The 247,221-nt window shown below is 40.9% G+C and overlaps 1 protein-coding gene and 3 long non-coding RNA genes across 11 annotated transcripts; 2 read left to right on the top strand and 2 right to left on the bottom strand.

Moving 5' to 3' along the window:
- Positions 1-8,463: 8,463 nt before the first annotated feature.
- On the bottom strand, positions 8,464-177,079 carry POU2F1 (POU class 2 homeobox 1). 7 transcript variants are annotated; one of them, XM_023640482.2, is made up of 18 exons: positions 176,903-177,051; positions 105,205-105,305; positions 86,709-86,774; positions 84,756-84,884; positions 64,834-64,934; positions 58,031-58,084; positions 56,159-56,278; positions 54,020-54,208; positions 52,202-52,328; positions 51,009-51,103; positions 45,539-45,712; positions 41,259-41,400; positions 39,855-40,000; positions 38,629-38,808; positions 36,615-36,720; positions 17,481-17,823; positions 16,645-16,733; positions 13,608-14,338 (listed from the first exon to the last, which is right to left on the bottom strand). In XM_023640482.2, the coding sequence occupies exons 3-18, from the start codon at positions 86,764-86,766 to the stop codon at positions 14,028-14,030; spliced, it is 2,364 nt and encodes a 787-aa protein (XP_023496250.1). In that variant the 5' UTR covers positions 86,767-86,774; positions 105,205-105,305; positions 176,903-177,051; the 3' UTR covers positions 13,608-14,027. The 7 variants fall into 7 exon arrangements, with proteins under 7 accessions (XP_003364956.3, XP_023496250.1, XP_023496247.1 ...); XM_023640479.2 differs by lacking the exon at positions 105,205-105,305 and having other exon boundaries at positions 176,903-177,048; XM_070267615.1 differs by lacking the exon at positions 84,756-84,884 and having other exon boundaries at positions 176,903-176,996.
- LOC106783129 (uncharacterized) lies at positions 119,787-129,298 on the top strand. The gene is made up of 3 exons (XR_001380706.3): positions 119,787-119,918; positions 123,137-123,190; positions 128,510-129,298. It is a non-coding gene; the product is annotated as an uncharacterized lncRNA (long non-coding RNA).
- Positions 177,080-177,902: 823 nt separating the features above from the next.
- LOC111773438 (uncharacterized) lies at positions 177,903-207,635 on the top strand. 2 transcript variants are annotated; one of them, XR_002807819.2, is made up of 4 exons: positions 177,903-178,040; positions 204,384-204,543; positions 205,957-206,074; positions 207,479-207,635. It is a non-coding gene; the product is annotated as an uncharacterized lncRNA (long non-coding RNA). The 2 variants fall into 2 exon arrangements; XR_002807820.2 differs by lacking the exon at positions 177,903-178,040 and having other exon boundaries at positions 204,413-204,543; positions 205,976-206,074.
- LOC138924200 (uncharacterized) lies at positions 203,430-209,252 on the bottom strand. The gene is made up of 2 exons (XR_011438957.1): positions 209,042-209,252; positions 203,430-204,523 (listed from the first exon to the last, which is right to left on the bottom strand). It is a non-coding gene; the product is annotated as an uncharacterized lncRNA (long non-coding RNA).
- Between the last annotated feature and the right edge of the window lie 37,969 nt (positions 209,253-247,221).

The raw sequence follows: 247,221 nt of genomic DNA, 5'->3' as shown, positions 1-247,221 counted from the left end.
ATGTGCGTGTCTGCCAGGCGTGTACGTATATAACTCACAGGCGACTCAGAGAGAAGGCATTCGATTTGTAACCTGGCCTCAGAGGGGAATTCAGTTCCATTCAACAAATACTCACCCAGCACCTGCCTATTCTGTGCCCAGCATTTTGCAAGCTACCCGGGAGGAAAAGGAAGTTCTCATGACAGAGTTAGGGACTTAGAATTTTGTCAGTGAGGGCTGGCCCTGTGGCAGAGTGGTTATGCTCGCGTGCTCTGCTTTGGCGGCCCAGGGTTTCACTGGTTCGGATCCTGGGTGCAGATAAGGCACCGCTGGTCAGGCCATGCCGAGGCAGCGTCCCACATGGCACAACCAGAAGGACCTACAACTAGAATCTACAATTATGTACTGGGGAGCTTTGGGGAGAAAAAGAAGAAGAAGAAAAAAAGAAGATTGGCAACAGATGTTAGCTCAGGGCCAATCTTTTTTTTTAAAAAAAGAATTTTGTCATCGGATTGCACCCACATCATATAAAGGAACCTTGCATCACACTGCAGTGTCATGATACATGTGGGCAGGCGGGAGGAAGCAGAGTGAGGTGGAGATTGACAGCTGCCAAGGAAGGGGCAGAGACACAGCCTAGCCAGTAGGAGAGAAGCTGTGGGAGTGTTCACGGAAGGAAGGGGCCTCGGAGGACGGATGGATGCTGAGGGCTGTCAGCCCTAATTCTGGAACCTGGTCACGAGGCAAACGAGTGGGAAGATGACACCGTGTTGATTCAGCTGCCTTGATTCCATTAACTGAACTCATCCAGACAACTGACAGCCTCTTTTGAGCTGTGACTCCTTTATCTTCTCCTCACTGGGCTCTTTAAAAACTGAAGTTGGGTTCATCTGTTAGACCAAGTGAGTAAGCCTCACACGTAGCTGCAGGGTCAGAGCTGAGTTATATACCAGCTGTGTGATCTGAACGGCTAGCTTGAAAATAAGAGTTTGACCCAATTCCATAAAGACTTTGACTCAAGAGGCAAAGAGGAAAGCTGGCGGTGAGTTATGGGTGCTGGAGCTGACCTGGGGTGGGTGGGGCAAGAGGACTGAGGGACTATATGCACGATAACCATGTGGGGAAAGCAAGTGGGGAGAGGTCTGAGCGGGTGTGCTGACAGGACTAAGCCCCAGAAGCAAGGTGGGAGAGGCCGCGCAGGGTCCCTGCGCTTCCCGCGGCCTGCAGTTCCCTCTCCAGAGCGCAACCCGACGCCTCGATCCCAGGGAATTACTGACTGTATGACAAGATGTGCCATCAACTTAATTTCAAGTGAAAAACTCCACGCTTAACATAAACATTCACTGTTAAGATGCAGCCCTGTTTCCTAAGTGTTAAACTACAGAGATGTACGTCTCAGAACCAAGGAAATACGGCATTTTACTTGCATTGAGGAACCAAGACATTTTATACATGTGTGTATAAATTAAGATGGAAGATTTCAGTACTTTTTAAAATGACATCACTTTGATGTCACTGAACTCAGAGGTAGGATGTGGATATTTCTGATCAATTTTTTTTCTTCTTGGAGTATGAGTCAAGGCTCCTGGTTTACAAACAGAACATTCAAACACTGAACCTAGGTTAGGCAGGTACAAAAAGGGCAGAGGACCAATTCCAGCTAAGCGGACAGCTCCGGAGGGAACGCAAAGCGTGGCTGGTGGGCCAGCTGCAGCATTTGCTCAGCCGAACCAGGCTGTGGACCTTGTTCTGTCCATGGATAACTCATGATGGATCTTGGTAGCCTGTCACTGAACATTCCTGTGAACTTACGACTAAGTTTTAACTACAGATGTCCTCTAACTTCATCCCCTAGTCTCTGGAGAGAGAGAAAATGCAGCAACAAGAGCAGCTATTATTCACATCCTCCCAATGGGTAATTCAGCTTTGCAGATGTCACCGGAAGGGGCTTAGAACATAACCACCTTATGAAAATGGACTACAGGGTAACAGAATCTCATCAGCACTTATCCTCAGTCCTTAGGATGTGACACCTGGGTTTTGCTTTCTAAAGTCTTTGCCATGCTAGTGAGCATGCCACTGCCTCTATTAGACAGAGGATTTCTGTTAAAAACTTGAAACTGTCTTAAGGAAATAACTTCACAAACTTACATGCAAGCTATAAGTATAAGAAGGGGTGGAATGGAAAAGAATGAGAAGTCCTTTGACATAGGAGCGGGGGAGAAGAGGACCAATATTCGTCTTCCCATGTGGGCCCTTTACAGAAACTTGTAACAAAGGACAGCAGCCCCGAGGAGACAATAGCTCTCCCCATCTCCTAACTCAGGGAGAACACGCCTCAGATTCAGTTCACATGTACACTAGACAGGAACGGCTCCCGAAGCTCTTCAACATGCTGAACTTTTCTCTCTGTGGGAAATTCTTTTTAAGATTCACATTTTCCTTTTCATGCAATCAACTAGTTGCATTAAGACCCTAAATACTGAGTAGGACAATAAGCTGGAGGAAGCTAAGTTGTGCACCTCGGACAGGAGAGCCAGGTGCCAAGTTCAAGACTAGCTTCCTCCAGAGGAGTCCCAGAGAACGCACGTTCAGGATGGGCAGGACATGCCGGACAGGCGCGGCACTCTAAACAGGAACTTGGAAAAGCCGTGTTCAATAGCAGTTCTGCAGTCAAATACCCGGCGAGGCGGGAGCTGTGAGGGGTTCCCCGCAGGACCAGTCGAGGGCTTGTGTGTTTGATCGCACAGAGCCCTGGTCGGAAGGAGACTGCTGCTACTGGACTCAGGGTCCCACTGACCTACGAGGCCCTGGGGGCGGGAGGGGGGTGGGGGCAAGGACGCAGTGTGCTCACAGGGGTTCTGGGACTCCGGAGAGCACATGCTGGAAAAGTAAAGCGGGAGGCCATGTGAGCAGTCTGTGGGAACGCATGCGTGAAGCGTCCAGAACACCAACACAGCAACTTCAAAGAAACTCAAACCATGTGAAAACACTTGGAAAATGGTTTAATGATGTTTTACAACAGAAATGAACTGTACAGTTACAGTAAGTTTAATATATATAAAAAATTACAGCAGACAAATGCATCTACACAAAATCTATCATTTCATTCTGATTCACTGTCACCTACACAACCTCTCCCAAGCCTGCAGGCCCCTGCAGGCAGCCCCAGGAGGGGGAATCATGTAAAGGGCACTTTAAAGAGACAGCACCACTCATAGTCCCCATCACCTCCTCAGGCCTCGGGAGGGACCAGCTAATTCCCCTAAATGTAAAGTTGCGTGTGTTTCGGGTTTTCAAAACCAAGAAAATGTGTGTTTCCCAGGGCCCAGGTAACAAGGTCCTGAACTCCAAGTTATGAGCTGATTCTTATAAAATATTCCTATCAGAGGGGAAACGGCTAACTGGGTGCCCTGGGCAGTGAAGCCATACAACAGCCACCCAGACTGCAGAGTCACCTACGGAGAAATGTCAGAGGACTCCCAATAAACCACTCAGGAATTGTCACTGCCTCAGTAAAGCTGCTGGACAAGTTTGGAAAGAATCATTTACACCACATCTTAAGTTTCCACAAAAGAGAACTCAAACTCACATTTTAAAGTTAAGTACATAAAACAAAAAGTTTTGGGAGACCAAGGGGTCAATTTCCCCTTGTGACCCTCCCTTGACAACAGTGGAAAAACACCCCTGAATCAATATCTTTAAAAAACAAGAAGAAAAGAAAAAGGTGGGGGAGTTAAGATATTTAAAGATAGAAAGAAAACACCTTTAGAAAAAACACGATCACTGTCTCTTTAAAACAAAACAAAATCCCAGCTGGGAACAGTAATCAGTGAATATGCAACCCAAATTGAACCTAGTGGAAGTTTATTACTAAATCTTATGTACACTCAGAATGTTTTCATTTTCTTTTTTATTATGAACACCTAGGCAGTGAAAACTGTTATGTCAATACATACATAGACACACCCCAAACATACAAAAATACTATTATTTCAAACTACTAAGAATAGGACAGTTCAGTTATTTTCATGCTATGACTTTAAGGGCATTACACTGAAACAAACAAGAAGTTAAACGACATTTTTTTTAATATCCCAGAAATATACCAAAATATACATCTAAGCTTTGGAATTACTGAGGTTAGACTAATGCAAGTGCTGGGTAATCGTACTTAATACACAAGTCTAAGGTTCTGCAGGAAAGAAATCATCTTTGGTATCTGCATCAGGCTAATATTATTAACATTTGGATTTTGCTTTGGGATAGAGCTTGTATGACCCTAGAACCAGACCCCCTCCCCCAATCAACTGAGATTAAAAAGATCCATGTAAAAAGTCCCTTCATTTGCAAGCCCCCCACCCCCCAAGTTAAAAAGTCACAGGCATCTGCCTAGAGCGAAAGGTCGTGAACACAATGCATAGTTGCACAGTGGCGCTGAAAAAGAAACCGACCACAAGAAGGAGAAATGACAAGCTCGATCATCGTTCTGCATGTTTCCTCACAAACAGGACAGCCACTTCCAAGCAGTTCCAGTACAGGAAAAGAGAAGAAAGGCTCAGAAGGGCCCGTGGGTGTGTGTTCCCCTCACGGCCCAGAGGTCAGAGCACCCAGCAGAGCCGCCAATCGTGCGCCAGCGTCTCCAGCTCCCCCACTCTGTGGAGTCCACGGCCGCGCTAAGCTCCCGTGTGACGTGTTGGTGTCCGTGGACAATCGTGGCGACGGGGTTTTGTCTATGGTTTTGGAACATCTGAAATGCCAATGTGTTCCACAGCACGTGCACAGCTGAAAGAGCCAGAGCTCCTGGGAGGCACCTCTGTAGACCCCGGCGTGGGGCACAGACCCCCGGCCTCCCCTGTGGAGGGCCCCGCCTGCTGGCCTCCCTCCGCCAAACGCCAGGACGCCACAGACTGGACTGACGCTGAAGACTTCCCTTTTCTTTGGTTTTTTTGTTTGTTTTGAGTTTATACAATCATTAAGAAATCTTTGGTTTTGGCTGGAAATTTAAACAGAACAAAACAAAACAAAACAAAGAAACCACCCTCCCTGGCTTACAGCAGCAGTATCAAGACCTGGCAGAGCTTTCCCAGCGCTGGGGTGGGAGCTGAGGGTCGGGGAACTACATTCAAAGAAAAGGTGAAAGGGCTGGGGATGCAGCTTCTAGAGAGCCTGGTGGATATAAGATTGTCAAATAATAACAACATTAATAATAAAAACTTAAATATTTGGATTTTTTCTTTTTGGTCATGTCAAAGGAAAAAAGTGAAATGTGTACGCAGCAGTCAGCTTAAGGGAGCCTTTGGTGTCTTCCCTTCCACCCAAAGTCCTGAAAATAAGCAGAACCCTGAGGCCTCAGAGGGGAAGGGATGGCCTCCACCCACTGGGGGAAAGGCAAGTACAAGAGTTACTGTGCAGCCAGCAGTCAGACAGGTGGGAGGGGGCGGGGTGCGGAGAGCTGGCCAGCCGCTCCAGGCAGGGTGCTGGGGAAAGCAGATGTTAAGAGACCTGCGAAGACCCCTTGCAACAAAAAGAAAGAGAAGATTGCAATTTGCCCTCAGTTTGCAGTAGCTTGTAAGCAGCGACATTCAGAGGCTTTACGAGGTCCCACCCTAGGCTCCAGGTCCCGTGATGCTATAGGCCAGAGTTCAACATTACTCAGAGGGAGGGCAGACTTGGCAACTCTGTAGGGTTTAGAGAAAGTTAAAGCAAGGTCAGGAGTTAGAAATGAGGTATACGACAGCTCCCGGACGTGTGGTGGGCAGGAGCCCCACGCTTACTCACCTAGCCTGTGCTACTGCCACAGATGGAGGAAGTGGGGCCACGGTCTACCGTGGGAGGAGGGCGTGTCCTCGGAGAGGGAGGCTCTCTGGAGTGGGTAATGCACACGTGCCCACTCAAGCAGAGGCAAGAAGCTGGGAGATGCCTGTTTCTCCTCTTTATCTGAACTCAGGGGACACAGGAGACACACCATTTATGTTGTGGAAAGCCAATGTTATAATATGGTTGCAAAGTCATATGCTCCCTCCTTTTATCCCCTCCCAAGTGTCTGCCGTTTTAAACACAACCAGGCAGGCAGTGGTCCACTCTCCTCTTAGAAGTATGTGCCTTGTGCAGAGCAGGGTCGGAGCCAAAGACATGGCACCCCACCCCGCCTACGACAGCCTTTCCTATCCCAACTGTCCTTTTAGCTTCTGAAAGTGCATTTCATTTCCTGCTCTATGGTTCAGACCTTGAGACACTGTGAGGGCTGGGTGGGAGCGCAGAGTCTTTTCTCCTCTTGCCTCTGTCCTTTCTCGGTCGAAGGAGATCCCACCTTTGAGCAAGTGTTTGGATGTCCCCTCTTGTTAACAGCACTGCGGCCGGCTGTCTGCCTGCAGACTTGGGGTGCAGCGTTAGGGGACCCAACGCTGCAGCCCAGTTACGAAGGAAGCCTAAGGCTGCTTCTGTGCGGCTGTGGCCGGCCCGAAACAAGGACGGATGAATAAACTAGGGAAAGTCGGGGAACTTTGCAGCAGACCTCAATGTTTTTACAGTAAATTAGTTTTGGGGTGAACTTTCTGACAGTGTCCTGGGTTTGAAGCAGAAGGGGCGCTGGGTGGCGGAGCTCTGCGCAGAGTGGGCAGATCCAGGGACACAGAAAGAATCACAAACGGAACCTTCCCTCCTGAGCCCCAGGGAGTGTCACTTGCCTGCTCAAAGTGGGGTTCCACCATGCACACCTGTTTCCCCATAACTTTGTTTCAAGTGCTCTGATCTTCAATATCCCTGTTACCTACTTATAAACCTACGTAGCGCTTTGAAAGGTCACACAATGTTAATACCACTTTTACACAATGTCAGAACAGTAAGATGACTAGTAAAGCTTTCATGAAGTTCTGCAACCTGATTGTTTTTGATGGCATATTAAGAGAGCATTAAGTTTCGTTCCCCTCTCCCTTTCTGTGTTCCATCAAGAGTCACCAGAACAATGAACTACCCAGCTTCTGGAGCCACACACAAAACCCATGGAGCAGTGCAGCTCCAAGGGGGGAAAGGGAGGCCTGCTAGTTTTCCAGGCGATCCTGCTCTTGAAAATGCTTATCCTTTGCACGTGACGGAACAGAGACAGCACAGAAGCACATCTAAATACCGCCTGAACTCAAACAGGCTGTACTGGTTCTATTTATAAGTGTTAGATAAAGGGAAATAACGATAAGAATTCCACCCCCATCTTCTTCCCTCCCCTAAATTTCCCAGCAATTCCAAGAACATCACTGCTGCACTGAGCAACTATCCACCTTCACGGAGCCAGCAGAGTGAAACTCAGTAAGTCTCCTTTCCAAAGCCAGGATAACCAAGGAGACATCCTTCAAAAAGTGGAGAACGGGGCGGGGGGGAAGAAGAGAGGGGAGAGGAAAAGGAAAGAGACAAAAGGAAAGCTTTTCCAGATTCCAGCCTTTTCTCCTATTCCCTCTGCCTGTTTTGCAAACATAAGGATAGACAATGACATGGAAGTGTCTTTGGTATCCAAACCAAATCCCACTTAAGTTCTGTGAGATGGATTGTTTATTTAAAAATAGCCTTTCTGGAAATATAGGCTTTATCTGAACTCGGGAAGCCAAGAAATCTGTCCCAAAGGATGGGCAGAAAGGGCTCTTAATTTTTCCTAAACTGGCACCATTTCTCACTCACATTGCCACCAACAATACTCTCCTCAGTCTCACCAACCAGCCAATCCCTAAAGGTCACACCTGACTTCAGGTGTGAGGAAGCAGGCTGGCTTCCAACTTCTTGGTTTGGTTTTTCTTCTGCTTGTGTTTTTGGTCTAGACAGAATTAGCATTGGCAAGAGAAAAGGAAGTAGGGTTTTAGAACGTTGTGCTACTAGCACAACACTCAATAACATGACAGAGGCTGACAAAAAGAACCTGTTTTATTTTAATGTTCCTAGATTAGGATGCATCAAACTCGTCTCTCCTCTCCTCTTCAAATTAAATGAGGCATGTCTATTTCTGCCTCTATTTCTCCACAACACACCCAGACATTCACACATTCATCCTTTGCCTAAGCTCTTGCTACACACAGAGGTAATGAATCATCAGAGAGGCTGGCAGGGTCTGGGGACATGGGCAGCCATGGGAAGGGATGTAAATGCCCTAGGGGACCCTGAACCTACTGGATAACCCATGTGTAACCTGCATGCCACCACACTGCACTGCAGGTCAGACCACAGAGAGGCCAACGAATCCCAAACCCAATCACAGGGATAATCAAGTTTCCTTTGGCAAGACAGATATAAGGAAAACAAACAAACACATATGAGCAAGGTTTTCCTTCTAACATAATCAACTTCTCCTCTTCCCCCACCCCAACCCTCCCTAACCCTATAAACGGTAACCTATAAGCAGGATCCCAAATACATACAGCATCAATCATGTTCATCAATCATAATAAACATCGGTTCAACTAAATGCTACAGCTAGAATTATTTCCACTATTTATAAAGTTTTTTTCTTTTTACTTATTTATTTGGTTTTTAGTTTAAAACCAGTTGCAACAATGCTAAGCTATGCTGAGGTATTTTATGAAGGTGCCAGAAGCTAGCTGTTACCCACCAGCATCACCCTCACAGATTAAGGAAACACCATTCAAAGAGGAAGGAAGAGAAGAGAGGAAGGGAGATCCAGGTTAGAGTCAACCCAAGAGCCACTCAAGCTGACTGCTTTTCGCGAAGCCAAGAGGAGAAAGCCAAGCAAGGAAGCGCTCATGGATCAGGATGCTGAGAAGAAAGCAAGAGTTCACAAACCATACGGACACGCAGGTGTAAACTGGACAACTCTGAGAAAAAACATATTTCCTGCGCTCCTGATGGAATCCTTTCAGATATCTTACTGGAAACCTCAGGGGTGTCCCATTTCAGTCTCTTGGACTAAGAAAAGAATGAGGCAGAACAGGATTAGCATCAGCCTTTAATGAGGAGAGAATTTATTTATTCTATTCCTGTCCAAGCTCACACTGGTATTGTGTGCACCGTCTATGCAAACCTGGATAATAGCTCATCTTAGCTATTCTTCTTAAAGGAATGGCAAAGGATTTTTTCCTTCTCAAAAGTGAAGGCAAATGCTAAGAAAGACTTACTATTTTACAAGGTATCATCCTCAAAATGTTTTAAGATGAAAATGACTTTAAAATGGCCAGAGCTATGATTACATGAACAATGTCACACATCAAATGCTTTTCACACACACACATACAGAAATGAACTCAAGATGGTTATGATCAACATCAACCCTTGCGCATTTGAATAATTTTAAATTTCAGGTCTTAGTCTTTTTCTCCATTAGTATTGACAGTCTTTTAACAGTTTCAGCTCCAATAAACATGGTTTGAAGAATATATAAATTTTGAATTCATCAATTTTAGATCCTGACTTAATGAGAAAGTATTTGACCAAACTCTCATAACAAATTGTTGAGGCTCTTCTTAAATTGAGGGTTCTCAAACTGCAGACTGATCTCCGGGGAACCCCCTACGAGGTCAAAACAGATTGCCAGCAGCAGGTCCCAACCAGGTACCACGTACCACTGGCCTCCCCATCCCCAGCCCTGATGCTCAGAGCTCACTGACTTCTCCCTGTCCACGCTTCTCCCCTCTCTTCCTGTCTCAAACATTTTACTTTTTTCTTGGTAAAGAAAGTTTTGTGACGATGACATGGTTTGGGAACAACTTTAGACTATGAACTACAGAGAGTTTCTTCTGTAAGCCAAGTGTTTATTAGACATTAATTGCAGTGTTTTATCAGGACTTATAACTTTAGAAATCTACATTATTTTCCTATAATTGCAAAGGTGTCCAGCTTTCCCAGCAATTTAAATAGAAAATTTAATATTAAAGATTGGGCTGAATTTAAATATTGTGTCAAACAAATATCTGTGCTTCTGGATAATATAGACAAGGTTTCTCCCCACCTTCCCAAATAAATGAGGGACAACAGGACAAAATAACATAGAAAAGAGGTATTAATTGTGCTTTTTTCCCCAACAATGAATGAATTATATAGAACAAATTGGCAAGATATCTCACTAAGAACCTTTTAATCTTATTTTCCCCTTAAAAAAAAAAAAGGCTGTTTATTTCTAATAACACTACCATGAAGCACAGGCAGGTACCACCCTACACAAAATGGAAGGTGGATTCCTTTGGTTCCATTTCTCGAGTAATAAGCTGAGTAAATTGGGATGGTACTGATCTTTCTTGTCAAATAAATAAAAGTGTGTATTATATCAGGTAATGGATATGAACATTTTTTAAATTCTAAAAAACTGCCTATGTAACTTCAGAAACATCTAAACTAATATAGCACTCATCTTATTTCTTAAATCAGGAACAATAATATTGTTCCTATGAGAAGCCCTTTTCTAAAGGTCTTTCTGCTCCGTCCTTCAGATTTATACAGGGTATAAATAAAGTTCTTGACCAAACTGCACTGCCTGTGATAAGCAGGACTCAATTACATTCACCACTCCTAGGGAGGCCCATTACCATGGGCAGATACAGTCACTGCTAAATGCATTTAGAATCAGTCTTTGGCTTAACACATGTTAACCAAATTCAGGGATGAAATAAAAATTGCATAAACATTAAGGGGGAAAAAAGAAGAACGACACAATGAACTGTGATGACCTAACTGGCCCTTCCTCTTAGAAATACAGAAACTCAGATGGTCAAAAGGCCCCCTTAACTTCCAGACTCTCCCATATAAGGTGGCTAAAAGTTAAGTCTGAGTACCCTAGCTTAGGAGATCCATTCAATTCCAAAACCACTTCTTGAGATGATAAAAAAGATGATATAGAGTAAAAAAGGACTACCGTTTGAGTCATGAAGCAATGTGATCAGCAGAATATCTAGGGACGATGATGGGGAGTTGATTTTGAGCTAAACACCCATCAACAACTGTTTTAGTGTTTCGTGTACACATGTATAAAGGTACCTTTCATTTCATAACTTGTTTTTAAATAAGAGAAAAAAGAGAAAAAATTTTAAAGTTACCTCTGTCTAAGGATTTATTCTTTTAAACACAGATTTTTATGCTGGTTTAAGGTTTATCCTCATAAAGTGATCCACACCCACAAAATGGCAGAATCTCCTTATCCCAAATTGACTAGAGAATGCAGACAGGGCAGGGAGTAGAAGGCCACTGTACTGGCACTGGAAGCTTAGTATCTTTTTAAATATTAAAGTCTGTTGGTGAATCTTCTTTGGGAGAGAAAGCATCTTTTGAACCACAGAGGAAAACAAACAAAGAGAGTCTTTCCTTGCCCGTCCTCTTAATCCACTCGACTTGAGTCCCTTAGGACTCGACACTTCCTTTGGTAGCAGTTTTGGGAAATTAATGCTATAACCTCTACTCCAGGATGGTGGGTATCAGCATTTCCCTCCCTGAATCCTTCTTCCTCACTTACCACTCCCAAGAGAAGGGACTCATTATGATGGGCAGCTACAGTATTATTGACAGCCCTAAACTCATTTGCACAGACTAAAGGTAGAGATGTCAAGTCAGGATAAAAGATTAAATTTAACTACATCAGAGAAATAGCAGGATGGAGAGGAGAAAAATTAGTAACTGACACTGCCATTCTATTTACACATCAAACTAAATAAACTAGCTAAAAATCAAGTTAATGTCTGCCCAGAGAATATTACAATTTACCAACATAAAAGATTAAAACAAGCAGCAACTTTTATATAAAATTAATAAAGACAAATGAAAAAAGAAATTGTCAGTAGCATCTATCTCCTCAATGTGTCTGAACGGCACGTTATAAACTAGTCCATTAGTACAGCAGCTTGCTAAAAATTGACTTTGGTTCAAGCTTGGTTAAAAAAAAACCAACATAAAAAAACACACCACACATAAAAAAGGTGGATGGACATTTGTTAGTTTCCCTGCTTGCAGTTCACTGATTTTGGAGGGATTTTAGGAAAGGTGAAAGGTGAGAAGAGGAAATTTAGGGTGGTAATTAAATACTTTGTGAAATAAAATGGGAAGACAGAAGGAACTAAAGAAAAATTAACAAGGGACTAAAATGTTTCTGGCCTTTTAATATTCATGTGCCTGTCTCCCGCTTGGATGACCACAAACAAAATTACACATTGTGTCTGTATCATTGCCTTTCCCAAGACTGTGAAGAGACAGCCACACAGAACCCAAGCTCCCTTGTGGACACAAGCAGAGCAATTAGAACGAAAATCCCCTGAAAGCGCTCTCTCAGCCCCCAGCTCGAAAGGGGGGAAAGTGCCATCTCAGGACCACTGCAGAGGTAAGCGAGCACCCACAGACACCGAGGGGAGCCCCGAACTCCGAGCAGACGGGGAGCTCAGAAGGGCTGCACTGCAGTGAGCCAGTCCATCGGGAATGTTTTGGGTACAGATACTGTAACAATAACATACTGACGAGAAAGCGAATCTAATTTCCAAGTCACCCTCATTCCTCTTCATCTACCTTCATAAACTCTTCCTTTTCACGGGCTCATTTACATAGTCTAGAAACACCCTGAAAACAATGACAGAAGCTAATCCCTCTCTATGTGTATTGCCGTTTAGACCGACCTAGCAGGAGCGTCACTAACAAACTGGAGACACTTGAGGCGTGTGCAAAGTTCCTGCTCAAAGTCCTTCAAAGGTTCCACGGATCCCAGGCCCGGCCAAGTGCCTTCTCCAGTCGGAGAACCAAGTGGAGCCTCAGGGGGAGAGGGATTCAGAAGCCAGCGGTGAACAGGAAGTCTGCGGCCAGAGGAAAGGGGGCAACCTCAGACTCCCCTGATCACACCTCTTTTGGTGACATACAATTGACGGAAAATAGTCTAGCAGAGTTCCTTTAGACAACAAAAGAAGGGAAAAGCTTCCCAATTTCAGTAAGTCAATTTGTTCTTTGCGAAGTAAGTTAAAGGAAGTTTGGATGAAAAACTTCCACAAAATGGAAAAAACAAACAAACACACTAACAGTAGGAGCATTTTTCAGGAGATAAGAAATCAAGAGAACCACCAAGTCAGGTGTCTGCAGTAGTCTTTGCTCTTCGGAACCACACCCTGCCCGCAGCAGTGCGGCCGCGCCCTCAGAGGCAGCGGCACTGCTGCACCACGGGATCTGGGCCTGGGGTCGACAACGATCGGGGAGCGAGAGCCACAGTTCAGCAGGAATTCCTTCCTACGCAAAAGTGCTCCGAAGGCACCGCCTGATGCGGGAGGGGCGTGTGTGGAGCGGGAGTGTGTGCATACACTGCCTTCAGCTTCTGCACCAAGCCTCTTGCATAAGTGGCAAAAGAAAATAATTTTCTAGCACCTCTGTAAGAGTCATCAAGGATAAGGAAACCAGCAAGAACTTTCGCCGCAATTAAGAACGTAAGTCCCCCTTACCCCGAACCCGCCCTCCCCACAGTGTGGGAGCTCACTGAAGTAGGATCCAGGAGCGAGAGATAAACATGTCAAACTATATATATATAAAAACAACCACCACAACAATAATAATAGAGATACAGTAATACAGGCCTGCCTAAATTGTACCAGTTAAGAAAGGAACCCCCAACACAATTGATACGATTATAAACACCTTGTTATGACTTAATGGCCTGTACAACAGACCCATAAAAATGATTTTTTTTTAAGAAAAAAAGAAATTTAGACAAACAAGAAATTCCCTTCCTATATTGGAATTGGTAACCCACCTTAACTTGTCATCATGACTGCTGGAAATGATAAGTAGTCCTTTCACTTATTTTTTTGTTTGTTTGTTTTTGATTTTTTGTTTCTGCATTTTTTTTTTTTAAATTTTTGGTTAGAAAGTTCTCCAATCCATTGAGCAATCCTGAAAAGACAGTGTTTTATTATAAAATTAGGCAAATGTTGCCCCGTCTCCATCCTCTCTCTTCTGGTACGTGTTTTCTTCTCTCCCTTGCTCTCGCAACACGGCAAGAGGAAGCCGATCACCTCCTCCAGTCTCAGCCTGGCTGGCAGCCCGATGGCGCTGCAAGTGACGAGGGCTGGAGGCAGCCACTCCGCGCTCAGCCCCGATCACTGTGCCTTGGAGGCGGTGGTGGTGGTGGAGGCAGCCCCACTGGCAGAGGCCACCGTGAAGAGAGAGTTCTGGATGGACTCAGCTGAGGTCGAGGCGGCGTGAAGGCTGGCGACAGGCCCAGAGCTCCCTGCGGAGGCCGCGGCGGCGGAGACCAGGCTAACTGGGCTGCTGGTGAGCAGAGAGAGGTTCTGAGGGCTCAGGAACAGAGGGGCAGTCACGATGTTGGGAGCTCCGCCTGCGTTGGCAAATACCAGGTTCCCAGTTGCATCCAGTGACGTTATTGGAAGAGAGCCACCCGAAGCAAGAGCTACAGACGAAACCCCCAAACAGCAGGAAGGAGAACGTTAACATCACCCGGAGAAGCCGAATAACTCACCAAAGGAACTGAGCTTCCCTAAACCCAGTTGGAAAAAGTGCGACCCTTCATTGATTTTTTCCCTTAATTACAGTGCAATCGTGTCACCAACTGTTTATAATTTTGAAAGAGACTAAAGGATGAAATATCCAACCAACTTAATGAGCATGAGCAGGACAGGTGAGGGGAGAGTCAAGAACTATCTAATGAACCAGAGTCATGTTTCTATCTTAAAATCTCAACTTTATTCCATCTGCCTACAAGTATTTGTTAAATCCAATAATTTTTTTTTTTTAATGAAGACTGCTATTTTAAACTACCTCCCTTCAAAAGACAAACTAGCTACAATGATGGAGGCATTAAAATACAGTTTGCTTCCATCAAACCAACTGGCATTCCTGATAAATTTGAGCACTTTATAGTATGATATACAAGATGAAAACTGTCTTTCAAAAGCCTTCAGTTCTAAAATAAATTATGTATTACCAACTAAAGTATCAGGCGTGACTGATTTTTCACTTCCTGAGGCAAACATTTGCTTTCTCTGACTGGCACAGGGAGAACAGTGAGGCTGCCGTCTGGGGACAGCGGAGAAGCGGAGATGCAGCGACGTGCACAGGCGGCCCTGGCGGGCTGTCTGAGGTCAGACTTGCTTTGACGTGTGAGAACTGTTCTGTGATGCTGTGGCCTCTCTACAGAGGGCATTGTCAAAGTTTTCTTTAAAATAATGGGGCATTCTCATTTAATAGCTTTTCCTGTTATGTGACAACCCCCTAGTTTCCCCCCACCCATAGAATCACACCCCCACATGTAGATTTGAGGGTTTTTCGAATGGCATTAAAAAGCTGATTTGTTACATAATATATCAAGAAAGGGACTGAAGGGCATGTCCCTGACTTGGCCACGATCATACGAAGAATACAGAACAGTGAGACTGGTGCAGCTTGAAGCTTTCTAGGATTCCAGGCTCAGGGTCATGGGCCAGTTCTAGATCGCCCAGAGAGGCCTGCTCTGTATCAACAGCACCCTGGGGAAGGCACTTTGCCTTTGTAGCATCACTACAGCCCAGAGACACACCCTAATGCAAGAGAAAAAGTGATTTATCATAAATCTCATTCCAAAAGGAAATCTTTGTATAACAAAAGCTAATCATCATTTTCACATATGATTTAGTCAAGGATAAAGTCAATACAGTGTAAGGTAATCTAGGTTACATCTTGGATTTGTCTCTAACTAATATTCTCTATAGTATACTGTAGAGATCTCATCTATGAAACTGTAATCCTTTTTTTTTTTTGGTGAGGAAGATTGACCCTGAGCTAACTCTTGAGAAAGACTGTTGCTGAGTTAACATCTGTGCCACTCTTCCTCTATTTTATGTGGGATGCCACCACAGCATGGCTTGACGAGCAATGCTAGGTCTGTGCCTGGGATCGGCTGCCAAAGTGGAGCATATGAACTTAACCAACCACTACACCACCTGGCCGGCCCCAGAAACAGTAACCTTAATTAGAGTTGGCTAACAGCTTATTTTTGGCCCCAAGAACTCTCATTTAAGTACCAACTATTTTAATTTTAAGAAAATAAATTCTCTGATTAACAGAGAGATGACTCTCAAACTGTTCTGCTGAATCACATAACGGCGAGCATCTGCAGACAAAAGCTCAGCAGGTGAAGAAGGCAAACCCTTCACTACACAGAATGAGGGGATGCAGACCCGCTTCAGACTGGAGAGCATGCTAAGGCCAAAAGGGACCACCGGGGCTTGGAAATAGATGCTCTACAGCGATGGGGATACACCAAGGGCAAAACCTAACGAGAATTCAAAGCACTCTTGAGGCCGGCACGACGGGCTCCAGTGTCAACCCATTACAGGACCCCTCACACGTGGCTCTCCTCGGGGCGGGGGCGAGACGGGGACTCTTCCTTGGTCAAGTCTGCCTGGGGGTGGGTCTTGGATGACTACTCGGATAAACTTATCACGGGGGGCATTCTGCCTCCAAGTCTATTCACACAAGAAGATAAATACCAGCATAAAAGTCCTGGTTTCTTAAAATACTCCAAACTAAGTATATTTCCTGTTCTTACCAACCAACACCTATCCTTCTCTTACAAAGCCTTTTTACAACAACATTTTCTTGGTCCTCAAGTTGGTCAGTACTATCAATTCAACTCTCTCCCCCCATCACCTTCACCTCTAGCAAAGCAGCCTTCACCTGTTAAAAAAAAGAGGCACGTGAGGAACAAATTCTACTGACCTTGAATAGTCGCCAGGGTACTGTTGCTCATCAGAGCTGGGCTGAGAGCGCTGCCCAGGGTCCCTGGGTTGAGACTGAGTAAGGCACCTCTGCAAGTCCAAAAGAGCAGTCACTTTATTACAATGCAGACACAGCTGCCAGCTGGACAACACTCCCAAAGGGATAAGAAAAATGAAAATACAGCTGGGGAAATATGTAGAAATATTCGTTATTCTTCTCATATTCTTAGATGGTCTGGTTTATGCATCTGAGTTACTGCTTTCCTTGATGCTTACTTGCACAAAGCAAAACAAGGTTATGATCCACACAAAATATAAAACTCGCAGAGTCATTGCGACTCTTTGAATTACTTCATTCTCTTCTTTCCAGAACAAAAGAAAAAACGCCAGAGAAAGGAATATATTTACAAGGTAACTCTTGTATGTTTGATAATGTAAAAGTAGCAATCTTATCACTATATTTCTTACATATATTTGAGAGTTAGAAAGCAGACAGTTGAGAGAGTTTAATGGAGAAAGCATAAGAATCAGAATCAGGAATTCTGGGCTTTCTTCCTGGTCCCATCGCTCAGGTATAATGGGTGGCCTGGTGTTCTGTATCTTCACCTGGAAATGAAGCTATGACTACTGCCTTTCCAGGGTGTGAAGAAACGTAAGTTCAACTGTAATCAAGGTCCTTGCACTACTATAGAGCAACTCATTTCAAAGAGACTACAACTTTAAAGAGATTTTCAGTTTTTGCATTCAAGATGGCCATGAAAACTTTCCCCTACAAACAACTCTAGGGCCAACCTCCCAGTGGTTCTCAGGTGTGAACAAGATAGGAACGCTCCTTACCCAGCAGCAAACTGTGAGGGTGCCATCAGGCCTGGGTTTAGTCCTGCAGCGGCAGCCATGGCAGCAAGACTGGCGTTTGCTGGCAACTGTGCCGCTCCCTGGAGGGCGGCAGCCGCTGCTGTTTGCAACCCTGACGCCGTCACCATCACCTGGCTGGTCCCAAGAGAGGATAAAGGAGTGGAGGTGGTCTGTGTTGTGTTGGTCTCACTGGCACTAGATGCCTCGGAGGTGGAGGCTGAGGCAGAAGGAGAGGGACTCAGAGAGGGGGAGGTGACTGCTGAGGAAGCTGGCGGTGCTGTGGAAATCACGGTTGCAGTGCTGTTGGAGGCGGTGTCTGTAGTGCCTGAAAAGAGAAGTGGAATAGAAAGTGGCGTTCTGTACACGTCTCTGGAAGAATGGTGGCCTTATTCAGCACACACTAGAATCAACTGAATCATCAGTCCACCATCCGGTACCCTCTGTGTGTCCTTTTCTATGAAAAACATTTTAGAACCAAAGCCATGAACTCTATTTCGAGAGGAATAAAGTAGCATGACAAATACAGCATGGTTTTCCATTTCCAATTCCCCATTCAAAAAACCAAAGGAAGAGTCCCAGAAGCTCCGGCTACGGACAATTGCTGTGGGGAAGAAACGCGCTTCTGAAAAGCAGTGCCATTTGGAAATGTCCTCAGTAGTCTCTACAGAAAAGTCAAACAACACAACGAAGGCAAGAAAAGCCAAAAGTTACATATTTTTCTAAAATAAGTGTCAATAACAACATAAGCAGAAATAGCATGAAAATAACTAAAGGCGTATGTCTGGATGTCTTCTTTGCATTAAAAAATTTAAGTAGCTATTCTGTAATGATGATCAGCTCTCAGAAAGCCTGTTGTGGTAAACACTGTCTTATTCATGGAAACAACAACAAACAGTGATATTACGACTCTCATAAAAGTTGGCATGAAAAATGAAGATCTAGGAAATTGTTATTTGAGAGGCCTTAAAAAAAAAAATCAAGATGACAAAATTTCTTTTTGTTGTAAAGAGAACAACAAACATTTGGATACAGATGACCTACTGACATTAAAAACATCATTACTGGGGCCGGCTCCGTGGCCCAGTGGTTAAGTTCACGTGCTCCGCTGCAGCGGCCCAGGGTTCGGATCCTGGGCGCGGACATGGCACCGCTCATCAGGCTACGTTGAGGTGGCGTCCCACATCCCACAACTAGAAGGACCTGCAACTAAGATATACAACTGTGTATCGGGGGGTTTGGGGAGATAAAGCAGAAAAAAAAAAGATTGGCATCAGTTGTTAGCCCAGGTGCCAATCCTTAAAAAAAAAAAAAAGATTGGCAACAGTTGTCAGCCCAGGTGCCAATCTAAAAAAACAAAAATACCCAAAAAAAACCACATCATTATTAAAAACCAAAACACACTCATTGAAATTGTTTAATGTTCGAGATCAAGGTCATCCAATAAAAATATAATGCGTAAGTGATTGTAAATTTTCTAGTAATACTACTGAAAATAGTAAACAGAGGTGAAATTAATTTCAATATTATACTCAATTTAACCCAACATAGCCAAAATAATATCATTTCAACATGAAATCAATAACGAATTGTTTTTTTCATATTAAGTCTTTGAAAACAGTGTGTATTTTACACTTATAGCATATCTTGATGTGAACTAGCCACATTTACGTGCTTAAAAGCCACATGTGGCCAGTGCCTACCACACTGGATCACACAGGTCTAAAATATGTCTAGAAGTTAGGCCGGTGGGGTCCCAGAGGCAAGTGTGGCTTAAACAATGTTAAGTCTCTTTGCCTAAAGTAGAAATGATTCATAAGGCAGTCATAGGACAGACAACCTTCCCTAACGCAGAAGATGCCACCTGTCCCCAGTGAGCTGTAGTTTTGATGCTATCTATAAAAGACAGTACAGAACAGGCCCTCTTCTTTCAGTTACCAGTCAATGCTACATATTACAGGCTGCCGACATTATTAGCAGGCTGCCTAAACCAGCTGGAACTTAGTTTGGTGAAACTCACTGTGTTCTAGGATATAATTAATCATATAAATGTATAAAGCAGAACCTAAGTGGTGTTTTCTCAGGATAGAGAACTCAAGAAGACAAAAAGCATCTATAAATTTTCAATATAATACTTCCATGAGGTAGAAAAGACTTGGTATATTACAGAAGAACTAGACAGTCAAAACAAATATTTCAAACCTGTAAACACATTGGAAAAAAGATCTTACCTAAAACTTAACTCTTTTTGGTAATAAAATAGAACACTAAGCTGCCGAAGACTCTTCTCTTATATGATGGCCTTATTAAAAATTCAGACAGGGGACCAGCCCCGTGGTAGAGGGGTTGAGTTCGTGCACTCCGCTTCAGCGGCCAGGGGTTTTGCCGGTTTGGATCCTGGGCGCGGACATGGCAGCGCTCACCAGGCCACGCTGAGGCGGCGTCCCACATAGCACAACTAGAAGGACCTGCAACTAGAATCTACAACTACATACTGGGGGGCTTTGGGGAGAAGAAGAGGAAGAAGAAAAAATAAGATTGGCAATAGATGTTAGCTCAGGTGCCAATCTTTAAAAAAAAAAACTCAGTTAATTTTGAAGCCTTCTGGTCTATACTAAGAACACACAGAACTCAACTCTCTTCTCATTCAACTCAAAGGAAATGCTGCTTTCATATAGTGCAGAGCTGGGAGAAAATCAGACATTATCTATTTCAGTACTGACTCTACTCTTCCCACCTTGTATAATGCTGCACAAAGGTGTTATGTGGTATGAATCGGGTAAACATATCTTTCTTACTGTTAGTCGAAAATGGAAGGTTTACTTCTCTTTTTGCCCTTCTCAAAAATATAAGTTGATTCCCTCTTTATTGCTGCTGTCCCTAAATACGATTACATCTTTGTGGCTATCACTAATTGTAGTTTCATTCTTTCTTCAATTCTAACCCTATCAGGCCAATCTGTCTCCGGGAGCTTCCGACGCCGGGCCCCGTGCTTCCGATGCCGGGCTGTGTCCATGCTTTCGATCCCGGGCTGGGCCCTGTGCTTCCGACGCCAGGCTGTGTCCATGCTTCCGATCCCGGGCTGGGCCCAGTGCTTCCGACGCCAGGCTGTGTCCATGCCTCCGATCCCGGGCTGGGCCCTGTGCTTCCGACGCCAGGCTGTGTCCATGCTTCCGATCCCGGGCTGGGCCCTGTGCTTCCGAGGCCAGGCTGTGTCCATGCTTCCGATCCCGGGCTGGGCCCTGTGCTTCCGAGGCCAGGCTGTGTCCATGCTTCCGATCCCGGGCTGGGCCCTGTGCTTCCGAGGCCAGGCTGTGTCCATGCTTCCGATCCCGGGCTGGGCCCTGTGCTTCCGAGGCCAGGCTGTGTCCATGCTTCCCATGCCAGGCCGGGCCCTGTGCTTCCGACGTCAGGCCGGGCCCTGTACTTCCGACGCCAGGCTGGGTCCATGCTTCCCATGCCAGGCCGGGCCCTGTACTTCAGACGCCAGGCTGGGTCCATGCTTCCCATGCCAGGCTGGGCCCTGTGCTTTCGACGCCAGGCCGGGCCCTGTGCTTTGCAGAGTGAGTCACAGATTTTTGCTCCAACACTCTTCTCCTAAGACCTGCCCCTCGTTCCACGTTCCATAGAAAGTTAAACATCTTTTCCCATTTCTCTTCTATTGCTAAGAAATTTCAATGTACTTTCAATCTTTTCTTGGCCAATTTCTTACCTTATCTAACCTGATTTTACCTGTGGGCACTACTTCCCTTTCAAAGTTCTGGAACCGAAATCACCCATTTTCATAAGATCCTTTCTTGAGGTCAAAGGTTTTTTTTCCTCCCCAAAGCCCCAGTACATAGTTGTATATCCTAGTTGTACGTCCTTCTGGTTCTTCTATGTGGGACACAGCCTCAGCATGGCTTGATGGGTGGTGTGTAGATCTGCACCCAGGATCCACACCCGTGAACCCTGGGCCACCGAAGCAGAGCAGGCGAACTCAACCGCTATGCCCCCGGGCCAGCCCCACGTCAAAGCTTTAAAATAGCCTTGTCTTCACACTCCACTGCCACTTTCAGACCATTTGGTATCATTTTCTTAAAACGCCCTATGTATACAAAGAAAATCCCAGTCAAATCTTATCAGTGAATTTAACCTGGGCTAGGAGATGATGACTCCAGAAACAATTCAAAGTTGTTTCTTCTGGTTGTCATCCTCCAACCACGCTCCAGGTCTCCCACGTGAATGTCACAGGAGCACCAGACTAGAGTATAATAACTTCATACGACCTTCAAATACTTCTCCCAGCCTATGAGTCACATGGAATCAATAAAGATCTTTTTTTTTTTTTAAAGATTTTATTTTTTCCCTTTTCTCCCCAAAGCCCCCCGGTACATAGTTCTATATTCTTCATTGTGGGTCCTTCTAGTTGTGGCATGTGGGACGCTGCCTCAGCGTGGTTTGATGAGCAGTGCCATGTCCGCGCCCAGGATTCGAACCAACGAAACACTGGGCCGCCTGCAGCGGAGCGCGCGAACTTAACCACTCGGCCACGGGGCCAGCCCCCAATAAAGATCTTTTATGACCTTAAATTCTTGTCAACTTAATTACCTGAGCAACTCTGATCAGGGGACTGAGGCTTACCGAGCTTCAATGTCCTCAACAACAAAATAAGGTGCCATCATCCACCTCTCAGGGTTGGTACAAAGTTATATGCAAGAATATAGAGTGTGTGTGGCATATCCTCTTGCTTCCCACCTCATCTTTTAAAAACAGATTTATTGAGGTATAATTTATATGCCATAAAATCCACTCAATTTAAGTATAAAATTCAATGATTTTTAATATATTTACAGAGTTGTAGAACCATCACCCCAATGCAGGTTATGACATTTCCACCACTAAAGAACCCTTGTGTCTATCTGCAGTCGCTTCCTGTTCCCACCCACAGCCCTCAGTCATCCGCTTTTTGTCTCTATAGATTACCTTTTCGAGACATTTCACATAAATGGAATCATATGATTTGTAGTCTTTTGCATCTAGCTTCTTTCAGTTAGGATACTGTTTTCAAGGTTTATCCATGTTGTAGCACAAATCAATACTTCCTTTTTCTGGCTTAAAAGTATGCCACTGCATGAATAGACCACACTATTCATTCACCAGTGATGGGCACTGGCTTGTTTCCAGTTTTTGCTTATTATGAATAATGCTGCTACGATTATTCGTGTAAAAGCTTTTGTGTGGACATGGTTTCATTTCTCTTGGGGAATTGCTGGGTAGGATGGTAAATTTATGTTTAACTTTTAAAGACATTGCCACTTGTTTTCTAAAGTGTCTGTATCATTTTACGTTCCTACCAGCACGCATGCGGGTTCTAGTTTCTCCACATCCTCACCAACACTTGTTATTTTTGGTCTTTTTGATTATAGCCATTCTACTGAGTATGAAGTAGTATCTCATTATGATTTTAATTTGCATTCCTCTAACAAGTAATAATGTTGAGCATCTTTTCATGTGCTTATTAGTCATTCTAAACCAACCTTACATTCTGGGGACAAATCCCCCTTGTCATTATGTATAATTTTTTTATATGTTGCTGGATTTGATTTGCTAAGATTTTGTTGAGGATGTTTGTGTACATTTTCATGAAGGATACAGGTCTATAATTTTTTCCGTGATGTCTTTGTCTGGTTTTGTCTCAAGGTAATATTGGCTTCATACAATGAAGTGTCCCTCCTCCTCTATTTTCTGGAAGAGACTGTTAAAGATTAACTTTACTTCTTCTTTAAATATCTGACAGAATTCATTGCTAAAGCCATCTGGGCCTGGCTTTTCTTTTTGGGAAGGCTTTACATTAATGATTCATTTACTTTACTTGTTTAAATGTTTTCTATTTCTTTTTAAGTCAGTTTTGGTAATTTGTGTCTTTCTCAGAATCTGTCTATTTCATCTAAGTTGCCTAATATTTTTTGGCATAAAGTTGTTCATAATATTCCAGTATGCCACATAATGCAGCAATTCTATTCCTAAATATATACCCAAGAGAATTGAAAACATACGTCCACATAAAAACTTGTACATGAATGCTCATAACAGCAGTATGTAATGTGGCCAAAAACTGGAAGGAATTCAAATGTCCATCAACTCATGAATGATAAACAAAATGTGGTATTCACATACAATGAAATATCATTTGACCATAGAAAGGAATGATGTACCGATACATTCTGCAACATGGATGACCTTGAAAACATTACGCTAAATGGAGGGAGCCAGATACAGAAGGCCACATATATGATTCCATTTATATTGAAATGTCTGAAACAGGCAAATCCATAGAGACAGAGTAGACTAGTCACGGCCAGGAACGGTGGGGGGAGTGCATGTGAAAGGATGGATGATGAATATGGGGTTGCATATGGTTCATTATGAAACGCTATTTTGGAAAACGAATGGGGGGCAGAGCTTGTTTAGTTGAGATTATTAAGGGCTGTGGAAATTTTAGAAAGTTTTTGAGACACATCAGAACACCTGTCTTTCTGGAGCAGTATATAGTTATGATCATTCTTGTATCTAGCCTAGGAAAATTTACCAAGGACCTATTACGTGTCAAGCACTATGCTAGATACTGGGAAAATAAAAATGACCGTGTCAATCAGACAAGATTTCTCTTAGAAGATGGCAGACTAAGGATATGGTGTTTTACCTTATTTCTAAAATCCTATTCCATATGATGATAAAGAATGAAAAAGGGAATAAGAGCTCTGGGAACAGATATTAGAGGACTTGAGATTCTGAGAGAAAATCAGAATGAGAAAGAAGTTGAAATTGTGTGGTAGAGAAACCAACCACAGGCCAAAAGGGCACAGAAGACTAAGGTAGAGGTGAGAATTATTCATCTTGATGGAACCCTGAGGAGATTCCAGGCTCAGAGCTGCTGGGAGCTGAGGCAGAGTAGGACAGAGGGCAGAGAGCGGGGTGACGGAGAGACTGCTCACACAGCAGCTGTGGCAGCAGGCCTTCCCTGCCCCCCGCCCGCCCCCTGCCGCCTGGACTTCTTTGTGAGCAGAGCTACTGTCACCTACTACTCCGCAAAGATGATACACTAAGGATACCGATGTAGGCACTGGCATGCATGAGTAAAGGTCCCTCTCATCTTAGGAAGGTGTGAGGGTGAAGCCTAGTCGGCCTGCCTGCTTTCCACGCATATGCCTGAAATAAAGTCTGGCAGTTCTCCGCCCACATTCACAGCTCACGGCTCTCCCTTCCCACCAGGGGAGAGGACTGCTGAGTAACAGAAGCTGCAGAAAAACCCTTACAAGCTACTGCTATTAAGTAATACGGCCTTGCATTCATCAATATAACTAAATAACCAAAAATCACCAGGCAATGAAAAAATAACAGCACAAAAGAAATGGGACAAAATAAATAAAGCAAAACTAATGCCAGAGGAAACAACTTATATACAATTCTAATTTGTACTGCATCTACAAATAAAAATTGATTTCTATAAAAAGGTGGAATAAGAACAAAGAAAAATTCTTAGAAATTAAAAACACTATTTTGAAAAAACATACAAATGACAGCAATAAAAAACGAGAACAGGGCCAGCCCGGTGGTATAGTGGTTAAGTGCACATGCTCTGCTTCAGTGGCCCAGGGTTCACAGGTTTGGATCCCAGGCATGGACCTACACACTGCTCATTAAGCCATGCTGTGGCAGCATCCCACATACAAAATAGAGGAAGATTGGCATAGATGTTAGCTCAGGGCCGATCTTCCTCACTAAAAAAAACCCAGGAAATTACTCAAGATCTGCTCCAGGCAAAACAAAAAGGAATCAAAAATAGAGGAAGACATGGAATCTAAAAAACACTGGATCTAACTCAGGAACACAATGAAAATAAGTTAAAATAAGCAATCAAGGGCTCCCAGGAAGAAAGTAGATTGCATTAGATAAGGTGTATGATTAAGACATTGGGTGTCTTTAATAAATACTACGAATGAAGGAATATGCTCCTTTTGTCAACAGAAAAAAGACGACAGTAAAGAAATATCAGAGTAAAAGAGGCTATAATAAGAAAGTTATGGTCGAAAAAGGAAAAAAATTTAAATGGGGCATGATTTTGAGCAACTGCTGACAAGAGTAAAGAAAATCCATTTGACACTGACTCTTATCATCTTCTCTTTCAAGTGAGGTTTAAGTGTAAGACTACATTTTTTCCCCTACACATTCAATCATATGAGCTGGTCCACAACAATATTGACACAAACATAAGATTACTGTATTCATTTTCTATTGCTATGTAACAAAGTACCACAAACTGAGTGGCATAAAACAACACACACATTTCTTATCTCATAGTTTCTGTGGGTCAGGTGTCCAGGCACAGCCTAGCTGGTCCTCTGCAAGGCTATAGGTGAGGTGTCAGCCGGACTCTGTTCCACTCTGGAGGCATGACTGGGGAAGAATGTTGCCAAGCTCACTTGGGTTGTTAGCAGAAATCATTCGGTAGAACTTGCTTGGAGCTGTAGGACTAAGAGCCGAGCTTCTTTCTCGCTGTTGGCTGAAGGCCACCCTCCTAGAGGTCACCCTTGGTTCCCTGATTTGTGGGCTTCCCAACATGGTTGCTTATCTCTTACTCCATCAGATTGGCAAGGAAGGTCTTTACAGCAAGTCAGCTAACAAGACAGACTTTTACATAATGTAATGTGATCACAGGACTGACATCCCATCACCTTTGCCACATTCTACTGATGAGAAGCAAGCCAAAGGACCTGCCCACACGCAAGGGGAGAAGACTACACAAAGGCAGGAACACTGGGAGGTGGGCACCGTGGTGGAGGGTCACCTTAGACTTTGTCTGTCACAATTATAAATGCTAATTATTAATTTAACATTTTTAGAGACTTCAGCCTCTGGCCACGATAAGAGTAAATGACAGCAAATTTATCCTTTTACCATAACAACAGAAATACGTAAGAGTGTGTGTGTGTGTGTGTGTATGTATGAAAATGTTTGAGGCACGAGAAAACAGGCAGCACAGGACTGCGATCCCCAAGAAAAAGGAAACAAATGAGGTGAGTCCCACAACTGCCTGGACTTTCTGCTTGGAAGCCATTTCCAGACTGCTGCCCCACAAAAGGAAACAAGAGCAATTGCAGGGGTTCGAGGAGACAAAGGTCAGCCACTGGATGCTGAAGCGGCTGGAACTTGCAGGAGAGAGCACTAGGAAAGGAAAAAGCTAAACAGAGAAAGAACACTAGAAACGTGCATAGACGTTCCCCTGAATCTCTGGTTGAATACTAAACCACACATGCAGAGGGGAAACACCATGAATAATCCCAGAGCTCATGCCGGACACAGAGATACCCAGTTCTTGCCACACACAGAGGACAGACTTTGTTGAATACTGGACATTCAGGAGAAACCCCAGAAGGGCCACATCTTAGCAGCAGAGTTAAACTAGTAAAGGCTAATCTAGGTCCAGCCTAACAAAGCTTAAAAAATAAGCCTTGAAAGCCATCAGAAAATGGACTATCTTATCTAAGAGATTTTCAATACAATCCTCACGGTAACCATTAAACAAAAAAAGCAGAACAGGGACACAAATAATAAATAAGGAGAAAACAAACTAAATTTGTTACAACATAAAAACCTATATAACTCAATTGGTAGACCAAAATACACAGGAGGAGAAACAAAGGAAATGCAGGAGAACCAGAAAATGAGCGACAAAATGGCAGCATTAAGTCCTCATACATCAATAATCACCCTAAATGTAAACGGATTGAATTCTTCAATAAAAAGACACAGAGTGGTGAGATGGATTAAAGAACAAGACCCAATAATATGTTGCCCTCCAGGAAACAACCTCAGCTCCAATGACAAAGACAGGCTCAGAGTGCAGGGAGGGAGATGATACTCCAAGCTAATGGCAAACAAAAGAAAGCAGGTGTCACAGTACTTATATCAGACAAAGTAGACTTCAAGATAAGACAGGTAAAGAGGGGCAGTATATAATGATAAAAGGGACACACCACCAAGAAGACATAACGTAAACATCTATGCACCCAACACAGGAGCACCAAAGTACATAAAGCAACTATTAACAAACCTAAAAGAAGATATTAATAATAATACAATAATAGTAAGGGATGTCAACACTCCACTCACATCAATGGATCGATCATACAGACAGAAAATCAACAAGTGTAATTAAATGAAAATCTAGACCAGCTGGACTTAATAGACATACATGGAACACTCCATCCAAAAACAGCAGAATACACATTCTTCTCAAGTGTGCATGGTACATTCTCAAGGATAGACCATATGTTGGGAAACAAGACAAGCCTCAATAAATTCAAGAAGATTGAAGTACTAACAAGCATCTTTTCCAATCACAATGCTATGAAGCTAGAAATTAATTACAAGACAAAAGCTGAGAAAGGGACAAAGATGTGGACACTAAACAACATGCTATTGAACAACAAATGGATCACTGAAGAAATTAAAGGAGAAATAAAAAAATATCTGGAGACAAATGAAAATGAAAACATACCATACCAACTCACATGGGATGCAGCAAAAGCCGTATTAAAAGGGAAATTCATTGCAATACACGCTCACCTTAACAAACAAGAAAAATCCCACATAAGCAATCTCAAATTACACCTAACTGAATTAGAGAAAGAAGAACAAACAAAGCCCAAAGTCAGCAGAAGGAGGGAAATAATAAAAATCAGAGCATAAATAAATGCTGTTGAAACAAAAAAGGCAGCAGAAAGGATCAATGAAACAAAGAGCTGGTTCTTTGAGAAGATAAACAAAATTGACAAACTCCTAAGCCAGACTTACAAAGAAAAAAAGAGAGAAAGCTCAGATAGATAAAATTAGAAATGAAAGAGCAGAAATAACAATGGATACCACAGAAATACAATGGATTAAAAGAGAATACTACGAATTATGCCAACAAAATGGACAATCTAGAGGAAATGGATAAATTCTTACACTCTTACAACCTCCCAAAGCTGAACAAGAAGAAATAGATAATCTGAATAGACCAATCACAAGGAAAGAGATTGAAATAGTAATCAAAAGCATCCCAAAGAATAAAACCCCAGGACCAGACAGCTTTCCTGGGGAATTCTACCAAACTTTTAGAGAGGATTTAATACCTATCCTTCTCAAGCTATTCCAGAAAATTAAGGAAGATGGAACACTTCCTAACACATTCTATGAGGTCAACATCACTCTGATACCAACGCCTGACAAGAACAACACAAAAAAGGAAAACTACAGGCCAATATTGCTGATGAACATAGATGCAAAAATCCTCAACAAAATAGTGGCAAACTAAATATAGCAATACATCAAAAAGATCATACACCATGATCAAGTGGGATTTATACCAGGGACACAGGGATGGTTCAACATCCACAAATCAATCAATGTGATACACCATACCAACAAACTGAGGAATAAAAACCACATAATCATCTCAATAGATGCAGAGAAAGCATTTGACAAGATCCAACAGCTATTTATGATAAAAACTATTAACAAAATAGGGATAGAAGGAAATCACCTCAACATAATAAGGGTCATATATGACAAACCCACAGCCAACATCATACTCATTGGGGAAAAACTCAATGCCATCCCTCTGAGAAGAGGCACAAGACAAGGATGCCCACTATCACCACTCTTACTCAACACAGTACTGGAGGTTTTGGCCAGAGCAATTGGGCAAGAGAAAGGGATAAAAGGAATCCAAATAGGGAGTGAATAAGTGAAACTCTTGCTGTTTGCAGATGACATGATCTTACATATAGAAAACTCTAAAGAATCCATCAGAAAACTATTAGAAATACTTAACAACTACAGTAAAGCTGCAGGATACAAAATCAACTTAAAAAAAATCAGTTGCATTTCTCTACTCTAATAACGAACTTACAGGAAGAGAATTCAAGAATACAGTTCCATTTACAATTACAACAAAAAGAATAAAGTATCCAGGAATAAATTTAACCAAGGAGGTGAAGGACTTATACAATGAAAACTATAAGACCTTACTGAAAGAAATCAACAATGACATAAAGAAATGGAAAGCTATTCCATGGACATGGATTGGAAGAATAAACATAGCTAAAATGCCCATACTACCCAAAGGAATCTACAGATTCAATGCAATCCCAATCAGAATCCCAATGACGTTCTTCATGGAAACAGAACAAAGAAACCTAAAATTCATATGGGGCAACCAAAGACCCCAAAATGCTAAAGCAATCCTGAGAAAAAAGAACAAAACTGGAGGCATCACAATCCCGGACTTCAAAACATACTACAAAGCCGTAGGAATCAAAAAAGCTTGGTGCTGGCACAAAAACAGGTGCACAGATAATGGAACAGAACTGAAAGCCCAGAAATAAAACCGCACATCTACAAACAGCTCATCTTCGACAAAGGAGTCAAGAACATCCAATGGAGAAAGGAAAGTCTCTTCAACAAATAGTGTTGGGAAAACTGGACAGCCACATGCAAAAGAATGAAAGCAGACCATTATCTCACGCCATACACAAAAACAAACTCAAAGTGGATCAAAGACTTCAAGATCAGTCCTGAAACCATAACACTCCTGGAAGATAATATAAGTAGTACCCTCTCTGACATTGAACTTAAAAGGACCTTTTCAAACACCATGTCTTCTCAGACAAGGGAAACAAAAGAAAAAATAAGCAAGTGGGAGTTCATCAGGCTAAAGAGCTTCTGCAAGGCAAAATAAACTAGCACCAAAACAAAGAGACAACCCACCAACTGGGAGAAAATATTTGCAAATCATATATCTGACAAGGGGTTAATCTCCATAGTATATAAGGAACTCACACAATTGAACAACAAAAAAAACAAATAGCCTGATCAAAAAACAGGCAGAAGATATAAACAGACATTTTTCCAAAGAAGATATACAGATGACCAATAAACATATGAAAAGATGTTCAACATCACTCATCATCAGGGACATGCAAATCAAAACTACACTAAGATACCACCTTACACCTATTAAAATGGCTATAATCACTAAGACTAAAAATAACAAATATTGGAGAGGGTGTGGAGAGAAGGGAACCTTCATACACCGTTGGTGGGAATGCAAACTGGTACAGCCACTATGGAAAACAGTGTGGAGATTCCCCAGAAAACTAAAAATAGAAATACCATATGACTCAGCTATGCCACTACCGGGTATCTACCCAAACAACTTGAAATCAACAATCCAAAGTAACATATGTTCATTGCAGCACTATTCACAAGAGCCAAGACATGGAAACAATCCAAGGGCCCATCGACCGATGACTGGATAAAGAAGATGTGGTATATATACGATGGAATACTACTCAGTCATAACAAAAAGACAAAATCATCCCATTTGCAACAACACGGATGGACTTGGAGAGAATTATGCTAAGCAAAATAAGCCAGACTGAGAAAGACAAACACTATGTGATTTCACTCATATGTGAAAGATAAACGAACACATGGACAAAGAAAACAGTTCAGTTGTTGCCAGAGGAAGGGGGTAGGGGGTGGGCACAGGGGGTGAAAGGAGGCACTTATGTGGTGAAAGTCAAGAAATAATGTACAACTGAAATTTCCTAATGCTGTAAACTATTATGAACCTGATAAAAACAACAACAGCAACAAAATAAGCCTTGAAAGGATACAGCTGATCTGTGGTAACTCATCTTCCTACCAAAGCAGACTCCAAAACTCTTTAAAGGAAGACATCAACATCTCGTCATGCCCTGTAAATCCCTTTCTCTTGAGTAAGGGTAGATCTAGGAATATGATAAGCCACTCCTGTGTTTGGGTTATATTACATGAGGAAGGTATGTGAGAGGGCGTTATACGGTATGAGACCCTCCATAGTAGCTGACTGGAGGGAGATTCTCATGTTGGCTTTGAAGAAGCTGCCATGTGGTAAGAAGGTCACAAGGTTAGGAGTTGAGGGGGTAGCCTGTAGGAGTTAATAGGGACCCAGTCGACAGCCAGCAAAAAAGTGGGGACTGCAGTCCTATAATGACGAGGAACTGAATTCTGCCAACTCATGAACTTGGAGGAGGATCTTGAGCCTCTTATGAGGTTGCAGCCCTGGCCAACATTTTGATTTCAGCCTGGCAAGCCCCTGAGCAGAAGACCAGTTAGGCAGGGGTTACACGCCTAAAGTTCCAACCTGCAGAAGTGTGAGATAGCAAATGAGTATTGGTTTAAGCCACTAAGTTTATGGTAATTTGTTAAGCAACAGAAAACTAATACAGTTGGAAAGAAACAGCAATGTCTGCTCTTACCACCTCCTTTGTACTGGAATTTCCAGCCTGTGCAATATTGATCTATCAACCTGAAACAAAACCCATATCACTGTTACAAAAGATGAGAAATGGCTCTTAAGTATATGAAAAGATGTACAATTTCACTCATGATTAGAAAGTTGAAATTAAAAGTACACTGAGATACAATTTCTCACATATCAGATTAGCAAAACTTAAAAGTGTAACACCATATTCTGCTGGAGAAGGGGGAAAGTGACACTCCCATATATTGTTTGGGGAATGAAAATAAGTGCAATCCTTTTGGAAAGCAATTTGGTAATATCCAACAAAACTACATAGGTGTGTACCTTTTGACTGAGCAATTCTACTTTACCCTAAAGAAACACTTCCAATACTACAAAAATACATATATAGAAGGTTATTCCTGCAGCATAGCTTGTAATTACAAAGTATTGGAAACAAACTCAATGCCCTCACATCAGGAAGGGGGTTAAAGAAACTGTAGAACATCCACACAGTGCAGTACTCTGCAACAATAAAAAAGAATGAGGAAGATTTCTATGAACTAAGGTAGAGTGATTTCCAGGATATTTTGTTAAGTGAAAACAATGAAGTGCAAACGAGTACCTATCGTATGCTACCTTACAGTAACAAACAAGGGTACACAAAAAATACACATTTCTACGCTCATTTGTTAAAGAAAACCCCGGAAATACAGGAAGGAGGAAGGGCACAGGTGGGAATGGGATGGAAAGGGTCCAGAGAATTGCGACGGAAGGAAACGAAATCTTTCTGGAGAGAACTTTGCGCATAGTCCTGACTTTTGAAACCATGTTACTATCTCATACACTTAAAATCACAAGGATAGGAGGAAAAACACTACTATTAAATACAAACAGAATAAACTAAACTGAATCTCAAATAAGTAATGTAACTACAGGAAGAGGGTATAAAAAGAACTAACTCAAGTAACTTTTGAACACAGTATACGGACCATATGCCTTCAGATTAAAGAGAAGAACTCTAAACAAACACTGAACTCGAATCAGGAGGCCTCTTCTGTCAGATGCACGGCCCAGTGATTTGGAAGCTACTTTCTTTTCACCACAGGGCTGAGCAATTAAGTAACTATATTGCTGATAATGGGAGCCGGGTTTCTCATTGTCACTCAGGAGGGAGTGAAAATATGGCAAGAAGTAAGGACAGAAAAGCATGAACTATAGGGTGACTGAAACTGGAGATATCAGTACGAACTCATGGATTTTAATATAAATAGGTAACTAGATAAAGAAAAATATAGATGTGTGCAGGTGTATATATGTAAATACATATAAAATATATGTGTGTGTAGATACACACATATGGATATGTGTATGCACATCTATTTCTGTTGAGATGCTCTAGAAGAAATGACAACACAGTATCAATGAGCACGTCTAGTGCCTAGATCTTGGTTTCTAAGTACCTTTCCTCACCAAAAGGAACTAAGGATCCTTGGAGAAATGTCTGATTCCAGGCTGGGGGAGAGAAACTTTAAGATGAGACGGAATATCTTGTGTCAAAAAATAAGGAAGCACTCAAAGAATGCTAGCAACATGTCAACAGGGCACAGGAACCACCCTGAGTGGGGGGGGGCCTCCCGATGACTAAATCTGGGAGAATTTGCACATTAAAATAAAAAATGATAGTAGGATTATAACCTACTGAATAAAGAAAGAATGTCTGAGTCCATACTGATACAGATAAATAGAGGAAAAGGAAAAGTTCATCCTTACAGTTGAAAGCCAACTAATAAATGTAGAAGAAATGATGGAATTATTTGAGAATCATAAAATAACAGATCAAGGCAAAAATCATCAACGGACACTAGTCAGTAAAGGTCTGAGGAACAACAGGATATTTGTAAAGTCTCAAACTCTCCATAAGACACTTACTAACTATGAAGAGTAAAATAGTAACTACACAATAAAAAACCTGGCAGAGACCACCTCAACAAAATGATCAAAGTTCCTATCTGCAATAGTGGGACTCAGCAACAGCGTGGTCTCCATATCACGCACACAGGAGGACTCAGCACCACTTCCGGGGGCTTCCTGCCCAAAGTGCCTAATCTGAATCCAGTCATGAGGAAACACGACATAAACCCGAGTTAAGGGACAGTCTACAAGATAGCTATGCTCTTCAAAAATATCCATGGCATAAAATACAAAGAAAGACTCAAACTGTCTCAAATTAAACACCACCAAAGAGACACAGCAACTGAATGCAATGCAGGATCCCAGATCTTCTTTTGTTATAAGGGATATTATTGGTACAAGCGGCAAAAGCTGAATGTGAATTGTTCACTGGATATTATTATTGAGTCAATGTTAATTTCCTGATTTTTGATAAATGTACTCTGGTTATATATGGAATTTCTTGCTTTTTAGAAAATACACAGTGAAGTATTTAGGGGTAAAGGGGCATGTCTGTCACTTGCTCTAAATCACATATACACACAGAAAGAGAAAAAGAAGAAAGCAAATACAGTAAGATTTTAACATGTGGAAAATCTGAGGGAAGAGATTTAGGATTTCTTTGTACGATTCTTCAACTTTTCTGTAAGTCTAAAATTATGTCAAGATAAAAAATTTAAGAAAAAGCTATATGTACAAAGGTGCTCATCACAGCATTATTTATAATAGTGAAAACTTCATTTATCCAATAATTAATTGCTGGGTATCTCACACTCTATGTGGTGTGCTAGACACCAAGGATACAACAGGGAACAGGCGAGACCAGTTACACGGCTTTGAGACCCAGCAGCTTCCTGGGATGCAAGATTGGCAGGGCTCAAACTGCAAGAGTTGGTCATCCTGGGTAGAACTTAACCATGACGGTACTGTATGGAAATGTTTACGAAACTTTAGTACAACTATTCAATATAATAAGGGCAAGTCAAAAGTAGAAATGTAAAAACTATAATAACACGGGAAGATACTTATTGTAAGATGTTAAGTAAAAAAAAAGGCAGGACACACTGTAAATACTGTAAGATTGTACATATAAAAAGACAAAGGCAAAATAGAAATAGTACTCACTGTTTGCATTTTTCCTATTTAAATTTCCTATAATGTTAAATTTTTTAATTAAATAAAAAATTCCTTATAAAAAAGTTACCAACATTTCAGAAAATAGTCATAATGAAATCTATCTACAAAAATGGGCTGAGCAATTGAGTCTAAGAAATGTGATTGGTTAGTTAGGATCATCAAAAACTGATAAAAAACTTTTGGTTAGTTTTGAGTATGTTTATCTTCTTAAAATTATTTTCTGTTTCAGATTTTTGCCACACTTCAGGGTAGATGCAAAGTTTCTGGTTATTAATGTCTGGACTATTAGAAAATTTTCTGCAGAAGATGGGTATGTCTTTAGACCTAACATAATATGCTTAAAATTTGTTGGGAAGGTAAGTTCAGTCCATAATTTACCAGAGGATGGCAGTCAGGGTGGACAGGAAGTTCCTCCAAGGCAGGAATTTCCCGTTCCTGGTGCCTGACACATGGCAACCCATCACCAACAGTCTGCTCATCAAGCTGAAGTGCTGAACACCACGCTGCTCAGAGGTTCCTAATTTGGAAGCTGCAAGCTCCTAAGGCATCACAAATGACCTTGGTGAGGTGCGGACTGATAGGGGTTGTTGCTCATGAACCTCCTTATATTTTACCAAAAATTGTGGGTATGTCTATTTCGTGAGGGGAAAAGTTTATAGCTTTCATCCAATTTTCAAAGAGGTCCAAGACCCAAGAGGTCAAGAAGTACTGTTCTATATAAACAGTCAAAATAATCAGATTTCCTAATAACTTAGAAATGTAATAAGTATATAAAGCCATTTATTTAATTTTTACACCATGGTTAGGTTACAGAGCCAAAGGGGTGATGGAAGAAGAAAATCAAATTCCCTAATTCTAGATTAAATTCAAGCTTGACTGTGAAGTCTCACAAATCCATCAAATGATTTACTAGCACATAACCAACCTGGTGAATAATTACAGAAAGTCTTATGCATTATATATCATTAAAAAACTCCTGATGACAATGCTAAATTATTTTAAATGTATTTGGGAAACGTGCTATTTAAAGAAGACCAAAGGAAAAAAAATTATTTATTCATTTTCTAGCAAGCATGTTAGGCACTAAGCTAGGCAGTGAAATTTCAAAAAGAATACTTAGATCTTTTAAGAAGTGCAAAGTCTATTTTTATTATATCATTTATAATACAGGCAAGTGGAAATGAATAGTTTCCTGGGGAAGCTAAGGAATATTTCCAAGAAGAATTGGTATGTAAGTGGAAGTAGTTTCCTCGCTATCAGAAAGAAGTGTGGGCCATGGGGAAGTTTGCAAAAGCTGATGGAGCTCTCCTGCACACTGAGGATGGGTCAGAGAAAGGACCGGTGGAAGACAAAGTCCAGGCTGGAAATAATCTCCTATGAATTGATGATAAACCTGGATGTTCTCCTGAATGTAAAAACCTGCAGCTAGTGAAAGTTTTTAAGGAGAGGAGTTCAAAAAAAGCTGGTGTTTTTGAAAGATAACTCTGGGAGCAATGTAGAAGACAGACTAATGTGGGAAAGAACAAAAAAGACAGGAAAATCTTTATGCAAAAGTATTCTTTCTGAAAAATTAATTACGCCTGATTTTTTTGGAGTTCAGGTTTTCATACATAACTTTATCGTTAGTTAGAACCCTGATTCACAATGCAACAGCAGATTCTCACAGAAACCTGCCTGCCATTGCCCACCAGCTGCTGGGCCTGGCTGCTGCTTACCTGTAACAGAGAGATTGGTTACCGCGGCGCTGGTTAGAGGGAGGACTGGATTGACAGTGAGGGTAGTTGCTGCACTGCTCGTCACAAGGCTTGGCGTGGTTGCCACCTAGAGGTCAGAAATGAAAATATGCAAAAACATTTAACAATCAAAACTTAAAAATTTTTAAGTCCATATTGTAGACTTATTTTGCCTATAAAAATTTTTAAATTCCAGGTATGACAGAATTAAAATAAAAGGGCTTGGGGCTGGCCCTGTGGCCAAGTGGTTAAAGTTTCCCGCATTCTGTGCCTGTGGCCCGGGTTCGCAGGTTTGGATCCCGGGTGTGAACCTACTCCACTTGTCAGCCATGCTGTGGTGGCATCCCACATACAAAAAATGGAGGAAGATTGGCACAGATGTTAGTTCAGGGCTAATCTTCCTCAAGCAAAAGAAGAGGAGGATTGGCAACAGATATTAACCTCAGGGTGAATCTTCCTCACCAAAAAAACCAAAATAAAATAAAATAAAAAGGGCCTAAGAGGAAATGATTTTATAATCATTCTTTGACCTTGGAATTGAGAAAATTGGCATATGTTGAAAAGTTGCTATTAGCAGATGGTTTTTCACTGATATAATGGCTTTGTTCAGGTTTAAAAAAGAAATAATAAAAAAAACTTACATTTCAATAACGTTGGGTCAGATATCCTCTAAGTCAGTAAGAAACATTATACTAATTATCAACTTAATCTAAACAAGAAAACTATTTAACAGGATGCAGGAATCAGGGGTTCTTGTACTCCTTTTATTTTTGACTATGTGACAGCAAGACTGTCTTGTTTTTGTTTTTAATGAGATGAAAACATGGAAAGAATGTGAAGACAATTTTTCAAAAACTGACAGTTTCTTTTTGAAATAAGATAAAATATGTCTACAGTTTTGTAAGAAGTACTGTCTTCCTTCTAGTACAAATAAACCCCAAACACAAAAGTCACCATAAAACAAAACTGTATCTAATGACTATCTTTTTCATAACTAGCTCATGAACTTTGTGACTAAAGTCCCACCATTTAACAATCACAGCCTTCATTTAACAAACTAATATGTACTCTTAATGATGACTTTGGTTTGAAAGCCTCCCAGTAGAACGATATTCAAATAAAATAAAAACAAATTAACAAGAAAGGATGAGAAATGCAAAGTCAGCAATCCTCCCATCTTTGGAATCCTGGCCAGAAATGTGGAGTCACATTTACAATCATCCTAAGGATCAAGGGAGTCAGAGGACCACTGTGTGTCCCTTCGTCTAGGAATGCTCTTCTAACGCAAACAGCAGAAGTGACTCAATGAGAGGCCCACAAGTTTGAGAGTGAAGATCCGAGATGACTGTTCTCATACAAGTTCAGAGCTAAAGGTTATCTAAGAATTTACTGTCACTTAGTCACGTAGTTTAAGAAACTGCGCTTTAGGACCCAACGTGAACATAAGAAGCGACTAAAGATTCTTTTAGGCAACTGAAATCAGCAAATTTACTCCCACAGTTACAGAGTAGCCTAATAAACTACATAAGAGAATACTGGAACTGCAAAGAAACAGAAAAAAATTGGAATTATTCACTTAAAAAAAAACAACAATAAGTTCTTGGGCTAACGGCATGAGATTTAGTTACTTCGGTAACATTTAAAATGTGAATTTACAGTCATGTGCTGCATAACGTTTTGGTCAACAATAGACTGCACATGCGACGGTGCTCCCATAAGATGAGTACCCTGCAGCCTAGGTGCGCAGCAGGCTGTACCGCCCAGGTCTGTGTAAGTGCACTCTGTGATGTTCGCACAACGACGAAATTGCCAAACGATGCCCTTCTCAGAATGTGCTCCAGTCGTTAAGCAGCGCACGACTGTATACACATTTATTCAGCAGGAATATATACACAATAAATTCCTAAGTATTATGAAATAAGCTGATTTAACATGTCATTTGTAAAACTGTAAAAATTAGCCCTTGCACTTGCACCCCCCTCTCCTTCACCCTTACCAGTGAGGTTGGGCTGGGGAAAATTGCTTTGATAGGTGAGCTGCTGGTCCCACCACTGCTTGGTGGGTTGATTCTTTTTTCTTTCTGGCGACGGTTACAAAACCAAACACGAATCACCTCCTTTTCCATATTGAGCTGATCAGCAATCATGGTGATCTCTTCCGAGGTAGGCTTTTGATTCTGAGGGGGGAAAAAAAATCATCTTTTGGAATAACTTTTTGAATGATTGGCATAACCATGCATTATATAAATCAACAAATGGAGAGGGACAAGTCACACAATGAAGCTGGAACATACATGACCATTCTGGCCCACTCTTAACAAGAAACTTCCATAGCTTGACATTCTAATGAACATATAGTTATTACATTTACTCATATTAACTTAGAATAAGTTATTCTTAATTTTTTTTTCATTTTTAGGGCAATTAATCTTGAATAAAATTAACAATCAATACAACTTTATATATGTATAGGAATTTACGAGTTTTCTCAGTGTTTCATGCACATGATCTCACTTGGACCATGTGAGGTGGGTAAGAAGTCTGTGGGGCAAGAAAGGCAGGTACTTCTCAGATAAAGTGACTTCAGCTTAAGAAATCAAGCGACTCGACCAATCGCACAGTTAATAGTCGTAGAGCTCATAATGACTCCTGATTTAGTGCTCTTTCCACTGTGCTCAAACCTTTTCTGAACAGAGAAGTCAAAATTTTGTTGGAAGCTTTGATTGTGATATTCTCTGGTAAAAAAAAAAAAATCGCCAAATGTCTGTTGAATTAACTTGAACTCCATAGCCTGACATTCAAGGCCTGTATCTTCTGGTCCCACACTACTATTCTAGGCATACAGACACTAGAACTTAGCCAAACCAAACGATTGTGTTCCCCTGAAACACCTCTCGGTTTCTCTCCCTGGATGCCTTTGCTCATGCATCTCCTCGGCTGGAAGTGCTTTCCTCCCACCTCTCCCTGGCTGTGGAATGCTCCTGTATCCTATGCTGCCTCTGTCACACTGAGTACTCGCATTATGTGAGCCTGGTCTCTCCTGAACCTTGAAGCACTGGCTCTGTTTCCTGTGTTCAGTAACTTACTTTGTCTTATTATCTCCACTACCTTATAAGCATCCATAAGGGCCAAACTGCCAAGTCCACCTTTTACCATCCACAGCACCTAACGTTAGTACTACACAGACAATCTCACGTACACGAGAAGCAAAAACCTCACTAACCTCCAGGAAACTCTTCTCTAAGGCCACACGGATGTTGGTCTCTATGCTGGTGCGTTTCTTCCTCCTGCGGTTCAAGCCCTCAATCCCCAGCCCCGGAGAGCTCAGGGCACTTGGACTGGAGAGCGCCGAATCAGACGAGAGGTTCTCTGGAAGAGAGAAGGAGACACAGAAATCAGATTAGCTGAGCATGAGTCACATATCTAATACACATATTACAACCACCACCAAAACTGACCAAAATATTGTAAGCTACAAGCCAGTAGGAAAGGTTTCATAACCTACGTTGAAATATCGTTCACTACCAGGGATCTCTCTACTGCTCTTACCGGTGTTCTTTGTCTCAGGATGGTCGACTATACTATCATCATTACTTTCTGATTTCCGTTTCTGAGAAAGCAGAAGTTTACTATTCCTACCCTTAGACTCAGCTCTACTTCTCCTGAGTTCTGTTCTTATGCTTTGCTTTTGTTTATTTATTTATTTACTCGCTCTAGGGATCAAAGGAAGAAAGCTTCTTGAAAATTATTGAATGTTTAATATCTATCTTGTAAATGACCTCTCATTTTATTGGCATAATTTAAGGTAGAAAACCCCCCAAAACCAAACAAACAATGAAATGCTTCTAAATTCTATAAAGTTTAAATAAGGTTTTGTTATCTAATATAGTTTAATGACCCTGGGCCTGGCATAGACATCTCTGAGTTTCTTCCCACTCTGTGTAAAATGAGGTGGAGGGAGGCCAGTGGTTCTCACCTGCAGACTCAGCAAGACGCAGAGGCTGAGGCCTCACCCAGAGCTACGGAATCAGACTGCCCAAAGGTGGCTGTTACAGGTTTGTCTTTTCCAAAGACCTGATTTTTTTCACGGCTACAATGAAAGCCATAGTCTAGGGGGTCTCTAGGGTTCCTTATAGCTCTCCCAGTCTTTGATTCCGTGACCCCAAATCCAAATTTTCCCAAATGAAACGTCAGCACAAAACACATAAAACTAGCAGGTCAACTTTTTACATATGAAATATGTGGTCATTCTTAATAACAAATACAGAAACATTATCAGGAACAAGTTTATGATAATTCACTGAGGAAGAACCAAGAAACGTGTTTATCAAGTTTATCTAAATACACAGGCCTTCTTCTCGTCCTTCAATTGTCCCTAACCTTGGCTCAAATACGAGAAATGTTCCAAGGCTAAAAATTACTGCTGATTTTGTACATTGTAACTACTATTTAAATGAATTAGATCTCCAATTTATGTAGCCATAATTTATATTGACCCTCCCAACATTAGTGAGCATCAAGGCTCTATAGCACCAACAAGGCAATACGAAAGATAAACCCCAATTCATCCAATGATCCCCCATGTAAAATTCCAATGCATAACGAGATTTCCTATATATTCACCCACCTGCATCATTTAGCCACTTCTCCAAAAGTGGCTTTAACTTGCACATGTTCTTAAAGCTGAGGTTCAAGGCTTCAAAGCGAGAGATGGTAGTCTGGCTGAAGTCATTTCCATAGAGTTTACCCATCGCGAGCCCGACATCGCCCTGCACAGCAACACAGAGCAGAACGGGGACAGGAAGAGAGCAGACATTCAGCTCACTAAACGTTTACAGTCTGCACTCCAGGGTGCTGCTCCAGACAAAGAATCAACAATCACTCCATTTAGTGGATCCCACAAAAACGTCCATCCTTAGGGTGAGCAGAGTACTCCAGTGAGGACTCTTGTTAGTTAGGCCTTGATTGTGACCACATTCAAAACTGTCCCATATTCTCGCTGTTTGGAATCTCTTCTTGCTATCTTATATAATAATCAAGACATCAAATATTTCTACTAAGTCTCAAAAGAAGCGCTGACATTCCAACAAGCCCCTTAATTGATACAACCAAAGTGTTTTAAGTAATCTTTAAGTTTACCTGGATCACCCATAGGATTAATAGACGTAACTGTCTAGATAACCTCAGGTTTCTCTGAACTAACCAAACTTCCCATAAATCACTTTAAAATTTAGAAATGTCTCATTCTTTTATTTTCCTGTAAAGTATTTCTGGAAGCAGTGAAAAAATCTATTTTCCACCCTTAGTTTGGATTTCAAAGTTGGTTACAAAAACCAGGTATTCTAAAAGTCTACTTTTGTAACCATTACAGAGATAGAAATTCACAGTAGAGAGGCCTGACCCATTTAGTCAAACCTTCATGGGCACTGGGAACTTGGTAACCTTAGAGAAACAGAACAATGATCCCTGAATATATTACAAAAGATGTCCTTCTCTATAAGCCTAGAACCTTTGAAATGTACACAGCGCTTTTCTTCTAGCCGAACCTCTCTTGTTAAAGCTGGAAAAAGCCATATCTTCATAGTTATTTTATGTACGGGTAATAGAAGCTCATGGAGTTCTAATGATTCATCCTCTCATTTCAATTAGCTTAGTGACAGGGTAGAAAGGCAACTTTCTTGTCCAAAGTACTATAGAGCTAATTCTATTATGAGATAGTCAACTCCCAAGTATGCTGGCAACACTTACTTTGAATCGGGATTATCCCAGTCCTTTGATTTTCCCCGCTACACTACATCTTTTGGATATGACATTGTTTATTAGCACCTACATCAGATGGCAGGTAGTCAAAGGAAGGAAAGCATATTTTTTTAAACTCCATTTTCTTACTGGTGAGCAACTTCTAATAAAAAGTTTAACAGAGGAGAAATGTTGAAACTATAAGATAAAATGGTGCCTAGAGAATACCTGAACTTCAACGGATCCATGGCCTAGGCCTTCCCCTAGGACAGCCACCCGCCACATGTCACTAAGTTCCAAGTCGTTGAAATTTAATAAATCAAACAGTTCCTGAGCACCACTAGGCACCTTTCAAGCGCTCAGTCGCCACGTGGGCAGTGGTCTTGTATTGGGCAGCACAATCCAGAACATTCCCATCATCACACAAAGTTTTACTGACAGCTCTGAATATACTATCTTCAACCAGAACAGAGTGGACTGCTTACTGATTTCCTTCCAACTGAAGTAAAACTCAAAGAACCAGGACAGTGTGAGCAATGCATAAGTGCTACCCATTCTATATATAAAAATATTTCTCTAGACACAGGCTTATCTATATCAGTATCTCTATACATTTACTAAATCTTCATTCAGTCAACTAATATTCACTAAGTGCCACTATATGTCATGCACTAAACATGCTATTTGTCACATGTATTCAGGTCTTGCTCACTTTATTTGTTTAGATTACAGCTTTCTAGAAAACTGGGGCCAACTGAACTTTGCAATTCTCTGAGTCCAAGACCTGTTGTAGCAGTTGGTACGGCAATAAACGTTTTCTGACATTGTCTCTGCAACATTCACTAAGAATTTTTCACAAACTTCTGTAATATCCTTCTGTGAAAAGTAACAATATTGAGAAGTAAACAAAAAATAAAATATCTATTCACAAATCGCATCATAAGAAACAATGTCTTAAGTTGGTGGCTGGAAATAAAGCTAAAACTATGGCAATAAACAACAAATATACTTAATGGAGACTTCCAACATAATTTTACTTTTCATATTTAAATTATTTAAATGAATAAAAAGCAACAGTTCCCTCAGTTAATATACTAATTTTCATTAATTTGATATGTGCTTGGTTTAGCACTTCTCTACCTTACTAGATCCTTGGGTTCTGCCTCACAACAGTGAATGTTTTAAGCAGTTGCCTCAGACATAATCTGAAGGACATTATATCCCTTTGATATTTTCTAAAAGAGCAAAAGGAAAAAAGGAACGAAAATTGGGATTAGGAAATAATGAGCGCACCGCACGTGAGGAAAGTGTTATACTATGGTGTGCCTTTTAATTACGTAATGACATCTGTAGGAAGCCTTCGATAACCAATCTGGTAATTAGAAAATAACTACTGTTTAAAACATCTAATAACATGTACATTTATTCAGAGAACAGCGATCTTTTTGCTTGTTTCAACTAATAACTTGAATGCCTAACTTCCCTTTGTGTACGTGCGGGCACAGAAGTAAACTGGAAACAGAGCAACCTTCCAATAACTACAATCCAGGTCGACGGCTGCAAAACAAAGGGCCATTTTCTCATCCTGCATCGGTTACATGTGCTTTAATCTACGCAGTGGAATTTTCTGCAATGTTGCTACTGCTATGTCAAAGTCATTTCGAAAAATAAGGAAAAGTCGTGCCAAATAATAGGACAAAACCAAGAAGCGGAACACCAGACCAGAGGGAAGCTGGTTTACACATCAAAGAGAGAAGGAGAAACAAACACCAGCAATATGTTGGGTCGAATGCCACAGGAAGGCAAACCACTATTTGGGGAAAAGTTGAAGATTTTTAAAAGCCTTAACATCCTTGGGATATCACTGAGGCAACAATCTCCTAGGGAACCTAAGAGTATGCTGTGCTAATCACCTAAAAGCTGAAGCACTGCTCAATATGCTGACCTGGTACTTGCTTAAGCTTAACTCACCCCTATCAATTTAGTTGTATCTTTAGCTTTCTTTTTAAACACAAGCCAAATCATTTAGATGCTTCAAAAGCACTAAAATCATTCTGAATTGCAATTTGCTTCTTCACAACCGAAACTTTTCATAAATATAACTGCATTTTCTCTAAAATTACATCTACTTAAAAATCATTTTATGTTGCTAATATATAACTACTTTCTTAGAGCAAGAATAAATTATCAAAGAAACGTAAGGAATGAAAGTCTGTTCTTAAAAAAACACAGAACACACACGGGGCTGTCCTGCCTGTTTCTGATCTACCAGAGCAGGTAGTGCATTACTGTCCTCAAAACAGAATAATCTGGAGAGTATTTAAGCAGTGGCTTACATCTGGAAAGAAAACATCAGGTTTCTCCTGATTCCATAAAAACACCCAATGTAATCTACACTTCAGTCATTTTTTTTTCAACTAATGGTCTTATTTCATTTTACATAAATTTCATTCAGTTTAATTCTTTTCCTGCTTTAAAAGTATTATTTGTGACATGTTAATCAAAGAGTAAGTCAGTGGCAGGACATGGAACAAAAACGCTATACTCAGGTGCCATTTAAACCATCAAACTTATTCCACTTTAAAAGCCCTCTGCTGGATGATATTTAAAAAAAATTAATTTGGATTTAGATTAATTTGGATTTTCATCTTCAACAGATTCTTATTCGTGTGTATGTGTGTGTGTCCACTGACACCCTCCCCTCAAGAAAAACTTAACTTAAACAAGTCTTTCAAACTTTTCCCCTTTCAGCTGCTATAAAAGACCCTACAATCTTCTTTTCTCTCTCAATCTTAAATATATAGCACTAAGGCCTAGAATCAGATGCTCTTCAAATAACAAACCCTCGGGATAGTTACATCACCCTCCAATCTCATCTTTTAAATTCTCACCATTTATTGGTATAATTATAATTTCAGAAGCCTGTCTTCTGAAAAAAACCTTAAAGGTTTTAACCTAACAATAAATCATAAATTTGTAACTGAATATATACAATAATAGTCTATACTTATAAATGCAGGATATGACCAAGAAAAAGTTACAATCTAAAACTAAAAAACAACAAAGCCGAGGAACATGCAGTCCCTCAGAAACCCCTGTGGACACATCCGGCCAGTATCTGAGCCCAGCCAAGGAGGGAAGACTAAGTCAAGGGGAGGTTCATCCTACCTGAGTAAATCCAAGTTTGATTCGTCTTTGTTTGAAGGTCTTGGCAAACTGCTCAAGCTCCTCAAGGTCACTGGGCTCCTCCAAGCTAGGGGTATCGATTCGCTTTGGTGTCGACTGGCTCTGTGGAAGTGTCTGAATTGGGGTTGCTGCTATTGTGCGTGTTGGGGTTGCTGGCTGTTAGAGAAGGACAGAAGGATAAGAACAAACATACAAAGAAATATGTTTACAACTGGAATGTGCTGCAAGTAAACAACTTAAGGAAATAGTTATATTCAGGGAGAACCATGAAGACCATGTAACATTGCAGAAGGCGCGACATGATGTTCAGTGAGACAAGCAGAGTGTGAAATTATGTATACTCTATAGCTAAGGCTAAACATGTAAGTCTATGGAAAACATGAGTACACAAAAACGAAACTCGTTATATTTGGGTTTTCAAGTGGTCTGAATATATACATCTTATGCCTTTTAATAAATTAGACTTGATTTTAAAAAATCTATTTCATAAATATACCACTTAAACTATAAATTTCAAAACAGCCAGACTATATATGTCTTGTTTATCACTATCATATCTCCAACTTGTGACACAATATTATGAAAATAATATTATAAGACTATTAAAACTATTTTAAATTATAAGTTTAAAGAACTTAATGTAATAGCTTCATTTTTCTGTATTTGTTCAAGTTTTCTTCCACAGATCTACATTTTTTTCTTTTTTACCCTGTTTTTAATTTGTTGCACTAAATTTATTTAATCTGTACATGTTTCTCTCACAAACTATAAGGAGTTTTCAAACCTCCAACAAAAGGCGTGCATCCCACAGATCAGAGTAATTTTTATAATGTGATTAAGACACTGGAAGGGAACATAAGGCACAAACTGAAGCAGTAACCTTTTTTTTAATTGAGGTATGATTGACATACAAGATAGCTAGACGTATTTAATATATACATCTTGATGAGTGTGAAGGATACATCCAGGAATACATAGCGTCACCATATACATATACACCATATACAACGCCCTAAACTCTTCCATCAGCTCTAGAAGTTTCCTCCCTCCCTCAGATTTACACTTTTAATCTTAACTCTAACCAAGGTATACATAATTTTACCTTCTGCTTTTCTCATTTAACATTATGTTTCAACTTTTTTTCTGTGGTGTTTCAGTCTTCACAATTATCATTTTCAAAGGCTAACTGAGGCAATGTTAGCACAATTTATTTAACAATTTCTTCATTGCTAGGTACTTTTTCATTTATGTTTTCACTAACCTGGGTAACACCACAATGAAAGCCTTTGGCCACGCAGTTCTTTTCTCCCCCTTTGGAATCAGTTCTTTGAGATAAACTCACAAAGCTTTTCTGCAACTGGATAAATGCCATCGCCAACGCCACGGCTTCCGATACATATCATAATGTTGGTTCTCACTATGCCGTGCTCTCCACACGATTTGTGTTCGTTTTTTTAAAACGTTTTGCTAATTCAGGGAGTAAATGGCACTTCACTGTTGCGTTAATTCATATTTCTCTTATTATTCAAAGTAAAAATTTTCTCATGTGTCAATTATTTGTATTTTCTATGACGTGAACCGACTTACATCCATAATCCATTTCTATATTGATATTCTTATTCTCATCCTCATCCTTAACGAGCTCATCAAAAGTTATAAATTAAGCCTCTGTCTATTGTATTAATGCAAATAATTTTCTCAATCTGCTTTTTTCCTTTTAGTTTTCAGTGTACATAAGTTTTAAACTATCATTTGGGTAAACTTTTTTCCCTCCTTTCTAATGTCTCCTGTTTCCTCAAATCTGAGAAAGCTTTCACTTATTTCTAACTTGGTGAAATTCCTTTTAATATTCTGCTAGCTGCTTCTATGTATTTTAAAATATTTAATTATTTAAATCCATCTAAAGTTTACTTGGGGACACGAAGGTATAATCTTTCTCTTTTTAAAAAGAAAATATTAAATTTCCTTATGACACAACACAAGGCTACTTAGCTTTACTCACAAGCCCTGAAGAGAGTTCACCAGTAGGAGGTGCTGCCCTGACTGTGCATGACTGCTCAGCCGACCCCTCCTGCGACAGGCAGCCCAGGTGAGAGATTACACACTAGGATTACACGTGATCTATGGCTGTCAGCTTTTTTCTCATAAATTAAATGGGTCATATACCCCTAATGTTGACCTCATTAGTAATATGCTCTCTCCAACTGAACTAACTGGCCCAGAAAACTACACGACAGACATCACACAGGCCTACAATTGGGGTAAGCTCTTCTCTATCATTCTGCTTCAATGAAGACAGCAAGGTTCATCTCTATGACACGTTGACACTGAGTGATTTTTAACCTGACCATTCTGGAAGAGACAAAAACAGTGCCAACCATTAGGATCCTATGAGGTGGCACACTTCCCAGGGAAACTGGCCGACAGGTAGAGGAGAGTCTCAGCTATCAGACTGTTACTTCATCTCAGGCTTGAAGTAGCTCCGTTCTCAAATAACGGAGGACTAAAAGCAGCCCGGGGACCTTTAGGTGGGGTGGCTACAGGTAAACTATCCCAACTCCCGAAACCTCAGGTTGGACTGGGCCAGATCTAGAAACAGTAGAGCTGAATTCAGCGTGCAGGAGTCAAGAGGAAGCTGCAATAGCCCTGCCACTGTGTGTAGAGCATGAATGCCAGGAAGGAATGGCTGGTATAGGCTTTTTTCACAACTCTAACCTTATTTTTATATTCTGCATATTCACAATCAAACGCACCATTTAAAAGTGTACGGTCTGATGTGTTCCGACAACTGTATGTAGTCATACAACTGCTACCACGATTAAGATACAGAACATTTCCATCACCTGCAAAAGTTTGTTTGTGCCCTTTGCAGCCAATCCCCAACCCTAGCCCTGAGTCGACGGCAACCACCGATACAATTTCTGTCACTGTAGTTTTGTCTATTCTAAAATGCCATACAAATTGAATCATATAGTCTACAGTCTTTTATGTGTGGCTTCTTTCACTTAGCATAACGCTTTTAAAATTCATATGTTTGTTAACTGTATCAGAAGTACACCTCTTTCTATTGCTGAGTAGCAGTCCATCATATGGATATGCCAAAGTTTACGTTATCTATTCACTAGCTGATGGACATTTAGGTTGTTTCCAGTTTGGGGTGATTATGAATAAAACTGCTATGAACAATGATGCAGAGGTCTTTGTGTGGACATACGCTTTCATTTCTAGGAGTGGAATTTCTGGGTCCTAAGGTTCATGTACATTTAATTTTATAAGAAACTGCCAAACTGTCTTTCAAAGTGTCTGTACTACTTCGCAACTCCACTAGCAATGTGTGAGAGCTCCAATTGCTATATGTTCTCACTAATACCTGGTATTGTCATAGTCTTTCAGTGATATTTCATTTGCATTTCCCTGATGACTAATGATTTTGAGCATCTTTTTCATATGCTTACTGGGCATTCACATATCTTGTTTGGTGAAGCATCTTGAAATATTCTGTACATCCCCCGCTTTTAAAAAAATCAGCTTGCCTTATTATTGAGTTGTATGGGTTCCTTATACATTCTGGATCTAAGTCTTTTATCATATACAAGTTTTAAGAATATTTTGTTCCAGTCTGTGGCTTTTCTTTTCATTCTCTTAACAGAAGTTTTTAACTTCTATGAAATTAAATTTATCAATTTTTTATTTTATGATTAGTGCTTTTGTGTCCCATTTAAGAAATCTTTACCTTACCCAAGGACACAAAAATTTTTCCCTAAGTTTTCTTCTACAAGTGTACGTCTACAACCCATTTCAAATTAATCTTTGTATATGGTATGAAAGAGGGATCCACGTTCATTTTTTTGCCTTTGGCTAGCCCATTGTTTCAGCACCACTTCTTGAAAAGGCTTTCCCTTCCACGGCAACCCTCTGGCACCTCTGTGTAGCACCAGTCGGCCACGTGTCTGTGGTCTGTCGGACCCTCTATCACGTTCCGCTTCTGTCCGCATGCCAGTGTCCCAGTGTCTTCATTACTGTAGCTTTATAACGATTCTTGGCATCAGGTGGGCCTTCGACTTCCTTACTTTTCAAAACTGTTCGGCTATTCCATGCCCTGTACAATTCCAGATAAATGTAAGAACCAGCATGCAAGTTTCTACAGACAAATGCTGGGTATTCCTGGGGATTATGTTGAATCTACAGATTAAGTCAGAGAGAATTCCCATTTTAACAACCTAATCTTCTGATTCATGAACATACTATATCTTCTCCATTTATTTAGGTCTTCTTTAATACCTATATTTCATAGTTTTCAATGTATAGGTCTTACAAATGTTTTGTTGAATTTATCCTTAAGTACTGTAAATATTTTTCTTAATTTTGATTTCCAAATGATCATTGTTAGTAGATAGATTTTTGTATGTTGACTTTGTATCTTATATACTTGCTAAACTCACTTAATTTGAGCAGCTTTTTTGTAGATTCCTTAGGATTTTCTACATATACGATCATGTCATCTACCAACTAAAACAGTTTGACTTCTTCCTTTCTAATCTTTATGTTCTTTCTTTCTTCTTCACTCCCAGGAACTTCAGTATAATGCTGAATAAAAGTGGTAACAGTGGACATCCCTGCCTTGCTCCTGAGCTCAGGGGGAAGTATTCAGTCTTTAAGATGTTGGAGTTTTTTGGTATATGCCTTTTTACCAGTTTTGCAAAAGTTTTTTGGTTTTTTTAATGATAAACAGATGTTAAATTTTGTCAAATCCAGCAATGTGTTAGTATTCAGTGATAACTTCCATGTCTACTGACAAAGAGAGTCAGAGATTCAGGACGGGGATTCAGGATCAGCCAGTTCAATCACCTAACTTACAGATGAGAAAACAGAGGTCCAAAGAGGTGAAGCGATGCGCTCCGAGCCACAGCTGAGCGAGAAGCAGAAGTAGGTCTAAAGCTTAAACCTCTATGCGCCTAGACCTGTGCTTTTCATACAGTTAAACTCTGGCAGAAAGCAGCTAAAGCAACATCTGAGAGTTGAGCGGAAAAAAGACACAGAGAGCAGAGCTTCTTTGCAGCTTCTGAGAAAGGGCAAGCGGCAGCGCTGGGCTTACCGGAGGTACTGAGTTCATAGCTCAAGTGGCAATGTCTACTGCCAACTACGGGGGAGGCGCCAAAGAGCCAGAACTCATTGCTTATTTGCCAGGAACACAGTTATTCTTTACAAACATACAAGAAAATAGGGACACCTTGAAAATTTTCAAAGACTACATCAATTTGGTACCATTGCTTTACCAAGCTGTTAAGCCCAGCTTTGAATTTTTGGTCAAATTTTGTTTTTTGGTCAATTTTTGAAAACTATTTGGATTATTTTTATTAGGGCATTCTGGGGGTTTTGTTTTTAATTAAACAAAGTCCCCAAGTCCCTCAAAACAACAGCCTAAGAGGAAGCAACCCCACAGAAGCCTGACCTGGGAGGTGAGGGCGATGCTCGGCTGCGACTGCAGGAGGTTGGCTTGGCTTTGCTGAGGTAGTTGCGTTAGAAGATTCTGCGCTTGCAGGAGGCCTATAAAATACAAACGCGGTACGTCAGAAACATTAAAGGTTACTTTGGACATATGGCAAAAGAAAGAGTAAGAAAGTGAAGTGAAAATTTAAAACTGATCTCCTGATAATCTCAGTGGTCTTAAAACTCGTAATGTCTTATTTGCCTAAAATTCAATCTTGTAAAATACAACTTGGGCAAGGAGATATGGAACATTAAACTAAAACTGATATGTCTTTCGTGTAACCTGAATGGCCTTTCTGATTGGCCAATGCTTTATTTTAGTAAGGAGTGGATGAAAATGAATCAGTACTCTAAACGAAAGCTGCATGAAACTCCAAAAAGGCTCAACTTCTTAACCCAGAATCCATTAGAAACTGCCGATGTGGGCTGGACCAGAGAACTGCCTAGTGCATCAAGGGCACAGGCCATCCTTTAAGTGGAACAGGTATTTGCACAACAAAAGATTTCGGAATGAATGATCAACAAGGAAAAAGACTAACAAACAAATAATGAGGAATCGGCAGAGAGGCACTGATGTTCCTTGAGTTGAAGCCTTGACTCCCCGATAGTCTCTTACTCTGACTCCATAATCAACCTCACAAACATGATCGCAACTTACTGTTTGATACAGAAATCACACAGCAATATTTACCAATTTAAAAGGCTCTGAAGATGCTTTTTATAACTCAGAAAATGTGCACAATTTCTAACATAACATCTTCTCCTTCTCACACTTTACAAGAAAACAAATGATTGTTAGAAGCACATACTTTCAGTGCTTAGCCCACATTCTTTGAATAAGTTCTCATAAAAAACTATCGAAACACTAGAATCAATTTATCTGATTTACGTTCAGCACGTTGAAGGATTTCGTTTAGAGTTTTGGCCAAACTCTTCGTTCCTCCTTAGTGATGACACAGATGAAGGACAGTGAAGGACGACACATGACAAAAAAATATTTTTCTTAACATGAATGTTGAGTTTAAAGTTACATACAATTTAATAAAATCATTGTTCCAAGGGACAGTTTCAGGGCAAAATGATAGTAGTCAACGTGTATGTCACATAAACAGCCAGCCTTGGTGTACCGCTAACGAATTCTAAGGAGGCGCTCACCCTGCTGGCCCTGGGGCGTCTGTGAGATGATAAACTGCGCTGGTTGCAAGTTGGTGGTCGGATGCACCAACACAAACTGTTGCAGGTTGAGATTCTGCTGCTGAAGTTGTTGCAGCTGTTGCAGATCCTGAAAATTAGAATTCAAACATGGATTGGAGGTTCTGAAATAATAGCTTGCTTAATCCTAAGGTTCCCAGATGATGAATTCTGTCACATCGAAAGGAGAGTCACCATTTCACATTCTTCCATCCTCCCACACAGGTGAGCTCCCGGTGTTCCACAGAGGTGTGAAGACGCCTGGAGCCACTGCAGGGACTTCCTATTTTTGTGGGCATATAATGTGTTATGATTTATGCTAAGCCTAATTTTCAATCATTATTTAAAATTCTCTCAGAAAAAATGGTTATAGCTGTGCTTTTTAACATAGAGACCAACATGGGTTTTAAAAATTAAGTGAGAAAAGAATATGCTGAGGTTTTAAATATTCGATCAATTTTTCTCTTAAGAAAAGTTAAGAGTGCTATGTCTGAATCTGCATCAGTAAATTAAAAGATGTATAACAATTCATGAAATGTGGTACCAGTCAATTCAACTGAGAAATCAGTGTAAAAATTTTTAAAAATAGCTATCCATATAAAGATCTGATCCATAACATACCAACAGCACCTTCACTGGCCTAGTGTTTTAGAATTTTCTGTGTGCTTTCATGTATATTATCTTATTAGAATAATGTCAACATAGAGTCTCACAGCTTAGGCACTAAAAATATTTATTTGGTGATAAAATGGCTAAAACAAAAACATTATCTGGATAAAGACTGTATATAAGAGTCATAAAGATTAGTCTGACATCTATTCTTTTGTACTTTTTTTTTTAAGAAGAAGATCAGCCCTGAGCTACCATCTGCCACCAATCCTTCTCTTTTTGCCGAGGAAGACTGGCCCTGAGCTAACATCCATGCCCATCTTCCTCTATTTTATGTGGGATGCCTGCCACAGCATGGCTTGACAAGCAGTGCATAGGTCCGCACCCGGGATCCAAACTGGTAAACCCCAGGCCACCGAAGCAGAACGTGCAAACTTAACCGCTGCGCCACTGGGCCCGCCCCAATTCTTTTATAGTTAATTAGTACTTTTTAAATGTTTAGACAAAATCTAGCTGCAATTAAGTCCATTTCTGAGTCTTCTCTGGGGGGATAAAGACAATTGTCTAGCACTAGACTCAGAATAACTCTCCATATATTTTACTGATATGACTTCTTATACCTTTTTCCTTTTTTTTTTGAGATAAAGTATTTCATTTACCTTTCCTCCTTGCTAGTATTACCTATGCCTCTTAAATAAATTTTTATTATCTCTGGATACTTTGCCCTAAAACGTGAGAACTGAAACCAAACAACAGTCTCCTGCAGTGCTGCACAGAGGTGGTCCCTCTGTGGTACAGAGACGACTTGCCATCACTTTCACACGCGGGTGGCAGCATGCACTGCAGAGCACATGAAAGAACCCATGCCTGCCGTAATCAGCTAATTAAAATGAATACAGTAATCCCCTGCTTCAGAAACATGCAGCTAATTATTCAAGAATTGTCACTTAATATAAACAGTTATTCAAATAATCAGTTATGTGTTTATTATATCAACTCAAATAAGCAAATGTATTATTTCCAGTTCAGTGGTAAGGAAGGCGACACTTACCTCACTGATCTAAGCTCCTCAGGCCTCTGGGGGCCACACTAACAATCAGAAAGTGCATTTAATAAGAAAGAAAACCTGCCAACGCAGTCCTCACTCCCGCCCCAGCTGAGTCACTCACTCACCTGTGCGATCTGTATGGGCTGGGACAGGGGGATCTGCGTCATGGGCGTGGCAGCGGAGGCTGAGATGGTGGCCCCAGCAGCGCTGTGCTGTTGGCTGGCGGAGTGCTGCTGCACTGCAGCAGCGAGCAGCTGAGCCTGCGCCTGTGCCTGCTGCAGGAGTAACTGCTGCTGGGCTGGCGTCAAAGTCAGCTAAACGAAATTAGGACAAACCATTGGAAAGGGGTGAAGAAGAAGGGCCCCTAACACAAGCCAACTGCTTTGAAATAGGTAACTCAAGTGGTATTAGACCTTAGCTACCCAACTGCACGTGGTTAGCATGGGGCTAAAATGCTCATCAGTAATCAAACACCATCACTAGCAGAACATTTAAATTAAAATGGCGGTCCTCACTCTGGACTTAAACAATCATTCAAGCTTGTCCAGGGCCCTAGGGTTCAGGCAAAAAAGTAATTAACTAGTAAGCAAGAAAAAAAAGAATCAATGCTGACAGGATATGAAAAGAAATTTACACCCAACAGAACAGCAAGTGATTAGTCAGATGAATGAGGAACAAGGATGCTGGATCTGACCACAGAAAGAACTGATAAGGCCCAGCTGCTTCCCATTAGCATGAATCCCTGCCATATTCCATCATTTCCATTACGTCCTAAGATCTGACTAAAGAATATGAGCTCCATTTGTTTCTTTTCCAAATCTCCCTAGAACCCCTCCTCAAGACATTCTTTCCCGTTATTGAAAGCATTGGGTCTCTGCAACTTTTCATCCCCTTTCCTACGTATTATCTCTGTGAAACAGGTGGTGACAGAACTCTCTTTATATGCAAATGAACCCTAATGCCCAGGTTTAGTAGAAGCTCCAGCCGCGGGAACCTGGAATCCCAAGTGTCTCTGACTATTGTAGACACATCACTCAAAACAGCTCAAACAGTCAAACAGTAAATGTATTTAGAGAGGACAGAAAGTTGCTTTCATAATGCAACGTATTTCAAACACACTTAAAGTAATAAGTGTGCTCTACCTTCTTTTTGGTGATATATTCTGATCAAACAAGAGGACTCCTGTAAGATTCTGAAGTATACATACAGCGACTTTGTGGTACAACCCCCTTCTAAAAGGATCCAATACAATTTGTGCATTAGAGGCATAAGCATCAAAACCAAACCATTCAAAAACTCAATATTCTAAGATATATGTTTATAAATATTTTACACTATATAAACATATATTAATCTCTACTGATAGAATTTTGTAAACAATTCTGCAACAATTATTAAAAGAGGCTTTCACCAAGCATGCTTAACTGAAATGAAGGAAATAAAAAATTTTGTGGGTTGATATGTGAATTGAATAATAACAAATAACTCTTCTTTACCATTCCCCTAGCCTCCCTCCTAAAGACATTAATAAATAAATTTTCAACACTGGAAAAATATTTTGAATATGTTAAAGCAAAGACAGCTGAAAAGTTAAAAGCTTAATATATTCACATAGGCCAATTTACTACCAGTAAAAATAAATGATATTTATTGAATGTTATGTGCCAAGCACTGTTCTATGAGTTTTACATATGTTACTCCTCTTTATAACAATACTGTGACATAGGTATTATTAACATCTCCATTTAACTGAAGGTACACTGAGGCACAAGGAGATGAAGTAATTAGCCCATACTAATTACTAATTGCAGAGCCAGGATATGAGACCAGAGGTTTCATTCTAGAACATTATACAGTAACTTAAAGAAAATCTTTTCTTTTGTAGGCACTAATCCATTCTTCCTAATCTGCAGTGATGTCATAACTCCAAAGTGACAATTACATGTTCATCAATGTAATGGTCTCAACCATAGGACAATGACTCCCTTGGATGATGAAGCAACAGTTGAAACGTGGGTTTAAAAAAGTCCTTAGTTCATCCAAAGCCTCTGCAACTGTAAGAAAAGATACCTTTATAAGAAAGAAAACTTATGACAAAGATAATTCCTATTTCAGAGCTGTTTACAGTGTGGAAAGTTCCCTGAAGACAACAGTGCCAGGCACAGCCATGTTACTGTCTGCTCCAGCAAGCAGTTCTAATCAGATGGTGGCAATGGCAGTTCTGACACAGAGAGTGTATCACGGTCCTCTCAGTGGAAACTTACCCCGGTTATCTGTCCTCCAGCCAGCATAAGCTGGGTCTGGGGGATGGCTGCCTGCACTGAAGGCTGCTGGGAAGGCTGGCTTGGCTGCTGTGAATCCCCGGATTCTTCATTAGATTTAGACTGAAGTGGGGTGAGGGTGGAAAAAAGAGATTCCAAATAGTTGATTAAAAGAAATGTACTTAGAACTGCATCTTTGAAGAATGATTTAAAACATGGACTTATTCAGGCACGAGTTTTCTTGTTTCACTCTTTTCATTTCTTATAAATCTTATATATTTCTCTAATTTTACATATTAAGTTTTTAGACTTTTTGTTCCAATGCCAACAAAGCTGCAATTATAATTTTTAAGAAGAAAAAATAATTTGGTCCTCCACAAACCAACAGAATTTTTCACAGACTCAAATCCTCAACTCTGGAAATAAGCAGCAGGGAAGAGCACATTTCCACTCCATCTCTACATTAGACCCTCCATCCCAACATTCTGACTGGATTCGGTGGTCAGTCTGAAACTTCTTTATATAGCGTTTCAGAGATGGATTACCTGACCCACAGAACTTTCCATCTAATATGTTAAAGAGCTGTAAATTTAGCATCTGCCATCACGTAACACCCAAGCTTAGAGGGAAAACGCTGCAGTCAAGAGGAAAAGAGAACACACTCCTAAAACGGGCACTGAGAGAAAATTTTATGGTAATTCAAACTGGTTATGCAGAGCATTAAAATTCTGCATACATTTGCATATTTCCCACCACCTGTTTTGGGGACTGCAGCAAGGCTAATTAACATAAAGGCTCTGATTAATTCTGCCAGTCAATGAGAGATAATTACGGTGCAGGACTGTAAACATTCTGCACTGGAGATACAGCCTGTTTGCCAACATCTCTCTGAGGGATGAAAGTTTACCATGGCAACCAAGGCAATTTGCTGCCTCCTCTCCCTCAGAAAGGAAGGTCACATTATCTCCTTTTCTTTTCTCTTCTTGTTTCCATGTGTTACTAGGTCCATATTCCACTGGGTTTCATGGAATGCTCAACCCAAAGTCTTTAGTCATCAGCAACACTAAAATCAATCTTCCAGAATACTGTTTCTCCCTCTTGACTGTCAGTTACCTAAACACTATAATAAAAGGAAGCGGCAGGTCGATGGAAATACTGTGAAGGAATGCATAATACTCGAAATTTTGCACGTTTTGTCATATGGTTCATAGGAGCAAAGTAGCCAGATTTAAGTTTGTTTTAAAATTTTGACTGAAGCCCATCAATGTCTATAAACAGTTTAACTAAAATTCTTAGAATCATAACATTTTAGAGCAAAGATGAACGCTGGCAATCTTCTAAACTTTCCCACTTAAATACAGATGAGAAAAAACGAGCCCAAGGAAGTTAAACAACTTGCCAAAGGTCACACAGCTAGTTAGTCACAGAACGAGAATTCAAACCTAAGACCTCCATCTCTCAGTTTAGTACTCTTTCCTCTGCACTATATTGTTTCTATAAGACATGAAAAATGACAAATAAAAAGACATTTGAAAACAAAAGGACATTTAAGAGATTATTCAGCTTTGTGTGCAGGTATGTGACACAGCTATGTAACTCAGAGAAGCATTTTATTGAACTTACACATAAAACTGCGAAAGCAGACTTGACGTGTTTCCCTGCAGTCATTCACAGCAGCTTAATGTAAAACTGATTTTCAGTAATGGCGATGATTATCATTCTTTAGATCTTTATGAGACTCAGTAATTAAAAAAGTAATACATCTAAGTATTTCCTATTATAAAATTATTGCATGCTTGTATATATATACAAGATTAGAAAAACATGGAAAAAACAGATAGAAAAATTGATCCATGATCCCATGTCCCAGCTTACCTGTACATTTAAAGACTGAGCGGCAGCCTGCAAACTTGTTCCAGCGAGCTGGACCTACAAGCAAAGTAAGGAGGGCAAGTTCTAGTCTGATACTGTTGACATCCTTCATCAGAGGTTGTCATCAACAAGTACTTCACAAGCCTCTGCTACGTGTATGTCACTGAGCTAGAGCTGAGACTACAAAGAGGTCTATCTTATGGGTTTAAAACTTTGTGGACAAGCCCACAGTCCCTCCACCTCCCACCGGAAAATGCTGTTAAAATTTCCCTTCTGAAGATGTCTTCCCATACTAAATTAGCATCAGCAGGAATGTCACACTTGTATTAGGCACTCCTCATATGACATTCTTTTTGCATTCACAGGATTCTTAGATTCTAAAAACTTAATTCATCTTCCACATTATGTTAAAGAACACATAAAAACAAGCTGCTTACATACATTATTTTTATCATTATAAATTAGCAGAATTACCTACTCATTCCAATTTCAAAATTTCCACGTATACACCAGAGTAAAAATCTTACAGATATACACACCTACATAGTCAAGTCCTTAAAACATTCATAGTCATAACTCCTGGGTGAAATAAAGAATCTGTCATAATATTTATTTATTTTACAATCCTTCCCAATCAAGGCCCTCACTTTGTGTAAGAGACTTGCTGAGCTGGAAATTTTGTACACTTTTGGAGCTCTGCTAGTCTTATTTATTTATTTTTAAATAAATCAATTTATTTAAACTAAAACAAGCAGAAAAAAACCAGTTCATCCATTCCCCCCCACCCCACTCCCCCTACCCCCCACCGCTGGCAACCAACAATCTGTTTTCTGTATCTAGGAGCTGGGGTTTTACTTACTTCTTTGTTTATTTATTAGATTCCACACATAAGAGAGACCATACAGTGTTTGTCTTTCTGTCTGACTTCTTTCACTTAGCATAATGCACTCAAGGTCCATCTATGTTGTTACAAATGGCAAGATTCTAGCCTTTTTTATGGCTGAATAATATTCCATTATATACACACACACACACACACACACACACACACTATAATTTCTTTATCCTTTCATCCATCAATGGACACTTAGGTTGTTTCTATATCAGATAAATACCCAGAAGTAGAATTGATGGATCATATGTAGTTCTCTTTTAAATTTTTTGAGGAACCTCCATAACGTTTTTCACAGTGGCTGTGCCAATTTACAGTCTCACCAACAATGTACAAAGCTTCCCTTCTCCACATCCTTGTCAACACTTGTTATTTCTAGTCTTTTGGATAACAGCCATTCTAACAAGTGTGAGGTGATATGTCTTGTGGTTTTGATCTGCATTTCCCTGATTAGTGATGTTGAGCATCTTTTCATGTACCTGTTGGCCATCTGTATGTTTTCTCTGGAAAATTTCTATTCAGATATTCTGCTCATTTTTAACTGTACTGTTTGGCTTTTTGCTATTGAGTTGTATGAGTTCTTTATATATTTTGGATATTAGCCCCTTAACAGATACACAATGTGAAAATACTTTCTCCCATTTGGTAGGTTGCCTTTTCATTTTATTGATGGTTTTCTTTGCTGTGCAGAAACTTCTTAGTTTGATGTAGTCCCATTTGTTTATTTTTGCTTTTGCTGCTTTGCATTTGGTGTCAGATTCAAAGAATTATCACTAAGACCAATGTCAAGGAGGTTACGGTCTATGTTTTCTTCTAGGAGTTTTATGATTTCAGGTCTTACATTCAAGTCTTTAATCCATTTTGAGTTAATTTTTGTGCATGGTACAAGACACTGCTTCAGTATCATTCTTTTGCATTTGACTGTCCAGTTTTCCCAGCACCATTTATTAAAGAGATTGTACTTTCCCCATTGTATATTCTTGGTTCCTCTGTTGTACATTAAGTACCCATATACACGTGGGTTTATTTTTGGGCTCTCTATTATGCTCCATTGATCTCTGTATCTGTTTTTACACCAATATCATACTGTTTTAATTACTATAGGTTTGTAATATAGTTTGAAATCAGAGAGTGTGATGCCTCCAGCTTTGTTCTTTCTCAAGACTGCTTTGCTTCTTTGGGGTCTTGTGATTCCATACAAATTTTAGGATTATTTGTTCTATTTCTGTGAAAAATGCCATTGGACTTTTGATAGGGATTACACTGAATTTGTATATTGTTTGGGTACTATGGACTTTTTAACAATATTAATTCTTCTAATCCATGAGCACAGAGCATCTTTCCATTTATCTGTGTCTGCTTCAATTTCTTTCATTAATGTCTTCTAGTTGTCAGTACACAGGTTTTTTACTTCCTTGGTTCAAATTATTCCTAGGTGTTTTATTCTTTTTGATGTAATGGTAAATGGGATTGTTGTCTTATTTTTTCTTTCTGATATTTTGTTATTAGTGACTAGAAACACAACAGATTTTTGTGTACTGATTTTGTTTCCTGCAACATTTCTGAATTCATTTATTTAATTCTAACAGTTTTTTGATGGAGTCTTTAGGGTTTTCTATATATAATATCATGTCATCTGCAAATAGTGACAGTTTTACTTCTTCCTTTCCAATTTGGATGCCTTTTATTTCTTTTGCTTGCCTAACTACTCTGGCTAGGACTTCCAATACAGTGTTGAGTAAAAGTGGCAAGAGTGACCATCTTTGTCTTGTTCCTGATCTTAGAGGAAAAGCTTTCAGCTTTTCACCATTGAGTATCACATTAGCTGTGGGTTTGTCATATATGGCCTTCATTATGATGAGATATGTTCCCTCTATACCTGTTTTGAGAGTTTTTATCATAAATGGACATTCAATTTTGTCAAATGCTTTTTCTACATCTACTGAGATGATCATATGACTTTTATCCTTCATTTTGTTAATGTGGTGCATCATGTTGACTGACGTGCAGATGTTGAACCATCCTTGCATCCATGGGATAAATCCCACTTGATCATGGTATATGATCCTTTTAATGTATTGTTGAATTCAGTCTGCTAATATTTTGTTGAGGATTTTTGCATCTATGTTCAAGAATATTGGCCTGTAATTTTCTTTTCTTGTGGCATTCTTATCTGGTTTTGCTATCAGGGTAATGCTGGCCTCGTAAAGCAGGTTTGTCATAATATTTAACACTCACATCTCATACATTCAGAAAGTTCAAACCATGGTTATATTAAAATAAGGATCATTACTTGGTAATCATGATAATAATAACTAATTCAGGCAAGCATCATCAATGGATGCTCTACTAATGGGTGAAATTTGAGGAATAACATAATATTCACATTTTCTCAGCTATCTCTCCATAGGTACTTACTAATTACAAAGGGTAAAATAGTAACTTCACAATGGGGAAACCTGGAAGACAAGTGATCACAGTTAAAGTCACCAGTAATGACATGCTCCTTCTGGTATGAAGCACTAAGAAGACTACACCATTACTTATGCTGTATTCCTATCAAAAATGTGTAACTTGAATCTAATTGTAGTAAAATATCAAAGGCTAAGAAGTCAGCCAAAGAGCCAGAGGAAAGAGTTTCAGGTACAAAAATTTAATGGAGATAAAGTTTCTATGTGATTTTATTCAAATCATGATGTTCCTGGGTAAAAATTTGTTGAGGAATAGGATATTTACAAGTCTCAAAGTATCTCCTCATGGATTATTTCTTAATTACAAGGAAAAAGAAAGCTACCTTTATATTGGACAAATCTGAAACACTACCTTAAATCAAATAATCACATTTAATATCGCAATAATGGGACAAAGTGGTATCATATGCCTTCTTTGTATTCCTGTCAAAAGCATGTAACCTGAATCCAATCATGACGGAGCAATCAAACTCGAACTGACAGGCCTTGTATAAAATGGCTCATCTCCACTCTTCATGAAATGTCAGTGTCAAGAATAACAAAGACAGGCTGAGGAACTGTTCTGGATTAAAGAAGACCAAATAGACATGACAACTAAATTCAAAGTGAGGGACGAAATATGGATCAGAAAAAATTTAAATATGGACCATATATTAGATAATAATATTGTATCAATGCTGAATTTCTGGAATTTGAAATTTGTATTATAGTTTTATAAGAGAATGCTGTTTTTAGGAAAACATGAAGTATTTAGAGGTAAAAGGTCAAAATGCCTGCAACTTACTCTGAAATGATTTTTAAAAAAAGATATATTTTGTATTTGTGTACACACACCTGAAGAAATAAAGACAATATGATAAAATTATAACTGGTGATTTCAGGTGAAAGGCTTTCAGTGAAAACTATTCTATTGTTGTAACTTTTCTATAAATTTGAAAGTTTTCAAAATAGAAAGCTAAAAATAAAAAGTGAGAACATCCCTTTATCACTCCATTTAGCTAGCCCCCAAAATCCTTCAAAACTTAGCTCAAAAATTACCCTCTCTCTGATAAATGTCTTAGCTAGTACAGGTTGAGCTAATCATTTCTTCCTCTGTATTCCCATACATTTTACCATTCATTCATTATCTATTCATTTATTCAACAAATAATTATCAAACATCTATTATACTTTGGGCTCTTTGGCAAATGCTAAGATATAGGTAAAGAAGAAGAGGTTGCCATCCTAATGAAACTTATAGTTTAAGGTGAAAGAGACCTAAATTAATCTATTTTGTATATGTGTATACATATTTACCATATTATGGTAAGAAAGGTTCAGCGTGCGAACCTGGTCAATAAGGGAGCTGGAAACAGAAGGTAAGTATCATATTGTACGTTAATTATGTGTCTAATCGGATGGTGAACAATTCTGCAGGGACTTGCATCTTGATGGGAAATTCAATGATGCCAAGGTTTCAAATAAAGTTCTCTGGTGTAGTCCTTTGGTTTGGGGAGTATTGGAGGTTCAGTGAGTTTGGTAATCAGTGGTTAGATCTGGAGGCCTTGGAGCTAGTGCAAGAAGAGTCGCACTCATCTTGGAATTTGGACCTGAGCAAGGAAGACTACGTGGCATCTATGTACTTTCAGGAATTTTTTTATATGTTTGGACCATCACAAATTTAAGCCAGATAAAGAGGCTTAACATGTGCCACATAATTAACTACACTCTACTAAAAATGCTATTCCTCTTAAGAAACCAGAAAACTTTTTGGAGGTTAGAATAAGTTCTTAGAAGAAAGTCAACGTGAAAATAACATTTTTATATATTCCTAAATTATTCTATTTTATTTACTTTTCCCTCCCCAAAGCCCCAGTACACAGTTGTATATCCTAGCTGTAAGTCCTCCTAGCTCCTCTGTGAGGCATGCTGCCACAGCATGGTTTGATGAGCAGTGCTAGGTCCATGTCCAGGATCCGAACCAGCAAACCTCGGGCTGCTGAAGTGGAGCACGAGAACTTAATCACTTGGCCATAGGGCTGGCCTCCTTAAATTATTTTACAAGTTAAATCATCTTAATATTTTATCTAGAAGTTTCACATAGAAGTTGGTCTACTTTCAAAGATCTAAACAAAGCTATGCCCTCCTGAGCAAAAGTATGACAACTAGGCTTCAATCTAATAGAAGATGCCAACCTTTGCCTACATAGTATCCCTTTGAATTTGTGGACAAATAAATGGGCTTTAGAATAGCTTTCTAAAATTTTACCTGTTTTCAAGTAGGGAGTTTCTTTTATAGTTCAGGTAGTCTGAAGACGTATTTGATGAAAAGACTATAGAGTAGTAGTATACGTATTCAGTTCACAATAACTTAACATGTCAACATGTAATCTGGGCAGTTTTATGTTCATACATGCTTTTCATTGAGTCATCACACTAACACCATCAGATACCACCATCACTAGAGTCACTACCACCAACACTGCCGGCCAACACATTTTGAGCATTAAACTCGTTGTAGGTTTTAACTTGAGGTAGAGACCACCAAGATGTGCAAAGTACTGCTGTAACACATAGCTGTGAACATAAACTGAGAAGTGGAGACACTCAATCTGTTTTCCTTTCCATCTTCAACCAGCTCCCATATCCCAAAACTATCGTGGAGTAATGTTTGTTTCTATATTCCCTTTCCCTTGATATTATAGCTAGAACATCGATGAATGGTATCCATAGCCTGTTTTAGACTCAGGAAAAATTCACGAAATATAAGGGTAATAAAGTTGAGACAGATCTTTTTGAATTCCAAACCAGGGGCTTCACAACCAAGCAAAAGGCTCTCAGTAGTTGCCCAAATCAAAATGGTTTGAAACTGTTTTAAAGGAGGGATATGAGTTCTGAGACGTACACAGCAGTCTCAGGCAGCAGTGGCTACATCATTTTGGATGACCTTGTAATCTACTACCTCCTCTGAGCCACCACAGACTCATGCTCACAAAAAACAGTAACTCAGTTGTTATACACATCCATTTGTAACAAGGCTGGGGTCAACAGGTACACAGTCAACTGAACTAGAGGATCCCCACACTAACCATTCAGAATGACACAGGTAGATGCAATTCGCATTAGGCTTTTTATTTTAAGATTTTATTTTTCCTTTTTCTCCCCAAAGACCCCCCAGTACATAGTTGTACATTTTTAGTTGTGGGTCCTTCTAATTGTGGCATGTGGGATGCCGCCTCAGCATGGCTTAATGAGTAGTGCCATGTCCGTGCCCAGGATCCAAACAGGCGAAACCCTGGGCCACCAAAGCGGAGTGCACGAACTTAACCACTCGGCCACGGGGCTGGCCCCGCATTAGGCTTTAATCAACTTAAAAAGTCCCACATTCTGAAATAAGTCCCCCAGACCCTAGCATTTCATGCCTCTACTTTTTACTCTCACTTATGGTCGAGCAGAACATTCTACCTGATGGAGATGTCCAAGGAAAGCCTGGGCCTGGGCTGTTGAGATTGCTCCTCCGACAGGCACAGGCTGCTTCTGAAAGTCCAAACCATTGGTTTGTGTGCCTAGGAAGCAAGCAAAATAATATAACTATTAAAAACATAAATTCAACTGAAATAAAGCACTAGACTTCAACATTTACCAGGCACCTATTTTTGTATAAGCACTTTTCCAAGTATCTCCAAGGAGGAGAAGGGATGCAAAAGGAGGAAATACAGTAAAATGATTTCTCTTCTAAAAGCAGCACTGCAGTACATAAATACAGATAAAGCTTAAGAAACAGAAACAAAAATATAAATAACAAATTACAATCATAAGACAGTGCTAGAGAATTCAGAAGCGAATGCAGTGACTAGAGCAACTAGGGTCAGAAGAAGCATAAACTTAAGGTGGCCTTAAGGAAGAGATTATCATCGTCATCACTGCTGTAAAGAATGGTCGAGACAGCTCCAAGGAGGGATGGAGGCTCTCTTCTCATCTCACTCTTACGATAAAGAAATTCACTGGTGATTTTGCCAAGAGCAAGGCACATTTACTCTTAACTTAAATGCTTTAATAAATGACAATCTGACGGCAAAAGCAACCACTACATGATAAACAAAATAGTTTTACCAATTTCTTCAATCCCAAAGTATTGATTGCTGCATATACCAGTTAGCAAGGGCTCTGTTATGACTACAATTTTCTAAACGTTATACTAGAGCTCTTTACCCACTTATGCTGAGATCTGATTTTAGAATAGTAATAATTTATAGAAAGACCTATCACCCTAATACCCAGAAACATTTTCTAAGGGTTGTAATACATTGTTTTCAAATTACTATATCCAGCTATTATTTAGAAATAATCAGAATACTTCGTACTGAATAGAATATAACAGACTACAGGAACCTGCAAGAATCAGAGACACATGAATGTGGTTCTGAACTTCCATTTCCCACACTCAAACACCCCATCTTCTCGTCAGCACCCCTGTGTGCACACAGAGCAGACCAGTCAGGAGAGGACAAGCTAGAATCCTGAAACAGTATTTTTAAAAGGGTGCTAACTTCTGCCATTCTATATCCTGACCAATTTCTAGCAAAAGTATCACTTCACTAAGAAAAATTAGGTAGATCACATGATCAAAAGAGCTAGTTAAGGTTTCCTTGAGATAATTATAAAAGCAGTGTATATATATTTCACCTCCTTAAAAATCTCAGTGATTGGTTGTTTCCTAAAGTTTCCCATAAATAGGAAACTACAGAACTACCCAGACATATAGAGTTAATGAAATTAAAAGAGTGCATGGTTGTGTCAAATAGTGAGAAACTACCATGAAATAAATTTTAAAGCAATTAGGGTCACTTCCATAAGCCAATACAGAAGTTTCACTCTTTTAAAATTGCACATTTTGTCATTAGCTGCTATCTCTATCTCTATTTAGGAAATCATTACTTATGCTAAGATTTTAAGATTGTGCACCATTCGAGAAATATGCTCAAGATATATTAAATAAATCAACAAAGCTCAAAGATGAAATTTTGAAAAACAGAGACAAGCACTCAGAGATTAACACAGTACTAATTAGAAAGTCTTCTAAAACCCAATATTTCACTCTCATGGAGACCATGAAAATTCTAAATACTGGTTCCACTTTCAAGTTCCCATAAAAACGATAACAAGCCCCTTGCAAATCACAAAGCACCACACAACAGACGGACTGACACCCGGGGTCCCTGGGGCAGAGGTGACCACCACGGCCTTCAGGGAACACTGCTTAAGTGCCCTGGCACTGCTGCTTGGGTGCAATGACATAAAGGTATGGTACCAAAGCCAGTAAGGTAAAAAGAACACTCTTTGACATCAACTGAGATAAACAGATTTAAGAGGCAAAGGCTAGTACTTTTTAAGAAAGTGCTGAGGCTCCACTGGATGGATGAGGGTGGGAAAAAGTAGGTATTACACAGATATCATTCTTGTAAAACATAAAGACCGAAAGTGGACTAAAGGGAAAGGAGAGGGGAACAGATACACACGGATACCCTACTTGAGTACGAAGACAGTATGGGGAGACAGGGATGTTGGGAGCCAAAACCAAATGTGTGCCTGGGAAAACAGAAACATCCAAATGAGGAACCAGGGGAATTGACAGGTTGGAGAGAAAGTAAATTATGTAAGAAAATTAATATAAGATACATAGAGCTTGAGAAACCTTAAAAAAAAATTAAGTGATCCAGAAGGCATTTAGAATGACAGAGGCCAGAGCTAAACATTCTATAAGATTGTCACTAGAACAATATTACTGAGGTGAACCTCACAGATCTTGTATCCAACCTCCTTAACTTAGTGGTGAAGAAACAGAGATTAAGGAATCTTAAGTGATTTGCTCAAGATGTCACAGCTAGTTAGTGGAAGAGCCAAGACAAGGACTGGGTCTCCTTTGATTCTGTCTAATCACTCACGGAGAAGTGACAGATGAAATTAGGAGAGTAAAAATGCCTATCAATTAAGAATGGATATAGAGAAAAGAAGGTTGCAGATAAGAGGGCACTTACATTAGCAGATGCAAAACCAAGAAAGCCAGAGAGGAAGCAGTTAGAAAAGCAGAAAAAAAAAATCCCTCAAGACTAGTGTGCCGCCTCAGGAGCCAGGGAAGAGAAAGTTACAAGGAGGGGTAGTTTAGTACTATCACAGGGTGCAGAAAAGATACGGATCAGGTATTCAGAAAGAAATTAATTCAAAGAGAAGACAGGAAAGGCAATAATACAGGTAAGGCCAAAAATTTCATAAAATAGGGAAAAAACACATAATAGAAACATCAACTTGGTTAACTTACAAATTTCTGGTAAGATGGAACAAGAAAAAGAGAAGGAGCAAATAACTTCAGGATAATAGAAAGGGCATAATCACAAAATGCTGTAGATACTAAAAAGAGCTTATCAAGAACCAATGAAATTCATGCCAATAAAGTTAAAACTTAGAAATGGGTAACTCTCTAGAAAATATAACTTACCAAGACCGACTCAAGAAGAAATAGAAAATCCAAAGGGTCCCACAGCATTTGAAGAAATTGAATTAGTAGGTAAAAATCTTCCCACAAAGAAAATGAAAGCCTAGACAATTTTACTATGCTTGCTTCCCAAAATCCAAGAAACAAATAATTGTAATCTTAAACAACTTTTCCAGGGTGGTGGGAGGGGCGAAGGAAACACTTCATAACTCATTTTATGAGGCCAGCATAACCTTGATACCAAAACCTGACAAAGACAAGTATGAAAAGCAAACAAAAATACAGGCCAGTTTTACTCACAAAACATACTTGAAAATATCCTAAATAATAATAGCACAAATAATCTAATAAGATAAAATATTATGACTAAGATGGAGTTATTCCAGGAATGCAAGGTTGGTTTGGAGATAAAAGCATCAATTAATATGATTCATCACATTCACTAAAGGGGGAAAAATCATACAATCATCTCAAAGGATACAGAAAACCTTTAGATAAAATTCAATATACCCTTATGATAAAAATTCTAGGAATAGAAAGAAACTTCCGTAACTTGATGATGAGGAACATTACAAGCACTCCCTTTGAGATTAAGAACAAGATAAAGGTGCCAGCTCCTGGAAGGCTTAGCCAGCAAAACAGGCACGAAAAGAAAACACATGGGTTGGAAAAAAGAAATAAAACTTTCTTCTCAGATGATTGACTATGCATATAGAATATTCTAGGGAATCTAACAATCTATTAGTAGAATAAGAGAGTTTAATAAGGTTGCAGCAAACAAATATACTTAAAAATTGCCTTTGTTATATGCTAAATGAAAAAAGTTTTGAACAATTTTATTCATAACACTACAAAAACATAAAGTCCTAGGAATAAATCTATCAAACTATAGCAAGTCCTATTTAAGCAGAAAATTATAAAACTTTATTTAAAAATTAATAAAGAAGAGAAATAAATGCTCGCTTATTGGAAGACTCAGCATTGTAAAAATTATCAGTTCTTTCAAACTGATCTATGGATTCAAGGCAATTTCCCATCAAAATCTCAACAGGTTATTTTCTTTACCTTTTTTTTAAATTCTTTCTCAGGGTAGGGGGTATATAAACGATGGCTGACTCTAAAATTTAAACAGAAAGGCAAAGGGCCAAGATGCTCTTTAAAAAGAACAAAGTAGCGGGACTTGCACTATCAAGATATCAAGATTTATTGTAGAGCAATAATAATCAGAACAGTGTGATATTAGCACAGGGATAAACAAACAGACCAGAGTGGAGAGTCTGGAAACAGGGCCACAAATATCTTTGGACACTTGAAATGTGACAGAGATGTTACTGCAAATCAGTGAAGAAAGGATGGAGTTTCCAACAAATGGATAATTGGGTATCCATTTGGGGGAAAAAATGAAATCAGATCAATTCATATCATACAAAAAAAATAAAGAAGAAAGAAAATTTCAGGATTAAAGGCCTGAATGTGAAGTGCAAAACTATTACGTTTTTAGAAGACAACGTAAGAAAATATCATTATAACCTTGGGAAAAAGAAGGATTTCTTTATCAAGACTCCCCTAAAATGAAAAGACATAAATTTAACTACTTTAAAATTAAAAGCTTTGTTCATCAAAGGACTTCATAAAGTGAACGAAACAAAGAAAATGTTTCCAATACATACAAACAACAAAGGACTAGTATTAAGAACACACAAAGAACTATGAATCGACAAAAGTCAACCCAATAGAAAAAAGAAATGAATAAAAATTTCACAAAAGAAGAAATGTAAATGGACCACAAACACAAGAAAATATGGTCCACCTCCTTGAAAACTAGGGAAATGCAAATTAAAACCCCAACGAGATCCAATTTGACACCCACTAAATTGATTAAAATTACAAAGTTGGTTAATATCAAGTTTTGGCAAGGCTGTGTCTTGTCTGCTGTTGGTAGCAGCATAAACCAGTACAAGTGCTTTGGAAAACCGGCTGGCAGTACTGAGTAACAGTGGAAACAGTTCAGGGATTACACTATTAAGGAGACATGCTGGAGACTTTTTCACACACATGCATCAAGAGATAAGTACAAAATTATTTACAGCAGTAATGTTTTAAATAGCAAAAGCCTAAAAATAGCCCAAATGTCTATTGATAACAGAATGGATAGAAAAATTGTGATATATTCACATAATGGGATATTATATCCAGTGAAAATGAATTATGAATGTGTGCACTAACTTGGATGAATCTCAAAAACATACTGTTGAGCAAAAGAAATCCACCACAGAATATATATATGATTACGTTGACATAATGGAAACAGGTGAATCTAAGTAATGTATTACTTGAGGATAATAATAAATACACAGACGAAAAAAATTTGGAAAGAAAAGCAATGTGACCATCAACACTAAATCCAGGATGATGGTTATCTCTGTGGTAGAAAACTGGAACAGGACCAGGGGAGACCTACAGTGGCCTTCTGGGACATGGTAACATTCTATTTCACGGCCAGAGTTGTAGGCACATGAGTATTTAAACCATATATATATGTTTACACACAGGTTTTTACAATGATTACATTTACATTAAAATGGTAAAAGAAAAACACTGACAATGACAAAATAGGTGCAGTAAAACTTTAGGGCCACATCCCGACTGCCAAGACCAAAGGAAAATGCAGGTGGTAATGCAGCCAAGGTTGTGAGTGGGGCTCATTCCTTTAGTAGGTCTGGTAGTGGGGGCAGCATGAGAGGATGGTGGCTCAAAGGGGCAGATGGGGTGGAGGGAAAGGTTTATAGGCCGATAAACCTGAGCACGCTAAAAGACTGAAAGGAAAGAGTCTATGCGGACAGAGCTCTGAAGACATAAGAACAAGAGGAGAGTAAAAGATGAGGCAGGAACCTGAAGAAAACGGGAAGAGACAGAATTAAGAGTGAGAAGTAGAGGATTATAAATGGCAAAGAAGGTACTTCTTTCTTAGTTGAAAAAGAAAAGGAGATGGTGGTGAAAACAGAAAAAAATGTAAAGCATTGAGGAGGGAGATGGTGGGGCTCAAATCAGGTAGGCAGAACTTCCTCAGTAATCAAAAACAAAAACAGCAAAACAGAAATAAGACAGAAAAGTTCTGGACAAGAGAAAAGGTTTGGGAACATGTAATGAGGAATGTGACAAAGTCAATTAGAGGAGAATCCAAGACAGCACCAGCACGCTAAGTGAAGGCCCAGCTTGGAGAGTCGAATTTACATGGAATTCAAGAACAGGGGAGTCCTCATCTCCCAGGAAGTTCTGTTTCTCTCCTTATAGCCAGCAGTCAAGGATCAAATACACAAAGGTCTCCTCTCTTAAGAATAGTTTATACTACCCAGCATTGCACAGGTTTCAAACTTTTAAACTCCTTTCAGTCACAGCTTAAATGCTACCTTCCTTTATGTTTCCTACCTCTGGAACCCAAAAGCAGTAATCTGTACCTTGTATTTACTACTGCAATAAATTTGGTACTTCTCCCTCCAATAGTTTGTGGGAGGGAGGAAAAGAGATAAAATTGAGCTACAATACAGACAACAGGGACAAACTGCAAACACACTATGCTGAGTGAAAGAAGCTAGCATCTGAATGGTCCCATTTTTATAACACTTTGGAAAAGGCAAAACTGACAGTGACCATCAAAAAGAACTAATCAACATCCTTGATTTGCAAATGAGAAAAACAAAAAACATACAGCAATACTTCCACTGAAATGACATAACTGAGCTGGACAGTAACGGAGCCCAGACTGAAATTCAAAATCCCTTGACACTCTTCCCATTACTCTTTCTTCTAGACCATCCTATGACCAAAGAGCCCAATTCAACACTTATTAGCAAAGAATATTAACTAAGTGACTAACCAACAATCACAGCCAAGGTCAGGCTCAGAAAGAGATAGCAGGTGATGAGGTACAAGAAATCTAAGCCTCTGGTTTCTACTTCACAGTTTGTTACTCGTTATATTTATTTTACAATAAAATTAAAATTTTTAAATGGATCAAATTTTATAGCTCATGAGAAATATTGCCACATTAAATAAAGACAACTTTTTTTTTTTTTAAAGATTTTATTTTTTTCTTTTTCTCCCCAAAGCCCCCCAGTACATAGTTGTATATTCTTCGTTGTGGGTCCTTCTAGTTGTGGCATGTGGGACGCTGCCTCAGCGTGGTTTGATGAGCAGTGCCATGTCCACGCCCAGAATTCGAACCAACGAAACACTGGGCCACCTGCAGCGGAGCGCGCAAACTTAACCACTCGGCCACGGGGCCAGCCCCAATAAAGACAACTTTTGACCAAAAAAAGTCTCGAAATAGGGAACACATCAAAATGTTAATAGTAGATACATCAATAGTACTTTTCAAATTCTCTACCATGAGTGTTACAATTAGTGATAACAGCTTCAGTTTTTGTTCAGTTTCACTTTTCCTAAAATGAGCTTCCTTTCAGTTTATCCTTCAGTGTTGTCTCTAAAGTGGTCAGTGTCCAAAGCCGTGTGTCTCTAAAGGACACTGACCTCTGCTGTTTCAGCGCTGTCCCGAAGTACGTCTGCTGGGGGAGGAGAGTCTTCTCATCTACCCTACTCCTGCTATCGTTTCTCCATAAATGAGAATGGAAATCTACGCCCTGTGAACATTAATTTTAAAATGTGTAAACGGGAGAGGAAACATACATACTAAGGAAGGACAGGAAGGGGGGAGGAAGGAGGAGTCAGAGAGAAAGCTGAAGATGACATCCTCACAACGGGATCAGCATGCAGACCCCTCCGCCATCTTCTCTATTCTGAAAGTCCTAGAGTCAACATTCAGCTGAGACTCTACTTCCTTTAGGAAAACTTTAAGGGCCAACCTAACTATAAACAATCCTTCTCAAATCTGAACTCCTGTACCACCTAGTTTTTCTTAAGTAAGGACATTTAATCCTTAAGAGATAACATTAATATTTTCCAAACAGATCAAGCCTTTGAGGCCAGAAATTAAAACTCATAATAGCATTACAGTTTGGTAATCTCGTCAGGATCTAGTTGTATCTAAAGATAACTGTGATACTTTAAACACGAAAAAAACCTTTTTTCTCTAATGTCAGTGGCCTCAGATTCTTTTCCTCAATGCAAGGAAATGGATTTGCTGCTGTGGGTCTCAGACCCAGTATCAGAATCACTCATCAAAAACCAGAACTAAATCAGAGTAAGGAAAACTGCTTGCAGAGAACTGAGTTTGCTGGAATCCTAGAAAATATTTGTAAATATTCCCTGTTTTCAACAGAGACTCAAAGATGACGTATTCTGAATGGAGACCTAAACCCTGAATACATAACAAGGCAAGAAGCCCTTTTTACTGTCAGATCTCATAAGACCCTACTAGTATGGACAGTGTCATAGCAGCTGCCTGCCCTCATTTCCACCAATTAAGAATGTGGAGAGCAAGGGAAGCCACATTAGACATACTCCACCTGTTCTGAGGCTACTTTGCTTCCAATAACATTTAGCATCATTGGCTAATTAAACTGGGAATGAATCTAACTTGCAGTGTATGTGATTTCCTCTTACGAATCCAGCCCATCTGAAGCTCTATACTCCCTTTATTATCTATTCTAATAATGAACGACTACTTTGAAATAGGGACAGAGGGATTACTCAGCTGTTTCCTGTCATTAACTTCTTGACCTAACAAGACTGTCCATCTCTACAATTCAAAAAAAATGCCTCCTTTTGAATGAATGGGTTTACTTTTACAGGAAATAGCTTTTGACAAACCTTTAGTTATGCCTGTACACACAAAACTTAAGACCGAATCATCTCCTATTTGCAGTGAGACAATCCTTTTTGCTTATGTGCATTTTCTATTTTTATATAATTATTTAGGTATAAACAACAACAAAAGAGAACCAAGAAATATCATATAGAAAAAAGATCCTGCTATAAGAATAAATGCTTCATTCAACATTTATTGAGCATCGATGTGCCAGGTGTTGAGGTTATAAAGATGAAAGCAACATAGTCCTTGCTCTTCAGTGTTCTCAAACCTGTTCATTCACTCATTAAAGAAACACTTACCGAGCATCTATGTGGCAGGCATTGTTCTAGATGTAAGAGATACAATAGTGACGAAGAGAGACAGAAATCATGTCTTCACAGAGCTCACACTCTAGTGTGGGGAAATACACAATAAAAATGAAAAATACTGAATATTAGATACAAATATATGCTATGGAAAAATAAAGAGAAAAGGGGGATAGGGAGTCTGGTGGGGTGCACAGGTAAGGGCTGTGGTTTGTTTCAACAAAGGACACGCATAGGTTATGACTAGAACAGACAGAAGATTCAGGGGGAAGGGAGCAGGGAACGTCAGGGAAAACTTCCTGGAGGTGACATTTCAGTTGAATCTTAAGAGAGTGAGATGGAATTAACTGGAAACGGCTGGGTGGGGGAGGAAAATGTCAAGAACTTCTATACCAGAAGTGGAAGACACCATGTGCAAGATAAAAAATAAAATCCACAAATCCAAACTAACAATTTTAGATACTCTGTTAGGCACTTGGTTTACAAAGATAAACAAGTCATGTTCCTAGACCATAAGTTGTTCACAGTTAGGTATGGGTGACAGACAAGAAAATAATTATAATGTTAAAGACGAGTACTATAAAAAAGTTATCCACAAAAAGACAGTGGAAGGTAGAACACAAACAAGAGTAAGTTACTGTCACTGCCCGCAAGCAAAGCAAGGCACAACATGGTATTTGCTCTAAGAAAGGTACAAAGTGCTGTGAGAGCTCAAATGTGGCTAAGAAGAGGGGGAGACGAAGTTATGAAGGTGGTCTGGGGTTAGACTGAGGCCTGAACCACCAAGGTAAGCAAGTGAAAATCTAATGGTTCAGATGTAAACACATTTCATTACTATCCACTGCTCATCTTATTATTACAAGACATTCTGATCATAATACAGAGCGAGATGCACAAAGACACTGTTGTAAAAAACAGAAAAGATTCAGTTTCTAATATTATTTTCTGAGGAAAAATGAGTGCAGAGTTGCTACTTCAAAAGTATATTATTCAACCCATTAGGATGGCTATAACATCCTAACAGCCGGATGGTTAAAAACAACAACAAGTGTTGGCAAGGATGAGGAGAAATTGGAAGAATTGATTGTGGAAATGTAAAACGGCTCTGCTGCTGCGGAAAAGAGTTTGGTGGTTCTTCCAAAAGTTAAACCTAGAATTACTGTATGATCCATCTATTCCACTGCTAGGGATACACCCAAAAGAACTGCAAACAGATACTCAAATCCTTGGTCATGAACGTTCACAGCAGCTCTAGTCACAACAGCCAAAAGGGGAAACCACCCAAATGCCCATCAACAGACGGCTGGAGAAACCAGCTGCGGTCTACACAGTCAGCCCTCTGCGTTAGCGCGCTCCACGTCCATGGAGTCAGTCAACCCTGGATCAAAAGGCCTACCACGGTTGTGTGTGTGCTGAGCACGCACAGACTGTCTTCTCGTCTGTATTCTGTAAACCACACAGTACAACAACCGTTTACTTAGCATTTACACTGTATTAGATATTACAAGTAAACTAGAGATGATTTAAAGCATAACACAGGAGGATGTGTGTAGGTTATATGCAAGGGTATGCCTTTTCACACAAGGGACGTTAGCATCCATGGATATTTTTTTCCTGATAAAAAGTGTTTTTGAATAAACAATTGTTTAGAACAGTGCACTTTTTCAAAAAAATCACAATATGGGTGATACACAAGGCAAAATATCACAAAGGAGGTAAATAAATGACTTCAGAAACACTGATATAGATAATTCTTTTTTTTTTGTATTTTTTTTCTCTTTATTGAGTCCATAATAGTTTACATTGATGTGAGATTTCACTTGTGCATTATTTCTTGACTGTCACCACACAAGTGCTCCCCTTCACCCCCTGTGCCCACCCCCACCCCCTTCCCCTGGTAACCACTGGACTGTTTTCTTTGTCCATGTGTTTGTTATATTCCACATGAGTGAAATTATCTGGTGTTTGTCGTTCTCAGTCCATTCATGGATTTTAGCATCTGCAGGGGTCCTGGAACCAATCCCCCACAGATATCTATAAATACAATAGAATATTATTCAGCCATAAAAAGGAATAAAGTACTGATAAAAGCTACACCACGGATGAGCCTCAAAAACATTGTGCTAAGTGAAGGGAGCCAGACACAAAAGGTCACGTACTGTATGATTCCACTACATGAAGTACCCAGAATAGGTAATTCCATAGAGACAGAACACAGATTGACAGCTGTCAGGGGTTAGGAGGAGGGGAAAATGGAGAACAGCTGCTTAATGGGTACAAGCGTTCCTTCTGGGTTGATGAAAACATTTTAGAACTAGATAAAAGCGGTGGTTGCACAATACTATGAACGTACCAAACGCCACTGCACTGTTCACTTTAAATGGCTAATTTTACATTACATGCATTTTACCTCAATTAAACAAAAACAAATCTGCAGCTCTAGGGCAAATCTGACAGTACAAATCTTACTATCCCATCAGTTCACCTGCCTATAGCAGCCAACCTCACCTACCTAAATGGCTACTTATACTCTGCTGTAGGGCAAGTAATGTGAGATCCACCCCTGGTGGGATTGCGTATGAAAACAAGAGTAAGAACTTCTTGAATGAGGGCCCAAGAGAGTTGTGGACCATGGAGTTTGTTGGAGCATGGAGTTTGAGAAAGCTATTTTTCATCACTCACCAGCTATATTTTGGATAATACTGTACTACATTTTAATCTGTAAAAATCATATTATATACCACTATTTCAATTAAACCTATAGAATAAAGAAAAAAAGTATATTTTTCACAGATTTCTATTTGTCAGTAAATTTAAGGCAGTCAAAGTGAAATTTACCAACAATAGCCTAAATTTCAGATGCCATACAGGAAATAATGACAACATCTGTGCCTGTCACTACATTACCTTGACAAGCAAGCACAAATTCCACATGAAATTCATGGCAAGTCAGGCAACCTTTCTTATGAGGCATAATTAACATAAATAACAGCTAAAAGATCTTCAAGGAAAACTCAGCTTCTGCTCATTATTTAATGTATGTGTGTGTGTGTAGGTGGTTTCTTCCCAGTGAGTCACCACAAAATGGGAGGAATCTGGGATAATGGAAATCTAGAAAGAGAATCACTTAAGTTATAGAAAAGGTCTATGTTACTACACAACCAAGAAGCATAATGAGAATAGATGCTATAGATCATTTACAGGATCAGTGATTATTGCATATCTGCAAACAATTTCCATTGCTTTTGCACTATATATTCTTCATTTCCTAAGTAATAGTCTATGTTCTTAATTGCTTTTATATATTACCTTGTAGATGACTACACATCGGTCATGCCTAACAAGATTTCTATAAAGGTTAATGTTTGTTGAATTGTTAAGTCTATCTGGATGAAAGGTACTATTAAAACAGATTTTTATTAACTTTATTCTTAATTGTAGAAAAATGAATGACTTGTGACCTACCAGCTATTGAGACCAAGTCTTCTTCAAATAATTTAAATATGTCACATAAAGAGAATACTTTGAGGACCAAGAAAACCAGAAAGAAAGTCCTTATTCTAAAAGTCTAATGTCATATTAACATTTTTGTTGGCAAAGAAAAATTTACCAAACATGTACTGTGCTCCACCTTTCTTCTGCCTCCTAACCTCCTTTCTCCTTCGGAACTTTGATTCCTGAATCATCCATCCTTTCATTACCACTTCCCTCCAACTCCTTAGCATATAAACATACTTCACCTTCTTTTTCATTCTTTCCTTCCCTTTATTTAATATATCATCACCACAATACTCATAATAAACACTAACAATTATTGAGCACTCACCCAATAACGTGAGTCACACAACTACTTGCTTTAATGTAAATGTCAATTCTATGCAATGGATTATTATTATCTCCACCTTACAGCTAAGAAACTGTGGCACAGAAAGCAAGCGTTTGCCCAAGGTAACATAACTAGTAAGTGAAAGAACCAGGATCTTAATCCAGGTGTTTGGTCCCAGGGCCTGAGCTCTTGACCACTATGACATACAGCCTCCATTAAAAGGAGTCACCTACATTTATCACTCCCTTTCCTCAACCATTCCCATCTCTATCCACAGCAATTTCTTTCCCTACCCTCACCTAAAACCTTTTAAAAGGTCCCTAGTTACTACTAACTGTCAAATCCAAAGGTCACCTTTTAAGCTTCCTACGTCTTTTCCTCTCTGTAGGACTTGACCACACTGAATACTAACTCCATGAACTTCACTGTCTGGTTCACTTCCGATCTCCATGGTTGCTCTTTCTTAATCTACTTTAGCACTGTCCTTGCAAATTCCTACAATGACGGAAAGTTTATATATATGTGCTATCGAATATGGTAGCCACTAACCATGTGCAGCTACTGTGAGCTAGAAGTGTGGCATACTGAATTTTTAATTTAATTTTAATAGCCCCTGTGGCCTGTGGCCACCCTGCTGGACAGTGCTGGGCTACTTCATGGGCTCTTCTTCCTATCAGCACTTTCAATGTTACAGAAGAACTTTGTCCATACTCCTATTCTCGGCTTATTCTACTCCTTTCCCAGCAGTATCCCCCTGCCAAGTACTTCCAGACCTATGTAAGCAGCCAGATTTCTTTCCTTAGGAACTTATCTCTCTCTTCGATTGCTCACTTCTGCACCTGCAAGTACCACAAGGCAACCCAAATGCAACATTTTCAGAACTGGCTGCATCACCTCATTGTCAAGCCTCCTACCCCTCAGCAGCCCTGCTCAGAGAACGGCACAGCAGCTACCTTGGTCCCAAGCCAAATGCAGGTATTCATTTTGGATTACTCCCTTTCCTTGCTTTTTGTACTCCCCCCTCAATCTCTTCTCCTCCTCCCCCAAATGCTCATTAAATCTGACCCCTAGTTTCCACTGTCAGAGCTCTAAGCCAGGATGCCAAATAACGGCTCTAATTGAAAGAGTAATGGAGTCTGGGTTTTTTTCCTTCAAGCAAGATGTAAATTATAATATGGCTGGAAAATTCTTTTATACTTGTTAGGAGAAAAAAAGTCACAAAAAAGTGACATGAGAGGAAACTGAACTGCCCTCTAAGGGAGAAGGAAGAAAATTATAGACAGTCTCATAATCTGTGCCTAAAGCAGCCCTTTAGAAACAAATCCTCTTATTAATGTTCCAAATTTCTACTGGTAATGAATAAAAATGAAATGGATACTACCTTTAAAATTCCAAATTTACTACCGGGTTTTCTCTCGGCAAAAGGATCAACTGCTCCCTCACTCATTTAACAACAGTGTAATCTTAATTCACGTTCCACTTAGAATTCTCACATGTTCACTAATTACAGCGTCCTGCCCCATACACCGCCTCCCCCAATCCCTACAGGCACCAGTGGGCAGGGTGAGGGCACGTTTGTTAATACACAGTGGTCAGAATCTCTTCGAAGTCATATCCTGTAACCGACATCCATCAAATAAACCCTAGAGGAGGATCCACCTTTCACAGAGGTGTTTGCCTTTTGCTTCTCGACTACCAAGAACAGAGTAACACATCCTCCACTGTGCTCCTGACACTCTCTAGAAGTGCTCCAGCCAGGTTCCATGACCTGTGGCTTTAACACTTCACCACAAAGGAGCTCCAGGAAAAATCAGTAACAGCATTTCCACCCTCGGGATTATAAGAGCACTCTGGCCAGTGCAGAATGTAGTCTACACAGTAAATTATGTAATAAATTTAAAATAATAATAATAAAAGCAATAAGAACAGTAGAAATAGCCCTTGGACAAACATAAGTTCAAAGAGAAAACAGGCCTTCGGAGTGTGAACTCTGCAATTGCTCCCCTCTGTTTTGATGAGAACTTTACGTGAGGTCTGTTCCTCAGTGAATTTCTGATGTTTCTCCTGAAGACACTGGTATTTTAACTGGAAATGTTTTCCAAAACTAGCGCTGGTTCAAGACATCAAGATTCTCCAGCTACCATGGGGAAGAGCAGGCGTCTTCCCTGGTCTTTCATGATCCTTTCTCTTCGCCTTGGAGAAAATGATGTGTGATCATGCCCTCTTACAAATATGCATAATTTCCTACTATCAGCCATGGCACTAACAAATCCCACAGAACTACTACATCACTGGTGGCAGGAATTTCTGATAGCAATACTCTTGGAATGCTACTTCATAAATGTGTATTAGGTTGCATTAATAAATTCGTTTGGCCCATTCAGTTGCCAGAAAGATCTTGAAATTATCCTGGGAAAAAAATCATCTGAATGAAAAATCAAGTGAACAAGGACAGGAGAGGGGAGCCTTACCTCTATCATAATTCCGGTGAAAAGACTCACAGACAACTGACCAAAAAACAAGGAACTAACAGGTGAGTCAGCTGCTTTAAAATAAGTTTTAATATTTAAAACAATTAAATATTATCAGAAAAAATAACACTTTACATTTAAAAATTTTAAATCTAATGTCATTTCTACCTTCATTAATTATAAAAAATAATTATAACAAGCCAATGGTAATGTAACGCCTGCACTGAAGTCTGCAGAACAAGAACACTGAGTAATTCCGAGGACGACTAAATGATGAAGGATCTAGAAGTCACACGACGTGACAGAAAGAATCTGAAGGAATTAGAGACCGTTAGTACAGACTTCTTCCTCCTACCTTAGCTTTTACTGTTTCTTCATGTTGAACGTACACTGCCTACCCAACTGCAAGGTCCAGCTTAAGCACCATCTTCTTCAAAGTCTTCCCTGATCCTCCCAGCTAGAAACAATGTCTCCCTACACTGAATTCTCATGGACTCGTGTATTCTTCTTATGAATCTTCTATTACATTTTCATACATATTTTCTCTATCAGATAAATTTCTTGAGAACAAAATCAATATTTTTTCAACTTTAGTGATCCTACTGAGTGCAGTACAGTACCTTGCACACTGGAGACAAAACATAAGGCGCACAACCCAAAGATAAGAGATGGCTCTGCTCACTTTTATAGATATGCGTGACTTTTGTCAAGTGACTAAACATCTCTGAGCCTCAATTCTCTGATCTACAAAAGGAAAATAGTGGGGCTGGTCCCGTGGTCTAGTGGTTAAGTTTGGCATGCTCTGCTTTGACGGCCCGGGTTGGGTTCCCAGGTGCAGATCTCACCACTCATCTGTGACCATGCTGTGGTGGTGACCCACATACAAAATAAGAGGAAGACTGGCACAGATGTTAGCTCAGGGCAAATCTTCCTCAGCAAAAAAAATAAAAAAACAGAAACAGAAAACAAAACAAAAAGGAAAATAGTGCCTCATATAGTTGTTATAAGGATCAAATGAGATAATCTATACAAAGTGTTTAATATGTCTAGTAAATACCTAATTAACGATAACCACTACTATAATAGTATAAACTATTACTTTATAATAAACGTCAAATAGGTGGAGAAGACTTAGAATAGGGCAATGACTTCCATAAGAGTTTTCATATTTTAAAAGATGAGGAAAATTATTCTGATCTGTGTTACTCCTAAGGGCAGACTTCAAAAGAATATAGATAACAGAGTTGTACAACAGAATATGATGGATCAAAAACTACTCTTCCCTGTCAGTGGACGAGCCTAGGCACAGGGCAGACGACCATTTGTCAGGCGTACTGACGAAAGAAATCTGCCCTTTGAGTAAAAGGAGCAAGACTTTAATATTTGTCCAATATTTCTTTATATAAAAAAAAATGCTTTGGTTTTTCCTGTCAACGTTTATAAAACCTTATACAACTTCTTTACCTTTCCAACTGTCACCTATAATACAGCTAATCAGATTTAATTTAGGATAAACTACTGTGGTGGGCAGACCAACAGCCACTCACAGATGTCCACACCCTAATCCCCAGACGCTGCTTACACAGCAAAGTGGATTCTGCAGATCTGATGAAGTCAAGGGTCTCGAGATGGGAAGGTTCCCCTCGATCATCTGCAGATCCAATGAAGTCAAGGGTCTTGAGATGGGAAGGTCACCCTCGATCATCCGCAGATCCGATGAGGTCAAGGGTCTCGAGATGGGAAGGTTACCCTCGACCATCTGCAGATCTGATGAAGTCAAGGGTCTCGAGATGGGAAGGTTACCCTCGACCATCTGCAGATCTGATGAAGTCAAGGGTCTCGAGATGGGAAGGTTATCCTCGATTATCTGAGTGGACCAAGAATCACAATGGCTCTTCTAAGAGAAATAGGGAAGCAGGAGAGTCAGAGAAGATGCGATGATGGAAGCAGCGGTCAGAGAGAAAGAGAGACAAATAGACAAACTTGAAGCTATGATACTTCTGGCTTTGAAGATGGAGGAAGAAGCCATAAACCAAGAAATGCAGGTGGCCTATAGAAGCTAGAAAAGGAAAGGAAATGGATTCTCCACAGAGCCTCCAGAAGGGAAACAGCCCTTCCAACACCCTAATTTTAGGACTTCTGACCTCCAGAGCTATAAGATAATAAATTTGTGCTGTTTTATCCAGCAATTCACCATTAGTTACATACCCTAAAGAACTGAAAACAGGGACTCCAAGATCTTGTGCACCAATGTTCATTGTACTTTTATTCACAATAGCTAAAAGGTGGAAACAACCCAAGTGTCCATCAACAGATGAATGTATAAACAAAATGGCATATCCATACAATCGAATATTCTTCAGCTATACATACTATAACACAGACGAACCCTGAAAATATGCTAAGTGAAATAAGTCAGACACAAAAGGAAAAATATTGTAGGATTCTACTTACAAAGAGTATCTAGAATAGGCAAATTCATAGAGAAAGAAAATAGATTAGAGGTTACCAAGGGCTAGGAGGAGGAAGAAATGGAGAATTATTGCTTCCCCTGGGGAAAGCATCCTTGTGCAAAAACTATGTTACAAGAACTATCATTACCACTCCCTCACTACATGGTTATTTTGTTGAGAAGATATTTTGGCAAAATTGTCTCATCTTCCATTTTTCTCACTCGTGATGCTGGACTTCTTGAGCTAGGCTACGGAAAGGTCATATAACCCCTCTGGCTAGACAAGCCACACATTTGTTTTCTTTAATCTGAGCCTGACCCTCAAAAAGCTCGTTAATCCTTATTTATTTATTTTAATCAATTCCTTAAAGGTAACTATGTCAAAACTCATTCACTCTACTCAAACTAGCAAATCCATTTCATTCATCTTTGAGGCAGTGTGAGATAATGAAAGGCTCATGGTCTTTGCCATCACAAATTACTAAACAGTTATGAATTTAGTCCTCTTATCTGTAAAATAGGCATAACACTATTTACCTTACAGGAGTACTTTCATAATTACGACATAAAGCATATAATAAAGTGGCTAGCTGTGCACATACTGTAAGAGTTCAACAACCGGTAAGTGCTGCCCTTATTATTACTGTTACCCCTGCCTTCCTCTCAGATGACCACCTCAACTACTTAAATAAGAAATGGGAAAAATGAAGCAATCTAATGTGAATTATTCCTTATTTTCCTTCTCCTTTCTACCTCAATTTTCTGTCATTGTTTAATCTGACCTTCTTTTCCCCAATTTTAGAAAAAGGGATATACCTTTTCCCATTTTCAAAGTTAATCCTCCATTCTGTACTTCTGATCCTGGCCCCTCTCCCTTACCTTGGTTCCGTCAATTCTTTTTCCTTTCTTCAGTCTCTTTCTCTCCAGTGGTTCCTTCCACCTGGCCTACAAGCATACTCAAATTTCCTCAAGAACTATCACTAAGGCACTTTTCTATACCTCCTCTTGAATGACCATGAGCTATCCGGAACCTGTTATCTGTGTATTGCTCTTATCTCTTAATGGACTGCTAACTCCCCCAAGACTGAGGGTATCTCATCTGTTTGCACAAGCATCTTTTAATGACATCAAGTACTATATTTTACATATAGGACAGGCACTTACTGAATAAATGAACAAACATAAACTATAGATTTCCTGTGAAGGGTTGACGAAAGTGCATTGTCAAATTTAGCTGCTCAACTTAAGTAAGTCACTCTGGCAGGAGAAAGGCAAAGAAGTAACATATCAACACAATCTTATCATTTCATTCTTCTTAAAATGTCACAAATCAAGTTATTTTTTCCTGAAATGTTTAAAATTTCAGTAATCTACACCAAAGTATTCCAAATCCAGAAAATGTGAGACTTCAATTTTATTTATTATAACATTAAGGGCTCTTTCCACTGAAAATTTTACTTGTAATTCATAAACTAGTAAAAACTAAGAACGCATATATTTTTTACATTTAAACAATCTGCAGATTTGTTATATTTTTAAATAAAAATCACTTTGTAAGCATGTAATTATCTCAATAAACTGTAATTTTATATCTAATATATAAAACACGATAATTTAATATGCAAAGTAGAACTCAATATATTTTTATATTTCTAAGCTAACAAACTGACATCAGTGGGAGGTGCTAAGAGCATAGTGACAGACCTTTAACACTTAAGAAATTGACATTCAAGGCTTCAGAAATCCTCAAGTGAATGTAAAGGTCCATGACATGAGTCACTGGTAACACGACAGAGGCAAGAGACACTGCAGTCGACACCCAGGAAGTGAGCGCCTTGCTCCAGAGTCGGGACAGCTGATCATCGCATATCTGACAGGCTTCTATGCGTTACTGTATTAGCAGTCTTCTTGCGAAAAAGAAATAAAAATTTTTCTCTATTTTTAGGGAAAAGAGAAAATCAACTTGTATTGCTGGTGATGGAAGAAATCTAAGAAAGTACCAGTTCTTAGCCACAAAATTGGAGTTTTAAAGACATTACACAGTAAAATATCTAAAATGATACTGCTCACCATGATAGTATGGTGGGAACGAGTTCGCCATGCATTCCATACGAAAACAGGGCAAGAAACTCATCAGACTGTTTCGGGAGGTGATGCAGCTGGAATTGCTCTTACATAGCTCTGTAAACGGTTTTAGACCTGAACATACACAAAGCATTGCTTAAATTTTCAGTTTTATTTTACCGCACTTTATGGGAGAAACCGCATGTAGGGTGTAAATTCTGATCCTGCCTTTATTTCCTGGCTGGTTTTGTGTCTCAATTTCCTATTCCTTGAGATAATAGTATCTAATTTGCAGGGTTGTCATAAGAACTCAAATTAAAATCAGGTGATACATACAGTGCTTAAGATTTTTAAAAACACGTCCTCGGGATTTTATTAAATGTAGGCGCTCAATAAAGGGTAGCTACTAAAACTTCTAACTTAGTGGTGGATTCCCAAGGAGTCTGATTTCCAATCCCTCTGTGAGTCTGTGTCTATTCCCTTAGAGAGACACGCCTCTTCTCTGAAGCTGTCCTGCAGGCACGGTGTCCTGCACTCTTGCCTGGCATCTTCACGGGATCGACTGCCCAGTCTCTCTCTGCAAACAAGTCCCATACCCATGGTAGGTGGCCAAAGCACTGGGAGAGGGACCTGAACAAAACAATGCGAGTCAGGGCCCAAACAGGGAACAGAGAAACAACAGAAAGGAGATTGTGGCCGACCAGACAGAAGGGAATGCTGCCCTTCCCCCTCTCTGGGGGTACCACAGCAGTCTGCCTGGCCGGCCTCAGTTGGAGTAATTTGAGAGACATTTTAAATACAACAGGAAGCCCACAGCTCGGTTTCACATAAAGAGGCAGGTATACTTTAGAGATTAAAAGATTAACAAGTTATCTCCAGGTATAGAAGAGTTTAGAGTGAAAGATACCTAGGCAGGAAGCTGCCCTACTGGTTCAACCCATCCACTTCAAATCAAAAAGTGGTGTGGTCAGGAGGGGTGGAAAACAAAGGCAGTTTCCAAGGCTGACTCTCATTCTTACCATGGCCCATAGTCGGCATTTTTAAAATGGGGTCAAAGAGGCAACCCTCCCTACCACTGAAAACCGAGTCTACCTTAGAAACTACTGCTTTCTCTTTATCCTTGCCCTTAATTCCCTTTTTACATGGTTAAGTATTTTAATTTATGCCTTTACCAGAAACTGGGGAAGTCCCTGTACCATCTCTGGCAGATGATAAAGACATAGTCACATGTCTTCTGAGCAAGGTACTGAATTAAGTGTATGAGCTGTAGAGATAATCTATCCTTACGGACTTACCTTTCTCTCTCAAGGCCTCAGTTTTCTCATTTACATGATATTAATTTTCTCCTGATAATCAAGGTTTAATCGTGTAAATTTTTAAAAATATCACCAAATAAAAAGATGTATTAGAAATAAGTGTGTGTTTTTAACTATCTACTGACACTATCATGACTCCAATATAATTTATATTGAATGTGATGGGGTGGATAAGATTCACTGTTTTGAGTAACACTTGTAACAAGAACTACTTTTTACTGAATGGTTACTGTGTAGCTGGCACTGTGTTTAACACGTTTCCTTTAACAGTCATAGTGATCTATGAAACATATCACCCCCATTTTACAGGTGAATAAATTAAGTCTTAAAGAGATTGGGGAAACTGCCTAAAGTCACACAGCTAGTAAGTGGCCAAATCCCTAATTCATACCCAGAACTATCTCATGCAAAGGACTATTCTCTCAACTGCTTTGTAGTTTCTCTGATAGACAGCAGCAAAAAGATGAAACAATCAGCAGAAGTTAATCTTAAGCAAATATGATGCCAGTTCCTGCAAATACTAAATTCTATTTGACGACTCAATACTCAAATTGGTCTTTATGTCCCAAATATGAGTCACAGTTAAATGGGAAGTTTCTTCTTTTGGTTCCATTAGATCTAATTCAAAAGCTGGATCTCCTACCTCTGCTGCCATCTTCACTGTCCATAGATGGTTTACTGGTTTCTGACGGACTGTTCATTCTTGAGTCTGCAATAAATCAAAGGTGAATAAGGTTTTTTAAAAATTGGGGATGCGGTTAGGGAGGCAAAATCGTGGCAAAGGAAAGGGTTAAAAATATTGACTCATGTTACAGTCCTTCAGCACCAGGAGAGACAGTGTCAATGGCAAGACATTGGAAACTGTAACGAGAGTTTATCTGGAAGAAATTCAGGGTTCCCTTAACTGTGCCGTGATCCGCAAATAGACTGTCTTTCTAAGGGACTTTAAGATTCCTCTAGAAAGATAACAGAACTCTAACCTGAAAATAACTATAATAGAGAGTCTGATACGTAAAAAAAAAAGTAAATGCTTTGTACCATGAAGCATAAAATATGTTAAAGAAACAAAGCTAAGGCGGAACCACCTCACAAAGTAGAACACCTTATTCCCAAATAAAGTTTTGTTTCCATAAGCAAAGGTATTCATTCGCTAATTATAACCTAACAATCCATCAGTAACCTTGACAATAGACTGGACAGTAACCCAACCTAACAGAATAAACAGAAAACATGTCTGAGAAAAATATCTCCATTATTGACTCCTCACCCTTGCAAACACACTAAATATGTGTGAAAGTGAGAATATGTCAAATTCACACTTCAATCATAAACCAGTAGAAGAAACTGTACCACGAGGCATAATGGATAGATCTAATAATTCCAAAACTGAATCACAATCACACTCACTTAAAAATTATACTACCTTGCTATCCCAAATGAACCTGATGTGGGTTCACTTCTTTTAGGGCTATCTGTTTAATGAAGTTTTCATAGTACAAAGTTTTCATCAATTAATATTAGGTATCCCAGAAGATTATGTAAGAGAGAAGAACAACTCTGCTTTCCTTCTGCCTCTTCAAAAGGATAAAAGCTAAACGTACATTTAATATATATCTTATTCTACTTGTATTGTAAACGCAAACTTAGCATATTTATAATCAAACAAGTTTACTATCAAGCAAGTTCTGCCTTTTCCCTCACCAGCGTGAAAACCATTTAACTATAATTATTAGTAGAGAATAAATATTTAAATTATATTTGATCTTTTGACTGAAGAGCATATTTTATCATCTGCTTAAACATTTAACTAGGAAATTGAAACAATCATCAGAAGTCTCAATCATGTTGCCCATGGTGGCATTATCTGTGCTCATAAGCGATAGGCAAGAATCAGGAGCCCTTCTTCCATAAACTTCCTTTCCAGCCTGGAAGCTGTGCGTACGTTCCTAACACAGTTTTGGGACAGACGCTTGCCGCATGGGCTTAGTGGCTCTATCACATCTCTGGTCTGTTCTTCAGATGGTCAAGGGTTCAGATCCGTACGTCTGTGGTCATAAATGAGGGCAGTTCTACAACCTCCTCCCCCACTGTCCAGAAGAACTTAAACCAGTAAGCACACCATGGTTTGAAAGGAACAGGTGTGCAACTTAGTGAGAACGAGCTTTCTGAATGACTTAAGCAAAATCTCATGGAAGTCAACAAAGATCACAGCAAAGGTAATCGAATACACCATTAAGCATACACATGTTCAATGCTTCTTTCAGAATGAATTTAAAAGTGGGAAAAATGATGAACCAGTTAACATTCATAAAAAGGGTAACAGTTTTTCCGCATAACATAAAAACAAAGAAGCAGGCATAATTCTTAACAAGTCATGAGCCTGACCTTGTACAATTCATATCCTAATTTCCATAACTATAAAGATTATGTCACAAGTATTCTATGTGAATCTTCTAAGGATTTTCTACTGAATTGTCAAGAGCTTCCAAGACATTTAACAAAATTACTCCACAAAAAAATATATAAAAAATAAAACAATAAAATCCTGATTAACTGTACAACTATGGGAACTAAATAATATTTACTGTTAACTGAAAATAATGGAGACATAACTTCTAACTCTAAAATATAATGTTAAAAATATTTCAAAAAGCTGTTTTCCTTTTCTTTTTTGCATTCCAAATATAATAAATGCAAAGACAAAATACAAGTAATTCTTTTTTGATATTTGAAGTGTCTTCTCTCTGGGCACATCGAGCTGACTGGATAACAAGTCTAATACACAGTCGAGCTGCTCTTGCACTGAATCTTGACATTAGTTTGCTGTTTTAGCCATTCCTCCTTTTAATCGTGGTTTTACCATGCTGTACAGATACTACTACTACCTTGGGTTTAGGCCAGGACTTCTGCCTAAGAATTCAAACATTTGCAGAAACTACCATTGGCCACTGTGAAGATGATGGGGCAGCCTCAATTTTTCAAGTGGGAAAAATGATATCCAGGAAAAAAAATAATTTGCAAAGATTTTAGACACAAGGTATCAAAGTCCTGGAGATCATATCATCTGACTTTCCAGAGCACCAGAGAAACCCAGGGGTTTCAACAATTTTGCACACAGACAAAACTCAACACAAAACATGGCCACCATGAGCCATCATACCTCTAAAATTGAAGTGCCTCAATCTATTTTAAATCTTAGTCATCAAAGACAGTTTATATATTCAAGCCAGACATTCCCCTCCCAGGCTTGTTGTTCTATAGGGAAAAACCTAAAAGTAGGCTTTCCAGCACTTAAAATTGTTTTCTGAAGAAAAGAAGTTGATTTTTAAAAATAAAAAAGGCTAAGATAAGCCAAAATTTGAAAACAGTTAAGAGTTTCTAAGATCTGGAAATTGTTCAACAGTCCTATTGCAGTAACCACTGAATTACCATCTGCTTTAGTATTAATGGAAACAATTCTGCACTCTGGCTCCACCTTATTTTTCACTAAGCACTTTTGGTTTTTATATAAGTAAGACATTCACATTAGGTATGCAAAACATTTTTATTAATATGTACATATTATTCAGGTACACTTTAGACCCTGTTGCAGATTGAGTGTCTTTAGAACTACATGAAATGATCTCAGTAGAAATATCCAAAAAGCAAAAACGTCCTCCATTCAAGTTGAATTCTAAATCCACACTATTTACTGAAAATACCCTCTGAACCAGAAGAGCTAGTGGAAGGGAGGGCCCTACTGCAAATTTAAGTATGCTTGTGCTTTGCAAATGCTTGCCTCCTTCCCTGCTCAATCCACCTCTCCCCCTCCCCTGAGCTGGTTGCATGTGCGATTAAGCATTTATGCATAGTCAACCCCACACACGCTATTTCCATATTAAAGCTTATAAGAAACAACTGTGCTGGTACCCACCTAGAACATAGTCACTGCAGTCCAGCATTGCTGTGAAATCTTCTAGAGGTTCAGACAGTCCAAAGCAAGGAAGAAACAGGTAGCGGTTTGGGGTGGGGGAAAGAAGGTACTATTTCTAACAAATCTACACTACGTTCTTAAGAGAACAAGGGTGGGAGGTGGAAAGTGGATTAGGGGGAGAGGGAAAATACAACTTCAGTTACACCATAGCAATCTTCAACTGAATAAGGAAACTTCAGTTGCTCAGAGGAGTTTTAGTCTCTCCTACCAGCTAGGACTGACATTGTCAAGGCAACTGAAGCATGAAAAGTTCCCCTTTTTGTAATAAAATAGAAACAAAGATTGCAGCTGGCAGTTTCCATAATGAAGCTTAATCAGTATGCGCGTGATTAGGGCCTTATGCAAATCTCTCCTCGTTAGCACAGCAGCCAGCACTTTGAAGTCCACGAACAATTCATTTACAGAATACACTGAAAGCACTCCCTGCATAATTTAAATCATTGCATAAATATTTATCAGTCTATTTGCATATTAATTGGCAGTGCATGAAGGGAAAAATTATCTCCTGAGTGCCAGCATAATAATTAGGAGGATAAAATGAGATTTCTTCCAATGGCCTGGCTTCTTGGACCTAACTTGAGATAGTACCGGGGGAGAAGGGAGGGACAGGAGAAGAGTTCTGTTAAAATGCCACTGAAATGACACGTACAAATTAGAAACAACTCTACAGACTTAAGCACCTTTAATCTTATTCCTGCTGGCAACAATGACTTCAGTAATAAGAGGATTTGCAAAAAGCTTTCTACACAATCCAAATAATCCCGAGGAAACAATTAGCAAGGTAGAAGCAGAAAACAGGGCTGTCAAGATGGTGCTAGCCTACTGATAGGGAATTTTCCAAATATTAAATACTTTGTCAGAGGAAAGTCCTACTGTACAACAAGGCTACAGGATAAACCCAGAAGCAGTACAGGGTCTATAAAATTATCTGCGAGAGTATGCAAATTCATTATTTACAAATCTCTTTATCCTACCAAATTAACAGAGTAGATTAGTTGAATGCCACATATTATGCAGTATCCTTCACCCATAAAAATCAACCCAAAGGAGGAGAAAGTTTGTTACTCACAATATCAACTGTCAAAAAATAGGCCACGCAAACTGTGGACTGACTTAGTATTTTCAACTAAATTTCACCTAACAGATAGGACTATATATATAAAATCCTTACTGAACAATATGTTCATCCAATTTAAAGTGAATCTACAAGGTAAAACATCAACCCACAACTTTTTAGGCATTATAATAAGACATTCTAATCATCACTGACAATTCAGGAGAAGATTTATAAAAACTCCATGAAGTAAGCATCATTTCTCCCTTTTTAAAAATAAGGAAACTGGGGCTGGCCCCGTGGCCGAGTGGTTAAGTTCGCGCACTCCACTTCAGCAGCCCAGGATTTCGCCAGTTCGAATCCTGGGCGCGGACATGGCACTGCTCACCAAGCCATGCTGAGGCGGCATCCCATAGAGCACAAGAAGGACCCACAACTAAAAACACACAACTACGTACTGGGGGGCTTTGGGGAGAAAAAGGAAAAATAAAATCTTTTAAAAAATAAAAATAAGGAAACTGAGGCACAGAGAGCTAAAGCACTTCACCCAATGTTGCACTAATAATTTGGAGTCAGGACTTAAAACCACATTTTGCTGACATAAAAATCTAAGCCCTTGGCTATTATACATTATTTAGGGAATTGAACAAAGCAGCAGACTAAAATGGCTTGTTTTCAGTGTAGTGAGGAGACCAATAACTGGTGACAAAGATTTTGTGCTTAAAAGTCACATGTGGGGGCCGGCCTGGTGGCACAGCGGTTAAGTTTGCACGTTCTGCTTCTCGGTGACCCGGGGTTCGCAGGTTCGGATCTCGGGTGCGGACATGGCACTGCTTGGCATGCCATGCTGTGGCAGGCGTCCCACATACAAAGTAGAGGAAGATGGGCACGATGTTAGCTCAGGGCCAGGCTTCCTCAGCAAAAAGAGGAGGACTGGCAGTAGTTAGCTCAGCGCTAATCTTCCTCAAAAAAAAAAAAAAGTTATGTGTGTACTGATACATAGAAGGTGTGCAACATGGGAGGAGGGTTCTCACGGGTGTGACCCATAACAACTGCTTTTATTTAGAACTAGTCTTCAGGCATACCAAAGGGTCCAATTTTTAAAAATATGTACCTTTCCCCAACATTAAGGTTGAAATTAAACTCAACATGCCTATGAGGAAATGAAAGACATTTTTATAAGGGACCTTTAAAAAGATTTCCTTGCAAGTCAATAACTTAGCTAGGAACAGAACAAAAAACCTTTCTGAACTTTTAGATCAGCACTCGATTTAAATTGCTAGTTCTTCTCTGTTTTAAAGAATCACAAAATGCATTTGAGGAGAGGGTTTGGAGAAGAAATATAACACTGCCAGTTAGTACTTGTGAGATTTGTTTAACTTCCTTCCCTCTATGCACCTTAATTTTCTCATCTGTGAAATGATAATATCTTTTTCAACAGGTTGCTGTGAGGATAAATGTGCATGTGCTTCTCACACTAAATCATGGCCTGGAGCATGAGGCAGTTGTGCCAGGGCACACACCAAGACACAGGATAAACAGGGTACATCTTGCAAGAGCATCAATTTTATTCAATAATAATCACAACACTTTGTATGAAAACAAGTAAGAATATTATCATAGAAGACAATACAAAACTAAAACGAGGTGTTTTTTTTTTTTTGAGGAAGATTAGTCCTGAGGTAACATCCGCCGCCAATCTTCCTCTTTTTGCCGAGGAAGACTGGCCCTGAGCTAACATCCGTGCCCATCTTCTTCTACTTTATATGTGGGATGCCCGCCACAGCGTAGCTTGATAAGTGGTGCATAGGTCTGCGCCCCGGATCCGAACCTGTGAACCCCAGGTCTCCGAAGCTGAGTGCACCAACCTAATGGCTACACCACCGGGCCGGCCCCTCAACGAGTCTTTAAGGTAGAACGTGTCGACTATATGAGTTATACTTGGTGGGAAAAGATGAGAAGCAATGATGAATGTGACAGAATACAGTAGGTATCAATAGTGTTCCTTTCCCTCCTCTTAAGCCTTCACAAAATTTTACATTTATTGCCTGCACTTACTATGGAGTATCTCTGCAACTCACCATGCACCTTTTCGTACCATATGCAGCAGCACCTCTAAACTACCTTTCTTACGCCAATCCGGTCTTTCATACATCAGCTCAGGATGTCCTGGAGCTACAGCCATACAATCACTGCCAACTAAGGAGTGTTTGCTGGAAGGTACCTTGCAGGGGCAGGACCTTGGCAGTGTAATAACTACCCCCCCAACCCTAGGCCCAGAGAGTCCTACAGGACCCCGCACAGCAGGGGGCCTATGGCTCACCAACTCACATAGGCTACTATCCCCCGCCAACTACAAAATTCACCATCTTCCCTCCAGGAAGAGGGAGAGAGACAGAAGAAGAGGGCTGTCCTGAGAGGAGCGGCAGCTGTCCAGGGCTCACAGGAAGCACCCAGGCAGCTGACTCTGCCACAATGCAAGGGCAAGAAAACTCCCTTTCTGCAACTCTTGATCCAGGCACTTGGCACATTCTAGAGTGCAGGTTTAAATACTAGGTGGCTGTCTAGGCCTGTACCGATGGCCTGGGGGATGGATGGCCACTGTGACCCCCTCAACCATGGCACAGTGAGATCTACAAGAAGGGAACAGATAGACAGCTTTTCCCACAAAGTCTCAAACGCTCACTTTGTTTGGTCCTCTGTCTGAAATATCAGATTAAAACGTAACCCAAAAGAACACCCTTTTTAAAAAAGAAAACCATTTCTTGGGGGTTTGTGGGGTAGTCAGTCATTCACACTTCAGCATGAATTAATACAATTTAATTGCTGTCCTTTAACATCTGGGTTTGTGAGGTAATGGTCATTTCTACTGGGAACGTGGACAGTAAATGCTCATAAATGTTGTTTAGAAGAGTTGGATTGGGGGATAGGAGTCGGGCACAGGGCCCACACAAGGTAGAAAGAAACAGGAAATAGTAAGGTATGGAAGTACAAGAAGAAGCTGAAAGGGCAAAGTTACAATTCACATACTTCAAAATTATGCCTAAAACTGAGCCATTTCTCTAAAACAGGGGAAGAAATGCTCTTCCAGGACCCAGAATTCATGGCTAACACTATCCGTATTAGAATAATTTTTCACTCATGATCCTATGGGCTAGTGTAGGTCTCATTAGAAATGCAAGGAAGGAAAAGGACAACTGAATTACAAACTAGCTTTTTAAAACATCCCTTTTGAATGTGAGCACGCTGAGGTGGCCTGTCCTCTACCCACCTAGATCCTCGACTTCCAACCTGGCCCCACTCCATCTGGACAGCTTTTTGTACATACCCTCCTGGACTGACTGCACACAGTGCAGTGGGCGGCCATGGCTGACGACCAGCTGCTCCCCGGCACGTCCTTTCTGTCTCAGGGCGGGATTCTCATCTAACAGCTCCACCGGCTTCACCCCTAGGCAACCTCAGTCGCACACCAACAGCCTTTTCATCGTCTCCTCTTCTCAAAACCTACTCCTACTTTAGTGTCCCACTAGCTTGTTTACAGAAAACACTTAATAGCATTGCTTTAGCAAATGCTCAGTAATAAAAATACTCAGCATCTCGAGAATTGTAAAGTGTACAAAAAACTCATCCAAAAACCTATCGCCCACAGACAGCCTAAAATAATTCCGTAACGTCCCACTGCAAAGCAACATTCCAGGATGCGGACACTTCTCAGACTCGGGATGAAGTGATGGGCACTGGCAGTGCCGCTGTTCTTGAGCACTATATGTCACGTGCACACGTGTAGATATGCAAAGCGGGGATTTTAGGGCTCTAAAATTTTATTTTTTAAAATGGAATGTCTATCATTTACTAAAAGTCTAGATGCGCAAATAACCACGAAAGAACTTACTTAGTCATTTTGGCTACTAAGCACTGCCAAATAACAAGAGATCTGAAGAATACTCTTATTTCGTAAAAAGTAAACCGGGGCCTGAAGAATGACTCTTAGGTCACATAGCTATTAAGTAGCAGAGAAAGGGGGGTGAGGAGGACAAAACAAGGAAGCATGAGAGGAAAACAAGTAAAATAAAATATGCCGAAACTCTTATCCCATGACACTGAGATCTGTAGTTGGCTGGTCCATCAAAAAGGTCAACTTAATATCATAAAACCATTATATACATACCTTAAACAGCTCATTTTAACGTAAACATACATTCATTCACCAATCTTTTGTTGTTGGACCAAAGCCTTTCCTTTCAGTTGGACCCACTAATTTCAGTTTCCTCTTCTTTCTTGGATAAATCATAGCCCTAATACATACTCTAGTATTTCCAGTTTCAATTCTTCAGCTTTGTTTTTCAAGCTTTTCACATTTTACATTGGATATACATGTATGGAATGAACATAAAAAAGAAAGGGAAGTGTCATGAACAACGCTCCTTCCTAGGTGTAATGCACTCTATGTTCTAACATATTTCTTTCTTTTTAATTCCTGATTTCAACCTACTAAATTGACTTCATGACCCACAGATTGAAAAACTGCTTTAAAAGTAAGGCAAGAACTTTTCAAAGATACATGAAGCAATGTGAGTGCAGAATACTTCTTTTTTCTTTTAGAACAATTTATCCCTAATATTTTATAGCTCTCTTGTTTAAGTCTAATTCAACAGCATTTTTCAGTAATTACTCTTTATCAAATCTTTTCAAAGCATTCAACTTAAATGATCACAGAAATATCACTCTTTCTTTTCTTTTCCTTGGTTTATATAATAATTATCTAAATGGTGTAATTAAAATAAGTCGTACAACCAGCATGAACAGCTTGAGAGCACAAACAAATAAATGACTCTTGATAACCACACAACTCCACTGGTAGAAGCAGACACACACAGACGCACTAAGGAGCGAGCATTCAGCACGCTGTAAGTCATCAGACAGCGTGTTTCAAGCAGGAATCCTCGAGAAGTCAATTAATCTAATCAGTTAAGTGTTGGTGCATACAGAAAGCTACAGGACCAGAAAGCAGCTGGTGTTAAATGGCACATGCTTCTGGTGTCTTCCTTAAACTGCGCTATCTTACATTTCTACAGGCCTGTACATAGCTCAGCCACTGCTCAATCTGACACTTCAGCATCTTTTAGTAAACATACCATCATCACAAAATCCAATTCTGAATTTCTGTTGTAAAAGCTTAAATCTTGTATAACTCCATGAAAGTTTTACTATTACACTAAACCCGTCTGTCTAGCTATCTTATCATCAATCTTTACTTCCATAGCTGTCTTTTATTCATTCTAGTTTAAAGAGTTTTGCTAAGTCACTATTTCATGCATTATCACATTCAATAAGTATTTACCAAGTGCAGACAGGCACTGGGGTAGGAATTGGGGATATGATGCTGAGCCACAGAATGCTTACATTTGAATGGTTGAGAGAAATATTAAGCAATCACCCAAATATGTAACTACAAAGTGTGAAAATTCCATGGAGTAAAAGAATAGGGGTTACAGGGCTTTACCACAGGCCTGTAATCTGTCTTGGCACGCTTGGCTAATCTTGGAGTTCTCTTACTTCAACAACTGGAATGTGATCTTTTTCTCTGATTCCATTTCTTAAAAGCATGAAAAACGGTCTTTGTTTTACTTAAAACCACATGCTGCTTTGATCATTCCCATCCATCCTCTGAACTATTCTGTTTCATTTCTGATATTGGTAATTTGTGCCTTCTCTCTTACTCTCAGGCTTCATGAATTTGTGTGACAATTCAAGGGAAACAAGCATCCCAAAGTTCTATGTGAGATACAAAACTTAAAGACACATTCTTCCACTCAACTAATTAAAATGTTCTTCTGACTAATCGGATATTATTAATATTTCTTAATAATGTTAAATAGTACAGTGGCATTCACTCCACAAACATTTACTAACTCTCAATCTATCTAAAATACCCTTCCTCTCTCTATCAACTTGTGAAAAGTCTGCTGTTTCATAGATAGGTTCAAAAGTTACGACCTCAGATCCTCCTTCATTCCCCTCGCTGTTTTCCTCTGAAATCCCATAGCAATGATAATATCCTGCTCTCTCTTTTGTTTTTAACTTTCTATTTTGACAGAAACTCATAGGCATTTGTAAAGACAGGTCCCTTTTCCCCATCACCAGTTTCCCTCACTGGTAACATCTTACATAACTACAATACTCTTCCAAATCCAGGAAACTGACCTTGGTATAAAGTGCATGTATAGTTCTATGCCGTTTTTACTGTCACATGTGTAGATTCATGTAACCACCACTACAATCAAAATACAGAACTATTTCATCACAAATAATTCCCTCCTGCTATCCCATTATAGGCATATGTGCTTATCTCCCTCCAGCTATTCTTAACCTTTGACAACCACTAATCTGTCATCTTCTTTTTCTTTTTTTTTCTGCTTGAGGAAGATTTGCCCTGAGCTAACATCTGTGCCAATCTTCCTCTATTTTGTATGTGGGTCACCGCCATAGCATGGCTGCTGATGAGTGGTGTAGGTCCTGTGCCCAGGAACCGAACCCGAGCTGCCAAAGCAGAGGTGCACAGAACTTAACTACGAGGCCATGGGGCGGGCCCCCCATCATCCATTTTGACAATTTTGCCATTTTGAGAATGCTCTACAAATGGACTCATAGTATATGACCATTTGAGGTTGGCATTTTTTACTCAGCATAATGCCCCTAAGATCCATCCAAGTTGTTGTGTGTACCAATAGTTTGTTCCTTTTTATTGATGAACAGTATTCCATGGTATGGACGTACCATAGTCTATTAGCCATTCACTATTGAGGGACCTTTTGGTTGTTTCCAGTTCAGGGTTATTACAAATAAAGCTGCTATAAACATTCATGTGTGGGATGCACATAGGATAACATGCTCCACACTGGGACAAAATATTTGCAAAGCACCTATCTGACAAAGGACCCTCATCTATAAAATAGAAAGCAAATTTATGTACATATTCTTATGTGGACATAATTTTGTTTCTCTGGGATAAAAGCACAGTAGTGAGACTGCTAGGTCATGTGGTAAGTTTATGTTTAGATTTTAAATAAATTTCTGAGTATTTTCCAGAATGGCTATACCGTTTTACATTCCCACAAACACACATGAGAGATTTGGTTTCTCCAAACTGACAGCAGCATTTGGTACTGTCGTTACTTTCTATTCTAGCTGTTCTAACACGTGTGTAGTGAGGTCTCATGTTGGACTTAGTTTGCATTTCCCCAATAGCGAGTAATATTGAGTATTATTTTACTATTTGCCATCTATATATTCTCTTCAGTGCCAAATCTACTCCTTTCTTTTATATTTTTCTAAAAATTCAAAAATCTCTATTTTCTAAAGGATTGTTTGTTTTTCAAGGGCTGAGTTTTGAGAGTTCTTTACAGACTGTAAATAAGAGTCCTTCATCAGATACGTGCTTTGCAAATGTTTTCTCTCAGTGTGGAGAGTGTCTTTTCATCTTCTTAACAGAGTTTTGTAAACAGCAAAACTTTTTAATTTTGCTAAAGTCCAATTTATCAATTTTTTTTATGGACTGTACTTTTAGTGTCATACTTAACAGCTGTTCACAAAGCCCTACATCCTGAAGATTTTCTTCTATGTATTTTTCCTAGCGTAAGGTTTGGGTTAAGGGGTTTTTTAAAAAAAAAATCATGTGTCAAAAAGACTCCTTGCTCCCTGAATTGCTTTCGTGCCTCAGCCACAAACCAGTGGGCTGGACTCGTTTGGATCTCTTTCTCGGCTTCCATTCTGTTCCCCTGAGGAGCGTGTCAGTCCCCCTCCAACACCCTCGGGCTTGACTCCTGCACTACGTAAGTCTGATATCAGACAGAATGAGGCTTCCCACTTTGTCTTTTTCAAAATTTTGCTAGCTATTCTAAGTTCCTGTGTATTCTCATATTAACTTTAGAAAAATCTTGTCTATTAAAAATCGTGTGGGGATTCGGAGAGGAAATGCATCAAACCTGTCTATCGATTTGTGGAGAACTGACCTTTCTGACATTGAGCGTTCTAATCCATGAACACAGCATGTCTCCATTTCTCTCTATCTTCTTTGGCTTCTCCCATCAGCATGTGGAAGTTTTCAGCATACAAGTCCAGAACGTGTTCTGTTGGATTTAAAACTAAGTATTTCATTTTTTTAGCCATTCTTTTAGGGCAGGTCTGCTGGAGATGTATTCCCTTTGTTTTTCTTCATCTAAGAATTTCCTGATTTCCCTTCATTCCCAAAGGATATTTTTACTGGATACAGAATTTGGGATTTTTTGAGCTCTTTCTGTACTTGAAAAATGTTATGCCACTGCCTCCTGGCCGCCACAGTTTCTGATGAGAAATCCACTATCATTGGAAGTGTTTTTCCCCATAGGTAAAGGTGTCAATTCTCTTTCACTATTTTCAAGATTTTTCTTTTGTCTTTAGTTTACAGAAATTTTATTATGATCCGTCTTTCAGATTTCTTTGAATTTATCTTGTTTGGCATTTGCTCAGCTTCTTGAATCTGTAAGTTTCCATCTTCTGCCATGTTTGGGAAGTTCTTGCCCATTATTTCTTCGAGTCCTTTTGAGCCCCACCCTCTTTCTCCTCTTGCTGTAGTCCCAGAGGTCCCTGAGGCTCTGTTCATTTACTTGTCCCATCTTCTCCTTCTTGTTCAGACTGGCTAATTTCTAGTGTTCTGTCTTCCAGTTTACTAGAACACCTCCATTCTGCTGGGAGCCCATCCAGTGAGTTTTTTATTTCAGTTACCTTAGTTTTCAGTTCTAAAATATCCATTTAGTTCTTTATATTTTCTATTTCTTTACTGAGGCTTGCTGTTTCTTTGCTGAAACTTTATTTTTTATTTCCTTCCTTTTACTATTTTGGTGAAGAAATTACTAGTAGAGTACTTTTAAAAATTGTAGGAATATGTGAAAAAAAGCCAGCTTAAAGGGTCTCCCATTGGCCACATTTTGGACAATTTGGACAAAATAAATAAAAATAATAATGAATTATAACCATTACTCATAGGAATTCATGAGTCGATGCTGATATAAACAAACAGGGAGAAGAGAAAATTTTTTCTGTAGAACGCTAAATAATAAATATAGAAAGAATAACATAATTAGAAAATCAACATTTGGAAACTATCACCGTAATAAATAGTTCAGTCAACAAACAACAGATGCTAAAACCAGTGGGTGAAAATGTGATAACAAAAATTTACATTTCCCCCACAAAATATTTATTAATTACAAAGGGAAGAAGTGTAACTCTACAATTGGAGAAGCCAGGTAAACATCACCTTAATCAAGTGAGCAAAGTTAACATCACTAGTCAAGGGACAAATCAAAATTGTGCACCACCCGAAAGGATGAAATGAGACCACAGCATTCCTCCTGTGATGCTTCTGCCAGAGATGCAAAACCCAAATCCATTCTTGAGGGACTCTCAGATAAACCCACATTCAAAGACATTCTATAAAATGCATTGTTCCAAAGTGTCACAACCCTGAAAATCAAGGAAAGACTAAAGAACTATTCCAGATTGAAAAATACTAAAGAGCTATGACAACTAAATGCAATGTATGATCCTGGATTGGATTCTTTTGCTATGAAGGACTTTTTTTTTTTTTTTAAGATTTTATTTTTTCCTTTTTCTCCCCAAAGCCCCCTGGTACATAGTAGTGTATTTTTTTTTTTAGTTGTGGGTCCTTCCAGTTGTGGCATGTGGGAGCCACCCCAGCGTGGCTGGACAAGCGGCGCCATGTCCTCGCCCAGGATCCAAACCAGGGAAACCCTGGGCCGCCAAAGCAGAGCACGAACTTAACCACTCAGCCACGGGGCCGGCCCCTATGAAGGACATTTTTGACAAAACTAGCAAAGTTTGAATAGGGTCTTTGGATTAGCTGATAGTAACGTATCACTGTTAACTTCCTGAGTTTTATGTTTGTATTGTGGCTATGGAGAAGAAAGTCCTTATTTCTAGGAATTATACGCTCCAGTATTTGGGAGTGATGGAGCATCAAATTAGCGACTTACTCTCAAAAGATTCAGGGAAAAAGCTATTTGTATTATTCTTGCAACTTTTCTGTAAGTATGAAATTAAGAAAAAAACAGCAAAGAAAGAAAAGAAAAAAAACCCCAGATCAGCAAGCCACCATACAGTGTTTTTTGGTTATCCTAGGGGAAACTTGCTCTCCTCATACCTCAGAAGTCTTTGATTACAGGACACATATGATCGCTGGCAACACTACAAGTCTTACAGAATTATGAAACGCACGGATAATCTGCCATCAGAGCTCACTTGAAATAATTTAAACAGTATTTTGATAAACATCTCAAGCTATGGAGGAAGAGTCCACATTTTAAAGACCTGCATTGCATTACTGGAATTCAGATCTCAGCACTAAGTGCTGAACAGCTTTCCATAATTGGTGTCATATCACTTATTTATTATCCAAAGAAAGAAAAAGAGCTTGAAACCCATTTACAACCAAAAATTCTAGTAAACATTTTAGAGACTCAGTTAATATTAAATAAAATCTACCCAGACATAAGACAATATTAGAAAATGAATTTTTAATGTGGTATTATAGATATACCGTCTGTTCTTTTAAAACTATTTTAGTGGCAGTAGAATGTGATGTGTCTAACTTTCCTACTTAAGAGAACTTGAGCAAAGGACTTAATATCTGCCATGACCTGTGTCCCCCAAAAAGACGTGGAAGGTTTAACCCCAGTACCTATGAATGTGACCTTACTGGAAAGAGGGTGTTTGCAGATGATCAAGTTAAGATGAGGTCATGAGGATGGACCCCAGTCCAATACCACTGCTGTCCTTATAAAATGGGGAAATTTGGACACAGAGACAAACACATATAGAGGGAAGAGGAGAAGAGTAGCATGGGACAGATTCTCCCTCAGAGCTTTCAGAAGAGATCAACACCCCTAACACCTCAATCTCAAATTTCTAACTTCCAGAACTATGACAATACATTTCTGTTGCTTAAGCCAGCCAGGTTGTGGTACTTTGTTTGGCAGCCCTAGGAAACTAACACAACATCTGAACCTTAAGTTTCTCATTGAAAAATGGGGAAAATATGCTGTTCCCCAAGGTTGTTTTTTTTTCTTTAAAGATTTTATTTTTCCTTTTTCTCCCCAAAGCCTCCCAGTACATAGTTGTATATTTTTAGTTCTAGGTCCTTCTAGTCGTGGCATGTGGGACGCTGCCTCAGCATGGCCTGATGAGCGGTGCCATGTCCATGCCCAGGATTCAAACCAGCGAAACCCTGGGCCACTGAAGCGGAGTGCGAACTTAATCACTCGGCCACGGGGCCAGCCTCCCAAGGTTGTTTTTAAATTAAAATGAGAATATAAGTTATTTCAGAAATAATCAGGAATTATAAAAATGATAATGGTATTATTATAATCTCTTGATATTTAATAAATAGTACTGTCAAGATTTTTCTATTATGATAAAAAATTTTAAGTGACATTCTTGAATATCTCCATGTTTTTTAACTGACTTTTAATTCATAGGCCAGGAAATCATCGTTACTATACATGGTAAGAACAGAGTATTAATAATGTTAGGACTATCTGAAGATGGCTGAAGTACAAGTTGGTTTCCTTTTTCTCATTTTCTTCTCATGTTTTAATCCTTAAATTAGATTTCTTAAGAAGTATAAATTATCTCTTTTGAACATTTTTTAAAAAATCACTTTATGGGGGTATGATTGACATATGAAAAGCTGTACATATTTAATATATACAACTTGATAAATTTGGAGATAAGTACACACCCATGAGACCACAATCAAGGCCATAAACTATACCCATCACCTCTGAGACTTTCCTTTTGCCACCCACCCTCTTTTTTTGACTAAAAAAAAGCACTTAGCAGATGATGAAAGAATATGGAAGGCTAACAGGTTGACCATCCAAACAAAAGACAAGGCATAATTTTGTACACAATGCTTTCCTCTCTGCTCTACTTCCTGTCCTTCTACAGTTCCCCGTATATTAAAAATGAAAGCATCTATATGGCCGCGCCTAGCATACGCCCAGTAGAGGAGGGAAACAATAAATGTGAGCTGCCCCGGCCCTGCCCCAACTCTTCCCCTTCTACTCAGAGGAGGATGAGTAGCTGCAAGCGATACTTAGAGTAGTCAAGCAACTTTGTAGTCTTACGATCATGTCAGATAGTATCAATACATTTCATATCATCTTTGCAAGCTCCAGTTAGAAATAATTTAACTAAAAAAATACAATCTGTCAATGTATCTTACCTTTTATAGAATCCTAACATATGAATCCTCAAAACAGAAAGGTATCAGGCAATCTAATATACATTATTCCTCATTTTGAACAGTATAGATTGAAATGCAGATGAATTACAATTCTGTGCTATAAGATCTCCACACAACTAGGAATAAAACAGCCACGTGACCTGAGCTACTACAAAATGTACTTTTACTATCTCATTGCCTACATACTCTTTTGGCCAGCCAGGCAGTGGTGGTAATTTAATGGGAGATTCCTGGGGAAAGATAAATCTCAGGGGATGAGTCAGGTTTCAAGGCAAAGATTCTCCTGGTCTAGGCAAATTCAGATATTCTGGGTATTTTACTAAAGATGAAATTTTCTTTATACTTTCAACATTAAAATTTCCTGTAAGATAATAAGCTTTTATTTATGCCCAAGCCAGATGCTTGAAATGTTGTACTAATTTTTCAGTGCTCTTTGCTGTAACATCAATTTTTTTCATTAAAAGTGTCAACTAATTTTGAAAGGTCTGTTTTTAAAATACTTTAGGAAATAATCATTGTTTGATGATCAACTATAAAAAATAAAAACATGGAGACAAACGTTCAGTAATACTAAATATACCTTTGGACTTGCTCAAATTAGTTTACTCTAGTTTAAACATGTCTATAATGTACAAATATTTTATAAACACTTTTTTAAAGGGAATTTAAGACCTATATCTTTAAATTACATTATAAAAATAGCTAACATGCTTCCTATAGCTAAAATCATTACGGAGGAAGATATGGTCTCTCCACACCACCTCAATATGTCTCTAAAATGCTCAGATTTTTGGATGAGTGATTAAGAGAGGAAATTATTCCATAATCAGTATCAGTTAACATGGGATGGGTTGGTTTATGATTAAATTTTAATTCCAAAAATAAACAAGCTTCACACAGTTTAGCAATGGGCTTTGAAATGAGACAGAACTGGTTTTAAACTCCAGTTCTTACATTCTAAAAGCTATATGACTCTCTTTCTAAGCCTCAGTTTCATCATCCATAAAACAGGCACAATAATACTCCCAAGGGTTCTCCTAAGACTTAAATAAAATGTATCTAAAAGCTTCAATGGCACCTAGTAGCAAATTAACGGTAAAGATAGATAAAATATTTTATACAGAACAAATAAAACCATTTTGCCTTCTCTGTTCCCACATTAATATTTTAAGTTATACAAAAGGAAATCCACACGAAGTGTCACTATGGTTTGTTAATTTATATTTAAGGCATGTTAATTTATATTTAAGGTATTTAAAAAATAAAAATTTTAAAAAGGCACTAGGAGCCAAAATACATAGATTCTGATCTCATCTCTACACTGGCTAGCTGAACTTCCTTAGGCAACTTACTTGCTAGCTCTATTCTTCACTTAGGTCATTTGTAAAATGCTAAAGTAGGTTATAATATTCTGATTACTAGATTAATCCTATATAACTATTATTTACAAAGTACTTTATTAAACTATCATACAATGATTATTGGTAATGTTATATTATCACAGAATAAAGATGATACTGTGTATCCTATTTGCATTGATTTCACAACTTTTTCAAAAAAAGAAACCAGAACCTAATCTAAGTATGGGCCAATCCTAAACTATTTTCCATTGCTGGCTAGGGCCCAGGCATTCCAAGCATCACTCCATCATATCAATCGATACCAAACACATTTCAGAGTTAAAAATGAAATATATATATTTGATGTCATTTTTACAGTCATTCCACAAAATTAAAGGCAATCATCATAACACCTGGATTTATCAGAGGCTACCAAATTAACAGCTTTTATTAGCAGAAAATATTTACCAGGTATAGAAAGACTGCATTCTTTCTTTGAATTGATTCATTGAAAACTGAGGGAAGTTTGGTAATTAAAAAGGCAGGAAAGCTCTTCTTACTTTTCCAGTCTATGAATACAAAAAGAGAGAAAGGCAAGACTGAGTAAGCTGTGTAAAATAACCTAACACTCTAAGGGGGACAACTGTGCTCAGTGGGGAACTCTGGACTACCCATCAAGGTCTGTTAGGCTGCCACAGGCAGGCAGCTCTCTGGTGCCTATTTTCTCATCTACAAAACAGACGCTAGCACCCGCCCTCACTGCAGGGACGCAGAGGTAAATCAGAAAGTTCTGAGAACACGTGCTACCAGGAGCTATTCTTTCATGAAGCTGAATCAAACACCCACTTGGTACTTTTTCAAAAGGGAATATTTCACTAACATAAAAAAAAAAAACCCAACTCCCAAATCCAACATTAACCTTCCTCCAAATTTACAAGTACCTACTTCAATTAGTTTTATATATATATACACAAAGATGACAGATATAGATTGAGTGATATAGGTTGCTACCACTGTAAAGTATTCTGAAAACAAGGCACAAGATTACATTTTGTCTTTAGAAAACTAGAAAGGTCAACACTTGGCACACAGGGGTGGAAGTTCACCGTCACCGGCTGACCACCACACTCTGCCCCAGGGCCTCAGAACCCCAAACGCAGAGTCCGAGCAGCCGCACCCATGGAGAGGAGTTGGCGCCGGCACTCTCATTTGCTGTTATCACCTGTCCTAGAGAGCTGGGTTTGAATCAGCATCACTAATTAGTATAACGGGTATAAATTAGTATAACTGATGGAGTAGCATAACTCATTAATGAAACCATCTAAGTTCTATTTTACTTTACTCAGTGCTCACGGAACTAGCCCATGTAATTTTTTTCTACACGTTCAGTGATGTTCCTATTTCATGAAACACTGAACCAAGAGTTTAAGTGCAATAGTGCAAACAAAAATCAAATATGTAAATAGTTTAAACTGCCTTCTTAAAATGGAGTTATTTTTGTGAGAGAAGGGGATCAGAGCAGCTTATAATACTTGAAAGTAGAGATCAACATAAAATTCTGCCATAATTCTCCAACATGGTCAAAAGTTTACTAAGACATTTTATTACAACTGAAAAGAAAGAAACTGAATTCTTTCTCTCTTGGGAAAAAAATGTCCAATCTGTATGCACTTTATATACTTTCTCTATTAAACTACTATACAATTATCATTGCTAATGTATGCTAATGCATATTACTATGTTAAGAAAATTTTAAAAATCATTAAATTGTAAGAGGATATACCTAAAACAAAAAGCAAAAAAAAAAAAAAAAAAAAAACCCCAGAAAATGCACTGAGACAAATAAATACACAAAACAAATAACTTTAGCACACCCACCAAATGCCTCCAGAGCAGAAACTGTAGTGAACAAGGAAAACCCACCCACCCTTCCTCCTTTAGACCAATACGATGGCTACAAACTGACAAGCTCTTTCTAGCTGTCAGCTGGCACATCTACAGACCTTTTACTCTTCTGACATTTCCCCAACTTAAACTGGATGCAAATAAGCCAGGTGTGGGCCTTACAACAGTAATCCTGTTAGACCCTACTGAGTTTCCGCAGAAACATGCACAGCTGGCAATGGCAACGAGGTTGTACTGGCCTCAGACTGCTTGAAAAAGTTTCAATGCTTATTGAGTGACATAACAATTGTGGTATCTTAGTAAAGAACAAATACAAAAAAATTCCATCTTTGCTTGAAACATCCAGCAAAATAACACAAAGTAATTTCTTCTAGTCCAAAAGCGGCTTTCCGCCTAGCAGCACTAATTAATGTGTCTGTGAAAAGTTACAAGATGCCAAAAACCAAATGGTAACCATTCTTTTACTAAAGAAATGTAATATTTTAAGAGAGTATTCCCTGTGGGTCACTTAATGTAATAACCAACATCCAGAGGGAGAGAAACAATATAAAATCTAATCTAAATAGTAGTAAATACCGTGCATCTTTTCCTTAAATAAATTCAATGACAGTTCACTGGTTTGATTAAAAGAGAATGTTTTTATATCAGTGATTCTAAAAGAGCAGTAGGTGGATCAGCATCATCAGCATCACCTGGGAATTTACCAGAAATGTCAATCCTCGGGCCCACCCCAGACCTACTGAGTCAGACACCGCGGGTGGGAAGCCCGGCAATCTGTGCTTTCAACAAACCCTCCCAAAGATTCTGATGCACATAAAAGTTTGAGAAGCACTGATTTACGGTGTCAGACTTCAGAGGAGACTGAAATCTGAAACAGCAAACGCAATGCTTTCTCTCACTCCTTGGAACTAAGGGAGGCACACAAACCAAAATGTACAGAACTCACTGGCCTCCTGGATTGAGTCTGTTAGCTAGTATCTCACTGTCTGAAAGGCACGCAGAGATTAGCAGTGGTTCATCATGACGAGCTCTAAAGAGAAAATCAAGTGTCTGTTCGTGATTCCTCACAGAGAGGAGGATCCTTGCACATAGGAACTCAATCCGCTACCATTCATAGCCCCTTACCAATCACAATCCATTTCTAGTCACCAAGGTCTTCAGACACAGGGCAGCAAACCTAACCATTTATTCCTTTATAACAAGGAAATAATTCTTTCAGGATCAGATGTCGCCTTCATATATTACAAAATACACTTTTCACTTTTCCCTTAATTTCAGTAGTACATCAATTTACAATTCCTTCTCTATTTCCTTTAAGAAAAAGGGCAGCACTCTAAAGAAAGAGCTACGCCAGTGACATTAAAGTGACCAGAGATGAACAGAGAGAGATAATGGAGAAAAACCACTGGCTAATCCAAGCATGCCATATGTGGTTAGAACTGATGAATTCAAGGGAACTGAACAGTTTTCTGAAGCTCATAGTTAAAAATAAATTGCTAAGTACATTCAGTATTATACCTGCAAAACGTACTTTTAAAATTACATTTTAAGTGAATTGAAGACCAGTCTAATAAAAAAAAATCCATGAAATTCAAAAGAAGTGTTTATTTACTTATTCCCAGGATTATTTTGCAATCTGTTTTATGATAAGAAATATGATGAAACTTACTCAAAGGTCAGATTTTTGACTTTATATACAAGGCAGGAAACAGAAAAGAACATATATTTGACTTTTCTTCTGCTTGTCATTTTCTTAAATTAGAAAATGCTTTAATTATAGGAACATTTTCACTTAAATGTTCAAGGAACATTTTTGCTTAAGGAGTAAATTCAAATCTCAATTTCTAAGCTTAATGTATTTCCAGCAATTACTCTATTCTTTTGGAAAAAGAAATGTAAAAGAAATAAACCCTAGGGTCATCTCTATTGTCTTATTGCAGGTCAAAGCAGCAAGATAGAATAAATTTAAGTAGGAAACCGAGTCACAGGCTCCTCTTTCTCTGTCTGTTAAATGTTGGTTGTCCTCAGGGACCATCCTTAGTCCACTTTTCACTACACCAGCGATTGCCAAAGTATTATCTTTGTGCCACTAGTGGGCCAGAACTGATCCAAAAACGCTAATTCTGTTGATTTTGATGTTTGACTGTGGGCTACAAACTAGTAGCGCACGCTGGTTGCCATTCCAACTCTCCCCCCTTGGGTAAGGGTAATGACATTTAGCAGATGACCTCAGCTCAAGGGAAGGACCTGAATAATTAATCCCATCCCAGTAGCTAGTGAGTTGTTCAGAAATGGACTGGAACCCAGCATTTTACTCAATTCTGGCCAACGAAATCAAGGAAAAAGCTCCTCGACCTTTCCGGGACAGTTATTCTTACTTTTAACAGAGAACAGTAAGTGGCTACTCTCCTTTCTCTGGACATGAACAAGGAAGTGTATTTCCCTGCCTGCTGCTGGCAGTTATTTTGTGACCACGAGGGAAAGAACCCGAGGGCAAGGCAACACGTAGAGCCCAGTCCTGTTGTCCCTGAAGCTTCTGGTCTCTCAATCATGTGAGCCAAGTCACTTCCCTTGTTTTTAAGCTAGTTTCAGTTTCTATTACCTGAAGTTGAAAGCAACCTACCAATAACATATATGCAAATTATTAAGAGTTACCAATTTGGTGTTCATAAATTAAAATGAGAGGTATCAGTGTTTACTAAGGATTATTTCTGTTTTCTGGTAAAAAATATGGCTACCACATAACGTTCAGCAACTTTGTAAAACTTCTATTGTACGTGCACATTAAGAAACAAGTTGGAATTTCCGAAGTGTGGTCTTGTTATTTGCACACAATCGATATTAAGTTATGGTTTTTCAGTCTCAACTATTCTTTCCTGCATACCAATTTAGTTATATACTTGCATACGTGCACCAACATTTCTAGCTTGTAATTTTCCAAAAATCAGCCTTCATAATAAGTCAAAGTTTGAAGAGGCCCCATATTTCACAGTACAGTTTTTGCACATAATAGGAATATGTTGGATGAGTTATAGGTATGATTCCACTTTTTTCTATACCTACAGACATATGCATGTACACAGAAAAAGGGGGCTAGTAGGTTTATACCAAACTGATTAATATTTAGCATATTCATTTCTCCTGTTTCATTTTTTTCCAATGGATACATAACAGTTTCTATAAAGTTTCTCTTTTGATTAAACATTTTTTTAGCTGAATTCTTTACTTTCTTAATGTATTTGGTTCCCAAGACTATGACCAAATACTTTCTTACTCAAATCAGTGTAACTGAAGGAGATCAATGCCATGCGATCAGTTTTCATTACCTTGTTGCCAGGAACCTGTCTACAGAAGTTTTCCTGCTTCAGAAAATGAAGGGCTGAGATGAACCACAGTGTCTTAAAACTAAGTTCAGCAGAAACATACAGGAAGGTTCAAAACAAGCAAGAATTATTTAGGCAGGCATGACAATACTGGGTTTAAAGATAAGGGTTTGTTACAATATGAGAAAGTTCTGTAATTAAGACAGAACAGGCAAACAGAAAAAAAGATTTTTCAAATGCAAGGCTTAGGTTGCCTAGAAATACTATAAAACTGGATTCTTTCTGACTATCTTTCCATTTGGCCTGACTTTCAGCCTCATTTTACCTGAATGCAAAAAGACTAATTGGATGAACTTCCAAAATGCCATCCGTGCTCTGAGTCTCACCCAATAATCGATTTCCTTCAGTAGGGTGAATCTTTGTCAACTGATGACGTAATTATACACGAACTAAAGAAAACTTTATACTTGTACAGTTTGTTTTGAGACAAAATAAAAATGTTAAAGATTTTTTTAAATTATGGTGGCCACTAGAGACCCCTTTTGAACTATCTTTAGTAGAAAACAGTAGCTCCAGAACATACTCTATTACAGGATCTAACTTATTTAATATTCAAACTCACTCATCAGACAATTACAACAAAAAATTCACAATGACCCGTACAGGGTTCCCTGGTCAACCTGGTAGAGAAAAAGGACTACTGGTTAACACATCAAACAACTGACTCAGCAGACGGCCATTAAAAGAAATATTTTGGGCCGGCCCCGTGGCCAAGTGGTTAAGTTAATGTGCTCTGCTTCGGCGGCCCAGGGTTTTGCCGGTTCGGATCCCGGGCACAGACATGGCACCGCTCACCAAGCCACGCTGAGGCGGCGTCCCACATAGCACGGTCAGAGGCACTCACGAGTAGAATCTACAACTCTGTACTGAGGGGGCTTTGGGGAGAATAAAAAAAAAAAGAAGATTGGCAACAGCTGTTACCTCAGGTGCCAATCTTTCAAAAGAAAAAAAAAATCTTTATTACAATTTTGGCCTCTGAAGTAATGTTCATACTCCACGAGAACGATGACAAGTATTTCTAAAGCCCTAGATGAAAATCCTAAAGCTACTAACCCTGTTTACTCAGTGCTCCAGACAGTAAACCCAATGTTCATTACAACTGCCAATAACTTTCAAAATGGAAAGTCAAGATAAAAACTCCAAGCAACGAGGAATGGTTGTCAATTATTAGAAAGAGCATCAATAAATAGGGCACATTTTAGCTAAATCAGATCAAGAGCCTGTCTTGAATTAGCATACAGTCTATATACTCTCATTCCTCCTTTTTATATAACAGACATTATAAAAGAGACTAAAAAGATGATAGGAAAAACAAGCATAATCTACTTTACCTATAAGGAGCCTCAAGAGCTCTTTCTCCCCAGTCTAGGAGCACTAAGAGAGAATTAAGGTAAGATAAATATTTGTGGGTGTACGTGCATGTGTGTGTATATACACACACACAATTTTCTAACGTGAATTTGAAAGAAAACAAGACAGTATATTAACAGGAATGCCAGCTCTCAGGAGCGCCAAGCCAGCAGCTCTTCTGCAGGGCAGCCAGACTTCACTTTGCCCACGATGAAGGAAGAACTGAAAGCACCTACTGTAATGTCACTCAAATAATCTTCCACTACCTCAGACCATTTGGTAGACAAAACGAGGCTATTAAAATTCGCTATTCGAAGGTTGAATATGCTATTTAACAAGTTTTATTTTCACTTTAGAAAACTTCCTCAACAATAGGTTAACATGCTATAAAAAGAGAATGTTATGCTTAAAGCGAAAGAGAGACGCACCTAGCACCTCCTCCCACCCTGAAAAAAAAAAACCTTTAAAAAAATGTACTGTATTGTAGACCGCCCCATATAATCTCCTCATACTTAGAGACCATCAACATCCAGACATCTTGTTTGTACACTTGTTTGTAATAAAATAATCTCGATACTAAGAGAAAACAGATAGATAGATGAAGAGTACAGGCCATTAAAGAAAATAAAAGTGGTGCAACTAATCCTAACAGAACCAGCTTGTGCATACTACCACTGAACCCTTTCCAGGGTTCTCTCTTATCATTTTACAAGAACAGCTTAAGCACCGCTGTCCTATATCGTTAGATTTAGAATCAGATCTAACATAAAAGGCAACTTTATCTCCCCTGGTTCCTGCAAATAACAAAGGATAAAAATCATAGAGTTTTAGAGAAGAGAGAGACGCTAGCAAGCGTCAACCCTATCCCTTCATCATACAAACAAGGAAGTTATGTGCAAGGTGGCATGATTTATTTCAGGACACTCAGAGTGATGGGACAGCTGACATTCAGATCCATTTTCTGATTCTCAGTGCATATGAGCACTTTTCACACTGACCACCTTCCCTTCGGAAATCCATAAATATTTTCCAACAACAACTTTACACAGTCACTTTAAGAAGTGATCAATGTTACATCAATCTTTTTAAATATACTACTTATTGGTAATTATTCTCCAAAGATAACTTCACAGTAAACGTTCACCTATTCCTTCATGCATTCACTCAACAAATGATTTTAAGGGATTATTACGTATAGGGAACTGCACTGTGCTCCATGGGGCCAGAAAGATGAATCAGACGTGATTCTGAGCTTGAAAAGCTTCAGTCTAGTAGACTGAAAAGCTAGAACAGGCATTAGAAACCTATAATTTGAGTAAAAGCTAAGAAATGTTTTTACTTTTTGATAAAAGGGTACAAACATATGCAAATTTCAACACAAAAAGAGAAAATGTAGTTTTCATGCGGTTTTAAGGATTTCTTATTTATGCAGAAAACCTGTAAATGACTAGATATTTATGGAATAAAGTTTATTCTAAAAAAACAGATAATGCTAAATGTTTGTTCTAAAATTTATGCTAAATGCCAAATGTTTGTTCTAAAAAAACAGACTGAAAATATATTATAACAATTTGGGGTTTTGCATACCGCCTTTAAAGTTTCTTCCATATCTGAGACAGAACGATCCTTTGTCATTTTCTCTCATCTCCTTATGTAAAAACCTAGATTCATAATTCAGCTAAGTTTAGCAAATAGTTTAATGTTTTTACATTACAATGGGGTCACTAAAAACTGTTTAAATGAGAACAAACCAGAAGCCAGCAAATAAGTCAAACATCTCCAACCAAATGTTTTAAACTGGGTTTGAGTTCCACTGGTTGAATACAGAATAGCGAAAAATTAGGGTCACTTACAACACCTGAGTCAGTGAAAGATAGGAATTTAACTTACCAGAATCTGGTGTGATTTTTACACCATCATAAAATCAAAATTAATTTCCACCAAATGTTAGGCCATGTTAAAGCACCAAATTAATATACTCTCTCAGCAATTACACGACCACAGGAATGTACACCAAGCTCACAGAGGCCTCACAGCCTTTGCAATTCTTGTCCCTTCAGCCTAGGATGCTTCTGCCCAAGTGACTTCTTGCCATTCCAGTCTTGAATGTCATCTCCTCAGGGAGGCCTTCCCCTCATGCAATCTAAAAAACACCCCTCCCCAGTCACTATCACATCATGCTATTTTACTCTCTCTCTGTTCTTCTCATAACTTTAAAACATGTTTATCTGCCCCAGTGGAAGGCAAGCATCCTGAGCACAGGCATCTTAGGAGTCGTGCTCACTACTGCAACCTTAGCGCATGGCAGAACCTGATAGGCACTCAGAAATATTTGTTAATTGAATGAACGGTGCCTAGGAAGTCAATAAGTACTAGATCAGGGACATCAACTTAAGTCCACAATAAAACTCCTTGAAAGAAACTTTCCAAAAAAGATACGAATATATGCTCAGAGAACTTGTCTGTTGATTTTGAATAAAGGCAGCCCTTCTAAGAAAATCCTACTGTAAGTATACTCCTAACAGCATATCTGAAATTCAACAGGTAAAAAAAAATTGCCTAGCAAATACTTCCTTTTTAAAGTCAGGGCCATATGAGCGAATGAGCAGCTTCCGGGCTGTGATGTTCTTGGCCATTTAAAGAGCATAGAGCTCAGGCCGGCCCCGTGGCTGAGCGGTTAAGTTAACGCACTCCGCTTCAGCGGCCCAGGGTTTTGCTGGTTCGGATCCTAGGCGCTGACATGGTACCGCTTGTCAGGCCATGCTGAGGTGGCATTCCACAGGCCACAACTAGAGGGACCCACAACTAAAATATGTAACTAAGTACTGGGGGGATTTGGGGAGAAAAAGCAGAAAAAAAAAAGATTGGCAACAGTTGTTAGCTCAGGTGCCAATCTGAAAAAGATAAAATAAAAATAAAGAGTATCAAGTTATATTTTATTTATTATGTTTATAATGTTTCCCTTAGGTTAGCATGGGTTCTTAGAAAGAACAAATTTAGAACTGTCTTCTAATTAAGGGATGTGAAATTTGAGAACATTTTGAGTAGAAATTCCAAACTATAAATCAAGACTTGACATTTAGGATCTTGGTAAATAGGGGTAAGGTTAGTTAATACCTAAATTAAAATGTTCTCAGCAGCCTATAGATATAAATCTTTGAAGAAATTTAGCTATTCCAAATCACAGCCTAAGACTGTGCACCTTGACTCTGCAGAATAACACTAATTGTGTTGGCAGTCCTGCTGAGCTTCCAGCTTCTCTCTGAAAAATTCTGGATAAGAAGTCAATCCCTCTGTTTTCCCATGGTTGAACAAGGAAGCACAATATCTCAGGAAAACTGATGAACCGTTTATCCGTTAGTCAAGCATTTACTATGTACCGAGTTCTTAAAATAGGTGTGTAGAGTTTAATTAAATTTACCTGCGTTACCAATCTCAGTCTTTTCTTCTGAGTCCAATTTCCTTCTTTCTTAAGTAGATCCTTTAAAAGTTCCTTTAGTGAAAGTATGGTGGTAGCCAATTCAGTTATTTGTCCAAAAATGTTATTTCACCTGTATTCTTGAATAAAATTTTAGCTGGGTAAAAGTTTTAAGGTTGGTAGTTACTTTCTCTGAACGTTTTATAATTTCAACGTCTTCAGGCCTCCATTGCTGTTACTGAGTACTGTGAACTGTGGCTCTTTTACAAGCAATTACCTATTCTTCCCGTCCCCTATCAAGATACTCTCTTCATATTTCATTTTCTGCACTTTGACTATGATATATCCAGGTAAAGAAGTTTTATCTATTCTGCTTGGAGTTTTATTGTGCTTCGTAAAGCTGAGAAAGCAGGCCTTTTGTCAATTCTAAAAAATTCTCAGTCAGTATGTATTTGAACTGATAACAGCTGAGAACTCTCTACTGTCCCTGGAGCTCCAACTAGATTCATTTTACACCTTCTCATTCTATACCCCACACTTCCCAACTTCTCTTTCATCTGTAACTACTGCTACTGCGTCCGGTTAATTTCCGAGCTCTATCATTAATTTACTCTTCAAGAAGTGCCTAATCTACTACTTAACGTGTCCATTGAGTTTCTAAATTTCAGTGACTACTTTTTTCCTTTCTAGAGATTGTTTCTTTGCCAATTCTGCCTGGTCGTTTTTACAGTTTCTTTCTTGCTCACTTTTTCAATCCACTCTTTTATTATTAAAACATTCTAAAATGAATTTAAAGAGTAAATCTGGGGCCGCCCTGTGGCCGAGTGGTTAAGTTTGCGCGCTCCACTTCAGTGGCCCACGGTTTTGCTGGTTCAGATTCTGGGTGCGGACATGGCACCACTCATCAGGCCATGCTGAGGTGGCGTCCCACATGCCACAACTACAAGGACCCATAACTAAAATATACAACTATGTACTGGGGGGATTTGGGGAGAAAAAGCAATAGAAAAAAAAGATGGGCAACAGTTGGTAGCTCAGGTGCCAATCTTTAAAAAAAAAAAAAAAGAGTAAATCTGATGGATTCCAATAATCTGAAGTCCTTGTCGGGAGGGGGCTCTATACCTGTTGCTGGTTGTTTTGCTGTAACTCTGATGTGGCTTGTTCCTTCCTGGGTTCTGTAATTTTGGGTGATAGACTCATATTTGGAAAACTAACCTGGAGAAGTCTGAGAAGGCAGGTTCAAAGTGCCTTCCTCCAGAAAGGCCACACCCGCGCCTCTGCCCCCTCTACCGGGCACTTCCAGTCCAGGATCACTTTATCTCTTGACTTTGAATTTCCCGGACCATACAGGTGGTATAAATTCAAACTTCAAATCTGTATTTAAAAAGAGCTCTGGTCACTAATTCTCAGGCAGGACATCTACCTGGACCCGAGGGGAAGAAAGACGAAGCTTCATGGCAGCACTTCGCTGGTGGGTGGATTTCTCCTGGGGGCCCCTTGGTAAGATTACGTAAGGTTCAGTTACTTTAAGAGTCCTGGCTTTACACAGGGATCTCAGCTCCATTTCCCCACCCTGGAAAGTCTAGTCTTCTGTCTAGAACAGATAATCAAACACAGGCTCTGGGGTGTGGTTTGGACAAAGGCCCTTAGGGCAGCCTCAGTGCTGGCTTGATGACCACAGACCTTCCTCTTCACTGACCCTGGGGAAATTCTTCATATCCTCGAGCTTGCGGGGGAAACATGTAATGGGGGTATGATAGGCATTTGTAAGAGTTTTACAGAATTTTTCTGAATAGTCCATTATAGTGCCAGAAGTTCACGGTGGCATAGAGGAAGATTTTACAGCATACCGCTAAAGATTAAACATCAAGTTGTTCTCCACTTTCACTAAAAAGTCCCTTTTAAGAGCTATATATAACCTGATATTGACATAAAATCTTCTTCACAAACAGTGTTCTTAGGAGCAGGGTTTCCCACTTCTGCCTCCAGATCAGAATATGAAGAGGTAAGGACTGCCCAGATTAAAATATATCAGATCTTAGTTACAACAGAGTATTTTTTTAAAAAGTTTCTTGGGGCCAGCCCCATAGTGTAGTGGTTGTTTGGCATATTCTACTTTGGCAGCCTGGGTTCATGGGTTCAGATCCCGGGTGTGGACCTACACCACTAGTCAGCCATGCTGCAGCAGTGACCCACATGTAAAGTGGAGGAAGATGAGCACAGATGTTAGCTCAGGGCTAATCTTCCTCAGCGGAAAAAAAAAAAGTTTCTTGGACTATTCACAGCGGGAAAGGCAAAGTGAGCATTGTAAGATATTTTCAAATAACTGAAAAAAAAAAACTAGAAATGGATTTTAAATTCTGATCATTATTATTCCGTCAAGTAACAATGGAAAGAGTCAAAACACAGCCCAAGTTTAGCATAACAGTGTAAATGAGGAGGGCAGGCTCTCACTACATAAAGCCAGGCCAGCAGGAGACGTAGTGTGGTCTAGCCCAGAGTAGAAACAGTGGAAGTAGGGCCCTGGCTTCTACCTCACCCTCTACTACTAAGAGCCTTTGTAATTTTAAACAACTGACTAAGCTGTGAAACACTCTCTGGTGCTTTCAGATTAGAAATATGCACATGGTTGTCAGTTAATACAAAATTATCAACATTTATTACAATTTGGACGTTAACTTTAAGACATACACTATTTAGAGCAAACAGAAAGTTGAATCATTAAGGAAATAAAAAGGAAGAGAAATTGCTTTAATGCCATAAATACAAAATAAGACAGAGGGTAAATTGCTTTAGCCAAAGTCCCTAAGAACGGTGAAAAATAAATACCGAAGAACCTGGTTTCAACTTGCTGTTACTCAGCCTTCTCTATTTGCACAAATCTACACGAGCAAAATATATGAAGCTAGTTAAACTCAAAGGTCAGGATTTACTATTTGTTTACTGGCATAGATGCTGAGGAATGCCTCATGGAAAACACAGCAGGCTATCTGAAACTTTTCATCTTTACAAACTTCAGAAGCTAGCAAATTCTTGTCTTCTATCACATGTTGACAACGTGGGCATTTGAACAGCTTTCTTGTGTCCAATTTTCAAACACAATAGAAAGATGCAAGACCTTAAAATGTCCCTACACTCGAAGAGCAGAGTCTAGTCCCATGCTGCCAAATAAGATAGCAACTATTTTGGACTCTCCACTGACTTTCATATTTTCACAATATTGTTGGCATTTCTTCTTACAAATAATCACCAATACCCACAATTCTGAATATCCTGCCCTACTCATTTATCTATCTATCCAACCATCATTCATTCTAACCACCATTTATTGAATACCAACCATCATGTACAACACCAATATCTCTGGCATCTAGCTCAAGGATCAGCAAAAGTTTTCTGTGACATAAATATATCAGAAGCAGTAAATATTTTAGGCTTTGTGGGCCCATGATCTGTGTCACACACTCTTCTACCTGTTTTGTTTTTTTTTTTAACAACTCTTTTAAAATATAGAAACTGTTCTTTATAGCTTAGGGGCCTTACAAAAACAGGCCAAGGTTTGGACTTGGCCAACTATCCATGACTTAGTGGATGCCTGATAAGTACTGTTGAATAAGATTTAGTCCTTTCTCTCAAAAAAGCTCACAATGCAGTGGAAGAGGGAACATGTAAACTAGTGATTTAATAGCAGACACTATGTGCTATGAATGAGGGATGCATAAGATAATAATGGGGTAACGCTCAATAAGTGCTAACAAGTGCCAGGCACTATTCTAAGTGTTCAACACATATTAACTAATTTACTCTCAAAAGAATACGCCTATAAGGTAAGTTCTATTGTTACTCCCATTTTACATATGAGAAAACTGAGTAATACAGAGATATTTAGTAAACTGCCTAAGGAGACCTATCAGCAGAGTGAGGCTGAATTTTTACCCTGCAGAGTCTGCCTCTGGAGCAAGCCCTGCATTTGACCTGTCTGCTAGGATGCTAACGGGGCATGGAAGAGGTGCAACATCCAAATCAGACAACAAAGTCAGAGCAGGCTTCCCTGAGAACGAGAAACAAGTGAAACAAAGAATATGGAGGTGGAAAAGTAGAGAAAAAGGTAGAACATGGGAGGGAAAGAGGTGTGCTATTCATGCCAAGTCTGGGAAACAGCCGATGGTTAGAGTGAAGAGGGGAGGAAGCTTTGGGAGGTATGGTTAGAAAAGGGGGCAAGGACAACGTCATCAACTTCCTGGGATTGAAGTGTCAACTGCAACTTAAAATAACTTGAAGTTTTGTCCTTAAAGCTGTGTGGTTTTACACAAGAGTAATATAATAAAACAACGTTTTAGTAGTTTACTTAGCTGTACGAAAACAGGTTACAGGAAGTAAGTCTGAAAACTGAACCATCACATGACCCCAAGGCAAGAGCGGAGGCTAGAGCTAAGGCAGTGGCCATGAGAACGGAGGAGGAAAGGCTGTGAACAATGTGGAGAAGGAAGTAATTTAAATGCTCACTTGAGTGAAGGAGATGAGCAGAAAGACCGCCAGCTTCAGGCTTGAGCCACTGAGCAGGTGGTGGTGCCCCAGAGGAGAACGTGAGGACAAGGGGGCAGGATGTGGGAGTGAAGGAAAAAGAATGAGTCTGCATATGTTTAAGTGGATGTTCCTTTGGGAGAGGCTCAGCAAACAGTGAATTCACAGGTATGGAATAAAGAGGAAAAGACTCCATCTTCTTCCTGGATCAAAGGATTCGTCAATATACTCCTCACTCCAGAATGACCCCACACACGAGGCAATCCTCCATCTCACTTACAAACTGTCGCTTCTATCCCTCACCCTAACCATACCACAATTTTCTTAGGCCTCCACAGTGACGAAAAACTGTCCTCAGATGAATGCCAAGGATCCCTATGTCTTCAAGCTTGGACTTTCTTTATTCAACCGCATTCACTGTTTGCTAATCGATCACCTTGCCTGGTGTATGAAAGAATGCCTGCAAAGGACAGGAGCACAACGAAAAAAGATACCTAAAAAAGATCTGTGTTAACAGTTTTGTTGCAGACTCTAATCTAAGCAAATGCTCATTACATTTTTCGTCCCCTAGGATGTGGGGCGGAAGACATACAGAGTGGAAGGTAAGTAGAAGTTATAGCAAGGATAGTGTCATTTTAGGTTCTAGACTGCATGGTGAAAGATAATGTTGCCCAAGCAGAGTGGTCAGCTTAAGGAGATATTTCCATGCATCATGCTGAGCTAGATTAGCCTGAGCTAAATTTGTATTCATATACGTTTTTGGGGGTGGAGTGGAGGTAATATCATAAACGTAGTCTTCTGTTGCTCAGTGGCCTTTATTACACCTTGTGCTAGATCACTGTTTCTTAACCTTGGCACGATTGATATTTCAGGTCGGGTAATTATTTGTTGTGGGGACTGTGCTGTGCATTGCAGGATGTTTAGCAGCATCCCTGGCCTCTAACCACTAGATGCCACTAGCGCCCTTCTCCCCGCTACCGGGGCAATATGTGTCCAGACATAGTCAAGTGTCTCCAGAGGGGCAAAATTTCCCTCATTTGAGAACACCGTTTAGACCCATACAAATTGACTTAACATCCTCCTTTCCGTGCTTCTCTTTCCAGCTTTGAACTCTCCTCTTCAACTAATCCTGAATCCTGGAATGCTCTTCCACTTTCAGCAGGCCAATCTTTTGTTACTCAAACAACTCCTAAAACTCCTTTTTTATAAATCTCAAGCACCACAATTATGTCCCAAGATTCCAAAAGTGTGAATATTTACATGCTTCTGGAAGGCATTCTCCATGGATCTGATTTTCGGTTTGCCAGTAAATTTGCCTAATGACATGCTGGTTAATTGTGGAGGTGCTCTGACATTTTTCATTTGTCCAGCATCTAGTTTTCTAAGTCTTTAAGAAGTTCTAGTGTTCTTCAACTTAATAGCTACCATTTATTGAGCCCTTTCTGTGGTTCAATCACTGTTCTAACCACTTTGCAGACATTATCTCAAAAAAGTCCACTTTATAGATGAGGCGACTGAGACACACAGAAGTAGGAAGCCCAGGACTCCAACACAGGCAGTCTGGCTCTAGAACCCATTCGCAACCCTACGCTACCATGCCCGCCTCATGCTGATGAGTAACGCTGCATTTACGCCACTTATTCAACGTTTATAACCTGAGAGATCATGTACAATCTCAAGGTTTTATTTCTGTTGTATTTCTTGTTCTTTTGTTTTTCCTATAAGAGCATAAGAAAAACAAACTAGTGAGACAGACAGTCTGCACAGACCAGTAGTACCCTGTCTGACAGAGGCATCGAAGAACATTTTGTGAGCCCGGCACAGGGCCTAAAACGCAATTGTTCCTCAATAAATAACTGATTGAATGAATGCCTAAAACATCCTAAATTTGTAAAATAATCTAGATTGAAATGCTTGGATTACTTTGTCTTCCTGGCCTTTAATCATCGCTCTTCCGGACCTTCCTTCTTTACTAAAGCACTGTGTCCAAATCTATATATAATATAGAGAGATCATTTTGATACAAGAGTAGAAAAGTGTTTTCTATGTTTCCAGTAACCTTTCTTTTAAAATCATGAACTAGTCTTTTGGCCACAGTACATGAATCTGCTCTCTTCAAATAGTAAACAAAGACTTTTAAATTCTCTTCCCTGGTAATAGCTTGAAAACCATAACCCTACAAGTATAAACTGGAATATTTTCCCCCAAACACATTTATTTTAAACTTGCACACTATAGCTCTTTTGTCATTTTTCCTTATTCAGAGACTCACAGTCTTAGGCATTTGGCTACTGAGACAGTACTCCCCAATACTTTATGTATATTTTAACTAAGACCAGGCTATAAATGGACCTCTGGAGAACTGTACAACTTACATTTCTTCATCTAAACTAGGCCCAAATGAAAAGTAAACACTCCACCCTCCTCCTATGGGGATACAATCTTAAAGCATTCAGGCACTTAGCTTGGTGGGATGGGGGTGGGGGACACTATTCATATGAATGCCTTTGATAACGTGATTTGCTTTAGTGTTACCTGGCACTTTAAACGCACTTAAAAGACGTGAGTCCCAAGTGTTCCTACTTTATTGCTGCAACACTTAGCATAGTAGCAAGCACATATGGACACTTAATAAATGCCTTCAGCATGAGGACTGCTTGAAATCCAAGAAGCTGATAATTTAGCACAATTAATTTCAGAGAAGGAGTTAGAAAGAAGGAAGAGCATCCTTTTTATGCTTAGTTAGGACTTAAAAGAAAGGTTGAAACTGTGGGAAGAACATGCAAAGGAAACCACCTCAATGAAATGGTAAAGAAGGTCAAATATTCACAAAAGACTAAAATAAAATAATCTCAAAGAAAAGGAAAGGAAAATTGGTTGTAATACACCTTGACCCTCACCTTTAAAAAAAGTAAGGGTCATGTAAAACCTAATGTCAACTATCTTTTTAAAGGTAACCGTCACAGTGCTGTTCACACCATTAGGGAACTTTGGCTGATACTGGCACAGAACAGCTGACCGCAGAAACTGCTGCTGAGAGCTAACATGCGCACTAATGGGAAGTGGTCAGAGGTATTTTCCCACATTCTCTGAATGAACAGACTAGCTGTAAAAACTTTTTTAAAAACCCAGAAAGCCCTAAGTAACAGTAACAGCTATAAAATCTCTTTAAAAGTAAAAAAAAAAACCAGCTCAAATGCCAAACATCTTTTCTACCTATCTCATCCACTTTTATTTTCACAGAACCAACAGAGGACAGTTTTATTATTTCTCATATCACAAATATGCTATGTTTTAAAATATAAATCATTCTATCAATTCAGAATTCTTAGCCTATCCTTCCAAACAGTTTCCACCAATCACCACCTTCTTCCTCACTCTAGACAAGAAACCTGCTTGCTGAGCATCCCGCTTTGTCCCATTCGTCATCCCTAACTCCCAGCAATGCCTGGGTGTTCCCTTTGGAACATTTACGCTGTAGTTTCCTCTTGCAAGAATCGCCTTTCTCCCCCACTCTACATCATCTCTCTTCTCACCATGTTAGTACTCTCTTCTCACCTTTTTAGAATTACCAAGTAATTCTCTATTTATCTGGGTTACAAGGGTAGGTCACAGGTTATTCCCTTAACTCTGGTATATATTCTACCATGGCGGGGGACATCTATAGGAAAAAGAGATGGTTCAGCATAAACCTACGTGTGAAAACCTCTAACAGCTCTTGGTCTGCATCCTAAGGCAGAAGCTAGCTGTGTTATATTTGTAAAACAAAGGACTGATTTTCTTCATCAACGTTAGATCTTTTTTTTATCATGCTTTCTAGGTCTCATCCATTAATGACATTTGTTACTCACCGATACCTCCTACCAGATACCTGGTAAGTATCTACACACAATGTACGCTCATGAAGTATTCTCAGGTTTACGTCATAAGCATCATGCAGCATTGTGTTCAGTGGGAAACAGAACTTGGGGACACAAATCTTGTTCCAATAGCATTTGAACACCTTTAATATGCATAATTATGTATAAATTGAAGAAAATGTATCTAACTAATCACAGCCAAGTGAAAAAAGTGAACATTTTATTTATAAAGTGCTTTGTTTAAACTAAGAATCACACCCAAAGACACAAATATGTACCCATGTGAAACAGAGGTCTTGAAAACCAAATCTAGGTTTGAAATGAAATTCCATTTCCACAGAAAGACAGATGAAGGGGGGGGGGGCAGCCAATTAAAGTCTGCAAAGTGTCTGGCATATCACAGACCCTCATATGTTTGCTAAATTAGAGCAAAATCCCTAAGTCAGCATGTCTTCTTTTGGGAAACGTGTCAGGACAGGTGAAAATGGAGTTCCCAGTCTGTACACACCCAATGCCAGCTCAGAAACTGGCTGATTTTACCTGATCTCTAGTTTTTAAACTGTGTTGAATGATAAACTTAACATTATTCCTTATCTTTGAGGACTAAAGAGATTATGTTGTGCTCTGAGACTTCTCGAAAGTAAAATTTATGGCTCAGTGATAGATACCTTGAGTCTGCAGAAAAGATTCTAGTCATTTAACCACTATTTATTAATTGCCTACCATGTGCCAGGTGCTGGGGGTACTGGGGGTTTAGTGGTGAGTAAAACAGACAAGGTTCCACCCCTCTTACGAGTTTTCAGCCTCATCACAGAGATATATAATGACAAATTACAATAAATGCTATAAAGGAAAAGAACAGACTACTATGAGACCATATATCATGAAGCAGTTTTGGGGTTTTTTTTTAAAAAGATTTTATTTTTCTTTTTTCTCCCCAAAGTCCCCCAGTACCTAGTTGTGTGTTTTTAGTTGTGGGTCCTTCTAGTTGTGGCATGTGGGATGCCGCCTCAGTGTGGCTTGATGAGCGGTGCCATGTCCGCCCCCAGGATTTGAACCAGCAAAACCCTGGGCCACTGAAGCAGAGCACGAGAACTTAACCACTCGGCCACGGGGCTGGCCCCAAGAAGCAGTTTTTCTATGGATATTGTCTTTATGTTAAGTAAGATCTGAGGAATAAAATGGGAATTGACTAGGCAAAGTGAGCCTTGAAAAGTCAGAGCAAGGTAGCTGTGACAATCTGAAAAAAGGCCTGGGTGGCTCAAGTGTTGAGAGGGAGGGTAAGAGGGGAGGTTGGAGAAGCAGACAGGCAAGACGTTAGTCTATATTCTAAGAGTAGTGCGAAATGATTTTAAGCAGTCGAATGACATGACTAGATTTGTATTTTCAAAAGATTATTCTAGCTTCAGTGTAGAGAATAAATTAAATGAAGGTCATGGGAGACTACTATTATGCCGCAAGACAGAGATGATGACTACCTAGACCAAGGTAGCAGAGAAAACGGGCTGAGAAATGGGCAGATCGGGAGTTATTAAGGATGTAAAATGGACGGGCCTTGGTAGAGCAAGGATTTGGGACGTGAGGCAGAGTGTGTGTCAGGAATGACTCCAAAGTCTCAGTTTGGACATCTGGAATGAACAAGGTGATGCCGTTCTCTGAAATGGAGGACACTCGAGTACGGCATGCAGCATCAGCAAGCAGAAATGAAAGCCATGGAGACAGATACACTTGCCAGGCTGCAGAATGAAAATAACACAGGAGTTTAGGACTGAGCCTTCATGAATGCCACTATCTAATGACAACAAAGACGACAAAGCACAAGCTTCTAGAGAAATGAGTGGAAAAGCAAGAGAGCATGATTTCAAAGCTTCCAGGGTGGTGAGGTTTCAACAAAGAGAGAGTGGTCAAGAATGTCAAATGCTGTTGGAGCATCAATTAAGAGAAGGTCTGAGAAAATGTCCCTTGGATTTCATGACCTGGAGATCACTGACGATCAAGCAAGAATATTTCAAAGAATGGTGAGTTACTCCACGACTCACACCAGCAGAATGTGACCAAAGGCCTTGTATTCACCTATTAAATAAACCCTCTCGTTTTCCCTTCCTTCCTGCTGATCACCCTTTCTTGCTGTGGGCTCCCTCCCTGCCCTCAGTATAGCTTTCCTTCTCATCTCTCGTTCCATCCACTCGTTTTCTTCTTCTCCACACAGCACTGTTTTTCTTCCTTTACCTTTCCCTCCCTTACTTGATTACAATATGGGACTGAAAATATTTCATTTTTAAATTGAATACTTTCTATTCTTCCTGTTTTCAATTTTAACATTTTACACTTCAGAATCAAGGGGGGTGGGAGCTGATGAAAAAATTTATGTGCTTTTATAGAAACTTTAGAACAATTTCTCTCATAGGGTATGTCAACAGTTCCAACAGGAGAAGATTTCCAAAAACACTGAACTCCTCATATAAAGATAGTCTTTTAGCATGTTAAATATTTTGCTCCTATATCACTAACTTCTGGGTATTATGTGGTCAAACTGCCATCTCAGTAATAAATTTTAAGACAAGTAAATTATTAAATAGAATTCATCTAAAGTAGTTTCTCCTGAACACTTCCAGGGCACAAAGGCATTCTTATACAGAAACTCAGAACACAAAATAGTTAAGCATAAGTGGTATTTCACAGAACCATCAAATCAGTCCTTATTAGGGTTTCAGAATTCTCATTATTATTTAACCAATCATCATTCCTTACCCCATCCTTCGTTTTCTTTGGCGGGGGCGGGGAATGACAGACTTTAAAATTTACCATTACTAGGTCAGAGTGCTAATAAGCATAGTATTTTAAGATGTCTTTACTTCTTGCCCTAAACCTCCAGAACTCTTCCAGGTAGTCTTCAAATGTAAAGATTCTATACCTCTTCCTGCATGATCAGGCTCAAGCAAACACTAACACTTCAAAAAGTGAGAGTGGAAAATCTGAGTAGTTGAAGCAGAAACAGTATTTAGCTCCATCTTCCAACTTTAGAAAGAACGAGCCGAGAGATTTCATGGCCACTGTGGCCTACTGTATTATAGATGTTCATTTATGGCTATAACAGAGTTTTAAAATAAGCTGCAAAATAAATGTTTGGTGTAAGAAAACACTACTGGTGGGAGCAAGGTCTCTCCTCACCAAGCCGCTCCCTTCTTGCCAGGGAGGGACAAACCTCAGCTGAGGTTGTTGGGGGCTGCCTGTAATAGCAATAATAATGACTCCCCTTCCCCAATATCTCCTTCAGTCCTCACAGGAGCAAAATGAGAGTTTGAGACACCAAGACCCCATAGCTACAAGTGCTAGAGCCAAGATTCCCCCACAGGCCTGACTCCAAGGCCACTGTCTGTCCCTCTGTGATGCTAGCTTCATCATGAACCTCCCTTGCTGCCTGAACACCGTGGGGTCGCATCCTAGCCCTCCACGAATGCGACGAACCCTCTGTGCCAGTTCCCTGCACCCTGATTTGCAGATTCAGATTTTACTGGCTAATATTTAATAATGTTTTCTATCACAATCCCTCACCCCATCCACTATCTGATATCCTATCCTATCCCTTTGCCTCATACACGATTTCCACCTGTGTTAGGGGTGTATCATGGAGCACCCCCATTCTTTAGTAGAGTTATGAGTATATGTGGGTCTATTCTACTTATTTTTGGATGAAGATTTTGTGATTATCTGAAACGGGCTCTCAGGCAAAGGCACAACTAACCCCAGTGGCCACTGATGTGTGTCCACAGCCTCATTTAGTTAACAAGTATTCTGAGTACCTACCACGTGCTCTGTTCTCGGGACAGAGCAGAGAATAAGCCAACACCTGTGCCCTCAGGGAGCCTAGATTCCAGTGGGGGAAACCATTAATTTTTTTTAAATATACATAAAAATAAATGTTAAGAAGAAAAATTAATTAGACTAAAGGAAATGAAGCTATTAAATAATGAGACTGGACTTCTTGTGTGGTTTAACAGTCCTATTACGTTACTATAAACATATGAAGGGAAGTTACCTAACAGTAAAATGAAACCCCTAATTCGCAGGAAAAAACAAGACAGTAATTCCAAGAATGACAAAATAAAATTAAACTAAAATCAAATCACTCCTCTGTGCTTCTTACAAAAGTACCTTCACCTCTCTGTTAGGTAATTGATAATGCTCCTTACCTCCACCTGCTTTACTTTCCTGTTGCAATATATACAAGGACTTTCAAAAGAAAAGAAACAGAAAACACTATTGGTCTCATCATACTTCTTCCACCATTGATAATTATTATATTCATTTGACTAAGGTTAGCCCTGGAACTCATGAGCTGCAAATCTCAGGACTAAAAACAGCCTGTTCCAGAAGAAGAGTATCTTCAAAAGACAAGGAAAAAAATGGAAAACAAGAAAGAACTGCAAAGGAAAGTGAGAGGATTGCCAGTATTCTTAGATGGAGATAGTGGAATTAAAGAAAAGCGACAAGAATTCTTGGAAGAACTGGATTTATAAGAAAGCATAACATCACCACAATTCATGGTTTGTACAGACAACTTAACTTTTGAATAAATAAGAACCAAACTACTTTAACTCCCCAACCCTTTTGGTAACATAGTTCCGTCTACCAAGAAGTAAGCCCATTAATTAGCAAACATATTAACTATGTTAAAATTCAGAGTAGTGGGTACACTTGTGGTTTCTAAGGCACCAAAAACACAGCAAACTCAACTAAAAGCAAGGCCAATAAAATAACAAGAATAGGTAGCTTATTTAAAATCAAACATGTCTCTTGAATATTCCCACATCTCCTACAGAAATTCACCAGAAAAGGTAACTTTCAGGCAATACTCAAAGATCTAGAAGGAAAGGCAAGAAGCTAGGAGAGGAATTATCTAAAATAATCAAACTGAGAACTATTATTAATTCTACAGCCACATGGATTTTTGGTGGCTTCATTCTCTACCCAGGTACATTATAATATAACTCCTTAAACTTTACCTAAAGGCAGGGGGGGACTAAGAGACACAAGCAATGGCTTAACTGCAAAATATTACATCTAGAGATTACAGCTCTATTAAATGAGGAGAAAGATGTGCACATAACTGCTTGAAAGTATTTTTTTAAATCCTGCACAGAGTAATACAATTTGAACCACAATGAAGTAAAGGAAAATATCAACTTTATCATTGCTTGGATATGATTAGGAACAAGAAAACCTACTTGGGAGAAAAATTATTATTAGTTTGCATCAGTATTAGTTTGGTGGTCATGCAGAATAAATCAGGAGTTTGATCTACGATTACGAACTTTCTTTTTTTTTTACAGAGATTAGTCATGAACAATGTGCTTGCTCCTGGTTCAGGCTCAATTATTTAAGAGAAGACAGAAGAAAGTTTAACAACTTATTTTAAACTATGACTTTTACACCGTGGTCAAACCCAGTAATTTATTTGACTGTGACATTTCTAAATCCCTAATGTTATTGTCCTGAGCATGTAAAACTGACAGGAGGGAGGAAAGCAGGAAGAATCAGAGAAAATGCACTGCAACTTCAGGTTCTTGTCCATCGCTATTCCTTCCGCCCAGGCACATCAGTAAAGCCTAACAGAGGTCATGCCAGCTCTTCCCATAGAAGCCCATGAGAGCCCCCAGTCACCTTCCAACAACGCCACACTTCTGTCGGGCATAAGGGAAGGACAGAAGCTGCTAGCCCTGAGGCCAAACAAATAAAAATCAATGTTTTCAACAACAAATCTAGGATGTAATCCTCTTAACGCATCTTAAAATGCCTGATTTACAAATATTGGAAGGCCAAATGTTTTCAAGAAAGACCGACTGCCAATTTCAGTGTGCTTGGCTCAAATGGGACAAAATTTGCCTATGTAAACGTAAGTTCTCAAACTTTCCCAAACAGCAGTAAACAGTGGTCCTAATGTTCAAGCAGTGGAATCTCCCATGCTCTCAAAAAGAGAGAGCAACAAAGCTCTCAGCAGACTTGGAAGTGAGACTGAGTTCTAAATGTGGTTTGATTTATTTTGAAATCTTAATGAACAGGGAACATATTTAAGCATCCCCCCTCAACTTCTCCAAAAAAAAGGGGAGCATTATCAAGCTAAAAAAAGAGAGAAAGAAAGCAATATTTACTACTTTGGCATTTTGCTGAATTAGTGAAACAACCCACCAGAAAAAGCATCGATTCCTGACGAACATATACAAGAACACAGGAAACAAACAATAACGGCAAGCACTCCTAGTTTCTTCAGAAAAACCCTATGCGGTTCACTCTAACATACTGCAGGCAATCCTGTCTTACAGCAAGCTTGCTCTGCAAAGGGCCAGAAAGTAACGTTTCAGTCTTTATGAGCCATTCACAGTCTCGTCACACTCCTCAGCTCTGCCACTGCAGCACCAGGGCAGCCACAGGTATTACCTAAAACCATGTGTGGTTGTGTCCCAATAAGACTGTATTTGTGGATACAGAAATTTCAATTTCATATAACTTACATGCCTTATGATATACTATATATTTTTTTCCATTTAAAAATGTAAAAATCATTCTTAACTCACGGGCCAGATTTGGCCGGACTACTGTATGCCTTTCACTGCATTATTTTCATCAATGTTTACAGAAATAAAAATTTACAAATGTCCATAGAAATATTTTCTTTCTTGATATTTCATTAATTTCTTTTCTTCAATCCCAGTTCAAGCCTTCCATAGGCACTTTCTGAAGTCCTCATTTTATCAGATTCCTTCCCTCTCTGCACACTCCTCTCCCCAAGGTACAGCTTGCCAGTCCCTTGGATGTTTTTAAATCAAAATGCACCGACGTTAGGAAAAAAAGCCACTCATCGTAATTTTTATAAACCCCACTTCCTTGAACTACTGTAAGGCTCCAAATCCTCTCACGCTCAATCTTTCAGCAAATACAGGTTTGGTCAGTCTTCTTATGTCCTTTCTTTCCCAGCCAACATCTATGTCTAATTCTACATAAGGGGACTCCCGTGAGGTCGTAGCAGTTAGGCTGCCTCATAGAGAAGGCAAGTTCTAATCACAAATACATTTAATCTTTAAAATCTTACCAGTAGCTGTTCAAATGGCTTCTCAGAAACTCAGGAAAAGAGCTATTACTTTAAATTGCTTTTCTCTCCACTTTGCTAGTTAGGTATTCTTTTTTATTTTTAAAATTTATTATTTACTTTATTGTTTTTCTAATTACTATTATTTTGCTATAATAATATTCTTAGGATAATGTTTCAAAATGTTTTAAAAACTTACAATCTCTTTAAATTTAAGGCCACAAAGTTCTAAAACGTCAAATTATTTAAATAATTAAAACAATATAAGCATGCATGCAATTCACCAGTATTAATATTTGAAATATGTTAAAATCAATCATACAATCCTAAACCTGGAAAGTGTCAAGAAATCATTTATTTCATGAAAGTGTCCCTATATGTGGGACAGTGTAAACGTGTGTCTCTGCTGCAGGGGCATCTTTCAGATTAGCACAGAGAACCATTCGGGAGTTTGTGAAAAGCCATGTGGCAGGAGCCTAACGGTTGCTCCTGAAAAGTGACGGGCAGGAGGGGAACAGGAGATAAAGAACGAGATTCACTGTCCACCTCCCCATCCATACAGAACCAGTGTTTAAATGCACCTCTGTTAACACTGCTCCCGGTGAATCAGCATAACAGTAACAGCGAAAACGCCATGGTTCGCAATCTGTGTTTGACTGTGAAGTGATTTCGCCTGAAGACAGATGCCACCCCAAGGAACAAAAGCAGAAAAACAATGCAATATATGACCAGAGGCAAAAACAAGAAAAGATGAGAACTGCAAGGCTCTCTCTCTCCCCCAAGTCTCCCCGGCTCCATCTTTAAAACATCCTGCACAGACGACAGAAATGGTAATTTCCTACACAATACAAAGCAAGAAGCTCTTTGCCTTTTATTCTGCTGCCAAGAATATAAACCAAAGGACTTCTTGCAAACTACCGTACCCCCAAAAACCAGAAACTAAGGCATACAATTCCTGCAAAGGAGCATCCAGGGTACATTAAAGGTCAAAACAATTCCTCAGGTAGTTAACACATTCAATTTTTTTTTACTTCAAGTGCACTAGCCAGGTTTCAATATTAAAAGATATCCTTAAGACCAAAAAAGGGGGTTGAATGTACTGTGTATTTTTATTTGAATACTATGTAGGGAAAGAAATAGAAATACTAAAAATCTCCTCATGAAATTTTCAAAATAAAATGTTACTACTGCTCCTATAAAAGAATTATTTCTTTAACCCTTTAATGTTCTTTTTAACCCCACTCATTCAGTTCTGTAATCCTAAAAAGGCAGACCCACTCACTACACGTTGTCACAAATTGCCCACCATTATTAGTTCAATATCAGATAAACAGAAACCACATTGTCAAAGTTCAAATCTTGCTCTTCACTATATTAAAAGTTTTAATTTCAAAATAATACTAAAAAAGAAAATAATATTCCTTCTCCCCTCTTCATCACTCTCCCTCTTCCATCTCTTTCGTCACCCCCAAACCCTACCACAAACCACTGACAAACTATCCAATTTCTTTGAAAGAATAAAAATAAATCAAACTATAGCACACACCTCCAGTCATCAGCTATTCCACTCTGCAGTGAACTAGCAAGGCCTCTGTTATTCCAACAGACTTGCCAACCTGGTGATGTTTTCTCAACCACTAACTGGGGGCAAATAGCTAGACTCATACACTCCTTTGCAAAAGCAACGGACGTTTGTCAGCACCGTTTAAACAACTTTACCATAAGCAGGCTCATTTCAAGTGTGCAGAACGTCAAATTTCTATAGTTTCTCTCTCAAATTTTAAGTTTGGTTCTACATAGTTTATCCCTTTTCTTATTTGCCATTGAAAGTTTTTTTTCTGTTATTTCTCAGTTCCATCCCAATAAAAAGTAATGTAAGACACTAAGCCTATAGTTGCCATCTACATGACCCCAAAGAGCAAACACCCAATGAGAAGTAGGAGCAGATTAGCAAGAGTTTCTCATTATTACAAGAACTGGTCTCAGCAATTAAACGTATTCCCATTGGCCTGTCTTGTTATATAGACAAAGAGAGAAACTAACTCACCAATCTATAGTGAATGTAAATCAAAGTTATCATTTTTAAAATACAGGCTAGTAAAAGGCAGAGAGAAGAACAGCAGTAAAGTCTTTGGCTCCTGCCATCTGCCCTGGATTCCTGGTTGCAGCTTCTCTAACAGCTACTTCTCTCTCCTTGTGGGGTTTTACTTGGTGTTCATCGCTCTCCACTTCCACTGCTACTCCTGTAGTTTTTCCAAAGGAGATAAAGCAACTGTATAAGAATGCCAAAAGACATCAAAGCTCTAAGGCTTGCCTGGTTGTGTGTGGCATAGGAGGAAGAGAAGGAAAACGTGAGGTAATGAGGATCGACTGTATTTACCTTATGTGCAGGCCATGCGGATAACAATAGAAACCATGTAGGGCGCACATTTGGTGAAAAAAGAACATGGCAGGCTAATGGGAGGCCTTTGTTCTTCAAAAGGGTCTCCTTTCCCCCTTTTGTGCTTCACTTAATTCACGGCATCTGAGCTCCTCTTGAACTTGACAGACTGAGAGAAAGAAAGGGAGAGGAGGGGGGGGAGCCGACACACAAAGAGAAGGGGAAAGGGAGACTTCAAAAAGAATTCATCTATAAAAATTAGTTCTACTGCCAGTTTTGATGAAGTTTTGGAACTTTAAAGGAGAGGGTATCATTCAGTGTTTAAATAAATTAAATTTTCCAAGAGATTGTAATGAGTGGTGAAGTAGATAAATAAGGAACAAAATGAATTATATCCTAAGAACTTGCTACAAATTCTTTCTGCTACCTTGCAGTTCTTGAAATAATAGTAAGAAAACATCTGATTTTCAACAATTACACGAAAGAGAGCATTCTACATGCAGGAACCATAATTAAACTTTTTCCTACGTTAGGGGAATTGGGTGATAAACAGCGGCCAAGAACTTCACAAAACCGCCAGCGCCACCTGCAGGAAAAATACAGATGAGCACTCCACAACACAATTACAAAGCCTAAAATGTTTAAAAACGAAACATTCACAACTAATCTTTGACACTTTCACTTTAAAGTCAAGAATTTAAACGTTTTTAAAAAGCAGTGAATAACTTCAGATGAAGAAAAAAATCCCTAGGAACCTTTGGTATTTTAGGTATGCACGAATATAAATACAGAACTGTTGAAAGATCCTTAGCTATGTTATGTATTAATACAAAAGGCTGCTTCAAAACAATAAAAGATCTGGCTATAAAGTAAGATGGCTGTCCCATGGCTTTAAAATGGATTTATTATTTTTTTCCGATTGTAAAACATACATTCATTATAAAACAATCAAACATGTCTGAAATATAGGAAGCCATCCTACTCCCACCGGCAGATTTAGCTTCCAGGTCTTTCTCCCATGCATTTCTTACATATGTCATTTTGCATTGTATGCCACACACACCAGTTTTTCTGGGTTTTACTTTACAACTCCCCCTACTGAATGTATTGTGTGCCTCCTTCCTGTCAGTCCGCATCTCCCGTTTTCCTGGCGGTGGACGGGGCTCCACCATGAGGAAGCGCTAATGATTAGTGATGAGCAGCTGTGGATGAGGTATTGCGATTGTTTCTATTTTTTCTACTTTACAAACAAAGCTTTAAGAAATAGCACTATGTACGTGTATCTTTGCTTACTGGTAAAAATGGTTCTGGAAATTAACAGCTAGAGGTAGAATTCTTAAGTGAAAGGGTATAAACATTTTAAAATTTAATAATATTACCAAATTGCTTTCCAAAAGTTATGCCGTTACCTTCCCAATATTATAGAGAATGCCTGTTTCTCCTGATCCTAGACAACAACAATCTTTCTAATATTTGACACTCTGATAAACACTGCTTTTGTTTTAAACCATTTTAGAACTTTCACACACACTCTCCTTCAAATGGAGAACAGAACACATTTACCCTCAGCGTTTACCGACGAAAATATTTTGTAGAAGCATCAGTTTTAAACTACCTTTAGAGCCAGTTATGACTGTATAGTCATATCTTAATTTCATCTTACAAGAGAATTATTACCCAACCTCATTACTCACCACATCGCATTCAGAAAGCACTGGATACTTCCAAACCCACCTTCAGAAGAAAAGGTGGTACCAATAAGAAGATTTAAAGGATTTGCCACAGGTCTCAAAGGCAACTGTAAAAAACACAGGCTCACATAAACAAACGAATAACCTTTGCAAGGAGAACTATTTTGGAGATATAGCTTTCAACTGGATTTATGTACACAAGCAGATATGTATGTCAGGTATAGTATATTTGCTTAAAAGTAAGTGTAACTATTCTAATTGCATCTTGTATAGACAAGAAGTTGTACAAGTCTGTGTCTGTAACAGCATAACTAGGTTTAGCACTGACATGAGCTGAAGTCTGAGTTTAATCCCTGAGGCAGGGTTTCTCAACGGCGGCACTACTGACATTTTGGACCAGAGAATTCTTACAGGGGAGGAAGGCTGACCTGTGCACTGTAAAGTGTTTAGCAGCACAGCTGGCCTCTAATGATTAGTGCCATGAGCACCACCCTACAAATTGTGACAACCAAAACTGTCTCCAGACATTGCCAAATGTTCCCGGGGGGCAAAATCCCCCCCAGCTGAGAACTACAACCCTACGCCATCACGTGCTTCCACTACTGCATGCACCATCTCACAAGTTCGACTTAAAAGGTACAAAAATATTTATCAAATTCTCATTAACCTTTACCACACTCTGCAGCCATCAATAAATACGGAGGCACCAGGAGACACAAACTAAAAAAAAAACAATGACTCTCATGTAATTGTTAACATATTACTAGTTAACAATGATGTTTCATGGTGGTTTAACAGAAAGAACACTAAATTTGTGAGGTAAAAACTTGAGTTATTTTAATCACTGTGAACTATCCTTTTGATTCTATCTCCAGTATTTATCTTGAATTCATCATATCTCTCAATCTTCCACAACCTTCATCTCAGCCAACATTATCTCTCATCTAGACAAAGCCTTTAACGGTTCTCTCAGCCTCTACTCCAGGCTCCTCCAAGCCACTCTCCATCGACCCATGCATTCATTCAACTGATGTCTACTGAATGTCTGCTGTATGCCAGGCACTCGACACACTGAGAATACATCGGTGCACAAAACTCTCTTAGAAAATCCTTTACCCAGGGAAACTTAAACTCTAGTATAGAATATGTCAGAGGGAAGTACATGCTTTGAAGAAAAAGGAGGTAGGGAAGGATGGGGAGGGCTTGGGTCTGGCGTTAAACACAGTGGCCAAGGATGGATTCATCAGTTGTAGAAAGACCAGAAAACGAACCATGTGGATATGTGGGGAAAGCATCCAAGCAAAAAGAACAACAAAGATGAAGGCCCTGAGGTGGGAACACGTCTCTGCCTTTTACTCTCTGGGGAACGGAAACCACGAGATCTGGAAGAGATCATCCCATTGCACTTTATACAAAATGAAAAATCCTTAACATGGCCTAAAAGGCTCTATATGATTTGGTATCTGTCTAACTCCCAGCCTCATCTTACCCCTTAGTAATCAAAATATGTCCTGGCCACACTGACTTTCTGGGTCCTCTACTACCCTCTATTCTCTCAAAGCATCCCAGAGTACTTCTCCTTGGTAGGACCCACCTCGGTTAGGAACCATAACATTGGTTTAATTGCACCTAGTGGTTAACGTTTGTCTCTTGAGACTGTAGGCTATAAGGAGCAGAGGCCACTTCTGCTTCACTTACCATTGCGTCCTCAGGGTATGCACAGTCACTGGTACCAACAAGTACAAAAAAGACTCTTCAAACAAATGGTAGAGCTGACATCCCAGCTCTGCCAGATTCGATCTTGTCACTGAAGTTCTCAGGACCTCAACATACTCCCTGTCTCCCCTTTTAATCATATGACTCTAAGAAGGTCATAGAAATGAGAGTAAATGAGACAAAGAAATAGGAAATCACAAGGAGTCCTGGGAAAGGTTTCTGTGAAGCAGTGAGGGCATGGCGGGAGTGAGAGAGCGATGAGGGAAGGCATTGACTGCTGGGTTATGACGTTCGGGCTTTACTCAGCAGCCAAACGGAGGGTGTTGACAGCTTTCTGAGCAGTACCATGCCACAATCAGAACCGTGAATCTGCAAGATTAACCTGCCTGTGGTGTGCAACTAACTGAAGGAGACTCTGAAGGCAAACACTGAATTAGAATCCAACAGGTGAACAAGCCTTCAACTAGTTTCAAAAGCTAGTTGGATTTGACAACACACACATACATATGTTTTCTTACATATTAGTTAATGAAGATTCTTAGCATTATTCTTTAATAATTCAATTAAGCTCATGTTTGTTTTAGTTATGTTTATACAGAAAACAAAAAAAGTCATCCAACAGAAAACACTTTCATTTTCCCATTCATTCACTACTCACAACGCAACCAGATTAATCTTCCAACAGCACAGCTCAGATCACATTACTCAAAAGACTTCAGTGGCTCCCCACTGTCTACTGAATTAAGTCCAAACACCTTAGCCTGATATTTAAGACCCTACACAAACTGGCCTCAGCTTATTTACTTTTACTCCCCTATATTATAGCCAAATTGAACTACTTTTGCTCCCAAGATAGTTTTTCCTGTCTCTATCAGACCCTGGTTCACATTGTTCCATCTTTCTGAAACACAGTCCCACCCTCCACACCTAGTCCACCTGTCAAAATCCTACCTTCCTTATTCAGAACCCAGCTCACATGTTGCCACCACTCAGTCTCCTTCTCCAGCCCACCTCAAGAACAAAGTTATTTCTCCCTCCTGCACAGCCATCCACGCCCCAGTGCTTTGTAACTTAGTACATTCGACCTTGAATGACTTCTTCCTCATATGTCTCATCTCCCCAATTAAGTTATAAACAACTTCTAAACCCCCTCCTTTTGTGAAACTAAGTTGGGTACATATGTACATCAAAACAAACAACTGTATTTATAATTTGTAAACTGTTTTAAGAGCCTACTCCTTTTGAGGCCGGGAACTTTTTCTGATTCATCTTTTGTTTGCTGAAATTATTTGAACAAGTACGTACTTAAACAACTGTGCTGAATAAAAGACAAAAATTTTAAGTTGAACATAAAATTTGCCCTTATGGCTAAGGCCTTATTCATTAAGCCACATTAAAAGAAAGAAGCATTTATTAAGCACCTGCACTGTAGTTAGCTACTGTGCTAAGAGATAGTGGGGATGATTAAACATAAACATAAAATACCATCCTTGTCCTAAGAGGCTTACACTATTGTTAGGAACATAAGACATATTTCCAAACCAATCACAAAAATAATAAAAGTGCTATCAAACACAAACAAATTCTAAACCATGAATTTCAAAAGAGACAGTAGAGATAACAAGTGCCATGGGAAGTCCAGAATGGAGAGACCAAAGTTGACTAGCCTTCATGAAGAATGCTTCTGAGAAGGTTGGCTAGGGGGCAAGAAGAGGCAAGATTAACCAAAACAATGTGTTCCCCCAGGTTGCTCCAACAGCCATAGTCAAGCGTCCATCTTGGTTTTAAAAAGAAAAATCACCCACGTGGAGCACGTATCTCTGACTTATAAACGTTGGTTCTCACTGGCCCCGTTCTCTGCATGTGGAAGACCTCTAGTAGGACCCACATGAGAAGTCCAGAAATCTGAAAACAACAATCATTTTCCAAAACACAGTCATTTTCTACATTTTCTTCCTATGCAAGTGGTGGGGGGCTAGATTTTAAAGATGCCTGTTCTAGGAAGCCAAGGTAAATTCTAAGAACAAACTGCAATAAATCTCTATGGCCTCTGCCTGACTCATTCTAACAATTACCTCCTTAAACATCAGCAACTGGACAAATTTTGGATAGGTCATAGTTGAGTGGAAAAGTCACTTACAAACTCATTCAAATGAGAAACAGTATAGCGTAGTGGCTTAAAGCTGAGACCCTGAAGCCAGCTGACCTGGATTCATAATCCCAGCTAAGGAGGCTTCCTCTGTGCCTCAGTTTACTCATCTCTAAAATGAGAACAAAAATAGCTAACACACAGCACTGTCATGAGGACCAAATGAATGAATGCATGAACACTCTAAGTATACTAATCTAGCATCTAATAAGCAACCAGGAAACTGCTACCATTTGTCATTATCCCCCAAAGGAATCAGGGCACTAATTCAGTTAAGATACTAAGGCAATGATACAGTAGTAAACAAAAAGTGTCAGCTACAAAAGCGAAAACTGGACATTTCTATACATGAAATTAGCATTAAAAATGCAGAACCTATGCACACATGGAAACTCAACATATGGCAGAGCCGGCACTGCGTGAAAGGAGAGAAAAGAAAAAACATTCAACAAATCGTGTTGGGAAAATTGAAAATCCATATACTAAAAAAAAAAAAAGGTCCTGACCTCACAATGTAAACAAAAATCACTTGCAGGTAGATTAATAACCAAAATGTGAAAAAACAAACTTAAAAAATTTGAGAAAATATAGGAGAATTTGAACATGGAGAAGAGAAAGATTTCTTTAATAAGACACAAAAAGTACAAACCATAAAAGAAAAGGCTGATAAATCCAACCATACTAAAATTAAAAACTTGTTCATCAAGAGTCCATTTAAAAAACCCAAAGACAAACCAGATTGGGAAAAGATAAGAACACATATAACCAACAAAAGATTAGAATCCAAAAACTTCCTACATATCAATGAAAGACAAAACAATCCAACTAAAAAAATAGGCACGATATATTAACTGGCAATTCATAGAAGAAGCATAATGGCTAATAAGAATATGAAATAATGCTCATCTCATTAACAATAAAGAAAACACAAATTAAAACCTCTATGACACCATTTCACAGCCACTGGCAACAATTCAAATACCCTGGGAATATGTGGAGCAGCGAGTACTACGAGCAAGAAGTAAAAACTCACACAGTCACTCTGGCAATATCTAGGGAAGCTCAACATCTGCATACTCTACAAGGCACTTCAATACAATTCCACTTCTAGCTTTGTGTACATACATACACACTGTGCACATGCACCTTAATGAAACTCTCTTGCAGCACATGTACATAAGGAGATAGATACAAGATTATCAATAGCAGCATTGCCTGTAAGTGCCAAGGATTGGAAAAAGTAGAAATGTCCATTAATAGAAGAATGAGTACATCAACCGTGGCATATTCGTTCAATAAAACATGATACAGTAGTGAAAGTGAACTGTGGCAGACTGTCTGCTAAACCGACCACGATTCCTCCCTTCCCCGCGTCCACGATGCCCTGCCAAGTGCCTCTGCTGCTCCTCCCATCAAGAGCTGCATCCCTCACATCGGGGGTGGCCTTGTGATAGAATGCAGTGAAAGTAATGCTGTGCTGGTTCCCAGCCTAAGCCTCAAGGCCCTGCACACTTCCTCTTGCTCTCTTACAACCCTGCTCAGCTGCCACGCGAACAAGATTGGGCCAGCCTCCTGCAGGATGAAATACGCGAAGCAGAAACTAGCTCTCTCTGCTGAGGCATCTTAACCTACCCAAACTTCAGCCAACCCAGCAGCTGGTCACAGACACGTGAGCAAGCCTGGCCAAGATCAGCAGAAGCACCCAGCTGACCCATAGTCTCATGAGCGATAATAAATGGTTGTTATTTTAAGTCAGTAAGTTCTGAGATTTGTTACAAAGCAGTAGATAACTGATACATGACATGAACAAATTTGACAAATAATTTTGCATGTAAAAAAGTAAGCTGCACAAAAATATATAAATGTTATCATACTGTATATTTAATGTTTAAAAGACACTGTTTAGAGATACACTACATATGAGGACTGGTGGCTACCTCAGGATTTGGAGGGAAGACAACGCCATGGGGAGAGGTACACAGGGCTTCAAGCTTCTCAGTGTGACTTCCTTAGCTGCCCTCCCCAACACTGCCATCTCCCAACACGCCCTGTCCTATATTCCCTTCCTTGATTTATGTTTCTAGCTTGCACTTCACATCAACTAATGCCATAAAAGCAGGCATCTGTACCATGTTTGCCATTGCTTCCTCAGCCCCGAGAACAACGACTGGCAGAAATCCTAATGTAAAGCTTCCCAGGTAACTGTAACGCACCCTGGAGTGACAATCACTGCTGTCGTGCACGTAAGTGGCACAGGAGCACTGAAGAACAGGAGGTGGCAAACTACAGACTGTGGGCAGAGCCTGGCCTGCTGCCCGTTTCCGTATGGCCCACGAGCTAAGAAGAGTTTCTACAGAGGAACATTTGCAACTGATCTGATGATAGGGACCACTAACTTTGAACGCCAATTAAGTGAAATGTTATCCTACTCCCATAATTCTCTTCTTCTCATTAGTAGACCTGTATTACAAAAATTTTTACTTGATTATTATTATACTTTGAATTTATCCAGTAAAAACGTACGTAAATTTATTTTCTCTCTAGTTATATAAGCATCTACATCATATCCTTGATTTTGCCTCTTGGCCTACAAAGCCTAAAATATTTACCAGCTGGCCCTTTACAGAAAAGGTTTGCCAGCATCTAATTAAGAGCAACTGCTCTACATGTTAAATCTTGCATAAGTTTAGGCAAGTTGTTAAACTCTCTACGCCTTAGTTTCCCCATCTGTATCTACCTGAAAGAGCTGTGGTAATAACAAAAGTAACATTTATAGAACACACCTGGCCATTAGGGAGAGCTCAACAAATACTGGATATTATTATTAGTGAGCCAGCCTTGGGGGTCTAGTGGTTAAGATCTCGTGCTCTCACCACCGCAGCCCAGGTTTGCTTCTGGGTGAGGGAACCACACCACCCGTCTGTCAGTTGTCAGACTGTGGTGGCTGAGTGTCGCTGTGATGCTGAAGCTCTGCCACTGTCTGCTAAACCGACCACGATTCCTCCCTTCCCCGCGTCCACGATGCCCTGCCTTCAATATTCTTCTCCAATATTCTTCTGCCTTCAAATACCAGCAGGGTCCCCCATGGTGGGCAGGTTTCAGTGGAGCTCCCAGACTAAGACAGACTAGGAAGAAGGCCCTGGCCACCCACTGCCGACAAAGTTGGCCATGAAAACCCTGTGAACAGCAGCAGAGTATTATCCGAGGGAGCGCCAGAAGGTGAGAGGATAGCACAAAACCACCAGGCAGGGTTCCACTCTGCTGCACACAGGCTCACTAGGAGGCACTAGGGATCCACTCAATGGCACAAGCAATACATTATAAGTGAGGAAGAAAACGAACAAAGAAATTAATACAATTATATGGTATTTTGCAATTTATATTAAGTGCTATGAAGGAAATAAAAGAATGAGATAGGTAACAACCAGGATGTCAAAAACTGCCCAAGAATCACACACAGTGTGGTGCATTCAGAAAAGGAAGAAATACAAAGGAAAATACAAAGAGGGGAGGTTGCTGATTCTTGTTCCCGTAAGTCACCTCCCAAAAAAGATGGAGAGGAACCCAAGCTATGAGAAATAGTAGAAAATGACGCAAAATTTTATCTGTGGTGACTTGTGGAGTCACAACACAACTAGAGGTAGTAGAGTACACTGGTTAAAAATATTTTGGGCATGAGGGGCTGGCCCAGTGGCGCCATGGTTAAGTTCGCACGTTCCGCTTGGGCGGCCCGAGGTTTGCCGATTTGGATCCCAGGTGCGGACACGGCATGGCTTGGCAAGCCATGCTGTGGTAGGCATCCCACATATAAAGAAGAGGAAGATGGGCACGGATGTAGCTCAGGGCCAGTCTTCCTCAGCAAAAAGAGGAGGATTAGCAGCACATGTTAGCTCAGGGCTAATCTTCCTCAAAAAAAAAAAAAAAGAAAGTAGGGCATGAGAATCAGCCTGCCTATGTTCAAATCTCCGTCCTGACACTCAGCTTAGCTTTGAAACTCCAGGCAAGTTATTTACCTAGATCGCGAGGTTTCTATTCTGTAAAATGGGGTTTAAAAACACTATCGGCCTCATAAGACTCTTAAATATTAAAGACGACACAGTTAAGCACAGTGCTCGGCACATCATCGGTGCTCAATAAATGTTGGCCAATGTTATCACCACTAGTTACCAAAGTCTGGTCTAAATATATGCCCTAATATCTCCTACAAAGCCAATGATTTATAGGCCATGTCTTCCACTTTCTCCAATATTCTTCTGCCTCAAATAGTGTTTAATAAATCTTTTATTTCACTTCTCAACAAATTTCTTTGGATTTGAAGCTACTATATATTTTCAGTCCTGTATATTTCTAACATTTTCAACTGAAAATCAACATTGGGGCTCAAAAGAAAGATATTTTTCTAGGGGAAAGAATTATAGCAACTGACATTAGGCCAAAATGCCATCCATTTCTTATCATTTGGACATAGGTATGTATAGTGCTACTGTAGTGCTCTCTCATTTTTATTTTCCATAGAACAAATAAAACAGAGCCAATGCCTTAAAAGAAGTTGTTTTTAAGTTATCTTTTTCATGCTTATATGAGCATTTGTCGGTTTTTCCGCTTAAATCAAAGAAAAAGAAGTGCCAATGTCAAATTTTAAAGTGAGAGACCATTTGATGCCCGAAGTGAGACAGGATTCCTCAGCACTACCTACTCTGTACAAAACAATAAACGGCTCCCTGCAGCACACGGTCTACAGCTCGCCTACCCAGCTGAACAACAATCTCATCACCAAAAGAACCGTGAGCAACAGACAGCATCAACAAGTGGCTCTGTTATAAATTTAGGAACAAAATTAAAGGTCCTAGGGAGACATTTTCCACAAGCGCACCCAGACAGTGAAAAGGGACTGCCACATTCCAACAGGACTTTACCGCTTTATAAGTCTCTCTCTCCCTGAAGCAACTCAGAATTATGACCGCCTCAAAATAAAGATGTGTGCAGCTGTAACCAGCACACCCAGACTCCAATATAGCAACAGATACTCATGGAGGCTTTTCAGAGCAGGAAAGTCATGCACTTGCCTAGAGTTCTTCAAATGCAACCCCTCCAGAAATCACCTTTCTCTTTATCTACAGACAGTTCACCCAAAGACCATCATTTCTTACCTTTTCTGTTAGCAGAAGTGGGATAATATGGGATAAACATCACTGAGCTAGAAGTCCAAGATCTGAATTCTAGTCTCAGCTATCACTTATCAGACCCCTGACTTCAGCAAGTCACTTAACCTCAGTTGTTTTCAACTTTACTTAGGAACTCAAGGTTATTTGGTGTGACTATCCTTACCAGTTCTCCATGTAAAAATTCATGTTATCTCTACCATGTATTGTCCTGCCTCAACAACAAAAAATCACTATCATTTCTCTATCAGTTAAGACCCTATCAATTTCAAAGGACTGGAGACCTAATATAAACTGAGAAAAGTAAAAAAAAAAGTGTGGCGGGAGGGGTGGGGGATGCAGGTTGGCTTCAGTAACTAGAATAGCCAGAAGCAGAGTAGAGCTCATTACACACACAAGCAACAGCTTCAAGACCTGATTCCTCCCCGGCCCGCCCTCTCTCTCTCTTTCAGCTTCCTACTTTGACTTTATTTTCCGGCTTCACATGGTGGCCAGATAACTGCAGCCACTGGACTTTCATCAGCCTAGGTTTAAATTCAGCCAGGGTGCTTCCTCCCATAGCTCAAGCAAAAGCAAAAGCTGTGACTGGCTTCACTTAAGAAATTGCCCATCCTGAACCAACCACTTGGCTGCGGGAACACAATCCTCAGTGCCAGAGCAGAGTTAGCGCCACCCATTAGGCACAGACCGAAAGAGGGGAAGGTGCGAGTCCCTCTAAGCAAAAACACAGATGTTCTTTACACCTTTTCCTGTCCAAGGTAAATCACTCCAGTGAGGCCCCTCTTCTCATCTCCCTCCCCCACTCATTATATCCCCCTCTTCTTTATCTTCTTCTAAAACCTAATCACCCCCTTGAAACCTTCACCTTAATTTCTGGCACATCATCCATACCCTTCATGCAAGTGAGAAATCACTTTCTCCTCCTCATCTCCTAATCCAATGGGTAACCAATTCTCAAAGACTCCACATTCCACCTCCTCAGCTTCCTTTGCCAGTCTTCTTCCTCCCCAGCATGTGTGGCTCCCTTAGTTCAGGCCTCGGCATCGCTCCCGCCTGATTACCGTGACTATATCCACCGTCCTCCCGGCCTCCAGTCTCGTACCACTCCAACCCATGCTCCATACTGTCACCACAATCTTCCTAAAGTTCAAGGCTAATCTCAGTCTCCTTTCTTTATCTATTTTAATGTCTCCTTGTTTCCTGCAGCATAAGAACCATCTTATTTCTGACCATGTTTATTACCCTATAGTTTAATCATGCCAACTACCTGCAATTTCCTAAATTTAGTAAGCTGTGTCTTACCTGTCCTTTGGTCACACTGCTCTCCAGACCGGACCTTACCTGTGCTACTCTGTGGCTTCAAGGGGCCCCCTTGCTCTACAACAGCTGGGAGAACAAGATTCAGCTAAGGGGTTTCTACTGTCTGAAACCTTCCTGAGGTACCCACAGGACTTCTTTCTTTGTGCCCTCTCTATACCCAACACACTTCTCTCTCACAGCACCTATAACACTTGACTGTACTTACCTGTTTACAGACTTGTCTCGTTCCTATGGTTCTCAAAAGCAAACATGGGTTAGCATCATTTGAAAAGCTCTGCAAAAATACAGATGCCTGAACCTCTACCACACTAAACATAACAAACCAGAAATAGGACCCAGGTACATATATGTGAAAAAGCTTCAAGGTGATTAACATCACCTGCCCCATCTCTCTAGGTAAAAAGCACTGATAGATGACAATCTGCTTAAAGAAAACAACTCCTATTACATATACGCAATTCTTCAAACTGTTCCTGGCAGCAGGGAAGCAATAAAGGTTAAGGAATGTAAGTAAGACTTACACACTGCTGTGAGCTACAGTCACCAAAATCACCCAACGGGAGAAAATGAACCATAACATACCATTTTAGGGCACTCCAACTAAACAAAATTTTTTTATACACTAAGTGGGGAAATGGGGAAAGGGACAGACAAAGAAATTACCTGAACCAGCATTTTCTCTGATAATCAAGAACGGATCATTATCCTATACGTTCAGTCACTGAAGCCAAGGATAAATGTTTCTAATTTTAGCTTCAAGGTCCTCTATGGTTATGAGTCAGACTCTAAACAGTACTTGCTACTTTTTAATAATGAATAAAATTAATACTGCCTTCTGCATAAGCTTTCTCTGTGGCAAAAATCAAGATACACGTGAAACACAACTCTGGTATGAATTAAATTTAGGCAATACACAAAGAAACATAATTACCCCTACATCAAATCCTACTTAATACTTTCTGCCTACCTTCAGGGCCAGACCGTAGCTTAGACGTAGTAGCAAGGTGAACAGGAGGCCCCGTGGCTGCCCTCAGGGAGCTGAGACACCAACACACTGCAGCTAAAATACATTAGTAATGTTGCTCAAATTTACACTCAATAGAATTGAGACTACCAAATATTTACTTGTATACCATCAGAACCTTTAAGTCAGATTAATATTCTTATCTTATAAAAATTTTTTAACAGCATACTAAGGAATTTTCTCGGTTTGAAACAGCATTATCAAAAATTTTCCTCTTCAAAAACTGAATAATGTGTGATCAGGCTTTAAAAAAACTAAAAGTGCCAGTGAACCAATTTAATTCACTATATTATACAGGAGTCTGAAATATTTTGCCGAAGGACCCAACCAAGCCAGAAGAGATGCCAATCTACATCGTAGTCAAAAATCGAGCTGATAAAACTTCCTAGATGTACGTAGAGTCTAAGTGTTCCTGCAGTTGCCTTTTTTTCCTAGTTGCATCATAAAAGCAAGGATCAAACAGAAAAACTGAAATAATACAGCAAAGACTTAAAAACTTTCCCTCAGTCAACATTTTCTATTCTTTTCCTCATTGAGACAGGCAAACTTAACACCAAGTTAAAAAGGAAAAAAAAAAAACCTAAGAGGAACTTTATTTCTCTAAAATAAAAAATCTTTAACCAAATATACTTACACCTTCTGGGGAAAAAGCTAGAAAAATAAAGGATAAAATGTGAGAGTGGAAAAAAATGACCCTTTGTTGTATAAGAGAGTTAGTAAATCACTAGAATTCACAGAGGTTAAAGTTTTGTTTCTGACCCTCAAGTACAAACTCTCAGGCTCATGAAAGATAAAAACACAATAATTCAGATCACTAAAAGTAAATATCAGGGGCTTTTATTTGAACAGAAACTCTTGCGGCTTCCTAAGTGACCCGTCCCTCGATAATCAAGCCTGCCCAAGTTCCAGCAGCATTTCATTAGCAAATTCATCACAACGTGCTCTCTGGGCCATCCCATTTTAAAATATGCACGTAATGAACACTGTACTGCAATAAAACAAGGCCATTTTTTAAAAACCCAAAGGCCCAACCACATTATGTAAATTTGAATTGAATGTATACATAAATCTGTCAATACCCAAAGCTCCTGCAAAATGCCAGCCAGCATAAGAAAGATCAGAAATGCCCTTCTAGAGGGACACACGCTTTCCTCCTGGGGCCATCACATCAGAGTGAAAGCTACCGTCATCCATGCTGACTCCGCTGTGAGCAAGAAACTACCAAATTCAGCCACATTTTAAAAGAATCTTTTTAAGCTTTTCTATGGCTGGAAATATTTTCATTCATTTTGCCACTTACGGCTCAGTTATGAACATTCTTTTTTTTTGGAGTTTGCAAAAAAGTGAAAAACCATGGCCAGCCCCGTGGCCAAGTGGTTAAGTTCGCGCGCTCGACTTCGGAGGCCGAGGGTTTCGCTGGTTCGGATTCTGGGCTTGGACATGGCACCGCTCATCATGCCATGCTAAGGCAGCGTCCCACATGCCACAACTAGAAGGACCCACAACTAGAATATACAACTATGTACTAGGGGGCTTTGGGGAGAAGAAGGAAAAAGAAAATCTTAAAAAAAAAAAAAAAAAAAGTAAAAAACCAGACCTAATAAAAGCTGTAACTTAACTACATAATTATACAGAATATAGATAATAATCTGGTTTGTGCTCTCAAATTACTGACAATGGAGTTTATTATGGTGCTGGTTCCCTTTCATAGTGAGAAAAAATTAACACTGATCACAGATTTGGGGATCTCAGGTTCCCCTACAAAACTTCGTCTTAGTGATTCCTGCATGGGCTTCCTCAGCATGGAAAGCCATGTGGGAAGGAGTCTGGAGGGCACTTGGAAAAGCACACCAAATTCCTCAAAGAAGCCTCTCAGGGAGGAATTAGTGGGGATGAATGTTTTGTAGGTATTTTCTACAAAGAAACTGCAAACATCTGTGTTTCTCGTCAACTGCAAAGATATAACACATGAAACCTGGACTCCTCGTTCTAAATATACTCTCTACAGAGGTCTGTTCAGATAATCCTAATGGCAAATAGCATGACCTTCATTTGTAGAAGCATTGAAAGGACCCTGTTATGAGATAAAAGATAAGAAAACACATTTAAAAACATGGAGAAAACTGCCAACCCTTAGTAAAGAAAATACATGTGATTGAAATAACCAATACACAAAAAAGAAGAGGAAAAGTTTTAATATCTTATACCACATCTATTTTCTCATAATCCTTAACAGTAAAATACAGATAACTGAATTATTTAACATTTTGCACCGTGAAGCCTGTAACACATATACTGAGGGATGAAGAAAATCCCACTCTGCAAAACCACCATGTCAAGCAGGAGGCACAGCCTACAGTCAGACCAACAAGCTCCAGCTGTCAAACCAGGAGAATTGCCAAGAAGTATGACCTTTTCATGGAAAATGCCATTTTCCTAGTACCCAATATAGAGAGAACATGAAAGAAAACCAAAACAAAAATTTCCCATTAATATATTGAAACAATCTCTTCAAACTCTATTTACCGCCATTTCGAGTAAAACACTGATAAATATTGGCTCTAATTTACTAAGGTACAAATGAATTCTAGTTTTAAATGTAAAAACCTCATAGTCAGCTCATGAGATTTTCTTATAATACCTCACATACAGACAAAAAACCTCACTATTATTATCTGAAACTTGTTAGTTAAATCTTTACTGATCTCTTGAGGAACACGATTCCGAAACTACTAAAATAACATATTAATTTGCTTTTAGAACCCTAGCAAAATAAAGTCTCTATATGTATATTGACTTTAATTTAGCCCAAATTGAACATAATTAGGAAAGGTAACAAAATTTGAAGAAATAACTTAGAATAAAGAAGACAGTGTTATTAAGATATATTTTTAAAATAATGCCCTAGGGTAAACTGAAGTATGTAATATATTCTGGGCCCTTAGGTTTTCTCTATTTATAAGATGACTAGAAATTTCTAGTTTGATCCACTCTGTTAATTTAACAAAGAAAGGCTTCCAGAGTCCACTGAAGCCCAGCACGCCCAAGGTCACAGAACGCCACAGACTGCATTTCTACTTTTCTTCCTCGTTCACGTCAACGTTCAGTCCAAAAGCAGTACCCTCTTAGGAGAATGAATGCTGACAATAAGCTAATTCTCTCAAACATAAGATCATGTTTTCCCTGATATTTTTGTGGTGACATCCTCAAGAACAAAAATACTACTAAGCATCATTTCCCACTCTTACCTAAAATTTAAACAACATAATTTAACTTCTGAGAAGCACCTACAACATTCTAGCTATACACAATTAAAACAAATAAGAATAAAAAGAAAACAATATTTCCCAAACCATGATTCCCGCTTTCTTTCTCCCTGACCCATGGCAGAAATTCACCAAAACTACGAGCATAATTCAAACACCCTGAACTAAAGATGAGTGTCCATCCATTTGTTCTTCATCTCATATCCTTTTCTCTTCTTTGTTTTCTGGAAAGAAAATGACAGAAAAGATTGCCCAGAATGACAAATAAGGTCAAAATACTGCTTCAAAAGCAGACATGCTAGGAAATATACCAAAAAGGTGGACACATACAAGAATTTGATCATATAAATGACGCTTTTTCACTGAAGCCTTTGCATTATTCTATGCAAACAAGAATAACATGTCAATTACAAAGGTAAACACAACCCCTGTAAATAAAATGAGTATCTACCATCTGACAGGAAGGAAGGGACAAAGGTAACAAAGGGCACCTTGCAAATTATGACTTTCATTCTTTCCTGGCTCCTCGCAGCGCTCCACTACACACAGGCCCACCCTCACCCAGCGGCAGCACCCGCTCTCAAGACTGCTCCTTCCGTCACTCACACCAATGGCCAGACCCTGAAGACCATCAGCACTCAGAACTGTTCCTCCTCTAACACTTTAAACCCTCTCAGCACAACCCCACTCCTCCTGGACCTCTCATTACCAGCACTGAAGACCTACTCTCCAACTCATCCAGACCTCCTGTCCCTCCATTTTCCCCCAGACCATCAATTTGCTCCTGTCTTCACTTCCTTCTCAATTCCAGAGACCATGGGGTCCATTAATGACTTTCCTGTCAACACTTTCTACTCCCTTGCTTCCTTGTCCTTCTGCTGTACAGCCCAACAAAACCCCCAATCCTGAAGGATTCCATCTGACTGCCGCCTCCACTCATAAACCTTGGGCTGCCAAGCACCATTAGAAAAACAAAACAACAGAAGGCACACCCCTACAGGCTGGTCTCCCATGGCCCAGCAAGTTTCCTCATAAATCTCTCTTTAGAACCCAGATTTCAATGGGTGGAGGTGGGAATTACAGGTGTACAGCAGAGGAAGGGAGTTGGGGAGTTTATATTACGTTCAAAGAAGCTCGGAGGTAAGAGGAAGGAAAAGGCTGGTATGTAGAGGGAACAGAAACAAAGGAGAAGTCAGCAAGCTGAGGTTTAAGAGGTCTGGTAACTGGGGCAAGTTTGGAGGCAAGGGGAAGATGAAGGATGTCAAACATTCCTACAGAGGCAGAAAGAAATGGATAGGATCCATTGCTTCAAATTTGACAAAAATAATATATTTGCTTCAATAATGCAAGTTAAATGAAAAGGGTTTATCTCCAATGCAACCCATAGTTTAAACTCTTGCATAGTAAAAGCCCAAACTCTGAAATCAGAGCACCTGGGTTTGAATCCCAGTTCTAGCTATTTCATCTTTCTGTGCCTCTGTCTCCTCATCTGTGAAATGAGGATAATCACAATGCCTACATAATAGGGTTGTGAGAATTAAGAGTTACACACAGAACATACAAAGCACTGGAAAAATGACTTAGCACATGATAAGCACCATATTAAATGTTAATCCTTATTCTATTTAGATACTCTTGTGTTCATTTAGTACTACAAAGAATGTACTGGACTTCCTCCACCCCTCTATCCCCAACCTAGGTCCTAGTGTCCTTCAGCTCTGGGTCTTCTTTGAAAAGTCTTTCCTGAATCTCCCTTTCCCTCCTCCCCACAAACAGCTGGGTTAAGTGAATCTCTTCTAGCCTTCCACAGCATTTACGCCAGGCTATTATAATTTTCAGTTGATTCACCTGTGTCCCCCATCCCCCAAACAAACTGTGAGTCCTTCCAGGATGGGAGCTATCTTTTCTGATTAAAGTTCAGGGGATTAAGAAGAAGTGATGTATGCAAATCAGTATAACATGGTACCTGACAGGTATTAGACAACAAATGTTAAATAAACGAATAAATCAGTCATTCTAGCCTTAGATGATTGTTGTGTGCAAGAGAGCAAAACAAGTCCGTGTACTAACTTAATGCCGGTCTATCATTTACAAATGTGTTGCAGTTAAACACTTAGGTTACAAAACCTAACTGCCCCCTGAGTTCTTAAAGAGCCCACACTCAGAGGAATTCCCAGACACCACAGGAACCGACACAAACTTCTTGCACTGTTTTCTAAGTTCAGTACAGAGGCACATTACTCACACAACTAAGTCTTTCCCAAAAAACCTTGATAACGGGTTAAAAGAAGTAAAACTATTACATCCTCTGTAAAGGAAAATATACACCTTGCAACTACACTCGTCTTTTCACAAACCACAGGTCATTATATTACCAGAGAATGAAACTTCCCCTCACTGGTGATCAGACCTGACTAGCATCCGTGGTTGCTTCCCTCTCTGCATACAACCCTAGGAAAATGAACCAGAGCAACATCTGAAGAACACTCCAAATCCGGCCGGCTGTGCGGTAGAAGTGCTCTATCTGTACTTTCTGTTTAAGTTCCCTTCTTCAAGCACAGCTTTTCAAACATATGTAAGTAAAACGGGTATCAAAGCCAAGCTATTCTTCCTTTTATTTTCCAATAAATCATAAAGATACATTTTACTTACATTATTGACCAACAGAACTCCTACCCAATTTTTAACAGTATGGTACAGCATGTATACTGGATCGTCATATTACGGACAGAAAAAAAAAGAACCTAAAAACAATTCATTGTTCCAACTACTAAGATAGAAGCCTAATAAGTACTAGGTCAAAACTGAAATTCAATTGGAAATGTAGTAGTTTCAGAAATTTTGAAACAATAACAAAAGGAGAAGGAGGAAGAGGAGATCTGGAAGAGAGAAAAGTTGGGGGGAGAAAAGGAAATCTGAGTAAAGATCAAAGTATATCCACTGTTTCATGAGGGTCCTTTAGAAACTCCAACTCTTCCATCTCTCAGGCAGTCAGGGACCCTAAGCATCGGATGTCAGTGCATTCTCTCCTCCTGGTAATGACAGGGAATTTCAATGACTATGACAAAATCTGCTTTGTGTTTTCATGACAGCTATCATATGCTTCAGAGACTTCTTCCTGTCATGTTTGTGTTACTTCCTAAAAGATATTGCTATAAAACAGCTATGTAATAAATATGTAATATTAAGATCCCTCTTTCAGAAAACGAGGTCCATAAAAAGGAGAGGCTTTCCTTGTCTCATTTTCACTCCCCAGGTCCAAGATCTTACTCAAGAGAATAACTTTTTAAGGAAGGTACTATTTCCCACACATATTTCATCAATTTAATATATTGTCCACCTTAGCAGTTAAACTTGAACTTTGATCTCAGGGCCGCTTCAACACTCTTAAAGATGGCCCTGTGTAGGCAGATGTCTAAGAGGGCCCTCAGTGATCCCCAACTTTTGGTATTCATGTCCTTGTGCAGTCTCCTCCCCTTGAACATGGGCTGGACCAAGTGATTTGCTTCTAACAAACAGAATATTGCAAAAGGGATGAAATACCATGTCTGTGATTAGGTTACAAAGGCTGTGACTTCCGTCTATACTCCTTTCTTGCCAGTACGCTCTCTAGCTCTTCTTGTGTGCTTGCTCTAGTGAAGCAAGCTGGAGAAGCCCACCTGGTAAGGAGCTGAGGGCAGCCTCCAGCCAACTGCCCGAAAGGAACCACTGCCAGTGAGCAACTGAATCCAGCCCACAGCCATATGAGTGAGCCTGGAAGCAGACCCCCCCCCCCAGGGAACCTTTAGATGAGACCACAGTTCTGGCCAACATCTTGGCTGAAGCCTTTTGACAGACTGAAGCAGAGGACCCAGCTAAGCCATGCCCAGAGTCCTGACCCACAAAACTCTTCCTCTTCCTTCACATGCTATCCTCTAACCTAAGATGCATTCCCTATTCCAAAACTCCAGAGCCCATCCATCTCACACTGCTCCAGACCTTCCAGTCAGCAAGCCTTACACTGGGAGGACCTTGTGACAGCGCAAGCATCCAGGGCTCAGGATTCTCAGGGCCAGGATGGGTAGGAGACTTGCAATATGATATAGAACACAAGCAGACACAGGGAAACTCTACTCTGGTTCAGTTATGGAGGGCAATACGGACAAGAGGGTAAAAGAAGAAATCGTTCTGTGAAGTGGCTGCTAAGAGCTGTGTCTTTACTATGCCTGCTAGCACATCTGTGGTAGTGGACATGATGCCAGTCACATGGGACGTGTCCAAATGAAGACTGTCAATCCTGAAACCAACTCAAGAAAACAGTTTAATGAATATTTATTCAGTATTTATTATGAGCTACCTACTGTGCTAAAATGAGGTACTAAAATTAACAAAACTTGGATATTACCCCTAAGGAGCTCAAAGTCTAATGACTGCCTTAGATTAGAGAACTTTAGAAGAAAACTAAAGAAAATCTACTGTGTAAAGAATAAAAATTCCATGTAACATTAAACAGGGTGTTGACTTTGTTGTTTTATCTGGTATCAATAAATTAGTGTTCCACAGTTTATTGCTTATCTGTTGACATTTTAAAATCAAATGAGCTTTCTTTTTTTTTTTTGGTGAGCAAGATTGGCCCTGAGCTAACATCTGTGCCAATCCTTCAACGTGCCTATTTTTGGTACCTGGGATGCCTCCACAGCATGGCTTGATGAGTGGTGTGTAGGTCCATGTCCAGGATCTGAACCCCCAAATCCTGGGCTGCTGAAGTGCAGCAAGCAAACTTAACCCCTACACCACCAGGCCAGCCCCAAAGGAGGCTTTTCTAATATGGATAATCATTTGCTTTGTATGTTTGTAAATTTGCATGACACATTAAAAATTATAGCACTTGTTCATACTTGCTTTTTTTTTTGGAGGATGATTAGTCCTGAGTTAACATCTGGGGCCAATCCTCCTCTTTTTGCTGAGGAAGACCGGCCCTGAGCTAACATCTGTGCCCATCTTCCTCTCCTTTATATGTGGGACGCCTGCCACAGCATGGCTTTTTGCCAAGCAGTGCCATCTCTGCACCTGGGATCCAAACCAGTGAACCCCGGGCCACTGAAGCGGAACATGCACACTTAACTGCTGTGCCACTGGGCCGGCCCCATACTTGCTTTTTTACTATGAAGGTTCCAAGTCATCAAAAGATTTGAAAATATTAAGAAGAAATAGCTTATATAAAATTACAGATGTCAGGGTGGGGAAAAAAGAATTTACGGATTCTAATTTCCATGGAATGTGCTTAGCAATTTATGTACATTATCTCATTTAATTCTAAACACAGCTATGTGAAGAAGGATTTTTACAGATAACTTCTCAGAGCCTAGGTTTCCATAAGTGCCTAAAATAATGCCTAACACACAGTAAGCACTGACATATTTGTTGAACAAAGAAAGTCACTGTTCAGGTATTCGAACATCAATCTGTCAGATTCCTGGGCCCGTATTCTTAATTACCATGCACCAACACCCCAGGTTAAAATAGGAACTAGAGATGAAAGTAGAGCAGGTGAACATGAGCTCTACAGTGGTACTAAAGAACAACAGAAACTATCTCAACTAACAGACACTTCCTCAAAATCCAGCCAAGTCAAATCAAGACAGAATTCATTATGGGAGACTAAGGAAAAAGAGACAGAGAGGGAGACTACACCTGCATGTCTGCATGTCAATGTGTATGATTCATACATCCTTTTCTGAATTTTGTCTATACATGTACAGAAATAATATTTATCCTATGTAAAAGCAGACATCATAAACATATCACTATATCTGAAGTATTTCACGGCAAAACAATTAGCACAAACTCTTGAAAGTTTTTCATTTTTGTTACTTTGCTAGTAAAATACAAGTAACGATTCCAAACGTGAAAAGTTGGATTCATATAAATCGGTTAAGCTGTAGCTCCTGATTTGGGTTAATTTTACATAAAGGGTAAAGAAATAATAGTTAAGCTATGGAAGAAAGCATACATTTGTTTTCTCATCTATCTCAGGACAAAATCTAGTCACTTCTCTAACTGGACCATCCTGTGAGACGTGCTGAGACATGGACCACTTCCACATGCCACCATCCTGAGAAAGCAGGTCTCAAATCTCTCTGTGGCTGGTTCGGATCCCGGGTGCGGACACGGCACCGCCTGGCAAAAGCCATGCTGTGGCAGGCGTCCCACGTATAAAGTAGAGGAGGATGGGCATGGATGTTAGCTCAGGGCCGGTCTTCCTCAGCAAAAAGAGGAAGATTGGCAGCAGATGTTAGCTCGGGGCTAATCTTCCTCAAAAAAAAAAAAAACCTCTGTAATTTGGGTTCTTACACCATCCGCTTTTCATCTGTTTTCAAACACCAGCTCTAACAGTCTTTTAGAATCATCAAGGGCAAGCAGCTCTTCCAGGAGGGCCAGAACAGAAAACTGGTATCCACACTTTCCAGAGGAATCCACATCCTATTGTTTCTCTTCCATCACGGCCCAAAGCCCTGGAAGTTTCCCTCTTGGCATTTCCTTCGTCACCAGACAGGCGGAACAACTCAGAAGTGATACCTCAACTCCAAAAACAAAAAGCGTTACAACTGGTATTTCTTATTTCATCCACAATGTCCACAATACTTTATAAAAGTGGAAAAGAGCAAGCAGCACTTAAAAGTACACTTCTCTCTAAAAATATTTTACCACCCAACAGATAACTTTGTTTCCAAAGTCTTGAAAAATCAATTGACAATAACAAAGAATTTCTGCTATAAATATGTTCCTTAACCAACCAAATGTGGATGTCAACTAAAGTTAGCTGAAAACTGGAATGAACACCCTTGAATTATTTTAAACTCAGCCTACTACTTTCTAGTTATGTTAACTTTGAGAAATTCCACACCTTCCCTGTGCCTCAGTGTGAACATCTACAAAGAGACACGACGACAATATTGGTGTCTTCGTGTGGATGTGAGGATTAAAGGAGCTAATTCACGGACACCACTCAGAACAGTGCTTGGCACGTGGGCTAACACAAACTTGATAACTTGGTATTTTCTATCACCCAGAACTATTCCATGTTAAGCTAATATTGCCAACTGAGCAATTAAATTTTTAGCTCAAGCAACAAACCTTGCTGTCCACTTATTTATCCATAGCAAATTTTGCTTTCAAATTCTTGTAACAGCATCACTTCATCTGTTCAAGTAACTTTTTGTTGACATCGCTACCTTTACAGCCCAGCAGTAACTAGAAGCAAGGAGATTTCTGATTCCTTCTTTTTAAACAAAATATTTAGTTATTTCACCGGGCACAAGAAGAAAGCTTCTGTAGACCATCTGGAGAAATGACAAATGGTATACAACAGGAAAGATGAAACTGCTAAGGTTTTTGGTTTACACTGGGCAATGAGTAGCAGATGAGTAAAACAGAAGAGAAGGAGAGCTGGTTAACTGCTATCTCCTGGGTGACAATTTCATTACAAAACAGGGAGTCCCTAACGCAAAAGGTCCAGACGTTGAGTTCTGAATCAGAATGGTTATGCCCATAAACATAATGTTGAAAAACTCTAGGGAAGGACTTCAAACCACTGCAAAAAAAAAAACCTTCATCAGGACAGCAGATGCATATTAAAGACGTCTGTGCAGGAGCACAGGAAAAAGTGAGTTAAAGCAACAGCTGAGATGCTTATCTTGGAACAAATTAACAATCACTACGCAAGCTTAGGCAACGCATAAACCCAAATCATTTACCTGTTGTCCTGCACATTAAATCAGAAATGGCAGGAATCCCTTCTCTACTTAACTATTTCATGACTTTAAATATTTTTTCCTCCTTTAAAGCAATAAAATTACCAAGTATATTTTAAAAACCACTCCTAAATTACCTCTAAAGCATGGCCAGTATTCATTTCAACTCTGTTCTTTTCCCTAACAAGTTAATACTCCACCACCCCACCAAAAGCACACATTTTCCAACTTCTTCAACCTTTTGTTGTTTTTTTCCTAACTTGAGGAAAGCTATCTTTACAGCTGAGGCTCTTAACCAGGGCTCAAATGTTTATATTCTCATTCTACGTGAACTGCCCATTCATACACTTTGACTATTTTTCTACTGGGCTGTTTGTCATTTATTAGTAATGTCTAAGAGTACTTAACATATTAAGAAAAATTAACTATCTTTCATATAGGCTATTTTCTCCCACGTATTACTACATAACAATTATATTTGTAGAGTTTTTTGGCAGGCAGAACCTTAAATATTTTACATAGTTAAATCTATCAATATTTGCCTTTACGGCATCGGAGTTGTGTCATGTCAAAAAGCTTTTCCAACCCTAAAACCAAGTAAAAATTATTCTTACTTTTGACTTAGTACTTTTCTGAGTTTTTCTTTAAACATTCAAATCTTTAATCTCTCCAGAACCCACTTTTGTCTATGGTATAAGGTGTGACCCTGACACACAATTTTTTTTTCAAACGGATGGCCAACTGTCCTAATACCACCTGGACCCTCTACCTAATGTCCATTTCAGTCATTCCAGGCTCCTAACTCTGGTTTATGCTGACAGGAAACTTTCACATCTGCATTAAAGGGATCACTTTTCAAAGCACACTGTTGTTCAAGGGGCTATGTATTCTGCTTCTAGCGTTCCCAGCACCTGCTAGGATGAAAATAAAAGGGAAGGGTGGAATGGGAGTATCAAATTCAACTACGATGCCAAAACATAGCCATTAAGCCACCAGAGCAGTTACTAGGTGTGTGCACACCTGTAGTATGCACTAAAATTACCACCTGAATCGCTGCCTACGGCCACCACTTTCAGGTATGTTCCTTTACTCTGACGAAGCAGTGCAAACGATTTAAGAGAGGCATTGTACAGACTATAACTGGGAATTAAGTAGGCCTTACCAGCACGGCAAACAAGAACACAGTCAACTTGAGACTCATGAATAATCCAGATTTCAACATTTTCCCCTTATTTAAAAATGCCTTTTAAGTAGACGAACCTAGTATTCTCTTTCCGTCAGTGGCAAACAATGTTTTTAGAGGACAGTGTGCCTGGATTAAGAATAGGAAAGGGAAGCTTAGAGAACAAAAATTTTCAGGATGTGCCCTGCAATGTTCAGGGCAAAACTCACCCCAGCCAGCAGAGAAAGTATGTCCTGACTATTAGCATAATTAATTCCTTGGCCTTGACCGAGGAAGAGTCATTAAGCAACTTTCCTGATTATAATTTGGCTTCTTCTAAAATGAGACAACATACTGCTGAGCGGCCAAGAATTCTAGTCCACTTCACAATTACAGTTCTCATAATCGGTTTACAGGTTAACACAAACAGGCATTGTTTCTATTTCTGTCTAGCCTGTATTTGGTTAGCAAGAGTCAGTTGCCTTGAACTTGATTACCTGCAAATATGTAACGCAACCGAGTCTCTGAGAACCAGGCCTGCCATGGAGCCTGCCAATGTAGTACTACCTTTGAGGGCTGCCTGAGCAGCAGACGCAGTGCAGCCCAACATCAACTCCGAGACTTCTGGACAGCCCACGCAACGCCAGCAACTTTCTGCACGAACGTGACCAAAGCAGACACACTTCCTATCCTACTGGAGGCTATAATCAATAAAAAACTGAGAGGGGCTGGCCCAGTGGCGTAGTGGTTAAGTTCACATGCTCCACTTTGGTGGCCCGGGGTTCATGGGTTCAGATCCTGGGTGTGGACCTACACACCACTCATCAAGCCATGCTGTGGCAACGTCCCACATACAAAATAGAGGAAGAATGGCAGAGATGTTGGCTCAGCAACAATCTTCCTCAAGCAAAAAAAGAGGGAGACTGGCAAAAGACGTTAGCTCAGAGCCAATCTTCCTCAGAAGGGGGGGAAAAAAGCTGAGAGAAAGAACAGTTATGGAGGATTGCGTAAAGGATATGCAATATCTCCATCCTTCTAATTATTCCAAAATCTCTTCCCCTTTTAAGCCAGACCGTGTTTTGAATCATCCCCACCTCCCACCATGTTAAGTGCCTTTACTGAAGGTACACCAGTACGATGCATTTGGCATGAGATAGGCACTATGAAGTTTGTCGCTGCATCCACAGCAGGACTACTGTGAGGTCGCTGTTCATTCCATTACATGGGGTCCTGTTCATAGGGCCTCCAAGGAGAAATTTCCTTCTGATCTTAGTGGCAGGAATTGTGTTTTTCTTAAAACAAAAGTTTGTTTGCTTTCAAATGTTATGAACATAAATTGACGAGGTTTCTTTCTCACACCATCTAATATGAAGCTTAGAAAAATATCTGTGCCCCACTGAAAGCAAATATTAAATTTTTAGATTAGGCCTTTTATTTTATTTTACACTTTTTTTTGTATTTCTTGCTATAGTTTACAAATCTCTATAAAACATCTTAAATTTTGGAGGGGACAAAATGAACCAAACGGATACATAAACTTTGCATTAATGCATCACAGGGAAAATTTTCTTTTTAAATTTAAGGAGTCAGGAAAAAAGTTACATGAGAGGGAAGATGAAGGAAGTCACATGAGAGAGGAAGGATTTCAAGAATATTATATATGGATTTAAAAAATAAAAACCAGTCACCCTCAGTTAACTGGGCAAATACAGAAGGGAAATTAAGAATAGAAGGGGAACAGAGGAAGATTAGAGAAGATCCCAATCTTTTAATTTATAGAAATTAGAGGGGCCAGCTCCATGGCTAAGTGGTTAAGTTCACGCGCTCCGCTTCAGCAGCCCAGAGTTTCACTGGTTTGGATCCTGGGTGCAGACCTAGCACCACTCATCAAGCCATGCTGTGGCAGCATCCCACACAGCAGAGCCAGAAGGACCTACAACTAGAATATACAACTATGTACTGGTGGGCTTTGGGGAGAAGAAAGGAAAAGAAAAAAGATTGGCAACAGATGTTAGCTCAGGCCCAATCTTTTTTAAAAAAAAGAAAGAAAGAAATTAGACCAATGGTTGCAAAAAATAACTTTGTGTACACTTAATCAAATGTATTTTATGGTTAAAATTACATACAATATTTAGAAATATTTATCATTCCATAGGCGTCACTCAAAATGGTAAAAACATGGTCATAGTTAATAAAGAAAACATAAAAACTGCTTGATAAAAATGGCCACAAGGGTACTCACCTGGAAAACAGACTGTCAGTGTGACCTGTTTCTTACCTGAGCTCTTCCCCCCCAGACATGAGGAAAATCCCTATGCGCTGCAACAACCTGAGCCCACTGACGTCTCAGCTTTCTAAATAACCCAGCATAGCCTAGGCAAGTGTTTCAACTCCACAACATGCATGAGCATGTTTTTGCTAGACAGCCTCTCTCTGTCATCTTTCCTACTCACCAAGGGACTTCACAACGCTGTCACTGCTGTATGTCAACCCTGGTTCACACATAACACCAGTGAGCCATCTCCACTCAGAAGTTAAATTACCTTCCTCCTTATTGTCAGCCTCCTGAAATGTCTTGCTCCCCATGCCCCAGAGAATCCTAAGCTTGCTGGGGAGTTAGACCCCAGTTCAATCTAGCACTGAAAAGATTTTAGGTTGAGTCCTGTCAGTTCCAAGTCCTTCGATAGTAAATAAACTAGACTAAATAAGCTAGAATGCCCAAACTGCATTTTGTCTTTCCCTTCCGACTTTACTCCTCCCCTCCCGCCTTTACTTCTCCCCTCCCCGACGGGTGATTTAAAAAAATCACTAAAATGTCTTAAGAGCAGGCAGAGTCAAAAATTATGCTCACTCTACATCCCCTCTGCTAAAAGAAGCATTTTTGTGCAAGGGTAAGGTACAGCTCTGCTCTCCAGGACCACAGCACCACGGCTGACCTGTCCCTGCCCAGACTCTGCGCCCATCACCTCTCCATGAATGAGCAGTAACAGTTGGCTGCAAGGAAAGCATCCAGCTACCAAGAGGGTAAACCTCTAGCATTTACTGGTTACCAAGCAGGGTCAATGAGAGATCACTTAGAATATGCAGACACTTTTGCTGATCATTTTTTATTCTTTCAAAAATGCACTATTTCTTTTAAACTATGGTTAGTCTGCACACAAGTTGGCTCCAGATAAGCAAGATTTGGTTGTCACTGAAGCTCTGCTAAGTGGACAGGAAATTAGCTACAGACAAGGGAAAGAGGGCAAATGCATAGCCGTCGCAGGCAAGAGAACCCTGGCAGGAAGGACACCCCATAAAGGCAAGCCCTGTGACTGCTATGACCACAAACTTAACACAGCACAGGGCCCCACAAACTGCAGGCATTCAATAAATATTTGCTATGAATATAGTGTTAAGTGAAAGAGATTATTCTTTCATAAAGTACTATAAAGAAGCTAAATTAACTAGCCCATTGGCCCACAGCCAGTAAGTGGTAAAGCCAGGATTCAAGCCTACGTCTGTCTAGTTACCAAGTTGGCGCTCTTTTCACTTCGAATGTGCTTCCTGTATCGGGCAAGCGACAGGCCAAGGACCTTTGGTGGGTACTCAGAACCACAGGACAAGTATGCTGTATCTTCCCGGAAAGCAAATTTTACTCCAAGTTGATAACTTTAAATATTTCACATATAAAACAAACACCAATATATTATGAAAGAGAATAAAGAATTCATAATTAATAATTTTAGATGATATGGGCCATCACGTTTTCATTTTGTGATAGCTCCAGGCGCTCTTGAGGATACAAGTTCATTCTCCTCTGCTACTAGACATACACTGATAGAAGAAAATCCGAGAATCAAAAAACCACTCAATAAATACTTATTGGGCACCAAATACCTACTAAGCATGTGTTAAATATCAGGAAAGAAATGTAGTCCCTGACCTCACAGAGCTTAAACTATTCTAAAAAAAGAAACAAGTCAACCAATTAATAAAAGTGCTAAGATAGATGCCTAGATCCACAGAAACAGAGGAAAGGTATCTAACTCAGACTCTGTACTCATTTGGGGGGAATTGGGGGCAGCTGTAGGGAATGTTGAAGCGTTCCCAGATGGTCACCCAAGCTCTGCTCTCATCCCTAAGCTGCTTCCTGAAAGAGGTACAGCAATTAACTAGATGGGGGGAGGGACTCATGGAAAGAGAATATTTAAGAAGTTATCAATTTTCAGGAAAACCGCAAGTATTCCTCTGAAAGGGCTCGAACCAGTGCAACATAATCAGAAAAAGAAATCACTGTTTTACATTATATTTGAAAAATATACAGAAAACGAAATTAAAATTTAATAAGATGCCCAGCTTATAGTAAAAATATGAAAATTAAAATATCTTTCATCTATCAACATGGCAAAAATTTAAAAGAGATTGTGAAGAAACTGACCCTTTTAAATACTATAGATAAAATATATACTGTAGACAAAAATATAGAATGGTACCTCTCTCAAGGGCAATTATGACAACATGTACAGAATTTTTAAATGTGTAAATCTTTTATCCTACAATTCTATTCCTAAGAATTCATCTCTAAAAAATAAAACACTTTAGACGGATGCTTATAACATAACTATGGAAAAATATCTAACATACGTCAAAGGGATCAAGTGAACACGTTAGCGCATCAATACAATAAAATACTGTACAACCGTTAAAACGGATGAGGTAAACTGTGGAAGGATTTTCATGAAAAATTGTTAGGTAAAAATGGCAAGCTAGGCTAGCTTCTGAAGAACTGAAACCTGCAGACACGTCAATATTTTCCACTTTTATAAGATAAGAAAGGTGAAAACTGCCTGTCTGCTGACCTCACTGGGCCACTCTTGTGAACCAAATGACCCTTGACCAGCCACGGCCACCCTGACAAATAATTCGACAATCAGTTTATCATTTGTTATTTATGCAACTAGAAGACATTCAACTAAATAAAGTTCAGAGATCCTAAAAAAAAAGAAAAAAAAAAAAAGGTCAGCCTTGAAATTACCCAGAGGTTATACCTAGGCAAACAAAAAAGATAGTTTACTTTAGTTACCTGGGTAAATCCTAAAGAACACAGAGCCATGCCAAAAAAAAAAAGGGGGCTGGTTATATCACAAGATATACACTATGATTCCCTTTTAAATTACGTGCACCAGTGGGAATGTGCATCTGCACACACACACAAAAGCACATTCCAGGAAAGAGCTCAATAACTGACCCGGCCTCACACTGGTCCTTAGAGCAGTGGGTAACGATTAAGATGGGATTCCAGTATCACGAGCTGGCAATGGCTCTGACACTATAGTCTAATCCCCTGAAATCACACCATGATTTCTTCCAGCAATACTCATAAAATTGTTAATTCAGCTTCTGAGGCTATAGTGATGTTTACGATGTCTCTCATAATATCAGAGGATTTTCACCAATTCCTTTCTAACAGTGACTGGTATGCTGAGTGCATATATATTACAGTCTGCCAACAGAGCACCTCGGCACGAGGAAGCACTCAGAGCAGCAGACACGGGGCGCCTGAGCAAGGGTGTGCAAAGAAAAATATTTCAGACACAAACAGTGTAACAACTAAACAGGGTCATACAGGGCATGATAAACAAGTAATGACTGGGAACACCATTAAATGACTGACTTCTCACCAGAAACAATAATCAACTGTCATGTTTCCTCAATTGAAAGCTACACAGCTGGTTTAACAGCAGCTTGGTGGGGAGAAGGGGGGTGGGAAACAAATCCATTGTGTTTTCCTGTATATCAATTTTAAGTCACAACTCACTTGAGAAACATTAAAATATTTTAAACACATGTTAATGAAAATAACACATAAACAGAGTAAGTCCTAATTTCCTATCTAGCCAACTGGGTGACGAAAAAATACAAATGATGCCCCAAATGAAAATTATCTAGATGTTAACATCTGCAAATAGCTTCAGTTTAAAATATAATTCTTAACAGAAATACAAAATGTTCAGGATTTATGTTCAGGAACAGCAATCTGTATACAAATAGCTTCAAAATATTTTTATGGTCAACATCTGGAGAGGCCTGAAAGCTAGGTTAACATTAGATCTGGTAATCAATTGTCCATCTTCCAAACTGCAAGCTAGAGATGAGCGCAGGACTGATTCTAAAGCACACAGTCCGGGCCTCGGAACTGTCTAAGAGCATTAAGGATAAACTCAGAAACAACAGTTGCTAAATACTTCACCATTCAGCAGACTTGAAGCAGAAGTTAACGGTCACAAGCATGACAATGCTCTTAATTGCCTACTGCCATAACTGAAATAGGTCAGAGACCTAGGTGTGCCACTCAGCCTCTTTAAACGGCAGTTTTCTCACCTAAAAGATGAGGATGATAACTGTACACACCTCATGGGGTCACTGTGAAAATTAATATGAAAATGCATGTAAAGCATTTAGTATAGTAACTGGCACAAAGACCCAATAAATGTTATTCATTCCGTTGTCACTAGAAATTAATACATTTGTTGGAAGGTATGGAATCTCTTCCACAAATTTTGCCTGTGTATTTGGACACAAAAAAGGACACAGATCATGAAAATAGCCTCATAATTTGAAAATCATCTTCAGCTCTTCAGCTAAATCTTACTCTTCCTGGACCAGCCAGGCCAAACTTCAGTTCCTTGACAGGGCTGTGTCTTCACTGGTTCAGGAATTATGTATAGTGTTCCCTTTGCTTAGAAGATTTTCAACTCCACTGCCCACTCCCAGGCCTGGCCTGACGAAGGGCAGCCATCCTTCAAGTCTCCACGCAAACACCACTTCCTCAGGGAGTCCTGCCCAAATCCTCTTGTCCAGATGAAGTGTCCCTATTTTATGCTTATGTCCCCGTCTTATTCAGAGTACTCTGAAGCTCCCATATTTTACTCAATTAACAGTGTTATTTAATGTTATGACTTGCCCAACAGATCATAAGCTTTGAGAAGGCAGAGACAGTATCTGTCTTATTCACCGCTCTATCTCCAGTGTGAGCTGCATGGCAAGCAATAGAAGCAGCTCTACAAATATTTACTGAATTAAATGAATGAAGAAGAATTAAAACCACAATGAGACATTACCTCAAGCCTGTTGGAATGGCCATTATCAAAAAGAACAGAGATAACAAATCTGGCATGGATGTGGAGAAAAGGGAAGCCTTCTGCACCGTTGGTGGGATTAAAAATTGGCACAGCCACTCTGGAAAAGAGTATAGAGGATCCTCAAAAAATTAAAAGTAGAACTACTTTATGATCCAGCAATTCCACTTCTGGGAACATATCCAGTGGTAACAAAAACATTAACTCCAAAAGCTATCTGCACCTCCATATTCACAGCAGCATTATTTACAATAGCCAAAACATGGAAATAACCTAAGTGCCCATCAGTGGAGGAATGGATAAAGAAGTCGTGGTATATATACACAATAGACTATTATTCAGTCATAAAACCAGGAAATCCTACCATTTGCCACGACACAGAAAGACCTTGACAGCATTATGCTAAGTGAAATAAGTCAGACAGAGAAATACAAATACTGTATGGTCTCACTTATTTGAGGAATCTAAAATTTAAAAAAATTTTAAAATAAACCAAACTCACAGAAAAAGAGATCAGACTTGCGGTTATCAGAGGCAGGGGGTAGGAAGAGGGGGAAGAGAAGAAGGTGGTGAAAAGGTACAAACTTCCAGTTATAAGATAAATAAACACTAAGGATGTAACGTACAACATGAGGACTATAGCTAACACTGCTGTATAACATACAGGAAAGTCGTGAAGAAAGTAAATCCTAAGAGTTCTCATCACCTGGAGAAAAACTTCTTTTTTTTCCCTTTATTCTTTTCCTCTTTCTTTTCTTTTCTGGTGTCTATATGAGAAGGTGTCTATTTGAGAAGCTGAACCTATTGTGGTAGTCATTTCACAATATATGTAAATAAAATCATTATGCTGTATTACAGCGATGCATGTCACTTCTCAAGAAAACTGCAAAAATAACTAAATAAATGCAGAAGGACCTGTTAGGTTGGTTAATGATAATTCAGTTCATGCTCACATTTGAGAACTACTGCAGCTCCTGATAAGCCCACTGTCGTTGTTCAATCACATTCTAGTAAGACACTTCAAGTTTAAAATCTAAGTACCACCTTTCTGGGCTACCCATTTCATACGATTTAGCTCTGCTGTTAAGACAGGATCAAGCCTACCATGCTCTATACGCAGTGTTAACATTTCTATTAAAATGGCATGCAGGGGATCGGCACGGTGGCCGAGTGGTTAAGTTCACACGTGCCGCTTTGGCGACCCAGGGTTCACCAATTTGGATACTGGGTGCAGACCTACACACCGCTCATCAAGCCACGCTAAGGCAGCGTCCCACATAGAGGAACTTGAATGACTTACAACTAGGATATACAACTATGTACTCAGGCTTTGGGGAGGGGAAAGAAAGAGGAAGATTGGCACCAGATATTAGTTCAGGGACAAAAAAAAAAAATGGTATGCAGACGAAAGCCAAGCTACTCAAAGCATCGGTGGCATTTACTGATCTCCACCCTAAAGATGTTTCTGAAGAATTCCACAGCTTAAAAAGAAAAAAGAGTATGAAAAGAATCGACAATTTATCAATGAAAATCTTACGGGCCAGAAAAGTGAAGCGATTTGTTCAGCATCAGAAGCTAGATCTAGAGCTTAAAAGAAACTCAGGACCCAAGGTTCCTGGTTCTCAGTTTGTCTTTCCACTCTAGAGCCTTTCTGGTGCACTGACAACTGTTGTTCAAGACATTCTAAGGAATAATCTTGAAATGCAACAAATAATCATTCAATGCTACCAAGTCGTTTGTAAAGCTTTTTATAACTATGGATGGCCAGACATCTACCACATTAGAAACTCAAGGGGGAAGGCCTGGGCCACGCATGCTGAAAAAGTTCCATGGGTGATTCTTACCCCAACGAAGATCAAGAACCCCTAATTTAATTAACTAGCATTATTTGCTCAATGTCTACTCTGTCCCTAGCAGTGTTCCTGCTCTCAAGGTTCTTAGGAGGAGACAAGATTTACTTATATAACTCACTTAGAGAAGAAAGTTAAGACTGTGTATAATGAAGTGCTGAATTACCTAAATGAACACAAATTAAGCTCAATTCAGAGAAAGTAGGACAGGAGCACAGGCTTGAGAGATCAGCTATTTGTGGAGATGGAATAACGGATAGAGAGGTCCCTTATGATAAACAAAGGCAGTTTTCTAACAGTGCGCACAGCAGGAGTCCCCAGGCCCTGTCCTGCCCTGGCCTGGGCCCTGGACAGCAGAGGGAGGGCGCTTCTCCACCCTATCCCCATTTTAACCAGAAGAGCCCCACTGTTACAACTTTCAGACATTAAGCTTCTGCCTACAATCCATTTTTATTTATTTAATTTTATTTTTTTTAAAGATTTTATTTTTCCTTTTTCTCCCCAAAGCCCCCCGGTACACAGCTGTGCACTTTCAGTTATGGGTTCTTCCAGCTGTGGCATGTGGGATGCTGCCTCAGCGTGGCTTGATGAGCAGTGCCATGTCCGCACCCAGGACTCAAACCAGCGAAAGCTGGGCAGCCAAAGCAGAGCGCATGAACTTAACCACTCGGCCACAGGGCCGGCCCCTACAATTCATTTTTAAACGAACTCCAATGGCTCTTAAAAGTTTGAAAACTCTTATTTACAAACACACACAAAAAATCAGTGAAGTAACTTGTCCCAAAATCACAAAGGTAATTAGTGATCTGGAACCAGGTCTCTCAACTCCCAGTGGCCTCTTCACTCTCCCACACCACGACATTCTGAGGGAGGGACCGTGTGAGCAGGTGGCAAAGATTCTCACGGAGCAGCCCAAACAGCAGGCTTACTTTCAGGTCAAGTGTCTTTAACTGGGATGGGACTGGGGAAGGGAGGAGAGAAAAGCCTAAGCAAGTATCAGAGTAAAATAGAGCCACCCTCCCAGAAAAGCTCTTCAACACAAAGTTTTAGGGAGATATTTTTAAAAACGAAAAGCTGAAAGAAGAAACACTGTGCTTGTGGGGGCCTATTAGGGGACTTCCTGGGTGGAATTGTTGAGTCATGCTCTTTAAGGAAGTGGTAAAAGGTAAGGATGCACAGGCAGGGATGGGGGCTGGATTACAGAAGGCCTTGAAATCAAGAATCAGGTCAAGTCCACCACAGGGCAGGCCTCCGCTGAGTCCAGTTCTGGGAGAGTATTAGGGGAGTACGCTCCCTCTCCAAGGTGCTGGCTGCACAGAGACGCACAGCCTGCAGGCAGGCGCCCCCAAACCAATCCAAAGCTGAAGTTCGTCCCCCTTACAGCAGCACAAGTAAGAAAACGGCTCATTTTACTTTTTTGCTCATGTAAGAAAAACTCTTACAGTACTTTAAAAACGCTTCTGATACCAATTTGTCACTGGCCACAGCATCCCTCTAACACTGGTATCATCATCATCTTATTGTTGAAAGAAACACAGAGAAGTCAGTGCCAAGTCCAAAATGAGATGTCTAGAATTTACAATGTTCAGACTCAATGCTCAGTCCACACACACAGTGGCAGGCGCATAAATCTCAATCTTAATATTGTATGTTTATCACACATTTAATTCAGCAAAACTTTTGTGATTTTCACAATGTATTTACAACCTGATAATATCCACTCATTCACGTCTCAAATGACATCTCTAAAACTGCATTCACCACCTATACCTCAAATGGCTCCCTCACCCAGCTTTCCCTACTTCTGTTCATGGCACTGCCCTTGATAATCTAAGCTCAAAACCTTGGTATCCCCCTTTGACTCTAATTACCTGCTAAATACGTTAAATTAAGGGCTTTGATCATGGCTCAGTCCAAAACAAAAAGGTTCAATGACTCCCTAACCGCCTAGCAAATGAAATCCAAACTCCTACACCACCAGCGCCGGGCATCCTAGGCTCTCCATCACCTGTCTTCCGCCACTCCCTAACACACAACCTAAGTAACAGCCAGCCTGCGAGTCAGGCTATTCCCCAAACACACTTGGTGCTTATTAACCACCTGACCTTGGGAAAGTCACTTAATCTGGGCTTTATTTTACTCAACTATAAAATGGGTATAATAATACTTGCCTGAAAGGACCAAGTGCGGCAATGAAATGAGAGTGCTGCTATAAAGTTTAAGGTACTATAAAAATATAGACATTATCATTATGGCACAGTTATGGTAATTTTATGTTATTTATACCTGACTTGCTCCAGAAAGGATATAAGGTAGGGCACATAAAACACAAAATAACAAGAGCTTACAGATGGAAGCAATAAAGGAAATACAAGAGAAAAGGTAAGGACATAAAATGGAACTGGGAACAAGGCTAAGAAAATGCATACCATAACTGCCTATCTAACCGTTCAGGTCAGTCATTTGGTCTAAACACCATAGTTAGATTTGAAAAGGAAACTACGTCAATTAGACAATTCAGTGTCCAGGAGACTGAAAGCAAAACCATTGGTCAGAATTAAAATAGTTCGCACTGCAAAGACCAGGCAACAAGTTCTCCCGAAGGTCCTTATTCTGTTTGATGTAACGGACAACATCCTCAACATCTTTACCACGGATTATCCATTTCACTACATCATTCTTAGATTGAAAGCCTCTCGAGGTCAGGTAACTGTCTTATTACGTTTGTAAGTCTAACAGCACTTAAAGCAATTAGTCAACAAACCACACGCTTCAATTCTTATATACTGGTTTCCATGGATTCACTCCCTCCCTATTTCTAAACATCTCACACCCCACCATGTTAATCCGAAAACATCACTTTTCTCACTGGGTTGCTTACTTCCCAAACCTCCACCAGCCTCCTGCACCCAGGACAAATGCCTCATTCTTTGCCTACACAGCACAGTCTTGAACACAGCTTCCCCTGCAGCGCCCTTCCCTGTCTTCTCATTCCTCCAATTCTTTGTGCCCTTTTAAGCTCAGCTTAAAAATTTCACCTTCTACTTAAAGTCTTCTCTGACTAGCGGCAGTGTGGAGAGGGAGAGACTGGGGGTATGGGGAGGAGGAGACAGGAAAGTCGGAAGTCCGTGTGTTCTCACCCCTTACTCAACACACTGTGGGCAAGTCACTACCCACTGTGAGAATATTTCCTCATCTCTGAAGTACAGGCTTTAGGACAGATTGTATCTAAATTACCTTCAGGCTACAACGGTTCTAGCATGCTCTGGTTCCTACAAACTTGGACACACCCTGATCTCTACTCTGATCACTTACATCTGTACATATTTTAATATGTAATTATAGACATTGCTTTTAAATGTTCCCTGCTAAGCAAACACATACCAACTCCTCCACAACAGAGTCTTATAGTCCCTTGTTAGCCCCAAAAACAACTGGCATAGGACCAAGTACAGGGCAGATGTTTTTTGTAAGTTAAGAAATGTTTAAATAACTATTTTTAAAAGATTGATTATAATCTACTTGCACTGCAGTATGAATCAGCAAAAAAAGCATTTTTTTTTTCATTAAGCAGACCATTAAAATAAGTGTACTAAAACAAGAAAGTAGCCAGGTCACTTTTCTCTAAAAAAGTATACTCACTCTGTAGGTTACAAAGCCAGCCAGTACACCTCTACTACCTTAGGTGATGACACGTTAAACACAAATGAGTTAATACACGCAACGTAATGTTTACTTCCAGCCATTCCTGTATATATCTTCTATTGCAGAGAAAGTTCACTAGTCAAAAGAAAGAAGACCTACATAATTTTTATTATTTTACTGAATTAACTTTACACACTATTGCTATGATTCCAATATAAAAACTACTAAAGTTACACGGAGAATTATGAAATAAATCATGTGACAAACTAAATCGTACAATGACTTTTAATATTGCAGGCTAACTAAAGCTACTACTAACACTCACACAGAGCTTAGTTTTGTGCTTGTCACATTGTGTGTTTTTTCAAATTAATATTATGTATCCTTTTTTGGATGAATATCCAGTTTCCTGGACAGCACTTTAAAAAAAGAATGTGATAAATCTAGAAGTTTGCCAATTCTTCTTTTGCTCATTAGCAGCCCTGTCAGCAAAATCCAAGCAACACTGAAAACCTGAGTATTTGCTTAACTAAAAAAAAGAACTAAGAAGAAAAAACAAAGGAGCTGTATTAGTCACTGAGTACAAACATGATAGCCTATCAATGCTCAATTAACATCCTACAGGGAAAACACACAGAACTCTATAAACTACGTGCACTATGCACATGTAAAAGCTTCCTCACATCAGAGGTTCTGAAACTCAAGACAATTCTCATACTCCAAATTCTAAATACACTGCAAATGGATCAGTAAGTCGGGCGATGGCTCCACGTAAGATGTTTTTATTTCCAATGCTATTACTGCCGAAAGAGTTTATAAGGACTCAAGGCCAGTTATTTCAGTACAAAAGAAAACCAACTTATTCCTAAGAAGAAATACAAATCTACAAAGCTATTCAATTATCTTTATTCATAAGATGTCAATAATGTGCAAAAATGTTCAGCAAAAGAAGACGGATAAGGAAACTGCTATTCTCTGTGAACTGTAATTATTACCTCTTTCAATCTTGATTCCACTCAAAAAGATATTTATCTTATTTAAGCAAAACAATAAAGACAAAAATTAGCAAAATTCTGGTCCAAAGAGTTTCCTAAAACGAAAAGGAGGAAAGAATTCATTCTGGAGGGATGCAGAAACTCAAGTAAAACAGCCGTGTCACAACCAAATGTACACTCTAACCCTAATGGTAGATTTCGCTGAAGAATCAACAAGCGCGTTCGCTCAGGCTCTTAGCATTAAAGGAGGCAACAGAAACAGGAACATGGCTGACCAAAAAGGGGCCTGTTCTGTCCGCGACTCGCTCTGTTCTGTAAACAATAATTAGCTGAACAGTTCTAAACACATCACTTCCATTAGGAAAACACATCCCTGCTTAAAATTAGGCTTCACAGTAAGCCTTTACTAATCACAAAAACTGCAACTGAACCAATGCTGCTGTATAAAAGCAAATTAATGACAGTCACGCGCCAGTATTTTTAAGGAAAATTAATTTTTATAGTGCTTGAAAGACCAATATGCAAAGACTCGAGCTGTGAGTTTTCAACACTAAAAACAAAACAAAAGGGGCCGGCCCTGTGGCCGAGTGGTTAAGTTTGCGTGCTCCACTTTGGCGGCCTGGGGTTTCAACAGTTTGGACCCTGGGCACGGACATGGCACCACTGCTCGTCAGGCCACGGTGAGGCGGCATCCCACATGCCACAACTGGAGGGACCCACAACTAAGATACACAACTATGTACTGGGGGGGTTGGGGAGAAAATCAAAAACAAAAAAAAAAAAAAAGGAAGAAGAAGATTGACAACAGTTGTTAGCTCAGGTGCCAATCTTTGAAAACAAAAATAACCGATAACAATAAGACAATGACCGCTACATGTTATAGTCTTCCTAGTATAAAGGAGACAGATATTCACGGAAGTGAGTGACCAATTTTAAAAACACAACTTACACACACACACACACACACACACACACACCCACTAAATTCAACAGGAAGCAATACAGATTCAAGAACTTCAAATATTTCATTTTTAGTGGAAAACACTTATGAAAGATAACATTCAAATTTCCAGTTCTGTCATTTTAAAACCACCTGCCTAAAATACTCAAGGCTCCTTTAAACATCTTTGGTGGCTGGATAAGAGCAATTTAACATTCTGAGCCCTAAACTTATTCCAAAACCCACTGACCAGATGAATAACAGATTTAACAATTACATTGACCTAGGCAGCAATGAAACATTTTATTTCTCCTGCTTTATATGGCCATCGATGCAGAGAATAGTAAATTAAAAACATGGCAGACTACTACACCATTTAAACCTGAATAATAGTCGCTGTTTGTTTTTTCCTTGACTACTGGGATTTTTGACAATGATAAAATGAAAGGAATTAGAAACTAGTTTGGGGAAGAGGTTAAAAATTACTTGTACAGTAATGGCTTGGAAGCAGAGCAATGTTTAGAAATTAAAAACATTTGGTCAGCTGTCAGACGAATTTAAGACCTAAATTCAAAAGTACCATTATAATCAAATAGGTGGGGCAAGCTAAGAAGGAAGTGACAATGAGTTTTCTGAAAACTTTCGGAAAGCCACCTGACAGATGCAAAAGGAGACAGGCAGGTTACAACTTACCAAGGCTCAACAGTAACCTAAACGCTCCGTCAAAGCTGGGCTCAGAGGTCAGTTAGGAAGAAGGCAGAGCCACGCTACCACATTCCCGAGGGCATTTTAATCATCACTTTAAGATAAACTAGTTAAAAATATGGTGAAAAATCTACTAATCCCCTAACAGGAAAATCTACTAATATGCCAAAATGTACTAATATGTCAAAGACTAATATCTCTCCTAATACGTCAAAAATCATATGTGGAATCACACTACCTCACAATGCAACAATTTTAAAAATCACTAAACAATCAAAATGCTCAAACTTGGTCCAGACTAATTTATGACAAATCCAAAAAGGATTCTAAACTATTTGTTAAAAAACTGCTTGCAAATCACAGGCTTTCCTGTAAGTATTCTACCTTATTTTAAGTACTACAATTTCAACCTAAAAGAATAGATAGCCCTCATTCTCTTCAACTTCACTTTATTCATTGAAATATGTTCTAGGACGAATGACCTCTCCTTCTTCAGCGTGGACTATGATTAAGTCAAGAAAAGCAGCTTCTTATTGGAGTTGGGGATCACAAAGAACCTATCTAAAATAAGCACGCACATGGCTCACGTCTATGGTATACTTACTTAAAATCCATAGTCTCCACTTGAGAATCTGAGGAAATGAATTTTTACAATAGCATGGAAAGCCAGCCAAAGTATAAGGCCAGTTAACAAAACTCATCCTTTTCCATATTACAAAAATTCTAACAGTGAAATTTTGTTTGTAAAATACAATGTACATTTTATCATCTAGGATAATAAAATATCCGCAGCCTCAGTAGTGGTTAAATTGCAGCTATAAAGGAAATTGTCCCGAGATAAATGGTTTCCCTATGAGAAGGTTCCACTGCTACACTTCACCTCAGGACAATAAATCAAATTAACTGCACCTTGTCCTCTCCAATGACATCATCAGTTTGATCACATCTTGGGAATCCGGTGCAAAAACATATGCTATTTAAGGCATGAAATCATATCACTGCTTTTTGTCCATCCGACCTCACGCTTCAGATCTCTGAAGCAGTCATTCACCTGAACATTCTCATGAAAGCTCTTTATTTTTTTTCCTGCTGCATTCAGGGCCTGCCTACTGGAGGCCTCGAAAGAATAAAAACGGTGAGCACCAGTTATTTGAAATTGGCTTGCTTTTAGCCCATCAAATCTAGAATTTTGTTACAAACTAAACTGAAGACTAATATCTCACAAAATAAGTACCTAGCAACTGACCATGAAGTCTCTTAACATAATTTCAAAGGCTTAACACAGCAGTGTTAAACAACACTTCTGGAATACTTTCCTCTACTAGCGGGGGTAAAAAAAACACCAATGAGAAGAAACACTGTTTTTAAAGAACACACTACAGCTATACAAAATAAAAAAGAAAGAAACTTTACCAAGGGAAACACTAAAAATCAAAATTACGGTTTCTTCCAAGTAGCAGAAGTTAAGCTGCCTTTCACAGACCACTGTCCTAAGTATACATAAAACATAAAATCAATTCTGACAACTTCAGAAGAAGGGCGGTGTGCCGGGAGGGGAGTAAGCTCCAAGATCAGGGCAGGCACAACGTCTGTGTTTATTCTTCTATTTTCACTCACTGAACCATGACACAAACATACAGAGAAAACATAACCCCATTTCTGTTTTCAGGAGTGTTACAATTAAAATAAGCAAGTCTATGACAGTAATAGCACAAAATTAATATCAGTCCCATTTTAAATCAGAAGGAAGGGTTGAAAAGGGAACGCACCACTGAGAAATTGTGAAAGCGCTGTTAACTAGAATTTCTAGAATACTTGGCTATTCTACAATTCCTAGAGAAAAACTATTGGTTTTACAAATACTGCAGACCTTTACAAAGCCTTAAAGGGTTTAACTTGGGGGCAAGAGCCCAGGCCTTGGGGGGAACTATCCCTAAAAAAAAATGATTTATTTCTATTACACCAAGATAGGTTTCAATCGCCTCTGAAAATGAGAAGACAGAATTTTTTTCCTCAGGCCCAATATTACTGCAAACTCTAAGAAAGCCTTTTTAAGAAAAAACAAAACACGACAGAGTTGATGCTGAGCTAGGAGCTGTTTTAATGCTCCTAAGGCCCCAGGAGGGTTTGTTTCGCCCGCGGAGGAGGGGTATGCGTGTGGAAGTTGGTGGGGGGAGTCATTTTGGTTATTAGTAAATAAATCAAGCGGCAGAGAGCATGAGGCCTAGGCAACTGCTGGAGAAGCCAAGGCCTAGCTCTGCCCCTTCTCTCCAGCACAGCCTGGGTTTGATCTCAGAGCCCTGTGGATTGCCAAGGGAAAAAAAAAAAAAAGAATCATATCGAACCACAAAAGCACATGGGGCGAATGTAAAATATAAACACGGCGTTGGGCTGTGAGTGGCTGTTATTAAAGGTCTGAATTACTAAACATGAGAGGCGGGGAAAGCCAGGCGGCCATTTCAATAATATAAACCTCCCCGAATTAGACATTATTCAAATGAGAGAGGTTCGGCTAAGCTGAGTGTAGAGAGGACCCTGCACCCAGCAAGGAAACGCCACCACGGACCCAGGGAGGGGGACCCCCGCCCCTGCCCAACTCCCCAGGAGAGGGGCAATCCAGACTGTTATCAACTTGTCAGGCCAGTCGGTTCTGGGGCAGGGCAGGAGGGCAGCCTGCACAGCCGAGTTCCCGGGAGGCCTCCGGGCGCTCGGGCCTGCGCGCGCGAGGCCCCCAGGGCCCGGGCCGTCCGAGAGGGCGGGCGCGGGGGCGGGGGCGCCCGAGGCGCAGGGCACGGAGGGCAGACCCCGCCGCGCACCTCCCACCGACGCCCCGGGGAGCTACGGCCGGCGGGGCCGGGGGCCCGTCCGGGACCCACGGGGGCTGTGACCGGCGGCCCAGAGCACACGGGGCGGCCCCGGAGAACACCCCTCCGGGGGAACTTTCCCCGGGGCCCGCCTCTCAACCCCGCCGCCCCCAGGGGCGAAGCGGACCCTCGCGCGGGCTGCCCCTCGCAGCGCCCACGCCGCTCACCCCTGCCCCCCCGGAGCGCAGGCCCGGCCCGCTCAAGCGCCGCACCGGGACCGGCGGGCGCGGCCGAGGTGCCCGGGGCCGTGACCCCGGCTCGGCCCCGCTCGGCCCCGGGGCGGCGGCGGGGCGCGGGGCGGGCAGGGCGCTCTCCCCCGGCGCCCCCGCGGCGGGCAGCGCCCCCGGCCGGACCCGCCCCCGGGGGGACGCGTGCGGCTGTCCGGCCGCCGGGGTCCGCTCCGGCCCCGCCGCCTCCCCGGCATTGTGCTCGCCGCCACTCCAGCCTCCTCCACGCCCCCCCACCCCGCGCCCGCCGGCCCGGGGCGCCCGCCCGCTCCCCGCCGCGCCCGCCGGCCGGCAGCTATGAATATGTAAAATGTCTTTATTGTCCTCTCCCGGTGCCCCGGCCCCGGCCCCGCCGCGGACCCGCTCGGGTTCGGGCACGGCGAGCAGGCGGCCGCGGCGGCGGGCCGGTGCCGGCGGGCGGGCGGCGGCGGCGGCGGGGTGGGCCGGGGGCAGGCGGCGGCGGCTCGCAGCCCCCTTTGCCCCTTGTCTTCCCCCGCCGCCTGGCCGCTCCGAGCCTCTTTCCCCCTCCGCTTGGCGCCCGGCGGGGGCTCCGTGCTCCCCGGCCCCCCATCTCCCCGCCGTTAATTATAATAATCCTGAGTACTAATAAATTATGCTAAGTCGCGGGGGGGGCAGCGGGAGCCGGGGTTGAGTATGAATATGAATATGTAAAATGCTGTAATGATTACCTGCTGCTGCTGCCGCCGCGGCTGAACTCTCATCTTGACTCGCTGCTCCTCCGTCCGCCATTTTGAATATTTTAACCAAAATCGCCCGGTCGATAAACCCTCCCTCGCTCCGGCTCCCCTCCCCCCTCCCGCCCTCCATCCCTCCTCCCTCCTCTCCGCCCCCTCCCGCTTCTTCCTCTCCCCGGGCGCGCGCCAGGGGGCGCGCGAGGCCGTCCCCTCGGAGCAGCCCCACCCCTTCGGGCGCTCTGCGCACGCGCCTCCTGGCGGCTGGGACCCTTCCGTAGCTAAAGCGCCCTCCACCTGCCGGTCAGCCCCTCGCTTCATTTTCTCGTCTCGGCTCTGCACATGCGCGACTTTCTCCACGCGCCTGCAATTCGGTTGGCGCATGCGCTCGCTCCCCCTCGCGCCCTCCTGAAGCGTAACCTGCCTATGAAGTGCCTGTGCTGGGGTTTACGATCCTCCTTTTTCCTCCTGTCTCGCTCCCCTCCCGTCTTTGCTCCTGCTTGCCCCAGTGGCCAGTGGCATTCTAAAAGAAGGGCAGGGGACACAGGGGCTTAAAAGCGTGGGGACGCGGCCCCTCCACTGCGCACTTTCCGAGGCTTTCGGCGCCCTTGAAACGCCAACAAAGCAGGGGCCGCTCCCCTGTAGGTAATTTCCGGCCCTGCGGGCAGGTGGGGGCGGAAACGCTGGCCGCGGGGAGCCGGGGCGGAGGCACCTGCTGCGCGCCGCGCGTCCCGCTCTAAATTTGAATCCGAAGTAGTCCCCGCCCCTGACTCTGCGAGCGCCCGAGCCCCGTCCCGGCCACCGCGAGGGGGAGTGTCCTGCGGTGGCTTTAATTAGCCCCAATCTCTTCTGCTCTACTCGTTTCTGACCCGGGCCGGCCGCCTTCCTCCGGGGCTGGGCGTCTTACTAAGCCGCTGATTTCCGCCCCTACCCTTCCTTCGGCGCTCCCGGATCGAAGCGAATAGCCGACCCCCTCGTCTGTGGATAGGCGTTCTCCGCTGCCCTTCGCCTAGGGACACCTCTCAAAGTCTAGCGGTAAACTGAAAACTGATGACCTAATAAATAAAAAGGTCGAAATCAGCGGTAGCTTCATCGTGAATTTTACTTTTCTGTGTTTCTCAGAGAAAATAGGACGGTAGGCGTCTTCCGTTGTAAATATCTTTCTTGGTGACTAGTCATAATGTTCTGAGATTTCTTTATCTTTAATGGTAAATTTCCCTGGACAAGACCCAAGTCTCATTACTTTTTGAACTCTTAATAAAGCCCTAAGACTTTTCTCGTTTTTTGAGTAAAAAGTATGTTTCATGGTAAGTTAAAAGAAGATCAGTCCTATTCAGTCTTGTCTTGGAGAAATGACTATAAAGTTTAAAATGTTTAGAATTGCAGGTTCTACATTGAAAGAAACTGATCTCCGTGAGGTAGTCAGCAGTTATTTTAACGGCTAGAGTTTTAATCATGAGTCTTAGCCTGCTCATTGAATTCCTTACACTGTGCAAGTACAGTTAAAGCTATTGTCAGTGACAGCCAATGAATTTGGGGTGGGATTGGTTTATTCATGGTAATTAAGCCTTAGGGTGTGTGCATGACTGTTAAAGTCAAATAATTGGGCTACCTTATAATCTGATTATTTCAGGCCACACCAACCAACACAGTTAAGGAAATGCAAAATTTATTCATGCTACAATCTGGAAATAAAGCCTAAAATAATTCCCCAGTGTTCTTATAGGGAAAGTCTCAGAACCGTCCACCTATTGGAAATTAAGTACATGCCCCTGCTCTGAGGACGATGAATTTGAAATCGTCTCCACTAAAAAAAAGAACTCAAATAGCCTTATTTAAATTCCTATCTTCTGTTTAATCTTTGTTTTGATCTTTGACTCAAAAAGTAAATTAATATGACTTTCAGAAAGTAATTGAAGCCAGTGTATGTGTTATTCATTCTTTATTTCATTTCCATAAAAGGAAATTTTCATGGAATGAATTTTTAAGGAAGAATAGCTCTGTGAGAAAAAAGCAGTAGTTTAGAATAGTCTATCAATGATTCATTTTCTTCTTAATGAAAACAGTTATGTTTCCAAATGTACAATGCCTGGGCATAGTAGGTACTCGTAAATATTTGTTGAATAAAAAATAATGAAAATACAGTTATATATGTTAGGATTATTTTAAAAATTGATAAAGTCATTTATTCAGTAAATATTTATGAACATCTGCATTCTGCTATAAACTTTACTAGGTGCCAAGGATATGAAAATGTGTAAGACACTGGTTTGACCTCAGCAAACTCACCTGTATCAACTCTTTTTCTTTAATCCTCACAACTCTTAGAAGTAGAAATTCTGTTTATCTCAATTTTCCAGGATGGGGAAATTGAGACAGAGATGTTGCATAACTGGCTTGTATGCATCAGAGTTCTCCAGAGAAACAAAACCAATAGGAGATACAGATATATATATGACTTCCATTATATATATAACAGAGATTTGTAATAAGGCTCACACAGTTACAGGGGCTGAGAGTTCCCAAGACCTGCAGTCTGAAGGCCTGAGAGCCAGGAGAGGCAATGGTATAGGTTCCAGTCCGAGTCCAAAGGCCCAATCCAACTTTATGTTCCTCCCCCATTATCCCATACCCTTAACATCCATTCCCACACGTGTTCCCCGTATTTCTGCCTATATAAATTAGAAAACTCAGGTAGCTCTTTTGCAGCTACCTCCTCATGAGTCAGATAGTACCCTGTTCGTGATGGGCAGCTCAGGTCCTATGGTAACTTGGTGGCCCAGGCTAAGCCTTCATCCTCTACTAAAGTCCAGTAGCAGGCCAAGAGCGGTTTCTCAAAAGGAGAGTAGTTATCCAGAGAGGATGTCAGGGCTTGTTCTAAAATCCTGAGAGTCTGAGCTGTGATCCCCCTGTGGGGACCTGCCAAAGGCTCCTACCAGCATCCCTGTCTGCCACGGGCGCTTCAGGCCCCATTGGACCTGCTAGATCAGATGGCCCAAGTGCAGAGCGGCTTGCACAGCACTCTGGACCTGTTGCAGAGCCTTCTCTTGTTCCGGGCCTCATTCGAAACTAACAGCTTTTTGGGTCAGTTGGTAAATGGGTTGAGTAACACATCCGAAAGTGGAATATGTTGACTTCAAATTCCAGAGGCACGCTAGGCATTGTGCCTCTTTTTCGGCTGTAGGAGAGGCCAGATGCAACAACTTATCCTTCACCTTGTAAGGGATATCTTGACATGCCCCTCACCACTGGACACCTAGAAATTTCACTGAGGTACAGAGTCCCTGAATTCTTGTCAGATTTATTTCTCAACCTCTGACATGCAAATGTCTTCCAGTAAGTCTAAAGTAATTGCTGCTTCTTGCTCACTAGGTCCAGCCAGGATGATGTCATCAATGTAATGGACTAGTGTGATAGCTTGTGGAAGGGAAAGGAGATCAAGATCCCTACAGACTAAATTATGACACAGGGCTGCAGTTGATAGACCCCTGAGGTAGGACAGTGAAAGTGTACTGCTGGCCTTGCCAGCTGAAAGCAAACTGCTTCTGATGGGTCTTACTGACAGGGGTGGAAAAAAAGGCATTTGCCATATCCGTAGCTGCATACCAGTTTCTGGGGATATGTTAAATTGCTCAAGCAGTGAAACCACATCTGGTATAGCAGCTGCAAGTGGAGTCACCACCTGGTTAAGTTTACGATAATCCACTGTCATTCTCCAAGATCCATCTGTCTTCTCTACAGAGTTAAACCGGGGTGTGGTGGGAATGACCTCCCCAGCATCCTTCCAGTCCTTGATGATGGCACTAATCTCTGCAGTCCCTCCAGGAATGCAGTGTTGCTTTTGGTTTACTATTTTCCTAGATAGAGGCAGGTTTAGTAGCTTCCACTTGGCCTTTCCCACCATAATAGCCGTCACTGCACAGATCAGGGAATCAATGTGGGGATTCTGCCAGCTGCTTCAATTTTCCAGGATGGGGGAAATTGAGGCATAGAGGTGTTAAGTAACTTGCCCAATGTCATACTACTATTAAATGTAGAGCTGAAATTCAAACACAAGTTAGAGGCTGTTCTCCTAACCATTACATTTTGCTGCTTGCTTTGGCTCAGGCAAAATCCTGGAGGTGCATATAGTTGAGTGTGGGAAGAGAACATATTAGCAAATAATGTGTTTGTATGTAATCTCATCATAATAAAAAATATATTCATGGTTGAAAACTTACATTCACACAAAAACACATACTCAGATAGCAGCTCTATTATAATTGGCAAAAACTGGAAACAATCCAGATGTCCTTCAACAGGTGAATGGATAAACAAACTGAGGTACAGTCACACCATGGAATACCATTCAGCAATAAAAAGGAATGAGCTATTGACATAAGCAAAAACTTCAATGAATCTCAAAAGCATTATGCCAGTGAAAGAATGCAGTCTCAAAGAGAATCATACTATATGATTCCATTTATATGACATTCTTGAAATAACAAAACTGCAGTGATGGAAAACAGATCAGTGGTTGCCAGGAGGTAATGGTAGGAGAAGGTTCAGCCATAAGTGATAGCCACATGGGAGGTTTTGGGGGGTAATGGAGTTGTTCTGTACCTGATTGTGCTGTTGGTAACAAAAATCTACACATAGGATTTTATATATATATATATATATATATATATATATATATATATATGTATGTATGTATGTATAACACACCTACCACATACATACACAGACACACACACACACAAGGTATAGAAGTAGTACAGGGGCATGATGAGTAATTCTGTCTAGATGTTACTGTTAGTGGATGTTCTTTAGTTAGCAATGGTAATGTGTTGATGTGAATGTATCCATCTGTCTTGCTAAAGTGCAGCACAGAAGGCTTTGCAGCCAGGTGTGGCCATGGGACTAAATTTTGGCTCCTGAGTTGTAAGGTTTGTTGGGTGGAATTTCTGGGAGCGCTCTTAAAAGAAGCAAGTTCCTTTGTCCTTCCCGTTTTCCCTTCCTGCTGTCTGGAATGCAAATGTGAAGACAAACTCCTGCAGCTTTCTCAAACCGTGGAGTGCCATTGGTCTCAAGAGACCAGACCGTGTTAGGGGCAACAAGCGAATCAGATCTTCTCCATGGGCTGAAGGGAAACCTGGGCCTGGGCCTGGGCCTGGCACACCTTCCTTGAACTGAGGTTAGCTACATGGTTTTGTTAAAGACTGAGGCATCCAGACTCTGGGAAATGTATTTTAATATAGTAATTACCTTGGGTGACTAAATTAAAAATTATCATTTTTTGCAAATACCTCCAATATTACACTTGCTCATAAAGATTATCATTCTAACCTAACAAATCAATTTGTTTAGTGACCTAGGGGTGCATTCATAACTAAATTAATCTTATAGCAGAGGCTTTCAAGTCACGTTTCATGAAGCCCTTAGGGCTGACTTGAGGTGGGATGGAAACCAGCCCTTCTACCTCCTCGTCAGCTGAAATGACTCTCTTTTACCTATATTGGAGTTCAAGATATGATTTCATTCAAAAACATAGTATTACTACTTAAAAAATTATATATATATATATATATATATATATGAAATTTGCTGTCTTGGAAGATTCAACCAAAGTGTTTCACTGCTTAAAGGTACATATACTATAGATATTTCATTGAAGTAAAGCAAGCTTGTTAATGGTAACTTAAAAAGTTTTCAAGATAAAATGATCATGACCATTGTATAGGAAGCATTGGGACCTTGATCTACTTTTCTTCCATGTCTGATAATATACCCAGAAGTTTTCCAAGGAAGATTTTGATCCTGCCTTAGATATTTCCATGGTCCTCCTCCTTGAGCAGGTGGAGAGGCCTTACATTAAATTAATGAATATATCGTGATCACATATCTTAACATTCATAAAAGGGTGTCAAATCTACTGACTGTAGCTGACTGCTGCCATTTACGTTTCTACCCTTAATGTACAATGCAGAGTATTTCTACTTCTCAGAGAATGTACACTGAAATATTTACAAGTCAATACTTAACAAAAAGCTCAATATTGTTGATGGAGAACTATCTAATGGATACATAGTCCATTCTCCCCTCTGGTTCAGGGTCAGCAAATTTATGACACTACTCTACTACCATCCCTTCCAAGCCCTGGCCAACTTCTTTAATCCATAGCCCTTTCTTATGCTGCACCTAAATTCTTGCTCAAACGTGATTCTTCCCAACCATTTGTTCAGGCACTCAGTGGCATCTCATCAGTGTTGGCAGGCAGGATGAAATCCACTTGTAATTCCAACTCTAGATACTCTTAAAAGCCAAACTGTCAGAAAGCTGTGCATTTGAAATACATCATTTTGTCCCCTTGGAAGATTCTCTCTTAGAATTATGTTTTGGGCTTACGTCATCAGCTTACATTAGAATCGTAAGAACCAAAGAACTCTGAGAATTGTATCGTATTTATTGTACAGGGATTTTTGGAGTATCTGTCTTCTTTCTGAGGATTCTGTCTTAATATCTAAAGGACAGAGGTTAAGTAACTTGCCCAAGTTCATACAGTAAGGGACAGAGCTAGGAGCTGAATCAAAGGTTGCTGATCCCATATCCTCTCTAGGCCCTCAGATTTGCTCCCTGCCTTGGCTGCCATCTGCCTCCTCAACCTGCCTTCCTCCTGCATCTAGACATTCAGCCCTTTGCTTTGTTTCCATAAGTTTTGCTACCTTTTTTTTTTTTTTTTGCTGTATTCATTGATTCCATTTCTACCCTTCCTGTATTTTCCTGCCTCTTCCTATCCTTCCTCATAAGCTTTTTCTAGATAAACTCTTCCTGCATTTACTCATCAACCCGTTATAATCTGACATCTGCTCCAATCATTTTCCTGAAATTACTTTATTGGAAGTCACTGATGACCTCCTAACTGCCAAATCTGATAACGTCTTCACTCCTCATCTCGCCCCATCTCCTGGCAATTTGACAGTGGTGATTGTTTCTTCCTTCTTAAAGTCATCTCTCTAACTCTGACTTTAGTGACAAATTGTTTCCAATATCTCCTCTTATCTCTGACCGTGTCTTGGTTTTCCTCACTGGATCCTCCTCTTTGTCCCATCTAATGTTGGTATTCTCCAAGGATCTGCCGTTGTCCGTCTCCTCATTGCTTCAAGCCTGTTGATGTCATTCTCCATGCCCACAGTTTCAACTGTTATCTCTCTAAAGATAACCCCCACATCTACACTTTCAGCCCTGATCTCCCTCCCAAAGTCAGGCTATGCTTGTTACGTTTGTCTCTTTCACTAGAATGTAAACTATTCAAGGGCTGGGCTATATTGTCCTCATTTTTTGTTATCCTTTTATGCTTAATGTTATATCACAGGACCTGGACATAGTCTATGCTTAGCAATTTTTTAAAAAACAAATATTTTGCATACTTCCCCCTATATTTTAGTGGCCATCCAATGTCATATAAGAAGGCTTTATTCTTTCACAAGCATCCATCAAGTACTTACCATACACATGGCGTTGCTCTAGGAAAAGCATTTCCCTTTGGTTTTTGGACCATCTTGGGATCAGTACACATTTAATTCAACCTTTTTATCTTCCAAGTCTATATCTATAATTGTATTTTATCTACTCTGAGATGCACATTTCTTCACATTTTAATATCTTGGAAATCAAGATACATCTTACAAGGGATGTGATAAGAGAGCGTTGTGTCATAGTTTAATTAGCAGCATTTTTTAATGCTACATAACATAATTATACATCTTACAATCAATGGCATTTTAAATTCTATGAAATATAGTAATTAAGGTTTAGAAACTTCATTGTAATATATTTTATCATCTAAGAAATATTTCATTATTCTCAGTGTACTAGACTTTCTAAGGCAGGAAAAGAAATATTTTAAGAGGTTTTCAATAATAAAGATTAAAGCAAAAGGAAAGGGACTTCCGTGGGTACAGTAGGTTCACACTTCCAAGCATTTCCTCTGCCCTAAATATACTTCCATGATAGATAAAATACAAAAAGAAAGAGAAAACCAAAAAGAAATGGCTCAAACGCAGTTATGTCCATGACTCAGGAAAAGCGCAAAACTACAAACCATGAGTGGGTCTGCTGCTGGGACCTGTTGGGCTGCAGGCCTGGAATCAGGCAGTGGTGCCTGGAATTTTAGTGCCACAAAGAGGAGAACCAGAAGCAGACGCATGACTGGGAGCGTCCCTGCCCTGTCGCAACACATGCTCACACACACACACACACACACACACACACACACACCCCTTTTGTAATTGGTGGGGTTTTGTTATAATTTTATCTTACATAGATCAAAAATCAAAACTACTGCATTTTATGATCTAGAGAATTCTCATGCTTAGGCTATTCCCCACTTCCCCTCCTCTCTAGGAAATCGTTTTTATTAATTTGTTGCTTATCCTTCCCCCATCTCTTCTTGAAAATATGTAAATTCTTATTTCTCTCCCTTTCTTACACAAAAGATAGCATACCGTATATACCGTTCTGTTCCTTGCTTTTTTCACTTAACTGTATATTCAGAAGATGGTGCCATATCAGGACATGGAGATTTTACTCATCGTTTTCATGACTGTGTGGACTTCAGTGTGCGCGAACCATGGTTTACTCAACCAGTTCTCTCTGGCTGGACACAGGCTATTTACAGACGTTCCCTGTCACTCACAATGTCACAAGGAGCAACCTTCTCCCTGTGTCATTTCGCACTCCCACACACCTTAGTAAATGGAGGCGAGTAAGAGCACTGCCAACCTGCTGCCTGAGGCTGCAGCTTCCCAGGACGTGGAGGAGTTAGCCGAGTGCAAGGACCAAGACACAGCCTTTCAACCAGGGACCGAGCTGCTCCCTGGAGCATTCTAGCATTGTGGGAGCTCCTAACGACCGTCAGAAGACCTGGTTATGGAGTAGAAGCTTGGGACGTGGGGTGGAGGTAATTACAAAACCATTAAACAGCGAGAGAGAGAGAAGAGAGAGAGGGACTTCAAAACAAATGTGTATATATATATGTAGCATATAAATATACATCTATTTCAGAAACAAAACGTGCATATGTAATATGTATTACATATACTTTTAAAACTTAAATTTATGTTAATCTATTTTAAAGTTAGATGTAATAATTTTTTAATTGGGTCTGTACCGTAAGCCTAGACCAAGATCAATTCCCAACGGCTCAAAGATTTAAATGTAGAAAATACAAGTTCTAGAAGAAAACATGAATGGATTCCCTTATATATAAGAAAGCTATTTAGAAATATTATTATCAGAAACACTGGAATTTAAGGCAACAGGAATAAAAATACATGATAACCAAAGGCTAATCCTTCAAGAAGCTATAACAGTTATGAATTAGTATGCAACTAGCAACCTACCTGGAAATGTGTAAAATAAAAACTGACTAAATTACAGAGATTGGCGAGATCACAAGCATAGATTTTAATACAAAAGGAGTTTCTACCTACTATTACTTAACCAGAAATGTAAACTAACCGCGATGCCCATTCTTCTCTTGTTACAATCAACTGAGTCAGACCTCTCAGACTGAGCCCAAAATGTATGTCCCCTTAATGTCCAGCGGTGTCAGGACATATCTAGCAGAGTGCGCTAGATCAGCAGATGTCTGTTTGCTTAAAGGGCTAGGGAAACTTTGGGAGAAAAACTAGCCTAAATGATCCTGGTACTGACAGCTTCACCACACGTCCACATCCATCTTGGTCTTTGAGGGGGATAGGCAGCTAGGGTTTGAGCATGGTGTCCATGACTCAGGTTAAACTCCCGGCTCAGATCCCTGTGAGCACTCACTAATGGCTTCCTGTGGAGAGGCAGCTCTGGAAGCTCTTTGAATATCAGAGGTGATATTAAAAATATTTAACACCTGGGATGGTACAAGCATTGCCCAAACAGAACAGACAATCAACCCATCAGGGTAGATGCCAGCTGTGCCCTATGCTCTACCAGGGCACACCTGATGAATTTCAGCCCTGTCTGTAAGGACCACTTCACAAAACTTTCTATAGGACATCAAGGCACAGGGAGCTTTGATACTCCTCTGATAGAGTTTAATGCACAAAGCAGAGAGAGAGAACTCTGCCCAACTCTGGCAGATCAAGGACTGCAGTGCTTAGGGAGAGGGACCAGCAGCACCAACCAAATGCAACAGCAGCGCGTGGAAAGGGAAGCTTACGTAGATGAAAGGGGATAAAATGGGGGATGCCATGGGTAACTGATTAAATGTATTTGAGGAGGGAATAGAGTATGACAGTTAGGTGTGAGTTCTGGCATTAGCTAGATTTGAGATCTATCCCATTCTGCCTCTCACTGTTTAACACCAGGCAAGGGACTTGAAAGCTTCGTGCTTTGGACTCTCCTCTGTGAAATGGGGATGGCAGTGCTTTCTCAGTGCTCTCTGTTATTGCAGGTGGTGACAGGATCATGGGATATACCCACAAGTTCCCACCAGAAATACCCACAGGGCTAGTCCTGCGTGAGTTGGCAGGGCAAGAGCCAGTGACACAACAGCCACACGAGTCAGCCTCTTGAGCACAAGCAGAAACAGGGAGAAAGCAAAGTGGGACTTATTGAGCTATTGCTCATTTATTTCACTTCAGTTCCATACATATCATTTCCATAGGTAAAAACTACTATAATTCCTGCCGCAGGAAAATTTTAGGATATTGAGCATTCACCATTGTGGGCTAAGTACATACTATGAAGTGCCGTAGATCAGGGATCTCGAAGTAGATACATCTGACTCCTAACTCAGACACAAATTCAGAGCCAGCGGGAGGAAGAAGAAGGAGTCATGGATAACCATTAGCTTTCTGGTTGTGTGGCTAGGAGTCCCTTAAAGATAAGACATTCAAGAGGGGTGACAGGGTTGGAGGTGATGCCCAGCACACTGAGTATAGGACGACAGTTTCCAAATAGAGGGGAGGGAGGGTGGAGGAAGGTGCTAAATGTACATTATCTCATTTAAATACTATGCCATCCTTGGGAAGGAAGGATCGTTCTCACTATATGATGGTCAGAGGGACTGAGGTTCAGAGAAATTTAGTAACTTGCCCAAAGTCACACAGGCACTGAGATTTGAACCCAGGACCATCCTTCACCAGCTTTTCTCACTAAGCCAGGATGCCTCAATTCAGGAGAGAGAAAACTTAGTATTCCTCATTGCCGGATAGTTCTGATTGCTATTTCTTTCTCATCTATTTCATATTATGATAATGTTTTCCTGGAATTGGATGATATAATACTAGAAATTGAAGATGTTTATTCGCTACAAAGATTACATATGCAGGCTTCCTGTCATAATCAAGGGACGTTGCTCACATCATTTATGATTTCCAGTCTTCTCTGTATATGATAATGCTTATTTTAGGAAATCTGTTTTTACTAAGCCTGCTGATCTTCAAGAGGAAAACAGGCAGAGGCAGGACGGTGATAGACCCTCTTGATATTTATCTTAAGGAGTCTATCTTAAATTAGTTTGCTGGGAAGCACTGCATGTGATGAATGCTATAGAGTTTAAATGATACTGTGGATGCTCTCATAATAAAGCAAATGACTCTAATAAAACTATTTTGTTTCATTTCTTCATACAAAATTCATGTCTGAATTTCATCTAGGTCCTAAAATTTTAAATTTCCATAAGTTTTATGCACTATTAAATTTTATCACCACTGCATTATGCTTTTGAAACTGATTGTACAATCTAATTAATTCAGAATATTAACTACAATTTCCATAAAATGAATAGGATGATGTTGATCGGGGTGAGATGGAGGGCTGTGATCATCTCTTCCCCTTGCCCCAGGACCTCAATTATATGTACACTAAAAACCGCTTCTTTCGACGTCCCTCATCCAGTAACTTCAATTTGGAGGAACACAGCCAAAACCGAAAGTTAATTTAAAATGTCTCCAGATAGACAAAATAGCTATTTTAAAGACTTGTACTTCATTCCTAGGCAAAACTTTCTGACCCTCTATCAAAAGTTAGAGCTCCCTTTTTTTTTTTTCGCTTTTTTTTAGGCGGAATATTCATGAGTCATGTGACTTCTAAATCCAAAACAGACTACATATCAAATTAAAAGGATAATGGGGGTAAAGTAGATTCCTAGAATCTGTCTCCCTGAGAGAAGCAAGAAGCGTCTATTGACAGCCTAGTACGGTGAAAGAGAGGAAATCTACCAAAAGTGGATACAAAAATTCAGAAACCATGGCAGTCTAGCCAGAATATTTCCGGAGAGTTCAGCCGTACCTATGTCAGGAGATCCTGAGGGCCTCATCATACTATGGTACAAAAGGTGGTCAGTGCTCATGATGACTTGGGGACACCAAAGAATGGTTACATTCATGTTCTTTCTCTGTTTAAGAAAGAAGCAAAGTGCACAGTGTATTTTGGCAGGCTTTCCATCAGAGAGATTAAAATGTTATCAATTTAAAGGACTGTTTCAATCATTTGGAGAATCGACTTACTTGGAATATCACATTTCCTAACAATGTGAAATAAGTAAGGATCTTCTTATTTATTATAATTGAATCCTCTTTTTTCTGTTAAAAAAAAAAAATAAGCCATGTAAACCATGATGGCATCATACACTCCAGATATCTCAAGAACCTACTGGCCTATGGGTACAAAGGAGGTCAAATTCTCATCCGTAATTCCAGACTTCCTATTCACAGCACCAAGCCCCATCACTGCAGGGCAGCAACACACCCCATTCGAAGTTGTCCTGTCATGTTCTTCTCTGTACGGAACCACCCTGCCAGCCAGAAGAACGTGGCCTCCTAGGGCTGTCACAGTCACAAGCCCCTGAGCGCACCAGCTTCTGGACCCCTGTGATCTCGCCATGCTGGGTGTTCAGCTGACATAGAGAGAGGGCATCTCACTCCACACTCTGTTGAAATCTGTCACCTGGCCCAGAAGCATCTCTGCTTGTGTCCCAAGTGCCACCTAGTACCTTAAGGTCTGGCTGGGGAATAGCCACCGTTCTTAACTCCCTTTCCTTTCTCTTTTGAGGTATCTACCCCAGACCTTCTCAAATGCCTCTCCCTAACATGCGTAGTCACGAATACAAACAGATTCCTGGAGCTGCCAGCTCGTGGGTTCAACAGACACACTTGCCTGGAAGCTGGACCTGGAATTTGGCTAGAGTATCATACCCCATAGTGTGTGTTTGAAATTCTTAAAAAAAAAAAATTATAAAGTAATGTTTTTGTTTTTGTTTTTTAATCATGGAAGCTTTCCCTGAAGCCAAATCTTTCTCAGAAACTCAGCTCCCTTCTTCCCTTTCGCCCTTTCCTGGGAACTGCCACGTTTCTTTAACCCACACAGCAGCATGCCAGGCTGAGGGCAGTCATTTGGTAAAATCTGACCATGACCCCTCTCCCATTATTATCTCTTTCACCAATTGGATTCTCAATTCATTCTTCACTATTTCACTATTCATCACTTCACTAAATACGTTTTAATCACTATTAAAAAATAGCATTTCGCCCTTCTCTAAAAGAGCATGCTCTTGGGCTCCCGCCTTGCCCACTGTCTCTGGCAGTCCCCATTCTGTCTCCACCAGACCGGACTCCGTGCTAGGTCAGGAGTGTGTGCCACGCAGGAACAGAGCTTGCTTGGACGTCATTCTGCGAGGGGAACTGCACGCTCAGTGTGGTCACTGCAGGCACAAGAATCCTGACCCCGTAGAGTTGGAGAACCCATCGTGTGCAGGGATCTCTCTCTAAAAACCCCTACGTTGAGTTTTGTTTCAGGACTTGAGGAAGACAGCCAAATGGATTAAGTGAGAATAATCAAACTCTCATTGTGGCAGAAACTCTGTATAATTTTCTAAACAATTATGCATACTTGTATAAACTGATCAAAAATAATGTTCTATGATTACTATAAAATGATTCTATTGTTAACTCTTTGGGAACTCCTCCTTAATGTGAGTAAAGGAGAATCTTGATCCTATCTATTCTGGTCCATCTGGATCCTCCTTATAGTCTGACAGATCAGTGTTTGGGCTCCTAGAGAGCATATAATAGCTTCTCATTGTAGTTTTAATTTGCATCTCCCTCCTGACAAGGTTGAGTAACTTTTAATATGTTTGTTGGTTATTTTTTGAAATGCCTTTTCAGGACTGTCACTCATTTTACTATTGCATTGTCTTATTGATTCGTAGGAGTGCATTATCTGTGAAACTTTTGTTGGCTAGATGTATTGTAAATATCTCCTCCCATCCTGTGGTTTGCCTTTTCACTCTCTCAATAACGTCTTTTGATGGACAGAAGTTCTTAGTTTTAGTGTAGTCCACTTTGTAATCTTTTCCTTTATGGGTAAGTTAGGGTGACCAATAATCCCAGTTTCCTAAAGGATTTCCTAGGACATGGGCTGTCAATGCTAAAACAAGGAGAGTCCCAGGGACTCCAGACAGGTTGGTCACCTTAGGCTGGTTGGCTCTTGTTATTTTGGGGGAGGGGTCCTGTCATGTCACAAATATATTTTCCAGTGTTATCTTCCAGAAGCTTTATTTTTTTATCTTTCACGTTTACGTCAAACATCTATCTGGAATTGACTTTTTGTGTGTGACATGAGGTAGGGGTCAACATTCCCTTTTTTCCCCGGATGGATGGGTACCAACTGACCCAGCACTATTTATGGAAAACTCCAACCTTTCTCCATCGCTTTGCAGTGACACCTTTGTCATAAGTTACGTGTCATAAATCAGTTGTGCAGCCTTGTGTCTGGACTCTTTATTGCGTTCCATTCATCTATTTGTCGCTGTCTGTGCCATATTACAGTATTCTATTTATTTAGCTTTATAATAGGTCATGATATCCAATAGCATAAAAGTCCTCTGACTTTCTTCTTTTTCCTTTAACTGCCTTGGCTGTTCTTGACCCTTTGCATTTCCATATAAATTTTAGAACCAGATTGCTAATTTCCTGAAAAAAAAAAAAGTGTGTTGCTGGGGCCGGCCGCGTGGCCGAGTGGCTAAGTTCGAGTGCTCTGCTTGGGCAGCCCAGGCTTTCACTGGTTCGGATCCTAGGCACTGACATGGCACCGCTCGTCATGCCACGCTAACGCAGCGTCCCACATGCCACAACTAGAAGGACCCACAACTAAAAATATACAACTATGTACCAGGGGGCTTTGGGGAGAAAATGGAAAAATAAAATCTTAAAAAAAAAAAAAAGTATTGGAATTTTGATTGAGGTTGCATTGAATCTCAAGGTTACTTTTGGGAAATTTGACATCTTTACAAAACTCAATATTCTGGTTCATGAATGGATTATACACCTATATATATTTAGGTCTTTTATTTCTCTCATCTACGTTTAATAACTTCCCCGAATAAGTTTTTTTGTCATTTTTTGCAGGGAAAGTTTTGCCCTGACTAACGCCTGTTGCCAATCTACCTCTTTTTTTCCCCTGCCCCAAAGCCCCAGTGCATGTTTGTACGTCCTAGGTGTAAGTCGTTCTGGTTCTTCTATGTGAGCCCCTGCCACACTATGGCTACTGACACATGAGTGGTGTGGTTCTGCGACAACGAAATGAACCTGTGCTGCCAAAGTGGTGAGCATCAACTTTAACCACTAGGCCATCAGGGCTGGCTCCTGAGTGAGTTTTTAAATAAACCTAAATTCCAAACCTAATGAATTAGAATCTCTAGGAGGGAGTGGTGGTTATGACTGGGAATAGTTTGGTGCATATTCTCCAGACTCGATTCAATGCTTAAACAAATATAAATGGGTGCATCTGTCAGCAGAGGGGATCTGGTCCTTTGAGATTTCAGTATAATTGCCTTAAGACTCCTAACTCATATTTTGTGCTAACTCCAATGCCTGTCCTTCTACTTCCCTCAATATAATATTGCAAATTCCTGGAAGCTTATGGTCACCTGGTGACTTCTGGCACTGAACCCTGCTCTCCCTGACCTCTGGATCTCACTTTTACCCCACTGCCAGGATCTCTTCTCTTCTTCACAACAACCTAAACAATCCGTGGGCCCCGCGGTAGAAGTTAACCCTTTTTCCTGTTTCCTCTCTTTATCCTGTGTTTCAAGTAACTTCACTCTACACCCCTAGACTCCACTCTGGCCCACCTTTACGTATCCAAAGACACACGTAGGTGCTCTGATAAAACAAAAACCATCCATTCTGAGTCTCACATTTTAGCAACAGAGTGGTGATGATTTAAAATTTCTGTTTCCTTTTTTTCTTTCTCACCACTCCTGCTTCCACAAGTTTCTATAAGTAGAAGGGACTAATTGGAGATAGTTGCTTCCCCATACATAAAAATTATTTTAGAAGTATTCCAGCTTTCAGAAGTGGAGGGCTTCTTATATACATATATACACAACACACACATCTATCTAAATGTGTATATATGTGTGTATATGCATGTATGTGTGTGTATACGTGTATGTTATTTTTAAACTAGTCTCCATGCTAAATTCAGTTACGGTCATTTTTAAAGCGGTTCTTCTGTGAGTTTCAGGTATGCGGTCATGTTATTTGCCCATAACAATAATTTAGAAAAGACAACAATTAAAGGAAAAAACTTTAGACTTTTAGAAAAGTGGTGAGCACTTTGTGGCTTGTGGGTGGATGCTTCTGACCTTGCATTTTGATCTAATTTCATAAAAAGACAGCAAGAGTTCCCCGCTTTGCTCCTTCCTTACTGGGTCTAGAAATTCATATTTATTGACTACACAGCAGCCCTAATTTTTTCCTGAGTTTATACCATTTTTATGAGGAGAGAAAAAAAACAAAGCCATTTTCATTTTGGAAAAAAAAACGAGAGTGGGGGTTGTAAACTTTTTATTTTATGCTTTTATATTGGTTCTTACATAAAAAGATTGCCTACCGCTGGTTTAGGATTCAGGGGTTAATTATATTCATTTGCATTTTTAAAAACACATTTGTGCCAGAAAATGCTCCAGAATGTCTTCCCTCTGTCCTAGGCAACTCTGCATACTCACAGCCTGGAGCTCTTCTGAAGTCGTTGATCCACAGCAGATCATTGCTTTCGGAGAAGATAAATTTTGCTACCAAAATGGGCCATCACAAAAGCAAGATTTGTGAATCAAGCTACTCTAAATGGATTTTTAACTAAGTTATATATTAGTAATTTCAACCTGCTTTATATACTCATACCCTTAAAATTTCCTTCCAGTGTAATTAAATGACTTTGCACTCCAAATGCAAGGAAAAGTATGTACTGATAATAACGTTGCAAAGGGGAGGTAGAAGGATGAGGAATATGGCGGAGGCAGAAGAAAACTGCTAAGGTTACAGTTTCAAAAGACTTTCTAATCTTTGGGGTGGAAATAGCAGAAGTATCCAGATCTTGAGCATTAGAAGCTTTCTATTTGAGGTGCTCAGAACTCTGACACAGATTACTCTGAAAAGTGTCACATATGCATTCCCACAGGGATTTGTGTAAATCTCATCTACACGATCAAGCACTGTACATGCATAATTTGACAATTTCAAATCTTAGCAAGAGTTAGGAGTACATTATTTTGAGTCATAGCATTTTTCCCTTATTGAATGTCATCCACACAGCATTAGCAGCTTTTGAGTTATGGCTCCCTTGAAATGTTTAAATTGCTTTAAGTAAAAAGAAGTTGCAACACCTCATTTGGTAAAGGAGGCAAACCTCGCTAAGAGAGGGCTTGTCTCCAGCTCTTACCTTTGTTGTAAAGGAAGATGGTGATCCAAGTGCAGGCGCCTATCTCTTGCACTAAAAACATGTTCTTTCTGATGCTTAAGGTTTATCGACCTTTTACTAAGATAGAAAGTAAGTCAAGGGGGCCAGGCCTGTGGCCGAGTGGATAAGTTTGAATGCTCCACTTTGGTGGCCCAGGGTTTCGCCAGTTGAGATCCTGGGCACGGACCTAGTACTGCTCATCAGGCCGTGCTGAGGTGGCATCCCACATGCCACAACTAGAAGGACCCACAACTAGAATATACAACTATGTACTGGGGGGCTTTGGGGAGAAGAAGAAGAAAAAGAAGAAGATTGGCAACAGATGTTAGCTCAGGCGCCAATCTTTAAAAGAAATAAAGTCAAAAGTCCTAACCTGTTTTTCAGCCTCAGAAACTGACATTTATAGATCACAGCTTATGAGTCATGTTTTTTGCTTTTTTTTCTTTTCCCATTCAGGAAGAGTTGCCCTGAGCTAACATCTGCTGCCAATCCTCCTCTTTTTGCATGTGAGCTGTCTCCATAGCATGGCCATTGACAGATGAGTAGTGTAGGTGCGTGCCTGGGAACTGAACTCAGGCCGTGGATGTGGAACACACAGAACTTAACCACCAGGCCACTGTGGCTGGCCCTGATTTTTATTTTATGACTGTTAACTCCTTTAAATTTTTCAACAACCCTAGAGAAAGTTATAGAGCCCACTTCATAGATGAGGAAACTGAGGCTCAGAGAGGTTGAGTGACAGCCCAAGGTTCACACATTAAAAGGTGAAGCCATGCTTCCAGTCCAAGTCAGTGTGTCTCCCCGACAGCTTCCCAGGCAGCCAAGGCGATCCTTGCTCTGTATTTTGAAACTGCTTTCATAGTATATGCTCACTTGAAAAATGCCAGGAGCATTTAGTGTGTGCTGTTAGAATAACAACTGTAGGTATGTTGGCAAGATACAAAGCACCATCAGCACAGAATTTTTCTGAACACAGTCTGCACAGTTTTCTGAAAGAATAGCTACAGTAATAGTAATAACAATAATGACATCTTAAATTTGTGCAACATAGAACAGTTGACAAACACTCTCACTTGTTGTCTGCATATAGTATAGATTATATAGACCTAGACACGTTCATAGATTTCAACTTGAATGCCAATTCCAATGACTGGTAGCAGCTGCCTGGAATTCTATACTGAAAAGAATCCTGAGGATCATTCTAGGATCAGTAGGAATCAGGGCCATGACTGATTCTTCGTGTCTGCCATGGCAAAGGAGTTAGGCGTTACGGCACATTAGTGATATGTTTCCTGTCTCTTATCTATTCTAGTCTACTCTTTCCACAAATGAACAGATGACTTGTCTCTGGTCACGTAAGCAGCTGAGCTGAAACCAAAGCTCATTTTCCTTCAATCCATTGTCATTGTTATTAAACCATGTTATAAGTGGAGACATTTAAATATTTTAATATTCAGGACTGGAATTTATTATAAAGTTTTGAGCTCAGTAATGTTTACTCTAGAACAAAATTAGATGCTTTCTCCAGCAAATGCAAATAAGACTTGCTACAATTTGTGACTCGTTATGTAGGAATGGCTGCAGGCTGGCAAGTGCTGGGTTGGGGGTAGGGGGGCGGTGTACATACTGCAGGTGGGACTAACGTGTGCCAGGCTAGCTTCAGCTGTTACCTAACTGACAATACCTAGAAAGTCCAAGAAACTCAAAACCCTATTCAAAGGCCAAGGACCTTTTGATAATGCCAGGGTAGCCTCAACATGGCTTTGGAGGTCACACCAAGTCTCTAAGCTGACACAGCAATAAGTGTGACCAATCTTTTAGCTCATTTAGAGTCTCCCTCCAGTGTTTGCAAGAAGCACATACAGTGTCTTGAGAATTTTACTAGTGTAGTGTTAATGCAACTTAGCATAAAAAGGTAAGTGAAGATTAGTAACTATACATATACAAGGAGTGACACAAGATGACCTTTGGGAATGATGGCAAAATCTACCAGGCTATTATGGCTCATTCAGAGTAAAAGTGGTACCGGCTGTAAAACCATTGAGTGCAATGAGACTGGTAAAGAATAGCTATACAGCAGAAAGCCTGTACCGTCCCCAGTGTAGGTCACGGGTTCAGAAACGGAGGCCACACTCTCCTCTGTCAGCAGCGTTATCTTTGAATACAAAAGACAAGGAGGGACATATTATGTAGTCAGCTGTGGCCATCAAAGGCCAAACAGCTTTTTCTTCCAGCTGGAGCAACCTGCTTGACTACACAATACCCAAGACCCAGGGCAGTTGAGAGGCAGGACACCCCACCCCTCTGCTTAGTCCCAGCCACCTCTGAGAGAGCAGCCGGGGATTTCTTAGAGCTTTACACTCTGCCTTTGTTGGCTGTTTCCAAGGTGACAAAGTGTTCTGTCCTTTGCTGTAAATAAAGACAGGAGCAAAGGGATCCAGCCCTTTCCTCCTCCTCCTCCATTAGCTTCTGTCTCGTTCAGTTGCATGCTTCTTGTGAGGGTGCGTGTGAAAGCCCTGTTCCCCAGAGTCAGGCCTTCCCAGGGTGTGCATTCGCTTGTTTGTTTTATGTGCATGTGGAGCCTTGCTGTCGGTCAGGGAGCCTTGTACTGGCACTCAAGGGCCTCTGATTCTCCCTCTTCTCACTCCTACCTTACTCCACAATGTCTTCTCATCAGGAGAGGAATAAATTAACATGCTGTTGAAGATTGTAATTTATGTTCCCAATTAGTCATTGAAAGGATTATATTTTCCCAAACTATTGGCATGTGACATGGTTTGGCCAAATGTACTCACAGAGGAAGTGACATATGCCATGTCTGAGCAAAGGGCTAACACATTGCACATTGCTGATATGTGATCAGGGCGAGAAACAAGACTTGGCAGTTGTGAGCTGCTGAGATTTGGGGGAATGTTTGTTACTACAGCGTAACCTCGCAAAAGCTGACTAATTAAATACGGGTGGCTCGAGACAGAGGGAGTAAACAAGAAAATGGGCCAGGTGGGAACTGCATCCAACTGGATGCTTTACACCAGCCCACCCTGGCCTAAAGGGCATAGCAGTGGTTGTGCTTGAAGTGACTCTTGCCTTCCAGGAATGCAGGTCCATAGCTGCTCGACTTTCCAATTTTTAAGAGCATATTAGGAATCCAGATTCTGATGTGAATTCTACCAGTTTTTCAACATTCAAACTAAATTGTCTAAATAATACAAATACTACAGCCCCAAATTGGGCATCAGGATCCAGTTTGTAAACTCTGTTCTATGTTAACCTAACATAGCAAAACTGGTCTGTTCATCCTTCTCCAACACCACTCAAATTCCCTCCTCCCTGCTGTTCCCTATGCTGTGCCCTCCCGTTCTTCCACTTGTCTCCTAAATTTCCCTCTTTCAAGGCCTTTGTCAAGTTTTCCTTCCTCCATTTCCCAACTAGACTATCCATTCTTGAACTTATAAATTCTATTGTAGTTAGCATTTTGCATGTCCCTCCTGTGTTATTTATCTTCTTAGACACACACTCCACCTTTGAAAGTCTATAAGCCTAGTGAGGACAGAGACCATAGTTTATACTTTTTGGCATCCTTAGTGCCTTGAAGACATAATAGGTACAAAATGAGTGTTTTTATGCAATAGCTTCTTGGTTCAGAGGAACACCACTGTCAATTATCTGCTTCTGAGGTTCTTGAAAACAAAGGATGAAGCCCAGAAGGAGCCAGATTCTCGGCATTTAATGACCTATTTTTCTCATACTAAAGGGTACAGCTCATTACAAAACAAATAAAATAATAACTCAGGTTTGAATGCCACACACACAAATCTCGTTAACACCTGGGCTTTTTTGTAGATTAAGTTCTGTCTGCAGTGATATGTAGTTAGGGATAGAATCCTGGAGTTAATCCCCTTCGGCTGGGATTGAGTTAAGCTTTATGTTGTCCGTCCTTCAAAGACCCCTATTATAGCTTGTTTTATGCCTCAACAACCAAAGTAAGTTAGGGCGTTCAGTTGAGTTCTTAAAGAAGGACATTTAATTTTTCAAACTGCTGGGACATCCTTTCCAGCGCTTTTTGGGGAGGGTCCTACCGTGTGCCACAGCCACTGCAGGGTTTTTGGTGAGCCTCAGTATAAGTTTGTGGAAAGATCAAATGAATTAAAGAAATGCTTTCATAATGCAGGTTTTACTTCTCCAGCAGAGAAAGATTAAACTCCCACCATTATCCTCTACTCTTTCGTAATTCAAATTGGTTTAACCCCTATAATTTTCACTGCTTTTGAAGTAATTCTGTACTAATAGTCCTCCTAATTTCTCTGAGAACCTAATTTAAACACTAGGAGAATCCAGTTCTTTAATTTGCAAGTACTTATAACAAGTGTTTTCTTATATTTTAAAAGTGTTATTCAATGCATATGCAAAAAAGGGCCAAATAACACCCAAAGGTATTAAACCAATTACTAGAAGATATAAGACCAGATTGGTGCTAGGAAAATAATATCAGAGTCAAAACAAATCACTTGGAAGTGAATCACTTCCCTTTGGCAACTGAAATTAATTTAAACAACCCCCCCCCAACCCCCATGGTTTTGTCTGACATTTCTTTCAAATGCCAATGAGCACCTCACTTTGTCAAATTAGACAAATCCAAGCTGCTGGTATTATGCGACTTTGAAGCCATATGGCCATATATCTAGGATGTTCCGGGACACTCTGATTTCATGTAATTTTAATCTTTTTAATAAATGCTATTTGTTAAATAAATAATGAAATATGAAGTCATTTTATATCATTGTAAGGCTTCATATAATTAAATTCACAAGTAAGAAAACATTCTCTATTACCATCCAATTTAATTCAACAAACATTTACTGACAACTTTATGATATGCCAGTTAGGTCAAGGGGATCTAGAGGTAAATATGAAATAATCCTACTCTCAAGGATATTACAAAGTAAACAATGAATTATAATTTGGTGATTCATGTGTAACAATCAAAAGACATTTCAACCCCAAGGGAGCATAGAACTTTATTTAGTCTGGAGGTGGGACAGTAGCAGGGGACACATCCCAGAAGAGGTGACTCCTTGGTTGGGTTTTAAAGGATGAATAGGAGTTCACTGGGTGCATCAGGGGGTGGCCCCTGGCATTCCAAGCAGAGGAATAGCCTGTATGTGTCTTGATTTCTTGTTTAGGAAAGTAGAATCATCCTATAGAGATAACAGAACCCAGAGCCTAAAAGAGAGCTATTGGCCTAATGATATTTATTGCCCTTCAGAAATGTCTCTGGAATTTTAATTTTGGCTTAAAATATTCTCCAGCTAGCCTCAGTTGGGAAGAAAATTTATTATTGGGTACAGTTTTGCTTGTTTAAAAACTGTAAAAATCACTTCTTGGATTTTATTTTTGTTGGTTGTGAACAAGAATGATCACTATTTTCGTATTCTTAAAAGAAATGCATATCCTGAACAATAATCGCTTTCAAACAGTCAAAGGAGAAGACGTCTCTCCTGGCATCTTCAGTTCTTCCTTTACCACGTGTACATTGGGTGGCCACCAAGCACAAGACGCTTGTTGGGCATTGTGTCAAGTGCCAAGTTGTATGTGACGTTTCTCCGTTCTTGAGGACTTCCCCTCCCGGAGAGAGAGAGGGAGGACCCCTTAGGGAAACGACCTGGATCTCTGCGCTCAGGGTGAAGACATCTCAAAGTTCACAAGATGCAGACAAACACTTCTGGCAGCTTTTTGGAGATCTCGGCCGATCCTGAGAAGCCTGCCAGCTCTCACCTCCTGATGTGATAGAGAGGGAGAGGAGACCCAGCTTCGGCAGGTGTTCCTTCACACCGTAGGGAGGACGATGAATCTCTCCCTGACTCGCTGTGAAAGGCTCCTAAAAAGCTGCGCGAGCGCAATTCTGGCTAAAAAGGAACTCAGGAAAAAATAGCCGAATTACTCGCCACATTTCCTTCTCCTCCCCCTTGTATCTTCTGGTGGCCCACGTCATCTCAGCAAGTGCACTCCCTGCTGCCTTTCTCCCCACCGCACCTCTTAACTGGTGTGTTTTTAGAGCCTGAACACAAGACAAGCTTAGTCCACTTCTATGGCACACAATGAATGCCATGAGCGAGCGGCCTTCCAACTGAGCTGAAACCTGCCTACTGGTGGGACCAAGACAAATCAGAAGGGAAAGCTTGGTTTGTTGGAAATCAATAGTTTGTAAATTCACAGAGCATGTTTTCTTTTACAAGACACTTGACACATCGGACATTCGCTCTCATACATTTATAAAAAGAAAAGAATAGCCTATCCACAGTGTTGATGGTGAGGGTGCTGGGGCAGAGAGAGAGGGAATGATCTGAACATAATCTGGAGTTGGCGATAGCCCAGTAGTCCACTACCTGGCCATGATCTCAGATGTGAAGGAGAATCTGAAAGTTTGGAGAAAGATAGTTTCTTCCAGGCTGAAAGCATACAACATGCCCTCCTAACCAAAAGGAGAGTCTTCTGCTGTACAAACCCAAAGTAACTAATAATTGCAAGGGCCTCTATACAGTAAAAATGCACCAGAATAGGGCTTTGATGGAATGTGTCCTTGAGAACTTGGAAAGAGAAAATGAAGTGTCTCTCATCGAAGAGGAAAATTAGGATGATCTGGTTATTTTAAACAAGCTACTTAGACTTTAACATATGCTTTTACCCCACCCCCACATAATGTATTCTGAAAAATCTGCGTGGAAAGTAGACATATAAGAGAGAATAAATGGATTTATGTGTATAATGAGAGTTTCATTTTCAGAGTATTAAAAATCTCCTAAAGACCATAATTTCACCCTGCCTTTTAGACAGAATCTTTAATGATCTATTTTAAGCATTTTATTTTGATGGGGTTTTTTCCTTCATAATTTAACACATTGAATTGTGGGGTTTTTTTATGTTGACTACATTAAGTTCAATGAACATCTGTTTTAGGCTAAAGACTAACCCCTTCAGCACAATGATTTTCATCTTTGTCTCAAGTCTGTTAAATTAATGAGAACTTTGACTTCTATCATTAATAAAAGCACTTTCCTTCTCTGTTCTCCAGTCATTAAAAAACTTTTTATGTATGTCAAAGTAAAACGTGTGTACATATATACTCAATAGTACTATAAGTTTTAGAATTTAAAAAATATACCCATATGCCCCATCTCTCCCCATTCCAATGCTTGCTCCCAGTGCCAACCATATAAAAATCTTTTAGCTATGTCTTCTGGTTTTTTTACTCCTACATTTCCAAATATGTTTAAACTGTTAATTTTTTCCAATTTTTCTATTTTATTTTCTGTAAAGATTGGCCCTGAGCTAACATCTGTTGCCAATCTTCTTTTTTTTCTTCTTCTTCTTCTTCTCCCCAAAGTGCCCCGGTACATAGTTGTATATTCTAGTTGTAGGTCCTTCTGGTTGTGCCATGTGGGATGCCACCCCAGCATGGCCTGATGAGTGGTGCCATGTCTGCTCCCAGGATCCAAACTGGAGAAAACCTGGGCCCTTGAAGTGGAGCACAGGAATTTAACTGCTCCGCCATGGGCTGGCCCCCAATTTTTTTTATTTTAGACATTATTTCCTTCAAATGATAGAAGAGGAGGATTGAATTTCCTTGCCACTCTCCCCCGTCCCCGGCCACCATATACATCTTTCCTCGTTTTCTGTCTACCAGTAGAGCTATGTCACTATTATTTTAATTAAATCAATGTTCAGAATTATACTAACCAACATAAAAATCAGAATTGACATTTTATTGCTAGGTAGACACATGTCACAGTTGAACCACTGAGTCAACTTTGAGTTTATTTACTGTCAGGTACTACATTTTTTCCCAGGTACTATCTTGGTTTATGTTTGCTTAGTTTTCCAGGTAATTGTTACTAATTCATCCCCAAACTTTCTAAGAGGAATACAATAGTCTTCTCAGTATGGTCAACATCAGTAAGTTGATCAGTTTTATGTTTCTTCCTATTCTTGAATCTCTCCCTCCAGGGTCCTCGCCATCCGTCCGCCCCGCACCGCTTGCTCTTGAAGCCCACCATCCTGGGGCTTCCCTTTCCAGCAGCCCGAGAAGCCCCTCGCTCCGCTCCTGTGCTGTGTCCTCTCCTTGCACGAGCCCACATTTTCCTCTTGCTTGGCTTATCTCCTCATTCTTTTGGAACAAATTCACCAGTAGCTTCCAGAGGAAGTGTACACAAGAAATACTTTTTATTTTATTTTTTGAGACCATAACCAGTCTTAATTCTACCCTCTAACTTAATTAAATATTTAGCTGGGAATAAAAATCCAGGTTGGAAATAATGTTCTCTCAGAATTTTGAGGCATTGTTGCAAAGCCTTCTAGCTTTCAGCATCGCTTTTGAGAAATACAATTCCTGATCCTTCGAATCTTTCTTATTTTTTCTCCCTGAAAATTTTTCAAATCTTCTCTTTCCCCCTATTGTATGGGAAGTTTTCTTTTATTATTTTATTGATAATTCCTCTCCTTTATTCTTTCTTCATCTTTTTGGAATCTTTTTGTACCTCACAGATTAATCTAAATTCTTGTCTTTTTTCTTCTATTTTCTATTTGTTTGTCTCTTTTCTTCCACACTCTGTAATATTTTCTCAAGTTGGTCTTCCAACTCTTCCATTGGGCTTTTAATTTTGGGTTTTATTATTTTATTTCTCATTTTCTAAACATTCTTTTTCCATGACATCATATTCATATTTAATAGATGCAAAATATTTTTATATGTCTGAACATGTTATTTATACTTATTTTGAAATTTACTTATGCTCCCTGAATTGTCTTTCTTTCTTCTAAGATCTCTTTTTTTTTGCTTATTTTGTTTTTTTGTCTTTAGAGTTATAGGATTTCCTCGAATATCTGGTAGTCAATTCATATTTAACAATGAGACACTGAAAATCTGATTGAAAGTTCTATGTGCACAGGCAGAATTGTTAACTAATGTGCTAACCATAAGAAACTACTGTTCATTGGGAGACCCCCAAATGTCAGTATCCGTAGGTCTTTTTTCTTGGGATGGTCAGTTTCCCCAGAGGGGAATCTTCTCAACTTCTTCTGAGAGTGGTGGGTAGGTCCAAGATATATGTCTAGGTGGTAGCATTCTGGGACTCAAGCAAAGAATATGGGGGTGCCTACCATTCAGTCGGATGACTTTCAGTTAATCCCTCTGTTTTCAATTTGGTGCCTTCCCCCTACCTTTAGCAGTGCTAGGTGTCCCTAAGTTCAGAGATGCTCTGCTTCTATCCCTGGGCAGCAACGACTTCCTTGCTGTTGGGGTCAGGGAGGGATGCCACACAGCTACTTAGACCGAAGGAGGAAACCTGGGCGTCTGACTGCTCTTTATATAGACTTTCAACCAATATCCTAGTTGAGCGTTCCATCCCACGTTTAAGCCTTTACAACTACCTGTTGTCTTGAATTCCTTAATTCTGTCAGTAGAATAAGTATGCTCTTTTGGTAAATTCTCTCTTCTGCTAAGTCAGAAACCACTCATTGCTTCATTGTCCCTCTTCCAAAAGTTTATTGATATCTCTAAACTGTTGTCATCTTCTGTTCCTTTTTCTTTTTCTTTGTTTGTTTATACCTTTTTTTTTCAGTGTTATTTTAGTTGGGTTTTAGGAGGAAACAGAGATGAAAAGTTGTGTTCAAACACTCAGGTTTAAGTAGAAGTCTCTAATGTTCTATTTTTTATAAAATAACAAAAAATTCAAATAATTGACAACCAAAACAATTGCAGAGCCAAAAATGCTGCTGTTGGAACTGAATGAAGTGGCTGGCAGGCACCGCTCCCATCTGAGAGTTTGAAACATCCTCCTGTTAGCAGAGTACACGTGTCTGAATTCCACATATGAAAGGCTGAATGGATGAGTATGTCAGCTGCAAGAAAGCCACACAAAGTAGGTCATAATCAGCAAATTATGCCAAAATAATGTATTTCCATGACTGAGTGATGGGTCATATAAAGGGCAAGAAACAGATATACAATGAAAATTGGGATTTTATTAAGTTTTTCTTATAGCCAAACTAGGAAGATGTGGTTTATCCAAGTTATACTGAACATTTTAATATGTAGGAACCCTCCAAAATAGTTCCTTTACTTTTGAAAAACTATATCTCATATTTCTAAAAAAATCTACAAACATTAAAGAAGTAAAACAAAAAACAATATTTCATCACTTGGAAATGTTTTAGACATTTTTTCATGTAAATAAATATAAATATAACCATTTTTAATAGTTGAAGGATATACCATTGTATTATGTACTATAATTTACTTAACAACCTATAGCCAGATTATTTCCAAGTTTGGGGATATTATAAACAAAATCATAATGAAAAACTTTGGGCATATACACTCTTGCTCAGGATTTCTAGCAAATGTAGCTAATGTACTCTAGGATATCTATTTATTGAGAAAATGCACAATGATCAAAATCTCATATGAAATTAGCAATAATCTTAAATGGACTTGTGATTTATTACTCATAATAGCCTTCAGGTACATTAAAAAAATAGAAATATGCATATATATAAAATATTATTTATAAAAATCTGCAAACAATGGGAGCTATATAGAAATCTAAGAATAACTCCATGCTCGTGCATCCTCCCCTCCCCCCCAAAATCTAATGACACATTAGTTTGGAATTATTGGGGAGACTGTGTTAGAGGGTATCCAGTTGGTTTGAAGCCATCAACAAAAGCAGGTAACGTTAAGGACTGCCCACAGAGCTTGACTCAGGCATCGAAGATCTTCATCAACGATTTAGATGATGGGCTTTTAGTGCGCTCATCACTTTTCCAGAGGATAAGTTGAGTAGCGTTGTTTGTGAAGATTTGAATAGAAGGCAATATTATCTTCTAAAAATGGAGAGGAAAATGTCTACTGAATAAGGAAGCAAACTCCTTATAAAAAGCAGACATAACATAAGAGAAAGGCCTGATGGTTTTAGTGGGCCACAAGCTGCAAGAGGGGTGTTCTTTTTGAGATAATCATGGTAACAGGATATAGTAACAGGAGTAACATGTTCAAGGCCAAGGTGTAACCCATACTGGATGGTTTTCCAGTGGCCCAACAGGGGCTAGTGGTGTGAATTTTTACCAGTATACCTGATGCTCCTAAAGAAACACATAGTCAAAATAAATTAAAACTAATCATTTAATGTATTTCCATATGCACAATGCCTTCAGTGATGGGTTTGATTGTAATTGGTTATATTAATTGATTCTCACTGCTTTCTACAAATTGTACAAATCAGTATTTTAAGCTAAATACTCTCTCTCTTTTGTTCATTTGCTTGTTTGGTTAGTTGTATTTTTCCCCTCCAGGCTGATGATAGCATCTAGCTCTGGATGGCTCCTGCTGCCTAACTCCCTGGATGCTTGCACTGCCAGCACATGTGAAGATCCTTTAACCAAAGCTCATAGGTAAGTGATGCAGAAACAATGCTGAGTTGCCAAATTGCCCCAGCCCCTGGATTTTACTGCAAATTTATGTTAAATCAAGAGGTACTAAAACTAGTAGGCCCTCCCAGCCTACCTCATTTTGGGATAAGAGCTTCAATCAAATTTCGCATTCATCCTACCCCAGGGAAAATCAGTGTCCAGCTGGGGCTGGATGGATGCAGGCCGCTGGTTCCAGAAGCTGCCTTAGCACAGCACAGCCTGACCTGAAGAAGCCAGAGGTTCCCTGGTAGCTCCAATGACTTCTGGGGACTGGAGCAGCTGGTGCACTGCTTATCCTTCTGTGTTCAGCCCAGGCTAAGAGGAGAGACTTTGACTACCAGAAGGGAGGCTGAGGTGGGGTGGGGTGCAGGGCTGTATCTTGTGGGTCTGCTCCCAGGCAATATATAAGTGAAGGAACTCATCATAGCCCCTGATCTGTGGGTAGCTCCCTCTGGGAACTTGGTTTTGCCTCTCCACCACTCTGAGCCTCAGCTTTGCTTTCTCTTAGTGTGAATGAGAATGCCCTCTTTGAGGCAACGTTTTTGGAGGATGAAATTGAATAATAATAGTAGCTAAATCTACTGAGTATTTACTACATGTTTTCATGTCCTTCTCTGCTAATTTGAACATCTGTGTTGGCTCTGGAGCGGGCCAGTCAACTTCAGTTGATTGATTATTCTCCTCAATCTGGGTCGTGTTTTCCTGCCTCTTGGCCTGCCTAGTAATCTTTCGTTGGACACCACACGTTGTGAATTATATACTGTTGGGTGCTAGATATTCGTGTATTACTATAAATCTTCTTGAGCTTTGTTCTGGGATGCAGTTACTTGGAAACAGTTTGATTTTGGGGGGGTCTTGCTTTTATGATTTGTCAGTCGAGTCCAGAGCAGTGCTCAAGCTAGTGCTGATATTCCCCGCTCCTGAGACAAGACTTTCCTGAGGGCTCCACCCAGTCTGGCTGACAAATCACAATTCAGGCACAACTCCTGGTCCTGTGTTAGGACCAGACTCTGTTCCCTCTAAGCCTTGCAGAAGGTTCCTTCCCCGTGTCCAGGGTCCTGATCAGCATCCTCCCTCTGCAGATCTCCAGGATTCTCTTTCTGTGCAGCTTTCTCCTCTCTGGTATTTTATCCTCTGCACTCTGGCTGCTTTGATCTCCCCGGACTCAGTCTGTCTCCTCAACTCCAGGAAATCACTGGGCTCTGCCTCAGTTTCCCCTCCCTGTGTCACAGTCTGGAAACCATCTCAAGGCAGGAAGTGATGGTAATTGCAGGGCTCATTAATTTCTTTCCCGTTTCCCAGGATCATGGTCCTTCATTACCTGATATTCAGTGTCTTGAAACTGTTGTTTGACATATTTTTTTCTCTTTTTTGTCGCTGTTTCAGACAGGAGGATGAAATCCAGTCTCTGTTACTCAATCTTCGCCAGAAGCAGAAGTCAGAACTTAAATTTTGAAGTCACCTAGATTTGGGTTAAATTGCTGACTTTGTTCCTTAAGACTCGTGTGACCTCAGTCAAATTATATAAACTGCCTGAGCTTCAGTTCGTTTTCTGTTAAATGGGGTAAGCAAACTTCCTCAATATGGTGCCACAAGGGCAGAATGAGAAAATGTGTCTAGCATATAGTATGTGTTGAAAAAAGAGAAGGTAACAGCCAGGAAACATGGAAGAGAAAGTCACTCTTGAAGAGAGACTGAGAAGTGAATCAAGTAACAGAGATGAAGTAGAGAGAACCAGGGAGGGACCCCCTGGGTGGAGGAGATGGGGAAGAGATGTGGGGAAGTACACAGCCGGGGTGGAGAAGGAGAATGGAGGAACGAGGTGGCAAAACAGAGAAGAGGAGGAAAGGGAAGCAATTTTGTAGCCACACAAGATTGTGTGGTTTGGGCCCTGCACAGAGGTGCCCAGCCCACGGATGGGTAGGGCTTAAAATCTAACCTGAGCTCAGCAATCCAGCTGTCTTGCCAGAGGAAGGCACATTTACCTCCTCCCAGAGCTCCTCTGCCATCAAGCTGTGGCCGATGGGGCTGCATTTGCCCAGAAGAGTGTTTTCCTAATTTGTGCAAAGGAGTTGTACAGGCTGTGAGGCCCCATCTACAAACACTGGATAGTGTCAGGAAATTTGTCAGCTTCAAGTGAAACATCTCTCTCTTCTCTAGGAACTTTGGACAGTAAAGAGCTTAATGTCGTTTATTCATTCATTTATTCACTTGTCCATTCATTCAACAGACAGTATACCTAGCCCCACTATGGGCCACGAACTGTGCTGGGGGCTGGGGTTAAATGACGAACAGGACACAGTGTCTGCCTTCCAGAGGAGAGGTGGTCACAGACTGTGTGCTGCACACATTGAGGCTGGCAGCAGAGGAGAGGAGCAGAGTCGAGGTGGGGACTGAGACCACCTGGGCTGTAGAGCCAGCCCCAGAAGGCTGGCCGGCCAGCCAGGTTCCAACCACCAAAGGGACGGATCACCTCTGGCCTGCGCTCCCGATGACCCTCACTCTCTCTCCCTCCTATCAACCTGGGGGAGACACATGCTGGCATTAGGTTAGGGGGTAGCAGGGCCAGACTGGTGAGCCTGAGGAAGGTGTCTGTCCCCCAGTGTTGGCTGCTTTCTTTAGAATGTCGGGCTCTCAGTGCTTGGCGCCAACTCTGGGTTCCAGTCAACTTCCAGTACATTCTTCCCATGGGTGCAATGTTAAATTATCACAAAATTTGTTGAATAGATAAATAATCATATGATATAACATGCAAAATCACAATAGGATATAATGGAAAGTAAACCTCCCAGCTACCAGTTCCCTTTCCCAGAAGCAACTATTATTACCTGTTTCTTACATGTCTTTCCGGAGATTCTCTATGCATAAGGAAGCAAATATGTACACATATACATGCAGATGCTTTTTTAACACAAATGCTGTATAGGGTTCCAGCCAGCTCGTACTTACATACAATATGAGAAAAGAGGGAGAGAGGTCAAATGCCCGCGGTCCTGGGTCACTGTTTTTGATCCCTTGGAAAGTCCTGCATCCACCGCCACCTCTTCAGATGCCTGCTTGAAACCTTTGCATCTGACTTTGAGGCCTTGTGACCCAGACTCTAGTTCTCAGCATCTTGCGAACTTCCTGTCCAAGCCTGCGCTCCCCAGCCTTCTGGGATGTGGGGAAGTTTACCCCAAGCAAGGCAAACCCTCCCCACTCCTGTGCCCAGTGCCCTTGCATGTGTGTTGTGATGGAAGTGAAACCTCGCCGTCTCACAGGCTGTGCTGAGAATGTAGAACTCCATTTTTATCACTGCCTAAAAACGCTAGTGACCTTCTTGCAGACATTCTCTGGGGTTCACGTGATCAGTGTGTGCTTCATTGTGGATTCAGCAGCATCATTTGAAAACACACTCTGCCACAAGGACGCCGACACTGAGGCCATAGCATGCATTGTCTGTGCCTCTGTACAAACCACAGTGGGCCAACTGAGGGCAGATTAATTTTCAGCCTTAATAACTATTCACACTTATTTAAAGTTTAATACCTGAATACAAGTTTTGTTCAAGACAAGACTCAACGCATAATCTTGTTGACCAATTAGACATTCTTAGACAGTTATTATAACAAAACTTTCACCTGAAAGTGAAATTTTTACAAATTATAAAGTGACTGCTTGGTTTTTCACAATGAAAATAGTAGAAATTTTTTCCAGGGTTGTTTAAAATCCAATGTGCTAATTTAGCTTGTACTAAATAAACAATGTTAGATAAAAATGCTGGCTTGAAAAGCTTCAAAATTTGTTTTCTCTGTTTCCTTTGTTCTTAATTTTTCTGTTTATCCCTGTTTCTTCTACCTATCTCCTTTCTTCTGCTTTTCACAGAATTTTGGAAAAGAGTTTGAAACCTTGGAAAAGATCTTGCAGGGTTTTTTTTTAACTTTTTTTTTTTTCAAATAACCCCCCTCATCAGAATCCCCTGGGATGGGTTTTGAAAAATGTTGACTCCTTGGCCCTATCTCTGGAAAGTTTATTTCAGTAGGTCTAAGATGTGACCAGGAAGTCTGTACTTTTAAAAACTTTCCGAGTAATTTCAAGGGCACTTTCCAGCATATGACGGGCTCAGCTCATCGATTCGCTTGTTCACATGTGTATATAGATCACATTTGTGAGTCAGCCTCTATTCTAGGTGCCTAGAATAAATCAGAAAACCAAGCAGACAAAATTCCTGCCCTTGCACAGCTTACATTGTAGCATTTATTAAAACAAAACAAAACAAAAACCCACCCAGACCTCTGCACTGTGCACCCACTGAGATTGCACCCATAAACTCTGTCAACTCTTCTGCAAATGTCTGTGCCCTGGGCATAAGGGAAACCAGATTAAATGTGGAAGGGTAAGAGCGTGAATCCTCTGTACAAGAGCCCTCAACCATTTCCTCCCGCCCTGTGCTGTCTTCCTGGAGAACTTGCCTTCAAGCCCCTTCTCAGAATTTCTGCTCCCGCAGGTCCTGCTGAATGGGCCCTGAGCCACGTGACTCCCGCCATAGCCAAGGTGCTTGGACCAGGGGTGGATACATGATCAAAACTGGGCCAATCTAATTCTTCTTCTGGGAGTTTAGCACATGCACGTAGAAAATTCAGTGGAGTTGCTAATTCAAATGCCTGTAAGGGCCAAACAGGTAACACAATGAGCGATGCTAGCCAGGTGCAAGGAAACCAACAGCACAACGTCTAGGGTAGGCTGCATCTGACCGATGATCTTGGGGTCAGGGATCCTGCCATGAACTGAAAGTTTGTGTCCCCCCCAAACTGATATGTTGAAACCCTAATCCCCAACGTGATGTATTTGGAGCTGGGAACTTTGGGAGGTAATTAGGTCCTAAGGGTGGGGAGTCCTCATGAATGGGATTGGTGTCCTTATAAGAAGAGACACGAGAAAGCTTGCTTCCTCTCTCTCTCCCCACCATGTGAGGAAACCAGGAAGAGGGCTGTCACCAGAGCTCAACCACGCGGGCACCCTGATCTCAGACTTCCCAGCTTCCGGAATTGTGAGAGATAATGTTTTTTGTTTAAGCCACCTAGTCTCTGGAGTTCTTGTTATAGCAGCTGACTAAGACAGGTACAGTACAGAGCGGGGAGAACAGGGGCGCGGTGCCAGGCACACACTCTATGCAGAGGGATGGTGTTACTCAACTCCAGCCGGTTGTTGCTGCATGGAAGGCCAGTGTGCGAAGTTTTCTGATGTTTACAGAAGAAGATAAAATTTCAGGTTTTTATATGACATCTCACAATTTAACAACATTGAAATTACTTTTCATTAAAAAAAAAAAGTACGTCCAAAGCAAACTCATTTGCAGGCCATATCTGCTATAGAACACCAGTTGGCAAGCCCTGCCTGCTCCAGCCCGTCTGTGAAACAAGCACAGAGCAGTGTGGACAACCAGTGACCAAGGCTTCTATGTTTGGTCCATGTGTCCAGAGAAGCAGAGATAGCCAAACTGCAGAGAAAGAAGGGTGGCAATGACAAAAGCAGAGATTTTTTAAAAATGTGGTATAAAGACACCTCGATTCCTGATGGCCCTCTAGTTTTTTATTCCAGATTATCACTTCTGGACCTTGCGTTCTCCAGGACACCCCTATTTTCTTATAGTAAACCACCTTTTTTGCTTAAGCTTCTGTTAAGTACACACAATCACTGATAAAGGTTGTGGGTGTCTGTTCTCTTCTTCCTAGTTCAAAGGGCAGTATTATTACTCAGCATTAGTATAAATAACATTGACTCCTCCGTGTGTCAGTTGGTTTGATATACGTCGGGTGCATCATATGATCTTAGCATGTGGTTTTAATCTATTAAATCGAACCGATGTTTATCTAGACCAGTGGTTTCCAAATCAGGCTGTGCATCAGTATCATCTGGGTTGCTTTTGGAAAAATACACATCCTCTGGATCCCATGTTAGACCCACAGAGTCAGAGTTACCAGAGGGGGAGGCGGCAGACCGTATTACAAGCTCCCTGGGTGATTCTGTTGCTGCCAGGCAGGCAGTGGTCTGAGAATCAGAGTTTTGGGTACCACCATGAGACCACCATCGGGAATGGCCCACACCTGAGGTAGGGTGGGCAATGGTTGCTTAGCTGTTTAAAAAGGGTCTTAAGGAGATGCCAGCTTCCAAGTTACGTTATCTTAAGTTATAGTCCAAAAGTTTTCCATCTTGCCCCTTATCCTTTCTTGAATTGGGGAGTAGATTGAGAGTAGGAGACCCAGGAGCCTCCTGGTTGAATCCCATGTGGGAATTGCACTCAACCTGCCCGCAGGTGGCTCCTCTAATTTCGTTTGATGACACAGTGGTAAGCAGTAAACATGACTGCCCAACCAGCCTTCCATGCAGCTCCATTGTAACAGATGGAAGTGGCCAGATTTGTGGGTCTCACGTCTTGGGGCTAATAACAGTAAGGACACTTCGTAATTGTCCTCTCATTTAAAGCACTACTTCAACTAATATCACGTATGTCAATTATACATCAATAAAAAAAGAACTTTGGGTGAAAATTTGCCATATACCTGTTACAACGTGTTCTTACTTTCACATTCCAAAGACCCTAAGGAAAGCAAAGAAAATGTAACTATTGGAAATGTAATAGAACATTAAAATTAAGTTACATTAAACCAGCTTCCAAAATTCTGAAAAGATAAAAAATAAGTAGTAAAAGGTAAGAGCTTGAGAAGTTAATGTGATTTCTAATACATAAATAAGTGTGTTTTCTCAAATGCACACCTGACGTCTGTAGGCATGGTCAAGGCAAGGGTCCCTTGGGTTGAGATCTGGTTATTTCTTTGAAGCTATTATTGCATAGGCAGGCATGACCACCTCCCACCTCCATATACCTCCTTGCTCCTTTGTATTACTTTTGAAAGGAGAGAATGATGTGGAAATATAAACTAAGTACACTCATGTATAGGAGGTTTCATGAGGAGCCTTAGCTCTGTGGCTTCAAATCAGGAAACTTTTGGTAAAAAGATCTACAGCTTTAACTCTCAAACTGAATGTTCTGGTGACCTACTGCTGCGTGACATATAAGCCTAAAAGTTAGCAGCCCAAAACACGGCTACGGAAGCACTGATATGAGCTACAACACGGATGAACCTCGAAACATTATGCCAAGGGAAAGAAGCCAGACACAAAAGGTCACATGCTGTATGATTCCAGTTTTATAAAATATCCAGAATGGGTCAATCCACAAAGAGAGAAAGTAGATCGGTGTTTGCCAGGGGCTGGAAGCAGGGAGGAATGGGGAGTAGCTGGTTAATGGATATGGGGCTTCCTTTTGGGGTGATAACGTGTTTTGGAACTCCATAAAGGTGGTAGTTGTGCAACATTGTGAATGTACTAAATGCCCCTGAATAATATACTTTAAAATGGTTAATTTCATGTTATATGAATTTCACTTCAATTAAAAAAAAATAAGCCACAATGTTTAATTATATCTCACGATTTTGTAGGCTAGGAATTCTAGGAGGACTCAGCTGGGTTTGTGTTCCTTGCGGTAGAAGGAGGTCACTTGGTATGGGATGTTCTGTAGGATCCAAGACAGCTTTGTCGCTATCCTGGTGGGGCCAGCTGGAAGGCAGAGTGGGCTCAGATGGGCCCCTTTTCCACTCCAGGTCCTCTCAGGACCTCTCCACATGGTCTTTCCAGTAGGGGAATCAGACATTGCCGTTTAGGGCTCCAAAAGACCAAGGCAGAAGCTGTCAGTGGTCTTACTGGCCAGGCCCAAATTGGCATAGCATCACTTCCACCATGCTCTGTTAATCAAAGCTGCCAAGCCTTCCCTGATCCAAAGGGAGGCGGAAATAAACCCCATCTCACAACCGAAGGAGTATAACAAATTTGCAGCCACCTCTAATCTGCCTCGCCAAGTTTTCTTTCATTGGTGAGGTCATTAATTTTGGCTGCTGAGGGAAACTCAAAACTCAGGACCTAGATCCCTGGCAATGCTGAAATGCTACATTTTCTAATATATCTTGTTTTTAAAATTGATGGCGATAGTTAACAGTCCGTAAGCATTTATTGAGCACCCCTGATAGATAGAGCTTTGTATTGTAATAACAATTACAGAAATCAATGTTGTAATAACTGTAGAAACCACAATCTTGGTTTTGTTAATTATGATTGGGCCACACTGAATGTGAAGGGGATGTGTCTAGAAGATAAGGTCAAGGGCAATACTATTCTAAGATCTGAGACAGGAATTTATCTGAGAACGGAGGTCTCTTGGGTGCTGTGAATCTGGTCCTTGGCCCCCTTGACTCCTGACTTCCTGACATGACACATGAACATTGCACTTGCCATGGCCTTCAAGGTCTGCATCCTCCTGGTTCCAATGTTGTGTTTTCCTGGTTGATTTGCTGCTTTTTTCTGCCCTGAACCCCAAGAGCCCCGCCTGGCTGCTCCTGGCCAGCACACGGGAGTCTGCCGTGGTCTATTTCCAGCTCCTCCAGCTCTGCCTCGAGGCCCTGCGGTAATTGTCCAATTGTTCTCCGCCGATGTAGCCGGCCTTACCACACCTTCCCAAAGCCTTGGCTTACAGGAAGAGGCCTCCGAGTCACCACGCCAGTGATCTTTAGCCTTCTTCATTCCACCGAAGACTTTTTGGTTTTACATTTCCATGGCTCTCATGGAAGTGGTCCCTAAGCCCACTGAGGAAAATAATTGAGCGGGATTAGGCTGTGCTGTTGGTACAGGCAAGAACTTTGAGAAGCAGCAGCAGGAAAAAGACAGCTCCCTGAGTTAGTGATGTGCTAGAGAGAGAGAGAGAGACAGACTTAATCCGTGAGCTTCCGTGGCAGATGGTATTTCAGCTCACTAAATATTTCAGTTCCCTCTCCATGGAAGGGCTGTGCATTGTCATCCCACTGATGCCAGCCTTGGCCACAGGACTTATTTTGGCCAAAGAAATGTGAGCAAGGTAGCCTAAAGCCTCCTAGTGATCCTCACCTTCTGGTATTCATGCCCGCATGTAATCCTCTTCTGCACCAAGTCAGGGCTGGCCTTCATGATCAATAGAATATGGCAGAAGTGACAATGTGTGACTTCAAAGACTAGGTTAAAAAAGTCATGGCACCTTCTGTCTTCCTTTCTGGGATCGCTCGTCTGAGGAAGGTCGTCCACTATGTGAGGATACTAACGCATCCCCATGAAGAGATGCATGTGGAGAGGACCCGCCAATAGCCAGCACCAACTTGCCAGCTATGGGAGTAAAGCACCTTGGAAATGGATCCTCCAGCCCCAGACAAGCCTTCAGGCGATGCAGCCTTAGCTGCAATCCCATGAGAGACCTTAGCAGAACCCCATGGCCTGAATTCCTGACCCACAGAAACTGTGAGATACCAAATGGTTCTTATTTTAGGCCACTGTGTTTTGGAGTGATTTGTTACACAGTAATAGATAGCTAATACAATGAGTATAAGTAATGTGGGTTGTTTCCCACAATGTGGAAATGGTGAGAGCCAGCTTGTGCTTGCCAAGGTCTCTTTTCTCTCTAGCATGACGCCAGCTATGTTCCAGATAAAGGTTGCTTCACCAATTTGGTGTCTAGAGTAAAGGCAACACAGTGCTCAAGCACAGCTGATCCAAAATGGATATGACACATGAGCAAGAAATGAATCTTTGCGGTTGAAGCCCTTGAGATTTCAGGGCTGTTACCACAGCCTAATCCAGCCTATCCTGGCTGATACAGCTACAGATTACCCATATTCCAAGTTAAATTCAAACTGGTTTTTTTTTAAAGATATAGATTCATGGAGGATTACTGGAGGTAGAAGAGAGATCTGATGTATATTTGGGATAGTATGTGCAGGGAAGAGCAAGCTGGAGATTCGACAGTCCTGTCCTCCCTCTCTACACCCGCCCCAGGCTGTCCAGACACACCGACTGAGAACTGAGCATCTGAGCCCTGTTCTCCCTTGCAGCAAGCCCTTGGATCTGAGAATGGCCGCTTGTGTGATCTGGTGAGAATGGGTGGTGTGTGCCCAATGGTTCTGCCTTTAAATGAGGGACATAATTGGCTACCAACAGTCATCCTTCCTGGGCTGCTGAGACGAGAAAATGCAGGTGCCTTCCAAACTGTGAGTGGCCATTGCTCAAAGAGGGCTAATAGTCATTCAACACTGCTGGGTACCAGCTGATGAATACATTTGCAAAAATCCAGATTTTATTGGCTTTGCTACTAATTATATCCTCTTAGGAAAGGAACCAGCAGGAGAAAGAGGGAGAAAAGAGTTCAAACTAATTTGCAAAGTTGCATGAATTCTCCAAGTTTAGGAATTGTTGCTTACATAATCTCCTGAGAGTGGTCTCTAACACCATGTGTGTGTCAGTTTCCTAGCTGAGAGATCAAACAGCAAAAATGCCTCAATATATGAGCATTACTGCAGTGTTTGGCTCAGCTCATTTGTGAGGGGCAGCGGGCATTGCCAGATCCAGACTCCCATGTTCTGGTACTTTGAGAAAGGGCCAGACAGTACTGTTTTGAGGGGCAGAGAATGAAGTGGGAAGCCATTTGCCCACTGATATAATAAGTCTTTGGGAATTTGTGGGAGGAGCTCTTCAGCCTCCTGTAGAGAAGGACAAAGGATCAGCCAATGCCTCCCCATCCCTCCCATCCCCAGAGGTGACCCAGTTTTATCTCCCCCATCCAGGTACCCCATTCTGAAGACTTCCGTGACCACTTTGGTGCTCATCTCTAAATCTTCTTCCCTAAGGCTGACCTCTCCTGAACTCTGGGCCTGAATTTCCAACTTCTCCTGACTATCTCCCTCTGTGACTGTCTCTTCTGCATGCACCTCGAATTCTCCATCCACCAAACCAACTTGCTGCTTATCGTTTGTTCTCTTATTTCCGCTCTTGTAGTGACCCCGGCTGGAAACTCTGTAGTCCTCTCTGAGAGTTTCTGTGTAGACTAAGCCTCAAAAAGCTTGTCATGCTCACAGCCCTTCTCAAAAACCTTTCTTCTAAACAGGGGGCCCCGCCAGTACCACGTGACCTTGCCTCCTTGGCCACAGTTGGTTAGACCAGAGGCCCTAGCAGCCAAACCACTGAGGACGCTGCCTCACAGAGACATGGATATAAGCTAAATTGCTGAGACCTCCCCTCCCAAAGTTTGAACTAGACATTGAGAGAGCAAGTCAATTAGTCAGTAGGGAGGAGGAGTTAAAAGACGCAGAGGAAAGATCGTAGGCAGATATCATGAAGTCACGTGTATCACAAGGCTGTGACACACGAGCCTGTGGAAGCTAAGAGGAAGCAAGTCAGAGGAGTCCTGAGTAACAAGTTATAGAGCAATAGATGATCAATGAGTAGCTGCCGCTGGCGGGTGGCAGGGCAACCTCCTCAATAGCTACTTCAGTTCCTAAACAATGTTTGTGGTGGCCTCTTTTATGGCTGTTCCTCTGTCCTCAGTGACCCAGCACAGTAACAATAAATCACCCCTGCTTGGGGCATCTGTTCTGCACAACCCAGCGTCTGACACACCTCCCACCCTCACCGTCCACCTCTCTATCAGTAACCAAGTCCCTGCCGTCCTACCTCCAGGATATCTCTGATCTGCCACCTTCTTCCTCTCCCCTTTGTCACTGCCTCCTCCGGGCCCCTACTGTCTCTCACCCAGACTATTGTGTGAGTCTGCTGACTTGACTCCAGTTCATCCCTCACGCAGCTTTCGGAGTTTTATTTCAACCCATATGGCAATGTTTCCTCCCCAATTGTGTCTAACAGCTCCCTAAGGTCTACAGATCAGTCCGCTCTCTTGACAGGGCATTCAAGGCTGGTTATAATCTGGACTCAAACTTCACTCTCAGGGGGCTGGCCTGTGGCCGAGTGGTTAAGTTCACGCGCTCCGCTGCAGGCGACCCAGTGTTTCATTGGTTCAAATCCTGGGCACGGACATGGCACTGCTCGTCAAACCACGCTGAAGCAGCGTCCCACATACCACAACTAGAAGGACCCACAATGAAGAATATACAACCATGTACGGGGGTACTTTGGGGAGAAAAAGGAAAAAAAATAAAATCTTTAAAAAAAAAAACAAACTTCACTCTCAGCTTTAGCTTCCACTACACCTACATTAGTTATCTTTTGTTGCATAACAAATTATCCTCAATTACAATAAACATTTATTGTTTTGAACTGTTTCTGAGGGTCAGGCATCTGGGCATAGCTAAGCTGGGTGCTTCTGGCTCAGGGTCATTCATGAGGTCACAGAGAAGGTGTCAGCTAGGAGCAGTCCTCTGAAGGGACTGGAGGATCCATCTCCTGGTCACTCTCGTGCCGGTGAGGCTGTGGCTCCTTGCTGCGTGGGCCTCTCCACAGGGCAGCTCACAACACAGCAGCAGCATCCCCCCCTGGAGTGATCCAGGAGAGATAATGCATGAGACAGAGCGACCACAATGGAAACCACAGTTCTTTTATAATCTGATCCCAGAAGCAGTACACCATCCCTTCTACTGTATTTATTGGCACGCAGACTGACCCTGGTACCATGCGGGAAGGGAGTACACAAGCACTTGAGTATCAAGAGGTGGGCATCGTTGGTGGCCTGGGTTGGGGCTGGCTACCTCGACCTCCCTCTACAACCTTGGATTTCTCAGCATATGGTACCCCAGCACGGTGCTGGGCCTTAGCTCAATTGCAGTCTCAACCCAGGGGCCTTCTAGTTTATCAGAATCCTGTTCATCTTTTAATGCCCAGCACAACATCACCTCCCCCTTGAATCTTTGATTTCTCTGGGCAGAATGAGTCGCTTTTATCTTTGGGCTCATATAGGCCTCTACTTCTTGAGTTTTACTCCATCTTATACAATAGTTACCTATTTACATATTCATCTGCTTCGTAGAGGAGCAGGATCTTTATTAATTTATTATATCTATTATATTCATGGACGAAAAATATAAAAATACAGATAATAAAGAAAAAAATTGGAAAAACAAAAATGACCTAAAATCTTAGAACTTACCCAAGACCATCATCCAAGGGCTGGAGCCTGGGCCAGCATGAGGGAGGGGATACAAATGACAGTGTGGTGGTCCAGCAGGGGCTGCGGCCCACTATGATTCACATGAGCACAGCTCAGCCCCCACTGGAAGGCCCCAGCTTGTGTTCACTGTGCTCCCCCCACCTCGCCTCCCGTGTCTGCTCTAGGGCGTGGTTCTCACATTTACTGGCTGTGTGATCAGGAAAGTTCCTTGTACTAGTAGAGCCCAGGTTACTTACCTGTCAACTGAGCATCCTTCTACCTGCCGCATGGTTTTTGCACAAGAGCCTGGCAGGTCATAGTCACTCAAAAGCCATAGGTCCCCGCTCCTTTCCCAGGATACAAGCTATAATAGATAGTTCCTGTTCTGGAGTGCATACTCGTGGCCCCCAGAATTCCTACGTTGAAATCCTAACCCCAATGTGATGGTGTTAGCAGCTGTGGCTTTGGGAGGTGGCTAGGTCGGGGGTTGGAGCCCTCATGAACGGGGTTAGAGCCCGTAGAAGAAGAGATCTGCGAAAGCTTGATTTGCTTTCTGCTCTCTGCCATGTAAGGATAAAAGAAAAGATGGCTGTCTGCAAACCAGCAAGAGGGCCCTTGCCAGACACCGGATCTGCCAGCACCTTCACCTTGGACTTCCCAGCCTCTAGAACTCTGAGAAATAAATGTGTGTTGTTTAAACCACCTAGCCAAAGGTAATTTGCTATAGCAGCCTGAACCGACTAGGACGGTTCCTACTGAACTCGGTTCAGGGTTCTAGGATGCCCTGTACCATCACTGGGCTGGGTGCTCTTCTGGGCCATTTCGTGAGCTTGGAGAACTCACCTTCCGCCAAATGCTGAAGACCTCAGATCTGCGTCACATCTGAGCCTCTGTGAGCCTCTCCTGCGTCTAGGCCATCAAGTTGTAAGACCTATAACCGCTTTCCTCACCCCGCCTGCCTGCTGGTTTTTCCCACTCTTCAAAACAGTAGTAGTATTAGCCACAGCAGGAGGCAGCTGGCAGTGGAGATCAGTGCCCAGACTCTGGAGCTGCACTTCCCCGGTCCTGGGCTGGCTCCACCAGAACTAGCTGGTATCCACAGGCAAATTGTTAACTCCTTGGTGCCTCAGCTTTGCCATCTCCAGAATGGAGAAAAATGATAGTACCTACCTCCTAGGGTGGGTGTGAGGCTTAGATGAGTTTCACTGATCTAACGTGCGTACGACGGTCCCTGGCACATAATAAGACTTCCATGTAAGAGGAGCCAGCTTATCCTGTGCTCGTCACTGTGTTAATTTAATTCTCAGAATAGCCCTAGGAGGTTCTGAGGGACTTGTCCAACTCCAGAGCTCAAACTCTTGTCTGAAGTCGAGACCTACCGCACTATCAGCTTCTACCAGACCCTGGCAGAGCTGGGCACTCCCTCCTCCGCATTGCCTCCGTACTCTGGGCTTGGCTCACGGGCTCGCTGTCTCACGGGCTCGCTGTCTCACAACTGTGGGCTCGTGCGTCAGCTCTCCCCTAGGCCACCAGCTTCTTCTTGCCTGTGAAGACTGCGCTTTATCCTGTATCCCTAGGAGAAGGTCTGGTTCAAATATACACACGCTTAACACGTGTTGTTAATAAATGAATTCATGCAAATGTTCAAGGAAATGGCGACTCCACATCCTTTCTTCTTCCAGATAGTGTATAATATGCAATTTATTGTAAATTACTCTTTAATTACAAAAGCATCATGTTTATTATGGAAAACGTACCTGTTTATATGCAGAGAGAGAGAAGGAGAGAGAATATTGTGCATCTCATCTTTAAGCCCATACTATCAGTGACTCACACATTTTTTAAATAGACTTTTTATTTTAGGATGGTTTTAGATTTACAGAAAAACTGCACAGACGGTACAGAGAGTTCTCACATGCTTCGCACCCCGTCTCCCCTGTTATTGACCTCTTACATTGGTATGGTACATTTGTCACAATTAATGAACCAATATTGATACATTATGATCAACTGAAGTCCACACTTTATTCAGGCTTCCTCAGTTTCCCTCTAATGTCCTTTTTCTGTTCCAGGAGCCACACTATGTTCAGTCTCCTCAGGCTCCTCTTGGCTGGGACCTTTTCTCAGTCTTTCTAGATCTGAAAAATGCCTAGTTGGTTGTGTGGATCAGGGCATTCTCCCCACCACGGCTCAAGTGGGTGCGCGCTCCTTGACAGGGGTTTCCAGAGGAAGCCTCAGAAGGTTAAGGAGCTGGTTGATGGAAGAACCTGAATTAAAGGGCACAGCTCTTGACCTTCTAGTGGTAAGAATGTCCAGCCTGGGAGGAGGCGGGGGCCCCAGCACAGCTTAGAGCCCCCACATAGCTGTTACTCGTTAGCCGATGGTCTAATTAGACCAGTTTTCTGGTGGCTTCTTTGCCCAGTTCTTACATCAGGTCTTCCCAAGCAGGGACGCTGATCTCTGAGGGGAGGGCTACCCTGTGCCCCCCTTGCCCACCCTCAGTGGAGAGAAGCAGGCTGCTTCCTGCTTTCCCTGCCCCGATCCGTGATTTCCACAGCCTTCATAAACCTGGGGAGCTCACAATTCACACCCTCCTTGCCCTTGGGCCCAAGTTACTCACATTAGCCACACTTGGTGCCTCATCTACCCGCTCTCTTAGAACCTCCTTCTTCCTCTCTCCTCTCCCCAACCCCAGCTCCTTTCCCAGCTCCTGACCAGGAGAGGACTGGAAACAAACAAAAGAATGTTTAAGCTTGTCACCTCTGGTCTATTTCTTTTCGCTTCCCAAGCTAAATTCCAAATGGGTAATTGCATTAGTCATCCCCAGATGCAGCCTTCCCTGTGGGGTCCATCCCCTGAGCGCTCTCTCCCTCACTCTTTCACGGAGCTGGAACACAGTCTGGAAAGCCTCTGCCCCTAAGTTGCCTACCTGCTCTCTCTGGAACCTGGTCCCTTTCCAGAGACCAGCCATCCCAGTCTAACCTGAGGCCGCAAAGGCGTCCAGAATATAACCTTTCTCCCTCTCACTCCTTCCACCTTGTAGCCGATTAATGACGCTTCTAGAAAGCTGGCTGCTGCTACTGCTGCTCCCAGGAGGATGAATTAAGAGACGGCTGGTGGGAGGCCCTGCTGAGAGCGGGGCCAGGGCCCTGGGCTAAGAAGAGATGGAATGTGCAAAGGGATTTATGAAAGCTTGGGCTGGCTGTGAAACTGTGTACAACCACACTGAATTGCAGCACTGATGATTAAGAACTAACGAAAAGGTTTGTTGATTTTCCCTACAAATTTGGCATTTTCTCCAGAGTAGCTTTGAGTCTGTTCTGTGGACCGGGCTGGGGTAATTTCCCTAGGACTGTTCACTCTATCTCCTTACCTGGCTCCAGCACCTGAAAACACATTGAGGTATTTGAAATAGGTACCACCTGCCCCCGAGGCGTTCCCATCTCATTAAAGAAACACAGCTGAAGCTCCACTTCCCATTTTATCCCACGTGCCTGTGGTGCCCCACAGTCCAGAATCCCTTTTTGAGGAAGGATGTGTTTTTGCTCTGGGGCTCGTGGTCAGAAATAAGAAATTTACTTGGTATGTATAACTTTGTTATTTAAAAATAGACAGGTGATTTTTTTTAAATGAAGTTACAGGAAGTTCAGTCTTCCGTCATTAGTTATCTACTCTGGGCTGATGACTCAAACGTTTATTTTCGTGATCCCTTTGCTCTTGTAACATTTGTTGAGGGACTCCTGTGTGCCAGGCGTGGTGTGGGTGCTGGGGATACAGAGAGGAGCCGGACGCAGCCCTGCCCTCCAGGAGCCTGAATGGGAGGGGGAGCAGACTTCTAACAGAAAAATTATGTGTGTGCAAAAACAGGGAGTGTGCTGTAATAGATGCCTCTGCAACAGATTGCTACGAAAGGACAGAGACGGAGCGCCTAATTTTGTTGTAGTCACGGACGTTTTCACCAAGGAGGCGACATTCATGCTAAGTTAAATAGATAGGGTATTCTGACACCCAGTGGTGTTCTGCAATTCAGTTCTGGCACTAACCTCCTCGAGTTAGCACAGACCCCACAAGACTGCCCCCACTTAAGATACCAGCTCCAAGTTCAGAGGGTCCCCAGGCCACCTGCACTTTGGCTGATGGTCCATAAATTCAGGGGTTCTCATGACGCCTTCAAGTTTGACAGTTTGCTAGAACGACTGACGGAACTCAGGAAAGCCCTGTGTTACGAGTACAGTTTTATCACAAAGGCTACAGACCAGGAACAGCCAAATGAAGAGACACACAGGGCGAGGTCTGGGCGGATCCCATGCCCTCTGCTCAGGAAGGGGAGTGTATCGCTCTCCCAGCACATCAAAGGGGTCACCAACCAGGAAGCTCCACCGAGCTGCGGTGTCCAGAGTTTCATCACACAGGCACAACTGATGAAATCAGTGGCCCCAGGATTAAACTCATTCTCCAGGCCCCCTTCCCTCCCTGGAGGGTGAGCTGGCTCGAAGACCCAACCCTCCAATCACACGGTCGATTCCTGGTGACCAGCTCCCATTCTGAAGCTATCTAGGGGCCAGGATGAGTCACCTCCTTACCATCATGATGGCACAGAGATCCGAGGGGCTCGTAAATAACAAAAAGGCACCTCTGTCACTCAGGAAATCCCAAGGGTGTTAGAAGCTCCATGCCAGGAACGTGGGGGAAAAAATCAGACAAATTCTTTATAACGTAACAAATTCTTTATACCAACACAAGGTATGCTGGGTAGAAAATGCCATCAGACGATTAAGGGTTGCTGCAAGTGTAGATGTGAGGGTCATTGATCTAAACTGACCACAAACTAAGCTGAAGATTTCCCTTGGTCCCTGAAGATGGGGTAGCAGGTCGGCTTAGTGTGTGTTAAAGACAGCATGGGTCACCTCTTTTCTTGCTCTCCCTCTCCCTCAGTTTTGCATCTTCCTCCACTTCCTTTTCCTGCGGTTCCTTTTCATCAGTCCCTCCAATTTTCCCTGCCTGAATTGCTTAAGGTTACGGGGCACAAGGCCGCAAACCCCACTGGAGGCACCGATGCATCAGCTAATCCTCCTTTCTGTCCGCCCTCGTCCCCAAGGCTGCGCGTCAGATGCAAACCCACAGAACGCCCACTGCTGTCTCATGCCCGTAGCCAGAGGTGAAATCACGTGGGAGTCACAGTATCTCAGATTTTATATTCTTTACAGCAGTCACAACTCAGGAACAAAAATCTGGAGCTTTTTACAGAGGCTTTAGAAAGGAGAGAGAAAATAACATCCCCTAGGTTCTCTGCGATGTGAGGTCTGCCTCACCTCATGCTCATCCTTCATCACTGGATCCGGCCCCGTCTTCTTCTGGGAGGTGGGAAGGAAACCATCATTGTCCTTGCCTCACAGACAAAGTTTGTCCCAAAGGGACGGCCATGAAAGAAAGGAGGATTCCTTTGATGGCACGTGCACTTTCTCGAATTCTCTCTCTCTCTCTCTCTGTAGGGAGTTGGGGTACTGGTAGGGACAAATTCTGAAGAGGAGGGTAAGGTGCAACCTATAAGCAAATAAAAACAATTTTCCTTCAGGAGATAAAGATTTTAAATCAAAATTCTCATTCTTCCCAGAGACACTGTGAGAACGGGTGGGGAAGGAGGAAGGTTTTTTATTTTCTTAAGCTGTCCCTAGACTTCCTATTCATTCATTCATTCATTCATTCATTCAACAAATACTTGTTGAATACCAACTACATGCCAGGCACTGTTCTAGATGCTTGGAATACAGCAAGAAATGAAATTGAAAAAGTCTCTGTGCAGACAGTCTCTTCAATAAATGGTGTTGGGAAAACTGGACAGCCACATGCAAAAGAATGAAAATGGACAACTACCTTATACCATACACAAAAAGTAATTCAAAATGGTTTAAAGAATTGAATGTAAGACCTGAAACCATAAAACTCCTAAAGGAAAATGTAGCCAGTAACCTCCTTGATATCAGTCTTGGTGATGATTTTTTTGATCTGACACCAAAAGCAAAGCAACAAAAGCAAAAATAAACAAGTGGGACCACATCAAACTAAAAAGCTTCTGTACCGCAAAGGAAACCACCAACAAGATGGAAGGCAACCTAATGAATGGGAGAAAATATTTGCAAATCATATATCTGATAAGGGGCTAATATCCAAAATATATAAACAGCTCATACAACTCAATAGCAAAAAACACAATCCAAGTGAAAAATGGGCAGAAGATACGAATAGATGCTTTTCCAAAGAAGACACACAGATGGTCAACAGGTACAGGAAAAGATGCTCAACATCACTAATCATCAGGAAAATGCAAATCAAAACCACAATGCGACATCACCTCACATCTGTTAGAATGGCTATTATAAAAAAAAAAAAGAAATAAGTGTTGGCAAGGTTGCGGAGTGAAGGGAAACCTTGTGCACTGTCGGTGAGAATGTAAATTGGTGCAGCCACTATGAAAAACAGTGTGGAGGTTCCTTAAAAAATTAAAAATAAAGCTATCATATGATCAAGGAATCACACTTCTGGGTGTTTATCTGAAGGAAACAAAGACACTAACTTGAAAAGATATCTGCATCCCTATGTCCACTGTGGCATTGTTTACAGTAGCCACGATATGGAAGCAACCTGAATGTCCACTGTTGGATGAGTGGATAAAGACATTGTAGTATATAAAATGGAATATTATTCTACCACAAAAAAGAATGAAACTTTGTCATTTGCAGCAACATGGATGGACCTCGAGGGCATTATGCTAAGTGAAATAAGTCAGACAGAGAAAGACAAATACTGTACAATCTCACTTACGTGTGGAATCCAAAAAAAACCCCAAAAACCCAAACTCATGGATACAAAGAACAGATTGGTGGTTGCCAGAGATGGGGGGTGAAAATGTGGTCAAAACGAGTGAAGGGGGTCAAAAAGTACAAACTTCCAGTTATAAAATAATTAAGTCCCGGGGACGTAACATGCAGCATGGTGACTATAGTTGCTAATACCGTATCGCATGATTCGAAAGTCGCTAAGATCTTAAAAGTTTTCATCGCAAGAAAAAAAATTTTTGTAACTGTGTATGGTGACGGATGTTAACTATACTTGTTATGATCATTCTGCAATATATACAAATATCAAATCATTATATTGTTCACTTGAAACTAATATAATGTCATATGTCAATCATACCTTAATTAAAAGAAAAGAAGGAAAATGGCAGACAACATACTCTAATAATTTGCAAGATGTTATGCAAATGCCCTAGACAGAGCTGAGTTAATCACTGACAAAAAAAAATACTATACAGCACAAAGAGTTTCAGATGTTTATATTAGTTAAGTAAAATAATCCTATTAAAAAGATTTCTTCTCATAGGATGTTGCTCTTACTCTGTAGTAATTAGTTTTGGAAATGCTTAGGCCTCTTTTTTTTGAAGTGGAAATAAAAATTTATAGCAATTAAAAAAAGAAAAAGCAAAAGTCCCTGTGCAGGTGAAGTTTACATTCCTTTGAGGGAAGAAAAAACAATAAATATGTAATATGGCAGATGGCGATAATGCCTGTGAAGAAGAATAGAACCGGTAACACAACGAGAGAGCAATGGAAAGGAGTGTGTGTTATATCCAGAGATAAAGGACAGCCTTGCTGTGAAGTGACATGTGAAGTAAATTGAGAAAGTGAGAACACTGAGGAGAGAGAGCTCCTGGTAGAGGCAACATGTGCAAAGGCCCTGAGGTAGCAGTCCTTAGTCCTCACAACAATCCTCAGTACTATCTTATCCCTGCCTTTTTTTGTTTTTTAACTCTTCGCTTCTCTGGTTTCTTCATCCTCTCCTCCCCTACCTCCAGTCTTTCCCCACCTTTCCTCCTTCCTTTCCTGGTTCTCTCTCTCTTAACTTAACAGCACCCTTATCTCGCGTTACCTTGGATTAAGCCCAATCTTGTTTAGAAAATGCTAAATGTTTTTAAAAGGTGGAGGAGAAGGGTAGAAAGAGAAAATCTGTCTCAGTGAGTGACGCTCAGTCTACATGTAGCCACCATGTGACCATGACATGCTGCCAAGAAAGCCCTTCACCGGCTCTGGGCTGCCGTGCAGCCAACCACAGCTCTTCCAGCCACGGGCCCACGTTCTGTGAGCGCCTGCTGCTAGCTCTGAGGAACGTGGGCAGCAGGACATAGCATGGAGAGGAAGGGACTGTAGAAAACGCATTTCTCTATCTGTCAGCAGCCAGACTGAAAACTCACCAGGATCTGCCACGAAAGATTTCCTGGTTCATGAATTAAAGTCAGAATGCTTCGCTCTGCTCAGCTACTTCTGTGACAGAGGAAATATAAGCTGTTCAGCCTGCATACAATTTCTGAAAACGCATTCCATTTTATAAAACGAAGTGAAAAATCTCTCTTAACAATGGCATGATTTCCACATCCTCTTCTCTTTAACCTTATGCCAAAAGATATGCAATGATTAAGTCTCTTGACATTTAAAGAAAAACTCCCATTCATACGTGTAAAGATCAACATTGCTGTAAACATTAAGTTTGGGGTGCCTTCAAAGTCTCTTAAGGAGGGAAATGCCTGGGGGAGGTGGTGCCCGCCTCAGACAGGGACTGGAGACGGACTGAGACGGTCTCTCTAACTTGCTTCCTCTTCTCTGTTCTCAGATTCTTAAGTCCCTTTCTGATCTTGGCTCCACTCTACAAAACCCACCCTGAGTCATGTCGCTCCCGCTGAGAATCTCTCCGCCTCCTCTGTACCATCTGTGCTTTATGTCTCTGCAGTAGTCCTTGCCACATTGTAGGGTGACAACTCATTTCCGCATGGCCTTGCCTGCAGGCCCCGCACCGTCAGCCCTCTGGTCTCATTCATCTCTGTACCGTCCAGCCCACTTTGCAGGCCCAGAAATGAGACATGAAGGGCAGAACGAGCCATCGAGCCGGGGCTGATTTCTGAGGGGGATTTGTAGCCGTGTCCGGGTTTAGCTCTGATGTTCCGACGTCACTGCAGTGGACTGTCTTGAGCCACTTCTTGACCTTGAAGTCTCTGCTTGGTGCTAGTGCACCCCCCTGCTGGCTACATCATCATCCTCTCTCATCTTTGGGCTCCATCTGGTTTGGATGCAGAGCTCACTGGTTTGCCTTTGTAGAGCCCTTGATGCGTTTCACATCGCAAAACCCAGCTCTGAGTTCACATAGTCGGGGGCGGGCTAAGTCCCATCACGTGTGAAATCACCTGCCGGAGTTGGGACGGTGCCCTGGGAGTCCTAGGTTATTTGTATGTCATAGAAAAGAGAAGGCAGGCAGGAACAAGGAAAGAAGATGAAAGAAGCACGGAGACTATTTAAAAAGGAAACAGCTGGAAAATGACTTCGTTTGTTCATTCACTCATTTGTGTATGAATTGAACAGGAAAATTTCACGAATAAATGTGTGAACTCTCAGTTGTGCCCCATCATCCCAGGCACTGTTCTGGCTATAAGGAATATAGTGACCATGGCATATGTGCTGTAGGCTTCACAGCGTTCACTGTCTAGCTCCCCTCGGCAGGCCAGGGAATGCTCATAGCCCAGGTCACATAGCTGGAGTACTTAGCAGCTGTCCCCTCATTACCATGGAGACCCCAGAGAGAAGAGGAGGGGCATCCTCTCTGGTGTCTCCCAGCAGCTTCCCATGTTCTTTCATGGTGGCCTGAGCTGTAGCCCTTTCTCCAGCTGGGAACACCACCCACACTGGGCCTCTGGGAGAGGCCAAAGGAGCGGCTGACCTCTGGGGGCTCCAGGCTGAAGGTGACGTCTGCCATGGAGGAGGAGGAAGTTGGCTCTGCCTCAAGCTGGCCGAGCAGAACTGCCATGAAGAAAATTATGAGGCGAATTACACTTTAATTTGATTTCTATTTGGTTTCAGCAACCAATAAAGGGACAGCAATTTTCCAAGTCCTGTCACTGGTTGGAGGAATGCTCTGAGAACATCTGTTTTATTAACAGCAGTGACAATAAAAGCCAATCCTATATTTGTAGAGGGGCTGCCTTCCAAGTCCCTCGGAACCTTTCACTGATCTTATCTGCTCTCCTTTCCCACAGCAGTCTTGTAATTGAGCTTAGCCCTTGACCTCTCCTGCAGCTCTCCTCTCTACGGCCTATTCAACCACTCACACCCGCACAGCAAAGCACAGCAAAAAGGAAGACCCGCCTGGTGGAGGTGGGGAGGTTGGCGAGTCAGAGGGAGAGAGAAAGAGCAAGCTGGTGGCTTTCATTCTCCATCACCCTTTACTCAACACGTACTGGGGACTCAGCACGCAGCCGCGTGGCACTGTGTGCTCTGAGTTTTCAGGGCTTAGGAAAGTATAGAGAAATGTGTAGGCACAGAAAAAAATGGGAAAACATTTCTGGTTTGGATAGAATTCCATTTTTTGGAAAGAATAGAAAAACACAGAAATTTCCTATTTTTCCCCAAATCTTTTCTTTCCTTTTTCCCCTTCATCTTGCTGAGATGCCTAAATTGTTTTGAAAATAGACACAATTTATTCTAATTAATCGACAGGAAATATATAATACAACAATTTCCAAATTGTAGTTTATGTACTAGAAGTGACGTGCTTTAAATTCTAGAGGCCAAATGGATAAACAAAATACTGAATACCATGCGATGGAATATTATTTAGCCAGTAAAAGAAATAAAGAAGTGATACTGCTTCATCGTGGATGAACCTTGAAAACATTATGCTAGCTGAAAGAAGCCAGCCACAAATGACAATACATTGTGTGATCCCACTTACGTGAAATGTCCAAAGTATGCAAATTCATAGAGTCAGAGAGTAGATTAGTGGTTGCCAAGATCCTGGGGGAGAGAGGACTGGAGACTGACTGTTAATGGGTACAGAGTTTCTTTTCGGGGTGATGAAAGTGTTCTGGATATAGATAGTGGTGATAGTCGCACAATCTTGTGAATACACTAAAAAACCACTGAATTGTGCACGTTAAATGGGTGAACTTTGTACTATGTGAAATATATCTCAATAAAACTGTAAAACAAATTCTACACACCGGATACCTGAGTATGATCCCAGGGTCTGGGTCACCTCACAGTTTAACTCCAGACCCTGCATAGCCTGTGTAAGGGATCTGAGATGCCTAACTGTCCTCTGAGATAGGAAACAAGAAGCGTTTAGTGATGGGATAAATCTTCAAAACGCTTCGTTAGATGTGCAAGGTAAGAGAATGCATATGCCTCGTGTGGGGATAGACACATACATACTCCTAGACACGTAGTGAAGATGGGTACCTGAGAGCTGGGTCAGAATGCTGATGGATGAGGGGAGGCATTTCAAATGCGTTGATGATGATAATAACATACCGCAACTGAAGGGTGTGATTACCTTCTAGGGTTATTAAAATATCACAGAAAAGATTCTTGGAAAAGATGCTGGGGAGCTAAACCATCTAAAGGACAACATAAGGCAAAATGTAAGCAAGAGTAATGTGTTACTCAAGTTACAGGTCAGTTGGGAAATTCGGTGACTTTTTTAAAAAATTAAAGTTATTTTCTCTATTAAAGAATACTATATAAATTAAAAATATGAATAAATGTACTTATTTCTATTGTTTTTTTCCTAGCCTTTTGGGGGTTATTTTCAGTTATTCTCATACTGTAACCCAAGAGTATAAAGCGCGTTTTTCAGTTCATGTTATAAGAAGCATTTATTCATATCATTACAAATTCTTGGTAAACATCACATTAATCAGGAAACTTTCTGATTATGTGTGTTGTTAGAAGGGAACAGATTCAAAATGACTGGTAATAAAAAGAAATCATCTACACAAAGAGCTAGGCAAACTTTGATTAATCTGAATGCTTAGAATTAATTCTCGTTTATAGAATAGGTCTTTACCTCAAAAACCATGCAATGTTCTAACCTGGGAAACAGGAAATATAATTTTAAAACTATACAGCACAACAGTAGAAATATTAGCTTTTCCTCATCAGTCTCTGGGCAACAATTTCTTAAAAACTATTCTCAGGATGAGGGCAGACACAAAGGAGTCAATTGGATTGTTGAACGGGGTTGTTTTAAACTCACAGCTGAAACAGTAGTCTTAAAAGACAAGGTACCAGAAAGTGGAAAGGTTTTTTAAATTCCAGAAGTTGGCTTTGGACATCAGAAGCCAAAGCCGGAAGGAAGCTAGGCATTACGTTTATCCAGAGCACAGAATAGGTCGGCAGGCAGGACGAAATGGGCCGTCCTGAGAGCTGTTTATTACTGAGACGAAGGGCTCGGAGCACAGTACAAATCAGCTTTATCAGGATCAACACCGCTTAATGCAGGCGGCACTTTTATTTCACGACTGGCAAGACTTTCTTGATGAAGGAGCAGCGTGTTGATTTACATGCTGGCACAACGTCCTCCTCTTGTTGCACACCAGCACTTTGTGTAGCACTGACACAAGAGATAGCTTTCCATCCCAGAGGATGAGGGAGGGGAGAAGTGGGAAGGAGAGCAAGAGAGGACCACATTGTTCCGCTGCCCTGTAAGAATGTTCACAGCCTGGACTACCCCCAGCCCCCCAGCCCCGCTTTGGGCTTAATCCCAGCAACTGGGTGTAGGACAAGATTGATAGAAACCTCGGACAGGTTTCGGGGATGGGGCCTGGGATAAGCGGACACTTGTGCCTTGCTCCCCAAAGTATAGCCTAGGGAGACGCCCAGGATCTGAGAAAAAGACCCACCCCCACCATGTGGCGTGGTGCCAGAGCAGTGGTCACTGTAGCTGAATGAATTACTTGAGGATGACCTCACAGCATCCTAAAGGCCTTGAGGTCCAAAGATCAGGTGTGGAGGGGGAGAAATGTTGTGAGAGGGCTACTAGACCCCGGAGGCCTTGGGGTTGGCATGAGGAGGGCGCAGAGTGGTGCATCTGGCATTCAGAGGCCTTGGCAGTGCTGAACATCCACCACAGAGGTTGAGAAGACAGTCACATGGCCGTGATGGCCTGCAGATGAGAAGACAGCCATGAGGCAAAGGTCCCCTCCAGTGCATCCCTTGCTATGGAGCACTTAACTGCTCTTCTTACTTCCTCCATTACCCAAAGCTCAAATGTTCTGCCCCGACGTCCCCCTGGACGAGGAAGTTAAGGGGCAGAACCCTGAGTCGACCAAGTATCCCCTCCTCAGACGATGGCCGAACGTTACATCAAAAGTGAGCGGAATGGGCGAGGCCAGGTTATCTACAGTGGTGGAAGTGAGGACTTCATAGTTGAGTTCAGTTAAGAGGAAAGAAAGGTACATTTTCACAGTCTCTAGGTTGCGACTCTATCGGTCAGCGGAGCCTAGATTATGCCGCAGTACCAAATAACCCCGAAATCTCAGGCACGCAACACATCTGCCTTGGGTCAGCTGATGGAGCTGGAACTTGGCCACTCACAGAAGAAAAGAGAGCTCTGGGAGGTCTCCCATCAACGATTAGATGCCCCAGTCCAGAGGTGACACACAGCACTTCTGTTACTTCCACTCACAACTCACGGGCCTGGATCCGTCGCGGGCCGCCCGACCAGCAGGGTCAGGAAGAGCTTTCCTTTCTGTAACCAAAAGGTGGAGACCTGGCAATATTTGGCAAACGGCACTAATGACTACCAAAGTAGGTGTAAAATTCTTACCTACTGCATGATTTAGGGCTTAAAAACAAAAACCAAGAAAGGTACACAATAACAAACAAGATAAATACAGCACAGCCATTTGGAGCATAGAACCTGGGGTTGAATTTTGACTCTGCCATTTGCAAGTGGTGGGGTGACCTTGGCTTGGGTTACTTCATCTCCTCAACACTGAGCTTTCCCGAGCGTGGGTGTGAACATAACACAAAGTAACTTCCTGGCACATGGAAGCGACACAATAAATAGCTATTATTTTTATCTTTTTGTTATCATTTTGCTTCTTTGTTTTCTTTACAGTTTACAATCCTAATTAAGAGTTCTGATTAGTTGGATTCCAGCTAATTAAAACTTTTCTTTTTTTTTAAAGATTGGCACCTGAGCGGACATCTGTTGCCAATCTTCTTTTTTTTCTTCTTCTCCCCAAAGTCCCCGAGTGCGTAGTTGTATATTCTAGCTGTGGCATGTGGGACGCCGCCTCAGCATGACGTGACCCGCGGTGCCATGTTGGCGCCCAGGATCCGAATCAGCGAAACCCGGGGCCGCCAAAGCACAGCGCTGGAACTTAATCACTCGGCCACGGGGCCGGTCTGAAGTTTTTTGTCTTTTTTTTTAAAGTTTATTTGCTTTCAAAAATATAGTCAGATACTCACATATATTTACAGTGGTGGTCTTCTGAGGGTCACTGTGAGTGATGGATATCTTGACCCCCATCCAGGAACAGCCCGGTGAGACAGAAGCAGTGGTCGGTGACTGAGGAGGGGTCTGCACTCAGTCTTCTGCGCTTTGTGCTTGGTCGTAAGTGGGAATGACCGCCCCTCCCCCTACCACGACTGCCGAGCGTGAAGTTAACAAGAAGACAAAGAGCAGGAGAGGGATGCGAAGGAAATGCAGCAAACGCAGGAGCACGCCTGTCGACGTCAGGTTCACCTTAAACCAACGTCAACGTGATTCACAGTCAACCCAGGAGGATCTTCATGAATAAATGGTCCTGCCACCTCTTTAGAATGAACCCGGAGAGGCCTCGTCCTATATTTTGGTTTTGGATATAGAAAGATCCCCGACAGGATGGCAGCACTGTCCATTTCCACTTCCCACCTGTGCGCTCTGGGATTTTAGCCTGGACTGTGGCGCAGAGAGGAAGTGAGCTGCTTCTCCTGTGGCAGCCAGGTTCCAACACAGCTGTCTCCTCTCCTCTGACCACTTCCCACTCTGAGTCGGGACCTCCAGCAGAGAGGTGGAGGGGCCCCAGCCCCACCCTCGGAGGGGACCTGTTCATACATCACCGTGCACTCTCTCTCGTCTTGCCCTTCTCTCCTCGAGGAAGAGGTTCAGGTTTGGGCAGCAATAAGAGGAACACTTCCGGAAGGCGCGCGTCTCCCAGAGTCTGTGTGTGTGTATGTGAGTGTGCGTGCGTGCGTGTGTGTTTGTAGAGCAAGCCCCTGTGTGTTCTTCTCACTCAAGTGCAGTAGTTGAGAGCAAGATGCTAGACGCTGGCTAGAGTAACCACAAAGGCGAACAGGCTCGGCCTGAGGCAGGGGATGTTTTTGGAGAGAGGGGCTCTAGCGTTTCAGAATACGGCTGGTCCCTGACTTGCAATGGTTCCACTTAAACAATTTTTTGACTTTACAATAGTGCAAAGTGATTTGCATTCAGTGGAAATCTAATTTTGAATTTTGGGCTTTCCCCAGGCTGGCGTTGTGCAGTAAGATCCTCTCTCGTGATGTGGGCTGCGGCAGCAGCATAGCTCCCTGTCAGCCCGCGATCACGAGGGTAAACAGCCGATAAACAGAAACTTTCTGTACCCACAGCCATGCTGTTTGTCACTGTCAGTACAGTGTTCAATAAATTACATGAGGTTTTCAACACTTTATTGTAAAACAGACTTTGCGTTGGATGATTCTGCCCAACTGTAGGCTAACGTAAGTGTTCCCAGCGCATTTAAGAGAGGCCAGGCTAAACTATGGTGTTCGGATGGTTAGGTGTGTTAAATGCATTTCGACTTATGTTATTTTCAACTTCTGATGGGTTTATCAGACTAACCCCTTTGTAAGTCCAGGAAGATCTGTGTCCACTGCTAACCCTGATTATGTCGTAAATTAAGCTCAAACAGTCAGGATGCTCCCTTCCTGTTAGTTGTGTCACCAGGTCACCCGTCCCCCAAACAACCCCAGGGATAAAGCAAAACGGAGGCCCAGAAATAATTTTTTTCTGTAGACCAATCCCCAGTACACATCCTGCAGAGGGAATAAAAAATGTCCTTGAAGGAAGGACAGCCTGAGCAATTGCGTTCTCTTTTAAAATTAATTTTAAAACCCAGTGGCAGGTGTGGGGAGAAAATCCTTTAGCATACCTTAGAAAACACAGGATAAGGTCACCCACAAATAGCAGAGTCCCTCTCCTATCTTGGTTTGAAAGAAGGGTGAGACTGAGAGAAAGACACAAGCAATAAAAGAAAGATTTCACAAGAAAGGGAACGCTGAAATCAATGAGAGGTACCTGCAAAATTTAGACTCCCCGTAGGACACAGATGTCCTCCAAGAATCCTGTCAGGAAAGGATGTTGGGAAGGTGCGATTCCAGGCTGCTCAGAGTCTCTCTGCCTCCCAAAGCAGCAGAGGAGAACCAGGGAAAATTCTCTAGGTTTACAAGGTGAAGCCTGGATTGAGTAACTATTAACAGGAAACCAGCGCCAAGGTTGAGCGGCAGCCTTGGAAATCACCCGGGTCAAGAGCAAAATGTGTGCACGTGTGTGTACGTGTGTGTGCTCATGATCATTCATAGATACATGATGAGAGAGGGCATGGTTGAAAAGCCCTTGATACCAGAAATGGAAGCTGGGCAGACCCAGGCAGGACCAAACCCCACCGAGCTCCCAATCTGAAGGTGCAGGAAAACGGAGAGGCGTGTTGGAAGCTATTTACCTGCTGTGCCCACTCAGGGTAATGGAATCTTGGATACAACTCTTAGCTGGTATCTTTCTACACCAACTAAGGGGTTTTGTTCACCTGTGACTTTATGGAGACATTAAATTGATTAATTGAGAGTGACTAACCCCACACTATGGGAACTTCTGCTGACGGTTCCTATCCATGATTCTAAGCATCAAACTGAACAAATGAATGTATCCTTTTATTACAATGATGGTTTGAAATGCTATCCCTTTTTTTGGTTATAAAAGTGACCTCTGTCCTTCAGTGGGGTTTTGACGGCCATCCTCACTTTCATGTCCCTCCAGATTGGCAGGACAGGGCGGAGGTCGTCAAGGGCCCACCTTCACCCTGTTGCTGACGGCCTCTGTCTCCCTAGGTTGGGTGGTTCTGCATCGCTTCCTCATTCTCTGCTGCCCCCAAGCTTGTTTACGTTCCACTTCTGCAGAGCAGTGGGCACTCCCTCTCCCAGGTGGGCATAGCATGAGCCTCAGTTGAGTCTCTGTGGACAGTTGTGGCAACACTTTGGAGACATGAGGCGACACTGCAGAGCTCTGTGTCCCCTGGGATCCAAAGGAGAAGAAAAAGTTACTGCTCGCTCACCCTTTAGTGCAGAACATGTGAGGAGAGCCTGAGGACCTGGGGCAGTTCACACAGCTCCCGCTCCAGCTGGAGAAGCAGCTGGAAGAGGCCCAGAGAAGGAGGGTGACCTTTGGTGCCAGCCTGAACTGTGGGCATCACGAGGAAGGACCTGAGCAGCAGATAGAATTGACAGGAGTGGCGCGGAGCAGGACGATGGCAGGGACAGCTCGGAGGACCTCTTCATCAGCACACGAGAACCCTTGGGAACTCCCTTAAATAACCGGGGGCGGGGCGGGCGGAGGCTGAGCGGGTAAAGCATGGAAGGATGCAAGGCCCACAATGGCAGGTTAAAGCTACATCCGGAGATACACTGTTTATTTCTGGGAGTGCGACCCTGTCTGAGACTCCAGGCTGATGGGGCTGTGGGTACACAAGCTATCACTTCAGGGCTTTTATAGAAAACAGGTCATAAAATATTTTACTCTCTCTGTTGGCAATTATTTTAGGTCCACTTTTTAAATGTAGAGTCTTTCTCAACTATGTTTTTATAGATTACAGAAATATAAGATAAAGCTGCAGAGCCAAATGGATGAACTCAGAGCAGACCTGGGTCCCGGCATTACTCTCAGACGCTGTGAAAAATGCCTCTTTCCAGGGTCCCGGGGGTGATCAGACTCAGTGGACTTGATCCACACTTACAAAGCTCATAAAATGCTGATGTAAAAACAAAGGTGCCCATTTATTAACGCACCTTCAGATTTGTATCCACCGAGGTGACTAGGTACTCCTGACCCTTGGCCTACAAATTTTCTCTGAAGGAAAACTACCGGGGAAGCTCATAATCAGAAGCATTCCAGGTGAGTGGAATCAGAGGAAGAATTGGTTACATGATCACCTGTTACTGGCAGCTGGCTGAGCTGGCCTGAGGCTTCCGTCTCCACAGCGGGGACACACATGCAGGTCAGCACTGAGAATGGGACATCATCACTAATGGGCTGTTAGAATGGGCCCTCCCGTGCTTGCTTCTGTCACTCTTTTATTTCCAGCTCCCCTTCTGCCTGTCACATCACCGCTTGAGGGAAGCAAACCACCCTTCCAAAAGCCAATATACCAGTTTGCTAAAAAGGAACATACCAGATCATCAATTTGCCAGATGACCAACTGATCAAATTCTTGATTCACCAAAACCTTGCTTCTATTAACTACTTATGGAGCTTATAACAGGTTGCCTGTGTGATGCTGCTGCATAATCCTGAGGATGGATTTTCAGGCTGTGTCCGGTGTGGCACACGGGAGCTGCTCCACCCCGGCTCTCCCTGACTTTGCCAGGCCCGCCCGGCGAATGTCTGTTTTATGTTTTCACCTTTTAGTTCCTTGCACTTCTCTAATGTGAAACACGGATTGTTGCCTTCTCTAGTTTTGAGGCCTTATGCCTAACACGGATTTTCTAGGCCACACACCTAAATTTGTGTACAGACCTCATTTCACGAAAAAGAATTTTACCAGTTTCCACATTTGTTGTGGATATGTAAAACTAACTAGCAGACAGCAATCTTTGTTCAAAAGACTGATAAAGTCAACAAAAATAGGGAAGGGCAAATAAGTACAAAACTGTGATTAAACGGCAAACCTTTCTTTGACGTATGGGCATAAGTGAAAGGAGTCTGAAATTCGAAACATGCACTAAATATTTATTTGATTGAACTTATTCACAAGTAATAGGAAGGCAGTGGGCTAAATGTAGTTTAATGCAGAGAGAAAGCTACCTTGTTATTTATAAAATCCTTGACACTGGAGATGTGCGCAATGTGTGAAATTTGAAATGCACAAGATCCTCTTGTTACTTAATGACTGGACCCAAAGTCCCAAACAGACTAGGAATTGGCCATCCTCAGTGACGCAACTGTAGCCAACTGGCTTGTAGTGAAATGGCTATGGTGAACCCTTCTAGACCTGGTTTAAGGTACTGGATTTGGCAGTTTGGGGTGAACTAATCATTCAGCAAATTTATTTTCAACACATTGGCTTTTGGTGAGTGTGTCGTTTAGTGACCTGACTTTTAGCAAATTGATCTTTGCCTAATTGATTTTCATCAAGTTTTCTAAAGTTCTTTGGATTTATTACCACCATTACTTAGGTAAGCATTAAATCTCTAGTCTTAGGCATTCCCAGCTCTTTAAGATGCTTTAGCAAATCCCCAACTGAATTCTACTATATTGATTTTATACTTTACTCTGAGGACAAGCATATTTTTGACTTCTTGGGAAACATGTCACTAACACAACCTGTATTGTTTATCAGTATTTCGCCTCAGATTCCATCATGCTACTGAACTGTTCATGCCATACCTGACCTAACTGGACTTGGAATCTTCCAGCAAATTGTTTCCTGGGGTCTCTCCGGACACTGATTCTCAATAAGGGTCATGCCACTGGGATTATTTTGGAAATTTTGGGGGGCATTTTAGTTTGCCACAATGACTGGAGGGTACAGCTGACATTTTATGGAGGGAGACGAAGGATGCTGCCCTTCCTGAAACGCACAAGGCAATTCCCAATAACAACAGCTGTGCTGTCTCATATGACTTTGGAAAATCTCACTAGACATTTGCGTAGCTGAAAATCCTGCAGATAATTATCTGAGCCTAGAATTTAAGTGTGTGAATCAAGGGAAGATGGTATTTTGTTTTGTTTAGGACTCTACCAAACGTTGTTCACGATTCTGGAAATGCATGTTTCTGACAGCAATGCTTCTCGTGATATTGAATCACCAATTTAACAACAACTGTACTGATCTGTATTTGTAGCTGTTGCGTTCACAATGATTGTAAGTAAAGGTGCAAGCATCCGGGTCCTTGCTGTGTCTTGTAAAGTAGTTGTGTGCTGGTATTCACACGTTTAAATGTATTTTATTTTATTATCCATTACTTTCCTTTTACTTTTTCTTTCTATTATAGGTAAGACATTATATTGATTTAAAAGATATATATGTGGAGATAGGTTATATTGTCTAAGAATTTCGTTTCCAGATACCACGGGAATGGTAAAATGGTAGAAGGGATACCATGAAATATTCCTTGTCAAAGGGAAGCGTTGTGTGTGAGAGGGCTGTCCTGGCCTTCCGTTCTGCCTGCGCTGCTCCATCGCCAGGTCCTGGCACCCCACTTTCTGTCTCTCTGATTGTGCTCTGGCGGTGGAAGCAGCTTTGTAGTCAGCCACGGCTTTCAGGCAGGAAACAACCACCTCCCAGATGAACTGACCTCTCCAGAGTCCTCAGGGGCCCCGAGGTCATTGGCTGCCTGAGACTTCCTGTGTTGCAACATGAAACATCTTCCCCTTCACCACGCACCCGCCCAACACCTCCCCATCACAATTTGGCAGCCAGAGGTTCGCCGTGGAAACCCTTCTCCCCCGCTGGGAAAGCAGCGAAGGAGGAGGGTGTGCTTTAAGAGGGCGTCAAAAGCCCGGCCAAGCCCAACGGAGGTCTACACTGGAATTTCAGCTAAAAACTACAGCATCTCTCAAAAATTCCTGTCTGTTTAGAAACGTGACACCTGTGAGGAGTAGCCTGCTGAAGCTCCAGCGTTATTATCTGAGATTATTAGGTTGGCCAGGTCATATGCACGAGAGGGCAGCCCTTCGCAGAAACAGGGCCTTGGTGGGGGAAGGGAGAGGGGGTCAGGCCTTGGGTCCGGTCTGGTGGGTCGGGGGGCACAGACTTTGCCAGGGGATTGTCAAAGGCTGCTCTCAAGATATGCACTGACAGGGAAGAAGAGAGACCACTTCCTACAGGACTGTGCCTGGAAAGCTGACATTTCTGCCACATAAAAGGGGGGTTTGCAATAAGGATAGCAAGCCAGAAGTAAAACAAACAGTTATCTCTGTTGGTGGAATCAGAGGCGATTTTTATTCTTCCTTTTCCTTTTCTATATTTCATAGAAAATGGTAAGTACATACTATGCTGGCTGGAGTCTAGCTCGTCAGTCACACGCTTGGGCGTGAGTCCCAGAGCTGCCACTGAGGAACCGTGATCTGGGCCTAATGACTTAACCCGTCTATGTTTGTTTCCTCAAATGCAAAATGGGCATAATGATAGAACTGACTTCACAGAGTGGGTCAGGGTGTTAAATGAGCCAATGCACGTGGAGCCCTGCGGTGCTCAGCAGCTAAAACAGCCCCGGTGACTGTCACTTTGCAAGAGCAGGTTTCTCTGGGCTTGGTCTGGACCAGCCAGGCCTTGAGTGGAGCTCTGAGGTGGTCACTGCCTGTGTCACCTTGGGCCTGGGTCTCCCGCTTTAGGGAACCACAGGCATTTGGTGCCTCGGACATCCTGGTCCACTCCTCTCCTGCCTTGAATAAACAAATAAATGGGACTAGCTCGGCTTTAAGAGAGCCCAGGAAGTGGTGGCAGAAGCAGGACAGAGTGGGCAGCTGGACTGGAGAGGGGTCATCTAGGAGGGAAATGGCCACCATGGTCAAGCCATGGTTTGGGCAAACTTGTGGCTCAGGGAAATCGGTCATCAGTGTCCTCTTGCTTCCCCTTTCAGCCCCACGCCCCTCCCTCTTTCTTTCAAAGTGATGATATCGTGGGTCAGAGCCACAGAATATTCCTACGTGGGACTTCTCCCTTACCTTCCATCAACTACCACCGCAAATCCTAACTGCAGGTTTCTGCATTTATTGTAACTGCTGTTCTGCTCAACCTTTCCACCTGCCCTTGGAAATTTCACCCTCTTTACATTTGGTAATTCTTTTTCTGTCCTCCATTAATCAACTGACATTTACCAGCACGGGTTACATATTGGACAACAGTCTGGTCCTAGGACTGAAGGCGTGGCCTCTCAGGTTACTTCAGACACACCAAATGTCGATTTTGGTGGCAGGAAAGGAAACTTACTTCCCATTGGGGAAGTCGGTGGTGTCTGAGCTACCGACTCCTGCAGCTGGGAACCGTGAATGAATTCTCGGCTCACGGGGTATGTAAATACAGTAGTGGAGGGATGGGCGGATGGCAGTCTGGATTTGCATGGAGAATGCTGAAATACCTCCTGCCTTAGTCATCTAGAACCTTCCTATCTTCATGAGTTAATTCTGTTTCATCTTCAAACTTTTCACAGAACCTTCTCTCTACCACTTTCCCTTAACTAAAAGCCAATCCCAATTCAGGGACCTGTTTTCTTTACTGCTCTCCTAAGTAGAAGCTTCTTCTTATCTCCTTCTCCATTCACCACAGGACCCAGAAATTTAATTTTGTACCTCACTGGGATTACAGAGTCTTTAGAAGCTTGTTTCCTTCTAACCAAACTGACAGGAGATTGGTGCATAAATCTGTCACCAATTTTTCCTTTGCAAAGAGAGAGAGACCTAACCAGCGGCCTTCAGGGCATCCTGCCTGGAATATAGGGTGTTAGGAGTTGTGCTCCACTGTGAGCCACAGGGCTCTGAAATAACGGTAGCTTAAAAAAGATAGAATTTGGGGCCGGGCCAGTGGCACAGCAGTTAAGTGCGCATGTTCCACTTCGGTGGCCCGGGGTTCACTGGTTCGGACCCCAGGTGCGGACATGGCACCGCTTGGCAAAAGCCATACTGTGGTAGGTGTCCCACGTATAAAGTAGAGGAAGATGGGCATGGATGTTAGCTCAGGGCCAGGCTTCCTCAGAAAAAGAGGATTAGCTCAGGGCTAATCTTCCTCCAAAAAAAAAACAAAGATAGAAGTTTATTTTCTCTCACGTAAATGAAGTTTGGATTAAGGGTTGATATGCTGGCCTTGTAGAGTCATCAATGGTCCTGACTCCTTCAAGAAGCCATCCTTATTGTGTGTCTTTCATTCGTAAGGTCACTTCAGGGTCACAAGTTGGACATTGCATCTCCAATCCAGGAAGAAAAGGAAGGGGAAGGCCAAAGGGGACTCCCAGCTGATTCAACACTCCTTTTTTAGGGGCTTTCCTCAAAGGCCCAATGTATTAGAAGCCAGAACTCCATCACAGAGTTACTCGACCTCTGTAAGAGGACCTGGGAAGTTCAGTTTTTCAGCCAGGCATTTCACCATTCCCCCTCCCCCCAAAATCAGAGTTATGTCATAAAGAAGGGGAGAGAATGAATATTGGGTAGAGCAGGGGAGGAAGACAAGCTCTCTACCCTCTGGGTCCTTCTGGCTGGGCTAGGAATTAAATTGACATGAGACAGAATAACAGGAGAAAATCAAACAAAGCTTTAGAACACGTATACATGGGAGAGACCCCGGAAAACTGAGCAACTCCCCAGAGCGGCTGAGGTCGCCGCCTTAAATACCATCTTCACCAAAGACAAAGGAGGATTTTTGAGATGGGGGGAGTCACTTGTGGGAGATTACCAGAAAAAGTACAGTAAACAAGAGTAAGGTTATTATGCAGATTTAAGTGCTTGCTTTCCACATTGGTAAGAGTTTCTAGAGAGAAGGTCATCCCCCTCTTCCTGGTACAGAGAGGGAGACATCTCTACAAATGGAGATTTCCCTCACAAATGTAAATGTCTCTTACAAAGGGTACCTTCTACTTGGTTTTCAGAGCTTTCCCCATGTCTGCAGTTTTTAAAAAAATATTCAGCCAAAAATAATCCTCGTGCCAAAGAGACACATCTTGAGGTGGCAAATTCTGATCCCCCACAGCAGACAACTAACAATCTCTGCCATTTTGGGGGAAACAGGATTGACTATTTCATAGCAACTGCAGAATCAGAGATTAGCCAATGAGATACTCTTGAGTGATATTTCATTCCAGCTTTGCAAAAGATTGATGAACAACCCAGCCCCACCCAGGCGTGTTCGTTCCTGGAATGCAGTGTCCATTTCCTTTTTCTGGGGTTGAATAAACGCTGATAGAGTATTAGCAACACTCTTTCCTTCACACAGTCCCTGCAGCCCACGCTACAGTAGGACTCATCAGCTTACACTGCTGTCGCTGCTCAAATGTTTCCACTGAAATACGCCTGTTGGTTGTGAATAGAATGTTGAGTTGGGGCTGGTGCAGTGGTGCAGCGGTTAAGTTCACACATTCCACTTTGGTGGCCCAGGGTTCACTGGTTTGGATCCCGGGTGTGGACCTATGCACTGCTTGTCAAGCCATGCTGTGGCAGACATCCCACATATAAAGTAGAAGAAGATGGGCATGGATGCTAGCTCAGGGCCAGTCTCCCTCAGCAAAAAGAGGAGGATTGGCAACAGATGTTAGCTCAGGGCTAATCTTCCTCAAAAAAAAAAAAAAAAGAATATTGAGTTACTAACGAAAGCTCTGATGTTCCCTCTCTAGCTGACAGTTTCACTCTAGGAAAGGAGAGAAAAAAGGAGAGGCTTGTGACTCTCTGAGGAAGTTTTATCCTTTCTTTTCTCTACCTTTAACTCAGAGACTCAGAGAAGATAGGGAAGAGAAGGATACCAAGAGGAAGAGAAGGTGCTGGAGAATTCTGAATTCCTGGGAAAAGCTGACAAAAGGAACACTCCTGTGGTCCTTTGAGATGGAAATTGGGAAGCTGCTCAGGGCTTTTGCTCACGCAGGTGAGGGGAGTATGATATAAGCGACAGCAGAAGCCCAGGCTGCAGGTCCCAGCAGCCTGACTCTGCACCCAGGACGGGGACCTGTCGCTCCTGCTCGTCCTGGGGGGTGCTCCACCTGCCTTTTCGATACTTTGGACTTTGACTTGACATGCAGTTTTTACTTCACATTAGATTGAATCTTCGTTGGCTGCTATCCAGTTTGCCATTTCTGCTTCAGCGTCAGAATGTTTTCAGCTTAATGCTTTCTGGGCCAGCCTCTTAGGTATGGACAGAGATGAGCTGGCTTCGCATCAACACACACCGGTAATTATTACTCTCATGCCACAATTCCACAGCAACCTGCCCAGGCGGAGTAAATGAAGGCGTCTTCCTAGGGGTCTGGGGCGCAGCTTAATCAATCCACCGCAATCAAGGGTAGTATCATTTAGTAACTTGCTTTATCTTAAAAATGGGTACAAATTCTACATTTTACTCCTTGGCATTGCTGTATTTACATTAATATTTTTAACTCAATAACCTTCTAGCAATATTGGTATTCCAGGAAGTTGGAAAGGGTGACTTTCCACATTATTTGTGTACTTCCAGGATATACTTGATCCCGTCTGAGCTCTCTTGTTACCTTGTATTATTGAGTAATGGTCACCTTGACTGGATTAGGACCCTTCCCAAGATTTCCTGCAAGAACATGGTCACTTCTGCGGATGGTAAATCCTTTCATTATGCTGTATTTGTTTACTAAACGATATTGTATAGCAGTAATTTATGTTTATTTAGAAAAATAGATGTTCTATTTAGACTATCTTGTTTGTTTTTATACCCTACATACTCTACTCTTACATACTGATCAGCAAACTTTTTCTGTGAAGAACCAGATAGCAAACATTTTCGGCTTTGTGGGCCATCCAGCCTGTATCAAAACTACACAAGTCTGCAGCATAGTATGAAATAGCCATAGGCAGTGAATAAATGTGCTTGGTGTGGATATGTTTCAATAAAATTTTATTTACAAAAATAGGCAGTGGGCAGGATTTGGCTCTAGTTTGCTGATTCCTGCTCTATACCCTGTAGATATTGAATATTTACAAAAATTGGACCACATATTCAGCCACAAAAAAATAAACACCCAAACAACTGGAAATTTTAAAATACTTGCTTATGTAATTCCTGCGTCAAAGAGGAAATCAAAATTACAATTGTAAAATATCTTAGAAATCATAGTAATAAGAATAGTAAATAGCAAAACTTATGACAAATAGCCAAAGTTATACTCAGAGTCAAAGTTGTGACCTTGAAGATGTTTATTGTGAAATATATATAAGTGAGAAATAACTGCACTAAACATTTTATTCAAGATGTCAATAAAAGAACAATAGAGCAAACCCAAGGAAAGTAGGAAGAGGGAATTAGTAAAGATAAAGGAAGACGTTTATGAATTGGAAAGCCATTAGTAAAACTACAGGGTTTTTTTTGACAATATATAAGAAGTAGATAATCTGCTATCTAATCTAAAATAAAAATGAATACACAAATATAAGACATTAGGAATGAGAAAGAGAATATAGCCATAAATACAGAAGAAATGTTTAAGATTTATAAAAAGTATGCTTCACATGATAAATCTGAAAACTTGCATTAAATAAAGTTTCTAGCAAAATATAAACAACTAAAATTACCTCAAAAAGATGAAAAAATAATGAGCCAAAACCTATGGAAGACCATAAATTTTCAATACTACATAGATTAACTAGACAGAAAACCACCAAGGAGACAGAAGGCTTGAGCAACCCTGCAAGCCCGCTGGCCCTGATGGCCATCTGCAGAACACTGCACCCAACAAAAGCAGGACACACATTCTTCCCAAGGGCACATCTCCTGGATAGACCATGGACCAGCCCATAAAACAAGACGCAGCAAATTTAAAAAGATTGGAATCATACAAAATAGGCTCTCTGGCCAAAATGGAATTAAATTAGAAATCGATAACAGATGGACACAGAAGGAAATTAGACAACACTCCTAAGTAATCAATGGGTCAAAGAAAAAAATCACAAGGGATATTAGAAAACACTTTGAGATGAATGGAAATAAAAACTACAACATACCAAAACTTATGGGATGCAGCCAAAGCAGTTCTTAGAGGGAAATGTATAACAGTAAACGCATGTTAAAAACAAATGACTTCAAGTCAATAACCTTACCTTCCACCTTAAGAAACTGTAAAGAAGAAGAGCAAAGTAAACACAATGCAAGTAGAAGGAAGGAAATAATAAATATTAGAGCAGAAACAAATGAACTAGAATAGAAAAACAACAGATGCTCAATAAAAAGTTGGTTCTTTGAAAAGATCAATTCAAGTAACAAATCTTTAGCTAGACTGAGCAAGAAGAAAAACAGTGAAGACAGAAATTGCTGAATCAAGACTGAAAAAGGGGATATCATTACTAATCTTACAGAAATAAAAAAGATTGTCCAGGAACACTATGAAAAACTGTGTGTACAACTGTGTATATAAATATAAATGGATGTCTATAAATTACTGAATAGGAAATGATTTTCAAAGCAGAAACCATAAAGAAAAAGGACTGAAATTTTTGACTATATGAAAACATAAAACTTCGTATATATGAAAATTAGCATTAATAAAACTATAAGAAAATAAACTGAGGAAATGATTTACAAGACATATGACAGAGTCAAAGTACATTGTAACTAAAGTGTACATAAATTAGTCAAAAGATAAACACTCCCAAGTGAAAAGAGCTTAGCAACTGTGAATGATGCAACTTATAAATTCTGAAATACTGACAGTCAGTAAACATACAGGAAAAATGTCAAATTCAGCAGTAATACAAAAAATGCAGAAAATGAGATATTTTGTTTTGTGATTTTAGGCAAGTTACTGATACTTTCTTTTTTTTTTAAGATTCTATTTTTTACTTTTTCTCCCCAAAGCCCCCCAGTACATAGTTGTATATTCTTCGCCGTGGGTCCTTCTAGTTGTGGCATGTGGGACGCTGCCTCAGCGTGGTTTGATGAGCAGTGCCATGTCCGCGCCCAGGATTCGAACCAACGAAACACTGGGCCGCCTGCAGCGGAGTGCACCAACTTAACCACTCCGCCACTGGGCCAGCCCCTACTGATACTTTCTATACCTGTTTTCTCTCTTCTTTAAAGTTTAATTTCTATTTCTATCAAAGTAATACGTGTGTGTTGTTTTACATGTAGGTCATTTTTAAAGTTAAATAAAATTATGAAAAATAATAAAATATTATTAACAAAAATCAGCAGACACCTGCCTCTGGTTTCCTCATTGCTGATTTCTGCCTTCTGTGAGCAACCACTTTCAGCTGTTTCTTCTAGCAAATATGACATGCAAACCTAAGGTAGGTGACGAGTAAGGAAATAAATAGCCACTGCTTGAGACATCTGCAACTGAAGCTGTGTTCTGAATGA

The sequence above is a fragment of the Equus caballus genome, chromosome 5, assembly GCF_041296265.1.
Source record: "Equus caballus isolate H_3958 breed thoroughbred chromosome 5, TB-T2T, whole genome shotgun sequence".
Lineage (NCBI taxonomy): Eukaryota > Metazoa > Chordata > Mammalia > Perissodactyla > Equidae > Equus > Equus caballus.
This window is presented reverse-complemented; position numbering and strand designations above follow the sequence as displayed.

Coding starts and splice junctions, on each gene's coding strand:
- POU2F1 (XM_023640479.2), bottom strand. CDS start 177,041: ATGGAGGGCGGGAGGGGGGAGGGGAGCCGGAGCGAGGGAGGGTTTATC. Junction 58,085..64,833: donor TCCTTGGACATCTCCATCAG/GTAGAATGTTCT, acceptor CTTTGCTTGTAG/GTCCAGCTCGCTGGAACAAG. Junction 17,824..36,614: donor AACCAATCTCTCTGTTACAG/GTAAGCAGCAGC, acceptor TTCTCTTTTCAG/GCACTACAGACACCGCCTCC.